The 249,562-nt window shown below is 41.5% G+C and overlaps 5 protein-coding genes across 10 annotated transcripts; 3 read left to right on the top strand and 2 right to left on the bottom strand.

The window, feature by feature from the left end:
- Positions 1–68,025: 68,025 nt before the first annotated feature.
- Positions 68,026–97,209, bottom strand: LOC139382741 (WT1 transcription factor a). Of its 4 annotated transcripts, none has more exons than XM_071126867.1 (9): positions 96,430–96,938; positions 92,503–92,619; positions 91,357–91,459; positions 77,341–77,424; positions 73,270–73,369; positions 71,476–71,620; positions 71,270–71,359; positions 70,898–70,981; positions 69,598–70,609 (listed from the first exon to the last, which is right to left on the bottom strand). In XM_071126867.1, the coding sequence occupies exons 1-9, from the start codon at positions 96,827–96,829 to the stop codon at positions 70,488–70,490; spliced, it is 1,245 nt and encodes a 414-aa protein (XP_070982968.1). In that variant the 5' UTR covers positions 96,830–96,938; the 3' UTR covers positions 69,598–70,487. The 4 variants fall into 4 exon arrangements, with proteins under 4 accessions (XP_070982986.1, XP_070982968.1, XP_070982977.1 ...); XM_071126860.1 differs by having other exon boundaries at positions 70,337–70,609; positions 70,889–70,981; XM_071126885.1 differs by lacking the exon at positions 77,341–77,424 and having other exon boundaries at positions 68,026–70,609; positions 96,430–97,209.
- A 14,719-nt stretch (positions 97,210–111,928) lies between these two features.
- Positions 111,929–126,678, bottom strand: LOC139378341 (coiled-coil domain containing 73). Its single transcript, XM_071120565.1, has 12 exons — positions 126,640–126,678; positions 124,886–124,957; positions 123,721–123,795; positions 122,597–122,732; positions 121,616–121,695; positions 120,595–120,699; positions 119,798–119,908; positions 117,800–117,940; positions 117,457–117,640; positions 115,691–117,292; positions 115,394–115,521; positions 111,929–112,544 (listed from the first exon to the last, which is right to left on the bottom strand). Exons 1-12 carry the CDS (start codon positions 126,676–126,678, stop codon positions 112,212–112,214), a joined length of 3,006 nt encoding a protein of 1,001 aa, XP_070976666.1. The 3' UTR covers positions 111,929–112,211.
- A 4,211-nt stretch (positions 126,679–130,889) lies between these two features.
- Positions 130,890–134,425, top strand: LOC139382734 (DEP domain-containing protein 7-like). The gene is made up of 9 exons (XM_071126849.1): positions 130,890–130,975; positions 131,240–131,660; positions 131,762–131,886; positions 132,039–132,225; positions 132,385–132,647; positions 132,787–132,929; positions 133,202–133,327; positions 134,045–134,120; positions 134,211–134,425. Exons 1-9 carry the CDS (start codon positions 130,909–130,911, stop codon positions 134,423–134,425), a joined length of 1,623 nt encoding a protein of 540 aa, XP_070982950.1. The 5' UTR covers positions 130,890–130,908.
- Positions 134,426–141,628: 7,203 nt separating this feature from the next.
- LOC139374763 (homeodomain-interacting protein kinase 3-like) lies at positions 141,629–190,399 on the top strand. Of its 2 annotated transcripts, none has more exons than XM_071115896.1 (15): positions 141,629–141,804; positions 144,098–145,248; positions 172,102–172,225; positions 177,633–177,752; positions 177,890–177,976; positions 178,131–178,315; positions 178,483–178,636; positions 181,391–181,511; positions 181,623–181,732; positions 181,909–182,027; positions 182,128–182,286; positions 183,201–183,650; positions 183,778–184,034; positions 185,634–185,752; positions 185,910–190,399. In XM_071115896.1, exons 2-15 carry the CDS (start codon positions 144,557–144,559, stop codon positions 186,330–186,332), a joined length of 3,120 nt encoding a protein of 1,039 aa, XP_070971997.1. In that variant the 5' UTR covers positions 141,629–141,804; positions 144,098–144,556; the 3' UTR covers positions 186,333–190,399. The 2 variants fall into 2 exon arrangements, with proteins under 2 accessions (XP_070971997.1, XP_070972006.1); XM_071115905.1 differs by having other exon boundaries at positions 141,635–141,804; positions 183,204–183,650.
- A 644-nt stretch (positions 190,400–191,043) lies between these two features.
- LOC139374586 (KIAA1549-like a) lies at positions 191,044–247,305 on the top strand. Of its 2 annotated transcripts, XM_071115603.1 has the most exons (23): positions 191,044–191,521; positions 200,193–200,540; positions 200,898–201,524; positions 201,696–201,811; positions 204,822–205,044; positions 205,182–205,315; positions 205,420–205,588; positions 208,027–208,086; positions 208,573–208,733; positions 209,203–209,374; positions 209,864–210,024; positions 210,242–210,277; positions 213,331–213,521; positions 216,267–216,394; positions 231,456–231,583; positions 231,875–232,089; positions 234,462–234,600; positions 236,380–236,751; positions 236,944–237,041; positions 239,132–239,274; positions 245,698–245,849; positions 245,973–246,046; positions 246,147–247,305. In XM_071115603.1, exons 1-22 carry the CDS (start codon positions 191,299–191,301, stop codon positions 246,000–246,002), a joined length of 4,026 nt encoding a protein of 1,341 aa, XP_070971704.1. In that variant the 5' UTR covers positions 191,044–191,298; the 3' UTR covers positions 246,003–246,046; positions 246,147–247,305. The 2 variants fall into 2 exon arrangements, with proteins under 2 accessions (XP_070971704.1, XP_070971710.1); XM_071115609.1 differs by lacking the exon at positions 210,242–210,277 and having other exon boundaries at positions 245,698–245,858.
- The last annotated feature ends 2,257 nt before the right edge of the window (positions 247,306–249,562 follow it).

The raw sequence follows: 249,562 nt of genomic DNA, 5'->3' as shown, positions 1-249,562 counted from the left end.
CTGGTAGAAACTAAGTGGGATTGGGCCGCTGATGCTGGTCTCTGTGAGAGTGTGCACTCTCCCCAATGAGAGGTGACCTCTGGAGAGGAGGAGAACCACAGGCACCGAGGAATCTCATTAATAATGACCATTTGTAATTAATCTCGGAGGGTGTTGTGTTGTGGCTCTATTGTGTGGCTCTGAGCTAGCTGAGGAGTGACGATGATGAAGTTTCCTGTCAGGAAAACAGAGAGAACAACTCTGCTCAGAGGAAGAATCCCACGCTTCCATCGATCTGACAGGAAGGTTGACCTCATTAGTCCAATAGCAGTTTCTCTCTGCCTTCATGCTGTCACGTTCATATGGATCAGTCTGGACTGGACTGGATGCTCCTTTACGCTACGCAAATGACCACAGTTCACCATCTGGAAGTGCATCCAGTACCAAACAGCAGTGACAAACTGTATTTATTATTACATTTCCTTTGGACATTTGTATGCGTTTACAGATGTTTATCCCCCCCTCTCTATTTTGAATATCAGGACATTTTTAGTCATGACTTAAAGGAAAGACTTTCGAGATTGAGACCCAAGGAAGAGATTCACAACAAGGACACTTATACCAATGCGTTCAAGGAATTACAATAAAACGATCAACCACCGATGTACATATGCATCCAGGCCAAACAACAAAAGGTGAGGACGAACAAAGGTGTGTGTGTTAGAACCTGGGCACGGCATGTTTGATGCAGCCATGCTGAAAGGCGTGATTGATGCAGCCATGCTGAAAGGTGTGTGGCTGCTGAGGGTTGCTGAGGGCCTTCTGGTGCTCCCGGCTACCATGTGCTACCGTGTGCTCATCAGCATACGGGCCTTCTGATCCTATCACTCACGTTTACCTTCAACACCAACAGCACAGCTGCTCCAGGCATGCTGGATCCCAGTTCTGGAGCGCTGCTCACCAACACCCAGATGTGTATGCTAGCCACACACACACAGCAGCCTGTGAGTATCACAGAGCTTTACCCTGGCTGGTCTCAAGGTAGAACAGTCCCACATAGGGAAGATACTTTATCCTGGCTGGATCTCAGGATAGAACAGGGAAGAGACTTTACCCTGGCTGGATCTCAGGGTAGAACAGGGAAGAGACTTTACCCTGGCTGGATCTCAGGGTAGAACAGGGAAGAGACTTTACCCTGGCTGGATCTCAGGGTAGAACAGGGAAGAGACTTTACCCTGGCTGGATCTCAGGGTAGAAAAGGGAAGAGACTTTACCCTGGCTGGATCTCAGGATAGAACAGGGAAGAGACTTTACCCTGGCTGGATCTCAGGGTAGAAAAGGGAAGAGACTTTACCCTGGCTGGATCTCAGGATAGAACAGGGAAGAGACTTTACCCTGGCTGGATCTCAGGGTAGAAAAGGGAAGAGACTTTACCCTGGCTGGATCTCAGGATAGAACAGGGAAGAGACGTGTGATTGTGTGGTTGGAGACTATCCCAGATCATGATTTCATGTGTGATGTGGGATGAAGCTTCGCTTGTGGGAAATGAATGTTGCTTTTCAGTACTTTTACGTTTGATCTGAGAGTTTTGACACTGAGGATGTTCACCATTGTAGACTTATGGATATAATTGGACTATTTCATTAGGGGGTTCATTTGCTCAATCTTTTGAGAATATTAGAATGATCAGTGTTAACTCTCACCCCACAAACACACGCACACATGCAAGAACATGCACACAAGCACAAACACACAAACACACACACACAAACACACACACATGCGCTCATGGCATAACGCTCCATTGATCAGTGATCATGGGAGTTGAGCATCTGAAGACGAACATGATGGTTTTGGGAAGCATATGGTCCCCGCCCGCCCGCCCACAGCACCAGCTGCAGCCCCCTGTCTCGCTGCAAGCAAACAAGCATTTGCAGGTTCTTCTTTTAAGTTTCAACTGTCAGGCTAAAACCTCAGTAGCAGACCTGCTGTGCCGCAAGATGGATTGCCCTTTCACTTGAGCTACATGGAAAGAGATGTTTGTGTTACTGAGAGATGTGTTCACAGAAGGCACAACAGAGCTTAGGTTTCCACTTGAAGCTGACTGGATGTCTTCTTCTCCTGGCTGACTGTCTTTATAGTAAGGCCAGGTTTATATCAGGAGCTGTAGAGCTGAGTGCCCTTCGGGCCTGTCAGTCACGAGACGGTGACGGGACTGTTCAGTATTCACAACAACCATCTGTTATCTGAGTCAGGCACCCTCTCCAACACCACTCCATACCTACGGCCCACCCCACCTTTCATTGTTTACCATGGTGGACATGGGTTGTTTGGGTGAGTGAGGTTGTCTTGTAGGTTAGAGGTTAAATGTTGTTGGTAGATATTGCAAAATACACATTTTCAGCATGAACACATTTGTAGCTCTATGAATAAATGAGATGTACTTTTCATGTATGAGTCAGGCTGTACCTTTAGCCATGGAGCATAGCCTACAGCTCAGGTTCTTTCTGAAATTCCAAACCTACATTCTTAGAAACATTTGAGTATTTGGCCATTTTTATATGTGTAAGAAATGAGAGGTGATACATTTAACTTGATGACAAAGTTAAGAATAATTTCTTTGATCCGATCAAGTATTTAATGTTACATAGGAGATGTTTGGAGTATGACGTCACCATGGATGAGGACTTGAACAGCAGAGTTAAGTACTGTACTATATCTTCATCACATTTCCACAGTACAACCCCCACAATTAGCCCAGCCCATCAAAACACTCTTCTTAATCCTCAAATGAAGTGTCTGGCCACTGCCAGCTTTTATTACACACATTTGAACTGGATACATATTTATGTGGCCTAATGAATGTCATGTTCCCAGAGGCCACCAAAATGTTGAATTAACACCCTTCCTTCCAAATGGACAATTATGCAGCCTTTTAAAGGATGCAACATTCAGGGGTTCATAAAGCCTGGGGAACACTTTCAAAATGAGCATTTCCTAAGCATCCCCACAGTTGTATAATCAATGTTCTCTGGGAATCACAGAGTGTTATTAATAAATCCAAAGTCCTGTCCAAAACTGTATTTAATATTCTTTTTATGAGCTTCATAACTAAACGAGAGGGAATAAATGACAGATGAAACGCCACCATATGTTTATAAATACACTAACATTAGCATTTAACTTCTCCATAAATCCTCAGCCAACAACAGTTAGGGTTCGATTCAGTCCGTAGTGCTGAAGACCTGCACTGCAGCGTGATAGAAATGTAAAGGCATCGTTCTAGTTCGTGGAGACGGCATTCACTGTAAACTCTGCAAATGTCGGCTCAAACGGAAAGCACCTTTACATTTCAGTTGCTCTACAGCGCTGATCTTCAGCGCAAGGGATTGATTCAAGCCCTTAAGCACCAGAAATATAACCCTCTGTAGAACAATGATATATTCCCCTGCTGTCCCAGGGGCCATTCATCCCACACACACACACAAGTGCACACACACACATGAACACACAAGATGAGCATGCACACACACACATCTAGCCACGCATATTTCCTCAAACATTATTCCCTCCGTTGATGCTCCTCATTTTGAAATCCATTTTAATTTAAAGATGCTTGACACGGCCGCGGCGATACAATCATAGAGCGTGAGGAGCAAGCGTGCGTGTAGGTGTGTGTGAGTGTGTGTGACTGTGAGTGTGTGTGTGTGTGTGTGTGTGTGTGAGTGTGAGTGTGTGTGTGTGTGTGTGTGTGTGTGTGTGTGTGTGTGTGTGTGTGTGTGTGTGTGTGTGTGTGTGTGTGTGTGTGTGTGTGTGTGTGTGTGTGTGTGTGGTGGGGGACTGTAATGTGGAGGATCAGGTTCAGTGTGGTCACTGTGGAACAGCAGAGTAATTACCAGATCAACTCCACTAAAAAAGCAGTCGGGGTGTTCTGTGACCTATCAGCCACTAATCTGCATAGTGAAGTATGGCTTCATAACTATAAATGGCTGACTTAATTAAAAGCGGGGACCTTTCTGTCATGTAATTACAGGGAGAAAAGGTTATTGCTTAAATGCAATTTTCCAAATGTGATTTCTTAACAGTTATTAACTGCTTCGCCATCATTTATTGTTTCCGATTTTTCAATTTGGAAATGGGCGCCGGTGACAGAAGTAATGACTTGGTGAAAAAACTCAATCTGGCCCATCCCGTCATTTGTTTCTCACAAGTGGAGCAGACAGAGGGAAGCTTGAAAATGTCACAAGGAGGATCTTGTGATTACCTCCATTTTACTGTAGTGATTAAAAAGGAAGCTGAGTTTTGATGAGATAAACATTTCTGAAATGGCTGGGCTGAAGCAGTGCTCTATTCATTAGAGGCAACATTACAGAGGGGGAGGCAGTGATGGAGGGAGGTGGAGAGGAGGGAGGAGGGAAGGAGGAATAAAGGTGAGAGAGAGAATAACAGAGAGAGGAGAGAGGTGAAAAGAGAGGTGGTTGAGCAGGAAGGTGGCAGCAATGGAAAGAAGAAAAAAGAGAGTGCAAACAGTGTGATGAAGAAAGAAGATGAAAAAAGCGAATGTGAAGGTAGTGGGAGCAGCCATGCCTGCATCCTCTTCTCCTGGTCTGAGGGGAATGCCTGCCCTGCATTACCCTCCTGGGTGACCTTCACTTCCTGAGAGGCCTTGTGAACCCCTGAGTAGAAGACATGGCCATGTTACTGGGCCGTTCCTTACTAAAAGGTCAGAGATGTAAAATCCGGTGGGCCAGGGAAGCCTTGAACTTCATGTTTGTCCTGGAAGAGGTGATCTGTCTGGAACAGAGGTACATTTATACCTCGCTATGAACATGCCAGCTCATCCTTACCTCTTAACCCTACTGAATTCCTTTAGCAAGCCTTTATAACACTTTTATGGCTCAAATTATATTAAATTCAGTCCATTTAATCACCACATGCCACTGAAAATATTGCGGCCCTAACTCAAATTGGATTACGGTAATCTGGTTAGAGGAAGAATTATTTCAAGACATTAGGGCAGGTTTGTTATCCTTTCTGTAGAGCCATATACTCCTTAGGAAACTAGGAGTTGATGAAAGTCTATAATCTATATATTGACAACTGAGACGTTAGGCCTTATTGTGTCTGTTTATTATTTTAGATTTCATGGTCTCTCATTTCCATATTGTGGAAATGAGAGACACACTCGACCATATCAAATCATGCATCAATCACAATTACATCTATGTATAGCGGCCGTGTTTTTTGCTCAATAGCGTTTACCTAGCTGTGCTTTACAGCGTGGCCCCTGGGGACTCAGCCCTATTGTGTCTACATCACAGTGGGTTAATGAGATGAATATTATCACTGTTCGGACAAGGAGTAGTCTCTGGGCCACCATAGACACCCAGGAGATACAGTACAATACTGTACGGTAGAGGATGGGTTCAGATGGGGAACTGGGGTCCGCTCAACCAAACGTGACTTTCTCTGAAGAACACATCGGTTGTCCCAACGTATGTCAGAGGAGAATACGGTCTCACTGTCATGTTAAATGCAAACACACATACAGTATATGTCCATAGGTACGCATATGCATGTTTTAAATGTTTTTTTTAACCAGACAAACATCCTCTGAACCCAATACAATGACAACTCTTAATTTTTATACTGTACTCTTTGTTTGTGCATCAAAGAACATGTTCATGGTGTCAACGATAAAGGTTGTTTCGATTACTCTTGGTCATAATTCTAGCATTTTACCTAAGACAACACATAAACATTTCAGCCTGGGCACAATAAAGATCCTATAAACCTGTTACACCCTGATCTGTTTCACCTGTCTTGTGCTTGTCTCCACCCCCCACCAGGTGTCTCCCATTTCCCCCCATTATCCCCTGTATACTTATACCTGTGTTTTCTGTTGGTCTGTTGCCAGTTCGTCTTGTTTTGTCAGGTCGTCCCAGCGTGTTTCCTATTTTTCCCTGCTCTCTAGTTTTTGTTTCTAGCTTTTCCGGTTCTGACTTTTCTGCCTGCCCTGACCCTAAGCCTGTACCTGCCCTGAACCTGACAGAACCTGCCCTGACCCTAAGCCTGTACCTGCCCTGTACCTGTCAGACTCTGACCTGACCCTAAGCCTGTCTGCCGTCCTGTACCTGTCAGACTCTGACCTGACCCTGAGCCTGTCTGCCGTCCTGTACCTGTCAGACTCTGACCTGACCCTGAGCCTGTCTGCTGTCCTGTACCTGTCAGACTCTGACCTGATTACGAACCTCTGCTTGTCGTCAACCTGTGCTTTGCCTGCCCCCCTGTTTTATAATGAATTATCTGAGAGCTGAACCATCCGCCTCCTGGGTCTATATCTGGGTCATATCCTGAGTCATGAGAGTACGAACTGGCCATGACTGGCCCAGCAGACCTGGACCAGCTCCGCAATGCTGTCTCCGTTCGAAGAGTCACCATTGGTAGACACAAGGAAGTATTTCAAGATCTTATGGAAAAACTCCAGACCTTGACAGAAGGCCATGACCACGCTTTCACTGCGTTGCTGGAACCATTACGTAGGTTATCTACTAAGCAGCAAGCCACAACAGTAACCCCCCAGACTGTCAGTTACCCCTCTACCAGCGGCGTTTCTGCCCAATCTACCAATCTACCACGTTTCCCTCGGATTGCTTGAGGATAGCATACTAAATAACACTGATGTCTGGGAAGGCTATTACTTGGGCTATGGCGGTGTGGGAGCAACAATCCCACAATGCCTCAGTCTGGAGGCGTTAGTGGTGGAGGTTAGAAGGTGTTCAATTTTCCGTTGTCAGGGAGAGAGGCTGCTTATAAGCTACTGCAACTGCATCGAGACTCCCGTATTGTGCAGTAGATTTTCTCACTTTGGCCGCAGAGAGTGCCTGAAACCCGGAAGCTCTGTTCAACATGTTCCTGCATGGATTATCGAAGGTGGTTAAAGACGAGCTTGCAGCCTGGGAGCTCCCCATGGATCTCGACTCTCTCATAGCCTTGACCATACGGATCGATGGGCGGCTACAGGAACATAGGAGGGAGAGGAGGTCTGCTCCCGGTCACACTCGCTTGTCCACAGCGCCCACCCTGCCTCCGAGGAATCCTGGAAGTTCCCGGGAGAAGCCGATGTCCCCCGAGTTCCCTCGGGAATCACAGAGGGCTGTCACTCACTTCCTCCGGAGCATGCAAGTGGGCAGGGCCAAATTGTCTCCTGCTGAACGCTTACACAGACTAATCACCAAGAGCTGTCTGTATTGTGGAACATCAGGACATTGCATATCGACAGTTGAAGTTGGAAGTTTACATACACCTTAGCCAAATACATTTAAACTCAGTTTTTCACAATTCCTGACATTTAATCTGAGTACAAAGTCAGTGTCTTAGGTCAGTTAGGATCACCACTGTCACGCCTTGACCTTAGAGAGCTTTTATGTCTCTATTTTGATTTGGTGAGGGAGTGATTTGGCTGGGCATTCTATGTTCTTTTTTCTATGTTTTTGTATTTCTTTGTTTTGGCCGGGTATGGTTCTCAATCAGGGACAGCTGTCTATCGTTGTCTCTGATTGGGAACCATACTTAGGTAGCTTTTCCAACATGTGTTTTGTGGGTAGTTATTTTCTGTTTAGTGATTTCTGCACCTGACAGGACTGTTTCGGTTTACTTTATTCTCTTTGTTATAGTGTTCAGTAAAAAAAAGCATGAACACTTACCACGCTGGGCTTTGGTCCGATTCCTCTTCTTCAGACGACGACACCCGTTACAACCACTTTATTTTAAGAATGTGAAATGTCAGAATAATAGTGGAGAGAATGATTTATTTCAGGTTTTATTTCTTTCATCACATTCCCAGTGGGTCAGAAGTTTACATACATTCAATTAGTATTTGGTAGCATTGCCTTTAAATTGTTTAACTTGGGTCAAACATTTCGGGTAGCCTTCCACAAGCTTCCCACAATAAGTTGGGTGAATTTTGGCCCACTCCTCCGGACAGAGCTGGTGTAACTGAGTCAGGTTTGTAGGCCTCCTTGCTCGCACACGCATTTTCAGTTCTGCCCACACATTTTCTATGGGATTGAGGTCAGGGCTTTGTGATGGCCACTCCAATACCTTGACTTTGTAGTCCTTAAGCAATTTGGCCACAACTTTGGAAGTATGCTTGGGGTCATTGTACATTTGGAAAAGTCATTTGCGACCAAGCTTTAACTTCCTGACTGATGTCTTGAGATGTTGCTTCAATGTAAGAATTTGTTCTTACAGTTTTTTTCGATTGCTAAACGACAGTGGACACAACTGGAGTCACATGTGCAAAACTCTAACTACAGTCTGCACAGCAGCAGTTCATGTGGACCAAACTCTAGTTCGTTTTTCATTGCTTGAACACAGTTTTCAAAACTCTACACACTTATCCCATGACTTTAACCACAACCTGCACAACACTGTGGATTTACAGCACTTTGTTCAAATGCTAACACACTGCTGTCAAAACTGTGAACCACACATTCAAAACGGAATAGCTTTCAGCCTTGTGCCTTTCAAACACTGCTGATTGCAATTTCAGCTGAAAGGCTAAGCAGGTGTCTTGTTTTAGACTTGTTAGTGAACACACACACATATTACAGTATATATAGGTAGAGCTCAGAAAGACTCATTTTGGAAATGGAACAAGGAAGATGGGTTCGTGGAGGGAGAAGGGTGGCAGGGAGAGGGCGGATGCCTGGAGGAAGACAAAGAAGACAAAGAGCTGTTATTTCAGATGAAATAAGGGCTACACTTATAGACCATGTCGTGAACCATGGTCTCTCATTGAGAGAGGCAGGGTTGAGGGTGCAACCCAATCTGCAAAGATCCACAGTGGCATCTGTAATGTGAATTTTCCATCATGCAAACAGGTGAGAGTTACATCCTTACAGTAAATGAAAGCATTACAGGAATCTATTTTGTATTGCAATTATAGAATATTTACACAGATATATATTACAGTAAGTTTGACTGTAAAATATATTTTTACAACAGGACCCAAAGGCTGCCCCCAACAGGGGGAAGAGCACAAATATTTTCAGATGCGCAGAAAAATGTTATTGTTGACATGGTTGTTGTCAACAATGCAATAAAACTGCGGGAGATTCAAGATAGAGTGCTGGCTGATAATGATATATTTGAAAATGTTCATTCTGTCAGCACAACAACTATTGCTCGAGTCCTAAAGAAACACCAAGTTACAATGAAACAGTTATACACTGTACCGTTCGAGAGAAACAGTGAACGGGTAAAAGAGCAAAGATACCAATATGTCCAGGTAAGACGTCTGAGGTTACGTACACAGCTATACAAAATATTTACAGTAAAAAAAAAACTAGCATTTCTACAGTAAAACTGTGCACTTACTGTTTTTCAGAGAGTAATGGAGGTGGAAGGACTGGAAAGACCACATTCATTTGTATTTATCGATGAAGCTGGATTTAACCTTGCCAAAACACGACGCAGAGGAAGGAATGTTATAGGTCAAAGGGCCACTGTGGAGGTTCCAGGCCAAAGGGGGGGAAATATCACCATGTGTGCTGCAATGGCCAATGATGGTTTGCTTCTCAACACACCACTCATTGGCCCATACAACACAGAAAGGCTTATAGCTTTCCTAGAACAGCTCTATGCTCAGCTAGTGCCAGCAGAACAGGGGGAGCCAGTAAGAAACCCCCAAGTTTTTGTTATAGTTTGCGATAACGTTGCTTTTCACCACTCTGCAGCTGTCACAGATTGGTTTGCAGCACATCACAGATTTATGGTTTTGTACCTGCCTGCATATTCACCCTTTCTCAACCCAATAGAGGAGTTTTTCTCTGCCTGGAGGTGGAAAGTGTTTGGTCACCACCCACATGACCAAATGTCTCTTTTGGAAGCCATGCGTGCCGGATGTGAGGACACGAGTCCAGAGGACTGCCAGGGATGGATAAGGCACTCCAGAAGGTTCTTCCCCAGGTGCATGGCAAGAGAAAACATTAGATGTGATGTTGAAGAAAACCTGTGGCCTGATGCTACAGAGAGGCAGGATTAGCCCCTCAATTATTTGTTCGAATGACAGTATGTACTTTTAGTTTCTACCTTTTTTTTTCTCATTACTGTAATTCCGTAAATTACTACAGACTATTGAAGCAAACTGCTAATTTTCATTTACCTTAAAGAATTGTTATGTTCTAAAAATTTTAATAAATCATGTGAAAGAATGTCACTCTTTTCTTTGAAGAAAATATTACTTTGTATGAAGTCACTGAAATTGTTCAAACTGTAAAGATGAAAAGTTTGTATTTTCTGTGTTGGTGTTTGATGCTAGTGTTTTTACTCTCAGTGTGTTCTGAGTGACAGTGTGTGTTATCTCAGTGAGGGTTGTGCATAGTGTTTGGCTGCACTGAGCGTGTTTTGAGCCATGTGTTAAGAGTTGTGTTGCTTGGAATGAGTTTTGCCGGTGATGTGAACTGTTTAGCTCAGGTGACTGTTGGTAGTGCAGACTGTAGTTTGCACATGTGACTCCAATTGTGCCCACTGTCGTTTAGCAATCGAAAAAAAAAACTGTAACTGACTTGCCTAGTTAAATAAAGGTTAAAAAATAAAAAATAAAAAATATCCATATCAATTTTCTCCCTCGTGATGCCATGTATTTTGTGAAGTGCACCAGTCTCTCCTGCAGCAAAGCACCCCCACAACATGATGCTGCCACCCCCATGCTTCACGGTTGGGATGGTGTTCGTTGGCTTGCAAGCCTCCCCCTTTTCCTCCAAACATAATGATGGTCATTATGGCCAAGCAATTCTATATTTGTTTCATCAGACCAGAGGACATTTCTCCAAAAAGTACAATCTTTGTCCCCATGTGCAGTTGCAAACCGTAGTCTGACTTTTTTATGGCGGTTTTGGAGCAGTGGCTTCTTCCTTGCTGAGCAGACTTTCAGGTTATGTCGATATAGGACTCGTTTTACTGTGGATATAGATACTTTTGTACCTGTTTCCTCCAGAATCTTCACAGGGTCCTTTCGCTGTTGTTCTGGTAGTGATTTGCACTTTTCACACCAAAGTACGTTCATCTCTAGGAGACAGAACGTGTCTCCTTCCTAAGTGGTATGATGGCTGCGTGGTTCCATGGTGTTTATACTTGCGTACTATTGTTTGTACAGATGAACGTGGTACCTTCAGACATTTGGAAATTGCTCCCAAGGATGAACCAGACTTGTGGAGGTCTACAATTTTTTTTCTGAGGTCTTGGCTGATTTCTTTTGATTTTCCCATGACGTCAAGCAAACAGGCAATGAGTTTGAAGGTAGGCCTTGAAATACATCCACAGGTACACCTCCAATTGACTCAAAGTATGTCAATTAGCCTATCAGAAGCTTCTAAAGTCATGACATAATTTTCTTGAATTTTCCAAGCTGTTTAAGGGCACAGTCAACTTAGTGTATGTAAACTTCTGACCAATGGAATTGTGATACAGTGTATTATAAGTGAAATAATCTGTCTGTAAACAATTGTTGGAAAATTACCTGTGTCATGTACAGTGGGGCAAAAAAGTATTTAGTCAGCCACCAATTGTGCAAGTTCTCCCACTTAAAAAGATGAGAGGCCTGTAATTTTCATCATAGGTACACTTCAAATATGACAGACAAAATGAGAAAAAAAATCCAGAAAATCACATTGTAGGATTGTTTATGAATTTATTCTGACGTTTCCAAAACTGCAAAGATATTGTCTGTGAGTGCCACAGAACTGATGTTACAGGCGAAACCCAGATAAAAATCCAATCAGGAAGTGCCGCATTTTTTGAAACAGCCTCATGCCAATGACTCCTTATGTGGCTGTGAAAGAGCTAGGAGTCAGCTTACGTTTTCCACGTTTTCCCCAAGGTGTCTGCAGCATTGTGACGTCTTTTTAGGCATTTCCATTGGAGAATGGCTGTAAGAGACCATATAGGGCGAGTGGACGCATGGTGTCTCCCGGAGAAAACGTTGCGTAAAATACTGAGGTAAGCCATTTTTCCAATAGTTTCTTTTGAGAAACCAACTGCCTCCACGGATATATTATTTAATACATATGTTAAAAACACTTTGAGGATGGATCCTAAACAACGTTTGCCGTGTTTCTGTCGATATTATGGAGCAAATTTTGAAAAAAGTTTGGCTTTATAGTTGAAGTATTTTCGGTCTATTTCTCAGCCAAGCAGGATGAACAAACGTGACGTTTTTCGCCTACAAAAATATTATTTTTGGAAAAGTTGCTTTTCTTATTTTTGTGAAAATGTTTCCTGCTGCCAGCACAGCCTAGCATAGCATTATTCCATGCTAAACTTACACAAATGCTTGTCTAGCGTTGGCTGTAACGCATATTTAGAAAATCTGAGATGACAGTGTTGTTAACAAAAGGCTAAGCTTGTGTTTCAATATATTTATTTCATTTCATTTGCGATTTTCATGAATAGGAAACGTTGCGTTATGGTAATGCGCTTGAGGCTATGATTACGCTCCCGGATACGGGATTGCTCGTCGCTAGAAGTTAATGGCATCACGGTTAAAAAACGCTACCCTCTACCGCTCATCTCCTCAGCTTTCAAGCCTCTCCAGGGGGCGACGATCTTCTCAAAGTTGGACCTTCGGGAACACCTAAAGAATGGAAGACAGCTTTTAACATGGGTAGCGGGCACTACGAGTACCTTGTTATGCCATTTGGACTGACCAATGCCCCCGCGATGTTCCAGGCCCTGGTCAATGATGTGCTCCGTGACATGTTGAACCGGTTCGTGTTTGTCTACCTTGACGACAACCTAATTTTTTCCAAATCAGCTCAAGAACACGTCCGACAGGTCCTTCAGTGTCTCCTGGAGAACCAGCTTTTTGTTAGCAGAAAAGTGTGAATTTCATCGCTCCACCATCTGCTTTGTAGGGTTTGTCATTACTGCTGGAAATATTCAGATTGACTCTGACAAGGTTAGAGCGGTGGTGAATTGGCCTTAACCCACATTCAAAGTGCAGCTGCAACGTTTCCTGGGGTTTGCTCATTTCTACTGCAGCTTCATCTGGGGTTACAGCACCCTGGCTTCTCCCCTCTGAGCACTCACCTCTCCCAAGGTTCCGTTAACGTGGTCTCCAGCAGCTGACCTCGGACCTCAAGCATCGAGAGAAAAGCACACTTGGGTACATTTGTATACGATGTTTAGTTTAGCTCTAACCTTGTCCCGAACTGCCGCTTTTATGGGTCAGAATAGGATGACGTACTTACGTGTCGAAGGACTCCGATGGGGTATCTCCTCATGGACCGAGTTCTTCCTTCTCCTCTGATGGCGGCACCTCTGTTGTTACCGGGTGTAACTCTCTGATTGTCCACACGATGTCAGTGTCCTTTCGCTTAGTGGTCTGTTTCCTCGCCCTTGTTCTGAAATGGGGTCTTCTGAGTACGGTCAGTCGTGCAGCTCAGGGCTCCAGTGCAGGAATGGAAACAGTGTAGACACACAATTCCTTGGAGAGTGGTAACCGGGTGGTCCTGCTTGAATTTACACTCTTAAACACAGCTACTCATCCGTAGCATAGACTGTTAAAAGGTTCCTTTGTCTTCTTCAACCTCGTGTTGTGATTTGTGTTTGCGACTACCTCGGACCTTGGCTGCAGCTCGTGGTCACCTAGTCCATTATGTTAATTATTACCTCACATGTTTTATACAATTGGGTCAGAAAGGTGCGTTTCTGTCTTCATGGCAAGTTCTCTGGGGATCGCCAGTTACGAGGCAAGGTCTGGAATTTACTCAGATCCAATTTAGACAACTAACTTCACATTTCACCTTTACAAAAACATTTTATTTGATCTAGACATTTTCCACACAATGTACAGTATGCAAACATCAGGTACATATTGAGAAAACTCTTTAACTTCTTTGGGATTGAGTAGCTTGGTTGAATAAGGTGCCCAGAGTAAACTGCCTGCTACTCAGGCTCAGTTTCTAATATATGCATATTATTAGTAGATTTGGATAGAAAACACTCTGAAGTTTCTAAAACTATTTGAATGACGTCTGTGAGTACAACAGAACTCATATGGCAGGCAAAAACCTGAGAAAAAATCCAACCAGGAAGTGGGAAATCTGAGGTTTGTAGTTTTTCAACTCATTGCCTATCGAATACACAGTGTCTATGGGGTCATATTGCACTTCCTAAGGCTACCTCTAGATGTCAACAGTCTTTAGAACCTTGTTTGAGGCATCTATGAAGTGTGGGCGAATGAGAGGGGATTGAGTCAAAGGTCTGGCAGAGTGCCATGAGAGTTAGCTTGAGTTCCATTGTAATTCTACAGACAAAGGAATTCTCTGGTTGGAACATTATTGAAGATTTATGATAAAAACATCCTAAAGATTGATTCTATACTTCGTTTGACATGTTTCTACGAACTGTAATATAACATTTAGTCTGAACTTTTGCATGGACTTGCCTGCGGTTGCATTAACCTCTCTGGGATGTGTAGCGTCCCACCTCGCCAAGAGCCAGTTAAAGTGCAGGGCGCCAAATTGAAAACAACAAAAATCTCATCATTAAAATTCCTCAAGCATACAATTATTTTACACCATTTTAAAGAAAACTTCTCGTTAATCCAGCCATAGTTTCTGATTTAAAAAATGCTTTACAGCGAAAGCACCACAAACAATTATGTTGGGTCACCACCAACACACAGAAAAACACAGCCATTTTTCCAGCCAAAGAGAGGCTGGAAAAAAATGAATCCCTAACCTTTGATGATCGTCATCAGATGACACTCATAGAACTTCATGTTACACAATACATGTATGTTTTGTTCGATAAAGTGCATATTTATATTTAAAAAAATCTCATTTTAAATTGGCGCGTTACGTTTAGTAGTTCTAAAACATGCGGTGATTGTGCAGAGAGCCACATCAATTCACAGAAATACTCATTATAAATGTTGATGAAAATACAAGTGTTATACATGGAATTAGAGATATACTTCTCCTTAATTCAACCGCTGTGTCAGATTACAAAAATACTTTAAGGAAAAAGCAAACCATGCAATAATCTGAGTACAGCGTTCAGACAACAAAGCAGCCAAAAAGATATCCGCCATATTGTGTAGTCAACATTAGTCAGGAATAGCATTATAAATATTCACTTACCTTTGATGATCTTCATCGGAATGCACTCCCAGGAATCCCAGTTCCACGATGAATGTTTGATTTGTTCGATAATGTCCATCATTTATGTCCAAATAGCTTCTTTTGTTAGCGCGTTTGGTAAACAAATCCAAAAGCGCATTCAGGTCCAGCCGAACGTCGACGAAAAGTTTAAAAGTTATATTACAGCCCCTAGAAACTTGTCAAACTAAGTATAGAATCAATCTTTAGGATATTTTTATCATAAATGTTCAATAATGTTCCAACCGGAGAATTCCTATGTCTGTAGAAAAGCAATGGAACGAGAGCTAACTCTATCGTGACTGCGCCTCAGAGCCTGTGGCACTCTACCAGACACTTGGCTCAATCAGCTCTCATTCGCCCCCACTTCACAGTAGAATCCTCAAACAAAGTTCTAAAGACTGTTGACATCTAGTGGAATCTTTAGGAAGTGCAATATGACCCGATTTACACTGTATATTGGAATGGCAAAGAGTTGAAAAACTACAAACTTCAGATTTCCCACTTCCTGGTTGGATTTTTCTCAGGTTTTCGTCTGCCATATGAGTTCTGTTATACTCACAGACATCATTCAAACAGTTTTAGAAACGTCAGAGTGTTTCCTATCCAGCTACTCAATACTGCCCCACTGTCACCAAGAAGTTAAGGAGAAGTTTATCTAAAGTTCCATGTATAACACTTTTTTTTATTTTCATCAACTTTTTTAAATGTATTTTATTTCACCTTTATTTAACCAGGTAGGCAAGTTGAGAACAAGTTCTGATTTACAATTGCGACCTGGCCAAGATAAAGCAAAGCGGTTCGACACATACGACACAGTTACACATGAAGTAAAACAAACATACAGTCAATAATACAGTATAAACAAGTCTATATACGATGTGAGCAAATGAGGTGAGAAGGGAGGTAAAGGCAAAAAAGGCCATGGTGGCAAAGTAAATACAATATAGCAAGTAAAACACTGGAATGGTAGTTTTGCAATGGAAGAATGTGCAAAGTAGAAATAAAAATAATGGGGTGCAAAGGAGCAAAATAAATAAATAAATTAAATACAGTAGGGAAAGAGGTAGTTGTTTGGGCTAAATTATAGGTGGGCTATGTACAGGTGCAGTAATCTGTGAGCTGCTCTGACAGTTGGTGCTTAAAGCTAGTGAGGGAGATAAGTGTTTCCAGTTTCAGAGATTTTTGTAGTTCGTTCCAGTCATTGGCAGCAGAGAACTGGAAGGAGAGGCGGCCAAAGAAAGAATTGGTTTTGGGGGTGACTAGAGAGATATACCTGCTGGAGCGTGTGCTACAGGTGGGAGATGCTATGGTGACCAGCGAGCTGAGATAAGGGGGAACATTACCTAGCAGGGTCTTGTAGATGACATGGAGCCAGTGGGTTTGGCGACGAGTATGAAGCGAGGGCCATCCAACGAGAGCGTACAGGTCGCAATGGTGGGTAGTATATGGGGCTTTGGTGACAAAACGGATTGCACTGTGATAGACTGCATCCAATTTGTTGAGTAGGGTATTGGAGGCTATTTTGTAAATGACATCGCCAAAGTCGAGGATTGGTAGGACGGTCAGTTTTACAAGGGTATGTTTGGCAGCATGAGTGAAGGATGCTTTGTTGCGAAATAGGAAGCCAATTCTAGATTTAACTTTGGATTGGAGATGTTTGATATGGGTCTGGAAGGAGAGTTTACAGTCTAACCAGACACCTAAGTATTTGTAGTTGTCCACGTATTCTAAGTCAGATCCGTCCAGAGTAGTGATGTTGGACAGGCGGGTAGGTGCAGGTAGCGATCGGTTGAAGAGCATGCATTTAGTTTTACTTGTATTTAAGAGCAATTGGAGGCCACGGAAGGAGAGTTGTATGGCATTGAAGCTTGCCTGGAGGGTTGTTAACACAGTGTCCAAAGAAGGGCCAGAAGTATACAGAATGGTGTCGTCTGCGTAGAGGTGGATCAGAGACTCACCAGCAGCAAGAGCGACCTTATTGATGTATACAGAGAAGAGAGTCGGTCCAAGAATTTAACCCTGTGGCACCCCCATAGAGACTGCCAGAGGTCCGGACAGCAGACCCTCCGATTTGACACACTGAACTCTATCAGAGAAGTAGTTGGTGAACCAGGCGAGGCAATCATTTGAGAAACCAAGCCTGTCGAGTCTGCCGATGAGGATGTGGTGATTGACAGAGTTGAAAGTCTTGGCCATATCAATGAATACGGCTGCACAGTAATGTTTCTTATCGATGGCGGTTAAGATATCGTTTAGGACCTTGAACGTGGCTGAGGTGCACCCATGACCAGCTCTGAAACCAGATTGCATAGCAGAGAAGGTATGGTGAGATTCGAAATGGTCGGTAATCTGTTTGTTGATTTGGCTTTCGAAGACCTTAGAAAGGCAGGGTAGGATAGATATAGGTCTGTAACATTTATGATGAGTATTCATTTTATCTCTATTTCTGCTTTTTGTGACTCCTCTTTGGCTGGAAAAATGGCTGTGTTTTTCTGTGACTAGCTAACATAATCGTTTGGTGTGCTTTCGCCATAAAACCTTTTTGAAATCATAACAAAAACAACATTCATTTTCATATTCCATCTATTGTCATTGCCACCATTTTGGCTGACTAAACATATTGTCCCAAAGTCCATTTATTGCATGTTACTGTTCAGAGGTAGGTTTTCCATAGGCCCGCCATACATGCCAATCCTCCACAGTGAGAAGACAAAGGGATTTTGTCTGCTGCTTTAAGATTTTCAATGGGATTATCAAGCTCCGGCTTGCCGCAGTTTTACGGGCGCCCAACCAATTGTGCTATTATGTGGGTTTTTTTTGCGTTATTTGTAACTTATTTTGTACATAATGTTTCTGCAACCGTATCTAACGTTAAAAAAGAGCTTCTGGATATCAGGACAGCGATCACTCACCTCAGATTAGACAAAGATTTTTTCTACAACAAACAAGATACACAAGACATTCTCCAAATACCCGACAGGGCCGACATCCCCGTTATTTGCAAGGAAGCGACGCAGGTACAGAGGAGAAAGATCCGGATGCTTGGTCAGGACCCAGAAAAGGCAAGTGGGAAAGCTGCCATTACCGTCAATACTACTCGCCAACATGCAATCATTGGACAATAAACTAGACGAGGTACGATCACAAATATCCTACCAATGGGACATCAACAACTGCAATATCCTATGTTTCACAGAATCGTGGCTGAATGACGACATGGATATTCAGCTAGCGGGACACACGCTGCACCGGCAAGATAGAACAGCACACTCCGGTAAAACGATGGGTTGGCAGCCTGAAGTAGAGTATATTGTGTTAAACTGCAGGCCACACTACTTGCCTAGAGAGTTTTCAGCTATACTTTTCGTGGCTGTTTATTTACCACCACAGACAGATGCTGGCACTAAGACCGCACTCAGTCAGCTGCATAAGGAAGTAAGCAAACAGGATACCGCTCACCCAGAGGCGACGCTCTTAGTGGCCGGAGACTTTAATGCAGGGAAACTTAAATCAGTTCTACCAAATTTCTATCAACATGTTAAATGTGCAACCAGAGGGGGAAAAATTCTAGATCACCTTTACTCCACACACAGAGACGAGTACAAAGCTCTCCCTCGCCCTCCATTTGGTAAATCCGACCACAACTCTATCCTCCTGATTCCTGCTTACAAGCAAAAATTAAAGAAGGAAGCACCAGTGACTCAGCCTATTGTTATGAGAATTTCGTTATCAATGTTCATTAACTTCAATTAAAGTCTGCAACCCAGAGTTTGTAAGGTTCTGGTTTAAATGAAACAGACAGAGTTCCCAGTTTACAATAGTCAAAATGTTTATTCACAAGAGCACTCTGAAGTCCATTACACAAAGACATCCATTTTATACCTTGCTCTTTACTTACGCACATACTTCCACACAAACAGTAGATACGCACATACATCCACACAAACAGTAGATACGCACATACATACACACGAACAGTAGGTGAGTCCTTCTCCAGAGTTCTCACCACTGTGTATCACTGCCCAGCCGACAGTTCCATTCCCCCGAGATTAGGGAAACCTTGAGAAGTACTCCCTATGCTCTCATAGGTTCCTCAGAGTTCTAGCCAGGTCGGGTCAAATACAGTTGAATTGTTCTCTGTGTTTTCTTAGGCACACACATTTCTCTCCCTTACAGGTCTCTTCTGAGCCTAGTTGGACTTACGTTTAATAGTTTAATTATTCCTTATACCTGCTACATAAACTATAATCCCTAATAGTTAGGTTTCAGGGTAGAATTATTTAATCATTATCTTTAAACATAAATTATTTTATCACCTATAAAAAAGTGGTCAGATGAAGCAGATTTTGTTTTGCTATCACAGACTGGAGCATGCTCCGGGATTTTTCCGATGGCATTGAGGAGTACATCACATCAGTCACTGGCTTTATCAATAAGTGCACCGAGGACGTCGTCCCCTTCATACTACCTCAATTGGGCCGACCAAACAGTGCTCCTGCACGTTGGCTAACCGGGCTATTTGCATTGTGTCCCACCCACCACCCACCAACCCCTCTTTTACGCTACTGCTACTCTCTGTTCATCATATATGCATAGTCACTTTAACCATATCTACATGTACATACTACCTCAATCAGCCCGACTAACTGGTGTCTGTATGTAGCCTCGCTACTTTTATAGCCTCGCTACTGTATATAGCCTGTCTTTTTACTGTTGTTTTATTTCTTTACCTAACTATTGTTCACCTGATACCTTTTTTGCACTATTGCACTATTGGTTAGATCCTGTAAGTAAGCATTTCACTGTCACCTGTTGTATTCGGCGCACGTGACAAATAAACTTTGATTTGATTTGATTTCTATTGCTCACTCCCCCTGATCCCATATATCCCTGGACTTTGTCACTGGTCTCCCTCCATCAGATGACAACACCACTATCCTTACGGTGGTAGATAGGTTTTCCAAAGCTGCCCATTTCATTCACCTTCCCAAGTTACCCTCAGCTAAGGAGACGGCCCAGCTCATAATGTAGCACGTCTTCCGGATCCATGGATTTCCGGTGGACATGGTCTCCGATTGCGGTTCTCGTCCCGGTTCTGGAATGCGTTTTGCACCCTCATTGGGACGTCGGCCAGCCTGTCCTCCGGTTTTCACCCCTAGTCCAACAGCCAGTCATAGCGAGCCAATCAGGACCTGGAGACGGCTCTTTGTTGCCTCGTCTCCTCCAACCCCACCACCTGGAGCCAGCAACTTGTGTGGGTGGAATACGCCCACAACACCCTTCCCTGCTCGGCCGCTGGTCTCTCGCCTTTCGAGTGTTCCATGGGATATCAGCCCCCGCTCTTCCCGGAGCAAGAGGAAGAGGTCAGCATACCCTCGGCCCAGATGTTTGTCTGCCGCTGTTGCCGTACCTGGAAGAGAGCCCGGTCTGCTCTTCTCAAGACCACCTCCAGGTATCGGCGACAGGCGGACCGCCACCGGACCCCTGCTCCCTGCTCTCGTAGGGTATATAACCTCGGGGAAGGGGATTCCAGTACCTGGTTGACTGGGAGGGTTATGGCCCAGTGAAGAGGTGCTGGGTCCCCCCTAGGAACATTCTGAAACATCCTGGTCACAGCCCTCATCGCTGAGTTCTGCCGCCAGGTATGTGCCTGGGTAGCCCGTCAGGTGGCCCCCTTAGATGGGGGGAGGTACTGTCACACTCTGATCTGTTTCACCTGTCTTGTGCTTGTCTTCACCCCCCACCAGGTGTCTCCCATTTCCCCCCATTATCCCCTGTATACTTATACCTGTGTTTTCTGTTGGTCTGTTGCCAGTTCGTCTTGTTTTGTCAGGTCGTCCCAGTGTGTTTCCTGTTTTTCCCTGCTCTCTAGTTTTTGTTTCTAGCCTTTCCGGTTCTGACTTTTCTGCCTGCCCTGACCCTAAGCCTGTACCTGCCCTGAACCTGACAAAACCTGCCCTGACCCTAAGCCTGTACCTGCCCTGACCCTTAGCATGTCTGCCGTCCTGTACCTGTCAGACTCTGACCTGATTACGAACCTTTGCTTGTCCTCAACCTGCGCTTTGCCTGCCCCCGTGTTATAATAAATGATCTGAGAGCTGAACCATCCGCCTCCTGTGTCTGTATCTGGGTCATACCCTGAGTTGTGATAGAACCACCATAAGTGGCCTTGTGTCATTTCATTTGGCTTAGATGGCAATCTAACTACTGTCGCACATGCAGTAAAATGACCCCTATGCATATCTGTATGTAGTTTCAACACAAATCAGAATGGATAGGGTTTGTTTGGCTCCAGGGTAGAGCTAGCGACAGGCACAGCCAGATTCTACTCCAAAATGAACTATGCATGGCTACGAACATACGTTTTCCTTCATTAAATTACACTCATGCTTTTCATTCTCCACCACTCTCACAGCCCACCTCCTCTACCCCCCAACACAAGCACAAACGTATGGACACATGCATGCAGACACACACACACAGACACACAGACACTCCTGCTTGGTCTGAAATATTCATGTCGATAGGGAACACATTTATCCAGGCTGCTAATATCATGTCAGTGGCACCATTGTCTCATGTCAACCTCTTAATTATGGCTTCTGATAGTAATATTTCTTTCATCTCTGCTCATTATGGCTTCTGATAGTAATATTTCTTTCATCTCTGCTCATTGCTCACCCTATTTTTTAAACGCTCTCTTCCACTGAAGTGATTAGCGACGCTTTATGTCATGTAATGTGTCTGCTTGACAGCCAGTGTCAGTGAGCTGAATTAGATAGAAGGGAGAATTGGATCCGTATGAGTCAAATTAAACCAGTTGAGATTATACAGTGTTCTAAATACCAGAGGATCCGTATGAGTCAAATTAAACCAGTTGAGATTATACAGTGTTCTAATTACCAGAGGATCCATATGAGTCAAATTAAACCAGTTGAGATTATACAGTGTTCTAATTACCAGAGGATCCGTATGAGTCAAATTAAACCAGTTGAGATTATACAGTGTTCTAATTACCAGAGGATCCATATGAGTCAAATTAAACCAGTTGAGATTATACAGTGTTCTAATTACCAGAGGATCCGTATGAGTCACATTAAACCAGTTGAGATTATACAGTGTTCTAATTACCAGAGGATCCGTATGAGTCACATTAAACCAGTTGAGATTATACAGTGTTCTAATTACCAGAGGATCCATATGAGTCACATTAAACCAGTTGAGATTATACAGTGTTCTAATTACCAGAGGATCCGTATGAGTCAAATTAAACCAGTTGAGATTATACAGTGTTCTAATTACCAGAGGATCCATATGAGTCACATTAAACCAGTTGAGATTATACAGTGTTCTAATTACCAGAGGATCCGATGGCAAGGGGGATTTTTGTCTCTTATTTTAGCTGATTATGGCACTCTATATATGCAAAACTCTGTTTTACTGGACATTATGTAAAAACAAATGCCTCAATAAGAGATTAAGAACATTTCAGTTGTGTATGTTGATTAAATACCTTTACCAGTTCATGAGCAGGTTTCTATCCACCTTAGGCCCATTTTAGTGGTCCCATTGAATGTCACCATTCCCCCAGCAAGAAAGTGGCACTTCTCAAGAGTGAGAGGAGATGTGATAGATGTTTAGAGTGGTGTGACCTTTGGTGTGACCTTGAAGACAGGCCGGCAGCCAGCCGTGAAGAGCCCTACCTACACCCAGAGGGATTCAGACAGGGAGGGTATTTAGGTACATGTAAGTGGAGTTGGAGCATTTAGCCTGGCCAGGTAATGGCTCTGCCCCAAACAGAGCTGGGGTTGCGTGGCAAGTAGTCCCTCTCCAGCAGGGGTGAGAGCAGATAGGTTCAGTAAATATTTATAGAGCTAGATAAAAGCCTCTGAGTTTCAACCATAATGGTCAGTAGGGGAGGCAAACCTTCTCTCAAGACAGTTCTGCCCACCAAGGTCAGAGCTGGAGAACCTCTGTACTTATTTGGTCAGTTTTAAAGGTTGTAGAGGTACTCAGAGAGACATTTTCAGGCATTATTAAGGTCATTGAACTCTACAGGGCAGTTTCCCAGACACAGATTGAGCCTAATCCTGTACTAAAAAGCCTTTTCAGTGGAGATTCAATTAAATTCAATTTAAATTGGCTTTATTTACATGGGAAACGTTTGTTTACATTGCCAAAGATTCTTCATTAAGTTTGTTTGTTAGTCCAGACTAGACTTAATCTGTGTCCAGGAAACTACCACCATATAGTCAAAGTGGTACTATGTATTGGAGATATCCACATTGATAAAGTATATGGTAAAGAGTGTAGCCCTTTCCTGCAATCAATGACCAAAAGCGGCGTCTTTGGCCTAATGGGTGGAATGTTATTCATCTTTTTCTTCATTTCATAATTCATTTTTTTTAAAGACGAAAATCCGGTATTTCTATGTCAAACAGTTTTGTTATATTTCAGTCTTTTGTGATGTATATAAAGTGTAATATTGGGATGCAAAATCTAAAATTGATAAATTTCTACTCTATGTCTGACATGGTACAGGTGTCTTCTTTTTTAAGCCCATAACCATGTGTGTGAGCTGTATACTTTTGTTTCAAAGTAGATTTGTTTAAGTCTTCCAATAATCACTCTGTGTGGCCCTGATTTAGCCCACTGCAGTAAAAGGTTAACATTTACTGAAGATTAAGCATGGATTCCAGATTGTACTGCAAAAAATGTGTAATACCATGTTCAGAATTAATGTTTAAAAGATACACCAGAGTTACATACACCAAAGCTACACCATGCACAGACAATTTGCTTTTCAGGATTAAAACCTAATCGTTCTAAGTGTAGAAATATCTTCAAGTGAATTCAAGCCTACGAGAAAGTGTGTTCCCTCAGGCCTGGAAGGAAGCAAAAGTAATTCCGCTACCCAAGAATAGTAAAGCTTCCTTTACTGGTTCAAATAGCTGACCAATCAGCCTGTTACCAACCCTTAGTAAACTTTTGGAAAAAATGGTGTTTGACCAGATACAATGCTATTTTACAGTAAACAAATTTACTTTCAGCACACTTATAGGGAAGGACGTTCAACAAGCACAGCACTTACACAAATGACTGATGATTGGCTGAGAGAAATGTATGATAAAAAGATTGTGGGGTTGTTTTGTTAGACTTCAGTGTGGCTTTTGACATTATCAATCATAGTCTGCTGCTGAAAAAAACATATGTGTTATGGCTTTACACCCCCTGCTATATTGTGGATAAAGAGTCTAGCAGAACACAGAGGGTGTTCTTTAATGGAAGCCTCTCCAGCATAATCCAGGTAGAATCAGGAATTCCCCAGGTGTCAAGACCCCTTGAGTAAAGCCAGTGTGTCTATGTATGCAGATGAGTCAACATTATACACATCAGCTACTACAGTGAGTGAAATCACTACAACACTTAACAAAGAGCTGTAGTTAGTTTCAGAATGGGTGGCAAGGAATAAGTTAGTACTAACTAAAAGCATTTTTATTTGGGACAAATCATTCACTAAACCCTAAACCTCAACTAAATCTTGTAATGAATAATTGAGTAAATTGAGGTGACTAAAATGCTTGGTGTACCCCTGGATTGTAAACTGTCATGGTCAAAATATGTTGATACAACAGTAGCTAAGATGGGGAGAAGTCTGTCTATAATAAAGTGTTGCTCTGTTTTCTTAACAACACTATCAACAAGGCAGGTCCTACAGGCCCTAGTTTCTACCTTCTTAACAACACTATCAACAATCATCAGAGCAGGGCAGCACAGCTGGCTCTTTAACATTAATGATATGCATGTCAATATTTCATGGCTCAAAGTGGAGAAGAGATTGACTTCATTCATGACTTGTTTTTGTAAGAAGTGTTGACATGTTGAATACACCAAGCTGTCTGTTTAAACTACTGACACACAGCTAGGACACCATGTATACCCCACAAGACATGCCACCAGAGGTCTCTTCACAGTCCCCACGTCCAGAACAGACTATGGGAGGCTCACAGTACTACATAGAGCCATGACTACATGGAACTCTATTCCACATCAGGTAACCGATGCAGCAGTAGAATCAGATTTAATAAACAGATAAAAATACACCTTATGGAACAGCGGGGACTGTAAAGAGACACACACACAGGTAAGACACGCATACGCACACACACGCTACCACACGTACTCTAAACACACGTACATTGTAATATTGTTGTATGGTGGTATTATACATTTTGTAGTGCATATACATTTTGTAGTAGTGTAATAATGTTATATGATGTACTGTTTTATCTTTTTTTTTAAGTGTGATGTAAGTGCCTTAATGTGTTTGGACCCCAAGAAGAGTAGCTGCTGCCTTGGCAGGAACTAGTGGGGATGCCTAATAAATACAAATACAAAAGCATGGAAGAAAGAACAGAATATTAATGTGAGTAAAAGAGAAGAAAGTGATTGTAATAATGAAATTCAGTCAGTGTAGGCCCAAGCACTTACCAAGCCCTCATTTGTTACCATCTGAGAGCTTCCAGAATCCCTGAGTCTGGCTATGGACAGGACACGTCCCTCTCATCTTCCATGTCTCCCAAACCTGCAAAAACACATGAGTTATATCCCCAGCGCCAGCTAATTAGAATTATCTTTAATTCGCAGGATTACAATTAATAGCTTACTGCAGGTCAGTGATTAAGAATCACCTGATAATGCTCCTGGACTGCTAACTACACGAGGTGGATAAATGATGACAGCTTCTCACAACTCCTCACCCCGCGTCACATTTCTCTTTAGGCTGGCCCATTGGGATGCTCCCCATGCTCCGCCAACACAATGGAGGACTACCATTTCCTCTGTAATTAAAGTCCATTCAGGGAAATTACCGCCACCTAATTACCGGGTGGTTGTCAGCATTTGTTATAGGCTGAACAGTCTTCGTCTTCTTCTCCTTGCTTGAAGCCTGAACACAGGGGAGAGCAGTCTGCCGCTGAGGAGCTGATGCTGGTGTTGACACGTGCTCTGAAAGGAGCAGCCCTCACCAGGTCAATAGCTGCTATTTTCTCCTGTTCCAAGATGCACGTCATCCTTCAGTCGGTAAGAGAGAAAATAACACAGTAATGTGTTTGATTGAATTAGATTCCCGTTTCGGTGAATAGGTGAACTATGACCTCTCTCAAACAAGCTGTAAAATTGCACCAGCTTTGTTTAAGTCATTGGATCGTGTTATGTTGTCAAAGATATGAACAAGGGCTTTCACAGGAAATCCTGCTATTACATGTTCAGGAATGGCACATACTAATTGAAACAAATCATATTCTGACACACTGATTTCATCACCTAAAAAAAATAAAAATAAATGTGACAGCTATTTAAAGCAAGTTTAATTTTGGTTAAATCTATAACACAAATGCTTAGAAGTTTTATTGCACTTTAGCACAGAGGAGAAAGCAGTGGATGTTTCAGGCTCTAAGTGGTCCCATGTCCCACTGAGAGAGGAGCAGGGCACGACCAGGGAGAGAGAGGAGCAGGGCACGACCAGGGAGAGAGTGGAGCAGGGCACGACCAGGGAGAGAGAGGAGCAGGGCACGACCAGGGAGAGAGAGGAGCAGGGCACGACCAGGGAGAGAGAGGAGCAGGGCACAACCAGGGAGAGGGAGGAGCAGGGCACGACCAGGGAGAGGGAGGAGCAGGGCACGACCAGGGAGAGAGAGGAGCAAGGCACGACCAGGGAGAGAGAGGAGCAGGGAACGACCAGGGAGAGGGAGGAGCAGGGCACGACCAGGGAGAGAGAGGAGCAGGGCACGACCAGGGAGCAGGAGGAGCAGGGCACGACCAGGGAGAGAGAGGAGCAGGGCACGACCAGGGAGAGAGAGGAGCAGGGCACGACCAGGGAGAGAGAGGAGCAGGGCACGACCAGGGAGAGGGAGGAGCAGGGCACGACCAGGGAGAGGGCGGACCTTTCGCTCAATCCAAACAGCCCGAGATCCTCTACATTTGAAAAGGAGAGGGAGAGAGGGGGAGAGAGAGGGAGAGAGAGAGGGAGAGAGAGGGAGAGAGAGGGAGAGAGAGGGAGAGAGAGGAGCAGGGCACGACCAGGGAGAGGGAGGAGCAGGGCACGACCAGGGAGAGGGCGGACAGCCTGAGATCCTCTACATTTGAAAAGGAGAGGGAGAGAGAGGGAGAGAGAGGGAGAGAGAGGGAGAGAGTGAGGGAGAGAGAGGGAGAGAGAGGGAGAGAGAGGAAGAGAGAGGGAGAGAGAGAGGGAGAGAGAGGGAGAGAGAGAGGGATGGAGAGGAAGAGAGAGAGGGAGAGAGGGAGAGAGAGGGAGAGAGAAAAGAGAAAAGAGAGAGAGCATATGCACGCAGAAGCTAGGACGGATTCTCACAAAATCTCGACCAAACCTACAGTATTCCTAATGTCCTCAAAACCAGGAACTCTCAGATGGACCAACAGTGCAATGGCATTGTCTAATTACATGGATGAAATTGGCTGTCAATAAAAGGTCAGTGTTCATTGGCCTCTTAAACAGAGTTACACTGTAAAATGTCATGTTTTCTCTGAAAAAGTATGTCTGGACAATATAGTGTGGGACCTGAACACCTGACCATATGGTTATCTTTTCCTCGCGCTCCTAAATTGAAAATGACTATCTAATTATTCAGCCAGATCTAATTTAATGACCGTGGACAGGTCTTCCTCCAATGTATATGTAAATCACACCGCTCACATAAAAATAGCACAGTCTGTCTGAGGAGCGAGATAATGTAGTAAATTATATTTTAATTTGAATATTAATATTTGAATGCTGCAGACTCGTCGGCATAGGGCAGTTTCTCCTGTAATCAGGATACTGGGGTAATTTTGTTGATGGGACTTTAAACCTTGGAGCATGGGAGAGAAGGGAGAGAGGGAGGGAGAGGGGGAGAGAGGGAGGGAGAGGGGGAGAGAGGGAGGGAGAGGGGGATAATGTTGCCAGGACTGTACTGGCACAGTCAAGGTCAATTTACTGAATGAGAAAAGGGCTTACAACGCCGTTTTAGGGGACTGGAATTAAACTGTTTACACACATTGATAACCAAGGTTTTGTAATTACAGCCAGTTCACCATGTGGTCACATTATACCCACATTTGCTGAGGATCTTAGATATGTAAGAAAAAGAAAATGATGCCAAATGCATTAAGACGGCATGGTGCAGCAGCCACTGTCAATCAAGGAAAGGTGTAAAAACACACAGAAATGGGTATCAGGACGTTTTGAGACAATATGAAACTAAACAGCATTTAGCAAAAGTAAAAAATGCAATATCTAAAATTCTTCCAATATTTATCTCAGAACCTTTTTACACACACACACTCACACACACACACACACACACACACACACACACACACACACACACACACACACACACACACACACACACACACACACACACACACACACACACACACACACACACACACACACACACACAGACATACACACGCACACACACACACAGAGCCTAACTTCCATAGCCATACCCTCCAGCCCACATCCTAATCAAAGCCAGGTCTATGTGTGTTATTTCTTTGTGTCTTTTTGACTTCTCCATGCCCCGGACACAATTCCTCTCCTCTCCAGCGGAGCGTGCCTCTACCACGTTACCCACGTAAGGCATATAGGGGAGGAGGAAGAGGAGGAGGAGGAGTGGTCCTTCACCAGGGTTAAACCACAGGTCTCCATTCACCGTACACTTATACACCGGCTTACACACGAATACCTAAAAATGGTGTGAAATAAATTATGACTGAGTTATCACACTATGATAGACTATTACAGACTATTACAGGCTATAATTAAAGACAATAATGTTAACAGAAATGTTGAGTTCATTAAGACATTTCATATAGGGGCCTTGATAATACATGAACCTTAACCTTGGTGATTTGTATCTCCTCAAGCCCCCGTGAAGGATAACCAGCAATGAAGTGGCGTGCTTTTATTTCTCCAAGACTTACCATGTAAAATATTACCACATTCACAGCCAGCGATTATGGCAATGCCTTTTTTAGACAAAATTAGCATATGACCATTCCTCCTCTTTTCTGCTTCATAGAAGCCCTCAAAGACCCATAGAAAGCAGCCTCTTACAGATCTGTAGTGTAGAAAGTGCTTGACTTGGGCAGGAGCTCACCAGAGCTGAGTACCGCCACCTTAAATGTTCTACTGTTTGAGCTCCTGTTCCGAATACTAGCTCAAAACTTTAGTGGAGCTCCTGCACCTAATTATAAACAGTACTGGCACCCAAAATGAGTACCAGCACCTACAGTGCCTTGCGAAAGTATTCGGCCCCCTTGAACTTTGTAACCTTTTGCCACATTTCAGGCTTCAAACATAAAGATATAAAACTGTATTTTTTTGTGAAGAATCAACAACAAGTGGGACACAATCATGAAGTGGAACGACATTTATTGGATATTTCAAACTTTTTTAACAAATCAAAAACTGAAAAATTGGGCGTGCAAAATTATTCAGCCCCTTTACTTTCAGTGCAGCAAACTCTCTCCAGAAGTTCAGTGAGGATCTCTGAATGATCCAATGTTGACCTAAATGACTAATGATGATAAATACAATCCACCTGTGTGTAATCAAGTCTCCGTATAAATGCACCTGCACTGTGATAGTCTCAGAGGTCCGTTAAAAGCGCAGAGAGCATCATGAAGAACAAGGAACACACCGAGATACTGTTGTGAAGAAGTTTAAAGCCGGATTTGGATACAAAAATATTTCCCAAGCTTTAAACATCCCAAGGAGCACTGTGCAAGCGATAATATTGAAATGGAAGGAGTATCAGACCACTGCAAATCTACCAAGACCTGGCCGTCCCTCTAAACTTTCAGCTCATACAAGGAGAAGACTGATCAGAGATGCAGCCAAGAGGCCCATGATCACTCTGGATGAACTGCAGAGATCTACAGCTGAGGTGGGAGACTCTGTCCATAGGACAACAATCAGTCGTATATTGCACAAATCTGGCCTTTATGGAAGAGTGGCAAGAAGAAAGCCATTTCTTAAAGATATCCATAAAAAGTGTTGTTTAAAGTTTGCCACAAGCCACCTGGGAGACACACCAAACATGTGGAAGAAGGTGCTCTGGTCAGATGAAACCAAAATGGAACTTTTTGGCAACAATGCAAAACGTTATGTTTGGTGTAAAAGCAACACAGCTGAACACACCATCCCCACTGTCAAACATGGTGGTGGCAGCATCATAGTTTGGGCCTGCTTTTCTTCAGCAGGGACAGGGAAGATGGTTAAAATTGATGGGAAGATGGATGGAGCCAAATACAGGACCATTCTGGAAGAAAACCTGATGGAGTCTGCAAAAGACCTGAGACTGGGACGGAGATTTGTCTTCCAACAAGACAATGATCCAAAACATAAAGCAAAATCTACAATGGAATGGTTCAAAAATAAACATATCCAGGTGTTAGAATGGCCAAGTCAAAGTCCAGACCTGAATCCAATCGAGAATCTGTGGAAAGAACTGAAAACTGCTGTTCACAAATGCTCTCCATCCAACCTCACTGAGCTCGAGCTGTTTTGCAAGGAGGAATGGGAAAAAATGTCAGTCTCTCGATGTGCAAAACTGATAGAGACATACCCCAAGCGACTTACAGCTGTAATCGCAGCAAAAGGTGGCGCTACAAAGTATTAACTTAAGGGGGCTGAATAATTTTGCACACCCAATTTTTCAGTTTTTGATTTGTTAAAAAAGTTTGAAATATCCAATAAATGTCGTTCCACTTCATGATTGTGTCCCACTTGTTGTTGATTCTTCACAAAAAAATACAGTTTTATATCTTTATGTTTGAAGCCTGAAATGTGGCAAAAGGTCGCAAAGTTCAAGGGGCCGAATACTTTCGCAAGGCACTGTATTTCAGTCCAAGTCAAGCACTGAGTGTTGACCATATCGATACAATGTGCAGATGTTGCACAATTTTAAGATGGTTGATTTGCTTCAGTCTATGGGGCAATGAGAAAAAAAATCATAACCAAAGCAATTTCCAGCTCATTGCACAGAATAGTAATTCCCCACTACACTCAGAGACCATAAGGACGGGATCTGTGGTAAACACTGGCATCGTCTAGTCTAGTCCTATCTCCCTATTGGCTTTCCTTTTGATTCAAGTTGTCTCTTTCATTAAATATGCCAGGAATGGCAAAATAGGATTTCAAAGTCAACTCTGTTTGTTCTCAGATCACAACATTTTCTCATCTTGAGTTACCCTTGACTCAGTAGAAAACAAGCAACTGTATTTTGGTTTTATCTGGAAATGTATGAATCCCATCACATTTGAAACTTAAAGTCCACGTTACACAATACTGTATGAGAGATGGACAAATCGTGAACTTAGGGGTCTAAAACACTTGATTTTATGTGACATTAAATGGTCATCAGAATTTTTCAGCAAACTTTCACATGTTACATTCATCTGTCATTTGGGAGAAGAATGTGTGTCGCTTGAAAGAGAGATAAGGCTTAAAAGGTGTGTGTGTGTGTGTCAGCGCATCTATGTGTTTGTGTTTGTGTGTGTGTGTGTGTGTGTGTGTGTGTGTGTGTGTGTGTCTACGCGTCTATGTGTTTGTGTCTTTGTGTGTGTCTGTGCGTGTGTATGTGTGTGTGTATGTGTGTCTGTCAGGGAGACACATGGTCACATTCCGGCATCAATCTTTCATGAAGCATCTGGAAAGGTCACAACAACACTCCCCTGAGCTGAGCTGATTCTCAACTGCCTGAACAGAGCTCCACTCCCCCTACTGGACACATTCACGCACGATCACTACCCTGAGCGATGAGGGCCTTTTCTCATTTGGTAAAAATCCGTCCTCCACCCTCTCTCCTCTGTCCTCTCTCCTCCGTGACCCCTGAAACCCATAAGTGGTTGAGTAGTCAGGGCGTTGTCAGTTCATTAGTAGGCGAACGGAAGAGTGTCCTCCCCTCCTCGATAGCCACCTTTCATTGAGGATAGTCATCTGTATCCTTTTACCTGAGTCCTTTGCAGAAGTGTTTTGAAATCTGCCACTCCCCTTTAAATCAGCTTTTATTTTGTCAGAGGAGAAAATGCACACATTTAAAAACAATATGCTACTTATTGTTTTGTCTATAAATGTCTTCCACAACTAACTGAATCAGTTTGAATCACTTTACACATTTATTTAGTGTAAACGTTATTCGCCTGATGAAGCGCGAGTGGAGAAGAAGAGTCTCATTTCATACAAGCGCATTTTTGTCCACGTTCCCTTTTCTCAACACCTCTCCTTGATTACCTTTGATCTTTTTCAAAATGAGGCGAGAGAGGGCAGAGGAGAGAGGACAGAGGAGAGAGGACGCAGGAGTTAAGCAAATCCAATTGAGAAAAGGCCAGGGTTAGCAGCGCAAACACCCCCTCAGTCTTACATCATGAATTTTCATACGCCCATTAGCCAGCCTTGCAGCTTTCTCCCCTGACAGCTACACAATGAGGGCTATATATTTTAATTTAAACATCATAAACCCGTTGAGTGCTTAATTAACTTGAACCATCTTTAGGGGAAGGAAGCCAATTTCGAGAGGGTCGCACGGAGCCGATTCCAAATCAAACGGTTTTACATCCTCCATCCATTGGCCAGTGTCTGATTAACACAGGGAATTACCATGTTGGTAAAAGTCCTATTTCCAGCCCCCCAGGGAAATCACTATGCACATGCACAGAACATGAGTAGCACAACTATTGTTTGAGTTCAACAACGTCATTGAATGGCTTTATACAGACAGAACAGAGGGAGATCCATTCATTTCACTTCCTTTCTCCCAGTAGCTTTGTTATTTTAGAATGGTCCATGCAAACATGCCAAAAGTAACCAGACACAGCCAGATATCCTGAAAGGATATGTTCCATACAGAAATACGTATTTGAAAGGATCCTAAAAGTCAGTATTTTGGCAGCAATCATTTTTCAGGTATAGTCAAACAATAAATACCTTTCTAATGTACTGTCACAAAGACATCCTCTGTATTTGGAAGAGTAGACATGCTTATTATTGTAACCTAACAATGTCTGACTGGCTTAATATTCTATAAAACATTCTCTGTATCTACCTAATGTTTTGTGCTATCTCTATTTTGCCACCTCTTATCTAACCTTTTCAGTGACAGTCAATTAATATTTAATTTTGTTGTGTTAGAGTCCAAAAACATCAACATCTTATCATGTATATATCTCCCTTTTACTATGCATTTAGATGTATGACACAATATGCAAAGGGACTTTGCCAATCAGGCCCTAATGAGAAATTAAAACAAGCTCTTGTGTGTACAGATCACAAGCTTTGGAGAATGTAAATGGGAATGATCTTTAATTAAGAGAGCAAGCCAAACATTTTCATTAGGTCTGCATGGAAATGAGTCCAGGGAGCAGACTGGTCTCTGGAGAGTCTCTCTGCTCTGATTCTCTCTCTGCTCTGTTCCAAGACACGGCTTTTGTCACAAATGAGGTTAACGCCTGGAGGCTGCTTCCCTCCCTCCCTCTCTATAATTTCTCTCCCCCATCCCTCTATCTCCTTGCCTGCGTGACTGGTTCCCGTCGGGATTCAGGGAGGAGGGGGCCTCCTCATCCCCCAACTTCCCCAGGAGCACTGCCCACAAACTGTGATCTTATCTCACATGATGTTAACAGATGTAATCCTATTACAGAGACTCTCTCTCTCTCTGTCTGTCTGTCTGTCTGTCTGTCTGTCTGTCTGTCTGTCTGTATGTCTGTCCGTCTGTCCGTCTGTCTGTCTTCTCTCTCTCTCTCTCTCTCTCTCTCTCTCTCTCTCTCTCTCTCTCTCTCTCTCTCTCTCTCCCTCTCCCTCTCCCTCTCTCTCTCTCTCTGTCTGTCTGTCTCTCGCTCTCTCTCTCTCTCTCGCTCTCTCTCTCTCTCTCTCTCTCGCTCTCTCTCTCTCTCTCTCTCTCTCTCTCTCTCTCTCTCTCTCTCTCTCTCTCTCTCTCTCTCTGTCTCCCTCTCTCCCTCTCTCTCTGTTCTTTATACAACCCTGAAGGCAAGGTGTCTGTTGCCTCTTAAAGCAGGCCAGGATGACGTCAGATGCCCAGAGGGCCTACCCCCCGGTTGGTCCCCGACCCTATCTATGTTTCCAATATGGATGCCAACCCTGGGCATAATAAGTCAGGGCAGTCCTTTGACTATCAGGGGCCTATACTAAAGCCATGCTATACTGTAGGTTAGTAGAGGGTTAATATGTATGTGTGACTGACAGAGTTCTCTCTCTCTCATTCTCTCAGGCTGTGTGTTCTTGTTGTAACTCAAGGTGTTCCTCTGTTCCCTGTTAGCTACAGGGAAGTGGAAGTAAGCCTGAGTAGGCCCATCTGAGCCCCTCTCCGCCCCTGGTCCCTAACACACTCACCCTCAACATGGAGGAGAGACAGAGGGGCGGGTGACTGAGGTTCATTCCCTACCGCAGGCTGGTTGCACAGCCTCCACTCACAACACATTTGACTTTGGTGGAGACACACAGTAGGATCTATTCCTTTAACGTGCTATAGTACTGCCTCCTTTTACCTTTGCCATGGTTACAGAACATGTTTTACAGTACAGCACACAGTAGTGACAACAGAGACTCAGGCCTACACCACAATAAACAAACAGAAAGATGTAACAAAAGACGCACTGTATTGCCTGAAGCATCACATAGGTACTCACCCTTTAATGTCTCATCACATAAATACTCCCCCTTTAACGTCTCATCACATAGATACTCCCCCTTTAACGTCTCATCACATAGATACTCCCCCTTTAACGTCTCATCACATAGATACTCCCCCTTTAACGTCTCATCACATAGATACTGCCCCTTTAACGTCTCATCACATAGATACTCCCCCTTTAACGTCTCATCACATAGATACTCCCCCTTTAACGTCTCATCACATAGATACTCCCCCTTTAACGTCTCATCACATAGATACTCCCCCTTTAACGTCTCATCACATAGATACTCCCCCTTTAACGTCTCATCACATAGATACTCCCCCTTTAACGTCTCATCACATAGATACTCCCCCTTTAACGTCTCATCACATAGATACTCCCCCTTTAACGTCTCATCACATAGATACTCCCCCTTTAACGTCTCATCACATAGATACTCCCCCTTTAACGTCTCATCACATAGGTACTCACCCTTTAACGTCTCATCACATAGGTACTCACCCTTTAATGTCTCATCACATAGATACTCCCCCTTTAATGTCTCATCACATAGGTACTCCCCCTTTAACACCTCATCACATAGGTACTCACCCTTTAATGTCTCATCACATAGATACTCCCCCTTTAATGTCTCATCACATAGGTACTCACCCTTTAACGCCTCATTAAGTTTAGGGCTTGTGCCAAAAACCACCACAGTACACAAACATAATGGTGCGCACACACACGCATGCACACACACTCACACACACACACTAAATCTCCCGATTATGTGACCTGTTTGAAGTGGCACCTCTACAGTTATATCTAGAGGGAAAACTCTCTCAATATTGGCACATTATCCTGTGAGACAGGCTGGATCTACTTGACCTGAAGATTAACCACGACTGGTGTCATTACACAAATGGGAAATACAGCATGCAAACCATAAGCCTATGTGTGTGGTGCTGAAGGAAAGCATCACAGTGCTGTCAGTCTCTACCATAGGAACAGTCAGTCTCTACCATAGGAACAGTCAGTCTCTACCATAGGAACAGTCAGTCTCTAACATAGGAATAGCCAGTCTCCACCATAGGAACAGCCAGTCTCTACCATAGGAACAGCCAGTCTCCACCATAGGAACAGCCAGTCTCCACCATAGGAACAGTCAGTCTCTACCATAGGAACAGTCAGTCTCTACCATAGGAACAGCCAGTCTCCACCATAGGAACAGCCAGTCTCCACCATAGGAACAGCCAGTCTCCACCATAGGAGCAGTCAGTCTCTACCATAGGAACAGTCAATCTATACCATAGGAACAGTCCGTCTCTACCATAGGAACAGCCAGTCTCCACCATAGGAACAGTCAGTCTCCACCATAGGAACAGCCAGTCTCCACCATAGGAACAGCCAGTCTCCACCATAGGAACATCCAGTCTCCACCATAGGAACAGCCAGTCTCCACCATAGGTACAGCCAGTCTCCACCATAGGAACAGTCAGTCTCCACCATAGGAACATCCAGTCTCCACCATAGGAACAGTCAGTCTCCACCATAGGAACAGCCAGTCTCCACCATAGGTACAGCCAGTCTCCACCATAGGAACAGTCAGTCTCTACCATAGGAACAGTTAGTCTCCACCATAGGAACAGTCAGTCTCTACCATAGGAACATAGTGGGCTGTGTCTGTCTGTGCTGTGGGCTGTGTCTGAATCAACGTCCCTAGCAGTTCTGTGTCTGTCTGTGCTGTGGGCTGTGTCTGAATCAACGGCCCCAGCAGTCCTGTGTCTGTCTGTGCTGTGGGCTGTGTCTGAATCAACGGCCCCAGCAGTCCTGTGTCTGTCTGTGCTGTGGGCTGTGTCTGAATCAACGGCCCCAGCAGTTCTGTGTCTGTCTGTGCTGTGGGCTGTGTCTGAATCAACGGCCCCAGCAGTCCTGTATCTGCCTGTGCTGTGGCCTGTGTCTGAATCAACGGCCCCAGCAGTCCTGTGTCTGTCTGTGCTGTGGGCTGTGTCTGAATCAACGGCCCCAGCAGTCCTGTGTCTGTCTGTGCTGTGGGCTGTGTCTGAATCAACGGCCCCAGCAGCTCTCCGGTCAACAGTTGGATACCCCAGGGCTCCTTTCTTCTCTCTCCACTCTGGAGCCACTCTGGAGCCACTCTGGAGCCACTCTGGAGCCACTCTGCAACGATAAAAATACACAGAGTTGTTTGAAGATGTCTTGGCTTCCTCATCAGTAAAACAATATATTTCAGGAGGTCAGAGACGATAAAGAGACAGACGGAGCAAAAGAGACAGATAATAACGTGGGTGAGAGAAACACTCTTTCTGTGGTCTAGGTGAAAGAAACAGCACACACTGTTAGAGGGACTGAATGTGTGTCTGTTGAAGTGAGGGCCTATAGGGAGGCTGGATCTTGGAGAAAGATGTGGATAGACACCAGATATACAGGAGTGGATGAGTGTGTTTAGTAGCCTGCTGTCAGCCTCCCCATCAGAGAGGGACATGTTGCCAGACTTCTCCTACAAAGGGTGAAAGGAATCTTTGACTTTCTCCTCATGCTTACAAGAGACATACTCTCTGCCTGAGTCCCTCTCAAAGGATGGCGACCAAAGCTGGTATCTTTGATTAAATACAAACAGAGAGGTCCCCCCCCCCCCCCCAACTCCACATCTGAAATAGAGATGACTCAAGCTGTGGCCTCCAAAGTAATCAAAAATGTATTTCCATATCTTGGTAATTGAATTGCATACAAGCGGCAAGTTAATGAGGTCATCCTTTCCGCAGCAATGAGAGGAAAGCACAAATAATTATCTAAAAAATCTTCCTTATGTAGCAATTAATTTGAACCCTCCTCTCCTCTCCCCCGTATTCCCCTGTTTGGGTGTGTGTATGTGTGTGGTTGAGTAGGTCATGGTTAAGGCTGAGTGGGATTGACATGCGATTGATGTGGCGGTGGTGCAGAGCCATGCGGTGTGACGCGGTGTAGACAGAGGGAGGTAATCAAGGCCCTACAGCTGTTCTGGGGCTCAGAGACTTCCAGGTGACTGTCACCTGAAATTTCACATGCTGGCACTGTCTCCAAGAGTGTTGGGTCACTGGAGGAGAGGAGCGCTAATCGGGCATCTGGCTCCAGGTGGTGTGTGTGTGTGTGTGTGTGTGTGTGTGTGTTTGTGCTAGTATGTGTGTATTTAGGGGAGATGAGGGAGGTTGTCTCATACCGACATAGGAGATGGGAGGAGAAGATGGAAGGAGCTTTGAGGCACATAGAAAGGGGGTCCGTCACTTGGGCACCCAGCCAGGACTCTGACAAGCAGGAACAAGCCCTTAAAGCTGTGAGGGCGTCTGTCTGTTCCACCAGGGGTAATACCACCCTACAGAAAACCTCTGTCTACTCTGCTCCATTCTGGGATCAGTGGGATGAAACACAAGACTGAAATATAGGACCATGTGTGTGTGTGTGTATGATTGTGTGTGAATATGTGTGTTTGTGTGTGTGTATGTGTGTACTGTATGAGTACGTTTGTCCAGTTATTAAGGCCTAATATCATTTGAGGATTCTGAGATGTCATTCCAGTGACATCACAAGGAGGAGGCAGAGGCAGCACACTGGGTGGGCCCCACTGGGCCCCACTGGGCCCCACTGCGTGGGAAATGAGCTCTGTTATTTACCCTGTCACTCATCCCATGTTTCCATGTTGCTAAATTAACAAGGAGATCACCCTCAGTCAGGTCAGAGCTGGTCTCTCCTTTGCCTAACAGGGGGCCCTCCGTGCTGCCGTAGGGGAAGCGTTCTCTCTCCCTAACAGGGGGCCCTCCGTGCTGCCGTAGGGGAAGCGTTCTTTCTCCCTAACAGGGGGCCCTCCACACTGTCATAAAGGAAGCGTTCTTTCTGCCTAACGGGGGCCCCTCCACGCTGCCGTATAGGAAGCGTCCTCTCTGCCTAACGGGGGCCCCTCCACGCTGCCATAGGGGAAGACTGACAGAGCATTCAGAGCATTCAGAAAATACAGGGTTAATAAGCTTGGTAGTCTTCCCAGCAGCGTATGTGTCAGTAATTGAGATAATGGAAGAGGGGGTAGGACCTATCTAACTTCTAACCTTAATTTAGTCCTTTGCCTTATTTATGTGACATGCTCTGTCGGAGGGAAGGCCCCTGACAAAACAGATCAATAACCTATGACCCTGGAATAAAATGACACCTTGTGTTTCCCTCACGTCCTCCATTAGAGCTAGTACGTCTCCCATTTGTTCTTATTGACAGTGAAAAAAGGCCTTCATTATCCCCTGCTTCCTTAGTGCTTCCTCATTGTCCTCCATTCAAAATGAGGTAGCTAACTGTTCATCTAGTGAAAGTAGCTAGCTAGCGTAACCTTTCCCATTTCCCCTCTGACATGTCCACTTCCTCTCCTTTCCCTCAGCAACGTTGACAAACCGCCCAAAAAAACATGAATTATTCAGCTCCGAAATTAATCTTAGTTTCACAAAAAAAGGAAATGTGTTCTTGCCCCCTGAATTAAATGACATACTAAATAGGATTACATCAGCTCTGCTTCAGCTCTATTCCATTGCCATCCCAACCAATTTACCTGCATGACAAACACAGGGGGAGGAGCAGTATGGGGGAGCTAGCTGTATGCTAATGGGGGAATGCAGAAAGACGAATCCCAAAGTGACATTAATCTGATCACGTTAACAGGAACCCTGTTATTTGTGTTAATTCAGATGTGATGGTTTTAATGTAAAGTGACAGACCCTGGGGCCAACTCATGACAATAAACTCTGTTCATATCTTCCCCCCAATCTGAGGGAATGAGAAGTTCCCCTGTGCTCTCCAACTACCATCCACCTCACCTCATCCATAAAAGATTCCCTATCCCGTGTCATGCATATTGTATGTTTCTAATAAGAATAGGGAGATGCAAACAAGCAGCGCAGGGTAAACCCCAGCGGATATTCAGCATGGTGCAGTCAGTGTGAAGATGCTTGTGTTGGCAGATTCACAATATCTATCAGACGGAACTTGTGCTCCTTTGACCATAAGCTGTTCATCAGTCATCAGCTTACTGTTCATCAGCTTATGTTCATCAGTCATCAGCTTACTGTTCATCAGCTTATGGTCATCAGTCATCAGCTTACTGTTCATCAGCTTATGTTCATCAGTCATCAGCTTACTGTTCATCAGCTTATGGTCATCAGTCATCAGCTTACTGTTCATCAGCTTATGGTCATCAGTCATCAGCTTACTGTTCATCAGCTTATGGTCATCAGTCATCAGCTTACTGTTCATCAGCTTATGTTCATCAGTCATCAGCTTACTGTTCATCAGCTTATGGTCATCAGTCATCAGCTTACTGTTCATCAGCTTATGGTCATCAGTCATCAGCTTACTGTTCATCAGCTTATGTTCATCAGTCATCAGCTTACTGTTCATCAGCTTATGGTCATCAGTCATCAGCTTACTGTTCATCAGCTTATGGTCATCAGTCATCAGCTTACTGTTCATCAGCTTATGGTCATCAGTCATCAGCTTACTGTTCATCAGCTTATGTTCATCAGTCATCAGCTTACTGTTCATCAGCTTATGGTCATCAGTCATCAGCTTACTGTTCATCAGCTTATGTTCATCAGTCATCAGCTTACTGTTCATCAGCTTATGGTCATCAGTCATCAGCTTACTGTTCATCAGCTTATGGTCATCAGTCATCAGCTTACTGTTCATCAGTTCATATCCCTCTAATACAGAACATAGTTCGAAAACAATAAACATGTTTCCAACAATGCCATCAATTTGTTAGGTTTTGAGAAGCTAAAAACTGTTTTCTAAGAGTATGAATGTCAAATCTATGCATTTGAACAAAAGCAGGTACAGTATACGTGAGCTGGTTCCACAAGGTTCACAGCATGATGAATGGACAACAGTCTGTTAAGATAAAATCAAAGACATAAGCTATTGATTAGATCTGCAGTGAGACACACATACTATCCTTATCCAGAAATCAGGGGTTTGAACTAGTTCAGGGAACAGAACTGAAAACCGGAAAAGAAGGAACGGAATCAGAAACGGGAACAAAAGTGATTTATACTCTTCCGGGATCCTTTATTTTAAAAGCATGGGAACCGGTTAATGACGTTATTTTAGGTTCCGGACATTTTTTTCCAGTCCCACAAAAAGTGCAACAAAGCACCTATGCAAAGCCCTCACTCTGTCACTCAGAAACATATTACAGTGTTTGCCTGCCAGATGAAAATGTTTGCCACTGTGCGTACGTGTGTAGGCTACCTGCCCCTGCCCCTGCCTCTCCCCCTCCGAAGCATAGGCTACTGTAGCCTACTGACGTTACAAGCGTGATTTAGAAATTGGGGAGAAAGATTTTTAACTAAAGAGGAATGGATTCACTTTTTTAATGCTAGTGAAGGATACTATACAAGTTCCACATTGGATTTATTAACTACGAGAAATGTAAGACTTATTTTAATAAAACATGTGGTGCCACTCTGCACACACAAGCTTGTTAGCTAGCTGGTCCAATGTTAAGCCATCTCTTTGAAGTACAAAGACGTTCAAAGTTCCTCCATTGGAGCCGATCTTCCTTATGTATAATTCTGTGGGCTTAATTCAGATGTCATGTCATAACGAGATGATCAGCGCTTCAAGCCAAGCCTCCTCTTCTACCCACTCTCGCTCTCTCCCCACCCGCAAGATTTCAGTCGCATCTCGCACCTTACATTTGTCTGTCTAATGCATGTAAACAACTATAGCATGCCCCCTCCATAGCAAGCTGCTCTATCCGCACTGATTGGTGAAGTAATTTAAAATTGAAATAAATGTACAAACATTTTCGATTTCAGAGGTTTAAAAAGGACAGAAAGGAACTATATAAACAGTATGTTTTTGGGGGTTCAAACCACTTCTGAACTTTATTTTGCGGGTCTGAACATTGGAACGAAATGAAAAAAAGAATTGTCAGATTGTCATCCGGGTTAGGGGAGGGTCCTTGTCCCCTTCACGCTCTAGTGACTCCTTGTGGTGGGCCCGGGTGCATGCACGCTGACTTTGGTCACCAGTTGTACGGTTTCCTCCGACACATTGGTGCGGCTGGGGATAAATGTCATGTTATCATGTCACTCAGTGTGCCTGAGGCTGGGACCCCGGTGTGACCCTCAATATGCTAACGAGGACTTAATTACCTGACACCTCCCAGGGAGAACACCATTACTGCTGACACCAGGAACATCCTATACCATCCCGGTGATGGACGATCAGTGTTTGGTGAACTGTGGCACAATCTGAGGATGCCATTCCATATGCTTTGTGTTGGCCATTGCCTGGCATCGTTCCATGAACTTTTCTCTAGGAATCAGCTTGTAAGAATGCTCTTCAACTTAAGGTGACGCAGTGTCTGGATCGAGTTAGATCTTAACTGTCTGGTCTCACCCTTTTTTCAGCTTGAGATTCACAAAGAGAGAAATGGTGTTTACTCATGGACACAACATGGAAAAGGTCAGTGAGACGTTGACAGAAGTTGTTTTGTGGAGTGATGAGCAACATCCTTCAGCTTTCAGGTGAAAATGTTTACATCTGGTAATGAGAGTAAATGGAGGTACAAGGCAAGTTTGTGAGGTCAGGGGGTTTGCAAGGTAAGTCTAATGTGTTATCTCATGGGCCAATTTGTTCTGTTCTTAGGGAAAGAAACAGGCTAGCCTGGGCTAACTGGAGGGCTAAAAGCAGGTGGGCTGTCAGAGTGAGAGTGAGGCATAATTTGCCTTCCATTTCGTGATCTGTCCATCAAGAAATTGACTTCTCTACATCTGAGTATCATTATTTTACACCGCATGTCACACTTATTTTCCTTATCTGCCATTAGCATCAGCACACAGATGGAAATAATGGCTAATGGCTAATGGCTAATGGCTAGCTCCCAGCGCTAATGGTTCATTTGCTATGTTTGTGAGCGAGACGAATGGCTCAATGAACGACGAATTGCTTTATGTGAGGTGACAAGACAAGGTGATGAGTGAACTATAGGATCATTATTGTTCACAGTAATTTCAGACACAGTTAATAACTCCCCTCTGTAGACCTGAGCTAGATGTGTGTACATGCCTTTGGTTGCAATGAAATGGAACAGTACATTAATAAAGATGCACAAGTTAGATTGTCCAGAAAGAGAAGCAGAGTCTGAGGACTTCAATTGGGTCCAGTAAATTCACATGTAGGTTATGACACTATTTGGTTCAGCTATGTATTGTTAAAAAACCGAATGTTTTACTTCAACTGTTGATGTAGGTCTACTGTATGTTCATCCACCAGAGGTAGGCTGTCAGAGCCATACTTTTTGTTAGTAAAAAGGGGGGAATCCACTTCGGAGATAAAAAAGAAACATGTTTTTTTGCAGCTTTTAATTTTGTTGTTACATGTACATTCTACACACGTTTTACATACATGTCACTCTTTTCACAGTAGTTACATAGCAAGAATACATTTGATATACATTAAATCTGGATAGATAGTAATTATACATTATATATCGTGTTTTCAGTCATAACTATTGTAGAAACCCACCCCTCAGCTACTCCCAGTCCATCCCATCTATCTCCGTCAACCACCCTCTTATGATGTGCCATAGATTTTTTAACTGTGCTGTGATGTTTCACATAAATTCTGAGCCTTTCTAATCCCATAGTATCTACAGATTGTATGTTTTATTTACAAAAAGTATTATTATATTGTTGATTGATTGACTATGGCTTTCCAAATCTACCAACAGTGCTATTTGTAGGGTTCATTTTGGATAAATGTTGTGATTGTTCAGCCATTCCTGAACCTGTGACCAGAAACAAGCTACATAGGGGCAATACCAGAATAAGTGATCTAATGATTCTGTCTCTTCGCAGCAAATTCTGCAGAGCTGAGATTGTTGCAAGAAGTTTGCATGATAATTTAAAAACTCTAAGCTTTGAATCAAGCGTTGTTTTGTGTATTAGTTCATAAACCATGTGCCACGGCATCATACATACCAATATCAGAAATAGCTAACACAATCACAATATTTCTAATAATATTGCATTATTGTGAGCCGCCCCTGAAAAATTACCATGGCTAGCATTGTGCTACAATTAAGCCTAATCGTAATGGAACTAGAAAGCAACTCAACTCAACTAAAAGGTTAATGATTCATTTTTTTCACTCTTTATATAACTAATGGCTAGCTGAACTTTCTGATTTGACAAGAGTTCATATGCACAATGAGATTAAAGAAGATTTGAGTATGATTGAGAGACCGTAAGAAGCTGCTCTCTTACCTCGGAACTCATCTAAAAGGGAAAAGGAGCTCCTCGTCATTATCTCTTGACAACACTAATTGAGTCAGAGCTGTACAGCAGTTTAAATGGGCTGCCAGAGGAGAGCCATTAGGTCCTTCCAGGCCTGGAGAGAGGAGGTGTTGGAAATTATAAGTGACAGAGAACTTAATTACCCTTTACTGACGAACCAACCTACGAGAACCGAGATCACCGGCTTCTTGGAATGGACTCGGCAGTGATTCATCCATTTAAATAGAATAGAATTTAGTCATTCTGGTCATTCTATTTCTATGGATTCATCATTCTATCAAATTATCATTATAGATAATTGGCTCATATGGGACTATTTGTGTTTTGATAGGTGATTCTGAGAATTGAAAGTGGCTATGAGAAATGATGGCTCACTTTAACAGCGAATAGTGGATTTATTGATTTAGATGGAAGTCTTTCTGGGCAAAGTAATTTACTGAATCTAAAAGACATTAAGAACAAGTGAATTAAAGGTTTGAATATATATTGAGTGTAGCTAGAGAGAACAGAATAGAAGCATACACACCGGAACGGTTTGAAGTCAACAGGATCACATAAAACGAATTATGCTCTTATTGAGTGTTACAGCGCACCACTGTGATTTGGCCCTGCAGATCAATCAATCTGGCTTAAGCATCACTTGAATGATGGAATCATTCCACACTCCCCATTTCTCTCTCTCTCTCTCTCTCTCTCTCTCTCTCTCTCTCTCTCTCTCTCTTCCTCTCCTCTCTTGGTTTTCTCTCTCTCTCCCTCACCCTCTCCCTATCTCTGTCTTTCAGTCAATCTCTTTCTCTTTATCTGTCTCTCTGTTTCTCCCTCTCTCTCTGTTTCCTTGCAGCTTGAAGAGAGAGAGAGACATAAAGGACTGGAGGCGTTGTGAGGCTGTTGGCCCCGAGAGACGGGGAGCCCATCTGTTCCTCTGTGCTCCTGATCTTTAACTACCACAACGCTCCATTCTGCCTGGCCCTCCACTGAGAGACTCTCCACACACACCCACCACACACACACACACACACACACACACACACACACACACACACACACACACACACACACACACACACACACACACACACACACACACACACACACACATAGAGATGGCAGATGGAGCACTGTGCTGCCTCCACTCTCTCCACATACCGTCCGCAGCCATGATGTTTGTTTAAGACATTTAATTAATATCCAAAATGCCTCAATTGGGACCAAAACCCCAGTCCCTCCCTGCCTGTAGTGTCTTCCTCTTACAGATTTTTACAATCACTTTGGCACTAATTTTAGAACCTTGTGGTCATTTTTCAAAACTCTAGACACAAAACTCAAAACGGTCATCACTTGTAACACAGGCTGTCCAATGTTCAAAACATTGCATTGTGAATTCATATCTTTAAAGAAACCTTGCACTTGCAGAATCATTGGGGCGGCAGGGTAGCCTAGTGGTTAGAGCGTTGGACTAGTAACCGGAAGGTTGCGAGTTCAAACCCCCGAGCTGACAAGGTACAAATCTGTCGTTCTGCCCCTGAACAGGCAGTTAACCCACTGTTCCCAGGCCGTCATTGAAAATAAGAATTTGTTCTTAACTGACTTGCCTGGCTAAATAAAGGTAAAATATAAAAAATAAAAAATTGGTTCAAATAACTCAAATAATTCATTTATCATGAAGTTTCCCTGTGAAGTTGTTTGTACAATCATTAAATATTGTAGTACAAAATATGTGATACATTTTTCATTATGCTACTTCACATAAATACATCAATGTAAAAGGACTAGTAGAGAAAATACTACAGACAGAGTGGAATCACTGAACAAAATATGACATTTCTGATGAAATGCAATAAAATCACAACATAGGTTTCTTTGAAACAAAGCAAAAATAATTAGCTACAAAAAAGAAAAAACAGTTAAAGGTGAACTGCAGTGTTCCTCACCTGGCTTACTGTAAAACATCACTGCAGTGTTCCTCACCTGGCTTACTGTAAAACATCACTGCAGTGTTCCTCACCTGGCTTACTGTAAAACATCACTGCAGTGTTCCTCACCTGGCTTACTGTAAAACATCACTGCAGTGTTCCTCACCTGGCTTACTGTAAAACATCACTGCAGTGTTCCTCTCCTGGCTTACTGTAAAACATCACTGCAGTGTTCCTCACCTGGCTTACTGTAAAACATCACTGCAGTGTTCCTCACCTGACTTACTGTAAAACATCACTGCAGTGTTCCTCACCTGGCTTACTGTAAAACATCACTGCAGTGTTCCTCACCTGGCTTACTGTAAAACATCACTGCAGTGTTCCTCACCTGGCTTACTGTAAAACATCACTGCAGTGTTCCTCACCTGGCTTACTGTAAAAAGCAAAACAAAGGATTGATTACTGTACTTCTGTTCTATATTTCCTTCAACCCTGTCTTGTGGATTTGGCCACAGGTTCTCATTCACATCACAATGGATGTTTTCATTAGCCAAACATCTTGGGAAGAATCTTCGGGCGAATCCAGGCCTGACACTGGTCTGCCGTGATGTCATTGCATGGTGAATCCAGGCCTGACACTGGTCTGCCGTGATGTCATTGTATGCGTCATCCATGGCCTGGAGAAGGGACCCTATCAAATACCTTCCACCTGCATGTTAAGAAAAATTCTTTAATCGGATTAAGGAAAGGAGAGTATGGGGGTAAGTACAGGGTGGTAAATTGTGGTTGTGCCTGAAACCATGCTTGCCCCATTTGAGCAAGGTGGAACCTGACATTATCCCACACAATGACATAGGTCATGCCATCAGCTCTACAGACCTGATTTAGCTCATCAAGGAAGGTTACATTCGAACAGCGAATCATGTGGCTGCCTGCAACTCTGCCTGGATGGTACGATAAACAAAACACATTCAGTGAGCGGCAGTTCTGTGGGAAAAACACCTTGTTAATGAGAGAGGTCAGAGGACAATGTCCAGACTCATTCAAGCTAACAGAAAGGCCACATCCATAGATAATGTAGTCCATTTGGTTCATGTTCCACGGTAACTGGTGTCAATGGATCTCGTTATCCTGAAACTTTCATCATCTAAACATGGAATATTGTTAGTCAGTTTTCATAAAACTATGCATTAAGAGTAATGCAACAGTTACTTATCATTTTGATCAGTTGTATCAATTGATAGTTAGATCATTGTAATGAAATGAGTAGACAGTCATCTCAGATGTAATGTGTGAATTGACAGTCATCTCAGATGTAATGTGTGAATAGACAGTCATCTCAGATGTAATGTGTGAATTGACAGTCATCTCAGATGTAATGTGTGAATAGACAGTCATCTCAGATGTAATGTGTGAATTGACAGTCATCTCAGATGTAATGTGTGAATAGACAGTCATCTCAGATGTAATGTGTGAATTGACAGTCATCTCAGATGTAATGTGTGAATAGACAGTCATCTCAGATATAATGTGTGAATAGACAGTCATCTCAGATATAATGTGTGAATTGACAGTCATCTCAGATATAATGTGTGAATTGACAGTCATCTCAGATATAATGTGTGAATTGACAGTCATCTCAGATATAATGTGTGAATAGACAGTCATCTCAGATATAATGTGTGAATAGACAGTCATCTCAGATGTAATGTGTGAATTGACAGTCATCTCAGATGTAATGTGTGAATAGACAGTCATCTCAGATGTAATGTGTGAATAGACAGTCATCTCAGATGTAATGTGTGAATTGCATTTTGAAATGGTAATACTTTGATGTTATGTTGTGTCATTTTGAACAGGTGATTTTAGTTCAATGAACAAATGATCTTAGCTTAATGTGTATTGTATCCAAGCAATTGGAAAAGGTGTTAGAGTTTTAAAAAAATGGAATTTTGATCATTGGTTGTGAGTTTTGTGTCTAGAGTTTTGAAAAATGACATCAAGGTTCCTGAAATTAGTACCAAAGTGATTGTAAAAAACGGTATTAACTGTGTTCTCTCTCTCCTTTCCTCCCGCTCTCTCTCTTTTCTCTCTCTCTTTTCCTCTCTTTTTCGCTCTTTCTTTCTCTTCCTTGCTCTCACTGTCTTCTGTATGTCTCTTCTCAGTCTAAGTGTCAGCGATGGGGGTGATTACTATACACACAGGACAGAGTAACAGTGCCCAGGAGTCATGTGCAACTTAAAATGCTGTGGTGTGGTTCTCACTGTGGCGAATGTGTTAATCATAGCAACCCCTCCAGAGGAAAAGTGCATCTCTGGGCCTTTAAGATGTCACCCTCTTATTGAAAGTGTGCATTATCCAACACCCCTCTGAACCTGTGTCCCCTACTCTCACTCCGACACACCCCTCTGAACCTGTCTCCCCTACTCTCACTCCAACACACCCTTCTGCACCTGTGTCCCCTACTCTCACTCCGACACACCCCTCTGAACCTGTGTCCCCTACTCTCACTCCGACACACCCTTCTGGACCTGTGTCCCGTACTCTCACTCTGACACACCCTTCTGAACCTGTGTCCCCTACTCTCACTCCGACACACCCCTCTGAATCTGTGTCCCCTACTCTCACTCCGACACACCCCTCTGAATCTGTGTCCCCTACTCTCACTCCGACACACCCCTCTGAACCTGTGTCCCCTACTCTCACTCCGACACACCCCTCTGAACCGGTGTCCCCTACTCTCACTCCGAAACACCCCTCTGGACCTGTGTCCCCTACTCTCACTCCGAAACACCCCTCTGAACCTGTGTCCCCTACTCTCACTCCGACACACCCCTCTGAACCTGTGTCCCCTACTCTCACTCCGACACACCCCTCTGGTATAAACTCTGTGGAATCTGCGACCAAACACTCTATCTGACTGGACATTGCGAAATGAGGGACTCACCCTTAGGTGATACAAGGCCACACGACTTCTCACAATTAGTGGGTTATATTTAAAGGCCAATTTAAAATGTACAGTTCCTTTTGACCAAAGGCCCTGGCCTAAAAGGCAGGCAGACAATCCTAGAGTCATCAGCAGTCTCACGTTATATGGAGTTTTAGACCAGAGGGGGACACTGTCATTTAGACTTTACGACAGACGCCTCGCGCCAAACCTGCAGTGCTTTCTAGCTGGGTGTGATGCTCTGGGTGGACTAATTGGGGAATATTACTAAGAATGGTAAAGGTCAGGAACTGAGTCATGGTTGGTTTTGACTTAGATTGCCTCCTCTTCAAGACTATTAATCCCTTTGATAACCTATCGGGCCTTTAGGCATAGAGTACCGTAGAACTGCATGTCATGGTTGGTTTTGACTTAGATTGCCTCCTCTTCAAGACTATTAATCCCTTTGATAACCTATCGGGCCTTTAGGCATAGAGTACCGTAGAACTGCATGTCATGGTTGGTTTTGACTTAGATTGCCTCCTCTTCAAGACTATTAATCCCTTTGATAACCTATCGGGCCTTTAGGCATAGAGTACCGTAGAACTGCATGCATGCAACAATGTTGTTTTGGTATCCTTTAAAGATGTTTGGTTTTAACATCAACACTTCAGAATACAACCAAATGAAAGCAGGAACATTGTATTGTACATACTAGCACATGGGTTATTTTGTATATGTTTGTTCTTGGCCTTACACAAGGTTTATTTGATCTCTGTCTCCTGGCCGGCTTGTTTTCTCCACATTGTAATCATTATATACTGTATGTGTCTCCTGGCCGGCTTGTTTTCTCCACATTGTAATCATTATATACTGTATGTGTCTCCTGGCCGGCTTGTTTTCTCCACATTGTAATCATTATATACTGTATGTGTCTCCCAGTATGTAGGGCAGATCAGTCAAGCGGAAAATATACCATTGAATCTCTTTCCAGGACGATCAAATTCCAACAGCTATTTCCTTTGGTGACTATTCCCTCCCAAATCCATCTGCACACTGTCCTGCTAACTGGAAAGGCATAATCTGATTGCATGGCTTTAACCACTGCTCTGTCCTTCCCACAAGTACCTGTGTGAAAACGAGCCCTGGGCTGACCATCACACTAATAATGGTGGAGCTTGGACAAACAGGAATAAATGAGGAGAATAACATTCATTATTCTGATAGCGAGTGCAATCTTCAGTCTGTAAATCACAGCCTTCACCAATTATATGCCATGAGGCGAGAGTCTGACCCAGAACGAACTGAGCTATGGACTTCCCCACTTAACTAAAAGCCTGGTATACTATGTCATGTTAATTAACTGAACTGGGGGTTCAGTGCTGGCTGTGGACCCAACTGAGGGTTCAGTGCTGGCTGTGGACCCAACTGAGGGTTCAGTGCTGGCTGTGGACCCAACTGAGGGTTCAGTGCTGGCTGTGGACCCAACTGAAGATTCAGTGCTGGCTGTGGACCCAACTGAAGATTCAGTGCTGGCTGTGGACCCAACTGAAGATTCAGTGCTGGCTGTGGACATATTTGACCCATTCACTGTAAAAAAAGAAAAAATTCAAAAACTTCTCAGCAAAGAACAGGAACTACACAACAGCAGCCTTTTTAATGAGCGAGTCAGATTTAGGATGCTGTATCCAGGCCAAGGCTGTGAGAAGTCTCATAGGAAGTAGTTGTACCTACTTACGAATGCATGAGATCACCCAGTTAAGAGTTATGTATTCAGTTTAGTCAGAACATATCTTTTTCATCCTCCAAATTGGAAAAAGCCGAGCCAAGTCGCAATGAGCAGCAGAGTTGAGAGCGTTAAAACTCTTGGCTGTATGCTCTTTCCCCCACAGACACAGAGTACGCACATCCATCCAGCGTGTTTCATGTACCACTGTAGCACACAGGATGCAGAGGAGTCGGAAAACGACTCAGAGGAAAAAAGAGCCAAAGTAAAACATAAAAAATAAAGGGCTTGATGCAGTGGTAACACATTGGCTTGGCCCAAATCAAATCATTATCATATATTGTGAATGTCTGATTTGCCCAAGCGACTGTTTTCTGTATGTCAGTGCATATGTAATAGCCAGTTGTCACAGCGCCACTGTGCCCCTGAAAGCTTAGTGGCTGACAAGGCCCTTAGAGAGGGGGTTAGGAGGGTCGCCAAGGCTGCAGGCTACACAAACGAAACACAGCAACTCCGCAGATCAACACATATTTGGGCAGCACACTCCTCGCTGTGACTCTCATCAGACATGACCATCAATACAGAGAACACAGAACGAGAAGATCCAAGCTGTCATTAGCATATGCACAACAGGCTCATTTGACTTGCAAACACGACGGCATGGGTTTTGTCACCTCAGATAGTATCTGGTGATGTAGGGGAAGGGAACGTGACATGTTCCTCTCTCTGCACTAGGCTAGAACCCCACAGACACCCTTCCTTCTATTCTGCCTCATTTCACTACAGTTACTGTAACATTATAGAATATTTTTTAAGCTTAAAAAATATTTTGGTTCTGATAATGAACAAAAAATCGAATTATCTTTATAGATATAAATATTGCGTGATCTAAAACGGTACCATTGACAGAGCTTTTAACTTGCTGTGTGCTTGTAAGTTTGTGTGTACAGTGCATTCAGAAAGTATTCAGACCTCTTCACTTTCTACACATTTTGTTATGTTACAGCCTTTTTCTAAAATTGATTTAAAAAAAATCCTCATCAATCTATACACAATGTCCCATAATGACAAAGCAAAAAGTGTTTTTTAGAATGTTTGCAAATTTATGACAAATAAAAAACAGAAATACCTTATTTACAAAGTATTCAGACCCTATGCTATGAGCTCATTTGCATCCTGTTTCCATTGATCATCCTTGGGAGGTTTCTACAACTTCATTGGAGTTCACCTGTGGTAAATTCAATTGATTGGACATGATTTGGAAAGGCACATACCTGTCTATATAAAGGTCCCACAGTTGACAGTGCATGTCAGAGAAAAAACCAAGCAATGAGGTCGAAGTAGTTGTCTGTAGAGCTCCAAGACAAGATTTTGTTGAGGCACAGTTCTGGGGAAGGGTAACAAAACATTTCTGCAGCATTGAAGGTCCCCAAGAACACAGTGGCCTCCATCATTCTTAAATGGAAGAAGTTTGGAACCACCAAGACTCTTCCTAGAGCTGGCCGCCTGGCCAAACTGAGCAATAGGGGGAGATAGGCCTTGGTCAGGGAGGTGACCAAGAACCTGATGGTCACTGACAGAGGTCCAGAGTTCCTCTGTGGAGATGGGAGAACCTTCCAAAAGGACAACAATCTCTGCAGCACTACAGCAATCAGGCCTTTCTGGTTGTGGCAGAAGCCACTCCTCAGTAAAAGGCACATGACAGCCCGCTTGGAGTTTGTCAAAAGGCACCTAAAGACCATCAGAAACAAGATTCTCTGGTCTGATTAAACCAAGTTTGAACTCTTTGGCCTGAATGCCAAGCGTCATGTCTGGAGGAAACCTGCCACCGTCCGTATGGTGAAGCATGGTGGTGGCAGCATCATGCTTTGGGGGATGTTTTTTAGCGACAATGACTGGGAGACTAGTCAGGATCGAGGCAAAGATGAACAGAGCAAAGATGAACAGAGCAAAGTACAGAGAGATCCTTGATGAAAACCTGCTCCAGAGTGTGTGTGTGTGTGAGGGGGGGGCTATGTGTATTTCGATGAGAATGTCAGTGGTTTAGGTAATATCCAACAGGTAAAAGTGGAAAACTAGAGATTTTCTCCCAGACCAAGCACTGGTGTGTGTCAATTGGTGTACAGTTTAATACATCTTTACATATTTGAGGTAAAGGTGTTTAAATTAAACAACTCTGTGCATGTTTAATACACATTCCCTAACTCTAATTTGGATGTTATGGATTCTCCTCAGTGCCATTAGCAGCTACACTGATCAGCCCTACTCTCTGACAAAGACAAACACTGCACTCATGTGGTTATAAAGAGCAACTACAACACAGTCTTTTCTCAGAGCGAGGGCTAGGGGGTTTAATATAATTATTTTGTGTGTGGGGTTTCTTTATCTGCCTGTGTGTTGGTGGAGGCTTGGCCCCTGCAGTAGGCCTCGCTCCAGAGTGTTGGAAAGCCCCTAGGATGGGGGGAAGGGATGGAGGGATGGAGAGATGTAGAGTTGGAGGGATGGAGGGATGAGAGATGGATGGGAAAGGGAGGTGAGGGCATGGGCTCGGTCATTTGGGGGGTCCAAGACTGAGCACCCCTGCCAATTCCTTCTTGCCCTTGGGGACATCAACCACAACAACATCAACGAGACTCTGAAGACTCTGATGACATACAGAAGAAACCAGAGCATGCACACACATAGACATACAAATACAAATACACACACACACACATAGATAGACAGACAAATACACACACACACATAAATAGACATACAAATACACATAGACATACAAATACACACACACGTAGACATCTTGGCTCTCTGGCACACACACACACACACACACACACACACACACACACACACACACACACACACACACACACACACACACACACACACACACACACACACACACACACACACACACACACACACACACACACACACACACACACACGCACACAGTTATACAGTGGCAGGTAGCCTAGTGGTTAGAGTGATGGACTTACAACCGAAAGGTTGCAAGATTGAATCCCCGAGCTGACAAAGTAAAAATCTGTCTTTCTGCCCCTGAACAAGGCAGTTAACCCACTGTTCCTAGGCCGTCATTGAAAATAAGAATTTGTTCTTAACTGACTTGCCTAGTTAAATAAAGGTTAAAAAATATATATATATATACTGTACATGCACATTAAGTTATATTAGTAAGCGTTCATTCAATAAAAAACATGTTCATACATTTCTTTACTTTTAACCAACAGTATTTGCAATTGTAGTATCCTTGAATAGAACACACACCCCCAACGGAAGATTACAAACCTAAAGCAACTAAACAATATATCCCTGGCTGAGAGCCAATACCCCTCTCACTGTGTGTCTGACTGTTCATCAGCCCCTTAGCTTCTGTTCTCCGCTGACTGTTTCCCTGGCCGCTCGCAGCCTCCTCACTTTGTTTACATCACACATCCCCTTGTTGGGGCTAATCTCTATTTAATGCTCCCACTGACAGTTTATAAATCGGACAAACCTTCCCAGCCAATGACTGGCTGTCAGTTACCTCTGTCTGTAGAGTGATGGATGTGGGCCTGAAATGTGATACTCTGCTGGGCAGTTTCACTTAGCTTTGTACAAACACACTCCACTCCTTCCTGATCCAACCATCCATTTTATCCTCATGGGGCTTTTCATTATATGAGGGAAAATATACAACAACCACTAAGTGAGAAAGATATTTACATTGTAAATTACTGGATGACATTATGATAATCTATCTGGCTGTTCCAACTGCTATTATTAAAGGCTCAGCGCAGTCAAAAACTAGATCTTCCTGTGTTTTATATTTCCACACTATGAGGTTGGAATAATACTGTGAAATTGTGATAATGCCCTTTTAGTGTAAGAGCTGTTTGAAAAGACTGCCTGAAATGTCTGCCTGTTTTAGTGGGATTTGGTCTGCCTGGTGACATCACCAAGTGGTCAATTAGTGAGTAGACAAATAAGAAAGAGAGTTCCAAACCTCTCTACCAATACCATTTGCTTTTCAGTTTTCCCCTTCCCACTCAGACCACTCCCAGACAGTCCTAGCAAAAGTATTGTTTGAGGATTTGCTCTTGGCTAAGAAGCGATTTTTGTTTATTTTCACAATTTTAATGGCAACAACCACAGTAATGTACTTAACTGATTCCCAGAAATGATTTCAAATTCAGATAAAAATGGCTGCATTGGACCTTTAAAATGATAATCTATTTAAATTGCTAGCACTAGGTGGCGCTGTGGGTTTGGTAATAACAGCATCAACAAAAAGAGAGGCCTGTGACATGGGCATTGTATTTAGATGTGAAAAAATATGGTAAAATGTGATTGTATGCTTTTAACCACTAGAGAGAGCTATCGCCTATACTCATAGACCTTTTTTCAAAAATAACATTTTCACAGAGGAAGTTGGGCACATGAGTGTCAACTGGGAGTTGCCAATCCACATGAAACATGTGCAAATTGATAGATAAATTCCACTAATGACAAAAATAAACTTGTACTTCCTGTAGGCTTACTTACAGATAATCAAGATAGCCATTAAAACAATTTATCTTAACATCAGAGATGAATAATAAAATACTTTTTTTGTATAAATATAGGTTTTGCTCGATGCTTTCATCAGATTTCCTCACCAGAGATAATACATCTAGGCTAGTTAATGTTTTTATTAGCTGACATATTTTCCATGTATGGCAATATATCACCAACCGGATAAGGCAAGCAGGGTTGACCTTTCAAAATAAAAGTTTTGTTCTTAATCTTATCTCCCTTTGACTAATGAAACTCTATATGGGCCACTAGAACAGGATCTAGACAGCCCATAACTGATATATTTTGGGCCCTAACTCAATTAGGTATTGGAACATGACATGGGAGCAAAGCTTGTAATCCACACCCATTCCTCTCCAAACCTTTACACTGATCTATCTGCTCTTAATTAATAGTAGAGATCCCGTCATCATTGTTGATGTAAGAGATCCACATATAATGATTTCATCAAGTTTAATACAGTTTTTTTTACAATCACTTTGGCACTAATTGCAGAACGTTGATGTAATTTTTCAAAACTCTAAACACAAAACTCACAACTAATGATCAAAATGCAAATTTTTCAAAACGCTGACACTTTTTCCAATTGCTTGGATACAATACACATTAAGCTAAGATCATTTGTTCATTGAACTAAAATCACCTGTTCAAAATGACACAACATAACATCAAAGTATTACCATTTCAAAATGCAATTCACACATTACATCTGAGATGACTGTCTATTCACACATTACATCTGAGATGACAGTCTATTCACACATTACATCTGAGATGACTGTCTATTCACACATTACATCTGAGATGACTGTCTATTCACACATTACATCTGAGATGACTGTCTATTCACACATTACATCTGAGATGACTGTCTATTCACACATTACATCTGAGATGACTGTCTATTCACACATTACATCTGAGATGACTGTCTATTCACACATTACATCTGAGATGACTGTCTATTCACACATTACATCTGAGATGACTGTCTATTCACACATTACATTTGAGATGACTGTCTATTCACACATTACATCTGAGATGACTGTCTATTCACACATTACATCTGAGATGACTGTCTATTCACACATTACATCTGAGATGACTGTCTATTCACACATTACATCTGAGATGACTGTCTATTCACACATTACATCTGAGATGACTGTCTATTCACACATTACATCTGAGATGACTGTCTATTCACACATTACATCTGAGATGACTGTCTATTCACACATTACATCTGAGATGACTGTCTATTCACACATTACATCTGAGATGACTGTCTATTCACACATTACATCTGAGATGACTGTCTATTCACACATTACATCTGAGATGACTGTCTATTCACACATTACATCTGAGATGACTGTCTATTCACACATTACATCTGAGATGACTGTCTATTCACACATTACATCTGAGATGACTGTCTATTCACACATTACATCTGAGATGACTGCCTATTCACACATTACATCTGAGATGACTGTCTATTCACACATTACATCTGAGATGACTGTCTATTCACACATTACATCTGAGATGACTGTCAATTCACACATTACATCTGAGATGACTGTCTATTCACACATTACATCTGAGATGACTGTCTACTCATTTCATTACAATGATCTAACTATCAATTGATACAACTGATAAAAATGATAAGTAACTGTTGCATTACTCTTAATGCATAGTTTTATGGAAACTGACGAACAATATTCCATGTTTAGATGATGAAAGTTTCAGGATAACGAGATCCATTGACACCAGTTACCGTGGAACATGAACCAAATGGACTACATTATCTATGGATGTAATATTTCATCATCATTCTTTATCAGACATGGTTTCTATGGTCCCATGTACCACTTTTCCAGACCATGTTTTCAGATTTGACATTACTGTACACTCACCGGTCACTTTATTAGGTACACCTATCTAGTACTGGGTAGGACCCCCCTGCCTCCATAACAGCCTGAATTATTCACGGTGTTGTACGTTAAGAGATGCCCTTCTGCACACCACTGTTTTAAACAGCTGTTATTTGAGCATTTGTGGCCTTTCTGTTAGCTTGAATGAGTCTGGACACTGTCCTCTGACCTCTCTCATTAACAAGGTGTTTTTCCCCACAGAACTGCCGCTCACTGAATGTGTTTTGTTTATCGTACCATTCAGGCAGAGTTGCAGGCAGACACATGATTCGCTGTTCGAATGTAACCTTCCTTGATGAGCTAAATCAGGTCTGTAGAGCTGATGGCATGACCTATGTCATTGTGTGGGATAATGTCAGGTTCCACCTTGCTCAAATGGGGCAAGCATGGTTTCAGGCACAACCACAATTTACCACCCTGTACTTACCCCCATAGTCTCCTTTCCTTAATCCGATTGAGGAATTTTTCTCCACATGCAGGTGGAAGGTATTTGATAGGGTCCCTTCTCCAGGCCATGGATGACGCATGCAATGACATCACGGCAGACCAGTGTCAGGCCTGGATTCACCATACAATGACATCACGGCAGACCAGTGTCAGGCCTGGATTCACCATACAATGACATCACGGCAGACCAGTGTCAGGCCTGGATTCACCATACAATGACATCACGGCAGACCAGTGTCAGGCCTGGATTCACCATACAATGACATCACGGCAGACCAGTGTCAGGCCTGGATTCACCATACAATGACATCACGGCAGACCAGTGTCAGGCCTGGATTCGCCCGAAGATTCTTCCCAAGATGTTTGGATAATGAAAACATCCATTGTGATGTGGATGAGAACCTGTGGCCAAATCCACAAGACAGAGTTGTAGGAAATATAGAAGTACAGTAATAAATCCTTTGTTTTTCTTTTTACAGTAAGCCAGGTGAGGAACACTGCAGTGATGTTTTACAGTATGCCAGATGAGGAACAATGCAGTGATAATTTACAGTAAGCCAGGTGAGGAACAATGCAGTGATGTTTTACAGTAAGCCAGGTGAGGAACACTGCAGTGATGTTTTACAGTAAGCCAGGTGAGGAACACTGCAGTGATGTTTTACAGTAAGCCAGGTGGGGAACACTGCAGTGATGTTTTGCAGTAAGCCAGGTGAGGAACACTGCAGTGATGTTTTACAGTAAGCCAGGTGAGGAACACTGCAGTGATGTTTTACAGTAAGCCAGGTGAGGAACACTGCAGTGATGTTTTACAGTAAGTCAGGTGAGGAACACTGCAGTGATGTTTTACAGTAAGCCAGGTGAGGAACACTGCAGTGATGTTTTACAGTAAGCCAGGTGAGGAACACTGCAGTGATGTTTTACAGTAAGCCAGGTGAGGAACACTGCAGTGATGTTTTACAGTAAGCCAGGTGAGGAACACTGCAGTGATGTTTTACAGTAAGCCAGGTGAGGAACACTGCAGTGATGTTTTACAGTAAGCCAGGTGAGGAACACTGCAGTGATGTTTTACAGTAAGCCAGGTGAGGAACACTGCAGTGATGTTTTACAGTAAGCCAGGTGAGGAACACTGCAGTGATGTTTTACAGTAAGCCAGGTGAGGAACACTGCAGTGATGTTTTACAGTAAGCCAGGTGAGGAACACTGCAGTGATGTTTTACAGTAAGCCAGGTGAGGAACACTGCAGTGATGTTTTACAGTAAGCCAGGTGAGGAACACTGCAGTGATGTTTTACAGTAAGCCAGGAGAGGAACACTGCAGTGATGTTTTACAGTAAGCCAGGTGAGGAACACTGCAGTGATGTTTTACAGTAAGCCAGGTGAGGAACACTGCAGTGATGTTTTACAGTAAGCCAGGTGAGGAACACTGCAGTGATGTTTTACAGTAAGCCAGGTGAGGAACACTGCAGTGATGTTTTACAGTAAGCCAGGTGAGGAACACTGCAGTGATGTTTTACAGTAAGCCAGGTGAGGAACACTGCAGTGATGTTTTACAGTAAGCCAGGTGAGGAACACTGCAGTTCACCTTTAACTGTTTTTTCTTTTTTGTAGCTAATTATTTTTGCTTTGATTCAGAGAAACCTATGTTGTGATTTTATTGCATTTCATCAGAAATGTCATATTTTGTTCAGTGATTCCACTCTGTCTGTAGTATTTTCTCTACTAGTCCTTTTACAGTGATGTATTTATGTGTGGTAGCATAATGAAACATGCATCACATATTTTGTACTACAATATTTAATGATTGTACGAACAACTACACAGTGAAACTATCGGTATCTTGTGTGTGGGTGATCTAAATGAATGTTCCTATGGTATTTCATGATAAATTAGTTATTTGAACCAATGATTCTGCAAGTGCAAGGTTTCTTTAAAGATATGAATTCACAATGCAATGTTTTGAACATTGGACAGCCTGTGTTACAAGTGATGACCATTTTGAATTTTGTGTCTAGAGTTTTGAAAAATGACCACAAGGTTTTGAAATTAGTGCCAAAGTGGTTGTAAAAAACGGTAAAACCTGGAAACCTGGAAACAAAAGCTTTTTTCCATTCTAAAATGTTATTTTATATCCCACTTTTCATGTTGATCGTGTCATATTTTCCCCATTCTATCACAACAACAACATAGTTTGTTTTACAACAGTGCGAACAGAATAACGCTGTCCGAGGGAAACACCCCATCAAATTAAGTCATTCATCAGAGGAGAGTAGTGCCACAGTGGCACTGAGAAAGACCAGCAGCCAGCACTCTAAGAGAGGAAGAGCCATATGCCTAAGAGAATTTTAAAAGGTATTTAAATCAACGCTCATATCTCAGATCACTCTGTTCCCCTCTCTTAAACCAGGGGGATAAATTATCAGACAGGGGCTCATCGAAGGCCAGCACAGCTGCACTGTGTGTGTGTGTGTGTGTGTGTGTGTGTGTGTGTGTGTGTGTGTGTGGGTGTGTGTGTGTGTGTGGGCAGTAACCTGTCTCTCTTGTCTCCAGAGTACTGCCACCTAAATGGTTAACTGCCACTTTAAGGGGCCAGTGGTGAGGTGCACCTAAAGCAGCTCACCCTCTGCCCTCTGTGGTGCAGCTGCAGCATTGACCCCTATGAAGCGCTGTATTTCATCTCCTGTGTGTTTGCTTTCTTCTGTCTGTCTACTTTACTGTGTGGAACAGCAACAGACCCCCATCACCCTTAACTCACAGGGCAGGTTTGTAGCGCAGCTCTGCCTGGGCCTGAAACAGAGATGTGCACTTCCAACATTAAACCAAGCATTCCATCACATATACTGTTACAGCTTCTAGTCCCAGTTGTGCCTCTCCATATGTTTCACAATATGTTTCAAGAGTTGTGTGTGTGATCGTGTTTAATTTTGCCACATTGACTTCATGTCCACATCCCAGTTCAAATCTAACTGTAGCCTCAACCCTAACCCTAACCCTAACCTTTACCCTTACCCCAACCCTAACCCTAACCCTAACCCTAACCCTAACCCTAACCCTAACCCTAACCTTTACCCTTACCCTAACCCTAACCTTAACCCTAACCCTAATCCTTACCCTAACCCTAACCCTAACCCTAACCCTTACCCTAACCCTAACCCTAACCCTAACCCTAACCCTAACCCATACCAATTGGAAGCACTAAAGGGCAGCTTTTCATTTTGGTAGGAGTTTGAAGTGGCCTGTGCGAACCTTTCCCCTAACCTTTCACCTCTCTGGCAGCTTTTTGAAGTGTTCCTTATTAACTGGAGGTGATTTTGGTTGGTGTTGGTCAGGGGTATCTGCAGTCTGCCAGTTGAGTATGGTTGGTGTCGGTCAGGGATATCTGCACATTGCCAGTTGAGTATGGTTGGTGTTGGTCAGGGGTATCTGCAGTCTGCCAGTTGAGTATGGTTGGTGTCGGTCAAGGGTATCTGCAGTCTGCCAGTTGAGTGTGGTTGGTGTCGGTCAGGGATATCTGCAGTCTGCCAGTTGAGTGTGGTTGGTCTAGGTCAGGGGTACCTGCAGTCTGCCAGTTGAGTGTGGTTGGTGTCGGTCAGGGATATCTGCAGTCTGCCAGTTGAGTGTGGTTGGTCTAGGTCAGGGGTACCTGCAGTCTGCCAGTTGAGTGTGGTTGGTGTCGGTCAGGGATATCTGCAGTCTGCCAGTTGAGTATGGTTGGTCTAGGTCAGGGATATCTGCAGTCTGCCAGTTGAGTGTGGTTGGTGTCGGTCAGGGATATCTGTAGTCTGCCAGTTGAGTATGGTTGGTCTAGGTCAGAGATATCTGCAGTCTGCCAGTTGAGTGGGGTTGGTCTAGGTCAGGGGTACCTGCAGTCCGCCAGTTGAGTATGGTTGGTCTCGGTCAGGGGTATCTGTAGTCTGCCAGTTGAGTATGGTTGGTCTAGGTCAGGGGTACCTGCAGTCCGCCAGTTGAGTATGGTTGGTCTAGGTCAGGGGTACCTGCAGTCCGCCAGTTGAGTATGGTTGGTCTAGGTCAGGGGTACCTGCAAGTCCGCCAGTTGAGTATGGTTGGTCTAGGTCAGGGGTATCTGTAGTCTGCCAGTTGAGTATGGTTGGTCTAGGTCAGGGGTATCTGTAGTCTGCCAGTTGAGTATGGTTGGTCTAGGTCAGGGGTATCTGCAGTCTGCCAGTTGAGTATGGTTGGTCTAGGTCAGGGGTACCTGCAGTCTGCCAGTTGAGTATGGTTGGTCTAGGTCATTGGTATCTGCAGTCTGCCAGTTGAGTATGGTTGGTCTAGGTCAGGGGTACCTGCAGTCTGCCAGTTGAGTATGGTTGGTCTAGGTCAGGGGTATCTGTAGTCTGCCAGTTGAGTATGGTTGGTCTAGGTCAGGGGTATCTGTAGTCTGCCAGTTGAGTATGGTTGGTCTAGGTCAGGGGTATCTGCAGTCTGCCAGTTGAGTGTGGTTGATGTCGGTCAGGGATATCTGCAGTCTGCCAGTTGAGTGTGGTTGGTCTAGGTCAGGGGTACCTGCAGTCTACCAGTTGAGTGTGGTTGGTGTCGGTCAGGGATATCTGCAGTCTGCCAGTTGAGTGTGGTTGGTCTAGGTCAGGGGTACCTGCAGTCTGCCAGTTGAGTGTGGTTGGTGTTGGTCAGGGATATCTGCAGTCTGCCAGTTGAGTATGGTTGGTCTAGGTCAGGGATATCTGCAGTCTGCCAGTTGAGTGTGGTTGGTGTCGGTCAGGGATATCTGTAGTCTGCCAGTTGAGTATGGTTGGTCTAGGTCAGGGATATCTGCAGTCTGCCAGTTGAGTATGGTTGGTCTAGGTCAGGGGTATCTGTAGTCTGCCAGTTGAGTATGGTTGGTCTAGGTCAGGGGTACCTGCAGTCCGCCAGTTGAGTATGGTTGGTCTAGGTCAGGGGTATCTGTAGTCTGCCAGTTGAGTATGGTTGGTCTAGGTCAGGGGTACCTGTAGTCTGCCAGTTGAGTATGGTTGGTCTAGGTCAGGGGTATCTGTAGTCTGCCAGTTGAGTATGGTTGGTCTAGGTCAGGGGTATCTGCAGTCTGCCAGTTGAGTGTGGTTGATGTCGGTCAGGGATATCTGCAGTCTGCCAGTTGAGTGTGGTTGGTCTAGGTCAGGGGTACCTGCAGTCTGCCAGTTGAGTATGGTTGGTGTCGGTCAGGGATATCTGCAGTCTGCCAGTTGAGTGTGGTTGGTCTAGGTCAGGGGTACCTGCAGTCTGCCAGTTGAGTGTGGTTGGTGTTGGTCAGGGATATCTGCAGTCTGCCAGTTGAGTATGGTTGGTCTAGGTCAGGGATATCTGCAGTCTGCCAGTTGAGTGTGGTTGGTGTCGGTCAGGGATATCTGTAGTCTGCCAGTTGAGTATGGTTGGTCTAGGTCAGGGATATCTGCAGTCTGCCAGTTGAGTATGGTTGGTCTCGGTCAGGGGTACCTGCAGTCCACCAGTTGAGTATGGTTGGTCTAGGTCAGGGATATCTGCAGTCTGCCAGTTGAGTATGGTTGGTCTAGGTCAGGGATATCTGCAGTCTGCCAGTTGAGTATGGTTGGTCTAGGTCAGGAATATCTGCAGTCTGCCAGTTGAGTATGGTTGGCCTAGGTCAGGGGTATCTGCAGTCTGCCAGTTGAGTATGGTTGGTCTAGGTCAGGGATATCTGCAGTCTGCCAGTTGAGTGGTGTTGGTCTAGGTCAGGGGTATCTGTAGTCTGCCAGTTGAGTATGGTTGGTCTAGGTCAGGGGTACCTGCAGTCTGCCAGTTGAGTATGGTTGGTCTAGGTCAGGGGTACCTGCAGTCTGCCAGTTGAGTATGGTTGGTCTAGGTCAGGGGTATCTGCAGTCTGCCAGTTGAGTATGGTTGGTCTAGGTCAGGGGTACCTGCAGTCTGCCAGTTGAGTATGGTTGGTCTAGGTCAGGGGTACCTGCAGTCTGCCAGTTGAGTATGGTTGGTCTAGGTCAGGGGTATCTGCAGTCTGCCAGTTGAGTATGGTTGGTCTAGGGTCAGGGGTACCTGCAGTCTGCCAGTTGAGTATGGTTGGTCTAGGTCAGGGGTATCTGTAGTCTGCCAGTTGAGTATGGTTGGTCTAGGTCAGGGGTATCTGTAGTCTGCCAGTTGAGTATGGTTGGTCTAGGTCAGGGGTATCTGTAGTCTGCCAGTTGAGTATGGTTGGTCTAGGTCAGGGGTACCTGCAGTCTGCCAGTTGAGTATGGTTGGTCTAGGTCATTGGTATCTGCAGTCTGCCAGTTGAGTATGGTTGGTCTAGGTCAGGGGTATCTGCAGTCCACCAGTTGAGTATGGTTGGTATGATTGGATATGTCCCTTTCCTGGGTAACAGACCTCTAGTCCCCTTACCTCAACCTAGATACATGTCGACTTCCCAGATTAACACATAAACCCTATAGCCTCAACACTAACCCTAGATAACTTCTCGGTTTAACACTAACCGTATAGCCTCAACACTAACCCTAGATAAGTACATTGTAAGTCCAGTGTAACAATGAGTAATTAGAATACATGTTACACTTTAATTACTGTAATAAGGACACTGCAAAGTAAACTGTCATCTAAATATAATGTTGCTCTGGGTTTTGCTCTGGGTTTTAGGCTGGGTTGCTGTATAAGAACTTAGTGTCAACTGCTGATGTAAAAAGGGCTTTATAAATACATGTGATTCATTGATTTGATTGATATCAAAGCACAACTACAGTGTAAGGCTCAACTAGCTACAGCCCCCCCATACCAGAACCACCTTCCCCGGTCTCGGTCTCATCCCAGCCTCGGCCCATGTCTCAGACAGGCAACAGGAGCTGAAGGAATGCAGCCTCCAGAGGAACGGCCAGCGCTCCACTCGGCGCTAAGCTGTACCAGGTCCCAAACATCTACAGTATCATCTCCTATCATTACAGCATTACCCAGTGGCCAAGAGGCCTGCACAACACCAACACTCACTAGCTCCCTCTCTCTCTCTCTCTCTCTCTCTCTCTCTCTCTCTCTCTCTCTCTCTCTCTCTCTCTCTCTCTCTCTCTCGCTCCTTTGCACTTGTTTATTTCTCTCTCTCTCTCTGTTTCTCTTCTGCTCTCTTTCTCTCTCTCTCTCTCTCTCCCTCTCTCTCTCTCTCTCTCTCTCTCTCTGTTTCTCTTCTGCTCCCTTTCTCTCTCTCTCTCTCTCTTCTCTCTCTCTCTCTCTCTCTCTCTCTCTCTCTCTCTCTCTCTCTCTCTCTCTCTCTATCTCTCTCTGTCTCTTTCTCTCCGCCTCTCTGTCTCTCTCTATCTCGCTGTCTCTCTCCTTTTCTCTCTCTCTCTGTCTCCCAATATAGCCCTGAATTGGTTCAGCTTACTGTACTGCCTGCCTGGTGAAAAAAAAGCTGGGATTTGAGTGCTATTAACGATTTCAATTTTCCATTTTATATTCAATAATGCTTTTCTCATAATCATAACAATATTTATGATTATTGGAATTAATTGCATTTTTACTCAAACTGTTCTGCATTTGTTTATGATCAACCCTCTCCTTTTGTTATCGGGGTAGAGCTTCTATAAATTGCAGGTAAGGCAGTGTTTAGTATCCATTGTTTCGTTTGCTTTTTATTTTCAAAGTGCACTAAGTATCCTTCATTGTAATGTGTCCCTTAGATCCAGGAGGTAAAGCATCCACAGATGATTTGTAATCAAGTAAGGTTAATCAAGGACATTAGAGGGAGCTCCTAAAAGACTATGACCTCAAGGTGATGTTATATATTATAGGTTCTGTGGATTTATTCCGTTGCCATGCAGGTTGGAGTACACATGTTTTTGGGCAGAGTGAGTGTGGATGTGGGTGAGAAGTAGGAGTGTAACTTCATGAGATTTACAACTCACTGATTCTTCAGCTACTATCCGCTCTCCTTGGATCAGATTCTCTCCGCTCTCCTTGGATCAGATTCTCTCCGCTCTCCTTGGATCAGATTCTCTCCGCTCTCCTTGGATCAGATTCTCTCCGCTCTCCTTGGATCAGATTCTCTCCGCTCTCCTTGGATCAGATTCTCTCCGCTCTCCTTGGATCAGATTCTCTCCGCTCTCCTTGGATCAGATTCTCTCCGCTCTCCTTGGATCAGATTCTCTCCGCTCTCCTTGGATCAGATTCTCTCCGCTCTCCTTGGATCAGTTTCTCTTCGCTCTCCTTGGATCAGATTCTCTCCGCTCTCCTTGGATCAGATTCTCTTCGTTCTCCTTGGATCAGATTCTCTTCGCTCTCCTTGGATCAGATTCTCTCCGCTCTCCTTGGATCAGATTCTCTCCGCTCTCCTTGGATCAGATTCTCTCCGCTCTCCTTGGATCAGATTCTCTCCGCTCTCCTTGGATCAGATTCTCTCCGCTCTCCTTGGATCAGATTCTCTCCGCTCTCCTTGGATCAGATTCTCTCCGCTCTCCTTGGATCAGATTCTCAGCGACAGGCCTTAAGCTTCTAATTGCTGACAGACTCCTCCAGTCTCACTACCTATTCCCCAAATAAACAAACTGATCAGACGCTGAGTGCCTAAGACCCTATACATTCCCTCCTGTGTCTTTACTCTTTAGTAGGCCTCATTATTTATCACCATCTCCCTGTTAATCTTATCAAATCAGAGGCTTGACTGAAGGGCTGAGACGGGCCCACTGGTCTGGGTCGTAAACGTGTCAGCGACACGGCAGGATGCTTTGACCAGCAGAGCAGCTAAGGGCTTATCAGGTTGGAATCACCCACCAGCACTTTACAAGCTCAACACACACCAACCCCACACTCACTCTCTGTGGTCACTGGTCACACTGTTTACTATATCACCGAGCTAGAACTCATTAATAATGTCTTGTGTTCAATAAGGTCACTAATATTATATAAAGTGATATAATATAGTATGCAATGGTTAATATAATTAGCTGGTATATAGAAAGACTGGTTTAGTGTGCTAAAAATAAGATGGGGAGCAGGTTTGAATGTGTATATTCTCTGAACAGCGTCTGTATCAGTTGAATGGTTTGCATAGCAGCTGTTGGGATGAGGCATTGTTAATATAACAAATGTGTTCTACATTGTGTGTTATTCCCACATCTCTGGACGCAGTGCCATGGCTTTGGCATTCTGGAAATGGATGAAAGAGGATTCTGAGGGGATTTCAAAGTTGTAGGAAGATGGCACATCTATATGGAGACATCAAATGTACACTATATTGTTTATGCTAGCGTGTTCTATCAGATATCAGTCGATTGTTTGGTTTCTTTGGGTCAACTGACATAGAGGAGAACCCCACTGAGACATCTCTCTGTTCTGAACCTAAAACCACACTTTCTTTTTAACAGTCACAGGATCTTCAGACGGTTTAAAGGGTTACTGTAATGTGTTTTATATATACTGTACATCTCATGACTGCTAAACTAGATGACTAGCGCATTTCAAATCCATAGATAGTAATGTCAAATGTTCATTACCTTTTATGATGAAGGTAAACCACATGAACAATGACTTCTTAGATAAAACAAAAGGCTTTGATTGCAGTGTTTAATGTACTGTAAAGTTGTCCTACGACAGTACACTATACTGATGTCATCCGTATTCTTTCCCATTCAACCCTATCCTCTTAGAAAGCCCCACATTTATGTAAAGGAATGTACTATTTCTAAGTGGATGGTTTTCATACAGCCTCTGTTGTGACGATTATAAGTGGACTGCACTAAAGTTACAAAAAACAGTCACCTCTCTTCAAAGGCTGTGGAGCTGGGCCTTGGAGCAGAAATCTGGGACAGAGATTAACCACTGGCACTCTTGAGATATAGAGTTTTTCTATATGAGTAATAGTGTGAGAGAGTCAAGCTGATTTACACAACACTGGGGCCAAGTGAATAGTTAAAGAAAGAAGAGGATCTCAGCAACAATATTCCCCCAATGTGATAAAACACCATCACCATGCAGTCAGCCACTCGGAGAGAAGGCTTGATGTTTTAAAGCTAGCTGTAGTACATTTTGACATTATAGCAAGCTTTTTGTCTGTTGTTTTCACAGTGACAGTGCATTAATGTGGATGTCAAATTATAAAAAAACTCACAACGGAAAGAGGATATTTTTGTCTTGATTGAGAAACAACATAGAAGTGTGTCGTTTTTCTAAGTGCAGGGAGAGTGCATAGCTGGCTTGATTAAGATGGAGTGCTGAGCAACAGTGAGTTTGAGAGAAAACATGTTTATGTTTATCTGTGTCTCCTGTTTCACTCAGAAGCCAAGGAATTTTAAAATAATCTGGTTCGAGATAAAGAAAACAGCGGATGTTAGCTACAGTCAAAGAGTTCTGTTTTGTTATCATAACTACTTTTATTCTGGCCAGTATGAGCCTCCTCTGGCGACTCGTGTAAGATGACCTACGAGCGGTCACGACCTGGTCAGGTTAAGGTCAGGCTATGGTCTGGTCATTGGGTCTCAGGAGCGCGGTTGATCAGCCCTGTTAGTGAGGGCAAAAGTAACTCAACACTGGCCCCCTGAGCCAACACAGCTGCCCAGGCAGGCCACACACTGCTGGAGGACTTTAATACAGAACTCAATGGGGAAAAATAACAACAACAACAGAATCAGTATATATATATATATATATATATATACTGTATAAAAATAGTGGGGAAAACATACAGTTTAAACAGAGGGGAACAGAACATGATACTGATGATAATACACTTCAGAGTAAAAAATGTTTTTTCCATGACAGATAAGTGTTTTGACACTTACAGTTTTTCTCAATTGCTAAAACACAAATTCTGAAACCTTGCTCCATTTCCTGAAAACATTAAACACATTAAAAACCTCATCTTCAAGCACTATTTACATAACCTCTGACTCCTCTTGCAAAATTAAACATTCGCCTCAAAACAGTTTTACCTGTGTTCAAAATCAAACACTGCTCTCAAATCATAAACAAAGTGATCAAAATGATTGAGAGTGATATACACTCTCAAGCAATAGAAAACACATTGTTCAAAACATACAATTTTCAGGGAGAAGTACATTTTTTATCTAAAAAAATTCATATTTTTCTGTCATTGTCTTTTGATGAACGAAAACATGTTCTATCATAGTAGCTCAAAATTGATCAGAAATGACTACTCTGCTTTGCTCTTTGCAATTTTGTTTTTTGTTCTTCCTCCTCCTTTTACCACTATTTTTACAGTACTGTACCCTGCATCTCACAAACTTGTTCTTTGTCTCTGTGATACTGTAATTCTTGTTCTTTGTTGATAAGAACCTGCAACCAGTCAAAATCTATTGAGCAGTCAGTACTGTTAATAAATGGAAAGCACAATGTTCAGGGCCATACAATTTGTCCATTGTACAGTATACAGCCTACAATGCACTGTACTACAGTATCCATTCTCAGACTTTCTCCTTCCCACCTTCAACAACCTGTTTGCTCTCTGAACCAACTTATATTGGTTGTGTCGCATCATTTGAAACAGGCTAAATCCATTTTGAGTGGTTGTGTTCAATCAATGACATATGTTCTCTATTTGTATTTGATTGTTGCCACTTGTGTTTACCAGTATGGATGACATGTGCATTAGAGTGCAGAATGTGTTTTGAGAATGAGAATGTGTTTAAAGTTTTGCTGAAAAATCTAAGTGAGATCTGCTAATGGTGTTTTATCATGTGAAATGGTTTAAGGTATTGACAACAGACTGCATAATTAGCTAAATGAGTCCAGGCAACTGAGAACTTTGTTCAGCCAATGGGTTTTAGTGTTTTAGCAGTTGAGAAAAACTGTAAAAAAGCATTTCCTGGATCTATCAAAGTAGGTCTAGTCTACAGTATAATAGTTAAGTCACATGTTTCCATGGCAAGGATATTTTTTTCAAATACAATCCATTGTCCAGTACTATTATTTACATGATTTAATAACACAACTTCTTGACCACATGGCCAGTGTGACGATACGTGTATATTTTTCAACTCACATCCCCAAAATCCACAGTCAAAGTGAAACAATATTTACAGACAACATCACAGACCGAAGCGAACTTACTGTAGCTTTATGATTCAACTACCTGGTGCAGATCAAATTTGTGGACTGAACGAAAGCGATGATGAACATGCTGTTGGACCAAAGTAAAAAATGTCCCCCGTTCCATAAATCATTCCAGTGAAAGATATTTTAATTCACAAAAGTATGATAAAATAATAAATTAATCTGAAACTGCTCAAAGTAACACTACAAATGAAAAAAAAAGGCATAAAGTCATTAACATCTACTGTATACAACACCAACAAGAGACAGAAACAATTTTTTTCCCTCTTTAAATGTCTTACTAAAAATAACCCTCTGGATCAGAGCATCTGGACAGAGGACCGTCCTTAGATGGGGCTGTTTGGAGGACTGTGCGTAGGTGAGGCTCTACAGCTACATGCAGATGAACAGGACTGTCAGCCTCCTGCTCTGTTACCACAGCCACAAAGTAATAAACCCTGCCTATTCCTACAATTTCTCTTCTTTAAATATCCACAATTCCTCTTCTTTAAAACCTTATACATAACCCTTACCTTAAATTAAGACTAACAAGCTCATTGTTGATTTTATGAATCTTTACAATGCAGTCATGTTTTACTTTGTGGCTGTGCTATCTAGTGGATAGACCTGCTCTGCTGCGTGTCCCCTTTGTGCTACAGGCATCGTTGAACGAGATGGAGATTCAGAGTCTCATGTAGGCAGAGTGTTAGAGAGCAGCGAGGCCAGTGTGTATGCAGAGCAGAGTGGTCTGGTTCAGATCTGGCTCAGATGGCAAGTTGCAGCTTGGTCAGGTTCCTCTGGTGCATGTTGTGGTGACGAACCAGCTCATCAGACCTGGCAAACTTCTTCTGACAGTTGGGCCATCTGCAGTTGAAGGGCTTCTCGCCTAGGAGAGGGAGAGAGAGCGTTGTTAGGTAGTATCTGGTTTAAATTATACTGAAGGGGAGGAAGAGATCCAATTCATTTCCTATGATCCTTTTAGATCACTTTCAGTAACATTTTATCTAACCAATTTCCATGTGGTAAAATAACATATCCTTGACTCGTTGAAACACTGTACCCCCAAAGCCTTGAGCTCTACATACTGGTTGTTCATGAAACGTACCTAACTAAGTTCTAAGCAGAAAAGAGATAAGTAGATGTGTAAAAATAAACGTTTACGCACTTGTTTTACCTGTATGAGTCCGGGTGTGGGTCTTAAGGTGGTCAGACCGCGAGAACTTTCTCTGACACGTCTCGCACTGGAACGGTTTAACCCCTAGGCACACACAGAGAGAGACAGACAGAGTAGAGCACAGGCCAGGAGGGAAGCCATTGCAAAGGGAACCTGAGTTATAGTGTTCCATTAACAATAGAGAGGGCAGAGAGATGGAGGGAGCTCAAACAGAGAGAGAGGGAAAATAAATAAGAGAAAGAGAAAGAGAGAGAGGGAAAATAAATAAGAGAAAATGAAAGAGAGAGAGGGAAAATAAATAAGAGAAAATGAAAGAGAGAGAGGGAAAATAAATAAGAGAAAATGAAAGAGAAAAAGAGAGAAAGGGCAAACCTGTGTGTCTTCGCTGGTGTCTCTTGAGCTGGTCTGACCTGGAGAACCTTCGTCCACAGTCGGTAAAGTCACACTGGTAGGGCTTCTCACCTGGAGGGAGGGCAGAGGGGAACACAGAGTGGGCTTTGGTACAGCGAGACCTGGATCACTGATACACTAGTCTGTTAGTGTAATAGGGTTTGATCTATGGTTGCCCTGGCTCTTACCTGTGTGTTTCCTGCCGTGCATTTGCAGGTGGGACAGCTTGAAGTATCGTTTGTTGCAGCCAGGATATGCACACATGAATGGCCTCTTCTCATTGGTCTCTGAGCGAACAATGGCTGGAGCGATACCTGGCACCCGTCGGACATCCTGTGATGTGGCGCGCACACACGCCCACACACGGACACACACGCACACGCATACACACACGCGCACGCACGCACACACACACGCACACACACACACATAGTAAGCAATGGTACAGGTTTAGAACCATAACATATCATATAAAGAGATAACAGTAACTAAGCTACCTACTAGACTATCACAGCAAAAGGTAACTCAAAAATAATGACCAATTAAAAAAGGCCAAGGCAAAAGAAGTGTGATTATCTCGCTAACGGAGGCTCATTATACTAGAATTAGCCGTAAAACGAGCGCTCAAATGAACTCCATGCCACTGATTTAGTCTCTAAACGTAAGCCGTTAGTCACGGACGTTAGGCAGACCCCATCTCAGTTGTCCATGCCCCCCTGTACTCCTCCCCTTCTTCAACCCCCCAGACCCTGAAACCCATCTGATGTTCATTAGGAGGCTCTTAGTGTAATGGGCTCTGTGGACACTGGCAGTCTAAATAATAGTGTTAGCAGCCTATTGATAAGTAAATGATTTCAGTGTTTTATAGCACTGCTGTACTGCCTGCCTTGTTCCTTATCTAGACACCAACACTTCACAGAGGGGGCAGAGCCAATGTTGGGATTGTCCAATAAAAGGCTTTCTGAGCACCAACACACTTTTTAATTGTGTCCACTTAGACCTGACATTCAAAACATAGAGCTTTTCATACCATACATTTCAAATGTTTCATCCAAGTATGTATTTTTTGTGAATGAGGTTTTCCTGGTTTAATTTGAAAACAATGAGAAGGGAGTGAGAATAGGTCTGGAGAATCTCTGCTCTCTGTGTTTTAAAGCTGCCGACGGACACTAACTAAGATCTAAGGATTTATTAACATGGGCCTGCGTATGGAAACTATCTTTATTGTTCATGGATTTCTTGAAAGTGATTCCTCTTCCCTTTTCTTCCTGAGATGCCTTTTAAATGTCCCAACTATTCTGGCATTCTGCTCACTGCGTCAGGCTCTTTCCTCCTTCTTCTCTTTCTTCACTCTTTCGATCTCTCTCTCTCTACTCTACCTCTCTAGTCTCTCCCACCTCCTCCTCCTCTTCTGCCAGCACCCGTGCAGTGCCTGGACTTGGCAGTAGAGGATGACCTTGTTCTGGCATTTAGGGAGTGTGTGTGTGTGTGTGTGTGTGTGTGTGTGTGTGTGTGTGTGTGTGTGTGTGTGTGTGTGTGTGTGTGTGTGTGCGTGCGTGCGTGCGTGCGTGCGTGTTCATGCGAGAATATGTGTCTGTGCTCCTTGTGCCGACCTTGGCCCTGAGCACATAAGGAAAGTTATGTACGGAGAGTAGGAATCAGAGTGTGACCTGGGTGTGAAGAATCCATGAGAGGAGAGAACTGACCTGCATGCCTCTGAAGATGCCATGGGTGTGAGAGAAGAGAACTGACCTGCATGCCTCTGAAGATGCCGTGGGTGTGAGAGGAGAGAACTGACCTGCATGCCTCTGAAGATGCAGTGGGTGTGAGAGAAGAGAACTGACCTGCATGCCTCTGAAGATGCAGTGGGTGTGAGAGGAGAGAACTGACCTGCATGCCTCTGAAGATGCCGTGGATGTGAGAGGAGAGAACTGACCTGCATGCCTCTGAAGATGCAGTGGGTGTGAGAGGAGAGAACTGACCTGCATGCCTCTGAAGATGCCGTGGGTGTGGATGCGGTACTGGGTGCTGCAGCTATACACCATGGGAGGGTTGGGGTCACTTTCATAACCCGTAGCATGGCTGTCCACAAACAGGAAGACACAAGAGCATTTTCAGTGAGGAATGATGTGACCATTTTCTATTTTGTCTGCCAAATTACAACTCACATAAAAGCTGAAGTTCAAGAGCATTCAGCAGCTTCAGGGCCATGAAAAACGGCAGAGTGGAAGTCAAGAAAATGTAGGATGCAATGTAGGATGCAATGTAGGATGCAATGTAGGATGAATGCCTATTATTTTCACGTTGTTAAATGTACTGTAAAACTGCAGTAAATGGTCCCTCTTGAAAAGGGTCTCCCTATCCTAAATAAAACTTGTCATTTAGGAGTTTAGCACTCTTCATCTAGCTAAGCCAGGTTCAGCAAAGTTGCATTGGCATTGTATTTCAATAGCATGCACAGTAGGTAAAAGCCCAGAATAAATAAATGCCGCGAGATCACCATAACTTGTTTTGACATAGGAGCAAATTGCTCTATGCCTCACAGTGCAGTATATTCACCTAAAGCATCCAAAGTGGAACTCGGAGGAAAGACAAAAGGTTAACTTCCTGTCATTCACAGATTTATTCGTAAGGCTAGGCCTCTCTCTCTGACCCTGGATTAACACACGTTCAAGCTGCATACTATATTAGTTTTCCTCAGTAAATAAGGGCTTGTCTTAGTAAATCAAAGAGGAACTGGTTAGCACCGCAAGACATGGTTGTCACCCACCTACTACTCTCAATCAAATAGAGGTACAGGATAAGGACATAGCACAAAAGTACCATGATCCATTGTAGTATATCCAGAAATATGAAATATGTATGAAACATAGTTTAGGTATCGTGTGCGATCCTTTGTATTGTGTACTAGCCTACTTGTTTTAGAAATGGAAATGTTTTCTGAACACTTATTAACCCATCACAAACTGAAGGTAACAAACTGGTAGCCTCTGAAAGTATTAACTGAAGATGGTTCAGTTACGTACAGTACACTGCAGCTACAGCATTTCAAGACAGCTACGGTTCACATTTAGTCCCATAATATCCAGACGGCTTATATCTGTCATTAGTTTTAAAAAGCAGTCATTCTTCTATTTCAGGGAAGGAGGGTTTGTATCTGGTACAGTTAAATTATCAATACATGGTTGAGAGGGCATAAAGCAGTCTTTGTCTCTGCTCTTTCCAAGGACAGCCGGAGTGGAGACAGTGAAGCTGCATGCTGCAATAAATCTCCCCACAGATCATTCACTCATTCATTGTGGCGCTTAACACCTCAGGCTCACGTTAACATATACAGTCAGAGCCTGGGGAAGGAGATGCGGCTGGGGAGGGAGACAGGGCTGGGGAGGGAGACAGGGCTGGGGAGGGAGACGAGGCTGGGGAGGGGATGGAGACGAGGCTGGGGAGGGAGACGAGGCTGGGGAGGGAGACAGGGCTGGGGAGGGAGACGAGGCTGGGGAGGGGAGGGAGACGAGGCTGGGGAGGGAGACGAGGCTGGGGAGGGAGACAGGGCTGGGGAGGGAGACAGGGCTGGGGAGGGAGACAGGGCTGGGGAGGGAGACAGGGCTGGGGAGGGAGACAGGGCTGGGGAGGGAGACGAGGCTGGGGAGGGAGACGAGGCTGGGGAGGGGAGGGAGACGAGAGTGGGGAGGGAGACCAGGCTGGGGAGGGAGACAGGGCTGGGGAGGGAGACAGGCCTGGGGAGGGGAGGGAGACAGGGCTGGGAAGGGAGACGAGGCTGGGGAGGGGAGGGAGACTGGGCTGGGAAGGGAGACGAGGCAGGGGAGGGAGACGGGGCTGGGGAGGGAGACAGGGCTGGGGAGGGGAGGTAAACGGGGCTGGGGACGGAGATGGGGCTGGGGAGGGAGACAAGGCTGTGGAGGGAAACGGGGCTAGGGATGGAGACTGGGCTGGGGAGCAAGATGGGGCTGGGGAGGGAGACAGGGCTGGGGAGGGAGGGGAGGCTGGGGAGGGGAGGGAGACAGGGCTGGGAAGGGAGACAAGGCTGGGGAGGGGAGTGAGAGGGGACTGGGGAGGGAGACAGGGCGGGGGAGGGGAAGGAGACGGGCTGGGGAGGGAGACTGGGCTGGGGAAGGAGACAGGGCTGGGGAGGGGGACGGGGCTGAAGGGGGCGAGGCTGGGGACGGAGATGGGGCTGGAGGGGGGCGAGGCTGAGGAGGGAGACTGGGTTGGGGAGGGAAACTGGGCTTTGGAGGGGAGGGCGATAGGGCTGGGGAGGGAGACTGTGCTTGGGAGGGAGATGAGGCTGGGGAGGGAGATGAGGCTGGGGATGGTGACAGGGCTGGGGAGGGTGTCAGGGCTGGGGAGGGTGATTGGGGAGTGGTGGCGTTTATCTGGAAGAGGCACATGCATACTTTGCCGTGCGTTCCTTGAGATGAGACTAATTTTCCACAGCCTAAGCACTAGAGTCCCTCTCATTTAGAAGCAGATTAATCATTCAGTCACCCCGGCCTCTGCTGGCTTTTTCGGGGAGGTGGTGGAAGGGTCAGACCCTCCCCTCCAGTCTAACTAAGCCCTGGCTCTGGAGCCCAGGCTGGAGGATCCCAGGGGGAAAGCCTACTGATCTACTTCCACTACTCCCCAGTGCAGAGCCCTTCCCCTCTGTTACATGTCCCACCATGGTCAAGGTTGATGCCCCACACGGGAAAATTATAGCAGGATACATTTCCCAGCCAGGACAGACAAAACAGAGAGGCTAATTTAACATGCACACAATCTCCGGAGAAAACAGACAGAAACAGAGGGAGGGTTCGGGAGGAGGGGAGGAGGGGAGTTAGAAAAAGAGGGACACTGAAAATGACAACAAAGCAAGAATGAAAGAGGACCTTTTCATTAGAGCAGTAAAGCAAGTGAAAATGTGATGTTTCCCCCTCAACTAGAGACAGTGATGTAGTGATAAGGAAATAAGTAGGTTAACTCTGATCACCGTTGTGTGAAAAAAGTAACGCTACCTATATTTACTCCCTATACTTACTCCCTATACTTTCTCCCTATATTTACTCCCTATATTTACTCCCTATACTTTCTCCCTATATTTACTCCCTATATTTACTCCCTATACTTTCTCCCTATATTTACTCCCTATATTTACTTCCTATACTTTCTCCCTATACTTACTCCCTATACTTACTCCCTATATTTACTCCCTATATTTACTCCCTATACTTTCTGCCAATACTTACTCTCTATATTTACTCCCTATATTCACTCCCTATACTTACTCCTTATATTTACTCCGTATACTTTCTCCCTATACTTTCTGCCAATAATTACTCCCTATATTTACTCCCTATAATGACTCCCTATACTTACTCCTTATATTTACTCTGTATACTTTCTCCCTATACTTTCTGCCAAAACTTACGCCCTATATTTACTCCCTATACTTTTGTGTATGTGTGTGCGTGTCTGTGTGTGTGTGTGTGTGTGTGTGTGCGTGTGTGTGTATGTGTGTGTGTGTGTGTGTGTGTGTGTGTGTGTGTGTGTGTGCGTGCGTGCGTGCGTGCGTGCGTGCGTGCGTGTGTGTGTGTGTGTGTGTGTGTGTGTGTGTGTGTGTGTGTGTGTGTGTGTGTGTGTGTGTGTGTGTGTGTGTGTGTGTGTGTGTGTGTGTGTGTGTGTGTGTGTGTGTGTGTGTGTGTGTGTGTGTGTGTGTGTGTGTGTGTGTGTGTGTGTGCCAGAGAGCTAAGAGAAAAGAAAAAACAACCCATATGTGACATGTGACATCTGTGATAGAGGGAATATTTTTTCTTTCTAATCACCTCAGTGAGAAATGATGTATTTCACAGGCCCCCTGTGGAGCCTCACTCTGCTACTAAATCAAATATTTAAACAATGCCAGTGAGTGTTCAAATGTGTGATTTAATGAAGGGAGCCCTCCACCCCCAACAACCACCCCCTCTCTCCGCTATTCTGAGACTAGTGCAGATTAATGACTGTTAATCCCGATCAAAGAGGAATGTTTCAGATGACAGGAGCGGGTCACGTCGACATACCTCTTAATGGTGGAAGCCAGCGTGCTAACAGGGTTCCATGCCATGCATTCCAGCTGAGATGCCATTTGGTATAAATTATCACTGCTGGGATTTAAACAAATAAAAAACATTTTTAGGAATTTTTCCTTGGGACAACGTGGTACCACTGTTTTCAGTGTAGACAAGCACCACAGGAGAGTCAGAGAATTATCAAATGTGGCCCCATCTATACAGGTTCATCCTGGGCAACGGCTCATGAATGTTCCACAGAATCAGGATCCACCCACACTAACACCAACAGGGTGATGTGTTAACCATAGACCTCCATAGCCCTCCAACCCTCAGATCCAAATAACCATCTGTTATTAAGCGTCTGGCTCCAGGATCATTAGTTAAACTGCCAGGTGCTTTCCCAAACACATACTTTAGATGTATCACTGCCGCCCCTGACATCACATCGTTTTATCATACCACAAGAACAGCTCACTATAGTGGGATGCTCTGGTGCCTGGTACCCTGTACACTGAAGGTAGCCTACACTCTGTCTAGTGATTCAAGTACGTACAGTACAGTGTTCTGTAGAGTTTCACTTCAAATCAATTCAACTATTTGGAGGACAGAGGGTTAAAGGATGATGAGGGTTAAAAGATGATGAGGGTTAAAGGATGATGAGGGTTAAAGGATGATGAGGGTTAAAGGATGATGAGGGTTAAAAGATGATGAGGGTTAAAGGATGATGAGGGTTAAAGGATGATGAGGGTTAAAGGATCCTGAGGGTTAAAGGATGATGAGGGTTAAAAGATGATGAGGGTTAAAGGATGATGAGGGTTAAAGGATGATGAGGGTTAAAGGATGATGAGGGTTAAAAGATGATGAGGGTTAAAGGATGATGAGGGTTAAAGGATGATGAGGGTTAAAGGATGATGAGGGTTAAAGGATGATGAGGGTTAAAAGATGATGAGGGTTAAAGGATGATGAGGGTTAAAGGATGATGAGGGTTAAAGGATGATGAGGGTTAAAAGATGATGAGGGTTAAAGGATGATGAGGGTTAAAAGATGATGAGGGTTAAAGGATGATGAGGGTTAAAGGATGATGAGGGTTAAAGGATGATGAGGGTTAAAGGATGATGAGGGTTAAAAGATGATGAGGGTTAAAAGATGATGAGGGTTAAAGGATCCTGAGGGTTAAAAGATGATGAGGGTTAAAGGATGATGAGGGTTAAAGGATGATGAGGGTTAAAAGATGATGAGGGTTAAAGGATGATGAGGGTTAAACGATGATGAGGGTTAAAGGATGATGAGGGTTAAACGATGATGAGGGTTAAAGGATTTTTTAAATTGTTTTTATTTTTTTTATTTCACCCTTATTTAACCAAGTAGGCTAGTCGAGAACAAGTTCTCATTTACAACTCCGACCTGGCCAAGATAAAGCAAAGCAGTGCAACAAAAACAACAACACAGAGTTACACAGAAACAAACGTACAGTTAATAACACAATAGAAAAATATATGTACAGTGTGTGCAAATATAGAAGAGTAGGGAGGTAAGGCAATAAATAGGCCCTAGCGGCGAAAGAAATGACAATTTAGCATTAATAATGGAGTGATAGATGTGCAGATGATGAATGTGCAAGTATAGATACTGGGTTGCAAAAGAGCAAGAGGGTAAGTAATCATATTCGGATGAGGTAGTCGGTGTGCTATTTACAGATTGGCTGTGTACAGGTACAGTGATCGGTAAGTTGCTCTGACAGCTGATGCTTAAAGTTAGTGAGGGAGATATAAGACTCCAGCTTCAGAGATTTTTGCAATTTGTTCCGGTCATTGGCAGCAGAGAACTGGAAGGAAAGGCGGCCAAAGGAAGTGTTTGCTTTGGGGATGACCAGCGCAATATACCTGCTGGAGCGCGTGCTACAGGTGGGTGTTGCTATGGTGACCAGTGAGCTGAGATAAGGCGGGGCTTTACCTAGCAAAGACTTATAGATGACCTGGAGCCAGTGGGTTTGGCGATGGATATGTAGTGAGGGCCAGCCAACAAGAGCATACAGGTCGCAGTGGTGGGTAGTATATGGGGCTCTGGTGATAAAACGGATGGCACTGTGATAGACTACATCCAGTTTGCTGAGTAGGGTGTTGGGGGCTATTTTGTAAATGACATCACAGAAGTCAAGGATCGGTAGGATAGTCAGTTTTACAAGGGTAAGTTTGGCGGCATGAGTGAAGGAGGCATTGTTGCGAAATAGGAAGCTGATTCTAGATTTCATTTTGGATTGGAGATGCTTAATGTAAGTCTGGAAGGAGAGTTTACAGTCTAACCAGACACCTAGGTATTTGTAGTTGTCCACATATTCTAGGTCAGAACCGTCCAGAGTAGTGACGCTAGTCTGGCGGGAGGGTGCGGGCAGCAATTGGTTGAAGGGCATGCATTTAGTTTTACTAGCATTTAAAAGCTGTTGGAGGCCACGGAAGGAGTGTTGTATGGCGTTGAAGCTCGTTTGGAGGTTTGTTAACACAGTGTCCAAAGAAGGGCCAGATGTATAGAGAATGGTGTCGTCTGCGTAGAGGTGGATCAGAGAATCACCAGCAGCAAGAGCGACATCATTGATATATACAGAGAAGAGTCGGCCCAAGAATGTAACCCTGTGGCACCACCATAGAGACTTCCAGAGGTCCGGACAAGTCGAAAGCCTTGGCCAGGTCGATGAAGACTGCTGCACAGTACTGTCTTTTATCGATGTTGGTTATGATATCGTTTAGGACCTTGTGCGTGGCTGAGGTGCACCCATGACCAGCTCGGAAACCAGATTGCATAGTGGAGAAGGTACGGTGGGATTCAAAATGGTTGATGATCTGTTTATTAACTTGGCTTTAGAAGATTTTAGAAGGGCAGGGCTGGCTGGATATAGGTCTATAACAGTTTGGGTCTAGAGTGTCTACCCCTTTAAAGAGGGGGATGACCGTGGCAGCTTTCCAATCTTTGGGGATCTCAGACGATACGAAAGAGAAGTTGAATAGGATGATAGGGTTGAAGGATGATGAGGGTTGAAGGATGATAGAGTGTTAAAGGATTATGAGGGTTGAAGGATGATTAGGGTTGAATGATGACAGAGGGTTAAAGGATGATGAGGGTTAAAGGATGATGAGGGTTAAAGGATGATGAAGGTTAAAGGATGATAGAGTGTTAAAGGATGATGAGGGTTGAAGGATGATGAGGGTTGAAGAATGACAGAGGGTTGAAGGATGATGAGGGTTGAAGGATGATTAGGGTTGAAGAATGACAGAGGGTTAAAGGATGATGAGGGTTGAAGGATAATGAGGTTTGAAGGATGATGAAGAGTGTATCCATTAGCACCTCTAATGGGAACTTTGCAGTCTAAACCAGTACTGTACATGGTAGGTTGGTAGGTAGAGTCCTCTATGAACAGCTCTATACATACCTGAGATTTTCATCTCTTGAGAAAATAATCAAATGCAGGGGTGTTTTGGTGTAAGCGGCTCTAAAGTTTCAGTCATCGTCCTCTACACCACTGCTTCCCAAAGGAACTTTGTCCCTGGTTCCCTGGTTCTTAGTTTCATAAGTGGATGTGTTTTTATTTCATGTATTTCCAAAATGTTAAAAAGTGCATAACTGCCGTCTGACTGTATAAATACAGCGCTGTTGGTACCGGGCATTTGATTAGAGAGCGGCTTAGCGGTTTGATTTGAGGATTCCCAGCCCCTTCCCTTCCACAGCAGATATCAGGCTGTTTATGACAGCAGGAGGAGCAGAGCCTGCAGAATGAGGCTTCCAGCACAAATATCCAGTCTGACTAACACACTTTTATCAAGTCCTATTCCCTTATTTTGAATCTTTATGTTCCCTGGAGCTGAAAACAAAATGTTAAAGGTATTCAAAGAATGCAAGCTAATTTTGTGCCATCTCAAGGCGAGGGAGTAAACAGTTGTGTAAGGTTACACTGGGGTTCTCTCCCCTCAGAGAACAGTGAGCTACTTATCAGTAGAAGGAATTCAACATTGGCCTAAGACTGGAAACCAGTAGTGTTTACACCACTTATCTTGGCCTGCTGAGCACTGCTCCCATTCTCTGTCTGGACAACTGTGATTCATTTATCTGGACATGGTCTTCATCCATACCATCTACATACTGTATTTAACTATTTAACTCAATGAAACAAACTTAAAATATGAATAAAACACAGTAAATATGCTATTATCTTATTCTTTGTCAGGTCGTGAATGCGATTTGAATAAGCGGTGAATGGATTCAGTCCAATGGAACGTTTTGAGAGTATAATACAGTACAAACATGATAAATGCCTTTCTTTAGATCATTTCCTGGATGGAAATCAGTACAGTCTCGTACTTCCAACTTCCTGCCACTGTTACTTCACTTCCTCCTTCCTCTAGCCACTCGGAGTGCTCAATGGCAGAGTGACTTCTCCACATTTAATTTTAGAACTATGTTGATGATGATTATTGTCTTCTATGACGGCAGCACAACCTTGGCCAGTCAGGACAGCTATAAAGGTGCAGCTTCCTGACCCCCTTTAACCAGTGGTGTAAAGTACTTAAGTAAAATTACTTTAAAGTACTACTTAAGTAGTTTTTGTTGAGTATCTGTACTTTACTTTACTATTTATAATTTTGATAACTTTTACTTTTACTCCACTACATTCCTAAAGAAAATAATGTACTATTTACTCCTTACATTTTCCTTGACACCAAAAAGTACTCATTACATTTTGAATGCTTAGCAGGACAGGACAATTGTCTAATTCACGCACCTATCAAGAGAACATCCCTGGTGAGTCCTACTGCCTCTGATATGGCAGACTCGCTAAACACAAATGCTTAGTTTGTAAATGAGTCTGATTGTTGAAGTGTTCCCCTGGCTATCCGTAAATTTAAAAACAAGAATATCGTACAGTCTGGGTTGCTTGATATCAGGAATTTGAAATGATTCATACTTTTACTTTTGATACTTAAGTATTTTTTTGCGAATACATTTACTTTTGATACTTAAGTATATTTAAAACCAAATACTTTTAGACTTACTCAAGTAGTATTTTACTGGGTGACTTTCACTTTTACTTGAGTAATTTTCTTTTAAAGGTATATTTACTTTTACTCAAGTATGATAATTGGGTACATTTTCCAACACTGTCTTTAACTAACTTCAATGACTAGAATCATCAAAACTATATTTGTTTAATAAGATGTCTGCATGTTAGACTGCTTTGTAACGGATAGGAGTGGGGCTAAGGCGAGTGATAGGAGTGGGGCTAAGGTGACGGATAGGAGTGGGGCTAAGGTGAGTGATAGAAGTGGGGCTAAGGTGAGTGATAGAAGTGGAGCTAAAGTGAGTGATAGAAGTGGGGCTAAGGTGAGTGATAGAAGTGGGGCTAAGGTGACGGATAGGAGTGGGGCTTCGGTGACTGGCAGGGGTGGGGCTTAGGTGATAGATAGGAGTGGGGCTTCGGTGACTGGCAGGGGTGGGGCTTAGGTGAGTGATAGGAGTGGGGCTAAGGTGAGTGATAGGAGTGGAGCTTAGGTGATTGATAGGAGTGGGGCTAAGGTGACAGATAGGAGTGAGGCTAAGGTGAGTGATAGGAGTGGGGCTAAGGTGACGGATAGGAGTGGGGCTAAGGTGAGTGATAGGAGTGGGGCTAAGGTGACGGATAGGAGTGGGGCTAAGGTGACGGATAGGAGTAGGGCTAAGGTGAGTGATAGGATTGGGGCTAAGGTGAGTGATAGAAGTGGGGCTACGGTGAGTGATAGAAGTGGGGCTAAGGTGAGTGATAGAAGTGGGGCTACGGTGAGTGATAGGAGTGGGGCTTCGGTGACTGGCAGGGGTGGGGCTTAGGTGATAGATAGGAGTGGGGCTTCGGTGACTGGCAGGGGTGGGGCTTAGGTGAGTGATAGGAGTGGGGCTAAGGTGACGGATAGGAGTGGGGCTTAGGTGAGTGATAGGAGTGGGGCTAAGGTGACAGATAGGAGTGGGGCTAAGGTGAGTGATAGGAGTTGGGCTAAGGTGACAGATAGGAGTGGGGCTAAGGTGAGTGATAGGAGTTCGGCTAAGGTGACGGATAGTAGTGGGGCTAAAGTGAGTGATTGGAGTGGGGCTAAGGTGACGGATAGGAGTGGGGCTAAGGTGACGGATAGGAGTGGGGCTAAGGTGAGTGATAGGAGTGGGGCTAAGGTGACGGAGAGTAGTGGGGCTAAGGTGACGGGTAGGAGTGGGGCTAAGGTGACGGATAGGAGTGGGGCTAAGGTGAGTGATAGGAGTGGGGCTAAGGTGACAGATAGGAGTGGGGCTAAGGTGAGTGATAGGAGTGGGGCTAAGGTGACGGATAGGAGTGGGGCTAAGGTGACGGATAGGAGTGGGGCTAAGGTGACGGAGAGTAGTGGGGCTAAGGTGACGGATAGGAGTGGGGCTAAGGTGAGTGATAGGAGTGGGGCTAAGGTGACAGATAGGAGTGGGGCTAAGGTGAGTGATAGGAGTGGGGCTAAGGTGACGGATAGGAGTGGGGCTAAGGTGAGTGATAGGAGTGGGGCTAAGGTGATGGATAGGAGTGGGGCTTAGGTGAGTGATAGGAGTGGGGCTAAGGTGAGTGATAGGAGTGGGGCTAAGGTGACAGATAGGAGTGGGGCTAAGGTGAGTGATAGGAGTGGGGCTAAGGTGACAGATAGGAGTGGGGCTAAGGTGAGTGATAGGAGTGGGGCTAAGGTGACGGATAGGAGTGTGGCTAAGGTGAGTGATAGGAGTGGGGCTAAGGTGACGAATAGGAGTGGGGCTAAGGTGAGTGATAGGAGTGGGGATAAGGTGACGGATAGGAGTGGGGCTAAGGTGAGTGATAGGAGTGGGGCTAAGGTGACGGATAGGAGTGGGGCTAAGGTGAGTGATAGGAGTGGGGCTAAGGTGACGGATAGGAGTGGGGCTAAGGTGAGTGATAGGAGTGGGGCTAAGGTGAGTGATAGAAGTGGGGCTACGGTGAGTGATAGGAGTGGGGCTTCGGTGACTGGCAGGGGTGGGGCTTAGGTGATAGATAGGAGTGGGGCTTCGGTGACTGGCAGGGGTGGGGCTTAGGTGAGTGATAGGAGTGGGGCTAAGGTGACGGATAGGAGTGGGGCTTAGGTGAGTGATAGGAGTGGGGCTAAGGTGACAGATAGGAGTGGGGCTAAGGTGAGTGATAGGAGTTGGGCTAAGGTGACAGATAGGAGTGGGGCTAAGGTGAGTGATAGGAGTTCGGCTAAGGTGATGGATAGGAGTGGGGCTAAGGCGAGTGATAGGAGTGGGGCTAAGGTGACGGATAGGAGTGGGGCTAAGGTGAGTGATAGAAGTGGGGCTAAGGTGAGTGATAGAAGTGGAGCTAAAGTGAGTGATAGAAGTGGGGCTAAGGTGAGTGATAGAAGTGGGGCTAAGGTGACGGATAGGAGTGGGGCTTCGGTGACTGGCAGGGGTGGGGCTTAGGTGATAGATAGGAGTGGGGCTTCGGTGACTGGCAGGGGTGGGGCTTAGGTGAGTGATAGGAGTGGGGCTAAGGTGACAGATAGGAGTGGGGCTAAGGTGAGTGATAGGAGTTGGGCTAAGGTGACAGATAGGAGTGGGGCTAAGGTGAGTGATAGGAGTTCGGCTAAGGTGATGGATAGGAGTGGGGCTAAGGCGAGTGATAGGAGTGGGGCTAAGGTGACGGATAGGAGTGGGGCTAAGGTGAGTGATAGAAGTGGGGCTAAGGTGAGTGATAGAAGTGGAGCTAAAGTGAGTGATAGAAGTGGGGCTAAGGTGAGTGATAGAAGTGGGGCTAAGGTGACGGATAGGAGTGGGGCTTCGGTGACTGGCAGGGGTGGGGCTTAGGTGATAGATAGGAGTGGGGCTTCGGTGACTGGCAGGGGTGGGGCTTAGGTGAGTGATAGGAGTGGGGCTAAGGTGATGGATAGGAGTGAGGCTAAGGTGAGTGATAGGAGTGGGGCTAAGGTGACGGATAGGAGTGGGGCTAAGGTGAGTGATAGGAGTGGGGCTAAGGTGACGGATAGGAGTGGGGCTAAGGTGACGGATAGGAGTAGGGCTAAGGTGAGTGATAGGAGTGGGGCTAAGGTGACGGATAGGAGTGTGGCTAAGGTGAGTGATAGGAGTGGGGCTAAGGTGACGAATAGGAGTGGGGCTAAGGTGAGTGATAGGAGTGGGGATAAGGTGACGGATAGGAGTGGGGCTAAGGTGAGTGATAGGAGTGGGGCTAAGGTGACGGATAGGAGTGGGGCTAAGGTGAGTGATAGGAGTGGGGCTAAGGTGACGGATAGGAGTGGGGCTAAGGTGAGTGATAGGAGTGGGGCTAAGGTGATGGATAGGAGTGGGGCTTAGGTGAGTGATAGGAGTGGGGCTAAGGTGAGTGATAGGAGTGGGGCTAAGGTGACAGATAGGAGTGGGGCTAAGGTGAGTGATAGGAGTGGGGCTAAGGTGACAGATAGGAGTGGGGCTAAGGTGAGTGATAGGAGTGGGGCTAAGGTGACGGATAGGAGTGTGGCTAAGGTGAGTGATAGGAGTGGGGCTAAGGTGACGAATAGGAGTGGGGCTAAGGTGAGTGATAGGAGTGGGGATAAGGTGACGGATAGGAGTGGGGCTAAGGTGAGTGATAGGAGTGGGGCTAAGGTGACGGATAGGAGTGGGGCTAAGGTGAGTGATAGGAGTGGGGCTAAGGTGACGGATAGGAGTGGGGCTAAGGTGAGTGATAGGAGTGGGGCTAAGGTGACGGATAGGAGTGGGGCTAAGGTGATGGATAGGAGTGGGGCTAAGGCGAGTGATAGGAGTGGGGCTAAGGTGACGGATAGGAGTGGGGCTAAGGTGAGTGATAGAAGTGGGGCTAAGGTGAGTGATAGAAGTGGAGCTAAAGTGAGTGATAGAAGTGGGGCTAAGGTGAGTGATAGAAGTGGGGCTAAGGTGACGGATAGGAGTGGGGCTTCGGTGACTGGCAGGGGTGGGGCTTAGGTGATAGATAGGAGTGGGGCTTCGGTGACTGGCAGGGGTGGGGCTTAGGTGAGTGATAGGAGTGGGGCTAAGGTGATGGATAGGAGTGAGGCTAAGGTGAGTGATAGGAGTGGGGCTAAGGTGACGGATAGGAGTGGGGCTAAGGTGAGTGATAGGAGTGGGGCTAAGGTGACGGATAGGAGTGGGGCTAAGGTGACGGATAGGAGTAGGGCTAAGGTGAGTGATAGGATTGGGGCTAAGGTGACGGAGAGGAGTGGGGCTAAGGTGAGTGATAGAAGTGGGGCTACGGTGAGTGATAGGAGTGGGGCTTCGGTGACTGGCAGGGGTGGGGCTTAGGTGATAGATAGGAGTGGGGCTTCGGTGACTGGCAGGGGTGGGGCTTAGGTGAGTGATAGGAGTGGGGCTAAGGTGACGGATAGGAGTGGGGCTTAGGTGAGTGATAGGAGTGGGGCTAAGGTGACAGATAGGAGTGGGGCTAAGGTGAGTGATAGGAGTTGGGCTAAGGTGACAGATAGGAGTGGGGCTAAGGTGAGTGATAGGAGTTCGGCTAAGGTGACGGATAGTAGTGGGGCTAAAGTGAGTGATTGGAGTGGGGCTAAGGTGACGGATAGGAGTGGGGCTAAGGTGACGGATAGGAGTGGGGCTAAGGTGAGTGATAGGAGTGGGGCTAAGGTGACGGAGAGTAGTGGGGCTAAGGTGACGGGTAGGAGTGGGGCTAAGGTGACGGATAGGAGTGGGGCTAAGGTGAGTGATAGGAGTGGGGCTAAGGTGACAGATAGGAGTGGGGCTAAGGTGAGTGATAGGAGTGGGGCTAAGGTGACGGATAGGAGTGGGGCTAAGGTGACGGATAGGAGTGGGGCTAAGGTGACGGAGAGTAGTGGGGCTAAGGTGACGGATAGGAGTGGGGCTAAGGTGAGTGATAGGAGTGGGGCTAAGGTGACAGATAGGAGTGGGGCTAAGGTGAGTGATAGGAGTGGGGCTAAGGTGACGGATAGGAGTGGGGCTAAGGTGAGTGATAGGAGTGGGGCTAAGGTGATGGATAGGAGTGGGGCTTAGGTGAGTGATAGGAGTGGGGCTAAGGTGAGTGATAGGAGTGGGGCTAAGGTGACAGATAGGAGTGGGGCTAAGGTGAGTGATAGGAGTGGGGCTAAGGTGACAGATAGGAGTGGGGCTAAGGTGAGTGATAGGAGTGGGGCTAAGGTGACGGATAGGAGTGTGGCTAAGGTGAGTGATAGGAGTGGGGCTAAGGTGACGAATAGGAGTGGGGCTAAGGTGAGTGATAGGAGTGGGGATAAGGTGACGGATAGGAGTGGGGCTAAGGTGAGTGATAGGAGTGGGGCTAAGGTGACGGATAGGAGTGGGGCTAAGGTGAGTGATAGGAGTGGGGCTAAGGTGACGGATAGGAGTGGGGCTAAGGTGAGTGATAGGAGTGGGGCTAAGGTGACGGATAGGAGTGGGGCTAAGGTGATGGATAGGAGTGGGGCTAAGGCGAGTGATAGGAGTGGGGCTAAGGTGACGGATAGGAGTGGGGCTAAGGTGAGTGATAGAAGTGGGGCTAAGGTGAGTGATAGAAGTGGAGCTAAAGTGAGTGATAGAAGTGGGGCTAAGGTGAGTGATAGAAGTGGGGCTAAGGTGACGGATAGGAGTGGGGCTTCGGTGACTGGCAGGGGTGGGGCTTAGGTGATAGATAGGAGTGGGGCTTCGGTGACTGGCAGGGGTGGGGCTTAGGTGAGTGATAGGAGTGGGGCTAAGGTGATGGATAGGAGTGAGGCTAAGGTGAGTGATAGGAGTGGGGCTAAGGTGACGGATAGGAGTGGGGCTAAGGTGAGTGATAGGAGTGGGGCTAAGGTGACGGATAGGAGTGGGGCTAAGGTGACGGATAGGAGTAGGGCTAAGGTGAGTGATAGGATTGGGGCTAAGGTGACGGAGAGGAGTGGGGCTAAGGTGAGTGATAGAAGTGGGGCTACGGTGAGTGATAGGAGTGGGGCTTCGGTGACTGGCAGGGGTGGGGCTTAGGTGATAGATAGGAGTGGGGCTTCGGTGACTGGCAGGGGTGGGGCTTAGGTGAGTGATAGGAGTGGGGCTAAGGTGACGGATAGGAGTGGGGCTTAGGTGAGTGATAGGAGTGGGGCTAAGGTGACAGATAGGAGTGGGGCTAAGGTGAGTGATAGGAGTTGGGCTAAGGTGACAGATAGGAGTGGGGCTAAGGTGAGTGATAGGAGTTCGGCTAAGGTGACGGATAGTAGTGGGGCTAAAGTGAGTGATTGGAGTGGGGCTAAGGTGACGGATAGGAGTGGGGCTAAGGTGACGGATAGGAGTGGGGCTAAGGTGAGTGATAGGAGTGGGGCTAAGGTGACGGAGAGTAGTGGGGCTAAGGTGACGGGTAGGAGTGGGGCTAAGGTGACGGATAGGAGTGGGGCTAAGGTGAGTGATAGGAGTGGGGCTAAGGTGACAGATAGGAGTGGGGCTAAGGTGAGTGATAGGAGTGGGGCTAAGGTGACGGATAGGAGTGGGGCTAAGGTGACGGATAGGAGTGGGGCTAAGGTGACGGAGAGTAGTGGGGCTAAGGTGACGGATAGGAGTGGGGCTAAGGTGAGTGATAGGAGTGGGGCTAAGGTGACAGATAGGAGTGGGGCTAAGGTGAGTGATAGGAGTGGGGCTAAGGTGACGGATAGGAGTGGGGCTAAGGTGAGTGATAGGAGTGGGGCTAAGGTGATGGATAGGAGTGGGGCTTAGGTGAGTGATAGGAGTGGGGCTAAGGTGAGTGATAGGAGTGGGGCTAAGGTGACAGATAGGAGTGGGGCTAAGGTGAGTGATAGGAGTGGGGCTAAGGTGACAGATAGGAGTGGGGCTAAGGTGAGTGATAGGAGTGGGGCTAAGGTGACGGATAGGAGTGTGGCTAAGGTGAGTGATAGGAGTGGGGCTAAGGTGACGAATAGGAGTGGGGCTAAGGTGAGTGATAGGAGTGGGGATAAGGTGACGGATAGGAGTGGGGCTAAGGTGAGTGATAGGAGTGGGGCTAAGGTGACGGATAGGAGTGGGGCTAAGGTGAGTGATAGGAGTGGGGCTAAGGTGACGGATAGGAGTGGGGCTAAGGTGAGTGATAGGAGTGGGGCTAAGGTGACGGATAGGAGTGGGGCTAAGGTGATGGATAGGAGTGGGGCTAAGGCGAGTGATAGGAGTGGGGCTAAGGTGACGGATAGGAGTGGGGCTAAGGTGAGTGATAGAAGTGGGGCTAAGGTGAGTGATAGAAGTGGAGCTAAAGTGAGTGATAGAAGTGGGGCTAAGGTGAGTGATAGAAGTGGGGCTAAGGTGACGGATAGGAGTGGGGCTTCGGTGACTGGCAGGGGTGGGGCTTAGGTGATAGATAGGAGTGGGGCTTCGGTGACTGGCAGGGGTGGGGCTTAGGTGAGTGATAGGAGTGGGGCTAAGGTGATGGATAGGAGTGAGGCTAAGGTGAGTGATAGGAGTGGGGCTAAGGTGACGGATAGGAGTGGGGCTAAGGTGAGTGATAGGAGTGGGGCTAAGGTGACGGATAGGAGTGGGGCTAAGGTGACGGATAGGAGTAGGGCTAAGGTGAGTGATAGGATTGGGGCTAAGGTGACGGAGAGGAGTGGGGCTAAGGTGACTGGCAGGAGTGGGGCTAAGGTGACGGATAGGAGTGGGGCTAAGGTGACGGATAGGAGTGGGGCTAAGGTGAGTGATAGGAGTGGGGCTGAGGTGAGTGATAGGAGTGGGGCTAAGGTGACGGATAGGAGTGGGGCTAAGGTGAGTGATAGGAGTGGGGCTAAGGTGACAGATAGGAGTGGGGCTAAAGTGAGTGATAGAAGTGGTGCTAAGGTGAGTGATAGAAGTGGGGCTACGGTGAGTGATAGGAGTGGGGCTTCGGTGACTGGCAGGGGTGGGGCTTAGGTGATAGATAGGAGTGGGGCTAAGGTGAGTGATAGGATTGGGGCTAAGGTGACGGAGAGGAGTGGGGCTAAGGTGACTGGCAGGAGTGGGGCTAAGGTGACGGATAGGAGTGGGGCTAAGGTGACGGATAGGAGTGGGGCTAAGGTGAGTGATAGGAGTGGGGCTGAGGTGAGTGATAGGAGTGGGGCTAAGGTGACGGATAGGAGTGGGGCTAAGGTGAGTGATAGGAGTGGGGCTAAGGTGACAGATAGGAGTGGGGCTAAAGTGAGTGATAGAAGTGGTGCTAAGGTGAGTGATAGAAGTGGGGCTACGGTGAGTGATAGGAGTGGGGCTTCGGTGACTGGCAGGGGTGGGGCTTAGGTGATAGATAGGAGTGGGGCTTCGGTGACTGGCAGGGGTGGGGCTTAGGTGAGTGATAGGAGTGGGGCTAAGGTGACGGATAGGAGTGGGGCTTAGGTGAGTGATAGGAGTGGGGCTAAGGTGACAGATAGGAGTGGGGCTAAGGTGAGTGATAGGAGTTCGGCTAAGGTGACGGATAGTAGTGGGGCTAAAGTGAGTGATTGGAGTGGGGCTAAGGTGACGGATAGGAGTGGGGCTAAGGTGACGGATAGGAGTGGGGCTAAGGTGAGTGATAGGAGTGGGGCTAAGGTGACGGAGAGTAGTGGGGCTAAGGTGACGGAGAGTAGTGGGGCTAAGGTGACGGATAGGAGTGGGGCTAAGGTGACGGATAGGAGTGGGGCTAAGGTGAGTGATAGGAGTGGGGCTAAGGTGACAGATAGGAGTGGGGCTAAGGTGAGTGATAGGAGTGGGGCTAAGGTGACGGATAGGAGTGGGGCTAAGGTGAGTGATAGGAGTGGGGCTAAGGTGAGTGATAGGAGTGGGGCTAAGGTGACGAATAGGAGTGGGGCTAAGGTGAGTGATAGGAGTGTGGCTAAGGTGACGTATAGGAGTGGGGCTAAGGTGACGGATAGGAGTGGGGCTAAGGTGACGGATAGGAGTGGGGCTAAGGTGAGTGATAGGAGTGTGGCTAAGGTGACGGATAGGAGTGGGGCTAAGGTGAGTGATAGAAGTGGGGCTAGGGAGGGATGTGATGTCAGGTATGGGCAAGTGAGTCTACCGTAGTGGGGCTGCTCCAGTACTCACCTGTTGTAAGGGTTCCTCAGCAGTAGGGCTTGGCTGCCTGTACAGCTGTCTGATGGGGTGTGGCATCCATACACGGGTGGAGGGACAGAATATGGCTGCTCACCTACACAAGCAAAATACATTTATCACCCACCAACTCCACTGATTGAGAATTAAAACAGTGCGATGGTATATTAAGGAGTGCTTCACAACTGCACAGAGGTAAGTTTCCTGATAGATGTGTAGCCAACTTTATACTGTCTGGGTCTGGAAGTATCACATTAACCACAAAGCTTTCAGGAAACTCATCCCTGGTCCAATGGAGCTGTTTGTCTGACAGCGCCTCCTCTGAAAAAAAATATCCTGAGAGGGACATTGAGAAAGAAACCTCTGAACTGTGTCTGAATAAAGACAACACTTCTAAAAACAAGAGGCTGTTCTTTGAAGCCGTAAAGCACACAGACTATTTTTGATTTTTCAAAGTGCAAATGAAGGATCACTGCTTTGGCTCTGCCTCCACGTGTTGTGAATGGGTCCCAGGGCAGTTCTAAACATTCCAAAAACCTTGTATTGCCGTTTCCTCCAGTTATCATTTCTATACAGAGAGCCCACGATTTACAACATCACAGTAATACAATTAGCAACACACACATCCGGCTGCTTACTAACAGCAGGACCATGGATGAAGAAAAGGACAATAAAGAAAAAGATGCTATTAATTTATGACAGTGACGTGAAGGTCAGTGTAAGACTTAACCTCACAGTGACTTTAAGATGGAGGCCACTCCCTAGGTGAGGAGTACAGAGTTCACAATACACATGTTTACCATGCAGAATCCTCTGTGGAAAAGGTTCTACCTAGAACCAAAAAGGGTTCTTCAAAGGGTTCTCCTATGGGGACAGCCAAGAGACCCTTTTAGGTTCTAGATGGCACCTTTTATTCTAAGACTGTGCATCCACATACACACATATGAATGCTCACATACACCCGCACACCCGCTCACACACACCCCGCACACACGCACACCTGCACACACACACACACACACGCACACACACACACACACACACACACACGCACGCACGCACGCACGCACGCACGCACGCACACACACACACACACACACACACACAAACAAACATTGCAGTAATCTAGGTGTTGTTTACCCATACTGGTCTGCTGAGCTAGGGAGTTTTCATCTTTAAAGGAGTGGCTGAGGAACTGGGAGGAGTGATGTGTGGGAGTGTGACCGTAATTAGTGGCACCATCGAAAGCACTGTAACCTGTAAACACAAAGAAGAAAGGTTTAAAAAAACTAAATGAATAATTCCAAGACTTTCAGAACATGGAAGTAGATAAAAATGTTAGCTCACTGGCTAACATTCAGCGCCTTGACCCTTTGTGCTGCATATGTAGGTAAATTCCCTCCCTTCCCCAGTAACCCCTGCATTGGGGTGAGAGTGAAAGGCTCCTGAGTGAAAACAAACTGTGGGAGGACACTGGAGGGCTGACACCAGAATCATGCCTATGTCTGACCCAGGGTGGGACACCAGATCATCAATCACACACCAGCAAACAGCAACGCCATTAATTACACACCAGCTAACAGCAACGCCATTAATTACACACCAGCACAACTTTCACCAGCGGCCCAGCAGGGTTAACTCAAAACTCATTAAAGAGCTCTATTTGTCTTCCATCCCTGTCTGACTGACTGAGTAGAGGACTGATCCCCATCACATTACACAGGGCTGGTCTGGGTCACAGTGGGCATAGTGAAGGGCACTGCCTAGGCAGTTTGTGTGCAAGGCAGTGTCCTCACCTTAGACCAGTCTGCTTTACGCACTGCAGTACAGTGGGATGTGAAGAAATACCAAATGCACTTACAAAGTGACATGACATTTTTCCTATATCTCTTCTAAAATATAATGTTTATTTGTTGGTTTATTTGTTGTTTTGATGGTTATAAACTTCTTATAAATCATTGTGAAATATATTATGAACCATTCACAAGCCATTGATTTTGAGGACCCGTAATCAAAGCTAAACCACTGAACAATGACCTTAAGGGTATTACTTACAGTATCTATGTATCTAGTACCTAGTATCATACTTACAGTATCTATGTATCCAGTATCTAGTATCTATGTATCCAGTATCTAGTATCATACTTACAGTATCTATGTATCCAGTATCTAGTATCATACTTACAGTATCTATGTATCCAGTATCTAGAATCATACTTACAGTATCTATGTATCCAGTATCTAGTATCATACTTACAGTATCTATGTATCCAGTATCTAGTATCTATGTATCCCGTATCTAGTATCATACTTACAGTATCTATGTATCCAGTATCTAGTATCTATGTATCCAGTATCTAGTATCATACTTACAGTATCTATGTATCCAGTATCTAGTATCATACTTACAGTATCTATGTATCCAGTATCTAGAATCATACTTACAGTATCTATGTATCCAGTATCTAGTATCTATGTATCCAGTATCTAGTATCATACTTACAGTATCTATGTATCCAGTATCTAGAATCATACTTACAGTATCTATGTAATAATACATGTTGAAGTTATACCGACTCCCAAAGTGTTAACTTGCTACAGAAGCCGTTGTGAATAGTCAACTCATAACCTAATTAATAGTCAACTCATAACCTAATTAATAGTCAACTCATAACCTAATTAATAGTCAACTCATAACCTAATTAATAGTCAACTCATAGCCTAATTAATAGTCAACTCATAACCTAATTAATAGTCAACTCATAACCTAATTAATAGTCAACTCATAACCTAATTAATAGTCAACTCATAACCTAATTAATAGTCAACTCATAGCCTAATTAATAGTCAACTCATAACCTAATTAATAGTCAACTCATAACCTAATTAATAGTCAACTCATAACCTAATTAATAGTCAACTCATAACCTAATTATGTCAACTCATAACCTAATTATGTCAACTCATAACCTAATTAATAGTCAGACGCCAAGTGTCTAATTCTATAAATTAGTGCTTTCATAAATAAAAACACATTTTACAGTGACTATAGATATACTGTAGATATTAATACACTTCAGAATTCCATCTGTGATTCCCCAGTAATTGTATTTCGATAAGCGACTTCTTCTTCTTTTTACTGTGCATTCTGACAAAGCAGGCGAAAGTAGCCTACAAATCTTGAAAGAATACTTCAAGAAATATTGTTATGCTTTTACATACTATTACAGAATTGACATGTATTACAAATGTCACCCAGCATGGTAAATTAAGGGAACTCATTTATAAAACTGTGTGACAACGGAATATCTGAATGATAAGCCTACTTAAAAACAATACTTTAATTAAGAAATCTAAACATAATAAAAGGGGAATGCTCTGAAGGGTAACGTAACGCTCTGAAGGGTAACGTAACGCTCTGAAGGGTAACACAAATATTTTCCCTTTTGGATCATTGTGTACAAGGAAAGTGCCTACAATAATTCCTTAACTACTTTATCCTCATGTTCTCCTCTTCCACTCAAGGAAACTCAACACGCACACGTGGAATTACACAAGCACAAGTACATTGGCAAAACAGACCCAAATACACACATAATGCCTGTCCTCACACTAACTAGTTTGGACTGTGTCGTTTCGCATGGTAACCGTAAACAGATCACGAGTACAGTGGATTCTCCCTCAGTGAGCCTCAGTGTATTATCAGTATCTAGTGAGTGACCCGCCTGAGATTTAGCCAGGGCTTGTTTTCACTGCTTGTCCAGGCACAGGAGGGGTATGATAAGGGGATTGAAGTTTGGATGAGCCCTTTGATACTGATGTTAGTTGTAATTAATCCGACATTAAAAGTGCAGACAGGTTACATTTGGGGTGTGAGCACGGGTGACCTCAGTAGCCCTGAAGAGAAATCCTAAAGCTTGACTACAAATAGCTGTCTTAATAATAACACTTTTTTTTAAACTTGGCAATCAGGAGCCAGGTAGATGTCACTCACAATTGTTCAGCTTCAGATAATATTCTACTGATTTAAGGAGTTATACTGAGATTAGTTTATGTCAATTTACTACAAGTTCACATTTTCTGTCATCACCGAGAATTTTTTTCCCTTCATTTATATTAATTTAGTATAATATTCTATAGCCTATACAGTAGCTACAGTATATGCCATGGCTAATTAATGGTTCAGTTCATCATAACAATGATTCCATTAATTATGAATGTTTAGTATGTGTACCTTTTCAACCCCAAGACTCCTAAACATTTGTATTTGCAACAATCAATTGAAATAAAACCACAAGTCCACAATTTCTTTGAAAACTGTACACTCTCATATGATCAGTTTAACTATAAGACAGAGATCAAATTGTGTGTCCACTTTTAAGGAAAAAAATCTATTCTGTTTGAAAATAATTTGGGTTAAAATTACACATTCATTTAAAAGCAATGTCAGAAGTTCATAATATAATTCCTAATGAAAATGACTGACTATAGCATATACTAATGACAAATCATTTAAACAGTACAAAGTTCAAATAACTTAAAAGTTCTTATAAGGAAATAATGAAAACAGCATAGCAAATGCAGATATTTTCTACATTGTAAACTAATGTCAACAAATTGTCATTGTACTGTGCTGGCAATAAGATCAGTTATTTCACTGACATACATACTAGCAAAATAAAACACAAGCTTCACCTGAGAAAATGTCATCCTCGATATGAGCTTGACATTCTAAATGTATTTATTGTTTTCAGGTCTACCTATCATTCCTTTGTTTGTTTATTGATCATGAACTAGACACAGCTGTACATCACCAGAGTTAACAGAAACAGTCGGCAGGGAAATAGTCATTGAAGCATAAAAACATAAAAGTGCAATAACTGTACAGCATGATAGAAAAGTACTAGAAGTATACCAACTGTTGAAACTACAAAGACCATAATGAACATTACTAAACAAATGCCATATTTCTGTGACTGAAAATATTTAATTAACCAAATATCAAGTCCTAGTGCAACCACAATAACATTTTAATACACTAATCTCCAGATTAGATATTGATCTTACCCTGGTTCCTGGAAGAGGGCTGGGTGTCCATACAATTGGTCAGGTAGGGTGCGTTGCTGAACATCCTTGGCTGGCTTGGTGGGGGCTGACTGGGTGGAGGGGGGGCCCCGAAGGCCCCGTACCTGCAGGCCCCTGTGCCAGTGAACTGGCCAGAGAAGTGCAGGGTGAAGGCACTCAGACCACAGTGAGGGTCCTCCTGGGGATCCCCAGAGCTCCAGCTGGGCTCCTGTTTGATGAAGGAGTGGGGGGCCAGCGAGCTGTAGGGGGCGCCAGTGTGGAAGTCCAGTACAGGGCCCCACTGAGGGGCACTGCTGACGGGCAGGGTACAGTTCCCATTCCCCCCTGGCAGAGCTGGCACCGGGGGCAGCAGGGCGTTGAGGTCACGTACGTCTGAGCCCATCTCTGTTGGAGCAACCGCACCTGGAAACCAGTCTGTCCAAAAACCCGACAGGATCGCTCTGAAAACGGACCTAAGTCTTCTTCGGCGTTCTGATGTACCGGCTCCTGGTTCTGTGGAAACTTAAGTCCAACAAAGCTTCATTGTTGCATTGAAAGACAGCTTTTTTAAAGGAAAACACACACAATTCCCCCCAAACGAAAGTCGAAACAATAGAACGTGTCTGTTTTGTGTGCTGTGGTAGATAGTCCATGTAGTGGAGAGAGGTCTGTCTGGATGTCTAACCTGGGGAGCGTTCTCTCAGCTCTGTCAATGGAGGAGAAAGAGTGGGAGAGGAAGAGAGGAGGAGGGGGGTAGCCCTCTATTCCTTTACTCATGCGTCTGTTTTCTTTAGAGCCCACAAACCTCAAATACAGACCCAGTGAGACGGCTGGAGGAGGAGCCAAGGCCAATGAGCAAGAGGGATGAGTGCTGGGCTTCATTCATTTAGTACTGCCCCTCAGCCTCTCACTTTAAACGCCCATCTCTCTGTGCACCCTAAATGAGCCTGCGCTCGTGTGAGTGTGCGTGTGTGTGTGCGTGTGCGTGTGTGTGTGTGTGTGTGAGTAAGAGAGAGAGAGAGTTCTGTTTGAATAGCACGAGTTGGGGGATTTAGAAATAATAATACAATTGTACATCGTTTCACTATTATTTTCACAACATGTCCAAGTAAATTGTCAGTACCAATGTTACTGCTTGATTTTTCTGGAACATGATTATTCATTGAATCTTTGGATGTTGCCAAATAGTTAGATTTGGAATTATTATTGCTGTGTGTGTTTAACTTATTTTAGCTTATTTCTAATCATGAGCTTTATCCAAAAAATAGGACATATATGGGAAATGGATACATATTTAATATTACTGCATACGAAGACCAACAAAATGTGTAAGCTATATGCTTCTGAAATAACAATAACCGCCTAGCGGTTAGAGCGTTGGGCCAGTGACCGAAGGTTGCTGGATCGAATCCCCGAGCTGACAAGGTATAAATCTGTCGTTCTGCGCCTGAACAAGGCAGTTAACCCACTGTTCCCCGGTAGGCCGTCGTTGTAAATAAGAATTTGTTTTTAACTGACTTGCCTAGTTAAATAAAGGTTAAATAAAATTAAAATACATGTAAATCAGTGTCTCTTTTCCATGTAGTGCGTCATGAGGAAGTCGTCATGATTCGGTGAGTTGAACATAATTGTCTCTCATACAGTTCGTCACTGCACGTAGCCTAGCCTGTATCATGAAAGCAATTAAAAGTGGCCTATTTACGAAAATACAATTCGTAAATACAACATGAACAATTGAGTGGCATTCTCGTCTCTCGAAATGTTTTGTGAAATTATATCATAGCCTGAATATGTTTTAACATTGATTAAATAAGCGGCTCCTATGAAGGTAAAATAATTTGTTTTTCGAGAGGTGCCTTGGTCAATTATCTTCTGATAGGTATATGTAATTGTTTTGACTAAATGTATTCTGATCATTCCTGTATTTTTTCTTCATTCGTTCACTCTATCTCTAAACATTATATGAAGCTGTCGAAAAAGTTGAACATATCTCAGTCTAAACGTTTATCAAAGTAGCCTATAATAATACAAATATTAGATTAATAATAATAATAATAACGTATTATTATGTTTTATTGTTATATTATATTTATATTCATTTTATATTAATAGTTACAAATTACGCTCCTTCATTTGAAGTATGCCTACATTTATAGGCTATTGTGAATGTTTTGTCGATGGTGACGTGAAATTTCTAGACATGTTTATTTGTGTAAATTCTGTCAAAACAGGTTTGTGACCTTGACACTGAAATTGAGGGTTTGGCTATACATCCTTTATTACGAATACATGCCCAAGTATCTTCCTGTGTAAAGTACCGGTATTTCTACGGGGCTATGACTTAGAAAAGGCAACACATTGACATGTCACTGTTATTTGGTCCGAAACTAAACGAATTATGTTATTTCAAAAACGTAGAAATAGTCTGAAAGACGAAACATATAGAACTAGCCTATCTCGTTACCTCGACTCCATGGAGACAAATTGTGCCATCGGAAAGAATCCAACACCTTCTCTATAACGGAAGGTTATGTATAGGCTGCTATAGCAAAAAAGAAATGTTCACCTAAAATGCTCTCACTGAAACACAGCATGGATTATGGTTATTTAACTGGGACAGCCTACCGATTTCCCCCCGCCATTTGATGATGGCACTGCAGCCACTGAGTCGAAGAACTAGTCAAAACTTCACGTGGTTCATAATAATTAATGTAGCTAGCTTGCATCAGCACAGTGAGAATTCCGTTTCGATTAGAAAGGAGTATATATGGCCAAGTCTTATATATTTATAGCCTACCAAAAAAGGGCCGCGCAAAACCTACAGGTGCTGACTCTTGGTTGAACTCTCTGGCAAAGTTAAGCGAGCAACACAAAGACACTCACTGTCCGTGAACGTGACCCCGACCCTATCTCGGCCAGTTGAGAATTTCAGGAATTGTATTGTCTAATGCGTTCAAAAGTTAAATGGATGCATTTTAAGTCACGGGGGAATGGTCCATTGCTTGTCTGAAATAAGCTTTGTAAACCAGCAAAGTGAAGAATGTGAAAAAGTCGATATAGAAAGCAATGACTTGTAATAGCATACCATTAGCTTTTTGCCAAATCTTGCACATTCAGATGCAAAGAAAATGTTAGGCTACTTTCCCTTCTGTGACAGTGCACTAACTCCCCTTCCCAACCGTGTCTGCTGTGACCCCATCCAGGGCGTTAGTAAGGGAGAGAGGAGCCGATCTTCACCTGGGAGTGAAGCCTACTGTACGCCCACAAACAAGGACGCTTGCCCATATACACTCACACACACTGTTCCTCACTCATCAAAACCCCCAACAAGCAGTGTCCAACTGTAAAACCAGGCAGAGATCCAGGAATCTGTCAGAACCTGTGTCTGTATGGTCGTATTCCTCAGTGAGTTTACTGAGCTCAGTAATAAATAGCTGGGGTGACCCAGCTTTAGCCAGTTGGATGGTGGGGGGGACAGCATAATGCTGCATCAGAGTTCTATCATAACACACTGCAACACACAGGGAAAAACACAACACAACATAGTGTTTGTGAGGTTAGAGTCAGTGACTCACTGCTTTAGCTGGCAGAACAGAAATGGCTGTGAAAAGTGCTTATTAAATAGGCAGGGCTGACTCTAGCCTCTTTAAACCGTTTTTTTTTTTTTTTTTAATTAAAAAATGTCAGTCATTTGTGACCGACAGCCTGATTTGGTCTTATGTAGCAACATTTGAAATTGTGTTTTTTACATTGGATAAAAGCAGAGACACAGAGCTACAAAATGGTTTATCATACACTGCATTTGAAGAACAATGGGAAAGTAATTCTGCTTTGAAAGTTGATAAACTTGTAACCCCACTTTTGAGAAAATGGCAGACACTCTTATCCAGAGCGACTTACAGGAGCAATTAGGTTTCAGTGCCTTGCTCAAGGGCAGATGTTTCACCTAGTTGGCTCGGGGATTTGAACCAGTGACCTTTCGGTTAGTGATCCAATGCTTTTAACCTCACAGCAAAATATTTTAGTATTTCTCTCTTGATGGTGGAGAGAAAAATGTAAGTTTTAAAGTTCATTTACTACAATTCTACACATTTTAACAATTTTATAAAACAAATGATGCAATTCTACTCATTTTAACAATTTTATAAAGCAAATGATGCAATTCTACACATTTAAACAATTTTATAAAACAAATGATGCAATTCTACTCATTTTGCAATGAGGCAGAGATAGAGTTTTAAAGCTGCGTGCCGTGTCGGATTACTACAACTTTAGATGGCTGGCTAGACTAACTAACAATCCAAAAATTGACACAACTAATTTTCAGATAATTGAGTGACTGACATAACAAGAGACATTTTGGTGATATATGTTTTCATTTTTCATCTTTTGGCGTCAGTTTCGATAGCTAAATCATTCATTGCTGGACCAACAACATAGGGGGAAACAAAGCATGTTATTGAAGAAAGATGTATTTTACCAATGTGTTGTTCTATTTAACCACGTGAGTAGTCCTTGAGCAGTCCCACTGTTTTTGATATATGACAGCTTTTAAGGTTATCTGTACTGCTTCTGGTCTTGCCAAATCCTCAGTGCTCATGGCAACACTGACACAAACAGCAGACATGGAAGAAAGTGAACTCAACATGGCATCCACCTCAATCTCAGTTTACATGGACATCAAAGTAGCCAATCATCACCACTGATTGCAACATTGTCAGCTCTGTTCTCAGTAACTGACTCAATTTGTTACTTTACTTGGCAGAAATGTTCTTGCAGGGAATATGTCCCGGATCATTTATAACAGGGTGTCAACTTTTCTCTTCATAGAAATGGGTGTCCAATACACTAGCAAACGGCCATAGGCCTAGATGGACATTTGGTCTATACTGCAGGATGACGTGTCAGAGTTTGGGGTCCCTAACAGAAGTACCTACTCTGCATAATTTCCTTCTCATATCTTCCTTGTAGGGTACATAGTGGCCATCCTATAACCAATTAGACAAGATATGCTCAATTTGTTCAGCATTTGGGCCGTGTTGCGGCCGGAAGCTTTGGCCTGAGGACATACGCAGCAGCTCTCGTTAAACTGATGAGCTGAGATAGTTTCTGACTTCACCATCTGGAATTCTAGTCTGGGGTTCTGCTAAAAGCTGCTGACCCATGTTTCAACTCTTAAACTCAGGGAAGAGAGCAAGAAAGAAAAAAGACTGTCATGTTGGGAAGAGTCACTGTGTCAAAGTCCTTTATCTTACCATCAACAGGGGAGTTGGAAATTGGAGATTGGAGAGGGCTGAGTCTGAAGCAGGCTGGGGGAATAAAGACAGAGCTATAAGACAAGTCAGACTGCTGTTCATTCTAGTGGTGTACTGCAGAGCCTTGTCCGCGGTACCTTATGATTTCACAGCTTAATTAATACTATGATATTTAATACTTTATATGATTGCCAGTAATAGCTACATATGCATTATTTCAACATTAATGCAACTACTGTATTTTTGTGAACATTTCTTTCTTTGTGTTCTCTGTGTTCTGACGAATGGGCAGATCAATCATGATACCTCTTTAGATGTTGTTAGATAGGAAGGACTGAGAAATACCACAGATCTTGATAGCGAAGATTGAATGAGGCACAAAGTTGCAGTCTTTCTCTCTCTCTTTTTGTCTAACACACATACACCCTTTTCCTCTATAGTAAAGGTTTAGCTATCCCAGAGGAACTCTGAGGCATTCCGCATTTCTTAAAAATATCAGAGATGAGTAATAGCTCCCGAGGCAATTTGAATGAATTTTTACTCTACAAACAACAAATTATCTTCAAATAAAACCTGCATGACTTTTACTCAAGACTGCAGCTGACCCATCTTTTTATTTTCCCACACCATGCAGGTTCAGCAGAAAGAATGGACTTCAAGGTAGAGCAGTAAACCACTTCATTTGCTCTCTGCACTAATTGATCGCCTCAGTCGACTTTCAGTCATTTGATTCATCTGTAGTCTAAATCACTGACAGGCTTTATAGAAAATTACAAATGCTGCTTTTCATCCATGGCAGAGGACTCTGAAGTTTGAATATACTTCTGAATATACTTCTGAATATACTTCTGAATATACTTCTGGTGCCTTGAGCAAACAGGCAGCACTTGAAGCGAAAATGTACCGTATACATGGAGAGAATATGGCCTATTTTCAATGGAGTGCAGAACACTGCTGTTGAGGGCAGTCTGCAACAAACTGTACAGATGTCCTACTAACACACCATTTTTGTCAAATGAATCACCATGTCTTCTTTATCAGCTTTTGAGTTGCTTAAATGTATCTGAACTGCTTTTGAAATCCCCCTAAGTCAGCTTCAAAACAATGTCCCTCTGTTCACACTCTCACTCTCTCTCACACACACACACACACACACACACACACACACACACACACACACACACACACACACACACACACACACACACACACACACACACACACACACACACACACACACACACACACACACACACACACACACACACACCACTAGCCTTACCCTAACTGTCTACTGCTCTACATCCATTTCCACTGACTTTAAAGTCTACAGTAAATATAAATGAAAGATAGTGCAGGGGGCTTTTTCAGAGGGATGAAGCCCTCTTTTGTTCAGGCCCTGTAGTTGAAGCTGGTGCCGTTAAGGTCACTCCCATCTACACTATCTGTTGATACTACTGGGGTCAGTTCACAGCAGCACAGCTGGCTGGCAGCTTGGCCACGGACACAACAACACAAACACTAGTCAGGTGTTGGGGAGAGCAGAGAGAGCCTATATGGAGCATCTCTCTGTATGGATAGTAATGACTGATACAGACACCACCATAGTTGATAACAATAATCAAATCAATTTTTATTTGTCATGTACAGCATGTATAAAAGGTGCAATGAAAATGCTTCTGTGCTAGCTCCTTCAACAATACTTAAGCAATAAGGCCCGAGGAGGTGTGGTATATGGCAAATATACCACGGCTGTCAGTCAATCAGCATCAAGGGCTCAACCCAGCCAGTTTATAATCAATAATAAAGAGCCAAATAAACAATAGCAAGTTATAGAAGAGGTCGTTTGCAAAGTAATGAAAAGAGGGAGGTGGCCATGGGGGCTGGTGGCCTTGGGGGCTGGTGGCCTTGTGGGCTGGTGGCCTTGGGGGCTGGTGGCCTTGGGGGCTGGTGGCCTTGTGGGCTGGTGGCCTTGGGGGCTGGTGGCCTTGTGGGCTGGTGGCCTTGTGGGCTGGTGGCCTTGGTGTTCCACAATGCCCATTGTTAACTAACTGGTACAGAGGACTGACTACATGATCTCTTCAGCTGTACTGGCATTCATTTAATTCAATACTACATAACAAGTTTAAACCAAATCACAAAAACTTAGTAGCTGCAGCTGTAAACGTAACAACATTTCACTAAGATATTATTGGAGGAGCAACATGAGCCCCTCAGAGGGGGATAAATAGTAACATTAACTCAAGTTTCTATCAACACAATGCAAATTACAGTAAGCCTAAACTGGGGACAACTCCACAGAAAAGTTACAGATGAGCCTCAAAGTCTGGTCAGAAATAATAGCGTAGCTTTCCGTTGGGGGGTTTGATTTACAACCAGAAAGAGGTTGATGTTAGAATAACAGGTGCAGGTGGTGTTGGATTTGGGCAGTGAGGTTGATAAGGCAAAGGCCAAAACTTGTGTGAGACTTTAGTATTTTAAAACACTGGCAACTCTTCAAAAGGCTGAATGAGGAAATATGCTGCTATTTGAGCGGATGTGGGAAGCTGTCCAACATTAGCTAAACACAGGGAGACTTGGAGAGATGAGGCAGTAAGCACCGTATCAACCAGAGTGGTACCGCCAGCTGCAGCACCATTAATTCATGTGCCTTGGTGTGCTGCAAGTCAGATGACCTTGAATCCATGTCAAAAACACTACACTAAACTATGACTGGAAAGTACAGAAAAATACCAACATTTTTTGTTGTTGCAATGCAGTGCTAAGGATTCATAAGTCGTCATTTTGGTAATACTTTTTTATAAACTATCAGTGTATATAACAAGTTCACACCGTGTCTACTGTACCTGTGTACAGTCACACAAACAACACTTCAATAACATCCATAGTGAATTACATCCCTTTAACTGTCTCTTAGTGAATTATATCCTTTTAGCTGTCTCTCAGGGAATTAAATGAATTACTATAAGCCGTTATAACTGCGTATGGCTCCCTATAACAGCCTTTATAAACAGTTTACACAGAACGTTGTCTCTTCATAAATGTCCCATAGGTATTCCTCAACAAGTAATTTACAATAGATAAAGAGGAAAGTCCCATGTAGTATGTGAGTTCTACATCCTAATAACACACTATCAATCTTCTGAGTTGAAATGGTTCCGTCTCTACTCTCTGCGGTTTATGGGGAGGAGAAAGTGGAGAAAGCCTGGCTGGGGTTCAACAGACAGAAGAAATGATTCCGTCTCTACTCTCTGCGGTTTATGGGGAGGAGAAAGTGGAGAAAGCCTGGCTGGGGTTCAACAGACAGAAGAAATGATTCCGCCTCTACTCTCTGCGGTTTATGGGGAGGAGAAAGTGGAGAGAGCCTGGCTGGGGTTCAACAGACAGAAGAAATGATGTTTGGTCGGCCCATTTCTTCAAAGATACCATCTCTGTGTATGAGAACGCCACAGCATCAGTTTAGTAGGAATCAAATACCAGGCCCACAAATCACAAAGCAGTGCTTGTCTTCTGCCAAATCCACAGTACTGAACTCTAAAAGTGAAGAACACGTCAGACGATTGGTGTCAGCGATGGGATCCAACCCGGCTCATAATAAATAAAGAACGTATTGCTTTGAGAAAAATCCAAATGTTACAGTGTTTCAAATTGAAAACATCATCACCTAAGGACAAGGGTTTATTGGTGTGCTGCTGGGTTGTTTTGATCATGCCACTGCCTGGCTGATGTTTTGATTCCTCTGACTCACCAGGGAGATAATGATGTGTCACCTGACAATCTCAATTTGATCATTGTTGGGTGGTGAGTGAGTCATGAGTTGTTGTAATATACGCAAGTAGTGATGTGGAAGCCACATTCAAGGTTACGTTCTGTTCCCTAAACATCACATCCTTGTCACCTGTCCATGAGGCAGATACTGCAGTAGCTGCTATTAGTGAGTCGGACTCAACAAGATGACATTTCTGGCAAGAACGTTTGGCAGGAAACCTAAGAAGAGCACAGTTACAGTACATGAGAAGGTCTGTCTGAGTCTGCCACTGGGTTCACTGGCTGGTCACTGTAGAGTATTACACAGGAACCACATAGGCCTACAGTAGCCTCAATACAGGGCCTTATCACGTATAGTAGCTCCAAAACGCATCAATATGTTCCATGTATCATGTGCATCACACATTACATTAGACATGTTCCAGAAAGTTAGACATGTTCCAGAATAATGTTATATTCTAACATATTTTCTATATTCTCTTTGTGTTATTGACAGATTTGACATCCTGACCAGTGGCCATTTCTCTGTGGAATTATTTGTTGTTGTTGCGGTGCAGCGTCACCCATTACCAATGTAATGTTGTCTCCTTCCTGGACAGTGGCTGTGAGGCATTGTGTTCACTGTCTAAACACAAACCTACTGTGTCATGGCTCTCTCTCTAAAGGACGATTAGTATTTTTTATTTAACTAGGCAAATCAGTTAAGAACATGTTCTTATTTACAATGACAGCCTACTGGGGAACAGTGGGTTAACTGCCATGTTCAGAACAAAATAATTTTACCCTGTCAGCTTGGGGATTTGAGCTAGCAACCTTTCAGTTACTGGCCCAACACTCTAACCACTAGGCTACCTGCCACATTGAATCAAAAAGAGCCATGCACCATGTTATGGTGTATAATGTGTGATACATGTAATATAAACGTGTATTTTTTTGTATACAACATTAAATGATTGCAGATATTATGAAGACATTAAAATATACTGTAGACCTTTTTTCTAACCCCCCAAACTCTTTACATTGCACACTCTCTACACTTGATGATATACAGTTATGTGTTGATTTTTTTGCTCTGGGAAAAACTAACAAAACTTCACTTCTGATGCTAATACATTACAGAACACACCAAACAAATAAATAAACATTGCTTATCACTGCTGAGGAATGGAAAAATGCACACAGTGGCACCAGCAAACCAGGAACTCCATTGATCTCAATCTGAAGACCTTTGACCCCATTTGTCCTCCAATCTGACAGGTCATTAAACACTGAACTCTACATCATCAATCTGAAGGTCATCAATCAGGTCTGATCCTTGTTTGAAGAAAGTTATTTACAGACTTTATCAACAAATCTACATGCTATCCCTAAGAACTCAACAACTGAGAAGGAAGTGAATAGATCCTTGACAAAACAAGGAAGTGGGTAGATCCTTGACTGTAATGTAGGCGCAGGGAATCAGGAAGCAAGCGCAGTTAGTGTGTTTAATGACGAAGAACATTGAACGATACAAAACAAGAACAGCGTCTAAACATGGAAACATAAACAATATTGCCTGGGGGGTGATAACAACGGCGTGCTATATATTGGGGAAGTAATAAGGGAGGTGATGAAGTCCAGGTGTGCCTAATGAGGCGTAGGGGTGCGTAATGAAGGTTGCCAGGTGTGCGCAAGGATGGGTTGCCAGGACCGGTGGTTAGTAGTGGACGTGACGTTGACAAAACAAGGAAGTGGGTAGATCCTTCCAAAGACCATCCTTCCACACACAAAGTCAGTTCGCATTATTAGTGACAAAAACACAATGGTAAAGACATTGTGGCACATCCCATCCCCATAACCCATCCATGCCAATGGAACAGGGATGGGGGCTGAAAGATGGACAGGGGATGTCAGCCTGGTGTTTTATGTACCTACTGATGCCTGTGTGAACCTGGAGGAAGACTGTTTACAGGAAGAGTAGGGGATCAGCTAAAGGGGATCCTAATAAAATACTAAATACTAGCTGTTCCAGGCTTGGGTTCCTCATCACTGAGCCCCTCCAGGATGGCCTATATATCCTTTATCCTTTCACTGAGCTAGCTATCTCTGGAGCTTCTCCCTCCGGCATACCAGCAGCTCACTCAAACGTGGCTGCCTCCGAACAGTGGGAACCAGAGTAACTAATAGAGTGATAATAATATGACCCTTTAGGAAGAGGCATAAACGCCCATATTACAGCTCCCTATTAAACAGATGTATTTATAGGAGATGAGAAAGAGACCAAACCTCAAATTACACACTCCACATCTGTCATCTTATAACGTCCTCTTCCATCTCATATATTGTTGTAATATTACCAAGACCCTGTACCAGGATCCAGATCCACACAAAAAACAGGGCGAGAGAAAAGGTGAGAGAGGGAGCAAAAGCCAGCTAGCCTAGGATCAACAGCCCCCAAGTCAGGGGCTCCATTCGTCAGAGAGGTGAAGTCCAGGGTCGCTTGGAGAGAGTAATAGAGCATATCATTGAAGCCTCATCAGGAGGTTCTCTGGTTTGCTGGCAAAATAAGCACATACCCTACAAGGAATGAAGGAAAGACAGTTTGCAAGTGTAAGTATATTGGATAGTTGCTGGTTAAGTCAGAGATGTACATTATAATATGTGCTATGTTGAATACAGCAGCTTCCTGTCATCTAAAAGCAGCAAGAAAAATACTTTTACCAGCTGAAGTGTAGAGGAACCTTTTATACAGTTTACATCTGTTGATTCTTCTGGTTATACAAGTCAACTTCAGAGAGAATTCTATAAATGTATTTACATTTGACATGTGGAACATTGTTGCACTGGAAAATATAGTGGAGAAAAGCAGTATCGAGAAACATCGCACTTTTACACTGAAACACACACACACACACACACACACACACACACACACACACACACACACACACACACACACACACACACACACACACACACACACACACACACACACACACACACACACACACACACACACACACACAGTAGGCTCACTGTAACTTTAAACAAAACTGTATTTATTGTCATAAACTAACATTGACATGCTTTTTTTTATTCCATACATATTTGAGCCCTTTGAAACATAATAAAAGTACTTTACAAGTCGCTGTGATCTCCAGCCATGTTTCAACATTGAATAAATAGAACACGACTACTTAGTGAACAACAGAACACACCCTATCTCCATAACTTTTTACAAGTTTGTAACTAAATACATTTGTTGCTTAATGGATGTTGGTGTGTCATTCTGTGGTCATGATTAAGGAAGAGTAGTGCAGGCTGAGGTTGAGGCCCAGACTAGGACAGAAGGCTGGGGGCATGGCAGTTTAACAAGATCCCCTGGAGTGAAGAAGTGTTCTCCATCATTTGGCTGCTCCATCCCGCTGCGGGAGACTTATGAGCTGACACCTCAATGGGGACGTGGCTTAATGCAAGACGGTATATGGGTTAAGACCCAGCTTCAGTTCCTCCTTCAATCACAGCTAAAATGGTTCATTCTTTATGGAGTTCCACACAGTCAAGAGTTATTCCTACTACAGATATATAGGCATTACTGACATACCTGGCTGTGGAAGAATCATGTACCCATATGATGTTGTCCACCTTGTCTCAAATCAAAAAAGTATGGCGTTGCCATGGTGGTCTTTGAGGAGTATTATTCAATCAGAGGAACCGTCCAAAGGGTATCATCATTACTTTCATGTCTCTCTCACTAGAAGGATTTTTACTGGGATATTTGTACATTTTCTGGACTGATAAATTACGGCAAAAAATGAGACTATGAAGACACAAGTGGCTGAGCTTATTTAAGAGCATATATATGATGTAAAGTGTGAACTTTAAACCCAGATGACCTTTGACGGTGGGGGCCAGCCTAAGATTATGTTCTCTATGCTCGCCACAGCAGACCCAGGAGAGGGGCTGAACAGAAGTGATTCACAGCTGTGCACATGCCCACAGGGGGAGCAAGAGTGTAGTCACTCATCTTAAACCTTGCAAGCAAAGGTAAAGTCAGTTATTCATTGTGAAGTTGTGAGGTTTAGTACAGTAAGTGCTTGTAGAGTACAGGCTGTATAATATCATATTTTTTAAACAATACTCAACTGTATAACACTATAGAGTAGATGTGTAAAACTAATGTAAAAAAAAGGCGAGGTCAGGGTTGTTGACAATTAATCGTTGTTTGTGATTATATTTTCAATAGTTTTAATGATCCCTTCTTACTTCAAATATACATCTTCGGTTTATGTTTTAATCGCATTATAACAGTTTTCTAAAAAACTAGAGGCAGTATGGCGAGTCCAGAGTAAAATCAGCCCATTATAATGTACTCATGCACCCTAAGTAGTTTACAGACCAGCAGCTGAAGTATTTCACTTCATGAGGCAGTGCACTTGGAGTGCCAGGATTGCACTCAAGCTTTACAGGACATTTTCTTCTCAATTTAATAAGACTTCCTGGTTGTATTTATTGTGATGGCTTTTGAAGTAAAGAGGCATAATATGACAAAAAATAGCTCTAAAACCTCATGATATTCCACACGCACTGAGCATTTAGAGGGATCCGTTTAGTCGAAGATTACAGAGACTTGGCAAATAAAATGTTTTCCCCACTTATAAAGACTATTTAATAAAACGTGACTTTAAATCAGGAGTAAACTCAAAACTTGACTCAACCAGTAAAGATGTGTGACGAGGTGTTTGTTCAGAGTTTGAGGCTAATATCCTATGTGGGGAATACATGTTGAGCACATCAAAGTTTCCTAGTGTTTTACTCAATTTAGTTGAATACTCTGGCATTAATTATCGCTCACACACTCACCTGTGATAGACAGCAGACTCTCTGGTCTACACAGTATATAAAAATTACCAACAGCCCATGTAAGACATTCAAATTATATTTAGGAAAGGGATGAAGAAAACAACAATCGATGTGTGATTCACACACACCACAGTGAAAGAAGACTATACTGTATTTTTTTAACTAGGCAAGTCAGTTAAGAAGAAATTCTTATTTTCAATGATGGCCTAGGAACAGTGGGTTAACTGCCTGTTCAGGGGCAGAATGACAGATTGTCAGCTCGGGGATTTGAACTTGCAACCTTCCTGTTACTAGCCCAACGCTCTAACCACTAGGCTACCCTGCCTCCCCGTTGTTGTATGTTTGCATGTGTTCAACAGGGTGTCTTGTTCCCAGAGAGAACACCTTCCTCAACCATGTTTGCACTGGATGTTATTCTAATGTTAGCTGAATGCACAGGACTCAGTGGAGCACACAGGGAAGAGCAGGGGCTTGGCTAATTTGCTTGGTACTCAGTGAGGACACAGTGATGGAATGTGAATGTCAGCAGCCTCTTATTTACACACTATATAAAACCAACTGGTAATTAAGATCGCCGTCCTCCCGCGCGCAAGTGTAATTGACTGTTTCAAAGGACCACCACTTCATAATCTGGCAGTGTATTAAAATGACCCTCTCCATATTGCCCCATATCCCACCCTCCGTTTCAGGACAGGGGTCACCACCACTGGCTGAGACACATAAGACTTCTTTATGAGGGCATTAACATTTTGACGTATTCATAATGGGTAAGTGCAGTAAGACGGACCTCGGCTTGGCGAGACCTTGTGCTACTGATGAAGGTGTGTGGATTTTAGCTGTGCAATGAATTTTGTTGAGGAATACAACTTGAGTATTGAGTATTAAGTCTACTGGGGATCTGTAGGAGCAAAACAATAATAATCATTTTCTTTGTGGAGTCTGTAGGGGTAACTGGCTGAAAAGCCATTCTATTTCCGGTTGTATTTTCCAGGGTTTTGTAGTTATACAAATTGGAAATAGACATTTACATTTCTGCTGCATTTGACAGCATATTCTGGCATCTATTTCAAAGTGATCATCCCAATCGTAATTATCCACGGTTACAGTATAAGTACTGTGTTGAAAGACCAGTTTTCTATTCACAACACTACTCTCTACACCTGCCACACTTACTGAAATAAAATATCCACTTGTTAATCTTGACCGGTGAGGCCCGTGAGCAATATATGTTGTCATCTGTATCGCCCTAACATGTGTCCATATGGTCTCTACTGCTTCCTAACAGGAGGGACATAAACTTAATGAGAAGCTCATTTGCATTTGTTAATTTGGGTTAATGTGCAGTAATTGATTCTTATTTAATACTTGTGTATTCCAATTAGCCCAAGTTATAGTTGCCCAGTGTTAGTGCTACTGCTGGAAACAAGTGGCGTTTCCTTCATTAAATTCCCCCTGAGGCACTGCCAGATTGGTTGTAGAGTAATTAAGAGTTAATTAGCTTGTAAACAATTAGGCAAAGCAATTTTCTTGCTACCTTTGTTTTTCTGTTTCAGTGCGTTGTATTGCAACGTATACTGCTGACTATCCTTTCAAACATACTTCTCAAGTGTATGACAATAGAGCTAAAACAAGCCAGGTACTGAACAGTTGGCTACTTTTAATATACAGAACTGTAGGTCAATAACAAACAGCATGGATTCATAAATAAATATAGTGAAATCCATAAATAGACCCAATAATAAATACATACAAGAAACCACTTAAAATCATTTAACAATGCCTTCTTGCCTTAAGTGTTTTCAAATCTTAATAACAGAATATTTGACAGTTTGAACAAGTTTGATAGTGTGAACTTAATGTAATGATCAATAACTTAATGAAATCAACTCTAGTACTTCTTTACAACGGCATAGTTTCACTTTAATCCATTTTGCGTTTCTTTGGGAGTCTCAACCTCGCGGAGCACAGGAACGGCTCTATTTTAGCAATCTGGGCTCTGATGTTGGATTGCTGTGACTCTTCGTCATCCTGTGAGCTGGGTGGGAAAGCCTCAGAAGCAGTCCCTCTGCAGAAGCTGGGGTGACAAGGAGAGGAGACGGTCCTGGGGAGGTCCTGCCACAACCTGCTGCTGTTGGAGAGACATGGAGAGGAAACGGTCCTGGGGTAGTCCTGCCACAACCTGCTGCTGCCCATAGAGGAAGGGGTCGTGATGATGGGCAAAGCAGAGCTGACTGGGATGCGATCTCTGCTTTCCTGCAGAAATTAACACAATAGCCTACAGTTCATCACTGTGAAAATGTACAGGCAAACCAGCGACCCTCTCATATGCTAGCAAAATAAATGAAAAAATCTTATAAATCAGGTGAATGGTAAGGAGAAGTAATCAACATTTTAAAATGAATTGATTTGGTAGATAGTCTTCCATTATTTTTGACATCTTACATAGCATATTAGATAAAAAGGTAACTTCAAACACATTTTCGCTAATAGCAGCTGTTCAGCTGGTTAAACAAAAGCTAGCCATGTGTTGGCAAAAACTGTCACGCCCTGACTTTAGAGAGCCTTTTTATTTCTCTATTTGGTTAGGTCGGGTGTGATTTGGGTGGGAATTCTAGTTTTTCTATTTCTTTGTTGGCCGGGTATGGTTCCCAATCAGAGGCAGCTAGCTGTCTATCGTTGTCTCTGATTGGGGATCATACTTAGGCAGCCTGTTTTCCCACCTTAGATTGTGGGATCTTGTTTTTGCACAGTTGCTGTATAGCCCTGCAGAACTTTACGTTCGGTTTTGTATTTTGTTGTTTTGTCGGAGTTCAGTAATAAAATATCATGAACACTTTCCACACTACGCTTTGGTCTCATTCATCTAACGATGGACGTAACAAAAATCTATTAAGGGTTCTATTCAAGCTGTATTCAATCTGTTGCACAATAGAAATGTAAAGGTACTTCCACGATACGGATTGAATAGTCAAGCAAGCTCACCAGCAGTCAACGGCACTTATCACAACTGGTACTCATGGGTGCTTTTTAAAAGTTGTCAGATACTCCAGTGAGTGTAATTAGCTCCAGTGAGTGTAATTTACTCAATTTAGGAGTTAAGAAATAAAGTTGACATCATTAGAAATAAGATTGTCCTCTTTTCTACTGTAGGTATATAATTAAAAATGTGTTTATTCTGTTGTTGCTAGTTTATTATTTTTTATATATATTTTTGCAGATCCCTTGCAGTACCCCAGGTTAAAAACACCCTTGTCCTATACTATTCCCCTGCTGCTATCTTTCACCTTTGTGCCTTGTTTATAATACAATGTTACGAGCCATCTGGCCTTAAATAATAGATCAAATTTGTTGCAATTGTCCCCTTACTGTATTGAGGGTCTTTCCCATTTTACATTAGACATGTTTGGTTATTTTCCTCTCAATTTACAGCACCTGGCTCTGATAAACAGCAGACTGACACGATGCGATGATTGTGATGAGAGAGTAAGTGAGTGAGTGAGGAGAAGTAGCAAAGTATCATTAGGTAGCCTATTCCTACAGCCAATCCATTCTCTATCTAGCTATGTCAGTTTTACATGTTGAACAACCCACCCCTCAACAGAAGCATCTCTGTGAACCTCAACTCAGAGGCTTGAATACAAAATAAAAATAAAGTTTTACAGGAAACGATCTGCAATAGTTTGAACTGTTTTCTGCCACAGATATGCCTGAGGGTTCCCTATAAACATACGAGGAAGAGTTGATTCAACATCGCAGACATTCCCAAGCATGGTTGATCCCGTCTACCAATCTATTCCGTCAGAGTCGAGATAAGGTGGTTTAGAGTAATACAGATTAAAAAAATTATACTTTTGGGGGGGGGGGGGAAACTCAATATACACTGAACAAAAATACAAAAGCTACATGCAACAATTTCTAAGATTTTAAATGAGTTACAGTTCATATAAGGAAATCAGTCAATGGAAATAAATTATTTATGGGTTTCACATGACTGGGCAGGGGCTCAGCCATGGGTGGGTCTGGGAGGGCATATGACTACCCACTTGGAAACCAGGTCAACCACTGGGGAGCCAGGCCCAGCCAATCAGAATTAGTTTTTCCCCACAAAAGGGCTTTATTACAGACAGAAATACTCCTCAGCACCCCCTCCCCCCTCAGATGAATCAAGCAAGTGAAGAAGCCTGATGTGGAGGTCTTGAGGTGGCGTGATTACAAGTTGAGCTGCGGTTGTGAGGCCGGTTGGACATACTGCCAAATTCTCTAGAAGGACGATGGAGGCGATTTATGGTAGAGAAATTAACATTAAATTCTCTGGCAACGGCTCTGGTGGACATTCCTGCAGTCAGCATGCCAATTGCACGCTCCCTCAAAACTTGAGACATCTGTGGCAAAGTGTGACAAAACTGCACATTTTAGAGTGGCCTTTTATTGTCCCCAACACAAAGTGCACCTTTGTAATGATCATGCTGTTTAATCAGCTTCTTGATTTGCTACACCTGTCAGGTGGATGGATTATCTTGGCAAATTATAAATTCTTACTAAAAGAGATGTAAAAAAAATTGTACACAACATTTTTGAGAAATAAGATTTTTGTGCATATGGAACATTTCTGGGATCTTTGATTTCAGCTCATGAAACATGGGACCAACACTTTACATGTTGCATTTATATTTTTGTTCAGTATACTTTAAAATCTAAACTGTGTAGACATGATAATGGACCTATATTCATAGAGTTTATTGACTGTCCAGCTCACTAATAATCACTAAACAGTCAGGGAGCATCGCAAATTCATAAAACTATGGATAGAGGACTATTCTTTGTCATTTTTGAAGGCAAGGAAATATAAAAACAATTCAGTGCGGCCCTCCAACGGATGCCGCCTTCGGGGAATGCCGCCTTCGGGGAAAAATTTGCTCGACAACCCTGCTCTACGTGATGAATACACTGAGACTATCAACCTCATTCCACCCTTGCTGAAACGTTTTTGGAAATGGAAATAAACTTGAAGCACACTTTTTAACTTCATTGCTCTGCATAGCTACGAGTTTAGCTCACTAGGGTTTTCCCCCCTGCTCCTTAGATACTGTATATCAACTCACTTTTTCTGCTGACATTTCATAAAAGGTCTCTCTAATGGTGTTCCATTCCCCTTGATGATCTCTCTTGTGGGACGTCAGGAGGCTGGGAGGGTTGTGCGAGTCTGCAGACCTAGTCATCATTGATGGATCTAAATGACAGAGGGAATGGAAGATATACTCAAGCCAATCTGATACATTTTATAAAAATGCAGGTACGCCGATCTCAGGGAGGCAATCATGAAGCCACAAAACAAGAAAGATTATTTGAAAATACCACAATCTTTACATTAGAGTACTCTAAATGATTGCCTCACTCACCTCTGGTGTTTTGCTTGCCCTTTAGAAAGATGGGTATTGTGAATGGAGAAGGAGGCTCTTGGAATCCAGAGGACAGTTTAGTTTTCAGGTCAGACACTGGGGATATCTGGCATGTCGGTGTTGTTTGACTAATTACGATGCTGTGCATGTTCCTGGAATGTGTGTCCCTCTTCTCTGAAATTAACTCAAATGATGATCGATATCTTTTGTTGCTTGCTAGAAACGAATAGTCAATGGTTTCAGATGTCTTCTCCTTAGTTTTCAGCAGGCAAGATTGTTTTGAATGATTGCTTTTGGGGGAGATATCTGTCTCATCGCTTGGGGGTTTGGACGTCGCTGGGTTGTTGTGCTTAACTTCAATATCTTTGTCATTGGCATGTTGTGGTCTCAACTTCTCCTCCACTGTAGAGTTACAGCAGTGGCCTTCATGAACCCTCTCAGACTGTGGTGAGTCCATAGCCACTGGACATGGTTGGGACTGTGATCCAACAGGTCCGTCAGCGTCCACAAAAACATCTGAAGAAGGTTGTTCAGGATCTCCATGGGTTCCAGCATCAGGGCTCACATTGAGATCTCCACTCTCTGGTAAGGTTTCCTGACAATTAGGATAGAGTGCATCCTCAGTTACTGGCACACAGTCTCTAGCTGGTTGTTTATGCTTGTCCTCAGGCTCCTTGGTTCCAATATTACAGTCAGGCTGAGCAGAGTCCTGTGCAACAACACCATGGGGATTGATTTGCTGTGGCAGGTTCAGGGGCTGTGATGGAAGACAAGATGTGCTGATTGTCTCTTGTTCTGTCGGATTCTCAATGTGTGTGTTGCTGTGTTGTTGGGCTGAGGCTGGTAATGAGCTGCTAGGTGACTCTGAAAGGATGTTGACCTCATTGGCCTCTGGCGTGTGACATCTTATTTCATGGATTTCAATGACCTTCTGAAGGAGAAAGTTGCATGGATCTGACTGTGAGACTGCCAATGGGGTCACAGCTTGGACTGGGTCAATGTCCTGAAATGATGATGTGCTTTTCTGTCTGCCTCTGTGTTTATTAAATGTCTGGCTGGTTGTCATCTCTGGTGTATACACACTCTGTTCTTGCTCTCCATCCCTTGTTCCTCCAGCCACTGGGTCACTGTTTAGCGCACCATAAACAGAACTGTTCTCAAAGCCAGATAGCCCACTCATAGAGTCACCTTTGTCGCTCAGATGGATGTTGCTGGACGAGCAGACATTATTAATCAAACTGCAGAATGGATAATTGAAATCACTGGAGCTACGTTGTTTGTTGTTTGAGTCAGTTGCCTGACCTTCTCCTATTCCGCAAATACTCAGCACATGGACCACGTCTGTGACCGTGGTCAGACCGTCTGCAGATCCAGACTGGAGCGAAGCCAACCCCTTCAGACTTCCTGCTGGTGGCTGGAGCACTGAGCTAGGCTTGTCTTCACCCTGACAGCTCTTTCCACCTCCCTCTACGTCTGTGGACCGATCTGGATTGGAACCATGGGTGGCCTGTACACTATCGATAACCTTACAGTGGGCTGTCTGTGGGGAGGCATCAATCACAGTCTCCGAACAACGGGAAGGACCGACTTCCTTGCTTTGGTCTGTGTAGGTAAATCACATAGTCAAACAACATCAATAATACATTTCCCAAAAATGTATTATTGATGTTCATTCATTGCACCTACATCAATATCACAATTAAATCTGCAATTAATTTTAAAACAATGGCAATCTATCATGCAATTGAAGTGGATCACTACATTACCTGACACATCTGTAACATCTAGATTCTCCTGTGTAGATTCACTTTCCGCTGTTTGAGCCACTTCATCCACTACAACTGTGTCCACTCTAAAAACATCCTTTGAGACATATTCATCCTTAGTGGATTGATCTCTGTTTTCAACCATTGGATTCTCATTGTCTTTAACATAGTCCTTCATCCCACTCTGTATCGGTGAATCAAAACAGACAACATAGTGTTATTGAGTTATTCACGGTGTGAGGCTGAAATACTGCAATTAAACATAGGTCTTTCTGTTATTAATCAGCATTGTATATCAGCATATATATCTCCAATTTTGATTTGGGAAATGTTGCTGTCTCACCTCTAGTTCCTGTATGTGTTCTGCTTGCAGTATAGCGCGGGATGATAGTTCTGTGTGTTGCTCATGAAGGTGACTATAAGCCTCCTTTACAGATCTCAGGTCTTGGTGCTCTGACTGGATCCTCTCTTGTAATGTCAGTTTCTGTTAAAGCACATGCAATTCAAAAGTAATGTAACACTTAGTAAAGGGCTGTTTTAGTTTTTCATGGCGTTAGGTATGTGTCAAACTCATTCCATGTGTTTAGATAGCTACAGTTGAAGTCAGAAGTGTACATACACTTAAGCCAAATACATTTAAACTAAGTTTTTCACAATTCCTGATATTTAATCCTAGTAAAAATTACGTTTTAGGTCAGTTAGGATCACCACTTTATTTTAAGAATGTGAAATGTCAGAATAATAGCAGAGAGAATGATTTATTTCAGCTTTTATTTCTTTCATCACATTCCCAGTGGGTCAGAAGATTACACACACTCAATTAGTATTTGGTAGCATTGCCTTTAAATTGTTTCACTTGGGTCAAACGTTTCGGGTAGCCTTCCACAAGCTTCGCACAATAAGTTGAGTGAATTTTGGCCCATTCCTCCTGGCGGAGCTGGTGTAACTGAGTCAGGTCTGTAGGTCTCCTTGCTCGCACACACTTTTTCAGTTACAATCTATGGGATTGAGGTCAGGGCTTTGTGATGGCCACTCCAATACCTTGACTTTGTTGTCATTTTGCCACAACTTTGGAAGTATGCTTGGGGTCATTGTCCATTTGTAAGACTCATTTGCGACCAAGCTTTAACTTCCTGACTGATGTCTTGAGATGTTGCTTCAATATATACACATAATTTTCCTACATAATGATGCCATCTATTTTGTGAAGTCCACCAGTCCCTCCTGCAGCAAAGCACCCCCACAACATGATGCTGCCACCCCCGTGCTTCACGGTTGGGATGGTGTTCTTCAGCTTCCAAGCCTCCCCCTTTTCCTCCAAACATAACCATGGTCATTATGGCCAAACAGTTCAATTTTTGTTTCATCAGACCAGAGGATGTTTCTCCAAAAAGTACGATCTATGTCCCCATGTGCAGTTGCAAACCGTAGTCTGCCTTTTTTATGGTGGTTTTGGAGTAGTGGCTTCTTCCTTGCTGAGCAGCCTTTCAGGTTTTGTCGATATGTGACTTGTTATACTGTGATACTTTTGTACAGGTTTCCTCCAGCATCTTCACAAGGTCCTTTGCTGATGTTCTGGGATTGATTAGCACTTTTTGCACCAAAGTACATTCATCTCTAGGAGACAGAACGCATCTCCTTCCTGAGCGGTGGTCCCTGCGTGGTCCCATGGTGTTTATACTTGCGTACTATTATTCGTACAGATGAACCTGGTACCGTCAGGCATTTGGAAATTGCTCCAAAGGATGAACAAGACTTGTGGAGGTCTACAATTTTTTTCTGAGGTCTTGGCTGATTTCTTTTGATTTTCCCATGATGTCAAGCAAAGAGGCACTGAGTTTGAAGGTATGCCTTGAAATACATCCACAGGTACACCTCCAATTGACTCAAAATATGTCAATTATCCTGTCAGAAGCTTTTAAAGCCATGACATCATTTTCTGGAATTTTCCAAGCTGTTTGAAGGCACAGTCAACTTAGTGTATGTAAACTTCTGACCCACTGGAATTGTGATACAGTGAATTATAAGTGAAAAAAATCTGTCTGTAAACAATTGTTGGAAAAATTACTTGTGTCATGCACAAAGTACATATCCTGACCGACTTGACAAAACTATAATTGGTTAACAAGAAATGCGTGGAGTGGTTGAAAAACAAGTTTTAATGACTCCAACCTAAGTGCATGTAAACTTCCGACTTCAACTGTATGTGAAATAAAAACACATAAATATAGCATGCCTAGTTTAGTTTTACATCACAAGAGAACCTTTCTACATTAAATAAACGTGTCCAGTACATCACAACAACATATTTTCAACCGTATTTGACAATATTCAGTGATACCTCATTTTCCCAGATCATTCTACAATGTCTGTACTCCTCCAGCAGATGAGTGAATCGGTCTTCTTTTTCCTGGATCTTCTCTTGGATCACTTCATGTTCTCTTTTAAGGGCCTGCAATAAAATTCATCACCCGAGAGATTTTTAATGCAATAATACATTTTTATGTGTTTATTTAACCTGGACAGAGGGTTTTAAACAAACAGAGAAGCTAATACAAATCAGTTGGGTTGTGTCATGTTAATAATTATTTTAGTAAATGAATGGCGGTGAATTAAAACGGGGAAGAGAGGCGAGTAAAAGACAAGCGTCTTTAAAGGCAGAATAAACACAATAAACACATATCATCCAGTTGCACTTTGTGTGTTCTATTGTGTAAAGTGTGATATACAATGTACTCCATCACCTTTATGTGCTGTGAGCACCATTTATTTCTGTCCTTGTAGAACTTCACTCCGTAATCATTTAAATTATATAAGAAACCTTTGTTCTGTGACTAAGAGGAAGTGTTTTATTCTACCGTTTTGTATTTAACCATGTACAATGTGTTCGCTTAAACCCAACCTTTCAAATTGTTATATTTTCAGAAAATGTATCATCCACTTTTTGTCTTTCAATTCCCTTAGAAGTCATGGGTGTATTAAAACATGCTATAAGTTGTTATAGAGCAGAATAACATTCATATTATGAATATATAAACTCAACAATTTTTAATCATCAAAAAAGATAAAAGCATCCTTTTCTTTAGCTTAGTTTGTTTGTTAGAAACTAGGAGACTAATAATTGCTCAAAGTCCTGACCTGGTACTCCTCTCGCTGTGCTTGAAGCTCCAGCTCCACTCGGCTCACAGCCTGAGTCTGTGTCAGCAGAAGCTGCTGGGCAAGCTGTAGGCAGTTCATCACCTCCTGAACACACACACAAAGGGGGTGGGGGCTGTGTTAATGACATACAGCACAACCGCTTGCCTGCCCTGCGTGGAAATCCCCCTCTCCCAACGCCCACAAGCCAACCACCTTTATTTTACACTGACACACTTCCCCCAAAATCATAAAATGTAACCTTTTAACATTTTCACCCCATCGAGCAACCCACATCATTATGGGGTAATTGGGGGAAAAGGGTTGAATATGTTTTATACTATGCTATGTAGGGTGAGGGGGAATTGATGCTGACCTTTTTTCCATTTCTTTCAGTTGTATGCTCATCTCTGAGTTTTTTATTAATTTCAGTTTCCTGAAAAATACAAAAAGAAAAACCTATTGAATTATTAACATTTAATTCATGTTGTCTTGATATACAAGTAAATTAAGATAACAATTAATATATCCCAAAAAATACATTTTACCACATGCAGCCTGTGTTGGAGTTGCTGTATGTTTTGCTCTTTGACTGTGAGGTTGCAGTTCTCTTCAGATCTACCCACAGATGTCACTTTGGCCTTAATAAGCTTGTCATTAAGTTCCTCCACTTCCTTGACGAAGAAAGTAACATATGAGTGAGTGCCTTAACTTTCAAAGTGGGATACTAACATGGTTATCAAGCCCAAAACTCAGATCCACATCCATAAGTCGGAACAGTAACAAAACTATGTCATGGTAAAATATGTGTAACCTTCAGTCTCTGCTACTTAACAGATCACTGTGCATGCTCTGCATGTCTATTCCAGAGATACGGCACAGCAATTATATATGGTCTTCTTTAATCTCAGAGGCAGGGAAATATTTGAGTTACACCTCCAGGTACTGCCTGCTCTCCCTAATCTTACCCTCCACACAGCAATCTGTATTCAATGATGATGTAACATTTTAAATCATGTCTCACCTGTTTTAAGGAGATGATTGTGGATTCTTGTTTTCTATTGACAGAAGTTAGTTTCTTATTGAGTCTCATGGCATCTTCAACTGTAAGAGGGATCAAGAGTCCACAAATGGAAGCTTGCTGAACTAAATTAATTAATTAACTAAATAATGAAATATTTCTGGGATTTATGTGTAGCTATTTTCTTTACGCCACATGGAAAAGTAACAATTTCCAGACTAACTCCACAAGGCAGACAAATGTTTCCTATCTCCTTTAAATGAACAGCAGCTGCTGGCCCCACCGTAACTGTATCACCACTTTACATAAATAGTGATACTATGGTTTAGGGGCAAAAGATTAACATGTTTTAAAAAAATATAAGTACAACAGAGTTACTGGTTAAATGTCAGACAAGAATGGCTATGGCTACCTGATAACGTATGTCATAATAACAAAACACGTTGAGGTTTCTCAGATTAAAAAAGGCCACCACCGTACTGGTAATATCTGTTAGTCTTGGGGAAAAGTCTTGATTTTAAAACACATGGTAACTAACACTTTACACTATCCAGAAATCGCACCGCCATTTCCTGGTCACTAAAATGCTAATAGTTTGCCTAATTTCAGTTTATGTGACAAAACAAGCAAGTATAGTGTGGAGAAACATTGTGCCATCTAAACCGCTGTGAAGTATCTTTTCCATAAACCAAAATATTGTATTTTCAGCTGTTTGAAGCTGGTGTACAAAACTAAAGGTAAAAGACACACAAATTAAAAACAGGAAGCATAGAAATAGCACACATAGAACAGATCCACTGCTTATTAGACTTGCTTTCAATCCGAATGACAGATCTATAACTCACATTTCTATGTGGATTTTGTCAGGTCGCCCCAAAATATTTTACACCTTTAAGTTGCTCTGCACAGGTATAAGAGCAACTTAAGTGTTACATAAAATACTCTGTCTAAATGTGCTAGTGGGCATGGCTGTGGCGGGCATACCATTTTGCTCCAGCTTCTCGTGGGCCTGCTTGACCATGGCACACTGTCTGGAGAGAGCCCCAAACCTCTTCTCCACCTCCCCCAGTTGTTTCAGGTGGCTGTCTTTGGTCTGGGTCTGCAGCTGCAGCTTCTTCTCCTGTAATAAGCAGTACAGTAGGTTCTCTCAGTAGAATTGTCAGGATTGGTATGATTTTCCTCAGTCAGCTACCACAAAGGAGGAGGACACTGGGAAAGAGTTTGCTGTCACTTTGGGCTGAGAGGACCTTTGTTTAACATCTTGGCCGCTGGCTCCCCTCCTAGAGATAAGGAGTCAACTTGACACATGCCTGAGAGCCTTTTATTGTTCATCGCTGTCATTGTTGTTTGATTGTCTGTATCAAGACACATTTTTTCTTAGCCACTGGAAGGTTAAACAGAGCGAGGCTCAGTTATAAAATATTTTAATAGTGATATTTTCTCGGCTGCACTGGGGGTTCAAGTGTCATACACTCCCTATCCGTTACTCCTGATGAGCCATTCCCTCTCCTCATCCTCCTCTTTAATTCCACCCACTCCCACACTCCCCTGTCAACAATTTCTATAATTGGAATCCTTACCAGCTCGCTTAATTTCTTCTCCAAACTGTACTTGAACAACTGTAAAACAGTAGTAAAAAGACAGTTATGTTTTTCATCAAGATATCATGACAACTATGGTGCAGACTTTCAGGGAAATGTTATAGTATAACCAAAGCCTCACACACGTGCACATAACATTCAATAAACACAAACTCTTAAAATTTTAACTCAAATTAAAATGGTTTAAGATATGACATAAAACAAAGTCAACATAATTATGCCATAATATAACCAAGAAGTCCATTATAATACTACAAAATAAAATATCAAAGAGACGTTATTGCCCAATCACAGGGTTAGGTTGTAAATGCAGTGGACCATGGCGACTGCCATAATACACCTTAGCTGTCTCACCCCAGAGTCTATTCCACACACACCCCAACTCAGAACATCAGCAGTGGGATAGCGCTTCCCAAAGTTCACCCAAAGCCTCCAAATGGGACGAACAGGGGGGAATGGAGAGCTGTCCTGCTCCCTCTGGGTGTGTGTGTTTCCTAGAAACATTACCTGGAACAATTTCAGTTCCTCCTTCAGACTGTTGATCTCCTTGTCCTTTAACTCGGCTGTCAGCTGGTGCTTTCCCTTCAACGGAACATTGCCACAGAATACAATTGTTTAGTTTATTAGAATAAATAGAATAGATTGTATTTGTTAAGTCTAAACTAAACTCGGTCATTTTTGCATCACTGAATTACTGCATTCGAACAAAACAATATGAAACAATGACCTTTAGTGACACAGTATGTTGTGAAAAATGTCATAAAAAGAGTATCAATAAAATAATTAAAGAGTATCATACCCTTTCACCTTCGACCCCTCTGATTTTGGACTGAAACTTAATTCAGGGGAAAAAATTTAACAGATTGCAAAATGAATATGATCATGACATCAGAAACAAATGTCACCAAACTATAAAGCAAAGTTAGACATCATTTTATCACAAATTAAAGCTGGTTACATTGTTTTTAGTTCACCAGATCAACAAACATCAATGGCAAAGGTGCATAAAGATGGCGGCCCCCATGTACTTACCACAAATCCTTAATTTGCTAAGTTTGCCCTATTGTACGTTGCTCTCCATTACTTTTTGTTAGTATCGTCCTTAGCACAGTATACATGATCCCAATACTAGCTCCAAGATGGCGGCAAATTGAAAAAACAGAAAAGTTAATTGCGCTGATTTACTGGCACATTGAAAAATGTTGTGTGCAGTAGTTTAAAACTGTGGGCAGTGCTAAAACAATGACGTTGATTCTGAATTCCTCCATCTTTATGCACATTCGCCATTGTAAAGGTTGATCGTATGTTCCCGTTCTACTTGCCCTTACACAGAAGGAAAAGAGCACTGAGGCAACATATTATATGATTTTTCTGCACCCAATGACAATGACGCTGAGAAAAATCACCTGTTTTTTAACATTGGCAAGAGACTCCGTATGTTGATTTGCCATGTTGTCAATTTGATGTTGAAGGGATTCCTATAAAAAAGAAGGCATTACATTAAATCAGATAATAATTCAAGGGGTGAACTGATAAATAATTAAATAATTGTTATTTTTACTTAGCTAGCTTACGCAAGCACACTGACAATAATGAGTAATGCATCAGTCAAATATTTGCAGCTGTCTTATTCAACTAGCCCAATTAGGAGACAACTTGTCTAACTAGGTACCTTCTGCCATTCTAATTCCTGCTTCTCCAACACAAGTTTACTAATCTGCTCTTCATACCGAGTTTCAGCCTCCTGAAGCAAAAAGACAATACAAATATTAGAAATACAGAGTAAATCTCACAGATTTCACAGTAGTAGTACAGTATTCTTAGCATTAAAGTAATATCATGAAAAATACCAATATATTTTTCTTAAAGATGGAGTTCTACATGGTCCACAGAATACATTCAAAGAGGGAGGCTCAACTTTGAATTGAGTTTCAGTAGTTCACCCCAATATCGTTGGGAAAGTAGCGGTACATTAGAGTGGTGATATTAGTGTAAAGCCATCCTTATCCTCCCTCAGCCCTGGAAGGCAGGTAAAAGTCAATTGCTTTCCTAGATCTAGGGACTTTTTATATGGGTGTGGGAGTTGGCTCATGGAGTTTATTTATAAGTTCCCATTAAACTATGCTACCAGCATGGCATACTCAAAAAGTGCACACAAGATAAAGCTGTTAGTTTGCAGAGGAATACTGATTTGATGGGGGGGGGGGGGGGGCAGTAAATAGGCTATTAAACTTGGTTATCTAAGTAAATCAGAAGAGGCAACAGCAGATCAAATAAGGCCTGAGCCACAACACACTGTACATATCAGGCCTATCCCATATGCAATCTGAACACTGTATGTGACTCACCCTATTATATGAAAATTCACAACACAGTATTCTAAAATCAGATACATGCCTGCCATTGGTTTTCATTTAATCTCTTCATAGTCAAGGCATAAAACTATCTGGATTACGCCTGGAGTCGGAATGCAGGCAGATCAATGAGATGCCCAAACTTTAACTTATTATAATTTTAAATTGATGTAGTTAAAAGTATTTGCCACTATTGCATCTTCACAATGTATATGAAAACAAATTTTGCCGGCGTAAGATAGTCTGACATGACAAGCTATGCTTTTAACATCACACCAATAAACGCAAGAACTACAAAGTGTTACTTTAACGGCATGCCTGAGGATCATATTGATTAAATGTTTTTGTCCCAGAAACATGGTAATAACAATAAAATGTGAGAGCCAATGGTTTATTTTCCTCTTATAACCTTTAAACATGTCCAGTGTCAGGTTTAAAGTGCTTGCTCCAGGGTACCCTTTTTACAAGCAAAGACATGAATTCACCAGGTCTTTGCTTGCATGACCCCGTTCAGATGTGCAACTACAGCTGGCTTGTGTCCAGATGGCCAAAAAGGGCTGTGAGCTTCCTCTGAAAACTCATAATATACCTCCTACGAAATTACACTCCCCAGTTCCTCATGACTTGACCAAATAGAGCCGTAAGTGTCTGAGCTCTTCCTGGTAAACAATGGATGAAGAGGAAGTTGTTATTGTGGAGACATTCCTGAAAATATAACGATTTTGTTTTATGTTGTAATTCCTGTAACAATTTCAGAGAACGTACAAAGCTATTATCTGTCTTTATGTTACTATAATATCAAGAGATACTTGAAGGATATGTATAAATCAAAGTACCCTGTGAATATGTAGTTCTTCCACTGCTTCATGAAGAATTGTTTTAAACTCCAAAACCTGTAAGGAAATGATGCCACTGTCTGTCTCGTGAGGGGTATATGATAACGACAGCTCCTTTTCAAAGTCGTGTCCTCCAGTCTAAAGAGAACAATAAGTTTTATTATAAGTTATGCAAACAAGCATAGACATATGCATTCTATCATATTGTATGTATTTCTGCAGTAACCCTAGCTTACCGTGGTGGGGCGTTTCCCTGAGTCTGCACTGACATCCATCAAGATGTTCAGGTCAGGAGAAGGTTTTGTTGGGACTCTTTAACACCCTGATAACTTCTGTAAAGTAAAAAATAAATATTGAATGATAAGTGTGTACAACAAAGTATATTTGGTATAGGCCTACAGCATTAAAACATTATTATTATTCAGTCACTAAGTAAACAGCATTGCAGGGGGATACAGTGCAGTGATTTGGTAGTAGTTCTTCAACCCATCAAGGTGGAAATTAAGCAGTCCTGAGAGTCTAATAGGGGTCAGAGCCATAACACTAAATGGACAAATTGCCCTGTCATTCAGCTTCTAAATTATATAAGTTATTTAATATGACCTGTGTAGATGGCCCCCTGTGTCCTCATCATGACTGACTTTTTAAGTAGGTCTCCACTGCCGACGATCCTTTAATAGAAGAGTATTTTCTCCATTTAACCTGCACCGTACTCAATCATGTGCAGGGATTAAATGATCCCGTTAGAATTTGCTACTATCATAAATGACATTGTGACCTGGGGGGCCAATGTCTTTATTTGCCTCTCCACTGATTCACTTGAGCAGATATTAAACAATTCTATAAACCATGAAAAGCTAAATTAAAAGGACACCATCCACATAACGGGATAATTCCCATCAGCAACATGAAGTCTGTATGACCTTTTGTGAGTTATATGACTATTGTCCTGTAATGCACTGAGAAAAAAACACTGCCATAATCAAAGCCCTGAGGTGAGGATAATACGTATTTAATCACAATGTCATCTATCGTGAATGCTACTCTGACTTAAATTCTTTAAGCACAGCTACAGCAAAGTATTTAGGGCTCATATACTACAATTACATAATTACATGAGGTGGTTACTGAACTCAATAACATTGTTAGAGATTATAAACTGGGTGGTTTGAGCCCTGAATGCTGATTGGGTGACAGCCATGGTATTTCGGATCGTATACCATGGGTATGACAAAACTTGTATTTTTACTGCTTTAATTAAGTGGGCAACCAGTTTATAATAGCAATAAGGCACCTCGGGGGTTTGTGGTATATGGCCAATATACCACGGCTAAGGGCTGTATCCAGGCACTCCACGTTGCGTCATGCATAACAGCCCTTAGCCATGGTATATTGGCCATATACCACACCCCCCCGGGCCTTATTGCTTAATTAGCCTATGTGAAGAAGCATTATAGATTCATACCACACAAAATACTGTGCAAATAAAATAACATAGGCCTATTACTTTCATTATTATGATTAATTTATGGGGTGATTTTAAAAGCTTTAGATAACCAGGAACTACATGACAGGAACATGCAGGATATGACGACTAAGGTACCTCACATATGACTCCATGTTGAAATAAAGGTTAAATAAAACGATACAGTAACACCCATGGTGGGTGGCGGATTTTGCATCAGCCAAGCAGTAACATACTTTTAACTATAGTCTTTTACTTTATCATATATTTTTTCTGTTAATATACTGATATCTAACGTTTAAAAAATTGTGCCAGTCTGTTTCTGCATAGTTTTATTGTGTTCCAAATATGATTCAGGACTTTAAAAAAATCTAAGATAGCCAAGTCTTCTGAGAAATAGAGTGAAAATACTCTCAACACTTACTCTATAAAGGAACAGTGTTAGATCTGGAATATCAAATTAATTGATTTAATTGTGTCCTGTACATGTCTCTGAATGCCTCAATGCCTATTTCTTTGAATATAAACATTAAGAGATCTGCTCTCCACGTGATCAATCTAGTTTTATATTTGTTTGATTTCTCCCTACTTTTTCAGTTTTCCGTTTTGCACCGAAAATGCGATATTATTATTTTTGGAGTACTTTAACCCTTTTTTCGTGATATCCAATTGGTAGTTACAGTCTTGTCCCATTGCTGCAACTCCCGTATGGACTCGGGAGAGGCGAAGGTCGAGAGCCATGCGTCCTTTGAAACACGATGCCACCAACCGCACTGCTTTTTGACACACTGCTCGCATTAACCTGGAAGCCAGCAGCACCAATGTGTCTGAGGAAACACTGTACAGCTGGCGACCGAAGTCAAGAGCGCCACAAGGAGTCACTAGAGCGCGATGGGACAAGGACATCCCAGCCCGCTCATAACCCGGACGACGCTGGGCCAATTGTGCACCGCCCTATGGGACTCCCAATCACAGCCGGTTGTGATACAGCCTGGAATCGAACCAGGGTTTGTAGTAACGCCTCTACCACTGAGATGCAGTGCCTTACACTTGCTGCGCCACCCGGGAGCCTCTATTCACCCGGGAGCCCCTATTAGTCTGATTCTGTTGGAAAACGTTCTGTCACGGAAAGAGTTTAGAGTAGGAACCAAATGGAACAGCACGGGGAGGGCCTACTTGAATTTGTTCAATAGAACCTCGTTTTCGTTGCATGACATTGAACGTTTGAAGTTAAGGTTTTCCTTTGCAAAACGTTTTGTAGCGGAATCCGACTAATGAATACACCCTGCCTGGTTTGTGGTCAACTCAATTCTGGGCTACCTGTAAAATCGCTTTCCCTAAACGTGTCTTCAAGTCCTAAGGACCAGAACAATTCACTGGTATCGACTTACCGCTAGATCCCCTCTGCCACTACCAGCGAGCTAACGTCAGCTGGCTAGCTATAGCATGGTGATTTACCATTTTCAGCTTATTGCCGTTGTAACGTTAGATGTGAAGAAACAGGCACACTTTTTAGAAAACACAATAAGCGACTTTAAATAAATATTCTAGCAAGGTTCAAAGTATATCTAATGACAGTGTTGTTTGTTGAGCTACATTTATGAAAAAACATGGCTAGTAACAAAGGTAATGTGTAGTAGGCCTCGCTACCTGACATGTTGGGTAAATTCATAGCATAGCTCGCGCACAGCCAGGGGAGAGGCGGGTGCACAGAACACACTTTCAAATCGCGAGGAAAAACTGGACTGAATTTGGCGCTGGTCTGACACATGCACAGCAGCATATCTATAACAAGTCGTTGAGAAGTGAAGACTGAATGAGCAACATATAGGCCTACCCAGAGAGGAAGAGGCGAAGCGAGAGGTTTCACCCTCGACAAAATATGTCCAAAATAAAGCCAATGAGTTTCTATGGGCTTATTATTGGAGCTAAGCTTCCCACCTTTGGGACAACGACTTCCATTGTTAGGGCATGTATATTAGTATCTCATCATTATATACAGATATCTGGCTACCTTAGTCAACGGCTTCAATTAGTTACCACAACCACAAAGTAAAACTTGGCTATATCGTTACAATTCATTAACACAACATTTTTATTTTGTTTTTAATTTAGGGTAAGGCATAATGTTATCAGTGTGGTAAAGGTTAGGGTAAGGTTTTAATCACATTTTAAGAAGATCATTTGTAGAGATAGGCGGGGTATATAACTTTGTGGCTGTGGTAACTAGTGACGACCCTAGCCAACCAAGTATGGTAGCTGCAACCCAATATGTCGACTGGTGGGTGACAGTGCATTCCATACACACTGTGTGGCTAGACCTGTCCACATTATTCTACTTTTGTAAAAGGAAGGGAAGGGAACGCTGCTGCTACCTCGCTCTCCAACCAAGATAAATGCAACAGACTGAAGTTAAGAGGAAATGCAGCAACTCTTGGAGGACAGTGGACGTTTATGAAAGTGCTTATTTAATAACGTAAAACTTAACATTTCAAGTGGTCCTCCTATGGGCTCAGGAACCAATCACAATGGGAATACAAAACAAGATGCAGAAACCTGACATATTGTTTTTAAACTGACTGACCAATAGATCATAACTACAAATTACTTTACATAAACGGAACGAGCGTTTATTTGCTCTGCCTGCCATCTAGTGTCCAATTGTGTAATTGTTCCAAAGTGTCCTTTACGCTGTATTAGCGTAGTCCTTGGAGTAGAAGACACCGAAAATGTAAAAGCGAGCTCTTTGACAAAACAATCCATGCTGGTTAGTTCTACTATTCACTACATACCACTATTTTAAATCGAAATGAGTAGCCAACATTTTTGTTACATTCGCTCAATTGATCAAGTTCAATTGATGTAATCAGCAGGGATAATGCCTACTGCGTTCGTATACTATTCTACTTATTATTCTACTGCGTCTTTAACAGCTAATTAAGGTTTCCCTTGCTCACCTGAGGAATGAATAAAAGGGTAACGTTTTGGACAGAACGTTTTTTTCTTCTTCATTACGTCACCACCATCCTTACCAATAGGAATGGCCACAGTAAAGGAGAGAGCTGCCGCGCTGAATTTGTCTGGAAAGTTGGGTCTGCGTTCTCCAGGTACAAACTTTGACCTTTATTGATGGCTGTAGACGTGTGCACCAATAATTAGCCTACATGGTTGTCATATTTTTCTACATAACAATCAAACCAATGACTCCCATGGATTTGTGTGTTGGTACATTTTACTTTCCCGTCTTGTTGTCCTTGAAGGCATTGAGTGGTCTACCAACACTGTTTATCAAGCACTAGCTGCTGATGGTTTAACCAAGGATATGGTTAAACCTATAACCAGTTTCTTTTCTCACTTATTTTGTGTTACAGGTCATGGCATGGTCCATAAGTCATTCCAGGCCTCTCCTATGTGGAGCAGCATCATTGCCAACCTCAAAATGTCTGTAAAGGTGAAGCGTAGGCGATTTCACCTGAAGTCGCATAATGACTGCTTTCTGGGGTCAGATGCAGTGTCTGTGGTGTTGGCCCATATAGTCCAGAACAAGTTCTTTGAAGGTGCTGACATCTCACGGGACAAGGTGGTGCGTGTTTGCCAGGCCCTCCTGGACTGTAAGGTGTTTGAGACAGTTGGAGCAAAGGTTTTTGGCAAAGATAAGAGGCAAGATGTTTTCCAGGACAGCAATGGTTACCTCTACAGGTTTCTGAACACACAAATGCCTTCTATGGATGAACTTGAAAAAGGAGTCCTTTCTCCTGGTATTCAAAGCACCTTTTGCAGTGCTTCTTGCAGGTGGTTATTTGTTTTGATTCTATTTCTTTTATTTGAGACAAATCAATATGAAATATTAATTGGATGTAGTGTTTATTTAACTTTGCTTTCAAATGTTGTAGGCAAGAGGAGCAACTCTATTCACATGGTACACCTCTGAGATCCAACCAACTGTTGGAAACTGTCCTGGGAAACCTGAGTCTGAGTCCAAGCAAAGCACACATTGATTCTCCATTACCACAGACCCGTAAGTCATCTACTATGATAGTGTAAAGTCGGTATCATCTGATTTAATTACATCAGAGGTGCTGGTATTGGGCAAAAACTAAAATGTGCTGCATCTCGGTCCCCAGGACTAGTATTGAACTCTAGTTGACAGTCCATTCCTTTACTCTGTAGTGGTTGATGAAGTGTTGCGTGAGGAAACGATGCTGAGACTGCTACAGCTGGTAGAGCTCCCTATGTTGGACAATCTGTTAGAAGGTGGAGAGACCTCTCCCCGTCGCATGGCACAGAGGGACCCAGACTTGATTTACACCAGCAACTACCTGGACCGTGAGATCCTGAGGGCCTTCAAGGACTCACAGTATGTAGTGTGACTTATTGGTCTTACTTGAATAGCTAAGATGGATATTTTTAACATGAATGAAGCTTATCTCATGCAGGCCTACGGAGTATAATATTCCTGGTGGTGAGTGACATAAGTTTCAGTGGCACATGATTTGATTATTTTATTCTGTTGAAGGGAGGATGATTGGCTTACAGCAGCATTGGACTGTCTGGAGTTCCTGCCTGACCAGCAGGTGGTGGAGGTGAGCCGTGATCTGCCCAGGTGTCCAGACGTGGTGGGTGTCGGCCAGGGTCAGCCCTGTTGTTCAGGCTCAGGCACCCAGCAGTGCAAACTTCTGCTGTATGAAACATTGGTGAAATACTATGGCCAGTCCGACCGCTCACCCCTGCTCGCCAACCACATGTCCGACATCTACACTGGGGTTACCGAATTACTAGGTGAGACCAGAGCTATGGCCACTTCATATTACTTGGGTCATGATTGGCACTTTTTATACTTTTTAATTTTTTTCATTGTTTCCAGGTCTATCATAAGCAATTTGTAGGGCTGCATTAACTTGTGCTTCTTTTTTTGCAGTGAATGCGAAGTTTTATAAAGCTCTTGAGGCACTGCAGTTGTGTTTGAAGCTTCTGCACCCTCGTAAGCGGGAGGAACTGCGCACATTGTTGAGCTTCATGGCTATGGCTGCAGACCCGCTGGAAATCAAGCTGGACAAAGAGGTGAAGACCATGGGATAGTTATTTCTGTATGGAGTCAGCGTTCTTATTAATTTACTTTTGACTCATTTAGCAGACGCTCTTATCCAGAGGAGTTTACAGGCGCAATTAGGGTTGAGTGCCATGCTCAAGATTTTCACACTGCTCTGGGATTTAAACGAGGACTTTCGGTTACTGACCCAATGCTCTTAACTGCTACACTACCTGCCAGATCTTGATTAACCAGAATCAAATTGTTCATAATGTTGGAATAACTTGTATGGTCTCATTTTCAGATTGAGAACAAAATGGTTGTGAAGATGGCTTTTTCCAGAGCCATCATCCACAGCAAATCTTTAGCCAAAGAGAAAGTGGACCTCCTGGTGCTGTTTATGCTGGACAACCGCCATTACATTTTTAAGGTATTCTTGATTTGTTGACAGAGCAGTGACTGATTTATTTGTTTTCTTGAAAAGCTATATATACTGAGTGTAGAAAACATTGCTCTTTACATTGTGTACACGCAGCTCAATATTAGAAAGGTGCTGGATTTGCCTCCCAGGTGGCGCAGTGGTCTTAGCGCTAGCTGTGCCACCAGAGTCTCTGGGTTCGCGCCCAGGCTCTGTCGCAGCCGGGGGGTCCGTGGGGGCGACGCACACTTGGCCTAGCGTCGTCCGGGTTAGGGAGGGTTTGGACAGTAGGGTTATCCTTGTCTCATCGCGCACTAGCGACTCCTGTGGCGGGCCGGGTGCAGTGCATGCTAACCAAGGTCGCCAGGTGCACAGCGTTTCCTCCGACACATTGGTGCAGCTGGCTTCCTGGTTGGATGCGCGGTGTGCTAAGAAGCAGTGCAGCTTGGTTGGGTTGTGTTTCGGAGGACGCATGACTTTCGACCTTCATCTCTCCCGAGCCCGTACGGGAGTTGTAGCGATGAGACAAGATAGTAACTACGAATAATTGGATACTATGGAATTGGAGAAAAAGGGGGTAAAATAAATTGTAAAAAAAAAAGGTGGATTCACACTGCGTGTGCAAATAACTCATGTATTCTTATTACCACTCTGTTGTGAATGCCATATGAGCATGCGATCATTACATCAAGTTTGATATATGGCTGGCTTGAAACATTTCTGTCTCAGATACCAGGATCTTTGCACAAGCTGGTCAGTGACAAACTTGCCAGAGTTGTGCAAGGGGAACAACCAGATGTGACAGGTAAAATATCTATCTAGTAGTAATCTTTGTGGAAGAGTGCTGACTGCCTCAAATACATCACTTACATTTTGTTTTCTCCATTGTCCTTAGGGTCCACGTTCTGTCAGCAAGTCTCAACAAAGGCTTATTCTGACTGTACTCAAAGAACAACACAAGAAGCACTGTTGGTGTTACTGAGGAATATTAATGAAGACCCAAAGCACTCTGCCAAAGAGAGGAAACGGCTCCTCAGGCAATTTTACCAAGGCCACCCAGAAATATTTGTTCAGTATTTTGGAGATTCTGTGTCTGCTGTCAGTGTGTAGCCATTGTCAATGTTGTCAAAATATCACTTTGTACATGCCTAGGTCACTTTGTATGCATGTGATTCTGAATTAAATTTAAATAAAGTCTTAATCAATGGACACCATGGTACATTGCACACTGTCATAATCATAAATAATGAAATTGTAGTAATCTGAGAACTTATTGAACATTTTGACTTAAACTCATAGAAAGATGAGCTCCATTTCCCACAGTATCCAAAAGGCAATACGCACATTGGAACTGATGTTGCGAATTTCTGAGTTTCTGAAGTTTGTCATTTTGGCCACAGTCGATGCCGTAAAACGCCATGTTCACCCGTTTCCACTTACCAAAGTCATATTGTATTTCTGGTCTTAATTTAGTGAGGGTCATGCATAAGGTTGGCAGTGTGGTTATGGTTGGGTTTAAAATCACATTAAGAGATTGTAGAAATAGGCGGGGTTTATGACTGTGGTAACTAGTGACCATTTTCACCGGTTAGTGCTATCAGGGATCCTTGGGACGTCCCTACCCTAAATATATATATATATATTTTTTTTAACCAGGTTGGCCAGTTGAGAAACTCTCATTTACAACTGCTACCTGGCCAAGATGACTCAAAGCAGTGTCACAAGTTACACAAGTTACATAAACAAATGTAGTCAACACAAATCTATGTACAAAGTGTGCAAATGTAGGGAGGTAAGGCAAAATGATTACAATTAAGAATCAACACTGGTGTGAGATGTGCAGATGTGAAAGTAGAGCTATTGGGGTGCAAGAGGATAAATAATATGGGGATGAGGAAGTTGGATGTGCTGTGTACAGTGATCGGTAAGCTGCTCTGACAGCTGATGCTTAAAGTTAGTGAGGGAGATATGTCTCCAGCTTCAGAGATTTTTGCAATTTGTTTCAATCATTGGCAGCAGAGAACTGGAAGGAAAGGCGGCCAATGTAAGTGTTGGCTTTGGGGATGACCAGTGCAATATACCTGTTGGAGCGCGTGCTACAGGTGGGTGTTGCTATGGTGACCAGTGAGCTGAGATAAGGCAGGAAAATGATGACCTGTAGCCAATGGGTTTGGCGACAAATATGTAGTGAGGGCCAGCCAACGAGAGCATACAGGTTGGGGTGGTGGGTAGTATATGGGACTTTGGTGACAAAACAGATGGTACTGTAATAGACTTCATCCAGTATGCTGAGTAGAGTGTTGGAGGCTATTTTTGTTAATGACATCGTCGAAGTCAAGGATCGGTAGAATAGTTTTACAAGGGTATGTTTGGCAGCATGAGTGAAGGACACTTTCTTGCGAAATAGGAAGCCGATCCTAGATTTAATTTTGGATTGGAGATGCTTAATGTGCGTCTGGAAGGAGAGTTTACAGTCTAACCAGACACCTAGGTATTTTTAGTTGTCCAGAGTAGTGATGCTGGACGGGCAGGCAGGTGCGGGCAGCGATCGGTTGAAGAGCATGCATTTAGTTTTACTTGCATTTAAAAGCAGTTGGAGGCCACGGAAGGAGAGTTGTATGGCATTGAAGCTCGTCTGGAGGTTACTTAACACAGTGTCCAAAGAAGGGCCAGAGGTATACAGAATGGTGTCGTATGCGTAGAGGTGGATCAGAGAATCACCAGCAGCAAGAGCGACATCATTGATGTATACAGAGAAGAGAGTCGGCCCGAGAATTGAACCCTGTGGCACTCCCATAGAGACTTCCAGAGGTCCGGACAACAGGCCCTCCGATTTTACACACTGAACTCTATCAGAGAAGTAGTTGGTGAACCAGGCGAGGCAATCATTTGAGAAACCAAGGCTGTTGAGTCTGCCGAAAAGGATGTGGTGATTGACAGAATCTAAAGCCTTGGCTAGGTTGATGAATACGGCTGCACAGTAATGTCTCTTATCGATGGCGGTTATGATATCGTTTAGGATCTTGAGTGTGGCTGAGGTGCACCCATGACCAGCTCTGAAACCAGATTGCATAGCGGAGAAGGTGCGGTGGGATTCGAAATGGTTGGTGATCTGTTTGTTAACTTGGCTTTCGAAGACCTTAGAAAGGCAGGGTAGGATAGATATAGGTCTGTAGCAGTTTGGGTCTAGAGTGTCTCCCCTTTTGAAGAGGGGGATGACCGCTGCAGCTTTCCAATCTTTGGGAATCTCAGACGATACGAAAGAGAGGTTGAACAGGCTAGTAATAGTGGTTGCAACAATTTCTGCAGATAAATTTAGAAAGAGATATTGTCTAGTCCGGCAGATTTGTAGGGGTCCAGATTTTGCAGCTCTTTCAGAACATCAGCTGTCTGGATTTGGGTGAAGGAGAAATGGGGAGGCTTGGGCGAGTTGCTGTATTTAGTGTAATGTGTGATGCTGTAATCACATATCAATAAAGCGATGTTCAGCACCCAGCACTAAGCACTTCAATCCTGAGAATATTTTTTTGCTTTTACATTTATGTAAAATTTGCTTACTGCCCCAATAGGTCCACAGACAACGCAATCACACTGCACACTGCCCTAACCCATCTGTACAAGAGGAATACCTATGTAATAATGCTGTGCATCGATTACAGTTCAGCATTTAACACCATAGTACCCTCCAAACTTGTTATTAAGCTTGAGACCCTGGGTCTTGACCCGCCCTGTGCAACTGGGTCCTGGACTTTCTGACGGGCCGCCTCCAGGTGGTGAGGGTAGGAAACAACATCTCCACCCCGCTGATCCTCAACACTGGGGCCCCATAAGGGTGCGTTCTCAGCCCCCTCCTGTACTCCCTGTTCACCCATGACTGCGTGGCCATGCACGCCTCCAACTCAATCATCAAGTTTGCAGACGACACTAGAGTCGTAGGCTTGATTACCAACAACGACGAGGCGGCCTACAGGGAGGAGTTGAGGGCCCTCGGAGTGTGGTGTCAGGAAAATAACCTCACATTCAATGTAAACAAAACAAAGGAGATGATTGTGGACTTCAGGAAACAGCAGAGGGAGCACCCTCCTATCCACATCGACCGGACAGTAGTGGAGAAGGTGGAAAGTTTTAAGTTCCTCGGCATACACATCACGGACAAACTGAAATGGTCCACCGACACAGACAGCATGGTGAAGAAGGCGCAACAGGAGGCTGAAGAAATTTGGCTTGTCACCAAAAACACTCACAAACTTGTGAGATGCACAATCGAGAGCATCCTGTTGGGCTGTATCACCGCCTGGTACAGCAACTTCTCCGCCCACAACCGTAAGGCTCTCCAGAGGGTAGTGAGGTCTGCACAACGCATCACCAGGGGTAAACTACCTGCCCTCCAGGACACCTACACCACCTGATGTCACAGGAAGGCCAAAAAGATAATCAAGGAGAACAACCACCCGAGCCACTGCCTGTTCACCCCACTATTGTCCAGAAGGCGAGGTCAGTACAGGTGCATCAAAGCTGGGACCGAGACTGAAAAACAGCTTCTATCTCAAGGCCATCAGACTGTTAAACAGCCATCACTAACATTGAGTGGCTGCTGCCAACATACTGACTCAAATCTCTAGCCACTTTAATAAATAAAAATGGGATGCAATAAATGTATCACTAGTCACTTTAAACAATGCCACTTTATAAAATGTTTACATACCCTACATTACTCATCTCATATGTAAATTCTGTATACCATCTACTCCATCTTGCCTATGCCGTTCGGCCATCGCTCTTCCATATATTCTTATTCATTCCTTTACACTTGTGTGTATAAGGTAGTTGTTGTGAAATTGTTAGATATTACTGCACGGTCGGAACTAGAAGCACAAGCATTTAATATGAGTGTAGCATGTCCTTTGTTGGAGAATTGACTCTATTTTGTAACCCCAGGCTTTTTTTTACCGTTAGGAAAGTTTTGATTCAAATAATTAAAGCTTGATGAATAGTTGCTTATTTGAATCAGATGTGTAGTGCTAGGGCAAAAACCAAAACGTGCACAAATTGCGGTCCCAAGTACAGAGTTTGGGAAACACTGCATTAGGGACTCTTGGAGCAATGGAAGCAAGGCTAGAGCACCACAGTATGAGTCATAAATACCATAAAACCTAGCGGTCAAACAGGGAAATGGTTCCAATTGTTTTTCCACCTTTCATAGAAACTCTTAAAGTAAGATCTGTGTTGTGTAGGTTTGCCCTGGTGTGACATTTTGATAGCTGTGTAAATCTCTCTAGGACAAGGTGACTTGTATCAATATATTCTGCTCTATTTACTCTGATTTGAAAATGCTAATTAGCATGAAAGTAGACATCATGCAAAACTATAAATCCCTGCATGTCATCGCTAGCTGACACATTTGCTAACAGGTATTGTGCCAATTTAAAACTTGCAGAAGACAGTTCAAAGAATTGTCCATTTAAATACATTTGGCCAGTTTATGAATTTCTACATTTAGCTATCATAGTTAATCCAGAGATTCTTACCTTTGCCTCGATTAGGCAGTCTCAGTAAGATCATCACGGCATTTGTAGTACTTCATGATAGCCACTTTAGCAGCTAATTAGCATTTCATTTGTGGAGGGTAAATACAGGCGAATATATTGATAAAGGTCACCTTGTCCGAGTGGGATTTACGTTATCAAAATTTCACGCCAGGGCAAGCATACACAGACCTTATTTTAAGTGTTTAAAAAGAAAACTATGTGGAAAAATTAATGTTGGAAAAACTATTGGAACTATTTCCCTGTTTGACCGCTAGGTTTTATAGGTATAATGACACTTCCACTGTGTGGCTCTATTAATTTTGAGTTACACATATCTAACAGCAGAGGGAAACAGAACACTTTCAATATTGGCCCAGACATTGGCTATGTTCAAGAGGATCAAAACCGCAATGTATGGGTAAATTGTGACTGACTGATGTACAAAAAATAATGAGTCTTTATTTATATATTTATTATATTAGTTAATTGGCAGTCATCTGGATGCTCTTGAACACGGCCATTAACTTCAAGTTACTGTGGGAAAATTAACACGTTTCGGAGACCTTCTGAGGGTCTTGGAGAGTTATTTCCCCTGGTGCTTCACACCTGTTAGTTACCACATCACTAGACAGCTACGACATAGTTATTCTACACTGGACCTTACTATTTATTTGACTAGGCAAGTCAGTTAAGAACAAATTTTTATTTTCAATGACAGCCTAGGAACAATGGGTTAACTGCCTTGTTCAGGGGCAGAACGACAGATTTTTTTTAACCTTGTCAGCTTGGGGATTTGATCTTGCAACCTTTCAGTCCAACTCTCTAACCACTAGGCTACCTGCCACCCCTACAAGTGGCTGCTGCACTATATACAGACATGGCCACTTTAATCATTTTAATCACTATATACAATCACTGGCCACTTTAATAATGTTTACATGCTGCTTTACTCATCTCATATGTATATACTGTATTCTACTCTATTGTATTTTAGTCAATGCCACTCCGACATTGCTCGTACTAATATTTATATATATATTATTTCCATTATTTTACTTTCAGATTTGTGTGTATTGCGAATTGTTAGATACTACTGCACTGTTAGAGCTAGGAACACAAGCATTTTGCTACACCCACAATAACATCTGCTAAAAATGTGTATGTGACCAATATAATTTGATTTGATTTGATCAGATGAACACAGTTATTGTTTATTGCCAGTCGCATGCAGGTTTAGGCTGTCAATGCCCTGTCTAGTGTCTATCAATATTTATTTGTGAAAAGTATTTATTGCTGTCCTTTGGAAGCATAAAGACAAGGTCCTTATGCTTCCAAAACCGTACCGCAAGCGATGCGTTTTAATGTTCAGACCTGATCGTTAACAATATACCCCGACAGAACAATATCCCCTACAGAAGACGCCTTCATCCAATGACTTATGCCTTGAAAACACCTACAGCGTTTTTGTGCAAATGATACGCAGCATCATCTGGATATGTGTGCAACAAAAGTTCAACTTTCACCTAACGCCTAGATCACACCGACATCGTTATTGCATTTTGGTACACCAGAAGTACATTCATTTCCAATGGAATGCTGCATTTGCCGTGCAGCATTGGGGTGCAGAGGCAGTTTCAGTACGTTCTGTGTGGTGCATATGCTGGATTTATCGAACTTCTCCATCAAATTGTATGCATAGACAGCTTGACATAAATAGTAGCAGATGGTGAATGTTTAACTGTTTTGCACACATATGCTGCATACCATTTTGTGTAATGATGCTGTAGGTGTGATCAAGGCATCTGCTACCATTTCAGTCAAGCCATCTATGCATACAATGTGATAAATCCAATGTATGCACCACACAGAATGCACAGCAACTGCCTCTAAAAAACAATGCTGCAAGGCAAATGCAGTGTTCCATCGGAAATTAATGTACTTCTGGTGTACCAAAACGCAACTGCGCTGTCGTGTATTCGAGACTTTATGTGTAATGTATTGTAACACCTTGATCACACCGATAGTGTAACGCACAAAATAGTATGCAGCATCATCTGGATATGTGTGCAACAAATGTTCAACATTCACCTTATGCTACTATTTCTGTCAAGCCATCTACACATACAGTTTGACGCATACATTCGATAAATACAACGTTTGTACCACACAGAACGCACTGCAACTGCCTCTGGCAATGCTGCAAGGCAAACGCAGCGTTTCATTGGAAAATAATGTAATTCTGGGGTACCAAAATGCCTTCCCTGTCGGTGTGATTGAAGCGTAATGAGAGTCATGATCAAAGGCTAGCTTACAGGCAGCTCTTGATTTGAAAAAAAATTGTGTACATTTTAGAATTGCCCAGAATATAAAATGAATTGTTATGGATAGAATGCAGAGTCCTTATCAATTGTGTTTAAAAACGGATTCTATTTATATTTTATGTGGTGGGGTCACCCCCATGACATTGAAAATACATTTGATAGAATTGCATTAATTGCATTGGAGTTCAATTAAGGATATTGGTGGTAAATTAAAATCATTTTAAAATGTGTACTATAATTGTATTGCTGTAACTGATCACATGAGGCTATGGGGAATGTCCACATCTGCACAAATCTGTCATAGTTTTTTGTTTTTATCTTTAATAAATGTTAATTGTTGTAGTTTAAATGTAGTTTTGATGTCAAGCACATTTCTCAAAAATCAGCTCATGGTGAGTCGATTTCTCTGCTCTTGTTCCATGACTCTCAAACATTCCACACGCAACAGGGGTGGGGAGGGACTCAGCAACAACGAGCAAAGTGCTGGAACAGTGCGGTCTCTGGAACAACTGGTCCCCACAAAGGTTAGAAATATGGGTTTCGTGGCCCTTGAAACGACAACAAGAGCCATTTTTTCCCGAAACTGGCAGTTGTTAACTACGCAGTGGACGAAGACTGGTTTTATTTAATGGTGTAATACGTGAGTTATTTGGAGTTTAACATGTGGGAGATGGTGGGTTTATCGAGATCCTCGTTGTCTAAGAGAACAAGATGGCAGCATTGCAGGCAAACCGAGCATGGTGTGGGTACTTGTTAACTCGTTAGCATGTTCAGAGAAGCCCTGGATTCTGCCATTTACTATTGTTTATAAAGGTATGTGCGCTACAATAATATCAAGCCCAACTTATATTTTTATGCATTTCGTCGGTAGTTAGATATCTAGCAAATCGTTCGTTTCACGTTAGCTAGCAAATATGTCAAGCTAGCTAACGTTAGCAAAAAGTTTGTTCGTCAGCCTGGGTTGACTTTTTGATTCGTCCTTTGGTTTGTAACTACATTTCGTTAATTTATTTTTTATTTTTTGAGGGGGGGTTAGCTAATTATTGCCATCTCCATTCTCCTACCCATACTGTACATAGTTTAGTTAGCGAGCTAATCTTTAATTCAGATACCAATCTTGGCTGTTTAGCAAACGTTAGCTAGCTAATGTTACAACTTCAATTTACTAGCTACAACTTCAATTTACAAGCTAACTGGTTAGCCAACGTTCATGTTTAATAGCTAGCTACATTTTGTGGACTAGCCACATACCAAATATACTTTGACAGTACTGCACACTATCAGTGAGGGGGTGGCGTTTAATCCCATGTCCTCCCTATAGATACATTGCTGACAAGCTAACATTAAACGCTTAGCTAGCTAACGTTACATTCACCAGCCAGATAGCTTATAATCATATTTTATAACTCGGTCATATAGCTAGATAAAATATTCGCTGCATAATATACATACTAGTGGATTTCTTCCTTAACACTACTAGTTTAGTTACTTCCTTGTAGTCAGGTGTTTTATCAATCACCCATACCCCTCAGTCTACTCTGCAACTCACCCATTTGTTGATGATTTACACGTGGCCTTTTATAGCAGGCAGCCTTCTAATCCAGAAATGGTGAGGAGGAGTGTAATTCAATACTGGGCTAGGGTCTCCTACCATTGCTGGGGTGTGGTGTAGGGACGGCAGGCATTGCAGCTGGCTCTGTTTTGGTACTTAGTGTGGTAGCTACTAAGTGTCTGACAAGCATATGAAAATAATGATAAAGAAAGGGGGAACCCCCGAGTGTGAACCTTTTTTTAATGGGGGTTTTGTTTTGCACAGTTCCTTTCGGTAGGATGACATGCTTTAGTTAAATGTGTTATACAACTAGCCATGTTTTATATTTTGTTTTCAATATTACTTCAATTAGGAACTGAAGTAATGTAGATCCTTTTGATACAGAAGACACCCATTAGCCTGTCTGAACTTGGCATATTTGTACCCTAAGGTGTAACTAGTTTGTCTGGCTGATGTGACTCACAGCGAGGGAGTTGTAAGTGCAGTACTTGCACAGAAGTGTGCTCCTGAATGTGGTCATTTTTGTTTGATTCTATCAATGTTTTTTTCCCCCCCTTGGGGTTGAGACCTCCAGTCATTTGGATTTGAAAATCCAGTTATATTGGCTGGGCTTTGTGGTTTTCCATGTGGGCGTTTGAGTGGGAAAGACACAGGATAAACAATCAGTAAAAAAACATCCCCTTCATTATTGGTGCATCGTGCCTATATCAAAATAGCCTTTTCATACATGCCAGGAGGACTTTGAGTTAGGTGTTAGTAACTCTAGTTGTAACTAGTGTCATGTCAGCATAAAACCTTCCCATACTTTGAAGCAAACACAAACTATAATCAGCAGCACAGCTAAACCTGTCATATTTCCCAACTTTGCTGGTACTCCAACAGAGACTATAGAGGCAAGCTTACATTTTAAACAGTTTATGCTAAATGCTTATCTTTTGATGTACAAGCAGATGGTCTGTCTCTGTTTGCCTGTGGTCTATAGTGTCACAGTTTGCTGGTTGAATAAAGCTGCTCTTATCTGTTGTAGTTACCTTTTTGCTTTCTCTGCTTTTCCTGCCTGAGTGACAGGCAGCATAGCTCGCCTACAGAGTTATGCGTTCCCCCTCATTACGTTTAGTTTTGAGTTTTTTGCTGAATGCCCCAGTATAGCTTGCTATTGAACAAATAGCATGCCTGCCTTTCCCCCAATTTCTATCTGATCTAACTGAAATGTTTGAGTGCATCCTCATTAACATGCTTTGTTATCCTTCTCAATACAACTTCCACCAATCACCCACACAACAACAACGTGTCTGGCTAAATTGCATTTAACTCCCTAAAGATGAATTTACAGAAATGAAGTAGTTCAAGTAAACTAATCATTCCCCTTTCTCTCTTACAGGTATGACCTCACACGTTTTGGTCTACCCACCACACGTTTATCAAACCCAAACAAGTGCCTTTTGCAGTGTGAAGAAACCCACAGTTGAGCTCAATCGCTGTGTTTTTCATAGGAGGACCCTGCAGACCTATATAATTGGAGTAAACCTTGGCATTGCTAAGCCTACCAATATCCTCCTTTCAATTATCTTTGCCGGCAGCTACATCCCTGAAAGAAGTACACAGGGAGTTGCTCCAAAAAACGACCCCCCCCCCCTGTCAAGGCAAGGGTCCAGAGAAGCTGAGGCTGCAGGGGGACAGCAGTGTAGGTGCAGTCACCCTGGGTTTCGGGGACTGTGGCTAGAGAAGCAACAGTGAACAAGGTGAAGGAGGTAGTTCAAACCTCCACTGTGCTCTAATTGGACAGCTTCCTGCGATGTGGGCTGAACTGTAAGGGTGAGTGGAGAACAGTGGGAAAGCCATGCAGATAGTGGAGGACATTTCCATGATACCTGCCATGTTGCAAACTAATGTAGGGAACAAGAACACCATGGGGGGAGTGTCCCCCAAACAGAATGTTGGTGGGACTGGGGCTCGTAATGCGGCAGGGGATGGGGACTACCAGTTGGTGCAGCACGAGGTCTTGTGCTCCATGAAGAACACTTATGAGGTGCTGGAGTTCCTAGGTCGTGGCACCTTCGGACAGGTGGTGAAGTGTTGGAAGCGAGGCACAGGGGAGGTTGTGGCTATCAAGATCTTGAAGAACCACCCATCGTATGCAAGGCAGGGCCAGATTGAGGTGGGCATCCTTGCCCGTCTGAGTGGGGAGAACGCTGATGAGCACAACCTGGTGCGGGCATTCGAGTGCTTCCAGCACCGCAGCCACACTTGCCTGGTGTTTGAAATGCTGGAGCAAAACCTCTATGACTTTCTCAAGCAGAACAAGTTTAGCCCGCTGCCATTGAAGGTGATCAGACCGGTCTTACAGCAGGTGGCCACTGCGCTGAAGAAGCTCAAGAGCTTGGGCCTGATCCACGCTGACCTGAAGCCGGAGAACATTATGCTGGTGGACCCGGTGCGACAGCCTTACCGGGTGAAAGTGATCGACTTTGGCTCGGCCAGCCACGTGTCCAAAGCCGTGTGCTCCACGTACCTGCAGTCACGCTACTACAGGTAGGTCGGGCCTGCCCCTTAACTAATAGGGTCTTGTTCATGCCTTTATCTTGCTAGAAACACGTTTTAAAAGTTAACAGAATTCAGGACAACCCCAGTAAGGCTACTAAGTAAGCACTAACTAGTTTGAGATACAGGGGCAGCATTTCACAAGGGTTAGCATCTTTTCCAGATCTTTAAGGTATTTAGGCTATTATGTTATGTAATGTGAACAAATGGCCCTGTAATAATCTACAGGTTTTTGAGGGAGCTTGACAGCATGCAAACACTTCTTCTGCACTGCCTCTGTTAACCATCAGTCACACCCAAATGAGCCTGGATTACGTAACCTGCTGAAGGAACAGAAATGGTTACGTGCACGAGAATGCCTTATGTCTTGCATGTTTCTGGATGAGACAAATGGAACATTCTCAGGAAGTATAAGCCTTTTTGTCACTACCCTATGTATACACAGGCATAAGCTTCCACTTGAACAATTATGTGAAATGTTTAACCAGTGTTGCATAACATACAGCCGTGAGTGACCGCTTCCGTGTTATGGTGTAGAGCTTCTCAGAAACTGTCCTGGTCTGAGGTGCTTACAAGACCAGTTTCCTCTCATGCAAATATTTTAGATATTAAGGATTCTTTCTAGGCGCACTGGTGCTCCTAAAAAACATTTACAGGTGGCCGAGTAAAGTATTTAGGCACAAATGCAAGTAAAATGGTCGCACTACACAGCTCTGGCAGCCGAGGCTGCATGTAGCCAGAGAGGTCAGTCAGGCGGGGGCATGAATGTTGCGTGTAAATGTGCATTTAGAGACCGGAAATCAGGTGTTCGGACATTCCTCTGTTTAGTGTACAGCACATGGCACCCAGAAGTGTTTTTAGAACTCTGTATGCTTCATGGTATTGGGAACAACATCCACGTGTCTTTAAAAATGTATTTATTTATTTTATTTATTTATTTCACCTTTATTTGCGACCTGGCCAAGATAAAGCAAAGCGGTTCGACACATACGACACAGTTACACATGAAGTAAAACAAACATACAGTCAATAATACAGTATAAACAAGTCTATATACGATGTGAGCAAATGAGGTGAGATAAGGGAGGTAAAGGCAAAAAAAAGGCCATGGTGGCAAAGTAAATACAATATAGCAAGTAAAACACTGGAATGGTAGATTTGCAGTGGAAGAATGTGCAAAGTAGAAATAAAAATAATGGGGTGCAAAGGAGCAAAATAAATACAGTAGGGAAAGAGGTAGTTGTTTGGGCTAAATTATAGGTGGGCTATGTACAGGTGCAGTAATCTGTGAGCTGCTCTGACAGTTGGTGCTTAAAGCTAGTGAGGGAGATAAGTGTTTCCAGTTTCAGAGATTTTTGTAGTTCGTTCCAGTCATTGGCAGCAGAGAACTGGAAGGAGATGCGGCCAAAGAAAGAATTGGTTTTGGGGGTGACCAGAGAGATATACCTGCTGGAGCGCGTGCTACAGGTGGGTGATGCTATGGTGACAAAATATAATAATTTATAATATAATAATTTATCAATCCTACAAGCAATACAACAATCTTATTATTGTGGGAGATTATAACAGTTTTAAATACCTCAATGGACCGTAAAGGAAATCAAACTATCACTTAAGGAAATCACGAATGTCATGGATATACAGTTTAAGTCGGAAGTTTACATACACTTAGGTTGGAGTCATTAAAACACGTTTTTCAAACACTCCACAAATTTCTTGTTAACAAACTATAGTTTTGTCAAGTTGGTTAAGACATCTACTTTGTGCATGACACAAGTATTTTTTTCCAGCAATTGTTTACAGACAGATTATTTCACTCATAATTAACTGTATCACAATTCTAGTGGGTCAGAAGTTTACATACACTAAGTTGACTGTGCCTTTAAACAGCTTGGAAAATTCCATAAAATGATGTCATGGCTTTAGAAGCTTCTGATAGGCTAATTGACATAATTTGAGTCAATTGGAGGTGTGCCTGTGGATGTATTTCAAGGCCTACCTTCAAACTCATTGCCTGTTTGCTTGACATCATGGGAAAATCAAAAGAAATCAGCCAAGACCTCAGGAAAAAATTGTAGACCTTCACAAGTCAATTTCCAAACGCCTGAAGATATCACGTTCATCTGTACAAACAGTAGTACGCAAGTATAAACACCATTGGACCACACAGCCGTCATACCACTCAAGAAGGAGACGTGTTCTGTCTCCTAGAGATTAATATACTTTGGTGCAAAAAGTGCTGATCAACAGCAAAGGACCATGTGAAGATGCAGTAGAAAACGGGTACAAAAGTATCTATATCCACAGTAAAACGAGTCATATATCGACATAACCTGAAAGGCTGTTCAGCAAGGAAGAAGCCACTTCTCTAAAACCCCCAATAAAAAAGGCAGACTACGGTTTGAAACTGCTCGTGGAGACAAAGATCATACTTTTTGTAGAAATTCCTCTGGTCTGATGAAACAAAAATAGAACCGATTGGCCTTTAATGACCATCGTTATGCTTGGAGGAAAAAGGCAAGCCGAAGAACACCATCCCAACCGTGAAGCACCGGGGTGGCAGCATGTTGTGGGGATGCTTTGCTGCAGGGGGGACTGGTGCACTTCACAAAATAGTTGGCATCATGAGGAAAGGAGAAGTATGTGTACAGTCGTGGCCAAAAGTTTTGAGAATTACACATGAATTTTCACAAAGTTTGCTGCTTCACTGTCTTTAGATATTTGTCAGATGTTACTATGGAATACTGACGTATATTTACAAGCATTTCCTAAGTGTCAAAGGCTTTTATTGACAATTACATGAAGTTGATGCAAAGAGTCAATATGTGCAGTGTTGACCCTTCTTTTTCAAGACCTCTGCAATCTGCCCTGGCATGCTGTCAGTTAACTTCTGGGCCACACATGGTGGCAGCCCATTCTTGCATAATCGATGCTTGGAGTTTTTGTTTGTCTCTTGAGGATTGACCACAAGTTCTCAATGGGATTAAGGTCTTAGGAGTTTCCTGGCCATGGACTCAAAATATCAATGTTTTGTTCCCCGAGCCACTTAGTTATCACTTTTGCCTTATGGCAAGGTGCTCCATCATGCTGGAAAGGCATTGTTCTTCACCAAACTGTTCCCGGATGGTTGGGAGTAGTTGCCCTAAAAGGATGTGTTGGTACCATTCTTTATGGTTGTGTTCTTAGGCAAAATTTTGAGTGAGCCCACTCCCTTGGCTGAGAAACAACCCCACACATGAATGGTCTCAGGGTGCTTTACTGTTTGCATGACACAGGACTGATGGTAGTGCTCACCTTGTCTTCTCTGGACAAGCTTTTTTCCAGATGCCCCAAACAATCGGGAAAGGGGATTCATCAGAGAAAATGACTTACCCCAGTCCTCAGCAGTCCAATCCCTGTACCTTTTGCAGAATATCAGTCTGTCCCTGATGTTTTTCCTGGAGAGAAGTGGCTTCTTTGCTGCCCTTCTTGACACCAAGCCATCCTCCAAAAGTCTTTGCCTCACTGTGCGTGCAGATGCACTCATATCTGCCTGCTGCCATTCCTGAGCAAGCTCTGTACTGGTGGTGCCCCAATCCCGCAGCTGAATCAACTTTAGGAGACGGTCCTGGCACTTGCTGGACTTTCTTGGTCGCCCTGAAGCCTTCTTCACAACACTTGAACCACTCTCCTTGAAGTTCTTGATGTTGCCGATAAATGGTTGATTTAGGTGCAATCTTACTGGCAGCAATATCCTTGCCTGTGAAGCCCTTTTTGTGCAAAGCAATGATGACGGCACGTGTTTCCTTGCAGGTAACCATGATTGACAGAGGAAGAACAATGATTCCAAGCACCACCCTCCTTTTAAAGCTTCCAGTCTGTTATTTGAACTCAATCAGCATGACAGAGTGATCTCCAGCCTTGTCCTCGTCAACACTCACACCTGTGTTAACGAGAGAATCAGTTACATGATGTCAGCTGGTCCTTTTGTGACCGGGCTGAAACGTAGTGGAAATGTGTTTTTGGGATTCAGTTCATTTGCATGGCAAAGGGGGACTTTGCAATTAATTGCAATTCATCTGATCACTCTTCATAACATCCTGCAGTATATGCAAATTGCCATCATACAAACTGAGGCTGCAGACTTTGAAAATGTATATTTGTGTTATTCTCAACTTTTGGCCACGACTGTATATATTGAAGCAACATGTCAAGACATCCGTCAGGAAATTAAAGCTTGGTCGCAAATGGTTCTTCCAAAGTTGTGGCAAAATGGCTTAAGGACAAAGTCAAGGGATTGGAGGGGCCATCACAAAGCCCTGACTTCAATCCTATAGAAAATTTGTGAGCAGAACTGAAAAAGCGCGCGAGCAAGGAGGCCTACAAACCTGACTCGGTTACACCAGCTCTGTCAGGAGAAATGGGCCAAAATTCACCCAACTTATTGGGGGAAGCTTGTGGAAGGCTACCCAAAACATTTGACCCAAGTTAAACAATATAAAGGCAATGCTACCAAATACTAATTGGGTGTATGTAAACGTCTGACCCATCTGGGAATGTGATGAAAGAAATAAAAGCTGAAATTAATAATTCTCACTACTATTATTCTGACATTTCACATTCTTAAAATAAAGTGGTGATCCTAAGATAATTTTTACTCTGATTAAATGTCAGGAATTGTGAAACTGTGTTTAAATGGATTCGGCCAACACGGAACCCAAACTGTCTCGCGTGCACCATGCATACATTTATTTTGTCCCACTACACCAAACTTGATCACGACTTGCAGGTTCAAATATAAATATCTAGTACTTGCTAGCTAATTTGTCCTATTTAGCTAGCTTGCTGTTGCTAGTTAATTTGTCCTGGGATATAAACGGTAGGTTGTTATTTTATCTGAAATGCACAAGGTGCTCTACTGCGACAATTAATCCACAATTAATCCACACACAAAACGGTCAACTGAATCGTTTCTAGTAAAAATATTACATTTTCATGAAATCACAAGTGCAATATAACAAAACACAGCTTAGCTTGTTGTTGATCAACCTAGCGTGTCAGATTTCAATACAGCTTTTCAGCGAAAGCATAACAAGCGTTTTTATGTAAGAACATCTCTCTCAGTAAAACAAAATATTACAAACACTAGCAGCCAAGTAGATTGGTCACGAAAGTCAGAAAAGCAATAGATTAAATCGCTTACCTTTGATCTTCGGATGTTTGCACTCACGAGACTCACAGTTACACAATAAATGTTCCTTTTGTTCCATAAAGATTATTTTTATATCCAAAATACCTCCATTTGTTTGGCACGTTATGTTCAGTAATCCACAGGCTCGCGCGGTCATGACATCGCAGACGAAAATTCCAAATAGTATCCGTAATGTCCACAGAAAAATGTCAAGCGTTTATTTATAATCAATCCTCAGGTTGTTTTTAAAATATATAATCGATAATATATCAACCGGGACTGTCGCTTTTTCAATAGGAGAGGGAGAGACAATGGCTGCCCCACTCTGCGCAAGCAAAACTCTGCGAACACCCAGCTATCCACTGACGCAATGCTATCTTTCTCGCTAATTTTTCAAAATAAAAGCCTGAAACTATGTCTAAAGACAGACACCTTGAGGAAGCCATAGGAAAAGGAATCTGGTTGATATCCCTTTAAATGGAGGCAAGGCATCCAATGGAACAGAGCTTTCAGGAAAAACAGCACTTCCTGGTTTGACTTTCCTCAGGTTTTCGCCTGCAATATCAGTTCTCTTATAGTCACAGACAATATTTTGACAGTTTTGGAAACTTTGAGTGTTTTCTATCACAATTATATGCATATTCTAGTTTCTGGGCCTGAGAAATAGGCTGTTTCAAATGGGTACGTTTTTTAGCCAAAAATGAAAATCCTGCCCCCTACACTCAAGAAGTTAAGAACACATTCTTATTTTCAACGACGGCCTAGGAACGGTGGGTTAACTGCCTTGTTCAGGAGCAGAACGACAGATTTTTACCTTCTCAGCTCTGGGATTCAATCTCGCAACCTTACGGTTAACTAGTCCAACGCTCTAACCACCAACCAGAAATAGCTCCGTTTTGTTCATCACGTTTGGCTAAGAAAAAAAAAACGAAAATGCAGTCAACACAACGCCAAACTTTTTTCCAAATTAGCTCAAACATGGCAAACGTTGTTTAGAATCAATCCTCAAGGTGTTTTTCACAATTCTATTAGATGAAAAATCATTCCTGGCAGTCGTTTTCTCATCAGAGGCAAACGGAAAAATACTGCAGCTGGAGATTACGCAATAATTGCGACGGAGGACACCAAGCGACCACCTGGTAGATGTAGTCTCTTATGGTCAATCTTCCAATGATATGCCTACAAATATGTCACAATGCTGCAGACACCTTGGGGAAAACGTGGAAAAGGTAAGCTGACTCCTAGCTCCTCCACAGCCATATAAGGAGTCATTGCCATGAGGCGGTTTAAAAAAATGCGGCACTTCCTGATTGTATTTTTATCTGGGTTTTTTCTGTAACATCAGTTCTGTGGCACTCACAGACAATATCTTTGCAGTTTTGGAAACATCAGAGTGTTTTCTTTCCAAAGCTGTCAATTATATGCATAGTCAAGCATCTTTTCGTGACAAAATATCTTGTTTAAAACGGGAACGTTTTTCATCCAAAAATTAAAACAGCGCCCCCTAGTTATAAAAGGTTAACCTGTCTGGGAACGGAACCCTGTTCCGCTAGCGGTACCCCTCGCCAACAGCCAATGAAATTGCAGGGCGCCAAATTCAATCAACAGAAATCTCATAAATCAAATTTCTCAAACACAAGTATTAGGCACCATTTTAAAGATACAATTAACGTTAATCCAGCCACAGTGTCTGATTTCAAAAAGGCTTTACAGCGAAAGCTCCACAAACGATTGTTAGGTCACCACCAAGTCACAGAAAAACACAGCCATTTTTCCAGCCAAAGAGAGGAGTCTCAAAAAGCAGAAATATAGATAGAATTCATCACTAACCTTTGATAATCTTCACATGTATGTTTTGTTCGATAAAGTGAATATTTATATCCAAAAATCAAATTTTACATTGGCGTTATGTTCAGTAGTTCCAAAACATGCAGTGATTTTGCAGAGCCACATCAATTCACAGAAATACTCATAATAAACATTGATAATAGATACAACTATTATACATGGAACTTCTCCTTAATGCAACCGCTGTGTCAGATTTCAAAATTTTACGGAAAAAGCAAAACGTGCAGTAATCTGCGTACGGTGCTCAGACACACAAACAAGCCATGCAGATACCCGCCATGTTGTGGAGTCAACAGAAGTCAGAAATAGCATTATAAATATTCACTTTGATGATCTTCATCAGAATGTACTCCCAGGAATCCCAGTTCTACAATAAATGTTTGTTTTGTTTGATAAAGTCCATCATTTATGTCCAAATACCTCCTTTTTGTTCTCGCGTTTAGTACACATCCAAACTCAGGAGGCGCGGGCAAGTCCAGGCGAAAGTTCAGACGTAAAGTCATATTGCAGTTCGTAGAAACATGTCAAACGAAGTATAGAATCAATCTTTAGGATGTTTTTATCATAAATCTTCAATAATGTTTCAACCTAACAGTTCCTTTGTCTGTAGAAATGCAATGGAATGCAGCTAACTCTCATCGGAGCGAGCGAGACTGAGCTCATGGCACTCTGCCAGACACCTGACTCAATCAGCTCTCAATCCCCCCTCCTTCACAGTAGAAGTCTCAAACAAGGTTCTATTGACTGTTGACATCTATTGGAAGCTTTAGGAAGTGCATATGACCCCATAGACACTGTATATTCGATAGGCAATGACTTGAAAAACTACAAACCTCAGATTTCCCACTTCCTGGTTGGATTTTTCTCAGGTTTTTGCCTGCCATATGAGTTCTGTTATACTCTGACATCATTCAGTTTTAGAAACTTCAGAGTGTTTTCTATCCAAATCTGCTAATTATACGCCTATTCTAGCTTTTAGGCCTGAGTAGCAGGCAGTTTACTCTGGGCACCTTATTCATCCAAGCTACTCAATACTGCCCCCCAGTCCCAAAGAAGTTGAGGCAGGCAAACTTAAATCAGTTTTACCAAATTTTTACCAGCATGTCACATGTGCAACCAGGGGGGGGGGGGAAATCCTAGACCTCCTTTACTCCACACACACCAATGAATACAAAGCTCTCCCCCGCCCTCCATTTGGCAAATCCGAACTTAATTCAATTTTCCTGATTCCTGCTTACAAGCAAAAACTAAAGCAGGACGTACCAGTGACTCGCTCAATAAGGAAGTGGTCAGATGACATGGATGCTACATTACAGCACTGTTTTGTTAGCACAGACTGAAATATGTTCCGGGATTCATCCAATGGTATTGAGGAATACACCACCTCAGTCATCGGCTTCATCAATAAGTGCATCGATGACGTCGTCCCCACAGTGACACTACGTACATATCCCAACCAGAAGCCATGGATTACAGGCAACATCTGCATCGAGCTAAAGGCTAGAACTGCCGCTTTCAAGGAGCGGGAGACTAATCCTGCCGCTTATAAGGAATCCCTTTTGCCATCAGATGAACCATCAAACAAGCAAAGCGTCAATACAGAATTAAGATTTCATCCTACTACACCGGATGTGACAGGGCTTGAAAACTATTACGGACTACAAAGGGAAACCCAGACGCGAGCCTACCAGATGAGCTAAATGCCTTTTATGCTCGCTTCGAGGCAAGCAACACTGAAGCATGGATGTAAGCACCAGCTGTTCTGGATGACTGTGTGATAACGCTCTCGTTAGCTGATGTGAGCAAGACCTTTAACCTTTTGTGACTAGGGGGCAGTATTTTCATTTTTGGAAAAATAACGTTCCCGTAGTAAACGGAATATTTTGTCAGGACAAGATGCTAGAATATGCATATAATTTACAGCTTAGGATAGAAAACACTAAAGTTTCCAAAACTGTAAAAATATTGTCTGTGAGTATAACAGAACTGATATTGCAGGCGAAAGCCTGAGAAAAATCCAATCCGGAAGTGACTCATGTTTTGAATGCCCTGCGTTCCAATGCGTCCCTATTGAGCAGTGAATGGGCTATCAACCAGATTACTTTTTCTCCGTATTCCCCAAGGTGTCTACAGCATTGTGACGTAGTTTTAAGCATTTATGTTGAAGAATACCCATACTACATTGCGCAAGTGGTCACCTGATGGCTTTCAGAGTGATTCTCGCGTAAAATACAGAGGTAGCCATTATTCCAATCGGTCCTACTGAAAAACCAATTGTCCCGGTGGATATATTATCGAATAGATATTTGAAAAACACCTTGAGGATTGATTATAAACAACGTTTGCCATGTTTCTGTCGATATTATGGAGCTTATTTGGAATATTTTTCGGCGTTTTCGTGATTGCAATTTCCGGGCGATTTCTCAGCCAAACGTGAAGAACAAACGGAGCTATTTCGCCAACAAAAATATTATTTTGGAAAAAAGGAACATTGGCTATCTAACTGGGAGTCTCGTGAGTGAAAACATCCGAAGCTCATCAAAGGTAAATAATTTAATTGGATTGCTTTTCTGATTTCCGTGACCAAGTTACCTGCTGCTAGCTGGACAAAATGCTATGCTAGGCTATCGATAAACTTACACATATACTTGTCTAGCTTTGGCTCTAAAGCATATTTTGAAAATCTGAGATGACAGGGTGATTTAACAAAAGGCTAAGCTGTGTCTCAATATATTTTACTTGTGATTTTCATGAATAGGAATATTTTCTAGGAATATTTATGTCCGTTGCGTTATGCTAATTAGTGTCAGTCGATGATTACGCTCCCGGACCCGGGATGGGGAGTCACTAGAGGTTAAACAGGTCGACATTCACAAAGCCGCTGGGCCAGACGGATTACCAGGATGTGTACTCAAAGCATGTGCGCACCAACTGGGAAGTGTCTTCACTGACATTTTCAACCTCTCCCTGACCAAGTCTGTAATACCTACATGTTTCAAGCAGACCATCATAGTCCCTGTGCCCAAGGAAGCGAAGGTAACCTGCCTAAATGATTACCGCCCCGTGGCACTCATGTCGGTAGCCATGAAGTGCTTTGAAAGGCTGGTCATGGCTCACATCAACAGCATCCTCCCGGACACCCTAGACCCACTCCAATTTGCGTAACGCCCCAACAGATCCACAGATGACGCAATCTCAATGGTACTCCACACTGCCCTTTCCCACCTGGACAAAAGGAACACCTATGTGAGAATGCTATTCATTGACTACAGCTCAGCATTCAACACCATAGTGCCCTCAAAGCTCATCAGTAAGCCAAGGACCCTGGCACTAAACACCTCCCTCTGCAACTGTATCCTGGACTTCCTGACGGGCTGCCCCCAGCTGGTAAGGGTAGGCAACAACACATCTGCCACACTGATCCTCAACACTGGGGCCCCTCAGGGGTGTGTACTTAGTCCCCTCCTGTATTCCCTGTTCACCCACGACTGCGTGGCCAAACACGACTCCAACGCCACCATTTAAGTTTGCTGACGACACAACAGTGGTAGGCCTGATCACCGACAATGATGAGATGGCCTATAGGGAGGTCAGAGACCTGGCAGTGTGGTGCCAGGACAACAACCTCTCCCTCAATGTGAGCAAGACAAAAGAGCTGATCGTGGACTGCAGGAATAGGTGGGCCGAACAGGCCCCTCATCGATTGGGTTGTAGTGGAGCAGATTGAGAGCTTCAAGTTTCTTGGCATCCACATCACCAACGAACTATCATGGTCCGAACATACCAAGACGGTTGTGAAGAGGGTGCGACAAAACCTTTTCCCTCGCAGGAGACTGAAAATATTTGTCATGGGCCCCCAGATCCTCAAAAGGTTCTACAGCTGCACCCTTGAGAGCATCCTGACCGGTTGCATCACAGTCTTGTATGGCAACTGCTCGGCATCTGACTGTAAGGCGCTACAGAGGGTAGTGCAAACGGCCCAGTACATCAAGCTTCCTGCCATCCAGGACCTATATACTAGGTGGTGTCAGAGGAAGGCCCATAATATTGTCAGAGACTCCAGTCACCCGAGTTATTGACTGTTTTCTCTTCTACCACACCACAAGTTTCATGAGGGATTTTACCTCTTTCATGGTGTTTCTTATTGGTGACTAAAGCTTTTATCTACTAGGCCTAAATGTAGTCAAACTGCTTTGTGAATCCAATCAAGTGTGCAGCCCATGACTATTACTGTTAGATTAGATCAGAAATGTGTTCAAATTATACTGCTGCCTGTGACATGTATTTTAGGCCTTATTGTTTTATAGGTTTTACATGTAAAGTGATTTTTCTGAAGAACCATACTTTGCCTAAAAGCTCTGTTTTTTCAAAGTCACTACCCTGACTTTTGTCTCTACTCTCAATTGTTGTTCCTGCTGTGTACAGGCTGCTTCACTTCGCCTGCCGTAAAGCTTACCTATATTCCTGGCATGTTTCTAAACTTATGGTAACCCCGGTTCTGACATCAATGATTGTTAATCCAAGGACTGCAGGAAAATCCTGGTTTTAAGAGCTTGGCTGGCTGGGCTGATGGGACAGTGGATGAGCAGTGCTCTCTCAGCTGGAACAGAAAACAATATTCAAATTTTTGCGTCAAAGGCTTACCCATGCTAAACGTGTTTTTAGTATGGCTTAGAGCACGTCTCAACCAATCACAATGCTTTTTTTGACCAACCCGTTGTAGAATTTCTCCCTTTTAAATGTGGTAAATACCATAAACACACAGACACGATCAAGAACAATTATTAGAGGGAAAACACAGGAACAGATTTCCTAAAGTAAATTATTTTCTAGCTGACGTCCTGGTGACTTGTCTTTTTTTTAAACAAAAAAAGTAAAACTTCCCAGTTGTATCTATTGTATCTATTGTATCTATCTTTTGTTGTTGCATTAGTAAAACCATAAGGGTGGCATATATTTCAAAATATATAGTGCGAACGGCCCAGTACATCAAGGTATACAATTATTATATTTTAAAATCTATTTTTGGGCTTAGTTGTGGTCAATTTGCATTGTACAAATGTATTATTTATCTTCCAACGATCTACTGTAGTTGCCTACCCTTGTTATTGATTGCCCTCAGTTTGTTAGATTGACCACGATGGAGATCCTAGTGAAGAGCGGGCTTTATTCATAGTCATGCCCGTATGCTGGGTTGTCATGACAAAGCACACTTTGGTAGGGTATTTACAAAGTAATGCCCTTACGAAGATGACCTGTGTTTTCCTTTCTCCAACATTTTAAAGCTAGATTTATATTGCCAAGTTTGAACGACAGTTCCAGCATCCATCCGACGCACGGTCACACTGCTCCTAACTCTAATTCACATATGAGACCATACCTGTTAGATGTTAACTAGCTTACAGGTTTGCACTCTCCTTTCCTTTCTTCAACTATGGTTTGAGGTACATTACAGTTTGGATGAAGGAGTGTGTAAGAGATGAAGCATGATCCACTGCTGCTAGAAATAGCCCTCTGGTGTTGGACAGTGTTGTCTGACTCCCGTAGATGGTGAGCTGCTGGCAGGGGCCTCAGTAAAACATGCCATAAGTTTATCCCTGTGAGGTCACTGTCTCTTCTGGCTGATTTCAGATCAGTTTCTAGATTAAATGTTCCAGGCCACACTTCTTTTTTTTGTGTGGGTGTTTTTGTTCTCTTAAAAGTAGAATAATTTGCCTGTCACCTGACCTTTGAGGAATTTAGTCACTGGGTGTGTTTTCACTGCCCTGCTTTTCAGGTTTGGATGTTCTTTGGGCATGTGTGCTCTTGATCAGTTCCCACATGTAGTGAAAGTTCTTATGAGAAAATAAAATGTAACCCATTGAGATGGGAGAAAATGGAAACAATTGCATACAAATATGGATACATTTCCTAATTTAGGTCTAATCATGAACACTGGTAACATGTACATATTTTCAAACTATATATTTGTATGAGCTGATCAGTCTTCTCCTTGTATGAGCTGAAAGTTTAGAGGGACGGCCAGGTCTTGGTAGATTTTCAGTGGTCTGATACTCCTTCCATTTCAATATTATCGCTTGCACAGTGCTCCTTGGGATGTTTAAAGCTTGGGAAATCTTTTTGTATCCAAATCCGGCTTTAAACTTCTTCACAACAGTATCTCGGACCTGCCTGGTGTGTTCCTTGTTCTTCATGATGCTCTCTGCGCTTTTGACGGACCTCTGAGACTATCACAGTGCAGGTGCATTGATACGGAGACTTGATTACACACAGGTGGATTGTATTTATCATCATTAGTCATTTAGGTCAACATTGGATCATTCAGAGATCCTCACTGAACTTCTGGAGAGAGTTTGCTGCACTGAAAGTGAAGGGGCTGAATAATTTTGCACGCCCAATTTTTCAGTTTTTGATTTGTTAAAAAAGTTTGAAATATCCAATAAATGTCGTTCCACTTCATGATTGTGTCCCACTTGTTGTTGATTCTTCACAAAAAAATACAGTTTTATATCTTTATGTTTGAAGCCTGAAATCTGGCAAAAGGTCGCAAAGTTCAAGGGGGCCGAATACTTTCGCAAGACACTGTATATGCCACCCCTATGGTTTTACTAATGCAACAACAACAACAGGCCTGACCCTATATAGATACAACACAACTGGGAAGTTTTTTACTTTTTTTTGTAAAAAAAAAAAAGACAAGTCACCAGGACGTCAGCTAGAAAATAATTTACTTTAGGAAATCTGATCCTGTGTTTTCCCTCTAATAATTGTTCTTGATCGTGTCTGTGTAATCAAGGTATAAAATGATTATATTTGAACATCTATTTTTGGGCTTAGTTGTGGTCAATTTGCAGTGTACAAATGTATTATAATTATCTTCCAACCATCTACTGTAGTTGCCTACGCTTGCAGTAGGAACATTATAATGTCATATTTACAGATATCCTAAAGGTAATGCAGGGTTTGCTCATCAAACCATTCTCTTGTGAGATTTAAGTTTTGAATTGTGTGGTTAGGATTTGGGTTAGGTGTGGTGTTTTTAGCATACGTTCCCTTTTGGATGTAGCGGTGGTTGCCTGTGTTCCTCCTGAGGTGCTTATTCCTATAATGCCTCAGAGTAAATGGAGCACTGTACTCTTTGAATAATTCAGCCGGCAGCTCAGGTGTGTGTGTTGATTAGGTTTCCTGGACAAGAGGAGAGGTCTGGAGTTACACAGCCCAAAAGTTTCCCTCCGTGCAAGGATCTAAAGCAGCAGGCTATAACAGGCATCGTAGTGTACGTTCTGTTAAATTCAGGCGAGTAGGTTTTCTTTGTCCTTTTTTTTTTTTTTTTGTAGTGCATGGCGCTTGTAACTCCGGGGCAGTAGGTTTGATTGCTGGGACCACCCATAAAATAGGCACGCATGACTAAGGCTGTGTCTACACTTGACATGCAGCTTTTGTATTCTGAACACATCATGCGTCTACAGTATTCAGAGCCCCTCTTTCCACATTTTGTTACTTTACAGCCTTGTTCTACAACTGATTAAGTGTCCCCCCCCTATCTAAATACAATACCTCATAATGACAAAGCAAAATCAGGTTTCATATAAATTGTTTTTAATTTTTATATAATAATATCTCATATTTACATAAGTATTCAAACCCTTTACTCAGTACTTTGTTGAAACACCTTTGGCCGCGATTACAGCCTCGAGTCTTCTTGGGTTTGACGCTACAAGCTTGGCACACCTGTATTTTGGGAGTTTCTCCCATTCTTCTCTGCAGATCCTCTTAAGCTCTGTCAGGTTGGATGGGGAGCGTCGCTGCACAGCTATTTTCAGCTCTCTCCAGAGATATTCAAAGCCAGGCTCTGGCTGGGCCACTCAAAGACTTGTCCCGAAGCCACTTCTGCGTTGTCTTGGCTGTGTGCTTAGGGTCGTTGTCATGTTGGAAGGTGAACCTTCGCTCCAGTCTGAGGTCCTGAGCGCAGGTTTTCATCAAGGATCTCTCTGTACTTTGCTCTGTTCATCTTTCCCTCGATCCTGACTGGTCTCCCAGTCCCTGCTGATGAAAAAACATCCCCACAGCATGATGCTGCCACCACCATGCTTCACCGTAGGGATGGTGCTAGGATTCCTCCAGATGTGACTTTTGGCATTCATGCCAAAGAATTCAATCAGGGTTTCATCAGGACAGAGAATTGTGTTTCTCATGGTCTGAGTCATTTGGGCTATTAGGTACCTTTTGGCAAACTCCAAGCTGGCTGTCATGTGCCTTCTACTAAGGAGAGATTTCCATCTGGCCATAAAGGCCTGATTGGTGGAATACTGCAGAGATGGTTGTCCTTCTGGAAGGTTCTCCCATCTCCACAGCAGAACTTTGGAGCTCTGTCAGAGTGACCATCGGGTTCTTCGATTGCTCAAGGCCCTTCTCCCCCGATTTCTCAGTTTGGCCAGCTCGAGGAAGTCTTGGTGGTTCCAAACTTCTTCCATTAACCTCTAGCGTCGCGCAAACCCGTATACGGGAGCGTAATCATAGCCTCAAGCTCATTACCATAACGCAATGTTAACTATTCATGAAAATCGCAAATGAAATTAAAGAAATATATCGACTCACAAGCTTAGCCTTTTGTTAACAACACTGTCATCTCAGATTTTCAAAATATGCTTTTCAACCATAGCTACACAAGCATTTGTGTAAGAGTATTGATAGCTAGCATAGCATTAAGCCTAGCATTCAGCAGGCAACATTTTCACAAAAACAAGAAAAGCATTCAAATAAAATAATTTACCTTCGAAGTTCTTCAGATGTTTTCAATGAGGAGACTCTCAGTTAGATAGCAAATGTTTTTTCCAAAAATATTATTTGTGTAGGAGAAATCGCTCCGTTTTGTTTTGTTTGTTTGGCTAAGAAAAAAACCCGAAAATTCAGTCATTACAACGCCAAACTTTTTTCAAAATTAACTTAATATCGACAAACATGGCAAACGTTGTTTAGAACCAATCCTCAAGGTGTTTTCACATATCTATTCAATGATAAATCATTTGTGGCAGTTGGGTTTCTCCTCGGAAGCAAACAGAAAAATACATACAGCTGGAGATTACGCAATAATTGCGACGGAGGACACCAAGCGGCACCTGGTATATGTAGTGTAAAATGGTCAATCTTCCAATGATATGCCTACAAATACGTCACAATGCTGTCGACACTATGGGGAAACAACAAAGTCTAAGCTCATTCGTGACCCATACACAGCCATATAAGGACTCATTGAAACACAGCGCCTTCAAAATCTGGGGGTACTTCCTGTTTGAAATTTCATCTTGGTTTCGCCTGTAGCATCAGTTCTGTGGCACTCACAGACAATATCTTTGCAGATTTGGAAACGTCAGAGTGTTTTCTTTCCAAAGCTGTCAATTATATGCATAGTCGAGCATCTTTTCGTGACAAAATATCGCGCTTAAAACGGGAACGTTTTTTTATCCAAAAATGAAGAGCGCCCCACTAAGCCCTGGCTCAAAGAAGTTAAAGAATGATGGAGGCCACTGTGTTCTTGGAGCTTCAATGCTGCATAAATGTTTTGGTATCTTTCCCCAGATCTGTGCCTCGACACAATCCTGTCTCTGAGCTCTACGGACAATTTATTCTACCTCATGGCTTGGTTTATGCTTTGACATGCACTGTCAACTGTGGGAACTTTTATATAGAATGGTATATGCCTTTTCAAATCATGTCCAATCAATTGAATTTACCGCAGGTGGACTCCGATAAAGTTGAAGAAACTTCTCAAGGATGATCAATGGAAAAAGGATGCATCCTAGCTCAATTTCGAGTCTCATAGCAAAGGTTCTGAATACTTAAGTAAATAAGGTATTTCTGTATTTTTTGTATACATTTGTCTAAATGTCTAAATCTGTTCGCTTTGTCATTATTTTAGAATAAGGCTAACAAAATGTGGAAAAGTCAACGGGTCTGAATACTTTTGGAATGCATTGTACATTCAAATGTCTACCGTGTCCTGTTTCTCTTTTCTTGTGCTATATTCAAATGCCTGTATGCATTTTGCAAATGGTGGAACAGGCTAAGTCTGATGTCAGTAGCCAACTACTGTAGCTAACTAGCCAGCTAATCTCTGTATCTATTGTTAGTGTTCAAAAACTGGAGAGTTGAGACCGAATCACGGACGCTGGACAGAGTGGATTTCAGTTGTAACAAAAGACAGTTTTAATGAGTCAGAGATATCTTGTCCCGCAGTTTTACGTGCACGGACCTAGTTCACATAACTCGGCAAGGAGCCAGGTGAAAAAGAGGCCTATACAACGGTTACATTCATTTTTATACATAGAATAAAGTAGGTGGAGTCTTGTCGTTTCGGTCTTCTTGACTGGTCGGAGGGTTGGAGGCGGGCCTTGCTCTAGCCAGAGCAGAAGCCCCATTGGTGCACAGCAGAGCCTTATCCTGAGCATCCGACCAATAGAGGGGGTCAGTCTTGTGGCTGGGTGTATGTGTTCTTACGACGGACTGTCTTTGTTTATATGAGCTATGTGTATGAATACTTATATAACACTATCCAGCTAGCTAGCAAAGCTAATGGGATTGCAAACTGGCTAGCATTTATGAAGCCAGCAAACACGTTCCTAACCTGCTAGCATTCATTATTATAATATTTTTGAGCGCAAGGCTATTTTTGGATGGTAGATTTGTGGTCCAGCCCACAGGGCTGTCAAATGCACGGTTTGCTGTGTCCGTGATGTTATTTTACAGCTGTTGTTGTTAGCAGTGCACTAAGCCCTGGCCCACTGAGGTTAGTGAGCAGGATATGAGCTGTGTACTTTTGGAGTGTTACGTCCTGCCCATTTAAGTAAGGCTGGCACAATTACAGTATAATCATGTAACGTGATTATGGATGAAGGACAGTCACGAAAATAAAATAACCGTTCTTATTTAAATAATTCCAGTTTTTTGTGTATGGAACGAACCGCTGACTGAAGACAGGGCGGCTGGGCATTTGTGTGGTTAAGACCGTTTCCGCAGTTACATGGCCACTTTACAACATGATGAAACTTTGCTCATTTTTGAAACAACAAGGTGTTGTAGAAAACTAGTCATGTTGCCTAGGCAACACCCCCCTCCCTGCAGCAGCAGCAGCACATGCAGTCCGGAGTGGAGGAGAAGAGAAAATATGGGTTTACCTTTTTTTTTCATGTATGTTATAATGCCATTTGTCTGAACAAAAACGGTCATCCATAATTCCATTACGGTCACAGCCCTGCCATTAAGCTAATGCTGTGTATCATGTACTTATGCACTCATTCCTGATGGTGAACCACTTTTAATCTGCCGCTTCACTGCTAAGGCCTCCTGGAGGACTACCACAAGGGGCATCACTGCTCAGTCTCTCTTTTTTGTTTGATATGACAAAAATATCTTTGTCATGTTAGTGAAAAGGTAAACTGATTAATTTTGGCCAACGTCTACTATTGGCTTTGTATCGGCTCCTAGATCATATCTTGATAATGCTGTATCTGAAATAAAATGCACCCCACACCATATTGTGAAATACAATTGATTCCTTTTATTTCCATGACTTTGGAGTTGTGTAACAGTTAGTCTAATTAGCTGTCAGTGGTGCTAGCCTGTTAGAACAAAGCTGAAACGCCAAGAAAAATGATATTTACAGGGGAGTGCATAACGGGCCACTCACATTTGCGAGTGCAGAGAGATGAAGCCCAGGTCTCTTTTATGCCTGAATGGATCGTGTGTGCTTTCCACATAACCAGCTTCTTGTGCCTGCTCAGAAAACCTTGCTGTTGCCTCTGGAGGATTCCTCCCAAATGATGGAATACTTCTGTCCTGTCGTCTAGCCGTTTCTGCATTTCTAGTTTAGACCTTGGAGAATCGTATTGTACCATGTGCCTTTTTCATTGATAAGACACAGATTTCTTACATCATGCTTATTGGTCTAGTGCTGATAGCTGTGATATAGGCCTATTGGTGCAGTTTTTCTAATCTAGGCCTAATGCTATTCTTGAACTGGAAAGCTAGGCTAAATTCTATTGGCTATGAAACTAGTCAACAATGTTTTCTTGCTTCGAGCCAGATGGTAAAATGTTGATAGTCCAGTCCTCAATTCTGCATTGTTAACCAGGAGGCACTGGTGTCTGTCTTATTGCCAAGTATCCTATAGGGTACTAGGGATATGGGTTCTGTACCATTTTGTAGTATTTTTAAAGCCATAAGCTTCCTAGAAAAACACATTCGGGGCAGTCTTCTTTGGGTACATAGATGCCTTGTGAAATGCTTGCATGCAGGCCTAGGCAGGATCAGTGTGGGTGCTGCTAGACAAAATGATAGGCCTAGCATTCACCAGAGAGATTTGCCTTTGCCACAGTAAAACTGAAATCCCTCACCATTATGCAACAGCACTGTTTTTCTTTCTCCTCCTCCCTCTGGTTCACAAAGCTCATTTGAATTTCTGCAGCTCATGCTCTCTCATGGCATACTTGATTGGCCTTAAACATGTGCTGTTTTAGGTTGGACCTCATTCCATAGATCCAGGAATTTGAATGCTGCATCCTTAAAATCTGTACATTCTGTACTTGTACTTCATGTTTGCAGTTTGTTGGCCATTTTGTTTTTACTTTAGCTCCAGTAAATTTTAAAACGTTCAGGGTATAATGTTTTACCACTTTCCCATGTGCCTACTAAACACTTCATTTGATTTCAATGCAAACTGTGCTTTTCATGACCTAGGTTTTGGTTCGTATCTAATCCACGGCCTGCATACATATTTCTTCGGATCTTATGTCAACAGATCTCAGAACTGTGGGATAACAAGCTGCCTCCGATGACCTAATCATGGGTTCAGCCTCCTTTGACCAGAGGCCAGTCTGTCTAGCCAAGGCCTGGTAAATGACTTGAGTCTTGGTGTAATGAAATGCCTGGAGGGAATGAGAGCAGTTGATTTGTCATGGCATTGATGATCAAACCGTGAAGGCCAAACAGAAGATTTACACCAAAGGGTGTAGTAGAAACCATCCATGTAGCCACCAATTAGTTACTAGTAGTGCACCTCATCTTGGTGTAGAGCTCTCGACCCATTTGCTCTACTTTGCATTTAGCGGTTCGTGTGATTTTTGGCCCAGTAAGCATGTTGGCTGTCATGGTACTGTTGCTGGTATTATTTATTGCTTTACCTGTCAATATCAGGGTCTGTGGTGTCTGTTCTCATGCTCAGGATTGCACATATTTCTGTGATAAACCGTGCGTATTGCCTACATTCATATCCCTTGGATTCATTCCCTTTCAGTACCTATGCCGCTTAGAAAAGCTGCTGTCCTCTGATGACCCAGGCTATGTTTTGAAAACCAAGCTGATCTTTTTTTGTGCTGGTAGCCTTTTATGTCTGCTACAGATCCTAGCCGATGTTGTTGCTGTGTGGCTTCCTGTAATGCTGGAAACATGGGATGCTATTGCCCGCATTAAAGGGATACTTTGGGATTTTAGCATGCTAGCAGATACCCATAGACTCAGTGCTAACGCTGGTTATCGAAACTACCTCTAACTTCCTTCATACTGGACACAGAGACAACAATGATAACCACATGTTCATCTAACACTGGGAAGTAGATAAAGGGCCTCATAGCCAAAATCCTGAAGTATCCTTTTAAACCCTGGAGATTGTTAGTACTCTACCCTCCTGTTTGATGTTTGAGCTGGGGTTTAGTTTTACAGGTGTGAAGTGGGTTTGTATGCTTAGTTGTCAGGGTCAATCAGACCAGTGGCACACTCACCGACTTGCTTATATTTACTCTACCACATTGTTTTAATGCATTGCCTAACTCCCTTTTAGTGTCTGTCTGAACCCACAGTAGAACGAAGGCTGTGTGGTCAGATCAACCAGGGCTGCTGTTTGATCAGCGAAACATGCCCGTGGCGGTATACATCATTAAAGTAGAAATGATCAGGAACACAATGGTCTGTGGCTGCATGATTAGGACCTTTTTTTTAAATTGGCACGTTAAATCAGGTCTTGTGATCATGGTTGGGCTGATGCCCTTCTGAAGTTAGTCTGAATGTCCTGTGTTGACAGGCAGCAGATGGGGTCAATGGAGTGCTATTCTACAGTCTGAATGCTGCCTTAGGGCTGATACTCAGGCTGGAATGCATCTTCCATGCCTTACCGCTCTCGACGAGATGTCACGTGACTTGAGTCTTAGGCGCAGCCCTATAAAAGCTCCGACACACCAGTAGGATTGTCAAATGTTTGCCTGCCAACAGTAGATAGCACCTCTGAACAGTGTTGGCAGTCACTCTTGTGTTCATCCTTGTTTGGCATATCTGTGCTCTTTGCTTATGGTCTAGATTCCAAGTTATCTGTGCTAATGTTGCTATTTTGTAGAAAGCCCTTGTTGATACTAGCCAAGAAACAATTTAATTCACACTTCATAATCCCATACTGCCAGCCTATAGCCAAATGTTTAGCTAGCTAACGTTAGCATATTCGCTATCTACCACAATATAGAATCGCTAAGGACACTGCATTAACTCGGCAGCTAACACGCCTGTTTCAGGGAAACTAGAGAATTCATTGTGGTTTTTAAATATGCCAATACTAGCTACAGTGATTTGCTAGCTTGGATGAACTATTTGGTTTTGTGTGCATTGTCTGTGCATTTGGCTAGCTACCCATCCCATAGCTACATTGCATATGTAGTGTGACTGGCTCATCTGTGGATGTACGTAGAAAATGTCCTCCCCCCCTCCTTTATTTTGGCTCCCTCATGCTCTCTGATTGGCAAAAAGTCCAGTTGTTGGCCACTGACGAGCATTACAATGCTACAAGTAGAATCGTTAGGTTTGTTGCTACCGGGTTGGCACTCAGCAGGTACCATTTTTTTTGTTCTAGCAAGAGCAGCAACGGCCTCCCACTATGATAAGTATCTATCGGCATTTATAGGTTCTCGGTGTGTTTCATGCTCAAGACCGACTTACATTAGGATGTGACGGGGAGCAGGTGTCACGTGCAATGACAGTTCCTTTCTCATCCCCTCCAGCTTGATGACCAGGCTGTGTAGTTATCTTCACAATCTGCAGACCAATATAAGTCAGACACAGGAAAAAATAAATCAAGGCATTTCCTCGTTGCGTGATTAGAAATAGAAACCCATTTCCTTCTGTTCTGTTGATTTTAGCCCCGACTTTCTAATGGAACCGCGTTGCTCTGAGGTTATGTTTGTGGTTCTGCCCTTCATTTGAATGGGTGGTCACAGCCCAACTCCCAGGCCCCAGACCAGCAGTTCATTATAATTAGGGCTGGGATTTGCCAGGGACCTCGTGATAAGATACTTTGGTGCCGTTGCAAGATGTTTTGCGATTCTCACGATTCTATATGTATTGCGACTAGGGCTGGGTCGTATACCGTATTTACTATATACCGGTATTGATGCACGGACTGGTTTGGATTTTTACTAAAACGGTATTTGATTTTTTTAGATTGTTAAATGTGATATGCGGTGTGTAACTATACAAATGGACGTTTTCTCTCTCGCTCTCTCATATATGTGAGTGTGATGCTTTCCACATAGACCTAGTCCCACCCCCTGTCACTCAAGGAGCGCATTTGTTGCTTGACCATGAGACACTTTCATTAAGTGTGCGTGGTCAATGCAGCACATGCAACAATGTTGTTTCCACTTTGATCTTAATATAAATCCACAAGCGTTCTATAATTACAATATTAGTTTGTTTCTTACATCTGCAAACGGCTAGTTTGTATTTTCTTAGTAAGTTAAGCTAAATCGTGTTAGCCACTAATGCTAATGGCTTGTTAGCTGGCAAGCTAATAAAAGTACTGAGTCAGAGCAAACGTAGCCAGCTAATACAGCCTGACACCAGTACTGGTGGAGGCTTAAATCAGCATGTTGTTTGTGCAACAGTATCTTCTAAATCAAAGAGGAATAGGGGAAGCATGAATATATTGGCTACGTGAATAAAGATTTAATGTAGCCAAAGATTATAGGGTCCACTAGGAAACACCGAACATCACTTTGGTTCCTACCCTATCACAATAACTCATCCATGGCATTTTCATTCGTTGTCATGTCAAACACTGTATTCAAAGTGTCCATTGTAATTTATATTATAACTAGAATTATAAAAAAAAACATATTTCCATGATTCAAAAAGTGTTTTGCCCATATCAAGGCAGTATGGAAATGATCTCAAATTGAGTGCAGGAAATGCAGATATTGATGGAAATGCAGGAAATTATTTTTGGTTGAAGTTGAATTGAACAGTATAAACCAATCAGAATGGAGAAACTGTCATTGAAATCATTTAGAATGTATGTGTTGCCACCCTAGGATCACTTACTACTCAGAAAGCAAATGTACAACTTTTATTATTCAAAAACATAAAATATTTTGGCCATATCGCCCAGCCCTATATGCGATTTATTTTTAATTTTTATAAAAAATAAAAATAAATTATGTGCCAAACATTGCTTGCTATATTATGTCTGCTGCAGAGCGATATGAGCGAGCATGAGAAAACAAGTTTTGGTCAGTCTGGGAAATAAAAGCGCTGAAAACATGTTTGCTCATTATTTTTAAAAGATGGAGAACAAGCTCCAGGATGAAAAATACTGACGTTCTGGCGCCGAGACGATTTTAGCTCTCGCTTACACTACAGTAGCAAAAAAAACAACACCGAGTCAAATATTGATATAATATCATCCAAAAGTAATATTGCAAAATGTAACTTGCATATTTCCCCATCACTAGCGTCTTTATCCTGTGGCTTCTCCAGTAGGAGAGTGGTTATCTGCTGGTGCACAGGCACTACTCATTGTTTCTTTAATGACCCAATCAGGCATGGAGGATATTTAATGGCTGTTGAGTGAAAGTAAATGATGCCCCCTTCTGTGGCTTGAAAAGCTTCTAGCTAGCCATCTTCCCTCCCTGTTTATTCTCATTTTAAATTCCGATGTGCTGCTATTCCAACCGCTCTGTTGACATTGTGTTATATTAGCTATGTCAGGTCGGTCTGTTTTTACCCAGTTAATGCAGCTCTCATGTGAACGGTCCAGTTTATTTTAATTCTGTAAATGGTTACCCCCTGGAGGCTTCACAAAGTGCTGTGCTCCATCAAATATAGTGTGTGTTGTGCAGGCAGCTTCTGGAAAGGCAGGCCATGGTTGCAGCCTTTATCACACTGCCAGAGTTGAGTTATGAGTGGTAGGCTGTCCCCGCTGGGAGTGAGCAACACACACACACACACACACACACACACACACACACACAGTCCAATACATATACGCACACACAGGTTCAGCCACACACACATACACACTCCAGCCCCAACCCATGAAGAATGCACTAGCTTAGAGGAGATATGATCATGCCATTTTTCAAAATACCCAACTTCTTTATTTTTTATTTATTTATTGGAAGCAGTGAACTCGTCTGTTTCTGGGTACTGGTGCGTTTGTATGGGGGAATTTTGGTCTTTCTGTGAATTTGGAGGGCATTGAAATTAGTCTCCTGTTCTGCTGCAAGAGATAAGATATGCAATCGGGTGGTATTTGCTTCAGAGCGCTTCTGTCCTTTTTTTTTTGTTGCTTAGTTAATGGGCTAACCCGGGTTATAATCCATGACCCCTGTTAAGGCATCTCAATGGATGGTTGATGTACCATATTTTAAGCATTCTCCAGTTCCCAAGGTTTTCCGAAGAACACATGGCAGTGATGATCCGCTGTGGAGATCACTAGCTAGTCACCCAATGAGTACTGTTTGAGAACCATGGCAGGAGAGCAGCATGCTGTAGGCATGGGAGGGCTAATGTCACTCAGATTGTCAGCACAGCTGGGTGCAGGTGAAGACAGAGGTTGAGAAACCCCCTCACAGCTCCCCCCTAATCTCCATTCCCCTGACACGTGTAGTGTTTATTTCAGTAGATGGTTCGTTAGGACTATGGTTAGATATATTCTGCTCCTGGGCCTGTGGAAGACACTTGTTTCCCCCAGAACAGCTGCATTTTTCAGAGTTCTCCTGGCCCACAGGCAGGCTGACCCTCAGGCCTGGTTGACCTGGTGGTCAGATACATGAGTGTCACAGTAGCAAAGATTTTTTTATATCTAACCCAAGATGGACCACAGCCTGTCATTTCCAATGGGAGCAAATTTAATGGATGGGCAGAACAAGCAAAGTGGTTGGCAGAGCCAGGCACAAGGTAGCGAGATCCTATTGACGCGTTCTAGCACATATTTCCGTTAGGGAACGCCTACTCTGTGAAGTGCACGTGTGCAATAACTTAAATCGCCCTTGCACTCCTAAACAACATAATTTTTCTTTTTTACTTTGGCAAATGGTAGTCTATTTAGTCCACTCTGATCGTAACAGATTGCAGTTTTGGGAATGGAACTGTATTGAGATCCAATGTTTAATCGATGAGAGAATTTGCTGAATGTCGTCTGAAATCCATCGCGCTCAGTCTTCTCCTACGGCCGGCCACTAGGCTTCCTCTCATCACCATATTTGGTGGTGAGTGGAAATGCCAACTAGATGCTTCAGATTTATACATTGGTTCTATCTGTGACAGTACCCAAGGAAGCATGTTCTCTGGAGACTGACTGGGGCTACCCACCATTAGCACATTAACATCCTGCTCAAACCTGGACAAATCTAATTTCTCGCATGATATCTAGGCAATAGTAGTTAATGCTGTTGTGATTTAGGCGTTGGCGTAATAAAACATTTTGTAATAGACTCGTCTGAACTTGGCAGTAAGCACACTATGTACAGGAGTGATTTTCCCTCCACCCTTCCCCTTTTTACAGAACATTAAAAGAATGGAGAAGTCTGTCTCTTCTCTGGGTAACACTGACTTAATTTCCACATTAAGACAAACACTGAAATGAAGTTGAAAGGAGTTTCCTCTCCTTTCCTCTAACTTCCTGCTCTAACAGGAAGTTGTTAATTGTTGCTTCTTGTTTCAACTCATGGTCGAAAAACATGAACTGTACTTATGTTCCTTTTAGACAGTCCTCTTTAACAGGCGTTGCTGCAAAACCTCAGCTATCGGGAAGTATGTGTTATCTCTTCACACAATGGTGCCTGAGGAGGCTAACGTTGAGCAGCAGTCCCCCTGTGGGTGTACATGATCTCCTCAGCTGTTGCCAGTGTGGTCCATGGCTGGATATAGATTACACATCTGCCTCTGTGTTGTCTTATACTTAGGCTGTGAGCTGGGTGTGTGCTCATGTTGCACTTCTCTAGTCATTCTTTTGTCATGCCTTCCCTTGCTGAATTTGTTTTCAGCATTTATCCTCAGACAGAGATTTCCTGTCAGCAGGTGGTCATTTGGCTGGGAGGTGAAACGTGTTAAACCGAGTGACGACAGTGTCACTCTATAATGGTTTCATTAGGGTGTTGTGTCCGACCATCGCTAGGCAACGGATGTTTCCTCTCTGTTGTCAAGGCTGCCACGTTGCATAGCCTTGGTTTTAAACTGGTAACTGATTGGCCATTCTTTTTAAAGGAAGTGGAACTCAGTAATGCCTGCAAAATTGCTTAATGGCCATCAAAGTCCACAAGTGTCATTCTTCAGCTTGATGTAACCAGTGTGTTCTCAATCCCAATATTTGAAGAAGAAATTCACATACTGAATTCTGTTTGTGTGACGTCATACATGAGGCCCCACAATAAATCATGTTAGATAATATCTTGAGTTTCCTGCCCCCTGATTTAAAACAAATCGAAAGCCTGCTGTGTGTTCTGGTCTCAGAATGGTTGTTGAAACTGCTCCCCGCTAACCTCTGTCCTGTTTGTCTTCCTTGTATACAGGGCTCCAGAGATCATCCTGGGCCTGCCGTTCTGTGAGGCCATCGACATGTGGTCCCTGGGCTGTGTCATCGCTGAGCTCTTCCTGGGCTGGCCCCTCTACCCAGGAGCACTGGAATATGACCAGGTAAATAAAAGTACCTGCTTAACCTGTTGCGTCGACCAAACCCGGATCCGGGATTCTATTTACAGACCTAAGCTCATTACCATAACGCAACGTTTCATGACTATTCATGACTATTCATGAAAATCGCAAATGAAATGAAATAAATATGCCATCTCTCAAGCTTAGCCTTTTGTAAACAACACTGTCATCTCAGATTTTCAAAATATGCTTCTCAACCATAGGAAAACAATAATTTGTGTAAAAGTGGCTAGCTAGCGTAGCATTTAGCATTAGCATTAGCGTTAGCATCCAGCACGCAAGATTTCAACAAAAACATAAAAGCCTTCAAATAAAATAATTTACCTTTGAAGAACTTCAGATGTTTTCAATGAGGAGACTCTCAGTTAGATAGCAGATGCTCAGTTTTTCCAAAAAAGATTCTTTGTGTATTAGAAATAGCTCCGTTTTGTACATCACATTTGGCTACCAAAAAAAAAACGAAAATTCAGTCCTCAAAACGCGAACTTTTTTCCAAATTAACTCCATAATATCGACTGAAAACATGGCAAACGTTGTTTAGAATCAATCCTCAAGATGTTTTTCACATATCTCTTCAATGATATATTGTTCGTGGAAGCATGGTTTCTCCCCTCAATCAAATGGAAAAGTACAAGCAGCTGGCGTTTGCGCACCGAATTCCACGCAGGACACCAGGCGGACACTTGGAAAATGTAGTCTCTTATGGTCAATCTTCCAATGATATGCCTACAAATACGTCACAATGCTGTAAACACCTTGGGGAAACGACAGAAAGTGTAGGCTCATTCCTTGCGCAATCACAGCCATATAAGGAGACAATGGAAAACAGAGCTTCAGAGATTCTGCTCATTTCCTGCTTGACGCATCATCTTGGTTTCGCCTGTAGAATGAGTTCTGGGGCACTTACAGACAATATCTTTGCAGATTCTGAAACTTCAGAGTGTTTTCTTTCAAAAACTGTCAAGAATATGCATAGTCGAGCATCTTTTCGTGACAAAATATCGCGCTTAAAACGGGAACGTTTTTTATCCAAAAATGAAATAGCGCCCCTAGAGATCCAACAGGTTAATAACCTCTAAAAGTTTGGGGAGGAGGGGGGTACTAAAGCTAACATATATCATAAGGCATAAGGTTTTGAAGTGCCTGTCCTATATCTAGGAGATATAACGAACACAGCTGTATCTCTGTCACATTTCACCGCACCTATGTTGGTGGATGCGGTGGCTTGAGACACCGCAGCCCATGCAAAAAAACTCTTAAATTGACAGATTTTGAGGATTTTTAAAAATGTATTATTATGTTACTTAGATTGATGTACATGTTTGTCAATAGATTTAAGGATTATATGCTCAGACACACTGTTAGGATTGTCAAATGTTTGCCTGCTGAGAGTACTTAGCACCAACCTTGAAGCTGTCAGCCATGTTCAAATACTCCAGCCACGTGGTCTGTAAAAAGTAGCGTTGCCACTTTGGGATTTAACCCCTCTACTTACCTAGAGTCCAGTGAGCTCATGGATATCAGTATGAAAGAAGTTGGAGGTAGTTTTGTGAGCCAATGCTAGCTAGAATTTGTGCAATGACTTGAAGTCTCTTGTATCTACTAGCATGCTAGCAGTTACCATATACTTCCAGTCATTGTGCTAACGCTAGTTAGCAACTTCATTAAAACTGCACACAGAGACATAAAAATGGTATCCATAAATTAATCCGGCTCCGGGGGAAGTCAAAAATCCTGAAGTATCCTTTTAAGCTTAGTTTGGCAATGCATGTCCCTGTGTGTGTTGCTTTGCCAATGTTGGCTAACTAGCTAATAGGGATGTGCATCGTTCCCTTTCAAGAAGATTTGATATCAAGATAGATGGGATACAATACAGGAATGATATGTTTTAGTTTGACATTATCACCCATTTGTCATTTTTACAGATTAAGTGTTTAAGATGGTTATGTATCACTATTGTTTACAAATGAGCTATGACCTAGCCAATGCATATACAGCACAACTTTGGATTTCACCCCCATCTCAAAATCGAATGGTTTTGACCGTTTGGAAGTTTTTACGGAGTGATCTATTTTCCACTTGCTTCGGCCATGCAGTGCTCCTAACAAAAGTGATTATGAAATGATCAACTTTACCCTGTATATCTAAAAATGACCATATAAACCTGCTTAAATCAAAACTATAAAATCAATTGTATAGCCAGATGAGGAGTCTCCGTTAGCTTACTTTTATTACGGTAAAACACAATTTTCAACAGCGCATAAATGACCATAACCTAGCAAATTACATAGGTTTTATAGTTGAGTGACAACCTAATATCACACAAGCCATTTTAGAAGTTGAATGCTGATGGTGCGCAAGATTATAAATAGGCCGCCTATCTTGCATTGGTCAGTGCGTGAAGCTGGGCACAGTGCGCAGTTTGACTAAGCAACTGATAATGCCTGGGATCGTTCGGCGTGTCAAATGACTTTTAGATCAATGACTGTCAACACCATTACAAAGGAAGCATCAGTTGTCACAAAAGATTTGTAACGTTCAAAATCATTTTTCTGACCGCATGTTACATTTGGACCGGTTTGGGGTCATACGCACAAAAAGCTTATTTCTCAACAACAACAAAAAAACGCATTTGTTTACATCCCTGTTAGTGAGCATTTCTCCAAGATAATCCATCTGCCTGACAGGTGTGGCATGTCATGAAGCTGATTGAACAGCATGATCATTACACAGGTGCACCTTGTGCTGGGGACAAATAAAGGCCACTCTAAAATGTGCAGATTTGTCACACAATGCCACAGATGAGTCAAGTTTTGAGGGAGCGTGCAATTGGCATGCTGACTGCAGGAATGTCCAATTGAGCTATTGACAGATAATTGTGTTTATTTCTTTACCATAGTCCACCTCCAATGTTGTTTTAGAATTTGGCAGTACATCCAACCGGCCTCACAACCGCAGACCCCGTGTAACCACGCCAGCCCAGGACCTCCACATCCGACTTCACCTGCGGGATCACCTGAGGAGTATTTCTGCCTGTAATAAAGCCCTTTTTGTGGGGAAAAACAAATTCCGATTGGCTGGGTCTGGCTCCTCAGTGGATGGGCCTATGCCCTCCCAGGCCCATCCAGTCATGTGAAATCCAAAGATTTAGGGCCTAATGAATTCATTTCAATTGAAAGATTTCTAAACTGTAACTCAGTAAAATCTTTAAATTGTTGCATTTATATTTTTGTTCCTTTTTATATGATTTATGGACAAACTACAGCAACATATTTACTTTTATTCACATAATTTAGTTTATTTTTTTTAAGTAAAATGTTTTAAAATGTCCAGAGAATTGAATTGGGACGTATTTCGGTAATGAGAATTTTGGGTGAAAGTGTACAACATTTAGGCAAATGTATTTAAACTAAGACACTGTGCCATAAACTACTCATTTTAGTCTTCTGAATGATAGTTGATTGTTGCAGATGCCTCATGGTTTTCTAACTCAATTTGTTACTGCCATGGTTAACTGGTTTCATAAGAATCACCTGCCAGCCCATAGCCACATTAGCTAAACGGTTATGTAATTCACTAGCTAGCACAACATGGCTGGCTAGCTAGTCACAGACACTGCACAAACTCTCAGCAACTAACACAGGCAGCTGATTCATTGAAACAAATTACTTGTTTTAATTATAATTTCAATACTAGCTACAGTGGCCAGCTGGCTAGCTAGAAAGAAGTTTGTGTGCACTTAGGCTACACTATGGGATGGTAGCTAGCTATGTGACTGTCTCATTTAGTAAGCTGCAAGGGGGTCGATGTCACCGGGAAAAGTATCTATTTGTTGTTCTTGTTGGCTGGCCTTTCAGCACCCTGCTCGTGCTCTTTAGAGAGATGTCTTTACCGACGGGGAAACTGATTCCACATGTACAAACGCTAGCAAATGCCAGTCGGGTGCTATCGCCGACGGTCCCCAAAACAGACCACTCAGCAAGCAAACGAATGCCAGATAATCGACAGATCAACATTGTGTGTGGTCTATCATCTCCAAAGCTATCAGACTGTCAAGGGAAGAGAACAACACTAGCAGAACTGGCAGCTCAGTGAAGACAGACCGATCAGTGGAGTAGGATAACAGTCCCTGATGCCTGTGTGCTGGTGGATTTTGATTCTGAATGCGAGGATGGTTAAGGCATCCACTTTTCGTTTGATTTTAAAGCCTATTAATGCAATTGTCTGGGCCATGTCCCTCGGCTTAAAGGCCAGACCATGGGAATGCTCTGTGTGCTGTGGGGTTTGTCATTTTTGTGTCTAGTGGTCATTTGGACAGCGACCAAGCAGTAGTGCTTTGCTGATCAGAAGCCCCCTGACCGCTGCACCATCACTTCATTGCTCTCACTGTGTTTATGCAGGGTTGTGGTAACCTTAATGAGTCTCTATAACATCCAAATCATCAAGCCATTAACAAAGCCAGTGAAACTCACTGGTCTACTATCTGTTGTCAAGCGCTGGAACAGCGGCTTTGCACAGTGAGAAAAAGAGCCCTGTCTCATGGCCTAACTCATGCCTAGTCTTGTACTTGTAGCCGCTTTAAGGCACAGTGCTTTGACTGGGAGAGGGTAGCTATGATGTACCCTTTGTGAGAAAAAAGTCTTACTGGCTTTACGGTCAGGGACAGATGCTAACAGATGCTAGCTATATCTGTCATGCTGTCGGTGTCACTGCTCCCATGGCAGATCAAGTGTCAAAACATCAAAGTCAGGTATATTGCTGTTTGAAAAATAATTTGAGTAATGATCTCATGGGCAGCAATGAAATTGTTTGAATAAGAAATAATAAAATCACCAAGTTACCAGATAAGCAACATGTTTTTGTATTAAGGTTGCCATGGCAAATTTGGAGCACAAGTAGGCCTGTGTATTTTAAGTGGCGCTCAGTCAACATATCAAGGACCTCAGCCACCCGAGCCACAGCTTGTTCACCCCGCTACCATCTAGAATTCGGAGACCGTACAGGTGCATCAAAGCTGGGACCGAGAGACTGAGAAAAGGTTTCTATCTCCAGGCCATCAGACTGTTAGTCACCACTAGCCTACCTCCGCCCAGTACCCTGCCCTAAACCTTAGTCACTGTTCTAGCCGGCTACCACCCAGTACTCTACCCTGCCTCTTCGACTGTTGCCATTGTACATAGTCATTGAACACTGGTCACTTTGTAAACATTATTATACTGTTTCACCCACTTTATATGTACACTGTATATACTGTATTCTAGTCATGACTAATGGAAATGACTTAATGTTGCTAATTCCTTTGTAAATATATAGGAGTAGGTCTGACACGCAAGATAATTATGTTAATGTTGTAATCACAATATTTTCTTCCTCTTTGTCTCCTCCACAGATTCGCTACATATCTCAGACACAAGGGTTGCCAGGGGAGCAACTGCTGAACGTGGGGACCAAGACTCCCCGCTTCTTCTGCAAAGAGTCTGACTCGCCTTATGCTCCCTGGAGACTGAAGGTAACGCGCACTGACACCGTGTGACTACTGAACATTGACATCATATACCATAAGCACACCCAGTTCTGAGTACGCTAGGCAGAATTCTAGAGAATGCATGTCTGAATTTTGAAGACTCCCATTTCCTGTTTCTGTAGCTGACAGGGGAACATGAAACTGAGACTGGGATGAAATCCAAAGAGGCCAGGAAGTACATCTTTAGCAGTCTAGATGACATTGCACATGTGAGTACAGAACTTTAAACGATGTGACACATTTAAGCAAAGTACGAAATTGCATACAAGTAAATTATTCATGAAAACTATCATATGACACTGTAGTGAACACCAGTGGATTTTAATAGAGTAGCTGGATGTTGATTTTGTCCTGCCGCCTCAGGTGAATCTGGTGCTGAACATGAAGGGCAGTGACTCGTTGGCGGAGAAGGCCGACCGGAGGGAGTATGTGGGCCTGCTGAAGACCATGTTGCTAATTGATGCTGAGAAGAGGATTGCTCCCTCCGATGCCCTCAACCATCCCTTTGTCACCATGCAGCACCTCCTCGACTTCCCCCACAGCAATCAGTAAGTCTAACCAACAAAAGCTCTTACATCCACTACAAAGAAGTGGTGCACTACAAACTATGATTACAGATGGTCACAGATCAGAAGTAGGAAGTAGGCCACAATGTTTCATCTTGAATACCCTCTGCTTGATTCTTCATCTCACACGTTCTCTTTCTTCTCTCCAGTGTTCAATCATGTTTCCAAATCATGGATGCCTGTCAATCACGGCCCAACACGTACAACACACTCAACCGCAACAAAGCCCTGTTCCCCAGACCCTCAACCAACTCAGCTGGACTGCCGATGGCCTTCAGTAAGATGGGATCAGTTCGCTCTCAGGTAATCTATTAACCTCTCGGGTAGGCAGGACGATTTAGAAACTTCAGAGTGTTTTCTATCCAATACTAATAATAATATGCATATATTAGGTTCTGGGACAGAGTAGGATGCAGTTCAGTTTAGGCACGCTATTTATCCAAAAGTGAAAATGCTGCCCCCTACCCCAAACAGGTTAAGCACAATCACAAGAAGCTTCACATATTGTCTGCATTAATGAACACTGGAAATCTATGATGTTACATTTATGGCTGTGGTACATAAACTTCTTACTGGACCAATGTTTCCACCTACAGAATTATTAAGGCCATTGCATAATATTTACATAATTTTAATGGCACTGCTTGCTCTCACTATTCATTGTCTGAAGTAAATGCTGAAAAACGATGGCAACGCTAGCTATTCTCTTGTTATTTGAAAAGCCTAAACTCACCTATTAAACTTTTCAGCTGTCTTGATATCCTAGCAAGAAACCATTTTATTATAGCAATGCTCCAAGAAACACAGCTGCTCCAAAAAGAGAATAGAGAACCATTTTCAAACTCGCTGCTTTTTCATCTGCCCCAAGTAAAACTAAAGGTGTAATCATAATGATACATTAGTAACGCAATTACCATTATTGAGTAATGGCAAAGACCAAGAAGGCAGAATCACTTTCTTTAATTGTATCCATTATGGAAAGAAAAATAGCCTTTATTAATGTGTGTACTACAAATTTGTATGATCCTACGTTTTTTGATTCTCTGAACAGCGTATTGTTAGAATTAACTGAATTCCATCTGGGTATTGGGACAGACATGAATGCCATTTTGGACATGCGTGACATCTAATAAGACCAACTCCAAAGTCCAATCCACATGCAACCAAGGCTCTCTAGCATATACTCTGATTACAACCTCATTGATGCCTGGTAATCCTGAAGCAAAACAGTACACTTTCTACTCGAACATGCATAAGTCATTCTCACTAATCGATGTCATACTATCTACACCTATTTTCTTTCATCAAGAAAATGTAAATTAGACATACGAGTAAGACCACCACGCTTACTACTGCCAACTTAACATTTCAGAATGTCCTAAAATGCCACGAAAGGTTTTATAAAAAAGAATGCAACTGCATTTGCATCTGGGTTGAATGAATCTTTTTGGACCATGTAGCTATTACTATTTCCAATTTATTGATAAGATGGAGAGCAGAATTTGCCATACATCGAGTAAAACTCAACCACTACTTCCGTGGTAATCGTCCCAATCTTTACTGGCCAAAAAGCTATGCAGTAGTTATCAATTGACTGATAGAGCAACTATTGAATCTGAAATGGGAATTACTATCAGAACCCAAATTAATCAAAGATTCTCCTGCTTCTATAAAGAAATGTACACCATTCAAAGGTTAATTTGGGAGAGATGTGAACACAGCAATTTCACTTTTTATTACAACATTTTAAGGATGCCCCCCAGTGTTCTCATTATCACCCCCTATCTTTGATAAACGCAGATATTAAACTGTATTTCAAAATGTTGTCGTCCCGAGACTTACCCAAATGGATCCACACGGAACAAAGTGGGTTTGTTAAAGCCTTTATGCTCTGTCGACTACACCTCTGTCGACTATTACATATCTTATATGCTTCATGAGAAACAACAGCTCCTTGGGCTGTATGATCTCTCCATTCAGGAAACAGCTTTTGATAGACTAGAGTGGTCATATCTCTGGTCTGTCTTGGAACATATGGGAAGTGACTCCAATTTCATGAATATTATTTAAAATACTATATGCCAATTCCTCAGTCATAGTTATAACAGGCAATATCTGCTCTGTTCAGAATACCTAGAAGCAGCAGACAAGGCGATCCAATTTTGCCTCTGCTATTCTTATTATCCATGGAAAATCTGGCACGGGCAATTCCTCAACCGAAGGAAATAATATACATTTCTCTCAAATCTACTGATCACTTCATCTCATACTGCCTCAAGACCCCGATGGAGGACTACTTATGGAATCCCAATCGTTTCCCATTTGAAATATTTGGGAGTAGATATGGTCACTTCTTTAGATTAAAAACTTTGCCAAAAACTTTAATAGAACGCTCAAATCAATTAAGCTAACATATGGAATTGTTTTAACATGGTCATCCCAAGGATCAATTAACTATTTGATTTTTAATTTTAGGACCCCTTTAGGTATTAAAAAAATATTTGATGGAACATTGACTTTGGCCATACTGCTATTAGCCCATAGAAACGCGTTGTATTGTAACAGATTTTTAGGCACTAAACTACTTCCATATACACTGAGTGTATGAAACATTAAGAAAACGTTCCTCATATTGAGTTGCATCCACCCCCTTTTGCACTCGGAACAGCCTCAATTCGTTGAAAGTGTTCCACAGGAAGGCTGTCCCATGTTGACTCCAATGCTTCCTACAGTTGTTAAGTTGGCTGTATGTCCTTTGGGTGATGGAGCATTGTTTATACCCACTGGAAACTGTTAAGTGTGAAAAACCCAGTCACGTTGCAGTTCTTGACAAACTGGTGTGCCTGGCACCTACTATCATACCCCGTTCAAAGGAACTTAAATCTTTTGTCTTGCCATTCACATACACAATCCATGTCTGAGTTGGATGTATTTTTAATGCATTTATTTGATTGTTTTTGTACCTGTTACTCCCCTCCTGAAAAATAAATTACAAAATAAAAAGTTGGTCATCAATGTTTTAAAATAATGAAAATAATCTCTCCCACCTCTATACAGGCTTTGACACAATCTGCTCCCTCTGTGATGCATCCTGGGATGCTGCAGACAGGAACCAGTCAGTTTGGATGTAATGACTCCTTTCAGCCAGCCCTCATCCTCTGCCCCCCAGCCATACAAGGTGAAAAGCTTTTCAAATTAGCGCCTAGTAATTTCATGAAAGATACAAAGTCATTGCTGGGTTTACAGTGACCATTCTCCGATCTTATGCTAGTGTGCTTATGTTTTTAAGGTAATCCAAACCAGCCAGGATATACAGTTAGGATGGAAAACACAATACCGATGGTGACCCAAGCCCCTCCCATACAGCCTTTACACATGCGACCCGGAGTCATAGCACAGGTGAGACACTGGCTCACATTAGTGACACTTGTATACAATACAGGAGTCCGATGCTTGTCTCCACACTGGTCAAAGAAGTCAAATTCAAGTTAGGCTATTTCAGGGGTTTGGTGTTTCCCTCACTTAGTCTTAAAGGTTTATGGTCCACTAATTATTTCTGTCTTTGTCCTTTGCAGCAACCGTGGTCAAGTAGAAACCAGCAGATCCTAGTACCAGCCTGGCAGCAAGTGGCTCCCCCTCCCAGCACTATGGCTTCTGATACTGCGGGTGGCCCACAGAGGCTCAGTGACTGGGGGTCAGTTGGTTCACAAGAGAAGTTACTTTTTAACACGTACTTCACTGGCCCCTTCACATTGTGGAGATAAAACTTGTATCATGTTTTGCCTTTTTTAAAGGAACGTTCGGCAACACAGCAACCATTACAGCAACATGATGCAGCCTCTTCTAACCAACCAAATGGCCATGTCTGGTCCACAACCAATCAACATTGGCATTGCACACGTGGTGTGGCCACAGCCGCACGCCAACAATAGGAACCGGCCCAGTCAGAGCCGGTGAGAAGCACTATGTCTGCCCAATGTTTCTCCTCCACGCTCCAGTCACGTACAGGGTCTATGGCAAATCAATGCTGTTGAATTAACCTGAGTTCTTTGTGCCTGGTTTGATAAATTATAGATTTTACTCAAATCAAAACCTACTCAGTTTATTTGTCACCTGGTAGTTAAAGGTGCACTTTGCAGAAATCGCTCTGTCGTTTCCTGGTTGCAAAAATTGTATTAGTTGGCCTAATTTCATTTTGTGACAAAATAAGCAAGTATAGTGTGTAGGTCATTGTACCATCTAAAACACTGTAAAATATATAACAAAAAATGATTGTTTTCAGCTGTTTTGAAGCTGGTGTACAATACCAAAAGTAAAAGACGCAAAACAAAACTTAACGGAAGCATAGAAATAGCGCATATCGAGCAGATCTACTGCTTCTTAGACTTACTTTCACTGAGCATGACAGCGCTTAACTCACATTTCTATGTGAATTTGGTTGGGACGCCCCAAAAGTTACATATTGCAGCTTTAAAGGGATACTTCGGAATTTTGGCATGGATGCCCTTTATTTACTTCAGCTGAACTTATGGATACCATTGTTATGCCTGTTCAGTATGAAGGAAGTTGGTGGTAGTTTCTAACTAACTTCCAGTCATTGTGCAATTGGTAACTTGCGTTAGTGCAATGACTAAGTCTATGGGTATCTGCTAACGCTAAGTTAGCAACTTCCTTCATACCGCATGCAGAGACAATGGTATCCACGAGATTATTTGACTCTGAGGACGTAGATAGAGCCTCATTGCCAAAATCCTGAAGTATCCCTTTAAGTGAATGTTCTACCAAATCGCAGATAATGTTGTTCTTGCATAAATAATAGTGTTAAAATGTACTGACGAACAACTTCACTACTTTTACTTCATATTAGCAGCATGCACTACTCCCACAACAATGGCAACATCCAAATCTCAATGTGCCGCTCTCCAAAGATGGCCAACCGTGTTAGTCACACAGGAGGAGGAGGAGATGGTTCCCGTGGGGAGAGGCCTGAGGTGGAGGTTCAGCAGGAAAGACTACATGAGGAGGAGGTGAGCTGCTGTAAGGCAGTGGAGGATGAGAGGATAGACATGTCCCACCAGCAGCGGGAGTCTGTGGTCATCGACGACCTGCCCAGCCCCACCATCAGCGTCATCAGCAGTGACACGGACGGAGAGGAGGGTTCCTCTTGCAGGTTCAAAGGCAGCCCTGACTGCGAGGCGTGTAAGAGCTCTCTGAACATGGAGCGGGTGTGTTCCCTCAGCAGCCCAGACAGCACCCTGAGCACCAGCTCCTCTGCCTCGGTGCAGTCCAGCCCGTCCCCCTGTAAGAGGCCCAACAGGTACTGCCTAACTGCATGTTTAAACGTTAACAACTTTTTAAAACTTGCGTGAGCAGCCAGAGTCTGGATCATCAGTAGCAAACATGGACATTTAGTTCTGTTATTGATAGCTTTTGTCTGTTTTCAGCATGTCTGAGGACGATGGTCATGAGAGTGGCTGCGAGACGGTGGACGGTTCCCCTGCCTCGGACTCCAGCCGGAGCCAGAGCCCCTACCTGGAGAGCCGCTACCTAGGCAACCACAGCCATCAATCTCTGAGCATGAGGACGAGTGGCATGGCCCCCCAGAAGGAGCCCAGCAATCCCCCTGTGAGAACCATGGTGGTGCCACCTTTGAAGGTGGTGCTGAACAACAACAACATGGACCTGCACACAGACCGAACGGGTCAGTTTCTATTCACAACGTTACATGTCAAAATTGGTTTAGTATTAACAGTAAGAATAGGCCTATACATTGTAATCTTTTGTTTCAGTTGTGTATAACATACAGGCCTGGTTGGAAGTGGTCTCTGTAGGAAAGAGGGTGCTTTGTGAGCCTGTTGATGTCTGAATGATGTGTGTCAGTCTGAGGAAATTAGGGAGAGTCTGTCACCTGTGCTGATGTCTGCCTTGCAGGTCACCTGGGCGTGGCAGGCAGCTACCACTCCTTAGTTGGTCAGAGTGGCTATCACAGGTGAACATGGGTAACTTGCACTGGGCAGCCTGTCTCTGTGGCTGTGCTGATAGCTAGTTGCTGCTGAGTGAACACTTCTGATTTGATCTGCTGTTCCTCTTTTTCTCCGATTCTCATGGATATCTATTTCTTCCCCAGTTCATCTTGGTGTGTTTTGGATGCTAAAGAAGGTAATTCGGTAGACTCTTGAGTTAGACCAGCTAATTCATGTTGTGAGCATTATCGCAACCATAAAACACTGTGGCAATGCTACAATCCAGACATGATTAACCTCAACTGTCCATCTGCACTGTCAGATGTTCTTGAATGTTCATTTACAGCGCATCATGTAGGTTTGCTTTTGAGGTGTACAGGCTTTTATATGCACTGCAAATCAGGCTATGGGATGTGTACTGTAACTTGTGATTTATACTGAAGGTAACCTAGCTATACACAGAGCAAAGGACTGTCCACTAAATGGGATTGGATCTGAAATGGGACATATATTAGTGCCAACATTTGTAAGTGGCATATTAATCCTGAAATGAAGGGACGCCTAGTCGGTTGTAAAACTGAATGCTTTCAACTGAAATGTCTTCGACATTTAACCCAACCCCTCTGAACCAGAGCGGTGCGGGGGTGCTGCTTTAATCGACTTTCCACAACATCGGCGCCCGGGGAACAGTTGTTGGGGGTTCACTGCTTTGCTCAAGGGCAGAACTGCAGATTTTTCCACCTTGCCAGCTCAGGATTCAAGCCAGCGACCTTCTGGTTACTGACCCAACGCTCTTAAACTTGACCAGGTATTTTTGAATGGGCTACGTCTCAATCCACCATATCGGCCTTCCACATCTGCAGTGAAAGGTGACAGAGCTACAGTGGTGTTTGTCAGACCATGAGACATCCCGAAAATCTTTCTTCTCACAAAAACGTATGTAGTGTCCGAATGGTTTTTCCTACGGTAGGACCCCTCTATGGAAAGGTGAGAATCTCACCAACATGTACATAATAGCATTAAGGCCAAATTCAGTGTTTCATCAAATAATTGTTTTATATATATTTTTTTATATACCTAAAGGGGCCCTAAAATTCAAAATCTAGTTGCTAAATGATCCTTGGTATGACTATCTGAAATCAATTCCATATGTTAGCTTAGTACAAAGAGCCTTTCTATCAGCCAAAGTGCGTCTCTAGCTCTCGCTCTCTGTCTGTCTGTTTGTTTTAGCAAGGCATGCTCTTGTTTCCTGTGGGTCCTTATTGGTCTTGTTACCCTGTCATTTTGAAAGACACATCTTATCTCAATCTGAGAGCACTTTCTTGTTTCTCTTGCAGTCTTCGAATCCTCATGCCAGTCCAAAAGGCGCTGTGCCCCTGGACGACTGAACCACCACAAGCCCCGGCAGCAACAGAAGATGACCACATTCCAGCAGCAGCCCCTGGGCTTCGGCCAGGTCAGTCCCCCTCCCTCTTCCAGGTTTTGGTTAAGTCATTCAAATCTAATTCTACATGTAATTTGACTGTTTACATTTGAGTATTTTAGCAAATGCTCTTATCTAGAGCGACTTAGTTTGTAGTGGTGTGTAAAGGTTTTTCCCTCTCCTTGGCCAGCCTCAGGTCCAGCAATACAGCTCCTGCCACAAGGAATGGAACGGAAATTATGGGCTGCATCGGCGGCCGCACGCTTACATCCCTCCCACGGTACACGGCCACGCTTTCACCCCCACCCACAACTCGGGGCCTCACCCCCAGACCACCCTGCTCTCCTATCCTCCCACTGCGCCCGTCGCCCACCTCCTGGCCTCGCCCTGCGCCCAGCGGCCCGTCCTACAACCCGCCTTCGGCATCTCCCACCCTGGCAGCATTGTCCACCAGGTGACCATGGGCATCAACCACCGCCTGCTGCCCTCACCCACCATCCACCACCAGGGCCAGTTTGGGCCCCTCTTTCCCCCACACTCCTACATCGCCTCGCCAGCCTATACAGGCTTCCCCCTCAGCCCCACCAAACTCAACCAGTACCCTTACCTCTGAGCACCAGCCGCCCAGGGCCATAGGCCAGCAAGGGCAGCCAGAAGTGACAACGTTAACCAAGGCCTTCATCCGTCATCTCTCAAGTTATGACAGAGAAAGAACCCCCCCCCCCCTCCAGGCTTCAACAAATCATGTTGGTTGATGATGATAGGATTTAAACCTGGGGGAAAAAAATATTGAAAAAAGAATGAATCAACGATTAAGAAATTCTGACTTTTAATGGGTTTTTGCACTTTTGTGCTACAGTGTCATTTGGAGCGTAAGTCTCACAGTACAGTCTCACGGTACACATTGTTCTCCCTAATAATCTCAGCCCTGTTTCTCCCCCTTTTTCTATATTGCCTTCTACCTAGCATGTGTGCTAGTCACATCACTCGTTAAGCCATCCCAGTCTCCAGTGCTAGGACAAATGTCTCCGTTGGTTCTTTGTGGCGTAAAGGTGTTCCCTAATGACCTAGGTGTTTTCAGTGTGTACCGTCAGTGGTCTGAAAAGGTTGTTCCATACGCTGCATGCCTTCGCATGGGAAAAATAACTTAGTAAAGTTGTTGACAGTTAGATGTCACTCCTGTGTACTGTGAGACTTACTACATCGTAACCTGTTCCCACACCTACTAGTGCCTTCAATATCTGAGGTTGTTAATGTTACTTCTGGCGTTTATAGATGTATCATGTACTGGACTGCAGCACTTGAATATCTGATTATTTTCACTCATATGCTTTTGCCTATCAGATAATCAAATAAGTAATTCTTATTTGGGCTCATTGTATTTTGGGGGTAAAGATTCACTATGCAGAAATCACTCTGCCATTTCCTGTTTGCAAAAATTCTAATGGTTCGGCAAATTTCAGTTTGTGACAAAACAAGCAAGTATAGAGTAGAGAGTCATTGTACCATCTAAACCGCTGTGAAATATATTTTCCATAACCAAAAATATTGTATTTTTAGCTGTTTGAAGCTGGTGTACAAAAACTAAACTTAAGAATGGGAAGCATAGAAATAGCGCACATAGCTACTGATTCTTAGACTTGCTTTCAATGAGAAGGACAGATCTAGAACACACATTTCTATATATGTGAATTTTGTCCGGTAGCCCAAAAAGAAGCAGCTTTAAGCTTATTTTATGCTTTAGGCAAATGTTGATTTGGTTTTGGACTTTTCCTGAATGAACTAATGTACAAACAAAAGGTGAATTATTTAACATTTGATCATCAATTTCTAGTCACTAAGTACTTAATTACTAACAGTATTGACACTGTTTATTGGAACTGCAATACAATCTACATATAGCCGCTGGTTTTCTGCGTTATTGTATTTACAGCCTTTTTCTTAGCGTAATACTGATGTTGGGCATGGCATTGACTATAAACAAACATGCAAATAGTTGGTTGATTCTTTGTATGATCTCATATATCTTCAGAAAACTGTAGTGTTTTGATATACCGTCTATTAACCTAGTGTATCATTGCTGGACTATGTAGTGCTTGACAAGGTGTATTGGTTAAGTGCAATTTCCGCATTAGACTTATACTTTATTTTATTGTTCCATTTGTTGAGGTTTGTTAATGTGTCAACTGCTTATTTTATACATTCTGTCAGGGAGGAAATATCATTTTGTGTGAATTGTTTTTAATTGCTAGTGTGTGAATTAGGTTTTTGTTTTTTCTTACTTACAAATGAAAATGCTTTTTCAGCACCAAAGACTGTAATTCACCCCAAGCAAGGTAGCTACTCTTTCTTTTCCCGTTGTCTTCAAGTATACTGTAGTCATGAAGATGGAATATATTGAGAAAAATATATATTTTAAAAAGGTTTGTTTTAAGCATTTTGGGCAAGTTATATCATATATCTTGAATGCATCATAGATGAGCTGCTATGTACTGATTACCACTTCAAAATAGCTGTGAATTTAGGGGATTATCTTAGTTCTTACTATGCATTCTTACTTTTGTATAGTTCTAATTACCATATACTAGAAGTGGGTTTTATTTGAGTATAGTGACTGGCATAAAGACTTGTTAGTGCCTCTGTATATTTGCTTTGATGTTTGAAGTGTGATTGGAACTACTGTATTACAAGTAATGGAATTAAGTGTTTTTTTTGTTGTTTTTGTGTGCATATAGCATCAGTATTTTATATTTTTAATCATAGGTTGGGTTCATTGCATACAGTAGTTGTGTTGACAATTTTGCTTATCGATTTTAGTTATTGATCTGTTAACATCCTGAAAAGCCTAAAGATGATTCACATTATTGAATGACAGTTCTATATTACCATGCAGATATATTTACTGCAACACCTCTATTTGGTCCCCACCTTTACATTGGGTTGTAGAGATGCCTTCACGGGTGTAATATTTGTTATGAAACGCATCAGTAAGCACTTGTTAAACTTTCAATAAGCTCATCAGGTTTGGGTTGTGGCAAAATCCCACACAGTTTTCATGAAATTGCCGTGGTCAATGAAGTGCTTGACTAATATTGATTTTTCTAGCCATCTATTTTAATTAAGACTAATTATTTTTTTTGGATCTGAAGTGAATTGTGAAAGATTTTCTACAGATTATTCTTATCTATTCATAATGGATCAATTTGAGGCAGATGGGTGTGAATTATTAAACATTTTTCTGTCATAACTCATTAATCCAAACAAGGGCAACTGTCAAATGATGACAGATTATATTTTCTAATCTTGCTAGCCCTTTTGTAGTCTTTCAATACATTGTGGACTGTGAAAGATTGAATATGTTTACTCACTAGCCCCCAACTCCAGACACACAAATAGCATTTTTCTCACTCTGACAGTGTCTACAACTAGTGCCTTTTCAAATTTTGGTCAAGAGAACTGTTGGTTGATAACTCCATGGCCCCTAGCCAGTCCCTCTCCTGCAGAGTCAAGTGTGGCAGTAGAGTGAAATGTGGACGCTCCTCAACAGAGCGGAGTATTTCCCACCAGAGTGGTAGGATGTTAGGATTATGCAGCCTCATTTTTTATCAGGACTTCTGCAGCCTGTTCAAATCCTCATGTTTCTCACATTTGCTACGAAGTGAGAAAGCACTCTGCTTTTGGACTCAAGTGTACAATTTAGTAGAGCTGACAAACACAATGCATTATCCTTTCTGAGGAGCTCTTCTGGGTGCTGGCTGTTATCTTCAGATCACTCAATCCCAATGCTCAACCCTAACCATATGGTCTGAATCTATATAGCTTTTCTACAGAACATAAAAAGATAATTATTCTTAGTCAGGGAATATTTTATACATATAACACTCAACACAGTTTTGTCTCTTTTTTATTGAACATGACAAATGCAAAGCTTTACATACACTGTGAATGTATTTGTGGAGTTGAATTTTTGGGGGCTTTGCTGACATGACAATGTTTTTGATGGCTACAGATATTTATATTCTGTATATGATTAACATCCATATAGCAGCATCTGTTTTGATTGATCACTTGTTGGTATTTGCTTTAACAACCCACATACACACAGATTAGGTCCAAAGTTGTCACTTTTTAAGTCTATACTGCAACTAATGTATTATGTTATGTCATGCTATTATAATTAATTCAGGGTATTTGTATTGTCCAATATGCCACTGCATTAATCTTCAATCCTTTCCACTTGGTTTGATTGCTTTGGATCTTGTTTGCAGTTATTTCACCTGTTAGTATAAGTTGTATTACACTTCAAGTGATAGGGTAATACACGTAGTAAACACAGCATATAGACTTTATTGCTAAATTGGAAGTGTTAACTGTTTTATTGTGTAGTTTCTGTGGCTTTATTTTAATATGCTTTTGATTTTATGCTACACTAGTTTGCCATGTAGCAACTGCACTGTGCAATATAATATGAGAACTGGGAAAATTTATTATTTTGGATGTAATGTCTCTTACAGTTTGCGGTCGTATTTCTCTCTAGTTCTCAGTGATTTCAATGTGACCAAGCCTTATTTACTTTGTCACAAAAAGCGGGTTTTCCTAGTGACTGTTGGAGTGTCAAATTTAAGAATTGATGGTGTACTATTGTAAAAATTCACTTTGAATAAAAAAAATATTGCTTCACCCTTCTTGTTTGTGACTTGTATTTTATGAGTAGTACAATACATTAAGTTGTTGATGATACTGGGGTCCAAGCCATTAGCACCATCCAGTGCAAACAAAGTAGAAGTGCAGTACCGATATTTTAACTTACTGAAAATGTGCATAGGGTAGGCTACACACATCACATTTGATTTACTTGACAACGTTCCTCAGCTGATGCCTGGAGTGTTCCGAATGGTAGCAGACGTTAATGTAGGCTGCCATTTCGAAACTAGAATGTTTTTTTTTTAATTACATGTAGTTTTATGTAATGCTGTTCTCAACCCTGATCTCAATGTCTCATCACTAATGTATGCGATGCCATTGGCTAACCCTGGCCCCAGCTGGTGAAGCTGTCCTTTGACGCTCAATATACATGTACAGATATTTATGCAAATCAAATTGGTAATCGAATTACGATAAATTAAAATAGGAACTATTTTGGGTCGGTTTAGGTTTGCCGTCTATACCCACCAGAGGTCGTCTGTTACCGTGAGGAGATTGCAGTCAACTCTGGCGTCACGCCGCGACGTGATATTTTTTCTAATGAAATGACGGGTTCGACTTGTAAATATTCCAACAAGGTAGCATAATTGATCACTTCTGCGTTTTGAACGGGAGCCGTTTTCCGTCCGAATCATTAAATGTACTTCTATGGTTATGAGTGCATCTTAGATTGTTCGTAAATAATAGCTTATTACGCGCTAGCAGGTCGACGTGGTGCATGGACTGTTACCTCCAGACGCATCACACACAAGGTTCAATGCTGCCGCTTTCTGTCAACCTCGGGGAGAGGCTTTCGGAGAACATCGTCCGCAGTGAAGGATTTATCAAATGTATTTGTCAATATTAAGACTGTTAGATGTATCAAGGATAAACAAATGGCTTCAAAACATGTGCGTAACAGCCTCGATGATTTAATTGTCAGCGGAATAAACAATGCTCCCGCGATTGGCTCGATTGAATGGATAGGTGTGGGAATGGGAGCCACCTTATGTTTCCAGAAAAACGGAAAGACATTGGGACTGGATCGAATGTGGACTAAATATATTTTATCAGTTGGAATGGTTTTGCTTTTAATGCAGTCTGTCCTAGCTGCTGATGGTAAGACTTATTATTTGGTTGTTGACAACCTGTTCGAGTAGTATTTATCTTGCTTGGTAGGACTAACTAATTGGTATTCATCGAGATGTTAGGCTGTATATGACCTGCGGGTGGATGGGGATTGTATTATATAAATATCTCAAATTGGTTGCACTTTTCTGGTGAAACTCTTCGTACCCTGTCCCTCCTATATTATGACCATCGGTGCACATACGCGGATAATGACCGTGGAGAAAGTAGCAGATCTTCTGGTTATTTTTGTCAAAATAGGAAATTGTGATTTATTACAACAATCAAGATTCTTAGGAGACCACTGAATTTCGCAATTTGCAATGTAGTATATGTGGAGGGGACATTCTAAAATATTACGCACAATAATCTGATTGCGCCTATTTTTGCTTTAAGCAAACACATTCAGACAATTAGACATGCTAAATCAATATAATTGTTGATTTTGTAACGTGGCCTCCCAGCCTCTTGTGTTTTTCGAAGGAAGAGAATCGCTGGTGTGGCCTTTGTGCCTGGAGTGGCCTGTGTTCAGCAGTCAAGACTGCAACGCGGACAATTATAATTACGCTTCTTGCTTATTTGATCGACAGTGATGGCAACATTTGTGGAGGTCACTTACCTTCTTGAAATAACATAACGTGTCATCATTTTTAAATAATGGATTATGTTGTCATACGAAGCAAAATGCCACTATTGAGATATGTGTTTTTCTTTTCTGCCTTGGACCTGGTGTTTAAAAGGCTTAAGCCTATAATTTGACCATGGGTAGCAGTTTTCACCTAATTTTAGCTTTCCAATGTCTATTTTTTTTCTACATTCAAGTAGGAAAAACATATTGTGATTCAGCCATAGGCCTGCTTTAGCCTTTATATTTTCAAGTCCTCTCAGATTGCTATTATATCCCTCTTTTCCTCCATTCATGAAACCATATTTGAATACCTTGCCATTTGGCTGTGGGCATGGGCCAGATCCACTTGTGGATGTGAGGATGAGGTGTTTTGTCTTTAATGAGCCCACAGAGCTGTTGCATTAAGTCAACATGGAGCCAAATATGCTGTGTTGCCATGGGAACCGATCTGCATAACATTAATTGTTTTCTGACAGGGAATTATATAGCCTGCCCTATAGCATATGAATAACCAGTACAAACTACAATTTGGTCTGCTTTTAGACAATAGTGTAAGATTGAAATGCTGTGTGATTTGAATAGTGCATGCAAATTAAATGCTTATCCTTGTAAATTATGGCAGAAAGGATTTCACACTGCTCAACAGCAAACAGACATGTTTAAGGTAGAGTAAAATGCACGCCTAGGCCTATACCCTTTAATTAGCAAGAAAAATGGAGCACAAAATAGTGTTTATGTCCAATATTTTTCTACCAATTACACACAAATACAAATGTCTTTAACCAGGCTTTCCAAGCTGTGGTCACGACATGCAAAATCAACATTGGTGTGGAGAAAAGAGCAGCAAACTGGTCTTGGAACAGGCTGCTGCATTCTGGTGTGCTCATAGAGTATGCTACTGGTTAAGTAGGTTGTATTCAGATGAAAAGCCAGTGTATTTATTTATCACTAATTATGACCACGGCTGCTGCTGGTCACAAGGCAATGAATGCCCAATAATAATGAATGTCTTCAATTACTGATCAATTATGCTAACCAGGATTCCCATTCTGCTGATAATGGCTTTCAGTTTTTCTGTATTTTATGCATGCTGCTCCAGTTGGATTTCTCCTGGTATCCTCTATAAAGAATTTGCTGCTCAAAGGATGGTGGGAAAATGTGGGCCCCTTTGTTATGTCCTGCTTGTTAGCCCCTTAAACAATCCCATAATAAGATGCCAACAATTAGGATTATGCTGCAATCAAATATTAACAGTTGGGTTGCTTGGGAACTCTTTTAAGAGAGTGGCCAAAACATGGCCTGTACAGCACCTTTCCCCATACACTCTTCTGTGCTTCATTAGGGCGATTGCCTGTGCTGTGGAAGTTAATTATGCATTGCTAGATCTTAAATAGATATTTCCCTTTTACATTAAATGCATTATGCATGGAAAGCCTCTATAAAGCATGTGGGTAGGATGAGCTTGTTGGCTAATTTGATTTCTAATCCCGATTTAGGTATAGTACTTGTTTATTTAGTACTTATTTATTCCTGATCTTTGGGGGAGGTTATCTATTGATCTGAACAGGACAGTGTTTGAAACACAGTTTGTTTATTTTTTTGAAAATTATGTGCTAACACCTTGATGCAGAATACTTCATTTTATATGCACAGTACATTATACTGTATGCATATGTAATGCATGTTAGTATATTATACACTATGTGTGTGTGTGTTTTCCAAACTTGGTCCTGGGGCCTTGGTTTTTGCCCTAGCGCTACACAGCTGATTCAAATAATCAAGCTTGAAAAGCCAAAACGTGCACCCATGTGAGGCCCCAGGACAGAGTTTGGGAAACCCTGTAGATGCCTACTACTCTGCTGCATAGTCCAGTAACTGTGTGTTTATGTTCCCTTTTTAACACTGTAATTCTATCATAGGGACACATAAAAGTTTCTCAAAACTGTATGACAAGCTTAATGTCCCCGGAGATTGTCCATCAAAACGCTATGTTTTTTAATTTTAAATTCTGTCATCAGGGAATAACGTTGACCCCAAACCAACACATTAGGTAACAGGGATTTTACAGTAAGTCTTTCATGAAAATGTAATCAATCTTCTTAAGATTAAATTACGAATATCCACATGGATTTATGTCTCCGTCTCCTTGAGCAGTTCTGAACTCACAATGTATTAGAACGCCCTTTCGTCATCGCTCACAGTGACTGCTGTGTGACGGCCTTGATAGTTGCTGCCTGCTGTGTTGTGTTGTCCTGGGAGGCCTCAGTACTGACTGAAGAGAAAAACACAAAGAGAAGGGCTGGCTGTCTGGCCTCATTGTAGACCTGAGCAGACCAGAAGATCAAACTGAAAGATACTGAAACAGAAACAGACAAAAATAATAAATCAATCAATCAATCAAATGTATTTATCAAGCCCTTCTTACATCAGCTGATGTCACAAAGGGCTGTACAGAAACCCGGCCTAAAACCCCAAACAGCAAGCAATGCAGGTGTAGAGAAGCGCAGTGGCTAGGAAAAACTCCCTAGATAAGCCAGAACCTAGGAGGAAACCTAGAGAGGAACCAGGCTATGAGGGAGAAATAACTGCTTTCATTCATTTCAGCACTACCTTACAGTAGCTGTGTGTAGTTATTTATTTGGCACAACTTAATTAGAGGGCTTTGCAATAGTGCTGGATACCTTGACGCTAACGCAAACTAAACCTGTCTGGAACAACCCCATTTACATTTTAGTTTGCAGCTTTAGTGTCCGTTTAGAAGCCACTTGTATCCTCAACCTGCGGAGAGCTGCAAAGATGCTGCTCACTGTATGACTGTCTATTATGTAATGGGAAAGGAGAGCCAAGTGAGTTCTGGCCTTTTAGCTCATCTAATGAATACTATATTCCATGGAATCAGTGACACTGACCATGAGAGCCATTTAACAAATGTGTTTCCTATGAGAGTCACGGGATCATGGGTGACCTCTATCAGATGAATGCTTCTGATTCCCGAGACGATAATGAAATGGCTTCTGTGCTCACGCCATATGCACCTGCAAATCTCCCACTACAGTAGCTTATGAAACAGCTTTGAGCCACAGCAGGGGACGAGAAAGGGCAAAAAGCATGGCCAGTAGTTCGTTATTGGACCTGTGGAGTCACATTGGTTTGTGCAGCAGTTTTGGCATTTATTAAATAAAAAAATCAATTCATACTTTTATGTTCAAAGTCTATAAATCGAAGTGCTCACGCTTCCCTGGGATAGAATATAGCTAGGGGCTTCGTGATTTACTGTTTGGCCGCTTGAGTCGATATGAATTCATCATAAAAAATAAAATTTGTAGGGCCTCCCGAGTGGCGCAGAGGTCTAAGGCATTGTTTCGCAGTGCTAGAGGCGTCACTATGTTTCAGAGGACGCATGACGCGACCTTCGCCTCCCGAGCTTGTTGGGGAGTTGCAGTGATGAGACAAGATCGGAATGGGGGGGGGGTAGAATACAAAAAAATACAATTTGTATACATGCCCGCCAGTGTGCTGTGTGTGCATGCGTTTAACACGTAGCTACACAAGGTCAGGTGACTGACTGTGTCCTAAATTATTTCTAACCTTAGTGCCAGTTCTGACAGTTGATTATAGTGACAACTGTGAATTCCTCACACGCCATCTGCATTTGAAAGAAGCTATTAGAAATGGATTGAATTTTTTTTCTGATAATTACAATTTTGGTTTTAGGGCTACTGTATGCAAGTCAAATGTACACTTGCATTTTCTGTTGAATTATGTACATTTCTTTATGAAAATGTTGACAAAGTATATATTTTTGAATGATCTTTAAGGCATATGCCCTACACTAATTGTAATTAAGGTCAATCATGTCAGTATCTTGTTTTGCCAAAAGGCCATACGCTGCTACTAATTCATTGAGCTTTTAGTGTTGGTCTTGTATGTTTGACTTGCTGACATGGGACATGATATTGTCTGTCTCTGGATCAGTAGGCTACAGAGAACAATTCAACAACAACTAATGCAGAGTGAAACAAACTTTCCCAGTGCTTAGGTCTTACTTCTGGTCCAGATATGACAAATACATTTTCTCACTGCTCTTTTGGAGGGTGGTGCTGGGAAAGCAAGACGCTCGTCTGCTTTTAATATGGTTGTGATTACCTGCTGCACCCCTGGGACTTGCAAGTGCATCAAAAGGTGTTTCTTAGGATGCACTGAGGTGAAAATCTCACATGCTCTCCCCTGCAGGAGCTTAGAAAACTCTCAATATTTCAGTCCCTGGTAGCTGTGACGCTTACCAGAAGAGAAGGCTACATAGCCAAACTGAGCCTGACAGAATACAAAATAAACAAGGCCTGTTGAAATCCATGCTCCATCCATGGTTGTTATTCATTATCACTGTCACACAAGCCATCAGGTTTGTTGTGGAAAGTGAGCATGGCAGGATCAGTGTTTGTTTGTTTGCCAAAGTGGATTCTGGGTGATGTAATGGTATTTGCTGTGTCCCCTTTCTGTGTTGCTTTTCATGAGCTCCAGTGCTAGACTAGAGCTCTCCCAGCAACATCACATGACTGTCTTTCTTCTTCAAATCAAAGGCATGCAGCAGAAAGACTAAAGAGCCTCCTCAGTGCCCCTTACAGAGAGGATTCTTGGTCACTGCCTGCCTGCCTCACCACAATATGCCCAGATTGTCAACTGCATAATTTTCCACTCTCTGCGCATGTCCTTATGTGGCCAATTTTAAAATTGTTGTGGCTCAGAATGTCACACTCTCGCTTTGTTTTTGCTAGACTGCCTGACCTACCCCGAGCCAGAGAAATGGTCACATGACTGTCTTATCTAGTCACATGGGATCCAGTAATGCCTGCACAGATGAGCTGCTAACCTTCTGCATCAGTGACATCACAACCAAGTTTTATTTATCACATTGTGAAAGCATCCTTCACTTGCAGTGTGCTAGTTACCTTGTTTAGTCCTCCAATGGTATGCAATAACACCACACCTTGTTAGTTTGTGGTTTAACTAGGCTTATTATTATTATTCTTTGTGTTATGATAATTCAGTTGTACTAATGCTTTTATAAAAAATCTTCAAAAATATTTTGGGTACTACCAATGTTTGTATCATTAAATGACCTTTAGGAAATATTGCAGACTGTGGCTTTAAGTGTGTGACAACTGAAGTGCCAGAGTTTGTCCATCATATTCTCCCAGGACCCAGGAGTGTGACCACTGCAATATAGGTCACACACAGAGCCTGGGCTCCAACAACACAGGAAACAGAATATGGTACTTTGTTTGTTCTGAATCTATTTTACAGCTGTCTTTACCAGCCTGTATGCAGCACTGTCACGTCATTGGCTTCTTTCAACCCTCTAAAAATGTTTAATACCCTCCTTAATCGTAAGCTGTGCAAAGCTCAGGCTCTGGTTTGACTTTTAGTTTTGCATTTATATGAGTTAGCGCGCAGTAAATGGAAAGGGTTTACTGCGATAACGTAATACCGTGCTCCTATAAGTCTGTCTTCAGCTCTTCATTTCTGGTAATGTCGTACCTGGGAGACAGTGCCACTGTCTTTCAATCACTGTAGCCTATGTGGTTTAATGCTTTTACATTTTCTATTCTACTGATTAGTAATATTTCATGACTACTAATTACAGTACTATTTAATTACTGTAAATATAATTCCATTGACTCTATAGATGGAATGACACCTCTTAGAAAGCAGTGTTGTTGCTATGCTGGGTCTACAGATGCATGCTGAGATGCAGTGTGACCTCACTTAGCAGGTGTCTGGTCAGTACCGGTCAGGGTAAATGGAAGCCATTTCTGTTATTCTGTTGTGTTTAACAAACAAAACAGTGAAATATTAGCTGAACTTTCATATAACTCAGAGCTCAAATCTGCCAGCCATACTGCCACTGCTGTATGCCCTCTGTCCATACTTTATGATGACATTTCCTTATCTGCCTTCAAGTAAGAGGACATTACTGTGATAAAACATTTCCAAACATACTCCTTAGACTAGTTGAAAAATAAATGTGTCTTAAATTGGTGTTGCTTCGCTAAATACAATATGGTACATATTTTGTCATTTTTCATATTCACGTTTCCTATGTTTTCCTATGTTTTGCTAGTGGAATAAATTGCTCTAATCAGCATTTAAGGTGAATATTTAATTGTTGCCTTTGGGCCCTGTAGTCTTCCTGAAAAACACTGTAAAAGTGTTATTTACTCTGTACTGTAGATGCACTATTTAACCCAGCGAGACAGATGGACACTATGAATAGTTTCAGGAAGTGTGTATCTGTCCATCCTGTTGGAAAGATGTCACTCCATGGAAAGCACACCACATTGTCTCAATGGGTTTCATTTCACTTGGACATTTCCCCAGCGCCCCCTCCTCACCACCTGCGCCTAGGATGGTGATGCACCACGTTTCCTGCCCGAACGGATCAGTGTTCTGAATGGGCAGAGCTTTTTCATGAACCCCAGGATGGCTGGAGCAGTCGTGTTGTCAAATGAACCCAATTGCTGTCCACTGCCATGGCTCATACCTCTCAGTGAACTCTCAGTGCTTCTGATGGAGGGCCCCATATGTTGCACCCTGTCAGAGCAGGTGGCTTTCTGTGGGGGTTAGGATAGATACGGAAGAGGTCTTCAGTTTGTCCTGTCTTGAAGACACCAAATGCTGTCACACTCACACTTCTGATCTTATAGGGTATTTTAGAATGAATATCTACTGGTTGGGTTGGCAATAAAGAATGTGCAAGCTCATTGTCATATATATTCATGGAGTTCTTTTGATTATTGGTTTATCAGAGCTTTTTATAGGATTAATTGCTGCTAGTTCTTGGTAGATCCATTGTTTGAGATGAACAGTTCAGTGGGTAGAGTTAATGGGAGACAGAGGGATTGCATCCTGGGAAATTTAGGCACAGGCCTAGTTGTACAAAGCCCGCCTGATTTGGAAATCCTTCCTTTTAAATGAAACAATCCTCCGATGAATAAGTTGAGAATGTGGGGGAAGTTCAGAATGGAAGTACTGTACAAATGCGCTCTGGAGATTTGCCAGTATTTCACCGGCTGCCTTCCAGAAGACAATAAACCCTGCTAGCTGCCCAATCCTCATCGTTCACTTGTACTGAGGAAAGGTGCCTTTGAAAACACCACCACTGTATCAGCACAGAATCCCAAGCTATAGCTTTCACTCGTAGGTTGAGATATGTTTTTAAATCACAGCAGCTGCTTACGTGTGTCCCAGATATGTACTTAACATCTAAATCTATTCCCTATGCTTATCCTGAACAAAACATAAGTGACCTACTTAAAAAAACTGTACCTTTATTTAACTAGGCAAGTCAGTTAGGATTTTTTATTTATTTTCAATGACAGCCTAGGAACAGTGGGTTAACTGCCTTGTTCAGGGGCAGAACGACAGATTTGTACCTTATCAGCTCAGGTATTTGAACTTGCAACCTTTCGGTTACTAGTCCAACGCTCTAACCACTAGGCTACCCTGCCGCTCTAACCACTAGGCTACCCTGCCGCTCTAACCACTAGGCTACCCTGCCGCTCTAACCACTAGGCTACCCTGCCGCTCTAACCACTAGGCTACCCTGCCGCTCTAACCACTAGGCTACCCTGCCGCTCTAACCACTAGGCTACCCTGCCGCTCTAACCACTAGGCTACCTGCCGCTCTAACCACTAGGCTACCCTGCGACAGTGGGAACTTAATGTTCCCACTGTCACAGTTTCATAATGATACTCCTGGATGACTAAGAAGTGTTTGTGTCCTCACATGTTCTGCTCCTTGGTGTGAAGTCTGTTTCTCCCTCCCTCATGTTGTTGACAGGAGGGCACGGCCAGGCTTCGTTTTGAATAACAATATTTCATATTTTCAAGATGTAGTTATAGATTGAGCCGATGTTGATGAGAAACATGAGAGACAGTCAAGACGTCATCATCAGGCCTCTGGGATTGATGAGTCAAATAGAGAATAAATGCGTTCCTCCCTCGTTAAGTCCCATCTCTCTCTTTGTTTTTCAGATGAAGGGCACTACAACGGGTCATCAGGACATGCAGCTCTGCCTCAGGACCCAGCTGTGCCCTCTAACCTCTCTGCCAGGGCAACGCCAATGAAAGATTGGCTCCTGGGCGCTCTAGCCGTGCCCACAGACCCATCAGGGGCGACAGCAGAGAGCACCAGAGAGCAGCCAGGGTTCTCCTCTGTACTGACCCTGCTAGCTAGCTCAGACCAAGAGCCACAGACCCCAGTGCAACCATCAGTACTAGCTAATGCCTCCTCAGCCATCAACAATGACAATCAAACAGCAGGAACAACAGATCCTTTGTCGTTAGCCCCTGTAGCCAACAGCACCTCAAACACCAGCTCAGGTAGGACCCATGTTCAAACAGTCATCCACACCATCTAATAGAATAATAAAAATATCATACTTACAGCCTCCTGACTGTGGTTAAAGTCTACAGACTAGAGATGTTGTTTCCTTATCCATCATCATGCTCTGCACATTCATTCCCTCAAAATCCACCATTTCATTTGATTTTGGTCCAGCTCAGTTCCACATCATCATGCCCCACCCCCTCCATCGTCTACCTCCCCGGTGCCTGCTGCCTCTCCCGGTCTGACATCATCCTCAGAGTATGAGACATCATCAAAATGGGGACATTATTCACCTGATATGAATTACCTGATGTGACATCATTCAAACGCTGTTTGTTGTCTCATTGCAGAGGAGGCGGTCAGCAGTTTGCCTGCAAACCCAGATTTACCAACAGTCCCAGTGTCCTCTCTGGCCACCCTGGGGGAGGGCGACTCCACCCTCCCAGACAATGTGACTAGTCCTTTCTCTACTCACACATGGAACACCACTAAACCTGCAAGGGCTGACAACAACACCACTATACCATCCACCACAGCGGCACACACCAACCCAACACCAGACACTGTGACCAATGACAGTCTACAGCTAACGACTGTGACCACCACAACCGTCACGCCCCTGACCGTGACCACCACAACTGTGACACCCCAGACCACGACAGCTTTGACCACAGAGGCGGTTACGACCATACCCCGGACCACTACGACCCCACAGGAAGTGACCACCTTCCAAGAAACTACATTGATGACAACCACAACTGACCCACCCACCACGGCGATGACAACCACAAGTGCTCCCACTACCACGAACGCTCCCACTACAAGTACAACTACCACTGCACCGACCACCACTTTGACTGTCCCCACCACCACCACAGAAACCACCCCTGGACCAACCACAACTGAATCTCCTCCCATCAGTGCTGAAGAGGAACGTCAACCATGTAACATCACTGAGAAGACCTGGGTCAAAACAGGTATGGGCTCTCAGTTTGAACAACCTTTCACTAACATACATTGTGTTGTTTCTTTGAGTTGTTACAGTATCTTTACAACCATAATAAAAGTCCTCTGGTTCCTTCCAAAGGATGTCCCATCCTTCACATCCAGAAGACTGACACACCTCATGTATGTGTTTTCCTCCACAGTGTTGTCTATGCAGTTGAGGAGGAACAGGCTTGATATCATTGTGAGGCAGAATCTGTCTAAAGGACTCACCCATGCTCTACAGAGGGCCTTCAATGACACCAATGTTTATGTCCAGGTCAGTATTGTACTGTACTCTGTGTTCGGATGCTGTTACTGCTGTACTGTACCTGGAGAACAACATGTACACGACCGTTCTAAAGTTTGGTGTCATTTAGAAATGCCCTTGTTTTTGAAAGAAAATGAATTTTTTTGTCCTTTAAATTAACATCAAATTGATCAGAAATACAGTGTAGACATTGTTAATGTTGTAAATGACTATTGTAGCTGGAAATGGTGGATTTTCTATGGAATATCTATGTAGGCGTACAAAGGCCCATTATCAGCAACCATCACTCCTGTGTTCCAATGGCACATTGTGTTAGCTAATCCAAGTTTATCACAAGACTAATTGATCATTAGAAAACACTTTTAGACTAGTTGAGTATCTGGAGCATCATCGTTTCTGGATTCGATTACAGACTCAAAATGGCCAGAAACAAATAACTTTCTTCTGAAACTCGTCAGTCTATTCTTGTTCTGAGAAATGAAGGCTATTCCAAAGTGAGACATTTCCAAGAAACTGAAGATCCCGTACAACGCTGTGCACTACTCCCTTCACAGGACAGAACAAACTGTCTCTAACCAGAATAGAAAGAGGAGTGGGAGGCCCCAGTGAAAAACTGAGCAAGAGGACAAGTACATTAGAGTGTCTAGTTTGAGAAACAGACGCCTCACAAGTCCTCAACTGGTAGCTTCATCAAATAGTACCCTCAAAACACCAGTCTGAATGTCAACACTGAAGAGGCGACTCCGTATGCTGGCCTTCTAGGCAGAGTTCCTCTGTCCAGTGTCTGTGCTCTTTTGCCCATCTTAATCTTTTATTTTTATTGGCCAGTCTGATATATGGCTTTTTCTTTGCAACTCTGCCTAGAAGACCAGCATCCCGGAGTCGGACTTCATTGTTGCTGTTGAGACTGGTGTTTTGCGGGTACTATTTAATGAAGCTGCCAGTTGAGGATTGTGAGGCGTCTGTTTCTCAAATACAACATTAACAATGCCTGCACTGTATTTCTGATCAATTTGATGTTATTTTGATGGACAAAAAAATAGTTTTTCTTTAAAAAACAAGGACATTTCTAAGTGACCCCAAACTTTTGAACGGTAGTGTACATCAAATATAGTATGTGCCATAGTCCCGTTCAAATATTGCATCATCCATCTTTGCGCTGTTGTAAAAGCATTTGGTATTAGTTATTATTATTATTATTATTATTATTATTATTGCATATCCCACTCCTCCTGAGACACCCTTGGAGTGTGGAGTCACGGCCAGGGGCCAGACATTATTAAAGGCGACCCTGGAGCAATTAGGGTGAACTGCCTTGCTCAAGGGCACTTCAACATACTTTTTTTCACCTAGTCGGCTCAGGGATTCGAAAACAGCGACCTTTTGGTTACTGGCCCAACGCTCTTAACTGCTAGGTTGCCTAGCTGTTACGAATGTTGAGATGGCCACTTCTAAAGGAACTATAGTGAGTGTGTTGACTTATTCTTCCTCTCCTCTTCGCCCTATTATTCATGGAGTCCAATCTCTCACTGTGATAGCAGAGACTGAAGTGACTAATGATAAAAGGATTTCAATAAGATAATAAATGGTCTCTTGAATTGTGGATAGGCGTTGCATTATAGAGGCTGTTAAGAGTATGTGAAGAGAAAGACTCTTATGGACCCTACCAGCTGAATGACTACAACTCATTATTACCAGCGTTTCCTCTTCGGAAATGTCCATTATTCAGCTCTGATTCTCTCTGTCTGTTTCTCTCTGTCTGTTTCTCTCTGTCTGTTTCTCTCTGTCTGTTTCTCTCTGTCTGATTCACTCTGTCTGATTCTCTCTGTCTGATTCTCTCTGTCTGTTTCTCTCTGTCTGATTATCTCTGTATGTTTCTCTCTGTCTGTTTCTCTCTGTCTGTTTCTCTCTGTCTGATTCTCTCTGTCTGATTCTCTCTGTCTGATTCTCTCTGTCTGATTCTCTCTGTCTGATTCTCTCTGTCTGATTCTCTCTGTCTGTTTCTCTGTCTGATTCTCTCTGTCTGTTTCTCTCTCTCTGATTCTCTCTGTCTGTTTCTCTCTGTCTGTTTCTCTCTGTCTGATTCTCTCTGTCTGATTCTCTCTGTCTGTTTCTCTCTGTCTGATTCTGTGTCTGTCATATTCTCTCTGTCTGATTCTCTCTGTCTGATTCTGTGTGTCTGTCATGTTCTCTCTGTCTGATTCTCTTTGTCTGATTCTGTGTGTCTCTGTCATATTCTCTCTGTCTGTTTCTCTCTGTCCGATTCTCTTTGTCTGATTCTGTGTGTCTCTGTCATATTCTCTCTCTCTCTGTTTCTCCCTGTGTGTTTCTCTCTGTCTGTTTCTCTCTGTCTGATTATGTGTGTCTGTCATATTCTCTCTGTCTGATTCTCTTTGTCTGATTCTGTGTGTCTCTGTCATATTCTCTCTCTCTGTTTCTCCCTGTGTTTTATTCTCTGTTTCGCTCTGTGTGTTTCTCTCTGTTTCTCCCTGTGTTTTATTCTCTGTGTGTTTCTCTCTGTTTCTCCTTGTGTTTTATTCTCTGCGTGTTTCTCTCTGTTTCTCTCTGACTCTCAGTCCTCATCTCTCCCTGTCTTGGTCTCTCTCTCTCTCTCTCTCTCTCTCTCTCTCTCTCTCTCTCTCTCTCTCTCTCTTTCTCTCTGTCTAACTGATGGCTGACTCAAGTTTAAGTCCATTGATTTCCTGCCTGTGCTGTCTGTCTATCTGTCAGTCTGTCTGGGGTGTGATTCAGTGGCTGCTACTCTATCCAAGGCCTCCTCTCCTCTCCCCATCAGAACCCATGTATTATTAGTGAGCCTGGAGGTGATCAGCGGGAGACATCACAAACACCAGCTGTATAGTTAGTGTGTCTGTGGATAGCTAGCTAACACATACTGGTAGAGACTGATGAGGAGTGGGTGGTACTACAAAGGACCAGAGACACTAGCCTTGATCATTGCCATCGTATTGTCTGTTAACGATAGCGATCAAGATATTAACAACATGTTTTCACTTCTCAGATTGAACGGGATCTCTGCAGCCCTCATAATGTCACCCTTGGGTACTATGTAGCCAGTGGGAAAATGGTCTACATCGCATCTGTGGTGGTGGAGACAGTGAAGGCTTATGGTTTTGACAAAGTGCTAGCAGACATCCGGCAGCACAGTCCTCTGGTGATGGCTGTTCTGCTCCCTGTGGCCCCCTGGGCCCCTAGCCTCAGTGTCCATCTGCAGCTCAAAACAGGTATGGCGCATCAGGAACAACACAGTGACACTGCTGGATGATGTGACCATGATTGTAGACAATGTTGTACTGTGCTGTTGTGTACTGTAACTGAATGTGCTGTGCTGGTATATTGATTGGTGCTCTGCTGTTTTTAGTTCTCAGGTTCGTAGGTCCAGCGGACAGCATCAACTCCTGCAGTTTTGTTCAGATGATGGAACAACGGCTGGAGAATGCGTTTGAGGAAGCTCAGGACAAAGTGATGGAATCTTACAGCGGGCTTTCTGTTGAGGTACATTTATGACTTGGGATCATATTCAATCACACACAATTAGCATAGTTGTTTAGAGCGTTGTATTTACTTCAACATGTCTGGTTTCGTCTGTGTTTGTTCAGATCCAGAGCACCTCCCAAGCGATTGGCTCTCCTGCCGTATCTCTGGTCTATGTGGTCAAGAACCAGGCCGCGATCCTGAATGGAACCGTCTCCAGCGGTCTCCTGAATCAGCTGACCGCAGAGCTGGTGGGCTACTTCCTCTTCTTCCCGCCCCTTGTCATTGCTGAGCGTAAGTGCCCCACTGCATCATGGGAAGGGTTTGAGTGGCATGTTTTGCCTGGCTTTTTCTCCTTATTTATTTATTTATTTTCTGATACATGAATATTGATGTCATATCCTTCAGCGATATTGTCCTTCAACGATAGCCAGGGTTGAGGTTCATTCCACAAATTCAATTATAAATCAATTCCCTCTACCTGTAAATTCCATTTAATTCAACTCAAATTCCAGGTCAGTATTTTAATTCAGAGATAATTCAATTAGTCTCAATTCTAATGTTAGTTAAATTCCAAGATTTCAATTCCATGTTCAATATTATCTCCAACAATTCCTCAAATTCCAATCTAATTGAATTGCCTCAGGCTTTTCTGGCTGTCCATGTCGCTGTTCAGACTATCTAGCTATACTGGAAATATAGAAATACAAATTGAAATTATTTAAAATTAATCCATTTTTAAACCAAGTGCATTAATTCCATTAACTGGGAAATGTACAAATATTGAATTCCAATTAAATTCCAAATATTTATATATGTTTTTACATTTAAATTATAATTCCAACAGTCCAAACTAGAGGTCGACCGATTATGATTTTTCAACGCCGATACCGATTATTGGAGGACCAAAAAAAGCCGATACCGATTAATCAGACTAGTTTTTAATATTTTTTATTTGTAATAATGACAATTACAACAATACTGGATGAACACTTATTTTAACTTAATATAATACATCAATAAAAATAAATTTAGCCTCAAATAAATAATGAAACATGTTCAATTTGGTTTAAATAATGCAAAAACAAAGTGTTGGGGAGTCTCAGAGCGAGTGACGTTTGAAACGCTATTAGCGCACACCTTGCTAACTAGCTAGCCATTTCACATCGGTTACACCAGCCATTACGCTGATAGGCTTGAAGTCATAAACAGCGCTGTGCTTGCAAAGAGCTGCTGGCAAAACGCACGAAAGTGCTGTTTGAATGAATGCTTACGAGCCTGCTGCTGCCTACCATCGCTCAGTCAGACTGCTCTATCAAATCATAGACTTAATTATAACACACAGAAATACGAGCCTTAGGTCATTAATATGGTCGAATCCGGAAACTATAATTTCGAAAACAAAACGTTTATTATTTCAGTGAAATACGGAAATATTTCATATATTGCCTGCTAACCTGTATTTCTTTTAGCTAAATATGCAGGTTTAAAAATATATACTTCTGTGTATTGATTTTAAGAAAGGCATCAGTGTTTATGGTTAGATAGTCGTGCCACGATTGTGCTTTTTTCGCAAATGCGCTTTTGTTAAATCATCCCCCTGCGTTGCATCGATTACATGCAACACAGGACACGCTAGATAAACTAGTAATATCATCAACCATGTGCAGTTAACTCGTGATTATGATTGATTGATTGTTTTTTATAAGATAAGTTTAATGCTAGCTAGCAACTTACCTTGGCTTCTACTGCATTCGCGGTACAGGTAGGCTCCTCGTGGAGTGCAATGAGAGGCAGGTGGTTAGAGTGTTGGACTAGTTAACCGTAAGGTTGCAAGATTGAATCCCAGAGCTGACAAGGTAAAAATCTATCGTTCTGCCCCTGAACAAGGTAGTTAACCCACCATTCCTAGGCCGTCATTGAAATTAAGAATGTGTTCTTAACTGACTTGCCTAGTTAAATAAAGGTGTAAAAAAAAAAAAAAAAACTAAGACTGCAAAATCGGCGTCCAAAAATACAGATTTCCGATAGTTGAAATCGGCCCTAATTAATCGGCCATTCCGATTAATCGGTCGACCTCTAGTCCAAACAGTCTTATTCAATTTCAATTCCATAACCTGAAGATTGTTGAAATTTGAATGAAATTCAATGTAAATAATCTCCTTCGTGAGTGTGTGTTCTGAACATGAAAATGTATGCTGTCTTGATTTCAATATACCTGCAGAGTACTGATAATCAGATGTTGAACTCATTTACAAAGGAGAAGTTATGGCTGCTTGCATTTACTGTCATCCAGTATCTTGTTGTTGTGCAGAGAGGAGACTGACTAGTTTACTTCATGCTCAACTTCAATCATTTGCATCACCTTCTGGGTGTTTTACTTCACATAATGGGTAATTTTAGCATGAAGGGAAGATCAGATAACATTCTATTTATATTTACACACTACCTCAGGATCCAAATGAATCCTTTACCATTTATTATTCAAGGCTCGTTCGTACATGATTACAGAGTGTCAAACAGAGTTATGAGGGATAAGGTGCCACTGCAAAGTCAGAGGCAACATCCCTGCTGGCCTCCAGCCAGCTACATAATAGGACAGAAAATGTGGAATTTATCAGGCATGCAGCCTGGCACCCTCTATCTCTCTCTCTCGCTGTCTCTGTCTCTCTGTGTGTGTGTGTGTATTTGTTCACTCTGTCTTCATCTCTCTCCCCCCTCTTCCTCCACAGCACTAGAATACCACAACCTCAATACATCCACTGCCACCAAGCACTACTGGGTGATCACAGGTAATTAAACGTGTCATTGATTTTCACTAACTGCTAGTTAGTTAATGCTTTGCTCTAATGCTGTGTGTTGTGTACAGTTTTCCCCCAACATATCTGAGCTCCTCTTTCCCCTCTGAATGCTATTGCTGCATTATTTAGAGATTCTGGACATCTGCTTCTGAAAGATCACATCGGATCAGAGCTCAGTGTGAAGGAGGCTTTCTTTTGTGAGAGATCTCTAAATTAGCTTTAGCCTCTCCCTGTACCTTTCTGCTACTGTCATGATGAGACCACAGTGTGCCAAGGTCAGCCTGACAATATAATGGGACTTACAGGTTTTAAATTGAGGGATGAATAACCATACCTCTTTGTCCTCCACTGTCCCTATCCCACCTCTTCATCTCCTCTCTTGTCCTCTTACTCTCTCTCTCTCTCTCTCTCTCTCTCTCTCTCTCTCTCTCTCTCTCTCTCTCTCTCTCTCTCTCTCTGTACTCCACTGCTCTGCAGTAATTCAGGATGTTGACAGCTCATCTCTGGAGAGGAATTATCAGAGCTTTGCTAGTTTAATGGAGCAGCGGCTGGCTGAGCTGTTTTTGGTGGCTGGGCGTCAGGGGAGCCAGGGGAGCCGCTTTAGAAGGGCCACCACTGTTGGGGACTACACCGTCCAGGTGAGGTGGGCACACACACGGGTTGCATGCTCACTCACCGATTAACAACCTCTGTTTTATGTTGACTTGCCAGAGTTTCACAATTTTTTGAAGACCCACAGAATTTCTATTCTCTCGGTTATGTTTTGCCACAGATGAATTGTTTTATGTAAAGTCACAGATGATCCGTTTTTATGAGGGGGAGAGAGCTCATGTAATGGATGTTGATCTCTTCCATTTAACACCCCCCTTCTTTATGGCAAGCTTTAATCACAGCCCTTGATTAAACCGTTATGATGTATTATGGACATAAAACATTTGATCTATAATAAAATCAGATTATTTCCACATATTAATCCCACGTGTGGTCCCGGAGTGCTGTTATTTTCAAGTGTTTGCCCCTTCAGATAACATCAGTCTTATTATTGTAATAGCTCTTTTATGCAATATGACAACACTGAATCCACCAATTTGTGTTGTTCTTGTTTAGATGGTTGGTATTCGTCGGCTCCCTGGGCCAAAGAATCCTGCCGAAATGACCTACTATGCCCAACTGAACGGTGCCCCCATAACTGGCACCACTGCAGCCAAGACTCTCAGTACCTTGGATTCCCAAACCATGGCTCTAACCCTGGGCTACTTTATCCAGCGCCAAGCAGATCGTAGGTTATCTCCACATCTTTACCAAACAGCTGTAACATTATTATCTTAGATGACGTGTATAGAACTAACTTTTCAGTCAGTCACACAGATGGATGCACACAAGTAATTGCAGTATATTTTTGTTTTGCTCAAACTGAAACACATATACAGTGAGTGCACAAAACATTAAGAACACCTGCTCTTTCCATGACATAGACTGACCAGGTGAAAGCTATGATCCCTTATTGATATCACTTGTTAAATCCACTTCAATCAGTGTAGATGAAATGGAGGAGACAGGTTAAAGAAGGATTTTTAAGTCTTGAGACTATTGAGACATGGATAGTGTACAGTATGAGTGCCATTCAGAGGGTGAATCTTCAGTTTTCCGTTTGTATTAATAATGGTCCACCACTGAAAGGACATCCAGTCAACTTGACGTAGGACAGAATATTGATAGATGGTGTGGGTGGCTGGTGTATCTATTTTATCTCCATGATTTCCGACAGCTGTGGTAAAGGTCCCGCCGGCCAATCTGTGGATCATGGCCGTGCTGACGCCTGTTGCCCTGGTGATGGTTGTTGTTGTCATGGTCACCGCCATCCTGTGCAAGAGGAACAGGGTCATCTTCAAGACGGGCGCTTTCAGGAGCTTCAAAACACGCTCTAAGGTGAACTTTACATATCTCTTAACATCTTAATGTGCAATTCAGAGAAATGTCACATCTGGGCAAGTCTTGGCACTTTATCTTGTGTTCGCTCAATTACTTATAGCCAATGGTGATGGATGCTCAATGAGCATTATGGGGGCAAAATGAGAATCCAGATGGTTAATGTGCTGGAATCGAATCCTCAGCTAAATGTCCCTTTAATTGTCTTCTTGTTTAGACGTCCTATCGGAGGGAGGGCAGTTATCACCACCAGGTATTGACTGAGTGTTATTGTCAGTAAATGCATGTGGCTGTGCTTGGGAGAGGACATCCCTCCTTTGTAGGCAGTGCCTCGGGGAAATCAATGGGATGGAGGGGTCTCACCAGGGCTCACCGTCTATGATCAATGGGCCATTCTATACATCCCTGTGCCTTTCAAATGCATAGTAATGATTCTTATCCACCAGGCGTCTTCTCATCCAGTCTCATCTCATACCAGCTAGTGGTTTCATGGTGGAATCCAAGCCATCAGTAATGTTGTTACTGGATTAAATATGGTGCCATTTTGATTCATAGAGATAATGTGGAGGAGCATAAACAAGATCCCCTACCCTAAACATTTCAGATTCATCATGTACCCCGTCGTTCCACAACTCATGCAGCAGCAGAGAAAGTTGGCTGATTTTAGTGTTATTTCTCAACGTCATTCCATCATCACTCCCCCCAGAGAGACAGATGTACTAAGGCATATTTTTGGATGGGAAACGAGGAGCACTAGCTCCAGCTTATGTTGTAGGACAAGGTCAGAGATACACATGATTAGTACAAATAGGATAGTAGGATAGGACTTCTCTCCCAGAAACAAGGCCTGTTTCTATTAGCATAGTGTCTGCTTACTGTATTTACATTTCAGAGTGCAGTGCTTCAAGGTTTGTAAAACTGTTGGTAAACATTAAATGTCACTGGGTTGTTTTGAATGTGACATAAATGATTTAAAGCGTTGCTAAATTTGGAGATTCACGCATGGCGCTGTAAGGCCAATTGTTCGGTCTTTCCCTTTCTGACCAAAGATGTGGCACGCATGCGCAACTACTGAGATAAATATTCTTAGAATGATTTGGTTTATGAATAGCTTGTGCTAAAGGACGTGGTAAATGCGTTGAGTTGAAATCTTTGGCTCCACTACTCCACTGCACATATTTGCAGTTTGTAATGTGTTGGTGTTCAAACGTTCTGGGAATGAAGACAGAATATCAAGCAGAGCCTAACCCACTAGGTAGATAGTGGGCTTCATGAACCTCTAGCCCACAGCACACAATTATCCATCAAAGTGGGACAACAACGTCAAGCTGCAAATCAATGGCATGGCTTCAGTCTGCATGTGTGCTTTTGCAGGAAATGTGTGAATCTATTTCATTGCTCTCCAAATTCACTATGTGGTATAGTCCATCATGTGTCTTCATTTTGAAAGTTTGTGCAATGAAGAGAAAATCATATCAATCATAATTTAGTTGTTCAGAGAGGTTCTACCATTCGTTTTTTTTTACGCGTGGGTGTTGTCAAACCTGTCCCCCTCTGTCCCGTGACTCCATCAGTACACTGAATGAGCTCAAGTCAGAACACAGAATCCGTTTCTGGGCGGTTCCACGCCAGAAGGAGCAGAAAATATTTTTGGTAACCCAGATTGTTCTGGCAATTCTCACGTAGAAACTTCATTCGGAGGAAGGATTTTTGACACGTTTTTAACATTTGTACCACCATTTCTTTCTTTGTTTTATCATGATGAACGTGGACCTATACATGCCTCCTGTTAGTCCCTATGATCTGTAAACCGTGCATGATACAGGCAACATATTGATGCCTTTATACTCCTTATGTTCTTAAACATGGAGTACGTCTTGATTCTGAAATATAAACATTACACATGAATTTATTCCACATGAAACATATTCATATTAATATCGCAAAATGACCCCTATTAATTTAGCTTGTTTTAAGACATATTGTTTGGAATAATATACTCTACAAGTACATCACATTTCCAGAGTGGGCTCTCTGCTAATTCGGAAGGTATGATCTATTTTATGAACACCACCAATACAGTGAATGGAAAACGGGAACTCCCTCTGCTTGTGACTTGCAGAATGTGCAATCCTAAAGGAGTGCTGTGATTGGTTAATGACCTATAATGTCAATATCTATGTATAAAATCATTAAAAGTACCAGAGAGTCACTCTGGAAATTTGACCTGTTTGAAGAGTATATTGTTGCAAACAAAATGTCAGAAATAAGCTAAATCAAGAAGGGTAGTTTTGTGATATTGATATTTGTAATATTGAATAAATGAAGAATCTAGACATAGTCCATATTTTAGAACACACTATAATGAGTATAGTAATATAAATGGCACCAAGATGTTGTCGGTATCATTTACGGTTCACAGATCATAGGGTCTTACAGAAGGCACCACCCTAGAACAGTAGGTCTGAAAAGAGCCTAAAATGACCACTTTCTCATGATTTTCTTTATCATTTTTTCCAATTAAGTTTCTATGTGAGAATTGCCAGAACAATCTGAGATACAAAAAATATTTTCCGCTCCTTCTGGTGTGGAATCGCCCCTTTGTCAAATCCATCACAGTAGCCTTGTGCAGAGTCTTGGACCAACTCCATGTCTTTATCAGACTGGGCAGTTGAAAGGTGACCATTTAGAAAGTCAACGGAATCAAGTGGACAGAGAGGCCTGCCTCTTGCCAGTGAAAAATATCTGTGTTGAGCTCAGCCTTTAAGGTTCATCTGCCTGGTACAGCGTATCAATTTCTCTCCTATTTAGCTGTGTGCTGCAACTATGTGTCATAATACACTTGATGGCACTGAGACTCTTTAATTATTAAAGCTGTGTGCAGTTATATTTTCCCTTCTTATCCACACATGCACTCAAGTAGAAATACATTGAATATAATGTATTTATGTATTTCGTTTTCCAAAAATAATGCCTGCACCTGAGAGGCTTCATGAAATTAGAGTAATTTGGTTATACAAAGAAACTGCCTAGACCCTGCAGACATTAACAAAAATATAAATCATGAACCAATGACATTTTCCATGTCTTTCCTCCAATACATCTCAACTTAAAAGTGCCATTAGACGTTTCGTTTAACATTTAGTAGAATCCCATTCTGTCTTTACTTGCTGACTGAGAGAAAACAGAGCTCACTGAGCCGACTGCTCGTTTACTTTGTCTGTAAATGAAATGTCATTCTCTTAAAGCACTCCTTTACTTTACCATATATCATCGTAAACCCTTTCCTAACCTTCTCTATCCCAGCCTGTGCAGGGATTTGACTATGCCAAGAAGCATATGGGCCATCAGCAAGGTGAGGAGACCATCTCTGTTACCAAGGAGACGCTGGTCCTGGGCCTCCCGGTGAGAGATGCCCCATTGTCATTGGACAGGAAGGTGCACCAGGATGGGACCGCTTCTAAAAGACCCCCTTCTGCTGATATCATCCACAAAGGGTAAGAAGAACGCCGATTGAAATAGAAACCAAATTATAGGATCTCTATGAAGATTGATCCCTGTTTACTATAGATTACCAGACCACATTTGGATTTGTTTGTGCCAATACTTTAAGTCAAGGAAAATTCACAATAAGTATTACAGTCTTGGACAGATTGCCTAGAATCTGCTTAAATCTGCTCATGTTGACTGGCTTACAGTTTGCCTGGGTGTTGCCAATTGCCCGATTCGTAGCCGTCTATCACTCAGTTAAGGCAATAGAAAGCTAAAATGTTGTTACAAAACATGAGTCATGAATGTGTTATTGCCGTGCCACAAAACGGATAGAGCCTGCTGTCTTTCCTCTAGTCTAGAAGACAAAGCCAAGCTTTTGCTGCTGTTTTGAGCCATCTTTTCTTTGAATTTCCCACGCATTAAAATTCTAATTTTAACACAGAGACATTTACAGACCACCAAAGCCTTGATTTTTTTGTTTATTGACCCAGCCCAAGACATCAGTCATTGTCTTAAAGCTGTCAAATGTAGTAGATCTCCCCTATCTTCGGCTGATTTAGACCCACCACGTTTTTTAAATATTTACTGCTGCCAAGCTGGAGGTGTGACACGAGTCTGCTACAATGATCATTGGGTTTTGAAGGCACTGCAGTGTAGACCTGGGTTCAAATAGCATTGGAAATATCTCCAATGCTTTGAGTATTTGCTCTAGCCTTCCTGGAGTACCAGATTTTGGGGGGGGGCAGTTTTTAAACTATTCTATTGGTCCTTTTAAACCCAGTCAAGCTCAATCAAACACCAATAAAGTATTATTTTAAATATTATGTGAACCCAGGTCTGCTGCAGCGGCTGCTATTCCAGTCACTCTTTGGATGGACCGCAGGGCTCATTCAGACTGGGATTAGCAAGGCTTCAAAAGGCTACAAAACACACAGCTGTGCAGTGTGATGATTAAAGCATAAAACGCCTTTGAAAAGCTGCTGAGAATAATAATTGGTAAAACAAGCAGGCGGTAAACACACATGGTGGTGTAAAGTGAATAGAGGCTGAACACTGGGCATGGAGAGAGACAGTGGTGTAAAGTGAATAGAGGCTGAACACTGGGCATGGAGAGAGACATAGTGGTGTAAAGTGAATAGAGGCTGAACACTGGGCATAGAGAGAGACATAGTGGTGTAAAGTGAATAGAGGCTGAACACTGGGCATGGAGAGAGACAGTGGTGTAAAGTGAATAGAGGCTGAACACTGGGCATGGAGAGAGACAGTGGTGTAAAGTGAATAGAGGCTGAACACTGGGCATGGAGAGAGACATAGTGGTGTAAAGTGAATAGAGGCTGAACACTGGGCATGGAGAGAGACATAGTGGTGTAAAGTGAATAGAGGCTGAACACTGGGCATGGAGAGAGACACAGTGGTGTAAAGTGAATAGAGGCTGAACACTGGGCATGGAGAGAGACATAGTGGTGTAAAGTGAATAGAGGTTTAACACTGGGCATGGAGAGAGACATAGTGGTGTAAAGTGAATAGAGGCTGAACACTGGGCATGGAGAGAGACATAGTGGTGTAAAGTGAACAGAGGCTGAACACTGAACATGGAGTGAGTGAGCTACATAGCCTGGAGAGATCCTTCCAGGGCCATGTTTGATTCAGTGTTCCTCTGGGCTCAGGTTGACAGGAATACATGCATCCTCAATCTGTTCTCTCTCTCTCCCCCTCCCTCTCCATCTCTCTCTCTTCCCTCTCTCTGTCTGACCATGTATCACAGGAGTAGAACTGTACCTCATTATAGAAGCCTCATGATTGCGAATGCTGATTCCATTTAGTATTTCTGAATGCATTACACCCTTAGAATAATCTAATCTTGTTTAACCCATAACTAAAATCACGTATTTGGTCAGATGCTCGATTATGTTTAAGTAGTCTGTCCATGAGGGATTAAGAATAATCTGATACAAACATTCTGAAGAGCAATGTCGATATGAGCTGACATAATGGGTGTGTGTGTTCCTAGCTGTCTTATCTGACATAACATCAGGCTCCTGTGTTAGTCACTGGTGTCAGTCTGTTGGTTACACCTGAAAAGATACCAGGCGAGGGTAGTTTGACATTAAGATAGTATCTCCCACTGTTCCAGCCTGTGGCCTTGTTGTGAAGCATAGCTTTAGATAGAACACAGCCTTTATCGGTGTCTCTGTCACCAGGGTTGAACAGTGAGTGACATGTTATATGTAATCCCATTGCAAAAAAACAAACTGTAATCAGATGCGTTACCATGAAAAAAATATTGCAATCAGATTACAGATACTTTTGAAAAACTAGATGATTATGTTTGCGAAAAAAGACATTACACCTTTTCTGTTTTCTCAATGACATCCAATTCATCATTGAAAAAAGGTGGCAGTTTAATTTTGTTCCACCTGATCGAGTCTGAAACCACTATGAGGAAGCACCAAATGCGTTTAAAGGATTATTTTTGTTGTCTTCTAATGCTGTAATCTAAAAGTAACAATACTGAGTTTGGTTAATCCAGAAGTTGTTACTGATTACACATTTTGGGCAGGTAACTATGGTAACTTCAATGGATTATGTTTAATAAGTAACCTGCCAACCCTGTCTGTCACATACTGCAGTCAGATCTCACAGGTTAGAACTGGCCAGGGGGCTGTGTGATAGCAGCATTACCCTTGGATAATACTGTATGCACAAAGCTTACCACTGCCTGCCTCTGTTGCTATGGTTACCTGCGGCAGGTTGCCAAGCGAGGACGGCTCAGTTACAAGCAATGAATCCCGGAAACTCAACACGGGCAAGAGCTCGATGGTACGGAGGCCTGCGGTACAGAACAGCGCCAAGGAGGATCTACTACACAAGAGGAACGGTGAGAGAGAGGAGAGAGGCCATACTCCGGCTACTGTACTGCTGAGAGGCCATACTCCGGCTACTGCTGCTTGTCCCTACTGCTGCCCACCACAATATTGTGTCCTCACACAGGCTTGATACACCATACGGCCATTAGAGAGAACTAATGAATTGTAAATTAAAATAAGCACTTACTGTATATGCAGGGATGCACAAACACACAGTATGCACCATGGAAACACACAGACACAAACACACAGTATGCACCATGGAAACACACAGACACATACACACAGTATGCACCATGGAAACACACAGACACAAACACACAGTATGCACCATGGAAACACACAGACACAAACACACAGTATGCACCATGGAAACACACAGACACATACACACAGTATGCACCATGGAAACACACAGACACAAACACACAGTATGCACCATGGAAACACACAGACACACACACACAGTATGCACCATGGAAACACACAGACACATACACACAGTATGCACCATGGAAACACACAGACACAAACACACAGTATGCACCATGGAAACACACAGACACACACACACAGTATGCACCATGGAAACACACAGACACATACACACAGTATGCACCATGGAAACACACAGACACATACACACAGTATGCACCATGGAAACACACAGACACAAACACACAGTATGCACCATGGAAACACACAGACACAAACACACAGTATGCACCATGGAAACACACAGACACACACACACACACACAAGCATCTTTCTATTTCCCTCCTATCTAACTGCAGTAGCTGTAACACTCAGGCAGTGTGAGTGGGGATGTGAGGAAGGGTCTGATGAATGATAAAAGGATGATGCAGTGGCAGCCACTGAAAGTCCTCATTGTTCTTGAACTTCAGATATTTACCTTACTGGATGCATCAAATGAAAGGTGACAGTCTGGTAGAATTTCATTTTTACACAATGTTTCCATTGTTATTTGGAAGTTGTCTATGATGATTGATATGCCTTAATATCTCAAGGTTAGATTACACACTGCATTACAGTAAGCGTCTCAATTTCAGAAATTATGTTGAGACAATGTCCAGTCAATATTGTTACTGTGGCATCTAGAAAGCTTTCATTTTCAACCGTCTAGCAATGGTTACCCAACATTTTATTGGTGAGATGTATTATAACGTAGTTTACATATTAACGTATTATAACGTAGTTTACATATTAACGTATTATAACGTAGTTTACATATTAATGTATTATAACGTAGTTTACATATTAACCTATTATAACGTAGTTTACATATTAATGTATTATAACGTAGTTTACATATTAACCTATTATAACGTAGTTTACATATTAATGTATTATAACGTAGTTTACATATTAACCTATTATAACGTAGTTTACATATTAACCTATTATAACGTAGTTTACATATTAACGTATTATAACGTAGTTTACATATTAACGTATTATAACGTAGTTTACATATTAACGTATTATAACGTAGTTTACATATTAATGTATTATAACGGAGTTTACATATTAATGTATTATAACGTAGTTTACATATTAACGTATTATAACGTAGTTTACATATTAACGTATTATAACGTAGTTTACATATTAATGTATTATAACGTAGTTTACATATTAATGTATTATAACGTAGTTTACATATTAATGTATTATAACGGAGTTTACATATTAATGTATTATAACGTAGTTTACATATTAACCTATTATAACGTAGTTTACATATTAACGTATTATAACGTAGTTTACATATTAATGTATTATAACGGAGTTTACATATTAATGTATTATAACGTAGTTTACATATTAACCTATTATAACGTAGTTTACATATTAACCTATTATAATGTAGTTTACATATTAACGTATTATAACGTAGTTTACATATTAACCTATTATAACGTAGTTTACATATTAATGTATTATAACGGAGTTTACATATTAATGTATTATAACGTAGTTTACATATTAACGTATTATAACGTCGTTTACATATTAACGTATTATAACGTAGTTTACATATTAACGTATTATAACGTAGTTTACATATTAACGTATTATAACGTAGTTTACATATTAATGTATTATAACGGAGTTTACATATTAATGTATTATAACGGAGTTTACATATTAACGTATTATAACGTAGTTTACATATTAACGTATTATAACGTAGTTTACATATTAACGTATTATAACGTAGTTTACATATTAACGTATTATAACGTAGTTTACATATTAACCTATTATAACGTAGTTTACATATTAACCTATTATAACGTAGTTTACATATTAATGTATTATAACGTAGTTTACATATTAACCTATTATAACGTAGTTTACATATTAATGTATTATAACGTAGTTTACATATTAACCTATTATAACGTAGTTTACATATTTACCTATTATAACGTAGTTGACATATTAATGTATTATAACGTAGTTTACATATTAACGTATTATAACGTAGTTTACATATTAACCTATTATAACGTAGTTTACATATTAACCTATTATAACGTAGTTTACATATTAATGTATTATAACGTAGTTTACATATTAACCTATTATAACGTAGTTTACATATTAATGTATTATAACGTAGTTTACATATTAACCTATTATAACGTAGTTTACATATTTACCTATTATAACGTAGTTTACATATTAATGTATTATAACGTAGTTTACATATTAACCTATTATAACGTAGTTTACATATGAACGTATTATAACGTAGTTTACATATTAACGTATTATAACGTAGTTTACATATTAACCTATTATAACGTAGTTTACATATTAATGTATTATAACGTAGTTTACATATTAATGTATTATAACGTAGTTTACATATTAACGTATTATAACGTAGTTTACATATTAATGTATTATAACGGAGTTTACATATTAATGTATTATAACGTAGTTTACATATTAACCTATTATAACGTAGTTTACATATTAACCTATTATAACGTAGTTTACATATTAACGTATTATAACGTAGTTTACATATTAACGTATTATAACGTAGTTTACATATTAACCTATTATAACGTAGTTTACATATTAACCTATTATAACGTAGTTTACATATTAACCTATTATAACGTAGTTTACATATTAACGTATTATAACGTAGTTTACATATTAACGTATTATAACGTAGTTTACATATTAACGTATTATAACGTAGTTTACATATTAACGTATTATAACGTAGTTTACATATTAACGTATTATAACGTAGTTTACATATTAACGTATTATAACGTAGTTTACATATTAACGTATTATAACGTAGTTTACATATTAACGTATTATAACGTAGTTTACATATTAACGTATTATAGCGTAGTTTACATATTAACGTATTATAACGTAGTTTACATATTAACGTATTATAACGTAGTTTACATATTAATGTATTATAACGTAGTTTACATATTAACCTATTATAACGTAGTTTACATATTAATGTATTATAACGTAGTTTACATATTAACCTATTATAACGTAGTTTACATATTAACCTATTATAACGTAGTTTACATATTAACCTATTATAACGTAGTTTACATATTAATGTATTATAACGTAGTTTACATATTATCGTATTATAACGTAGTTTACATATTAACCTATTATAACGTAGTTTACATATTAACCTATTATAACGTAGTTTACATATTAACGTATTATAACGTAGTTTACATATTAACCTATTATAACGTAGTTTACATATTAATGTATTATAACGTAGTTTACATATTAACCTATTATAACGTAGTTTACATATTAACGTATTATAACGTAGTTTACATATTAACGTATTATAACGTAGTTTACATATTAACGTATTATAACGTAGTTTACATATTAATGTATTATAACGTAGTTTACATATTAACCTATTATAACGTAGTTTACATATTAATGTATTATAACGTAGTTTACATATTAACCTATTATAACGTAGTTTACATATTAACCTATTATAACGTAGTTTACATATTAACCTATTATAACGTAGTTTACATATTAATGTATTATAACGTAGTTTACATATTATCGTATTATAACGTAGTTTACATATTAACCTATTATAACGTAGTTTACATATTAACCTATTATAACGTAGTTTACATATTAACGTATTATAACGTAGTTTACATATTAACGTATTATAACGTAGTTTACATATTAATGTATTATAACGTAGTTTACATATTAACCTATTATAACGTAGTTTACATATTAACGTATTATAACGTAGTTTACATATTAACGTATTATAACGTAGTTTACATATTAACGTATTATAACGTAGTTTACATATTAACGTATTATAACGTAGTTTACATATTAACGTATTATAACGTAGTTTACATATTAACGTATTATAACGTAGTTTACATATTAACGTATTATAACGTAGTTTACATATTAACCTATTATAACGTAGTTTACATATTAACGTATTATAACGTAGTTTACATATTAATGTATTATAACGTAGTTTACATATTAACCTATTATAACGTAGTTTACATATTAATGTATTATAACGTAGTTTACATATTAATGTATTATAACGTAGTTTACATATTAACCTATTATAACGTAGTTTACATATTAACGTATTATAACGTAGTTTACATATTAACCTATTATAACGTAGTTTACATATTAACCTATTATAACGTAGTTTACATATTAATGTATTATAACGTAGTTTACATATTAACCTATTATAACGTAGTTTACATATTAACCTATTATAACGTAGTTTACATATTAACGTATTATAACGTAGTTTACATATTAACGTATTATAACGTAGTTTACATATTAACGTATTATAACGTAGTTTACATATTAATGTATTATAACGGAGTTTACATATTAATGTATTATAACGTAGTTTACATATTAACGTATTATAACGTAGTTTACATATTAACCTATTATAACGTAGTTTACATATTAACGTATTATAACGTAGTTTACATATTAACGTATTATAACGTAGTTTACATATTAATGTATTATAACGGAGTTTACATATTAATGTATTATAACGTAGTTTACATATTAACCTATTATAACGTAGTTTACATATTAACCTATTATAATGTAGTTTACATATTAACCTATTATAACGTAGTTTACATATTAACCTATTATAACGTAGTTTACATATTAATGTATTATAACGGAGTTTACATATTAATGTATTATAACGTAGTTTACATATTAACGTATTATAACGTCGTTTACATATTAACGTATTATAACGTAGTTTACATATTAACGTATTATAACGTAGTTTACATATTAACGTATTATAACGTAGTTTACATATTAATGTATTATAACGGAGTTTACATATTAATGTATTATAACGGAGTTTACATATTAACGTATTATAACGTAGTTTACATATTAACGTATTATAACGTAGTTTACATATTAACGTATTATAACGTAGTTTACATATTAACGTATTATAACGTAGTTTACATATTAACCTATTATAACGTAGTTTACATATTAACCTATTATAACGTAGTTTACATATTAATGTATTATAACGTAGTTTACATATTAATGTATTATAACGTAGTTTACATATTAATGTATTATAACGGAGTTTACATATTAATGTATTATAACGTAGTTTACATATTAACCTATTATAACGTAGTTTACATATTAACCTATTATAACGTAGTTTACATATTAACGTATTATAACGTAGTTTACATATTAACGTATTATAACGTAGTTTACATATTAACCTATTATAACGTAGTTTACATATTAACCTATTATAACGTAGTTTACATATTAACCTATTATAACGTAGTTTACATATTAACGTATTATAACGTAGTTTACATATTAACGTATTATAACGTAGTTTACATATTAACGTATTATAACGTAGTTTACATATTAACGTATTATAACGTAGTTTACATATTAACCTATTATAACGTAGTTTACATATTAACGTATTATAACGTAGTTTACATATTAACGTATTATAACGTAGTTTACATATTAATGTATTATAACGGAGTTTACATATTAATGTATTATAACGTAGTTTACATATTAACCTATTATAACGTAGTTTACATATTAACCTATTATAATGTAGTTTACATATTAACCTATTATAACGTAGTTTACATATTAACCTATTATAACGTAGTTTACATATTAATGTATTATAACGGAGTTTACATATTAATGTATTATAACGTAGTTTACATATTAACGTATTATAACGTCGTTTACATATTAACGTATTATAACGTAGTTTACATATTAACGTATTATAACGTAGTTTACATATTAACGTATTATAACGTAGTTTACATATTAACGTATTATAACGTAGTTTACATATTAATGTATTATAACGGAGTTTACATATTAATGTATTATAACGTAGTTTACATATTAACCTATTATAACGTAGTTTACATATTAACCTATTATAATGTAGTTTACATATTAACCTATTATAACGTAGTTTACATATTAACCTATTATAACGTAGTTTACATATTAATGTATTATAACGGAGTTTACATATTAATGTATTATAACGTAGTTTACATATTAACGTATTATAACGTCGTTTACATATTAACGTATTATAACGTAGTTTACATATTAACGTATTATAACGTAGTTTACATATTAACGTATTATAACGTAGTTTACATATTAATGTATTATAACGGAGTTTACATATTAATGTATTATAACGGAGTTTACATATTAACGTATTATAACGTAGTTTACATATTAACGTATTATAACGTAGTTTACATATTAACGTATTATAACGTAGTTTACATATTAACGTATTATAACGTAGTTTACATATTAACGTATTATAACGTAGTTTACATATTAACCTATTATAACGTAGTTTACATATTAATGTATTATAACGTAGTTTACATATTAATGTATTATAACGTAGTTTACATATTAATGTATTATAACGGAGTTTACATATTAATGTATTATAACGTAGTTTACATATTAACCTATTATAACGTAGTTTACATATTAACCTATTATAACGTAGTTTACATATTAACGTATTATAACGTAGTTTACATATTAACGTATTATAACGTAGTTTACATATTAACCTATTATAACGTAGTTTACATATTAACCTATTATAACGTAGTTTACATATTAACCTATTATAACGTAGTTTACATATTAACGTATTATAACGTAGTTTACATATTAACGTATTATAACGTAGTTTACATATTAACGTATTATAACGTAGTTTACATATTAACGTATTATAACGTAGTTTACATATTAACGTATTATAACGTAGTTTACATATTAACGTATTATAACGTAGTTTACATATTAACGTATTATAACGTAGTTTACATATTAACGTATTATAACGTAGTTTACATATTAACGTATTATAACGTAGTTTACATATTAACGTATTATAACGTAGTTTACATATTAACGTATTATAACGTAGTTTACATATTAATGTATTATAACGTAGTTTACATATTAACCTATTATAACGTAGTTTACATATTAATGTATTATAACGTAGTTTACATATTAACCTATTATAACGTAGTTTACATATTAACCTATTATAACGTAGTTTACATATTAACCTATTATAACGTAGTTTACATATTAATGTATTATAACGTAGTTTACATATTATCGTATTATAACGTAGTTTACATATTAACCTATTATAACGTAGTTTACATATTAACCTATTATAACGTAGTTTACATATTAACGTATTATAACGTAGTTTACATATTAACCTATTATAACGTAGTTTACATATTAATGTATTATAACGTAGTTTACATATTAACCTATTATAACGTAGTTTACATATTAACGTATTATAACGTAGTTTACATATTAACGTATTATAACGTAGTTTACATATTAACCTATTATAACGTAGTTTACATATTAACGTATTATAACGTAGTTTACATATTAACGTATTATAACGTAGTTTACATATTAACGTATTATAACGTAGTTTACATATTAACCTATTATAACGTAGTTTACATATTAACGTATTATAACGTAGTTTACATATTAATGTATTATAACGTAGTTTACATATTAACGTATTATAACGTAGTTTACATATTAACGTATTATAACGTAGTTTACATATTAATGTATTATAACGTAGTTTACATATTTACCTATTATAACGTAGTTTACATATTAATGTATTATAACGTAGTTTACATATTAACGTATTATAACGTAGTTTACATATTAATGTATTATAACGTAGTTTACATATTAACCTATTATAACGTAGTTTACATATTAATGTATTATAACGTAGTTTACATATTAACCTATTATAACGTAGTTTACATTATAATGTATTATAACGTAGTTTACATATTAATGTATTATAACGTAGTTTACATATTAATGTATTATAACGTAGTTTACATATTAACCTATTATAACGTAGTTTACATATTAACGTATTATAACGTAGTTTACATATTAACCTATTAGAACGTAGTTTACATATTAACCTATTATAACGTAGTTTACATATTAACCTATTATAACGTAGTTTACATATTAACGTATTATAACGTAGTTTACATATTAACCTATTATAACGTAGTTTACATATTAACGTATTATAACGTAGTTTACATATTAACCTATTAGAACGTAGTTTACATATTAACGTATTATAACGTAGTTTACATATTAACCTATTAGAACGTAGTTTACATATTAACCTATTATAACGTAGTTTACATATTAACGTATTATAACGTAGTTTACATATTAACGTATTATAACGTAGTTTACATATTAACGTATTATAACGTAGTTTACATATTAATGTATTATAACGTAGTTTACATATTAACCTATTATAACGTAGTTTACATATTAATGTATTATAACGTAGTTTACATATTAACGTATTATAACGTAGTTTACATATTAATGTATTATAACGTAGTTTACATATTAATGTATTATAACGTAGTTTACATATTAACCTATTATAACGTAGTTTACATATTAATGTATTATAACGTAGTTTACATATTAACCTATTATAACGTAGTTTACATTATAATGTATTATAACGTAGTTTACATATTAATGTATTATAACGTAGTTTACATATTAATGTATTATAACGTAGTTTACATATTAACCTATTATAACGTAGTTTACATATTAACGTATTATAACGTAGTTTACATATTAACCTATTAGAACGTAGTTTACATATTAACCTATTATAACGTAGTTTACATATTAACCTATTATAACGTAGTTTACATATTAACGTATTATAACGTAGTTTACATATTAACCTATTATAACGTAGTTTACATATTAACGTATTATAACGTAGTTTACATATTAACCTATTAGAACGTAGTTTACATATTAACGTATTATAACGTAGTTTACATATTAACCTATTAGAACGTAGTTTACATATTAACCTATTATAACGTAGTTTACATATTAACGTATTATAACGTAGTTTACATATTAACGTATTATAACGTAGTTTACATATTAACGTATTATAACGTAGTTTACATATTAACGTATTATAGCGTAGTTTACATATTAACGTATTATAACGTAGTTTACATATTAACGTATTATAACGTAGTTTACATATTAATGTATTATAACGTAGTTTACATATTAACCTATTATAACGTAGTTTACATATTAATGTATTATAACGTAGTTTACATATTAACCTATTATAACGTAGTTTACATATTAACCTATTATAACGTAGTTTACATATTAACCTATTATAACGTAGTTTACATATTAATGTATTATAACGTAGTTTACATATTATCGTATTATAACGTAGTTTACATATTAACCTATTATAACGTAGTTTACATATTAACCTATTATAACGTAGTTTACATATTAACGTATTATAACGTAGTTTACATATTAACCTATTATAACGTAGTTTACATATTAATGTATTATAACGTAGTTTACATATTAACCTATTATAACGTAGTTTACATATTAACGTATTATAACGTAGTTTACATATTAACGTATTATAACGTAGTTTACATATTAACGTATTATAACGTAGTTTACATATTAATGTATTATAACGTAGTTTACATATTAACCTATTATAACGTAGTTTACATATTAATGTATTATAACGTAGTTTACATATTAACCTATTATAACGTAGTTTACATATTAACCTATTATAACGTAGTTTACATATTAACCTATTATAACGTAGTTTACATATTAATGTATTATAACGTAGTTTACATATTATCGTATTATAACGTAGTTTACATATTAACCTATTATAACGTAGTTTACATATTAACCTATTATAACGTAGTTTACATATTAACGTATTATAACGTAGTTTACATATTAACCTATTATAACGTAGTTTACATATTAATGTATTATAACGTAGTTTACATATTAACCTATTATAACGTAGTTTACATATTAACGTATTATAACGTAGTTTACATATTAACGTATTATAACGTAGTTTACATATTAACCTATTATAACGTAGTTTACATATTAACGTATTATAACGTAGTTTACATATTAACGTATTATAACGTAGTTTACATATTAACGTATTATAACGTAGTTTACATATTAACCTATTATAACGTAGTTTACATATTAACGTATTATAACGTAGTTTACATATTAATGTATTATAACGTAGTTTACATATTAACCTATTATAACGTAGTTTACATATTAATGTATTATAACGTAGTTTACATATTAATGTATTATAACGTAGTTTACATATTAACCTATTATAACGTAGTTTACATATTAACGTATTATAACGTAGTTTACATATTAACCTATTATAACGTAGTTTACATATTAACCTATTATAACGTAGTTTACATATTAATGTATTATAACGTAGTTTACATATTAACCTATTATAACGTAGTTTACATATTAACCTATTATAACGTAGTTTACATATTAACGTATTATAACGTAGTTTACATATTAACGTATTATAACGTAGTTTACATATTAACGTATTATAACGTAGTTTACATATTAATGTATTATAACGGAGTTTACATATTAATGTATTATAACGTAGTTTACATATTAACGTATTATAACGTAGTTTACATATTAACCTATTATAACGTAGTTTACATATTAACGTATTATAACGTAGTTTACATATTAACGTATTATAACGTAGTTTACATATTAATGTATTATAACGGAGTTTACATATTAATGTATTATAACGTAGTTTACATATTAACCTATTATAACGTAGTTTACATATTAACCTATTATAATGTAGTTTACATATTAACGTATTATAACGTAGTTTACATATTAACCTATTATAACGTAGTTTACATATTAATGTATTATAACGGAGTTTACATATTAATGTATTATAACGTAGTTTACATATTAACGTATTATAACGTCGTTTACATATTAACGTATTATAACGTAGTTTACATATTAACGTATTATAACGTAGTTTACATATTAACGTATTATAACGTAGTTTACATATTAATGTATTATAACGGAGTTTACATATTAATGTATTATAACGGAGTTTACATATTAACGTATTATAACGTAGTTTACATATTAACGTATTATAACGTAGTTTACATATTAACGTATTATAACGTAGTTTACATATTAACGTATTATAACGTAGTTTACATATTAACCTATTATAACGTAGTTTACATATTAACCTATTATAACGTAGTTTACATATTAATGTATTATAACGTAGTTTACATATTAATGTATTATAACGTAGTTTACATATTAATGTATTATAACGTAGTTTACATATTAATGTATTATAACGTAGTTTACATATTAATGTATTATAATATTAATGTATTATAACGTAGTTTACATATTAACCTATTATAACGTAGTTTACATATTAACCTATTATAACGTAGTTTACATATTAACGTATTATAACGTAGTTTACATATTAACGTATTATAACGTAGTTTACATATTAACCTATTATAACGTAGTTTACATATTAACCTATTATAACGTAGTTTACATATTAACCTATTATAACGTAGTTTACATATTAACGTATTATAACGTAGTTTACATATTAACGTATTATAACGTAGTTTACATATTAACGTATTATAACGTAGTTTACATATTAACGTATTATAACGTAGTTTACATATTAACGTATTATAACGTAGTTTACATATTAACGTATTATAACGTAGTTTACATATTAACGTATTATAACGTAGTTTACATATTAACGTATTATAACGTAGTTTACATATTAACGTATTATAACGTAGTTTACATATTAACGTATTATAACGTAGTTTACATATTAACGTATTATAACGTAGTTTACATATTAATGTATTATAACGTAGTTTACATATTAACCTATTATAACGTAGTTTACATATTAATGTATTATAACGTAGTTTACATATTAACCTATTATAACGTAGTTTACATATTAACCTATTATAACGTAGTTTACATATTAACCTATTATAACGTAGTTTACATATTAATGTATTATAACGTAGTTTACATATTATCGTATTATAACGTAGTTTACATATTAACCTATTATAACGTAGTTTACATATTAACCTATTATAACGTAGTTTACATATTAACGTATTATAACGTAGTTTACATATTAACCTATTATAACGTAGTTTACATATTAATGTATTATAACGTAGTTTACATATTAACCTATTATAACGTAGTTTACATATTAACGTATTATAACGTAGTTTACATATTAACGTATTATAACGTAGTTTACATATTAACCTATTATAACGTAGTTTACATATTAACGTATTATAACGTAGTTTACATATTAACGTATTATAACGTAGTTTACATATTAACGTATTATAACGTAGTTTACATATTAACCTATTATAACGTAGTTTACATATTAACGTATTATAACGTAGTTTACATATTAATGTATTATAACGTAGTTTACATATTAACGTATTATAACGTAGTTTACATATTAACGTATTATAACGTAGTTTACATATTAATGTATTATAACGTAGTTTACATATTTACCTATTATAACGTAGTTTACATATTAATGTATTATAACGTAGTTTACATATTAACGTATTATAACGTAGTTTACATATTAATGTATTATAACGTAGTTTACATATTAACCTATTATAACGTAGTTTACATATTAATGTATTATAACGTAGTTTACATATTAACCTATTATAACGTAGTTTACATTATAATGTATTATAACGTAGTTTACATATTAATGTATTATAACGTAGTTTACATATTAATGTATTATAACGTAGTTTACATATTAACCTATTATAACGTAGTTTACATATTAACGTATTATAACGTAGTTTACATATTAACCTATTAGAACGTAGTTTACATATTAACCTATTATAACGTAGTTTACATATTAACCTATTATAACGTAGTTTACATATTAACGTATTATAACGTAGTTTACATATTAACCTATTATAACGTAGTTTACATATTAACGTATTATAACGTAGTTTACATATTAACCTATTAGAACGTAGTTTACATATTAACGTATTATAACGTAGTTTACATATTAACCTATTAGAACGTAGTTTACATATTAACCTATTATAACGTAGTTTACATATTAACGTATTATAACGTAGTTTACATATTAACGTATTATAACGTAGTTTACATATTAACGTATTATAACGTAGTTTACATATTAATGTATTATAACGTAGTTTACATATTAACCTATTATAACGTAGTTTACATATTAATGTATTATAACGTAGTTTACATATTAACGTATTATAACGTAGTTTACATATTAATGTATTATAACGTAGTTTACATATTAATGTATTATAACGTAGTTTACATATTAACCTATTATAACGTAGTTTACATATTAATGTATTATAACGTAGTTTACATATTAACCTATTATAACGTAGTTTACATTATAATGTATTATAACGTAGTTTACATATTAATGTATTATAACGTAGTTTACATATTAATGTATTATAACGTAGTTTACATATTAACCTATTATAACGTAGTTTACATATTAACGTATTATAACGTAGTTTACATATTAACCTATTAGAACGTAGTTTACATATTAACCTATTATAACGTAGTTTACATATTAACCTATTATAACGTAGTTTACATATTAACGTATTATAACGTAGTTTACATATTAACCTATTATAACGTAGTTTACATATTAACGTATTATAACGTAGTTTACATATTAACCTATTAGAACGTAGTTTACATATTAACGTATTATAACGTAGTTTACATATTAACCTATTAGAACGTAGTTTACATATTAACCTATTATAACGTAGTTTACATATTAACGTATTATAACGTAGTTTACATATTAACGTATTATAACGTAGTTTACATATTAACGTATTATAACGTAGTTTACATATTAATGTATTATAACGTAGTTTACATATTAACCTATTATAACGTAGTTTACATATTAATGTATTATAACGTAGTTTACATATTAACGTATTATAACGTAGTTTACATATTAATGTATTATAACGTAGTTTACATATTAACGTATTATAACGTAGTTTACATATTAACGTATTATAACGTAGTTTACATTAATACTTTCCCCACGTCTACAGTATATGCAGAGTGATCTGAGCACTGAAGCAGTTAACCTAGGACAACATCTGCTCTGTTTGATTGGTGCTGATGAGAGACGAATACACCATTAACCCCACTGTAGCCAACCGCCATATGACGTCAGTGAAGTGCTCACAGCAGTATCAGTCATAGCTGGGCTAGCTAGCGCTGTGCTAATTAGCAATGTCCTCTCATCCCAGCAGATCCCTATGAGGACCACACTGGCTCACTGCGACTCATCACCATCAAGCCAATGGCGGCCCAGCCCACATACTCCTACCCATCCTCCTCCAGTCACAGCCAGGACTCAGTCGTCCTCAATGGGGAGGTGAGACACCACCCCCAGCCTGCTGGTTACATTGTGTCTGCCAGATGAAGATTCTAAAGATGAATGTTCTGGATGTGTACTGTAAAAGCAGTGTAGAAGTGGAACTATATTTCTGCAGACATCTAAGGGTTTGGGCCAATGGGAAGTAGGAATGGATTTGAAACCGATTGTTTCTTTATAGAGAAGAGGGACCTCAGTAGATACCTCACCACGTTTACTTCAAATACAAGTAATACAAGTAATGTCAAACTAGAATCAATACTAATGTAATACAAATTACTTCGTCTACAGGCAAATGTGGGGCTCAAGCAGAAGTCCGACATCGAACACTACAGGAACAAACAACGGCAGAAAGCCAACAGAAAAGGCTACTGTGATTTCCCTGTTACAGACAATGGCATCCACCCATTCAACCCCAGAGAGAGGCACAGCAGGCATGAGAATGCCAAGGAGCCAATGACTGCTGAGGAGAAGAGGGCATCCTATGCAGGATGCCACATCAGGAGGTGGGGAAGCAGACAGAGAAATGCCTCTTTTTGCATCCACATTATGTAATATGCCAAGAGACATACAGTACGCTATACAGGAAGAATTGCTTTCATGTTTGAGTGGGTGTTCAGTGGGTGTTCAGTGGGTGTTCAGTGGGTGTTCAGTGGGTGTTTAGTGGGTGTTTAGTGGGTGTTTAGTGGGTGTTTAGTGGGTGTTTAGTGGGTGTTTAGTGGGTGTTTAGTGGGTGTTCAGCTGGTGTTCAGTGGGTGTTCAGTGGGGGTTCAACGTAAACAGATCCACTGGTTTAAAAGTGACTTTTCAGAATGCCTACATGTACCGGTGATTGCAGCACTGGGACATCGTTAATGTGACAAAATCTCTTGCAGGGGGATGCCAAGCATCAAGTTTGTTTACAATCATATAACAACTTATGTATTGAACACTAGTCACTTTACTAATGTTTACGCACTGTTTCACCCACTTTATATGTACAGCGTATATACTGTATTCTAGTCCAGGCTCATCCTATGTACAGTTGAAGTCGGAAGTTTACATACACTTTAGCCATATACATTTAAACTCAGTTTTTCCACAATTCCTGACATTTAATTCTAGTAAAAAAATCCCTGTTTTAGGTCAGTTAGGATCACCACTATATTTTAAGAATGTGAAATGTCAGAATAATAGTAGCGAGAGTAATTTATTTCAGATTTTATTTCTTTCCTCACATTCCTAGTGGGTCAGAAGTTTTTGGTAGTATTTGGTAGCATTGCCTTTAAATTGTTTAACTTGGGTCAAATGTTTCGGGTAGCCTTCCACAAGCTTCCCACCATAAGTGGGGTGAATTTTGACCCATTCCTCCTGACAGATCTAGTGTAACTGAGTCAGGTTTGTAGGCCTCCTTGCTCACACACGCTTTTTCAGTTCTGCCCATAAATGTTCAAATGGATTGAGGTCAGGGCTTTGTGATGGCCCCTCCAATACCTTGACTTTGTTGTCCTTGAGCCATTTTGCCACAACTTTGCTTAGGGTCATTGTCCATTTGGAAGACCCATTTGCGACCAAGCTTTAACTTCCTGACTGATGTCTTGAGATGTTGCTTCAATATATCTACATAGTTTTCCTACATCATGATGCCATTTATTTTGTGAAGTGCACCAGTCCCTCCTGCAGCAAAGCACCCCCACAACATGATGCTGCCACCCCCGTGATTCACTGTTGGGATGGTGTTCTTTGGCTTGCAAGCCTCCCCCTTTTTCCTCCAAACATAACAATGGTCATTATTGCCAAACAGTTCTATTTTTGTTTCATCAGACCAGAGGATGTTTCTCCAAAAAGTACGATCTTTGTCCCCACGTGCAGTTGTAAACCGTATTCTGGCTTTTTAATGGCGGTTTTGGAGCAGTGGGTTCTTCCTTGCTGAGAAGCCTTTCAGGTTATGTCGATATAGGACTCGTTTTACTGTGGCTATAGATACTTCTTTACTGTTTCCTTCAGCATCTTCACAAGATCCTTTGCTGTTGTTCTGGGATTGATTTGCACTTTTTGCATCAAAGTACGCTCATCTCTTGGGGACAGAATGTGTCTCCTTCCTCAGCGGTATGGCGGCTGCGTGGTCCCATGGTGTTTATACTTGCGTACTATTGTTTGTACAGATGAATGTGGTACCTTCATGTGTTTGGAAATTTCTCCCAAGGATGAACCAGACTTGTGGAGGTCTTGGCTGATTTCTTTTGATTTTTCCATGATGCCAAGCAAAAATGCACAGTTTGAAGGTAGGCCTTGAAATACATCCACAGGTACACCTCCAATTGACTCAAATGATGTCAATTAGCCTATCAGAGGCTTATAAAGCCATGACATCATTTTCTGGAATTTTTCAAGATGTTTAAAGGCACAGTCATAGTGTATGTAAACTTCTGACCCACTGGAATTGTGATACAGTGAATTATAAGTGGAATAATCTGTCTGTAAACAATTGTTGGAAAAATGACTTGTGTCATGCACAAAGTAGATGTCCTAACCGACTTGCCAAAACTACAGTTTGTTAACAAGAAATTTGTGGAGTGGTTGAAAAATGAGTTTTAATGACTCCATCCAACCCAAGTGTATGTAAACTTCTGACTTCCAACTGTAACTTATTTTAGTATTTTTCTGGATGATGTGTATTGTATTGGTGGATATTGGTGCACTGTTGGAAACATCTGAAAATCTGTGTACGCGACCAATCAACTCTGATTTGATTTGGAATACACATTTGAAATGTCTGAAATATTCCTGTGATGGTGCAAACTTTTGCTGCAGAGCAGGGCCATTTTTACTGATGAGGATGATGAGGATTATGATGGAGATTGTCATGACGATGGCAACTATGATATCCCTATTTCAGGCATCCCCCATCCAGAGAGCCAGCCTACTGGAGCCGTCAGTCCCTGGCTGCCAGCAGCCCTGGCCCCGTGGAGACGGAGATGGACCTGCTGGTCCTCAGGGAGAGGTCTAGAAGAGGGATCCGCAACAGCGGCTATGACGTGAGGCCTCACTGAGTATCACTGCTGAACATTGTCCATTTTAAGACATCCATGAGATGTAAAACAGGGATTGTCAATTCCAGTCCTCACGGGCCGGAGTGGTGACACACATTTTCCCCATCCCTAGCAAACACAACTGATTAAACTCATTGCATTCTAAGCTAAAGATCATGATTAATTGATTATTGGAGTCAGTTGTATTAGTAGCTGGGGCAAAAGTGTGACACTAATCAGGCCGCCGAGGACTGGAGTTACGCATCCCTGTCCTGAAATGTACACCATACTACTAGAGTCACTGCATGGGCAAAAGGAGTTGAGCATAGATAAGTTCTGATACTGGGGTGCAATAACCTAAAGAAAACCCTAGAACAAAGCCTGTCCCAAAATGCCTATCTCTTCCAATCCTTATTCTAAGCTCTATGGCTCAAATGAAGAGGATTACCTTCATCTAAACTTTAAAACCTCCATCTAGCACAGCGATGGAGCTCGTTCTTACCCTACATTATTTATCTCATATGTATATGTATATACTGTACTCTATATCATCTACTGCATCTTTATGTAATACATGTATCACTAGCCACTTTAAACTATGCCACTTTGTTTACATACTCATCTCGTATGTATATACTGTACTCGATACCATCTACTGTATCTTGCCTATGCCGCTCTGTACCATCACTCGTTCATATATCTTTATGTACATATTCTTTATCCCTTTACACTTGTGTGTATAAGGTAGTAGTTTTGGAATTGTTAGCTAGATTACTCGTTGGTTATTACTGCATTGTCGGAACTAGAAGCACAAGCATTTCGCTACACTCGCATTAACATCTGCTAACCATGTGTATGTGACAAATAAAATTTGATTTGATTTCTTAGAGCTATCATTTTATGCTGCATGCACAGGCACTACATTGCTGAATGTCAGTGAACGTGAACATGATTATAGCCTGTTCAGTGATTCAGATGCAAAATTCGATACCAGTTAATATACTGAACAAAAATGTATACGCAACAATTTCAAAGATTTTACTGAGTTACAGTAATATAAATCCAATTTATTTATAAAGCCCTTCTTACATCAGCTGATATCTCAAAGTGCTGTACTGAAACCCAGCCCCAAACCCCAAACAGCAAGCAATGCAGGTGTAGAAGCAATATAAGGCCATCAGTCAATTGAAATAAATTCATTAGGCCCTAACCTATGGCTTTCACATGATTGGGCAGGGGTGCCCCCCAGTGGGTGGGGTGGGGGACACTGGAGAGCCAGGCCCAGCCAATCAGAATGAGTTTTTCCCCACAAAAGGGCTTTATTACAGACATAAATATTCCTCAGCATTTCTTGCAGTCAGCATGCCAATTGCATGCTCCCTCAACACTGGAGACATCTGTGGCATTGTGTTGTATGACAAAACTGCACATTTTAAAGTGGCCTTTTATTGTCCCCAGAACAAGGTGCACCTGTGTAATGACCATGCTGTTTAATCCGTTTCTTGATATTCCACACCTGTCAGGTGGATGGATTATCTTTGCAAAGGAGAAAAGCTGACTAACAGGGATGTAAACTAATTTGTGTGAAACATTTGAGATATATATGTTTTTTGTGCTTATGGAAAATGTCTGGGATGTTTTATTTCAGCTCATGAAACATGGGATCAACACTTTACATGTTGCGTTTATATTTTTGTTCAGTGTAGCTCTGAATGTGCTGAGCCTTTAAATTGCAAATGGATAACCCTGTGTGTGTTTGTGTGTGTCCGCCTTCCTGTGTGTCAGGTGGAGCCGCTTGAGGAGACCAACGTGGACCGACTGATGAGCTCCCTGGGTTATGGTGGAAGCCATCAGGTCAAGGGTCTCTCAGACTCGTCCACTCTGAGCTCTCAGCCTTCCATCGGCGAGGTCCGTCAGCAGATGCAGCTCCTGCTGGGTAATGCCTTTGGGCTGGCCCCAGATGAGGCCCTGCCCTCCAACCACCACCACCCCCACATTCACCCCCACCTCCACAGTTCCTACAACCCCAGTCACACCAGCCCCTACTCCGAGGGAGTGACCAGTGCCCCTGGCACCATGAACCACCCATGTGGAGGAGGCCGCCAGCATGGGTCTGCCTACGGGCCGGAAATACACCAGTGTAGCTTACCCAAGCCTGTGAGTGCATTGATTAGATCATGCAATAAATCAACAACAAAAAATGTCTATGTTTACGGTGGTGTTTTAAACAAAAATCCTGAACGCTATTGTAGAACATCCACATAATAAGATGGTATCTGTATAGGACATTATGTTTAAACACCCACACACTGATTGAACTGTGTCTGTGTGTTGTGTTTGGTGCTGCAGGGCTTCAGGTTCACTCAGCTTCCTGACATGTGCGTTGGACCTCCGCCCACTCTGATCCCCTCCAGACCTGGACCCCCTCCCGGGACCTCAATGAGGCGGTACGAAGCTCCCTCCTCCTCCCTTCAAGCTGTTAGAAAGACAGTAAACGGATGCAAATAACATTCATTCCAATATATGCACATCCACACAGTGCTAAACATGCTCAACCTACTACACTGAACAACAATCTAAATGAAACATGCAACAATTCAAAGATTTTACTGAGTTACAGTTCATATAAGGAAATCAGTCAATTGAAATGAATTTATTTGGCCCTAATCTATGGATTTCACATGACTGGGAATACAGATATGCATCTGTTGGTCACAGATATCTGAAAAAAGTAGGGGCGTGGATCAGAAAACCAGTCAGTATCTGGTGTGACCACATTTTGCCTCATGAAGTGTGACACATCTCCTTCACATATAATTGATCAGGGTGTTGATTATGGCCTGTGGAATGTTGTCCCACTCCTCTTCAACGGCTGTGTGAAGTTGCTGAATATTGACGGGAACTGAAACACGCTGTTGTGCACTTCGATCCAGCGTATCCCAAACATGCTCAATGGGTGACATGTCTGGTGAGTATTCAGGCCATGGAAGAACTGGGACATTTTCAGCTTCCAGGAATTGTGAACAGATCCTTGCAACATGGGACAGCGAATTATCATGTTGACATGAGGTGATGGCAGCAGATGAATGGCACGACAATTGGCCTCAGGATCTTGTCACGGTATCTCTGTGCATTCAAATTGCCATCGATGAAATGCAATTGTGTTCGTTGTCCATAGCTTATGCCTGCCCATACCATAACCCCACCGCCTCCATGGGACACTCTGTTCAAAACGTTGACATCAGCAAACCGCTCGCCCACACAATGCCAGACACACGTCTGCCATCTGACCGGTACAGTTGAAACCGGGATTCATCAGTGAAGAGCGCACTTCTCCAGCATGCCAGTGCAATTGAAGGTGAGCATTTGCCCACTGAATTCGGTTACGACGCCAGTCAGCTACACTGAGATAGAAGTTTGGCACAAACTGTCAGAAACGTTGGTTATGCAAACCCACAGTTTCATCAGCAGTCCGGATGGCTGGTGTCAGATGATCCCGCAGGTGAAGAAGCCGGGTGTGGAGGTCCTAGGCTGGCGTGGTTAAGCATGGTCTGCGGTTGTGAGGCCGGTTGAAAGTACTGCCAAATCCTCTAAAACAATGTTGGAGGCGGCTAATGGTAGAGAAATGCACATTCAATTCTCTGGCAACAGCTCTGGTGGACATTCCTGCAGTCAACATGCCAATTGCACATTCCCTCAAAACTTGAGACATCTGTGGCATTGTGTTGTGTGACAAAACTGAACATTTTAGTGGCCTTTTATTGTCCCCAGTGCAGGGTGCAGCTGTGCAATGAATATTGCTGTTTAATCAGATTCTTGATATGCCACACCTGTCAGGTGGATTATCTTGGAAGGAGAAATGCTCACTAACAGGGATGTAAATACATTTGTGAACCAAATTTAAGAGAAATAAGCTTTTTGTGCGAATGGAAAATGACTGGGATCTTCTATTTCAGCTCATGAAGCATGGGACCAAGACTTTATAGTTTTGCTCAGTATACTTCTTTTTAAGGTCTATTTGTAACTAGCGTACTGTATCCTTGTAGCGTTTCCTATCCTAACTTTTGATGTACTACTTTAGATGTTATGCTGCTCATGTGTTGTTGAATTTCTACTCTACTGTTATTCTGCATATTTTAAAACAGGCATGGGCAAACCTTTTGATCAATACATTTTTTGTTTTTGTTTTACTCATTTGGGTGTCAACTTACTGTTGCAAGTTAGAATAGTAGAATACACAAGGTGCAATTTAGAAATGTGGTTGTGCATCAGCAGTTTTTCTATTGTTATGTCAGTCACTGATAGTCACTCCATTAGCCCATGTCAGCAAACATTTTTTTGATTGGTAAGCTATCTAAACTTCGTAATCATGGTGGAATTACCAGCCGGGGGCCCCCCATTGATTTTGTTAGTCCGTCTCACTCATATATCATATAAAAAAATTGCTAAACATTTCTCTCCACCCTATTTCACAATGTGTAGAATTGCAGGAAAATTGTTGTAAAAGCTCATTTTGTCTTTGTCCCCCCTTCTGCAGTTCTACACCCGACATCAGCCTGAAACCTCGCATTTCTGAGGCTTCTGAGATACAGAATCAGCACAATGGTGCCACCTACCTGCCTATCAACAGAGCGCCCTTCCCTGCTGTCACTGTTGACCAGTCCATGACCAGCTACTCAGGTCAAAATATTAAATATAATATAATTATTCACATATGGACTAGTAAATATACAGTGAGCACCATAATTCATTGGACAGTGACCATTTTTTTGTTATTTTGGTCCTGTACTCTAGCACTTTGAGTTTGAAAGGATACAATGAGGGTGAAGTGCAGACTGTCAGCTTTAATTTGAGGGTATTTTCATACATATCGGATGAACCGTTTAGAAATTATAGAAGCTTTTGTACATGGCCCCCACCCATTTTCGGGGCATCAAAAAACATTGGACAGTTTAACATAATGTAGAATAAAGTAATTATTGTTAATATTTGGTCGCATATCCTTTGCATGCAATGACTGCTTGAAATCTGCGATGCATCGACATCACCAGACGCTGGGTATCTTCCCTGGTGATGCTCTGCCAGGCCTGTACTGCAGCCATCTTCAGCTCCTGCTTGTTCCTGGGACTTATAGCCTTCAGTCTCCTCTTCAGCATGTAAAATGCATGTTCAATTGGATTCAGATCCGGTGATTGACTCGGCCAGTCAAGGAGTTTCCACTTTTTGGCCATCAAAAACCCCTTCGTTGTTCTAGCAGTATGTTTAGGGTCATTGTCTTGTTGCGTGATGAAGTGCCGTCCAATGAGTTTGGAGGCATTTGGTTTTATTTGAGCAGATAAAATATTTCTGTAGACTTCAGAATTAATTGTTCTACTTCTGTCTGCAGTCACATCATCAATGAAGACAAGTGAGCCTGTTCCACTGGCAGCCATACAGGCCCAAGCCATAATACCCCCTCTACCATGTTTCATGGATGAGGTGGTATGCTTTGGATCATGGGCATGTCTTTTTATTCTCCACACTTTCCTCTTTCCTTCACTCTGGTACATGTTCATCTTTGTCTCACCTGTCCACACTACTTTTTTTACAGAACTCTTGGGGCTCTTTTAGGTGCTTTTTAGCCAACTGTAATCTCGCCTTTCTGTTCTTCAGGCTTATCAGTGGTTTGCATCTTGTAGTGTACCCTCTGTAGTCCTGCTGGTGTTGTCTTCTATGTATGGTAGACTTTGACACATCTACACCTGCATCCAGGAGAGTGTTTTTGATATGTTGGGCTGTTGTCAGGGGGGTTTTCTTCACCATAGAGACTATTCTCCGGTCACCCACTACAGGGATCTTCCTTAGTCTACTGGGTCTTTTGCCATAATTGAGTTCACTGGTTGTTTTTTTCTTGTTAATGATGAACCAAACTGTTGACTTGGGCATGCCCAGGGTTTTTGCAATGTTCCTGATTTTCATTTCTGAGCCTTATGACAGCCATCATCATTTGCATCGACACTGCTGTCTTCCTCATGTTGTCACACCCCAACAACACCCTCCAAAGACAATAGCAAAGTCTAGAATCAATACTATTCATCAACAGCTCTCCTGCATTCACTAACGACACAAATGAATACACCTGCCTAACGACACACATCTGTGAAGGCAATTCAACAAATACTTGTAGTACCTTAAAACGGGGGGACCATGTACAAAAGGTGCTGTCATTTCTAAACGGTTCATCCGATATGTATGAAAATACCCTCAAATTAAAGCTGACAGTCTGCACTTCACCCTCGGTGTCATTGTATCCTTTCAAACTCAGTGCTAGAGTACAGAACCAAAATAACAACAACATGGTCACTTTCCAATGAATTACGGTGCTCCCTGTAAATACACAAAGTACCAGTCAAAAGTTTGGACACACCAACTCATTCCAGGGTTTTTCTTTATTACATCAAAACTATAAAATAATACATATGGAATCATGTAGTAACCAAAAAAGTGTTAAACAAATCTAAATATATGTTATATTTGAGATTCTTCAAAGTAACCACCCTTTGCCTTGATGACAGTTTTACACACCTGGAACGCATTTGAATTAACAGGTGTGCCTTTTTCAAAGTTAATTTGTGGAATTTTTTTCCTTAATGCGTTTGAGCCAATCAATTGTGTTGTGACAAGGTAGGGGAGGTATACAGAAGATAACCCTATTTGTTAAAAGACCAGGTCGATTTTATGGAAAGAACAGCTCAAATAAGCAAAGAGAAACGACAGTCCACTACTTTGAGACATGAAGGTCAGTCAATACGGAAAACTTCAAGAATTTGGAGTGATGATTGCTAATAATGGGCCTATGTACGCCTATGTAGGTATTCCATAAAAAATCTGCCGTTTCCAGCTACAATAGTCATTTACAACATTAACAATGTCTACACTGTATTTCTGATCAATTTGATGTTATTTTAAGGGACAAAACATGTGCTTTTCTTTCAAAAACAAGGACATTTCTAAATGACCCCAAACTTTTGAACGGTGGTGTATGTGTACAGTGGGGCAAAAAAGTATTTTGTCAACCACCAATTGTGCAAGTTCTCCCACTTAAAAAGATGAGAGGCCTGTAATTTTCATCATAGGTACACTTCAACTATGACAGACAAAATTAGGGAAAAAAATCCAGAAAATCACATTGTAGGATTTTTAATGAATTTATTTGCAAATTATGGTGGAAAAATAAGTATTTGGTCAATAACAAAAGTTTATCTCAATACTTTGTTATATACCCTTTGTTGGCAATGACAGAGGTCAAACGTTTTCTGTAAGTCTTCACAAGGTTTTCACACACTGTTGCTGGTATTTTGGCCCTTTCCTCCATGCAGATCTCCTCTAGAGCAGTGATGTTTTGGGGCAGTTGCTGGGCAACACGGACTTTCAACTCCCTCCAAAGATTTTCTATGGGGTTGAGATCTGGAGACTGGCTAGGCCACTCCAGGACCTTGAAATGCCTCTTACGAAGCCACTCCTTCGTTGCCCGGGCGGTGTGTTTGGGATCATTGTCATGCTGAAAGACCCAGCCACGTTTCATCTTCAATGCCCTTGCTGATGGAAGGAGGTTTTCATTAAAAATCTCACGATACATGGCCCCATTCATTCTTTCCTTTACACGGATCAGTCGTCCTGGTCCCTTTGCAGAAAAACAGCCCCAAAGCATGATGTTTTCACCCCCATGCTTCACAGTAGGTATGGTGTTCTTTGGATGCAACTCAACATTCTTTGTCCTCCAAACACGACGAGTTGAGTTTTTACCAAAAAGTTATATTTTGGTTTTATCTGACCATATGACATTCTCCCAATCTTCTTCTGGATCATCCAAATGCTCTCTAGCAAACTTCAGACGGGCCTGGACATGTACTGGCTTAAGCAGGGGGACACGTCTGGCACTGCAGGATTTGAGTCCTGGCGGCGTAGTGTGTTACTGATGGTAGGCTTTGTTACTTTGGTCCCAGCTCTCTGCAGGTCATTCACTAGGTCCCCCCGTGTGGTTCTGGGATTTTTGCTCACCGTTCTTGTGATCATTTTGACCCCACAGGGTGAGATCTTGCGTGGAGCCCCAGATCGAGGGAGATTATCAGTGGTCTTGTATGTCTTCCATTTCCTAATAAATGTTCCCACAGTTGATTTCTTCAAACCAAGCTGCTTACCTATTGCAGATTCAGTCTTCCAGGCCTGGTGCAGGTCTACAATTTTGTTTCTGGTGTCCTTTGACAGCTCTTTGGTCTTGGCCATAGTGGAGTTTGGAGTGTGACTGTTTGAGGTTGTAGACAGGTGTCTTTTATACTGATAGCAAGTTCGAACAGGTGCCATTAATACAGGTAACGAGTGGAGGACAGAGGAGCCTCTTAAAGAAGAAGTTACAGGTCTGTGAGAGCCAGAAATCTGCCAGCTTGTTTGTAGGTGACCAAATACTTATTTTCCACCATAATTTGCAAATAAATTCATAAAAAATCCTACAATGTGATTTTCTGGATTTTCTTCCCTAATTTTGTCTGTCATAGTGTACCTATGATGAAAATTACAGGCCTCTCTCATCTTTTTAAGTGGGAGAACTTGCACAATTGGTGGCTGACTAAATACTTTTTTGCCCCACTGTATATATATATATATATATATATATATATATATATATATACATACAGTGGGGCAAAAAAGTATTTAGTCAGCCACCAATTGTGCAAGTTTATATATATATATATATATATATATATATATACACAATTGAAGTCGGAAGTTTACTACACAAGGAACCGAAACTGGCTGTGCGCGTGCGCCATCGTGCATAAATTTATTTTGTCCCCCTACACCAAACACGATCACGACACGCAGGTTAAAATATCAAAACAAACTCTGAACCAATTACATTAATTTGGGGACAGGTTGAAAAGCCTTAAACATGTATGGTAATTTAGCTAGCTAGCTTGCTGTTGCTAGCTAATTTGTCCTGGGATATAAACATTGAGTTGTTATTTTACCTGACATGCACAAGGTCTTCTACTCCGACAATTAATCCTCATAAAACAGCCAACCGAATCGTTTCTAGTCATCTCTCCTCCTTCCAGGCTTTTTCATCTCTGAACTTATGTGGTGATTGGCATCTACACTTTTACCACGAGAACCGGCAAAACATTTCGTCTTTCAATCACCCACGTGGGTATAACCAATAAGGAAATGGCACGTGGGTACCTGCTTCTATAAACCAATGAGGAGATGGGCGAGGCAGGACTTTCAGCGCGATCTGCATCAGAAATAGTAATGACTTCTATTTTAGCCCTTGGCAACGCAGATACTCGTTGGCGCGCGCGAGCAGTGTGGGTGCAATAATTGAATAACGTAGATTTCTAAATTTATTTTGCGACGCACACACACGCGACGTGTCCGGTCTGGTTAGCATGTTAGCCAAATACATTTAAACTCAGTTTTTCACAATTCCTGACATTTAATCCTAGTAAAAATTCCCTGTCATAGGTCAGTTCGGATCACCACTTTTATTTTAAGAATGTGAAATGTCAGAATAATAGTGGAGAGAATGATTTTTTTCAGTTTTTATATCTTTCATCACATTCCCAGTGGGTCAGAAGTTTACATACACTCAATTAGTATTTGGTAGCATTGCCTTTAAATTGTTTAACTTGGGTCAAACGTTTCAGGTAGCCTTCCACAAGCTTCCCCTAATAAGTTGGGTGAATTTTGGCCCATTCCTCCTGACAGAGCTGGTGTAACCGAGTCAGGTTTGTAGACCTCCTTGCTCGCACATGCTTTTTCAGTTCTGCCCACAAATGTTCTATAGGATTGAGGTCAGGGCTTTGTGATGGCCACTCCAATACCTTGACTTTGTTGTCCTTAAGCCACAACTTTGGAAGTATGTTGGGGTCATTGTCCATTTGGAAGACCCATTTGTGACCAAGCTTTAACTTCCTGACTGATGGCTTGATGTCTTGTTTCTTCAATATATACACATCGTTTTCCTGCCTCATGATGCCATCTATTTTGTGAAGTGCACCAGTCCCTCCTGCAGCAAAGCATCCACACAACATGATGCTGCCACCCCCGTGCTTCACGGTTGGGATGGTGTTTTTTGGCTTGCAAGCCTCCCCCTTTTTCCTCCAAACATAACAATGGCCTTTATGGCCAAACAGTTCCTTTTTGTTTCATCAGACCAGAGGACATTTCTCCAAAAAGTACGATCTTTGTCCCCAGGTGCAGTTGCAAACCATAGTCTGGCTACTTTATGGCAGTTTTGGAGCAGTGGCTTCTTCCTTGCTGAGCGGACGTTCAGGTTATGATGATAAAGGACTCGTTTTTCTGTGGAAATAGATACTTTTGTACCTGTTTCCTTTGCTAGGTCCTTTGCTGTTGTTCTGGGATTGATTTGCACTTTTCACACCAAAGTACGTTAATCTCTTGGAGACAGAACGCATTTCCTTCCTGGGTGGTATGAAGGCTGCATGGTCCCATGGTGTTTATACTTGCGTACTATTGTTTGTACAGATGAATGTGGTACCTTCAGGTGTTTGGAAATTGCTCCCAAAGATGAACCAGACTTGTGGAGGTCAAATTATTTTTTTCTGAGGTCTTGGCTGATTTCTTTTAATTTTCCCATGATGTCAAGCAAAGAGGAACTGAGTTTGAAGGTAGGCCTTGAAATACATCCACAGGTGCACCTCCAGTTGACTCAAATTATGTCAATTAGCCTATCAGAAGCTTCTAAAGCCATGACATAATTTTATGGCATTTTCCAAGATGTTTAAAGCCACAGTCAACTTAGTGCATGTAAACTTCTGACCCACTGGAATTGTGATACAGTGAATTATAAGTGAAATACCCTGTCTGTAAACAATTGTTGGAAAGATGACTTGTGTCACGCACAGAGTAGATGTCCTAACCGACTTGCCAAAACAAGACATTTGTGGAGTGGTTGAAAAAACGAGTTTTAATGACTCCAACCCAACTGTATGTAAACTTTCGATTTCAACTATATATATATATATATATATGTTTTTCTGTCAAATTACTTAACTTCACTCATTTAACCCTCTGATTGGCTAACCACACTGCTCATCTCTACAGGAAACCCAATGACAGCAGTCTACGCCATATCAGCCAACCACCCTGGTTACTCTGACTACTTTGTCATGTCTCCACCATCGTCGTACGGAAGCCCATCTTGGATGTCCTACCCACCGGAACCTGAGGACATCCCACACCAGTGGAATGATACTGTAAATACTGTTAGTATCTGAACCAGAACAATGTCCCCATATATTTAGCTTGTATAACACAGATTGTTTGATCTGGATTCCTCACTATTAGTCCCTGTTTAAACCAGTCTCTTCTCTTTTCAGAACCCGTGTCATTTAGAAACCATTTGTTGAGATTACCTGATCTCTGGCACTGAGTGGAAACAGCATATATCTTGGTGGGCACACACACTTAATACAAGACAGCATTTTCTATCAATGATTTGGGTTTTTGTGGCTCATTTCCTTTCGTTACATTTCTTTCTCTTTGTCTTCCAGGTGTCCTATCGGTTGGGCAGTAGGGCCTCCCTCCCTCACAGTGAGTACCCCTGGACTAGAGCACCCTGCCCTCACTGTCACCCCTGGCACCTGCTGGCCTCTGGCCTGCCTCCTCAGCCCATCCAGGCCCCCCATGGTCTCTGAGCCCCAGGTCACACAGGCCTCACAGCCTCCATGTCAACTGCCACCAGCCAGCGGAGGATGGCCTAGAGTAGAGCAGCAGCATGGTAATGCCACATACAGCCTCTGCCCTGGTCCACACCATCCAACGACAGAGCTGGATTGACTGTGCTTTTTGATGATCCAAATTCTTTAATGGAAAGAAGAGTTTTACCTACTAAACTGATGGTTTATGTGTATTTTTTAAAATGACAAAAAAAAAATAGTATCTAACTCGTCTTGAGCTGTTTCAGTTTTTGGATATTTGTGTGCTTTGTCATTTAATTTTGTGCATTACTTCTTATTTTGAATGAGTAAAACATTTAATGAGTGTATCTTGTGCGCTCACCTTAATTTAAGGAAGACATTTGTGCAAGAAAAGCTTTGGTGTGATTGGCATTGTCATTCTGTATTTCTGAAATGTACCCATGACCTTCAACCCATCAGATTACAGTAAAAAAGAAAAACACCTGTTCTGTCATTCATATGTTAATGAGGTGGGTCTACTAACCATGATTATGAAAAGCTGAATAGAGTCATATATTGCAGCACACAAATGATCTTACAATGGTTCTTTACTTGCAAGTGTTATTATGTATTTGTATTTGGAGATTCTGACTTATATTGGGTCATATTCATTCACTGGACAGAGTGGTAATAATCAGATGTGTTGGATGGGCCACAGGAGTATTTATTCAATTTATTATGTAACATGACAGCATTAATTATTGAAGAGACTTTTACAAGCAGTGAGAGAGATATTTTCTGTGTATATTTTGACACAATTTTCTTGACATGTTGACTTGCTTTAATGCATTTTGAATTTGAAGGATGGTCAGATTGTTTTGAATCTTATTTTCAAATAGGTCAAGTGTACCAACACTTAGATGTCTAACTACCAGGATCATCTAGTGTAAAACATGACCACGTTTCAAATGTATTAATTCATGTAAGTGCATATGCTGGTATATGCATATACACAAATACTCACTGGGTCATAACATAATAATGCTGTGTTTTACTAGTGGATTTCAAAACAAGGATAATGTGATGGCTAGGGCTCTTTACCGTGTATTTGCTCCTAGTTGAGTTAATCAGTGCAGTTTAGTGTAGATCAACAACCACCAAAACATGTAAGCAGACTTGATTTGTATTACTGTGATATTGCTGATATTGAATATCTAATAATGACATAGCATTGGAAAGGTTTTTACATTTAAAAATGGTGACAGAATCAGGTTTAATGTGATGATAAAAAATAAAATGCAGTTCTGATCTATCACAATGTAGGGACATTATTAGTTTAGTCTGATATTAGATGAACAGAGCACTTTCTCATCCTGAGTTCCTGACCCCACAAAACTGCAGTATCAATGCAAATACTTTGTTAAGCATGCAATATTAATATCGAACATTTTAGAATAACTGCTTTTTAACAAATTATGAGTCATACTCAAAATGATAAAAAGATGCAAATGCATAGTCAGTATCTAGTCCATTAGTTTGACTGGCTAGGTGTCTTCAAATGCATAGTCAGTATCTAGTCCATTAGTTTGACTGGCTAGGTGTCTTCAAATGCATAGTCAGTATCTAGTCCATTCGTTTGACTGGCTAGATGTCTTCAAATGCATAGTCAGTATCTAGTCCATTAGTTTGACTGGCTAGATGTCTTCAAATGCATAGTCAGTATCTAGTCCATTCGTTTGACTGGCTAGATGTCTTCAAATGCATAGTTAGTATCTAGTCCATTCGTTTGACTGGCTAGATGTCTTCAAATGCATAGTCAGTATCTAGTCCATTCGTTTGACTGGCTAGATGTCTTCAAATGCATAGTCAGTATCTAGTCCATTAGTTTGACTGGCTAGATGTCTTCAAATGCATAGTCAGTATCTAGTCCATTAGTTTGACTGGCTAGATGTCTTCAAATGCATAGTCAGTATCTAGTCCATTAGTTTGACTGGCTAGATGTCTTCAAATGCATAGTTAGTATCTAGTCCATTAGTTTGACTGGCTAGATGTCGTCAAATGCATAGTTAGTATCTAGTCCATTAGTTTGACTGGCTAGATGTCTTCAAATGCATAGTCAGTATCTAGTCCATTAGTTTGACTGGCTAGATGTCTTCAAATGCATAGTTAGTATCTAGTCCATTAGTTTGACTGGCTAGATGTCGTCAAATGCATAGTCAGTATCTAGTCCATTCGTTTGACTGGCTAGATGTCTTCAAATGCATAGTTAGTATCTAGTCCATTAGTTTGACTGGCTAGATGTCGTCAAATGCATAGTTAGTATCTAGTCCATTAGTTTGACTGGCTAGATGTCTTCAAATGCATAGTCAGTATCTAGTCCATTAGTTTGACTGGCTAGATGTCGTCAAATGCATAGTCAGTATCTAGTCCATTAGTTTGACTGGCTAGATGTCGTCAAATGCATAGTCAGTATCTAGTCCATTAGTTTGACTGGCTAGATGTCTTCAAATGGATACCAACTGTTTCTACCTAGTTTGAAAAAAAATATTTAACTATTTTTCTACAAAAATATGAAACCATTATTTTTACGTTTAAGCGTAATATTCCAAAGGAAGTATGATAAACCATGTAAAAAAGCCCAAATGCAAAGACATTTAGAGAATCTGTGTGATTTGCTCTGTAATAATACATAAAATGTCTACTTTTTCTGCTCTACACATACACTGGTAAAACATTCTTCATCTACTAGATTTAGTCACAGTAAAGTTTCACTAAACAATGTTGATGAGACTTGAAAAATAATTCAAATGGAGCCTATGAGTTGAGCATCTTTGCCTTTATCAAGCACAAACAATCTGGTTGATGCTTGGAATCGTCGTCATTGTAACTTGTATTGCTAAGAGACAAAAGGCACTCCCATTTGTTGAAAATAATATCATTGGTATGTTCAGTTACCCATATTTGAAGCTAATGAAGGGGAAAATGTGATTGAGTTGAACAGTCAAAAGGAACACAATGAAAGAGTTGACATAAATTGATGTACTCCTGATGCTTCTTTTACCTAATTTCTCTGAGATTAAATGTGATGATTAGCCCTGGAGGTTTCTGAAGGCACAGCAGTTTGAATCATGTTATGAAGAATGCAGTTGAATGTAGTTATGCAGAATTTTGGTGAAATAAAACCCAATAAATTACAACTTGGAAGTTGTTTCTTGAGTGGAACATTAGTTTTACAACCCTGAATGAAGAATAGCTACTTTCAGTAGGAACCTGTGAGGGATGTGAGGGAT

Source organism: Oncorhynchus clarkii, chromosome 2 (genome assembly GCF_045791955.1).
Source record: "Oncorhynchus clarkii lewisi isolate Uvic-CL-2024 chromosome 2, UVic_Ocla_1.0, whole genome shotgun sequence".
Lineage (NCBI taxonomy): Eukaryota > Metazoa > Chordata > Actinopteri > Salmoniformes > Salmonidae > Oncorhynchus > Oncorhynchus clarkii.
The sequence above is the reverse complement of the archived record's forward strand: the minus strand, read 5'-3'. Positions and strand labels throughout refer to the sequence as shown.

Bases quoted from the DNA above. Each gene is read 5' to 3' on its own strand.
- LOC139382741 (XM_071126860.1), bottom strand. From the start codon at position 96,829: ATGGGCTCAGACGTACGTGACCTCAACGCCCTGCTGCCCCCGGTGCCA. The intron at 92,620-96,429 runs GTAAGATCAATA...TTGTGTTTACAG, and splicing joins GCCCTCTTCCAGGAACCAGG to GTTACAGTGCTTTCGATGGT. The intron at 71,360-71,475 runs GTAAGAGCCAGG...CCCTCCCTCCAG, and splicing joins GCACGGCAGGAAACACACAG to GTGAGAAGCCCTACCAGTGT.
- LOC139378341 (XM_071120565.1), bottom strand. From the start codon at position 126,678: ATGGATGTCAGTGCAGACTCAGGGAAACGCCCCACCACG. The intron at 119,909-120,594 runs GTCAGGACTTTG...ATTTTATTGCAG, and splicing joins CACAGCGAGAGGAGTACCAG to GCCCTTAAAAGAGAACATGA. The intron at 117,641-117,799 runs GTGAGACAGCAA...TCACCGATACAG, and splicing joins AACACATACAGGAACTAGAG to AGTGGGATGAAGGACTATGT.
- LOC139382734 (XM_071126849.1), top strand. From the start codon at position 130,909: ATGGCCACAGTAAAGGAGAGAGCTGCCGCGCTGAATTTGTCTGGAAAG. The intron at 132,648-132,786 runs GTGAGACCAGAG...CTTTTTTTGCAG, and splicing joins TGGGGTTACCGAATTACTAG to TGAATGCGAAGTTTTATAAA. The intron at 134,121-134,210 runs GTAAAATATCTA...CATTGTCCTTAG, and splicing joins GGAACAACCAGATGTGACAG to GGTCCACGTTCTGTCAGCAA.
- LOC139374763 (XM_071115896.1), top strand. From the start codon at position 144,557: ATGCAGATAGTGGAGGACATTTCCATGATACCTGCCATGTTGCAAACT. The intron at 172,226-177,632 runs GTAAATAAAAGT...TCTCCTCCACAG, and splicing joins GAGCACTGGAATATGACCAG to ATTCGCTACATATCTCAGAC. The intron at 182,028-182,127 runs GTCAGTTGGTTC...CCTTTTTTAAAG, and splicing joins CAGAGGCTCAGTGACTGGGG to GAACGTTCGGCAACACAGCA.
- LOC139374586 (XM_071115603.1), top strand. From the start codon at position 191,299: ATGGCTTCAAAACATGTGCGTAACAGCCTCGATGATTTAATTGTCAGC. The intron at 210,278-213,330 runs GTATTGACTGAG...TCTCTATCCCAG, and splicing joins AGGGCAGTTATCACCACCAG to CCTGTGCAGGGATTTGACTA. The intron at 237,042-239,131 runs GTACGAAGCTCC...CCCCTTCTGCAG, and splicing joins CCCGGGACCTCAATGAGGCG to TTCTACACCCGACATCAGCC.